The sequence below is a fragment of the Phyllobates terribilis genome, unplaced genomic scaffold, assembly GCF_046119375.1.
Source record: "Phyllobates terribilis strain yellow unplaced genomic scaffold, ASM4611937v1 Scaffold_2__4_contigs__length_985480577, whole genome shotgun sequence".
NCBI classification, from domain to species: Eukaryota; Metazoa; Chordata; class Amphibia; order Anura; family Dendrobatidae; genus Phyllobates; species Phyllobates terribilis.
The window spans coordinates 831,164,025-831,452,382 of NW_027362762.1; positions in this window are offsets into that span (position 1 = coordinate 831,164,025).

Here is a 288,358-nt window from a genome sequence, read left to right on the forward strand (position 1 = left end):
GTTCTATTAATCCATCTATACAGACCTCCATCAGGTTGCAAACTGAATATATTTTTTTCTGCATCTAGCTCTGAAAAAATATTGGGCTTCTAGCTGTGTGTAGGACTTGTTCTATTAATCCATCTATACAGACCTCCATCAGGTTGCAAACTGAATATATTTTTTTCTGCATCTACCTCTGAAAAAATATTGGGCTTCTAGCTGTGTGTGGGACTTGTTCTATTAATCCATCTATACAGACCTCCATCAGGTTGCAAACTGAATATATTTTTTTCTGCATCTACCTCTGAAAAAATATTGGGCTTCTAGCTGTGTGTGGGACTTGTTCTATTAATCCATCTATACAGACCTCCATCAGGTTGCAAATTGAATATAATTTTTTTCTGCATCTAACCCAGCCAATAGTTTTGGCCTAATACCACAGTTTGGCCACTCAGCTCTGCTCGGTTCCCATCCATTGTTTTTTGTGCAAACAACTCCAGAGTTGTGAATTAGTTAACCACCAAAATGAGTGGAAAAAGGCCTGCTGCTGGTGGAAAGGGGAATAGGCGTGTTGGGAAGGGGAAAAAAGGTTGTGTCCGTGGGGTAGGTGTTAAAGCAACAGTAACATCTGCAGAAGAAAGACCATCTTCCAGCCAAACTAAAATGTCTACTTCTTTTAGCGGACAATGTGATAAGATCCCTTTCTTACGGCCACGCCAATCGCTACAAATTCCAGATGAGGCACAAAAACAGCAGGTGCTTCAACGGATATCAAGTGCTCCTTTAAGTGGGCTCTCCTCCACATCAACTTCAACATCACAAATACTCCAGTCCTCAAAGGTGTCACCCAAATCGCACTTGCTTCCTCACAGCTCCCAAATCTCCAGCTGCCCGTCTGAGTATGAGGTAGAACAGATGGTTGAGTCTGCAGAGCTGTTTACTCATACTATAGCCTGGGAATCAGAGGTCGACTCCAGCGCTTCTGTGAATCCAGACGAGGAAATGATCTGCACTGATGCCCAGAATCTTTATGAGTCGGATCCAGGACCAGACGCAGAAGGTTCTGACCATAATGTAGACCCTCATTCCCAAACTGTAACTCCTGTTGGTGGAGACAATGAGGAAGACGATGATAAGACTCAAATACCTGATTGGAGCGACAACTTTAGTTTTTTGTCAGGGCAGGAACAGGTTGGCTCTGAGGACGACGGGTGTGATAACGCACAGGGTGATGATGATGAGGTTGGAGATCCCACTTACTGTCAACCCACAGTCAGCCAAGAGATGAGGTCAGCAGAGGAGGTGGAGGAAGATGCTAGTGACGACGAGGTCAGGTTGCGCCTTCCTGGACAGAGACGTAGTACTGGAAGCACGTCAACAACTGCATCCTCAAACACAACTCTGCCTCTCACCACAAGTCGTGGTGGCTCTTCAGGTCGCATGGGTGCTAAGCCTTGCATAGCCTGGGCATTTTTTCAGATCGATAAAGATGACCCAACTCGTGTTATCTGTAACATTTGTCAGCAAAAGCTAAGTAGAGGCCAAAAAATACATAGTTTGAGTACTTCATGCATGAACCGACACATGGACATGAAGCATAAGTTGCAGTGGGAAGCTCAGTGTGCTACAATGCGGCCTAGCCGGCCGGGCCAACCACCGTCTGCCATATCTTGTGCATCCGCGGCCTCTTCATCCTCTGTGACTGGGGGGACAGCAGTCACACCTGTTTTGGGGCGCAGACCTGCCACCTCTTTACTAGTGTTGAGCCACCCCCGTAGTGTTCGAGTTCGGTTCGGTTCGTCGAACACCCGTGTGTTCGCCGAACTGTTCGTCGAACTGTTTGTCGAACACCTTCGAACACCGTTAAAAACAATGGCAGGCAAACAAAAACACATAGAAACACATAGAAAACACCTTCAAAGGTGTCCAAAAGCTGACAAACTGCTCAGAAGACATAACTAACACATGGAAAAGTGACAAGTACATATAGTCATGCGAAAATAAAAGAGGTGGAGGAGTAAAAGGAGGGGGAGACACAGATATAGGCATGTCATGCCCTTTTAAAATCCAAAAAGTGAGAAGCCGACACGGCCAGTCCGCTCCTGCCCGTGCCACCTCCGTGTCGCCGGGTTTGTGCCAGAGCCGCGGTGAACCCTGACGGCCAGCCCCCCTCTCCCAATACTGGTGCCTGTCCGCTGGTGGGTCGAGCGAGCCCCCCTGTGGTGGAGGCAGCTCTAAGCTTTTTAATTTAAATTGTCTCTCTAATTTGAATGAATACACTTTAAATCCATTTACAAGGATCTATTGGAGGGCAAGTCTCATGCCAGCAGCCGCGTAATTCCAACTCCAGTAGCGTCCACTAAAGCTGCTGCAGTTAAAAAGCTTTTATAAGGATCGAGCTCGGCTGTCCACCGCAAGGCATCCTAATGCCAGTCCCAGCCCCTATGCCTTGGGGTGCCTCCTGATGCTCTTCACTAAGTATCCCATGGTCCCGAATCATTTCCTTTGAAAAAATTAAGTGTCTAAACTACAGGTGGTGTAGCTTGCTTAACAGCCGGGATAATCCGCTGACTAGCAGACACTGCTACTAGGCACAAAGTATTTCCTGGGCTAGATGCAGTTAAAAATTTGTAATTAGATACTCTCGTTGGATGCTGAGAAAGCATTCCATAGAGTCTCCTGGCACGCCATATATGATTCTCTTAAAAAGCTTGGGGTAAGGGTCTAGGGGACCCTTTTATAGCCAAAATCACGGCCCTGTATCGCAATACGTCACCTAGGCTGAAGATAAATGGAACTGTAGCACCCTGAGGGCTCGGTTGCTACAGACGTATTGCACCTCACCCAGAGGTGTGATATCTCACTCTCAGGTAAGGATGGAGTGTGGATCAGGACCCGACACCTGCATGCATTACACCACATTGCCGTGGGGCAGGGCGACCAATATGCCCCTGAGATGGGCACGACAGTCCCTGTCCCTGGCTGGAGTGGGGGGAGGGAACACTGAGGAAGGGGAACCCTGTAGTGCAGGAGCAGGGAGGAAGCAGTTCCTGGGTGCATTGAGAAGGGAGTATAAAAGGTGGGCACCATCTTAGTTCAGTGCAGAGAAGTCTGAGCAGAAGTGGCAGGGAGCAGGGGCTCTGCATGAGCTCTGCTCCGGAGGCGGGCCTAGTAACAGAGGCCCAGGCCTGGAAGAGGGAGAAGGAAGGAAGAGGAGCGGAGAAGGCTCCAGGAACGAGGAATGAAGGGATCCCAGGGGTGCGGACGGGCGAGTCGCCACCGCACGCCCGAATCCACCTGCGTGGAGGGGTCAGGCCAAAGGGGGAGACCGGTCCCCGAACTAGTGGAGGCAGGAAACGACCCTCAGCTAGAAACCGGAGGCTCTGACATTTTATGTGGCGCAGCCCCTCGCTACACCCGCTAGGAAGGCACCACATAGGGTCAGGGAAACTGGCGCCAAGTTTACCAAGAGGAGGCCCGAGGCAGCCGGACAGAAGTGTTGGTAAGAAAGGCCAGACAAAGGACACACAAAGGGGGTCCTGTGAAGTGCTCCAAAGTTATCTGGGAGTTGTCTGAGCCCCTCACCTGGTGAGCACAGTACGACGTGGGCAGCCGTTACCTGCAGACGTGGTCTGGATAATAAGAACTGTGAGTAAAGGCCCTGGACTGCATCACTGACTCCGTGTCGTTACTGCTGCTGCCCTGCACCATCACCCCCATCCTCCGCATACACTGCCCTGAGGCTATACTCCTCCCGTGGGGAGTTATGCTACGCTCTGCTGCACCCACAACACCAGCCTCAGCGGTCTGCCCTGTAGCAGCGGTTCACTCTGACCGCAATCCACGGGTGGCGTAGTCGGACATTTAAACATCAAAACCACATAAATAGTTCCGCCACTGGTTTGACCGCCCTGAGCCACGGAACCGGGTCGCCGCCACGAAGACTACAACCACCAGCATCCACCAAAAAGGGTCCGGCTCCGGGTGTCCCAAGGCCCAGGGGGTGCGTCAGAACATTTTCATCACCTTTCACAATCACCAATGGGACAAGGCAGGGATGTCCTCTGTCCCCTCTCTTATACATCCTAGTGACGGAGCACCTGCTCTCATCAATTCGCCATAACCCCAATATTAGGTGGATTGAGGTGGGAGGCACCGAGTACAAGTGCTCTCTATTTGCTGATGATGTCCTAGTATATATCACTCAATCACATATATCCATCCCTGCTGTTATGGCTGAAATAGATCACTTTGTTACATGGTCAAATTTTAAAATCAATGCAGCGAAGTCTGAGGCCCTCGATGTCTCCCTCCCCAAATCCATATAGGATTCCATCCAGTCCAACTTTCCCTTTGCCTGTCCCTCACAGGGTATCAAATACTTAGGAATTCCTATTCATAGAGACCTCTCCCATCTATGTTATCTTAATTTTGGGCCCTTTATTGAACAACTCCATACAGACCACGGTTGGCAAGTTAGAACTGTAAGATTCACTACGTGAACCGCTGGTGTTTTGTGGAAAAGCACATGTACACTGCGTTCCAAATTATTATGCAAAAAGTGTTTAGGAGTGATAAGGGAAGAATTTGTTTGTCAGTTAAACTCATTGATGGTGATGTGTGTCAGGGCTCTTTATATCACTGTAAGCAATTGCAGACACCTGTGCTAATTAGTTTGGCAGGTGTGTCCAATGAAAGGCAAGACTACTTAAGAAGGCTCTCTCACATTATTAAGCAGCCTACATTTTCTGCCAAAATGGGAAAGAAAAAGGATGTGTCGGCTGCTGAGAAGCAACAAATTGTGGAGTGTTTAGGTCAAGGCATGACTACAATCAACATTGTGCGATGATCAGGATGAAGTGTCTTGGCAATCAAGAAGTATGTAGCTGATTCACAGTACACACGTGTGCGTGCTGATAAGGGCAAATTGAGGACTCTTTCCTACAGGCAATTACGTCAGGTTGAAAGAGCAGCGGCCAAAAAGCCTTGTCATAGCAGCAGACAAGTTTTTGAAGCTGCTTGTGCCTCCAACGTCCCCGGAACAACAAGATGCAGGGTCCTTCAGAGGTTTGCAGCTGTGCATACGCCATCCTGTCGACCTCCTCTATCCACTTCACACAAGCAGAAACGGCTCCAGTGGGCCAAACATTACATGAAGACTGATTTCAAAACAGTTTTGTTCACGGATGAGTGCCGTGCAGCGCTCGATGGTCCAGATGGATGGAGTGGAGGATGGCTGGTTGATGGACACCCCACGCAAACACGGCTACAGCACCAACAAGGAGGAGGTGGAGTAATGTTTTGGGCTGGAATCATGGGGAGAGAGATTGTCGGCCCCTTTAGGATCCCTGAAGGCGCTAAAGATGAACTCCATAATGTATGTGGATTTTCTCAAACAGCACTTCCTGCCATGGTTCAAGAAGAAGAACCGTGTATTTCACAGCAAGATCATTTTTCTGCATGATAATGCACCATCTCATGCTGCACATAAAACATCTGCATCTCTGGCTGATATGGGCATAAAAGGGGACAAACTTATGGTGTGACCCCCATGCTCCCCTGACCTCTACCCCATTCAGAACCTTTGGAGCATCATTAAAAGGAGTGTCTATGATGGCGGGAGGCAGTTCACATCTAAGCAACAGCTCTGGGAGAGTATTCTGTCCTCATGCAAAACAATTGAAGCAGAAACCATCCAAAACCTGACAAATTCAATGGACGAGAGAGTTCAGAAGCTCCTTTCGAACAAGGGGTCCTATGTGAAAATGTAACATCACCTAGAATAAAGTTTTGAGTTGAAAACTGTTTGATTTCAGTTTCTAACAACCTGCTAATGCTTATAATTTCAAAAATGACAATTTTTTTGGTCTTTATTAAAATGAAAAGGTTGATCGAAAAGTTTGGGGGATCTAAGAGTGTGGCAACCCAGTAGTCATGATTACTTCGAATTCTGACAATATGAGGGTCATGCTGCAGGTAGTGCAGCAAGAAGGCACTTATGTGTCTTGCGCATCTCGGAGCCCCAAAATTATTTTCCGGGCTAGATGCAGCTAAAAATTATTTATAATTTTAAATCTGGTGAAGCTTTAGTATAGATGGCATAATAGGATCAGTGCTGCACACTGCTACAAAGCCCAAATTATTTTCCAGTCAAGATACAGATAAACATGATTAGTAATTTGAAAGCTTAAAACGGTTGGTAGGGTGATTTTAACCAATCATCAAGCTTTTACTCTCCCCAGGATGACACAGGGGTAGAAAAGTCGTTTCGGATCCATGATTTGTTCATCTTTATGAACGTGAGTCTGTCTACATTATCAGTGGAGAGCCGCGTGCGCTTATCTGTCAGCACACCACCAGCAGCGCTGAACACACGTTCAGACAGAACGCTGGCTGCGGGGCATGACAAGATCTCCAAGGCGTAAGTGGCTAGCTCCGGCCATTTATCCAGATTGGAAGCCCAAAAAGAGCAAGGGTCCAGTGACACAGTCGTGGCTTCAATGTTTACTTGGAGATACTCCTGTACCATCGTCTCTAGGCGTTGACTATGTGTCAGACTTCTTGTCTCCTGTGGCCTTGCAAAGGATGGGCTAAAAAAGTGGTGAAATGATTCCGCAAAATTGATGTTACCAGCAGATACTGTGGTTCTGTTACGGTTTGAGTGCTGAACACTTGACGGTCCCACGGTTGGCAAGTTGGAACTGTGAGATTCACTACGTGCACCACTGGTATTTTGTGGAAAAGCACATGTAAGATTCTGCAACAGTCTCTGCTGATACTCCTGCATGCGTGCATCCCTTTCTATGGCAGGAATAATTTCTGCAAATTTACTTTTGTACCGGGGATCTAACAGTGTGGCAACCCAGTAGTCAGGATTATTTCTAATTCTCACAATTCGAGGGTCATGTTGCAGGTAGTGCAGCAAGAAGGCACTCATGTGTGTTGCGCATCCAGGAGCACCAAGTCCCTGTTGTGTTGGTGGCGAGGTAACAATCATGCTTCCTTCCTCTGTCCTCTCCCCCCAACCTCGCACAACAGAAATGTGATCAAGGTCTCCCTCATCTGATGAGTCTTCCATCAGTTCGTCCTCCACTTCTTCCTGTGCTCCTGCACCTTCCTCACTAGTTTGGCTGCTACCATGCGCCCTGGTAAAACCATCTCCCCCACCCTCACATGCCTGCCGCCTTGGTGCTGCCGACCGTCTGGACCTTGCAGATGTTAGCCCTTCCGCATACAACTCCTCCTCCTCTACTTCCTCCACCTCCTCTTGTGCCACCACCTGACTCCGAATTCTGTTTAACATGTGCTCCAGCATGTAAATCACCGGAATAGTCATGCTGATAATGGCATCGTCAGCACTAAACATCTTCGTCGCCATTTCAAAACTGTGCAGAAGGGTGCATAGGTCCCTGATCTGAGACCACTCCTCCAGCGTGATTTGCCCCACCTCTGAATCTCGTTGGCCCAGGCTATACGTCAGAACGTATTGCACCAGGGCTTGTCGGTGCTGCCACAGTCGCTGCAACATGTGCAGAGTTGAATTCCACCGGGTAGGCACATTTTAGCCGGTGAAGTGGCAGGCCCAACGACTTCTGTAGAGATGTAAGTCGCTGAGCTGCGGGATGCGAACGGCGGAAGTGAGCACACAGCGACCGTGCCCTCTGCAGAAGGCCATCTAGTCTGGGATAGTGGGCTAAAAATTGCTGGACAACCAGGTTCAACACGTGAGCCATACAAGGCATGTGTGTGACATTGCCCCGGCGAAGGGCCGCACCCAGGTTTGCAGCATTGTCGCACACGGCCTTCCCTGGTTTCAGGTCCAGTGGAGACAACCATTCATGAAATTGGTTCTCCAGAGCTGACCACAACTCCTCAGCTGTGTGACTCACATTTCCCAGACATTTCAATGTAAAAACCGCCTGATGACGTTGAGCCCTACTGCCAGCATAGTAAGGAGGTGTGCAGGATCCCTTCTGCGCAGTTAAAAAGCTTGTGGCATGACCAGACAGGCTTTGGGTGCAGGTGGAAGACTGAGAGGAGGTTGAGGAGGCAGAAGCAGTGGAGGAACTTTGACATAAAGAGGATTGACGCACAACTCGTGGGGACGGCAAGACTTGGACAGCAGCCCCTTGTCCTGCTGTCACCATAGTTACCCAGTGCCCAGTCAGCGACATGTAACACCCCTGTCCATGCCTACTCGTCCAAGTGTCTGTGGTGAAATGCACCCTGTCACACACAGAGTTTCTCAAAGAAGCGGTGATGTTGTGTGCGACATGCTGGTGGAGCGCAGGCACACCTTTCTTTGAGAAGTAGTGCCGACTGGGCATCAGCTACTGGGGCACTGCGACGGACATAAGGTCTCGAAAATCCTCTGTGTCCACCAGGCGGAAAGGCAGCATTTCTGTAGCCAAGAGCTTGCAGATGGTGAAATTCAACCTCTTAGCTTTCTCATGGCTAGGAGGAAATGGTCTTTTACTTGTCCACATCTGAGGGACCGAGGGCTGGCTATTGTGCTTAGACGGGGTTGATAAGGGTGTCCCCGGCAAACTGCCGGTCTGTGAGGAAGATGCAGGCGGACATGTTAGGTTGCCTTGATCCAAAGGTGGTGCTATCGATGTCGGACAGCGCTCAACACCAGCTGGTGTTCCCACCTCCAAAGAAAATGATGACCTGCCAATCACGCTGGCTGTTGCGGGTAAAGAGGTGGCAGGTCTGCGCCCCAAAACAGGTGTGACTGCTGTCCCCCCAGTCACAGAGGATGAAGAGGCCGCGGATGCACAAGATATGGCAGACGGTGGTTGGCCCGGCCGGCTAGGCCGCATTGTAGCACACTGAGCTTCCCACTGCAACTTATGCTTCATGTCCATGTGCCGGTTCATGCATGAAGTACTCAAACTATGTATTTTTTGGCCTCTACTTAGCTTTTGCTGACAAATGTTACAGATAACACGAGTTGGGTCATCTTTATCGATCTGAAAAAATGCCCATGCTATGCAAGGCTTAGCACCCATGCGACCTGAAGAGCCACCACGACTTGTGGTGAGAGGCAGAGTTGTGTTTGAGGATGCAGTTGTTGACGTGCTTCCAGTACTACGTCTCTGTCCAGGAAGGCGCAACCTGACCTCGTCGTCACTAGCATCTTCCTCCACCTCCTCTGCTGACCTCATCTCTTGGCTGACTGTGGGTTGACAGTAAGTGGGATCTCCAACCTCATCATCATCACCCTGTGTGTTATCACACCCGTCGTCCTCAGAGCCAACCTGTTCCTGCCCTGACAAAAAACTAAAGTTGTCGTTCCAATCAGGTATTTGAGTCTTATCATCGTCTTCCTCATTGTCTCCACCAACAGGAGTTACAGTTTGGGAATGAGGGTCTACATTATGGTCAGAACCTTCTGCGTCTGGTCCTGGATCCGACTCATAAAGATTCTGGGCATCAGTGCAGATCATTTCCTCGTCTGGATTCACAGAAGCGCTGGAGTCGACCTCTGATTCCCAGGCTATAGTATGAGTAAACAGCTCTGCAGACTTAACCATCTGTTCTACCTCATACTCAGACGGGCAGCTGGAGATTTGGGAGCTGTGAGGAAGCAAGTGCGATTTGGGTGACACCTTTGAGGACTGGAGTATTTGTGATGTTGAAGTTGATGTGGAGGAGAGCCCACTTAAAGGAGCACTTGATATCCGTTGAAGCACCTGCTGTTTTTGTGCCTCATCTGGAATTTGTAGCGATTGGCGTGGCCGTAAGAAAGGGATCTTATCACATTGTCCGCTAAAAGAAGTAGACATTTTAGTTTGGCTGGAAGATGGTCTTTCTTCTGCAGATGTTACTTTTGCTTTAACACCTACCCCACGGACACAACCTTTTTTCCCCTTCCCAACACGCCTATTCCCCTTTCCACCAGCAGCAGGCCTTTTTCCACTCATTTTGGTGGTTAACTAATTCACAACTCTGGAGTTGTTTGCACAAAAAAACAATGGATGGTACCACCGTCTGCCATATCTTGTGCATCCGCGGCCTCTTCATCCTCTGTGACTGGGGGGACAGCAGTCACACCTGTTTTGGGGCGCAGACCTGCCACCTCTTTACTAGTGTTGAGCCACCCCCGTAGTGTTCGAGTTCGGTTCGGTTCGTCGAACACCCGTGTGTTCGCCGAACTGTTCGTCGAACTGTTTGTCGAACACCTTCGAACACCGTTAAAAACAATGGCAGGCAAACAAAAACACATAGAAACACATAGAAAACACCTTCAAAGGTGTCCAAAAGCTGACAAACTGCTCAGAAGACATAACTAACACATGGAAAAGTGACAAGTACATATAGTCATGCGAAAATAAAAGAGGTGGAGGAGTAAAAGGAGGGGGAGACACAGATATAGGCATGTCATGCCCTTTTAAAATCCAAAAAGTGAGAAGCCGACACGGCCAGTCCGCTCCTGCCCGTGCCACCTCCGTGTCGCCGGGTTTGTGCCAGAGCCGCGGTGAACCCTGACGGCCAGCCCCCCTCTCCCAATACTGGTGCCTGTCCGCTGGTGGGTCGAGCGAGCCCCCCTGTGGTGGAGGCAGCTCTAAGCTTTTTAATTTAAATTGTCTCTCTAATTTGAATGAATACACTTTAAATCCATTTACAAGGATCTATTGGAGGGCAAGTCTCATGCCAGCAGCCGCGTAATTCCAGCTCCAGTAGCGTCCACTAAAGCTGCTGCAGTTAAAAAGCTTTTATAAGGATCGAGCTCGGCTGTCCACCGCAAGGCATCCTAATGCCAGTCCCAGCCCCTATGCCTTGGGGTGCCTCCTGATGCTCTTCACTAAGTATCCCATGGTCCCGAATCATTTCCTTTGAAAAAATTAAGTGTCTAAACTACAGGTGGTGTAGCTTGCTTAACAGCCGGGATAATCCGCTGACTAGCAGACACTGCTACTAGGCACAAAGTATTTCCTGGGCTAGATGCAGTTAAAAATTTGTAATTAGATACTCTCGTTGGATGCTGAGAAAGCATTCCATAGAGTCTCCTGGCACGCCATATATGATTCTCTTAAAAAGCTTGGGGTAAGGGTCTAGGGGACCCTTTTATAGCCAAAATCACGGCCCTGTATCGCAATACGTCACCTAGGCTGAAGATAAATGGAACTGTAGCACCCTGAGGGCTCGGTTGCTACAGACGTATTGCACCTCACCCAGAGGTGTGATATCTCACTCTCAGGTAAGGATGGAGTGTGGATCAGGACCCGACACCTGCATGCATTACACCACATTGCCGTGGGGCAGGGCGACCAATATGCCCCTGAGATGGGCACGACAGTCCCTGTCCCTGGCTGGAGTGGGGGGAGGGAACACTGAGGAAGGGGAACCCTGTAGTGCAGGAGCAGGGAGGAAGCAGTTCCTGGGTGCATTGAGAAGGGAGTATAAAAGGTGGGCACCATCTTAGTTCAGTGCAGAGAAGTCTGAGCAGAAGTGGCAGGGAGCAGGGGCTCTGCATGAGCTCTGCTCCGGAGGCGGGCCTAGTAACAGAGGCCCAGGCCTGGAAGAGGGAGAAGGAAGGAAGAGGAGCGGAGAAGGCTCCAGGAACGAGGAATGAAGGGATCCCAGGGGTGCGGACGGGCGAGTCGCCACCGCACGCCCGAATCCACCTGCGTGGAGGGGTCAGGCCAAAGGGGGAGACCGGTCCCCGAACTAGTGGAGGCAGGAAACGACCCTCAGCTAGAAACCGGAGGCTCTGAAATTTTATGTGGCGCAGCCCCTCGCTACACCCGCTAGGAAGGCACCACATAGGGTCAGGGAAACTGGCGCCAAGTTTACCAAGAGGAGGCCCGAGGCAGCCGGACAGAAGTGTTGGTAAGAAAGGCCAGACAAAGGACACACAAAGGGGGTCCTGTGAAGTGCTCCAAAGTTATCTGGGAGTTGTCTGAGCCCCTCACCTGGTGAGCACAGTACGACGTGGGCAGCCGTTACCTGCAGACGTGGTCTGGATAATAAGAACTGTGAGTAAAGGCCCTGGACTGCATCACTGACTCCGTGTCGTTACTGCTGCTGCCCTGCACCATCACCCCCATCCTCCGCATACACTGCCCTGAGGCTATACTCCTCCCGTGGGGAGTTATGCTACGCTCTGCTGCACCCACAACACCAGCCTCAGCGGTCTGCCCTGTAGCAGCGATTCACTCTGACCGCAATCCACGGGTGGCGTAGTCGGACATTTAAACATCAAAACCACATAAATAGTTCCGCCACTGGTTTGACCGCCCTGAGCCACGGAACCGGGTCGCCGCCACGAAGACTACAACCACCAGCATCCACCAAAAAGGGTCCGGCTCCGGGTGTCCCAAGGCCCAGGGGGTGCGTCAGAACATTTTCATCACCTTTCACAATCACCAATGGGACAAGGCAGGGATGTCCTCTGTCCCCTCTCTTATACATCCTAGTGACGGAGCACCTGCTCTCATCAATTCGCCATAACCCCAATATTAGGTGGATTGAGGTGGGAGGCACCGAGTACAAGTGCTCTCTATTTGCTGATGATGTCCTAGTATATATCACTCAATCACATATATCCATCCCTGCTGTTATGGCTGAAATAGATCACTTTGTTACATGGTCAAATTTTAAAATCAATGCAGCGAAGTCTGAGGCCCTCGATGTCTCCCTCCCCAAATCCATATAGGATTCCATCCAGTCCAACTTTCCCTTTGCCTGTCCCTCACAGGGTATCAAATACTTAGGAATTCCTATTCATAGAGACCTCTCCCATCTATGTTATCTTAATTTTGGGCCCTTTATTGAACAACTCCATACAGACCACGGTTGGCAAGTTAGAACTGTAAGATTCACTACGTGAACCGCTGGTGTTTTGTGGAAAAGCACATGTACACTGCGTTCCAAATTATTATGCAAAAAGTGTTTAGGAGTGATAAGGGAAGAATTTGTTTGTCAGTTAAACTCATTGATGGTGATGTGTGTCAGGGCTCTTTATATCACTGTAAGCAATTGCAGACACCTGTGCTAATTAGTTTGGCAGGTGTGTCCAATGAAAGGCAAGACTACTTAAGAAGGCTCTCTCACATTATTAAGCAGCCTACATTTTCTGCCAAAATGGGAAAGAAAAAGGATGTGTCGGCTGCTGAGAAGCAACAAATTGTGGAGTGTTTAGGTCAAGGCATGACTACAATCAACATTGTGCGATGATCAGGATGAAGTGTCTTGGCAATCAAGAAGTATGTAGCTGATTCACAGTACACACGTGTGCGTGCTGATAAGGGCAAATTGAGGACTCTTTCCTACAGGCAATTACGTCAGGTTGAAAGAGCAGCGGCCAAAAAGCCTTGTCATAGCAGCAGACAAGTTTTTGAAGCTGCTTGTGCCTCCAACGTCCCCGGAACAACAAGATGCAGGGTCCTTCAGAGGTTTGCAGCTGTGCATACGCCATCCTGTCGACCTCCTCTATCCACTTCACACAAGCAGAAACGGCTCCAGTGGGCCAAACATTACATGAAGACTGATTTCAAAACAGTTTTGTTCACGGATGAGTGCCGTGCAGCGCTCGATGGTCCAGATGGATGGAGTGGAGGATGGCTGGTTGATGGACACCCCACGCAAACACGGCTACAGCGCCAACAAGGAGGAGGTGGAGTAATGTTTTGGGCTGGAATCATGGGGAGAGAGATTGTCGGCCCCTTTAGGATCCCTGAAGGCGCTAAAGATGAACTCCATAATGTATGTGGATTTTCTCAAACAGCACTTCCTGCCATGGTTCAAGAAGAAGAACCGTGTATTTCACAGCAAGATCATTTTTCTGCATGATAATGCACCATCTCATGCTGCACATAAAACATCTGCATCTCTGGCTGATATGGGCATAAAAGGGGACAAACTTATGGTGTGACCCCCATGCTCCCCTGACCTCTACCCCATTCAGAACCTTTGGAGCATCATTAAAAGGAGTGTCTATGATGGCGGGAGGCAGTTCACATCTAAGCAACAGCTCTGGGAGAGTATTCTGTCCTCATGCAAAACAATTGAAGCAGAAACCATCCAAAACCTGACAAATTCAATGGACGAGAGAGTTCAGAAGCTCCTTTCGAACAAGGGGTCCTATGTGAAAATGTAACATCACCTAGAATAAAGTTTTGAGTTGAAAACTGTTTGATTTCAGTTTCTAACAACCTGCTAATGCTTATAATTTCAAAAATGACAATTTTTTTGGTCTTTATTAAAATGAAAAGGTTGATCGAAAAGTTTGGGGGATCTAAGAGTGTGGCAACCCAGTAGTCATGATTACTTCGAATTCTGACAATATGAGGGTCATGCTGCAGGTAGTGCAGCAAGAAGGCACTTATGTGTCTTGCGCATCTCGGAGCCCCAAAATTATTTTCCGGGCTAGATGCAGCTAAAAATTATTTATAATTTTAAATCTGGTGAAGCTTTAGTATAGATGGCATAATAGGATCAGTGCTGCACACTGCTACAAAGCCCAAATTATTTTCCAGTCAAGATACAGATAAACATGATTAGTAATTTGAAAGCTTAAAACGGTTGGTAGGGTGATTTTAACCAATCATCAAGCTTTTACTCTCCCCAGGATGACACAGGGGTAGAAAAGTCGTTTCGGATCCATGATTTGTTCATCTTTATGAACGTGAGTCTGTCTACATTATCAGTGGAGAGCCGCGTGCGCTTATCTGTCAGCACACCACCAGCAGCGCTGAACACACGTTCAGACAGAACGCTGGCTGCGGGGCATGACAAGATCTCCAAGGCGTAAGTGGCTAGCTCCGGCCATTTATCCAGATTGGAAGCCCAAAAAGAGCAAGGGTCCAGTGACACAGTCGTGGCTTCAATGTTTACTTGGAGATACTCCTGTACCATCGTCTCTAGGCGTTGACTATGTGTCAGACTTCTTGTCTCCTGTGGCCTTGCAAAGGATGGGCTAAAAAAGTGGTGAAATGATTCCGCAAAATTGATGTTACCAGCAGATACTGTGGTTCTGTTACGGTTTGAGTGCTGAACACTTGACGGTCCCACGGTTGGCAAGTTGGAACTGTGAGATTCACTACGTGCACCACTGGTATTTTGTGGAAAAGCACATGTAAGATTCTGCAACAGTCTCTGCTGATACTCCTGCATGCGTGCATCCCTTTCTATGGCAGGAATAATTTCTGCAAATTTACTTTTGTACCGGGGATCTAACAGTGTGGCAACCCAGTAGTCAGGATTATTTCTAATTCTCACAATTCGAGGGTCATGTTGCAGGTAGTGCAGCAAGAAGGCACTCATGTGTGTTGCGCATCCAGGAGCACCAAGTCCCTGTTGTGTTGGTGGCGAGGTAACAATCATGCTTCCTTCCTCTGTCCTCTCCCCCCAACCTCGCACAACAGAAATGTGATCAAGGTCTCCCTCATCTGATGAGTCTTCCATCAGTTCGTCCTCCACTTCTTCCTGTGCTCCTGCACCTTCCTCACTAGTTTGGCTGCTACCATGCGCCCTGGTAAAACCATCTCCCCCACCCTCACATGCCTGCCGCCTTGGTGCTGCCGACCGTCTGGACCTTGCAGATGTTAGCCCTTCCGCATACAACTCCTCCTCCTCTACTTCCTCCACCTCCTCTTGTGCCACCACCTGACTCCGAATTCTGTTTAACATGTGCTCCAGCATGTAAATCACCGGAATAGTCATGCTGATAATGGCATCGTCAGCACTAAACATCTTCGTCGCCATTTCAAAACTGTGCAGAAGGGTGCATAGGTCCCTGATCTGAGACCACTCCTCCAGCGTGATTTGCCCCACCTCTGAATCTCGTTGGCCCAGGCTATACGTCAGAACGTATTGCACCAGGGCTTGTCGGTGCTGCCACAGTCGCTGCAACATGTGCAGAGTTGAATTCCACCGGGTAGGCACATTTTAGCCGGTGAAGTGGCAGGCCCAACGACTTCTGTAGAGATGTAAGTCACTGAGCTGCGGGATGCGAACGGCGGAAGTGAGCACACAGCGACCGTGCCCTCTGCAGAAGGCCATCTAGTCTGGGATAGTGGGCTAAAAATTGCTGGACAACCAGGTTCAACACGTGAGCCATACAAGGCATGTGTGTGACATTGCCCCGGCGAAGGACCGCACCCAGGTTTGCAGCATTGTCGCACACGGCCTTCCCTGGTTTCAGGTCCAGTGGAGACAACCATTCATGAAATTGGTTCTCCAGAGCTGACCACAACTCCTCAGCTGTGTGACTCACATTTCCCAGACATTTCAATGTAAAAACCGCCTGATGACGTTGAGCCCTACTGCCAGCATAGTAAGGAGGTGTGCAGGATCCCTTCTGCGCAGTTAGAAAGCTTGTGGCATGACCAGACAGGCTTTGGGTGCAGGTGGAAGACTGAGAGGAGGTTGAGGAGGCAGAAGCAGTGGAGGAACTTTGACATAAAGAGGATTGACGCACAACTCGTGGGGACGGCAAGACTTGGACAGCAGCCCCTTGTCCTGCTGTCACCATAGTTACCCAGTGCCCAGTCAGCGACATGTAACACCCCTGTCCATGCCTACTCGTCCAAGTGTCTGTGGTGAAATGCACCCTGTCACACACAGAGTTTCTCAAAGAAGCGGTGATGTTGTGTGCGACATGCTGGTGGAGCGCAGGCACACCTTTCTTTGAGAAGTAGTGCCGACTGGGCATCAGCTACTGGGGCACTGCGACGGACATAAGGTCTCGAAAATCCTCTGTGTCCACCAGGCGGAAAGGCAGCATTTCTGTAGCCAAGAGCTTGCAGATGGTGAAATTCAACCTCTTAGCTTTCTCATGGCTAGGAGGAAATGGTCTTTTACTTGTCCACATCTGAGGGACCGAGGGCTGGCTATTGTGCTTAGACGGGGTTGATAAGGGTGTCCCCGGCAAACTGCCGGTCTGTGAGGAAGATGCAGGTGGACATGTTAGGTTGCCTTGATCCAAAGGTGGTGCTATCGATGTCGGACAGCGCTCAACACCAGCTGGTGTTCCCACCTCCAAAGAAAATGATGACCTGCCAATCACGCTGGCTGTTGCGGGTAAAGAGGTGGCAGGTCTGCGCCCCAAAACAGGTGTGACTGCTGTCCCCCCAGTCACAGAGGATGAAGAGGCCGCGGATGCACAAGATATGGCAGACGGTGGTTGGCCCGGCCGGCTAGGCCGCATTGTAGCACACTGAGCTTCCCACTGCAACTTATGCTTCATGTCCATGTGCCGGTTCATGCATGAAGTACTCAAACTATGTATTTTTTGGCCTCTACTTAGCTTTTGCTGACAAATGTTACAGATAACACGAGTTGGGTCATCTTTATCGATCTGAAAAAATGCCCATGCTATGCAAGGCTTAGCACCCATGCGACCTGAAGAGCCACCACGACTTGTGGTGAGAGGCAGAGTTGTGTTTGAGGATGCAGTTGTTGACGTGCTTCCAGTACTACGTCTCTGTCCAGGAAGGCGCAACCTGACCTCGTCGTCACTAGCATCTTCCTCCACCTCCTCTGCTGACCTCATCTCTTGGCTGACTGTGGGTTGACAGTAAGTGGGATCTCCAACCTCATCATCATCACCCTGTGTGTTATCACACCCGTCGTCCTCAGAGCCAACCTGTTCCTGCCCTGACAAAAAACTAAAGTTGTCGTTCCAATCAGGTATTTGAGTCTTATCATCGTCTTCCTCATTGTCTCCACCAACAGGAGTTACAGTTTGGGAATGAGGGTCTACATTATGGTCAGAACCTTCTGCGTCTGGTCCTGGATCCGACTCATAAAGATTCTGGGCATCAGTGCAGATCATTTCCTCGTCTGGATTCACAGAAGCGCTGGAGTCGACCTCTGATTCCCAGGCTATAGTATGAGTAAACAGCTCTGCAGACTCAACCATCTGTTCTACCTCATACTCAGACCGGCAGCTGGAGATTTGGGAGCTGTGAGGAAGCAAGTGCGATTTGGGTGACACCTTTGAGGACTGGAGTATTTGTGATGTTGAAGTTGATGTGGAGGAGAGCCCACTTAAAGGAGCACTTGATATCCGTTGAAGCACCTGCTGTTTTTGTGCCTCATCTGGAATTTGTAGCGATTGGCGTGGCCGTAAGAAAGGGATCTTATCACATTGTCCGCTAAAAGAAGTAGACATTTTAGTTTGGCTGGAAGATGGTCTTTCTTCTGCAGATGTTACTTTTGCTTTAACACCTACCCCACGGACACAACCTTTTTTCCCCTTCCCAACACGCCTATTCCCCTTTCCACCAGCAGCAGGCCTTTTTCCACTCATTTTGGTGGTTAACTAATTCACAACTCTGGAGTTGTTTGCACAAAAAAACAATGGATGGTAACCGAGCAGAGCTGAGTGGCCAAACTGTGGTATTAGGCCAAAACTATTGGCTGGGTTAGATGCAGAAAAAAATTATATTCAATTTGCAACCTGATGGAGGTCAGTATAGATGGACTAATACAACAAGTCCCACACACAGCTAGAAGCCCAATATTTTTTCAGAGCTAGATGCAGAAAAAATTATATTCAGTTTGCAACCTGATGGAGGTCAGTATAGATGGATTAATAGAACAAGACCCACACACAGCTAGAAGCCCAATATTTTTTCAGAGCTAGATGCAGAAAAAAATTATATTCAGTTTGCAACCTGATGGAGGTCAGTATAGATGGACTAATAGAACAAGACCCACACACAGCTAGAAGCCCAATATTTTTTCAGAGGTAGATGCAGAAAAAAATATATTCAGTTTGCAACCTGATGGAGGTCAGTATAGATGGACTAATACAACAAGTCCCACACACAGCTAGAAGCCCAATATTTTTTCAGAGGTAGATGCAGAAAAAAATAAATTCAGTTTGCAACCTGATGGAGTTCAGTATAGGTGGACTAATAGAACAAGTCCCACACACTGCTAGAAGGCCAAATATTTTTTCAGAGCTAGATGCAGAAAAAAATTATATTCAGTTTGCAACCTGATGGAGGTCAGTATAGATGGATTAATAGAACAAGACCCACACACAGCTAGAAGCCCAATATTTTTTCAGAGCTAGATGCAGAAAAAAATTATATTCAGTTTGCAACCTGATGGAGGTCAGTATAGATGGATTAATAGAACAAGACCCACACACAGCTAGAAGCCCAATATTTTTTCAGAGGTAGATGCAGAAAAAAATATATTCAGTTTGCAACCTGATGGAGGTCAGTATAGATGGACTAATACAACAAGTCCCACACACAGCTAGAAGCCCAATATTTTTTCAGAGGTAGATGCAGAAAAAATATATTCAGTTTGCAACCTGATGGAGGTCAGTATAGGTGGAGTAATAGAACAAGTCCCACACACTGCTAGAAGGCCAAATATTTTTTCAGAGCTAGATGCAGAAAAAAATTATATTCAGTTTTCAACCTGATGGAGGTCAGTATAGATGGATTAATAGAACAAGACCCACACACAGCTAGAAGCCCAATATTTTTTCAGAGCTAGATGCAGAAAAAAATTATATTCAGTTTGCAACCTGATGGAGGTCAGTATAGATGGATTAATAGAACAAGACCCACACACAGCTAGAAGCCCAATATTTTTTCAGAGCTAGATGCAGAAAAAAATTAGATTCAGTTTGCAACCTGATGGAGGTCAGTATAGATGGATTAATAGAACAAGACCCACACACAGCTAGAAGCCCAATATTTTTTCAGAGCTAGATGCAGAAAAAAATTATATTCAGTTTGCAACCTGATGGAGGTCAGTATAGATGGATTAATAGAACAAGACCCACACACAGCTAGAAGCCCAATATTTTTTCAGAGCTAGATGCAGAAAAAAATTATATTCAGTTTGCAACCTGATGGAGGTCAGTATAGATGGACTAATACAACAAGTCCCACACACAGCTAGAAGCCCAATATTTTTTCAGAGGTAGATGCAGAAAAAAATATATTCAGTTTGCAACCTGATGGAGGTCAGTATAGGTGGACTAATAGAACAAGTCCCACACACTGCTAGAAGGCCAAATATTTTTTCAGAGCTAGATGCAGAAAAAAATTATATTCAGTTTGCAACCTGATGGAGGTCAGTATAGATGGATTAATAGAACAAGACCCACACACAGCTAGAAGCCCAATATTTTTTCAGAGCTAGATGCAGAAAAAAATTATATTCAGTTTGCAACCTGATGGAGGTCAGTATAGAGGGATTAATAGAACAAGACCCACACACAGCTAGAAGCCCAATATTTTTTCAGAGCTAGATGCAGAAAAAAATTATATTCAGTTTGCAACCTGATGGAGGTCAGTATAGATGGATTAATAGAACAAGACCCACACACAGCTAGAAGCCCAATATTTTTTCAGAGCTAGATGCAGAAAAAAATTATATTCAGTTTGCAACCTGATGGAGGTCAGTATAGATGGATTAATAGAACAAGACCCACACACAGCTAGAAGCCCAATATTTTTTCAGAGGTAGATGCAGAAAAAAATATATTCAGTTTGCAACCTGATGGAGGTCAGTATAGATGGACTAATACAACAAGTCCCACACACAGCTAGAAGCCCAATATTTTTTCAGAGGTAGATGCAGAAAAAAATATATTCAGTTTGCAACCTGATGGAGGTCAGTATAGGTGGACTAATAGAACAAGTCCCACACACTGCTAGAAGGCCAAATATTTTTTCAGAGCTAGATGCAGAAAAAAATTATATTCAGTTTGCAACCTGATGGAGGTCAGTATAGATGGATTAATAGAACAAGACCCACACACAGCTAGAAGCCCAATATTTTTTCAGAGCTAGATGCAGAAAAAAATTATATTCAGTTTGCAACCTGATGGAGGTCAGTATAGATGGATTAATAGAACAAGACCCACACACAGCTAGAAGCCCAATATTTTTTCAGAGCTAGATGCAGAAAAAAATTATATTCAGTTTGCAACCTGATGGAGGTCAGTATAGATGGATTAATAGAACAAGACCCACACACAGCTAGAAGCCCAATATTTTTTCAGAGCTAGATGCAGAAAAAAATTAGATTCAGTTTGCAACCTGATGGAGGTCAGTATAGATGGACTAATAGAATGATGCTATGCCCAAAAGATTTTACTTCACTAGGTGCAGTAAAAAAATTGGTATTCTATACACAGGTGGTATATCTTGCAACACAGATAGGCTACTCCACTGACTAACACACTCTGCAATAGGCCAAAAAGGATTAGCTTTGCTAGATTCAGCCAAATGCTGTGAAAAAAACTTGCACAGCACTGGCACAGACCTGCCTGGCAAAAACTGATAGGAACTGATGTAACCTAGTCCTGAAAAGGACTCCAATTACAATTAGTCTTTACTCCCACAACCTATCTATTTAAGAGCACAGACCTGCCTGATAAAAGTCGTAGGAAATGCTGTAACCTAGTCCTTAAAAGGACTGCAATCACAACTATTCCCTACTCCCAAGCTATCTGTATATTTGTGCGAAAATTGGCTTGAAATTAACAAGTTATAGCGCACACAGCAACAGCGGTGCCGTCTAACACGCAGCTGCAGCAGTGAGAAAATGGTGGCGACGGGGAAAATGGCTTGGTCTTATAGGGCAAGGACATGTGACATACACTGCCAATGACACATGCCCTTGCTTGTGTGAAAAAAAACACTTCGCTCCGTGTGTGCGCTGCTGATAGGCTGACAGATTGCACCTCCCCACTGTAAATGCGGGAAAGAGAAAAAAAAATGGAGATCTTCATTGTTCCTGCAGAGATCCATCCCCTGCCCCTCCCCCCACCCCGCTGTACACTCAAACTGCGTATTAACATTAATTTTCATCATTACTGAGAAAAAATCCAGTTATGATTTTGGTGCACGAACAGTTATCGAACATAACCTCGAACAGCCGAATTTTTCTCAAATTGTTCGTGTTCGCCGAACGGCTCGAACACCGCCCAAAACAGCTCGAATTTGAGATTGGCGAACAGTTCGAGTAGAACAACGCTCATCTCTACTCTTTACCTGCAACAGCCAGCGTGATTGGCAGGTCATCATTTTCTTTGGAGGTGGTAACACCAGCTGGTGTTGAGCGCTGTCCGACATCGATAGCACCACCTTTGGATCAAGGCAACCTAACATGTCCGCCTGCATCTTCCTCACAGACCGGCAATTTGCCGGGGACACCCTTATCAACCCCGTCTAAGCACAATAGCCAGCCCTCGGTCCCTCAGATGTGGACAAGTAAAAGACCATTTCCTCCTAGCCATGAGAAAGCTAAGAGGTTGAATTTCACCATCTGCAAGCTCTTGGCTACAGAAATGCTGCCTTTCCGCCTGGTGGACACAGAGGATTTTCGAGACCTTATGTCCGTCGCAGTGCCCCAGTACCAGATGCCCAGTCGGCACTACTTCTCAAAGAAAGGTGTGCCTGCGCTCCACCAGCATGTCGCACACAACATCACCGCTTCTTTGAGAAACTCTGTGTGTGACAGGGTGCATTTCACCACAGACACTTGGACGAGTAGGCATGGACAGGGGCATTACATGTCGCTGACTGGGCACTGGGTAACTATGGTGACAGCAGGACAAGGGGCTGCTGTCCAAGTCTTGACGTCCCCACGAGTTGTGCGTCAATCCTCTTTATGTCAAAGTTCCTCCACTGCTTCTGCCTTCTCAACCTCCTCTCGGTCCTCCACCTGCACCCAAAGCCTGTCTGGTCATGCCACAAGCTTTCTAACTGCGCAGAAGGGATCCTGCACACCTCCTTACTATGCTGGCAGTAGGGCTCAACGTCATCAGGCGGTTTTTACATTGAAATGTCTGGGAAATGTGAGTCACACAGCTGAGGAGTTGTGGTCAGCTCTGGAGAACCAATTTCATGAATGGTTGTCTCCACTGGACCTGAAACCAGGGAAGGCCGTGTGCGACAATGCTGCAAACCTGGGTGCGGCCCTTCGCCGGGGCAATGTCACACACGTGCCTTGTATGGCTCACGTGTTGAACCTGGTTGTCCAGCAATTTTTAGCCCACTATCCCAGACTAGATGGCCTTCTGCAGAGGGCACGGTCGCTGTGTGCTCACTTTCGCCGTTCGCATCCCGCAGCTCAGCGACTTACATCTCTACAGAAGTCGTTGGGCCTGCCACTTCACCGGCTAAAATGCGATGTGCCTACCCGGTGGAATTCAACTCTGCACATGTTGCAGCGACTGTGGCAGCACCGACAAGCCCTGGTGCAATACGTTCTGACGTATAGCCTGGGCCAACGAGATCCAGAGGTGGGGCAAATCACGCTGGAGGAGTGGTCTCAGATCAGGGACCTATGCACCCTTCTGCACAGTTTTGAAATGGCGACGAAGATGTTTAGTGCTGACGATGCCATTATCAGCATGACTATTCCGGTGATTTACATGCTGGAGCACATGTTAAACAGAATTCGGAGTCAGGTGGTGGCACAAGAGGAGGTGGAGGAAGTAGAGGAGGAGGAGTTGTATGCGGAAGGGCTAACATCTGCAAGGTCCAGACGGTCGGCAGCACCAAGGCGGCAGGCATGTGAGGGTGGGGGAGATGGTTTTACCAGGGCGCATGGTAGCAGCCAAACTAGTGAGGAAGGTGCAGGAGCCCAGGAAGAAGTGGAGGACGAACTGATGGAAGACTCATCAGATGAGGGAGACCTTGATCACATTTCTGTTGTGCGAGGTTGGGGGAAGAGGACAGAGGAAGGAAGCATGATTGTTACCTCGCCACCAACACAACAGGGACTTGGTGCTCCTGGATGCGCAACACACATGAGTGCCTTCTTGCTGCACTACCTGCAACATGACCCTCGAATTGTGAGAATTAGAAATAATCCTGACTACTGGGTTGCCACACTGTTAGATCCCCGGTACAAAAGTAAATTTGCAGAAATTATTCCTGCCATAGAAAGGGATGCACGCATGCAGGAGTATCAGCAGAGACTGTTGCAGAATCTTACATGTGCTTTTCCACAAAATACCAGTGGTGCACGTAGTGAATCTCACAGTTCCAACTTGCCAACCGTGGGACCGTCAAGTGTTCAGCACTCAAACCGTAACAGAACCACAGTATCTGCTGGTAACATCAATTTTGCGGAATCATTTCACCACTTTTTTAGCCCATCCTTTGCAAGGCCACAGGAGACAAGAAGTCTGACACATAGTCAACGCCTAGAGACGATGGTACAGGAGTATCTCCAAGTAAACATTGAAGCCACGACTGTGTCACTGGACCCTTGCTCTTTTTGGGCTTCCAATCTGGATAAATGGCCGGAGCTAGCCACTTACGCCTTGGAGATCTTGTCATGCCCCGCAGCCAGCGTTCTGTCTGAACGTGTGTTCAGCGCTGCTGGTGGTGTGCTGACAGATAAGCGCACGCGGCTCTCCACTGATAATGTAGACAGACTCACGTTCATAAAGATGAACAAATCATGGATCCGAAACGACTTTTCTACCCCTGTGTCATCCTGGGGAGAGTAAAAGCTTGATGATTGGTTAAAATCACCCTACCAACCGTTTTAAGCTTTCAAATTACTAATCATGTTTATCTGTATCTTGGCTGGAAAATAATTTGGGCTTTGTAGCAGTGTGCAGCACTGATTCTATTAGGCCATCTATAATAAGCTCCACCAGATTTAAAATTACTAATCATGTTTATCTGTATCTTGACTGGAAAATAATTTGGGCTTTGTAGCAGTGTGCAGCACTGATCCTATTAGGCCATCTATACTAAAGCTTCACCAGATTTAAAATTAATAATAATTTTTAGCTGCATCCAGCCCGGAAAATAATTTTGGGGCTCCGAGATGCGCAAGACACATAAGTGCCTTCTTGCTGCACTACCTGCAGCATGACCCTCATATTGTCAGAATTCGAAGTAATCATGACTACTGGGTTGCCACACTCTTAGATCCCCCAAACTTTTCGATCAACCTTTTCATTTTAATAAAGACCAAAAAAATGGTCATTTTTGAAATTATAAGCATTAGCAGGTTGTTAGAAACTGAAATCAAACAGTTTTCAACTCAAAACTTTATTCTAGGTGATGTTACATTTTCACATAGGACCCCTTGTTCGAAAGGAGCTTCTGAACTCTCTCGTCCATTGAATTTGTCAGGTTTTGGATGGTTTCTGCTTCAATTGTTTTGCATGAGGACAGAATACCCTCCCAGAGCTGTTGCTTAGATGTGAACTGCCTCCCGCCATCATAGACACTCCTTTTAATGATGCTCCAAAGGTTCTGAATGGGGTACAGGTCAGGGGAGCATGGGAGTCACACCATAAGTTTGTCCCCTTTTATGCCCATATCAGCCAGAGATGCAGATGTTTTATGTGCAGCATGAGATGGTGCATTATCATGCAGAAAAATGATCTTGCTGTGAAATACACGGTTCTTCTTCTTGAACCATGGCAGGAAGTGCTGTTTGAGAAAATCCACATACATTATGGAGTTCATCTTTAGCGCCTTCAGGGATCCTAAAGGGGCCGACAATCTCTCTCCCCATGATTCCAGCCCAAAACATTACTCCACCTCCTCCTTGTTGGCGCTGTAGCCTTGTTTGCGTGGGGTGTCCATCAACCAGCCATCCTCCACTCCATCCATCTGGACCATCGAGCGCTGCACGGCACTCATCCGTGAACAAAACAGTTTTGAAATCAGTCTTCATGTAATGTTTGGCCCACTGGAGCCGTTTCTGCTTGTGTGAAGTGGATAGAGGAGGTCGACAGGATGGCGTATGCACAGCTGCAAACCTCTGAAGGACCCTGCATCTTGTGGTTCGGGGGACGTTGGAGGCACAAGCAGCTTCAAAAACTTGTCTGCTGCTATGACAAGGCTTTTTTGCCGCTGCTCTTTCAACCTGACGTAATTGCCTGTAGGAAAGAGTCCTCAATTTGCCCTTATCAGCACGCACACGTGTGTACTGTGAATCAGCTACATACTTCTTGATTGCCAAGACACTTCATCCTGATCATCGCACAATGTTGATTGTAGTCATGCCTTGACCTAAACACTCCACAATTTGTTGCTTCTCAGCAGCCGACACATCCTTTTTCTTTCCCATTTTGGCAGAAAATGTAGGCTGCTTAATAATGTGAGACAACCTTCTTAAGTAGTCTTGCCTTTCATTGGACACACCTGCCAAACTAATTAGCACAGGTGTCTGCAATTGCTTACAGTGATATAAAGAGCCCTGACACACATCACCATCAATGAGTTTAACTGACAAACAAACAAATTCTTCCCTTATCACTCCTAAACACTTTTTGCATAATAATTTGGAACGCAGTGTACATGTGCTTTTCCACAAAACACCAGTGGTTCACGTAGTGAATCTTACAGTTCTAACTTGCCAACCGTGGTCTGTATGGAGTTGTTCAATAAAGGGCCCAAAATTAAGATAACATAGATGGGAGAGGTCTCTATGAATAGGAATTCCTAAGTATTTGATACCCTGTGAGGGCCAGGCAAAGGGAAAGTTGGACTGGATGGAATCCTATATGGATTTGGGGAGGGAGACATCAAGGGCCTCAGACTTCGCTGCATTGATTTTAAAATTTGACCATGTAACAAAGTGATCTATTTCAGCCATAACAGCATGGATGGATATATGTGATTGAGTGATATATACTAGGACATCATCAGCAAATAGAGAGCACTTGTACTCGGTGCCTCCCACCTCAATCCACCTAATATTGGGGTTATGGCGAATTGATGAGAGCAGGTGCTCCGTCACTAGGATGTATAAGAGAGGGGACAGAGGACATCCCTGCCTTGTCCCATTGGTGATTGTGAAAGGTGATGAAAATGTTCTGATGCACCCCCTGGGCCTTGGGACACGCGGAGCCGGACCCTTTTTGGTGGATGCTGGTGGTTGTAGTCTTCGTGGCGGCGACCCGGTTCCGTGGCTCAGGGTGGTCAAACCAGTGGCGGAACTATTTATGTGGTTTTGATGTTTAAATGTCCGACTACACCACCCGTGGATTGCGGTCAGAGTGAACCGCCGCTGCAGGGCAGACCGCTGAGGCTGGTGTTGTGGGTGCAGCAGAGCGTAGCATAACTCCCCACGGGAGGAGTATAGCCTCAGGCCAGTGTATGCGGAGGATGGGGGTGATGGTGCAGGGCAGCAGCAGTAACGACACGGAGTCAGTGATGCAGTCCAGGGCCTTTACTCACAGTTCTTATTATCCAGACCACGTCTGCAGGTAACGGCTGCCCACGTCGTACTGTGCTCACCAGGTGAGGGGCTCAGACAACTCCCAGATAACTTTGGAGCGCTTCACAGGACCCCCTTTGTGTGTCCTTTGTCTGGCCTTTCTTACCAACCCTTCTGTCTGGCTGCCTCGGGCCTCCTCTTGGTAAACTTGGCGCCAGTTTCCCTGACCCTATGTGGTCCCTTCCTAGCGGGTGTAGCGAGGGGCTGCGCCACATAAAATGTCACAGCCTCCGGTTTCTAGCTGAGGGTCGTTTCCTGCCTCCACTAGTTTCGGGGACCGGTCTCCCCCTTTGGCCTGACCCCTCCACGCAGGTGGATTCGGGCGTGCGGTGGCGACTCGCCCATCCGCACCCCTGGGATCCCTTCATTCCTCGTTCCTGGAGCCTTCTTCGCTCCTCTTCCTTCCTTCTCCCTCTTCCAGGCCTGGGTCTCTGTTACTAGGCCCGCCTCCGGAGCAGAGCTCATGCAGAGCCCCTGCTCCCTGCCACTTCTGCTCAGACTTCTCTGCACTGAACTAAGATGGTGCCCACCTTTTATACTCCCTTCTCAATGCACCCAGGAACTGCTTCCTCCCTGCTCCTGCACTACAGGGTTCCCCTTCCTCAGTGTTCCCTCCCCCCACTCCAGCCAGGGACAGGGACTGTCGTGCCCATCTCAGAGGCATATTGGTCGCCCTGCCCCACGGCAATGTGGTGTAATGCATGCACGTGTCGGGTCCTGATCCACACTGCATCCTTACCTGAGAGTGAGATATCACACCTCTGGGTGAGGTGCAATACCTCTGTAGCAACCGAGCCCTCAGGGTGCTACAGTACCATTTATCTTCAGCCTAGGTGACGTATTGTGATACAGGGCCGTGATTTTGGCTATAAAAGGGTCCCCTAGACCCCTACCCCAAGCTTTTTAAGAGAATCATATATGGCGTGCCAGGAGACTCTATGGAATGCTTTCTCAGCATCCAACGAGAGTATCTAATTACAAATTTTTAACTGCATCTAGCCCAGGAAATACTTTGTGCCTAGTAGCAGTGTCTGCTAGTCAGCGGATTATCCCGGCTGTTAAGCAAGCTACACCACCTGTAGTTTAGACACTTAATTTTTTCAAAGGAAATGCTTCGGGACCATGGGATACTCAGTGAAGAGCATCAGGAGGCACCCCAAGGCATAGGGGCTGGGACTGGCAGTAGGATGCCTTGCGGCGGACAGCCGAGCTCGATCCTTATAAAAGCTTTTTAACTGCAGCAGCTTTAGTGGACGCTACTGGAGCTGGAATTACGCGGCTGCTGGCATGAGACTTGCCCTCCAATAGATCCTTGTAAATGGATTTAAAGTGTATTCATTCAAATTAGAGAGACAATTTAAATTAAAAAGCTTAGAGCTGCCTCCACCACAGGGGGGCTCGCTCGACCCACCAGCGGACAGGCACCAGTATTGGGAGAGGGGGGCTGGCCATCAGGGTTCACCGCGGCTCTGGCACAAACCCGGCGACACGGAGGTGGCACGGGCAGGAGCGGACTGGCCGTGTCGGCTTCTCACTTTTTGGATTTTAGAAGGGCATGACATGCCTATATCTGTGTCTCCCCCTCCTTTTACTCCTGCACCTCTTTTATTTTCGCATGACTATATGTACTTGTCACTTTTCCATGTGTTAGTTATGTCTTCTGAGCAGTTTGTCAGCTTTTGGACACCTTTGAAGGTGTTTTCTATGTGTTTCTATGTGTATTTGTTTGCCTGCCATTGGTTTTAACGGTGTTCGAAGGTGTTCGACGAACAGTTCGACGAACAGTTCGGCGAACACACGGGTGTTCGACGAACCGAACTCGAACACTACGGGGGTGGCTCAACACTACATATAGCTAACCCATGTCATCAAAAAATGCCTCCAGAGACCTCAGACAATGATCATCAGGAGACAAGGAAAACGCCCAGATTTGAGGTTCCTTACGCAATAGAGACATAATAATTCCTACACGCTGTAGTTCACTACCAGAAGATCTAGGTCTGAGCCGAAAATACAACAAACGAGTATTTTTCAATGAAAAAAAATCCTGTCGTTTCCCCGAGAAACACTCAGGTAATCCTAACTTAGGTTCTTCATGGCGTTCTACAGAGTATTTACTCACGTACTGCTGAAGATTGGCAACCTCCAGAGTCAGCCCTTTGTGTCTTTATTGTGGTAAAGCTGACCATTTCATTAAGTATTGTGAGCTTCGTTTAAGTAAAGAAAAAATAAAAGGTCAGGCACGCCCGTATAGCTTGTTTATGCTCTGCAGGAGTATTTCTTTCAGGGAGTACTACTTTGCAGGAAAATTTGATTGAATTTCAGGTATTTGTGGATTGTGGTTCAACACTTAATGTGATTGATAAAGGGTTTTTGGAAAAATTAAATTGAGATCCAAACCTTTGTCATCACTAGAGATGAGCGTTGTTCGACTCGAACTGTTCGCCAATCTCAAATTCGAGCTGTTTTGGGCGGTGTTCGAGCGGTTCGGCGAACACGAACAATTTAAAAAAAATTCGGCTGTTCGAGGTTATGTTCGATAACTGTTCGTGCACCAAAATCATAACTGGATTTTTTCTCAGTAATGCTGAAAATTAATGTTAATACGCAGTTTGAGTGTTCAGCGGGGCGGGGGGAGGGGCAGGGGATGGATCTCTGCAGGAATAATGAAGATCTCCAATTTTTTTTCTCTTTCCCACATTTACAGTGGGGAGGTGCAATCTGTCAGCCTATCAGCAGAGCACACACGGAGCGAACTGCTTTTTTTCACACAAGCAAGGGCATGTGTCATTGGCAGTGTATGTCACATGTCCTTGCCCTATAAGACACAGCCATTTTCCCCGTCGCCACCATTTTCTCACTGCTGCAGCTGCGTGTTAGACGGCACCTCTGTTGCTGTGTGCGCTATACCTTGTTAATTTAAAGCCAATTTTCGCACAAATCTACAGATAGCTTGGGAGTAGGGAAGAGTTGTGATTACAGTCCTTTTAAGGACTAGGTTACAGCATTTCCTACGACTTTTATCAGGCAGATCTGTGCTCTTAAATAGATAGGTTGGGAGTAAAGACTAAATGTAATTGCAGTCCTTTTCAGGACTAAGTTACATCAGTTCCTATCAGTTTTTGCCAGGCAGGTCTGTGCCAGTGCTGTGCAAGTTTTTTTCACAGCATTTGGCTAAATCTAGCAAAGCTAATCCTTTTTGGCGTATTGCAGAGTGTGTTAGTCAGTGGAGTAGCCTATCTGTGTTGCAAGCTACACCACCTGTGTATAGAATACCAATTTTTTTACTGCACCTAGTGAAGTAAAACCTTTTGGGCATAGCATCATTCTATTAGTCCATCTATACTGACCTCCATAAGGTTGCAAATTGAATATAATTTTTTTCTGCATCTAGCTTTGAAAAAATATTTGGGCTTCTAACAGTGTGTGGGACTTGGTCTATTAGTCCATCTATACTGACCTCCATCAGGTTGCAAATTAAAAATAATTTTTATCTGCATCTAGCTCTGAAAAAATATTTGGGCTTCTAGCAGTGTGTGGGACTTGTTCTATTAGTCCATCTATACTGACCTCCATCAGGTTGCAAATTGAATATAATTTTTTCTGCATCTAGCTCTGAAAAAATATTTGGGCTTCTAGCAGTGTGTGGGACTTGTCCTATTAGTCCATCTATACTGACCTCCATCAGGTTGCAAATTCAATATAATTTTTTTCTGCATCTAGCTCTGAAAAAATATTTGGGCTTCTAGCAGTGTGTGGGACTTGTTCTATTAGTCCATCAATACTGACCTCCATCAGGTTGCAAATTAAAAATACTTTTTTTCTTCATCTAGCTCTGAAAAAATATTTGGGCTTCTAGCAGTGTGTGGGACTTGTTCTATTAGTTCATCTATACTGACCTCCATCAGGTTGCAAATTGAATATAATTTTTTTCTGCATCTAGCTCTGAAAAAATATTTGGGCTTCTAGCAGTGTGTGGTACTTGGTCTATTAGTCCATCAATACTGACCTCCATCAGGTTGCAAATTAAAAATATTTTTTTTCTGCATCTAGCTCTGAAAAAATATTTGGGCTTCTAGCAGTGTGTGGGACTTGGTCTATTAGTCCATCTATACTGACCTCCATCAGGTTGCAAATTGAATGTAATTTTTTTCTGCATCTAGCTCTGAAAAAATATTTGGGCTTCTAGCAGTGTGTGGGACTTGTTCTATTAGTCCATCTATACTGACCTCCATCAGGTTGCAAATTGAATATAATTTTTTTCTGCGTCTAGCTCTCAAAAAATATTTGGGCTTCTAGCAGTGTGTGACACTTGGTCTATTAGTCCATCTATACTGACCTCCATCAGGTTGCAAATTGAATATAATTTTTTTCTGCATCTAGCTCTGAAAAAATATTTGGGCATCTAGCAGTGTGTGGGACTTGGTCTATTAGTCCATCTATACTGACCTCCATCAGGTTGCAAATTAAAAATATTTTTTTTCTGCATCTAGCTCTGAAAAAATATTTGGGCTTCTAGCAGTGTGTGGGACTTGTTCTATTAGTCCATCTATACTGACCTCCATCAGGTTGCAAATTGAATATAATTTTTTTCTGCATCTAGCTCTGAAAAAATATTTGGGCTTCTAGCAGTGTGTGACACTTGGTCTATTAGTCCATCTATACTGACCTCCATCAGGTTGCAAATTGAATATAATTTTTTTCTGCATCTAGCTCTGAAAAAATATTTGGGCTTCTAGCAGTGTGTGGGACTTGTTCTATTAGTCCATCTATACTGACCTCCATCAGGTTGCAAATTGAATATAATTTTTTTCTGCATCTAGCTCTGAAAAAATATTTGGGCTTCTAGCAGTGTGTGGGACTTGGTCTATTAGTCCATCTATACTGACCTCCATCAGGTTGCAAATTAAAAATAATTTTTTTCTGCATCTAGCTCTGAAAAAATATTTGGGCTTCTAGCAGTGTGTGGGACTTGTTCTATTAGTCCATTTATACTGACCTCCATCAGGTTGCAAATTGAATATAATTTTTTTCTGCATCTAGCCATGAAAAAATATTTGGGCTTCTAGCAGTGTGTGGGACTTGGTCTATTAGTCCAGCTATACTGACCTCCATCAGGTTGCAAATTAAAAATAATTTTTTTCTGCATCTAGCTCTGAAAAAATATTTGGGCTTCTAGCAGTGTGTGGGACTTGTTCTATTAGTCCATCTATATTGACCTCCATCAGGTTGCAAATTAAAAATATTTTTTTTCTGCATCTAGCTCTGAAAAAATATTTGGGCTTCTAGCAGTGTGTGGGACTTGTTTTATTAGTCCATCTATACTCACCTCCATCAGGTTGCAAATTGAATATAATTTTTTTCTGCATCTAGCCCTGAAAAAATATTTGGGCTTCTAGCAGTGTGTGGGACTTGGTCTATTAGTCCATCTATACTCACCTCCATCAGGTTGCAAATTAAAAATATTTTTTTTCAGCATCTAGCTCTGAAAAAATATTTGGGCTTCTAGCAGTGTGTGGGACTAGTTCTATTAGTACATCTATACTGACCTCCATCAGGTTGCAAATTGAATATAATTTTTTTCTGCATCTAGCTCTGAAAAAATATTTGGGCTTCTAAAAGTGTGTGGGACTTGGTCTATTAGTCCATCTATACTGACCTCCATCAGGTTGCAAATTGAATATAATTTTTTTCTGCATCTAGCTCTGAAAAAATATTTTGACTTCTAGCAGTGTGTGGGACTTGGTCTATTAGTCCATCTATACTGACCTCCATCAGGTTGCAAATTAAAAATATTTTTTTTCTGCATCTAGCTCTGAAAAAATATTTGGCCTTCTAGCAGTGTGTGGGACTTGTTCTATTAGTCCATCAATACTGACCTCCATCAGGTTGCAAATTGAATATAATTTTTTTCTGCATCTAGCTCTGAAAAAATATTTGGGCTTCTAGCAGTGTGTGGGACTTGGTCTATTAGTCCATCTATACTGACCTCCATCATGTTGCAAATTAAAAATACTTTTTTTCTTCATCTAGCTCTGAAAAAATATTTGGGCTTCTAGCAGTGTGTGGGACTTGTTCTATTAGTTCATCTATACTGACCTCCATCATGTTGCAAATTAAAAATACTTTTTTTCTTCATCTAGCTCTGAAAAAATATTTGGGCTTCTAGCAGTGTGTGGGACTTGTTCTATTAGTTCATCTATACTGACCTCCATCAGGTTGCAAATTGAATATAATTTTATTCTGCATCTAGCTCTGAAAAAATATTTGGGCTTCTAGCAGTGTGTGGGACTTGGTCTATTAGTCCATCAATACTGACCTCCATCAGGTTGCAAATTAAAAATATTTTTTTTCTGCATCTAGCTCTGAAAAAATATTTGGGCTTCTAGCAGTGTGTGGGACTTGGTCTATTAGTCCATCTATACTGACCTCCGTCAGGTTGCAAATTAAATGTAATTTTTTTCTGCATCTAGCTCTGAAAAAATATTTGGGCTTCTAGCAGTGTGTGGGACTTGTTCTATTAGTCCATCTATACTGACCTCCATCAGGTTGCAAATTGAATATAATTTTTTTCTGCATCTAGCTCTGAAAAAAATATTTGGGCTTCTAGCAGTGTGTGACACTTGGTCTATTAGTCCATCTATACTGACCTCCATCAGGTTGCAAATTGAATATAATTTTTTTCTGCATCTAGCTCTGAAAAAATATTTGGGCTTCTAGCAGTGTGTGGGACTTGTTCTATTAGTCCATCAGCACTGACCTCCATCAGGTTGCAAATTGAATATAATTTTTTTCTGCATCTAGCTCTGAAAAAATATTTGGGCTTCTAGCAGTGTGTGGGACTTGGTCTATTAGTCCATCTATACTAACCTCCATCATGTTGCAAATTAAAAATACTTTTTTTCTTCATCTAGCTCTGAAAAAATATTTGGGCTTCTAGCAGTGTGTGGGACTTGTTCTATTAGTTCATCTATACTGACCTCCATCAGGTTGCAAATTGAATATAATTTTTTTCTGCATCTAGCTCTGAAAAAATATTTGGGCTTCTAGCAGTGTGTGGGACTTGGTCTATTAGTCCATCAATACTGACCTCCATCAGGTTGCAAATTAAAAATATTTTTTTTCTGCATCTAGCTCTGAAAAAATATTTGGGCTTCTAGCAGTGTGTGGGACTTGGTCTATTAGTCCATCTATACTGACCTCCATCAGGTTGCAAATTAAATGTAATTTTTTTCTGCATCTAGCTCTGAAAAAATATTTGGGCTTCTAGCAGTGTGTGGGACTTGTTCTATTAGTCCATCTATACTGACCTCCATCAGGTTGCAAATTGAATATAATTTTTTTCTGCGTCTAGCTCTCAAAAAATATTTGGGCTTCTAGCAGTGTGTGACACTTGGTCTATTAGTCCATCTATACTGACCTCCATCAGGTTGCAAATTGAATATAATTTTTTTCTGCATCTAGCTCTGAAAAAATATTTGGGCATCTAGCAGTGTGTGGGACTTGGTCTATTAGTCCATCTATACTGACCTCCATCAGGTTGCAAATTAAAAATAATTTTTTTCTGCATCTAGCTCTGAAAAAATATTTGGGCTTCTAGCAGTGTGTGGGACTTGTTCTATTAGTCCATCTATACTGACCTCCATCAGGTTGCAAATTGAATATAATTTATTTCTGCATCTAGCTCTGAAAAAATATTTGGGCTTCTAGCAGTGTGTGACACTTGGTCTATTAGTCCATCTATACTGACCTCCATCAGGTTGCAAATTGAATATAATTTTTTTCTGCATCTAGCTCTGAAAAAAATATTTGGGCTTCTAGCAGTGTGTGACACTTGGTCTATTAGTCCATCTATACTGACCTCCATCAGGTTGCAAATTGAATATAATTTTTTTCTGCATCTAGCTCTGAAAAAATATTTGGGCTTCTAGCAGTGTGTGGGACTTGTTCTATTAGTCCATCTATACTGACCTGCATCAGGTTGCAAATTGAATATAATTTTTTCTGCATCTAGCTCTGAAAAAATATTTGGGCTTCTAGCAGTGTGTGGGACTTGGTCTATTAGTCCATCTATACTAACCTCCATCAGGTTGCAAATTAAAAATAATTTTTTTCTGCATCTAGCTCTGAAAAAAATATTTGGGCTTCTAGCAGTGTGTGGGACTTGGTCTATTAGTCCATCTATACTCACCTCCATCAGGTTGCAAATTGAATATAATTTTTTTCTGCATCTAGCCCTGAAAAAATATTTGGGCTTCTAGCAGTGTGTGGGACTTGGTCTATTAGTCCATCTATACTCACCTCCATCAGGTTGCAAATTAAAAATAATTTTTTTCTGCATCTAGCTCTGAAAAAATATTTGGGCTTCTAGCAGTGTGTGCGACTTGTTCTATTAGTCCATCTATACTGACCTCCATCAGGTTGCAAATTGAATATAAGTTTCTTCTGCATCTAGCCCTGAAAAAATATTTGGGCTTCTAGCAGTGTGTGGGACTTGGTCTATTAGTCCATCTATACTGACCTCCATCAGGTTGCAAATTGAATCTAATTTTTTTCTGCATCTAGCTCTGAAAAAATATTTGGGCTTCTAGCAGTGTGTGGGACTTGTTCTATTAGTCCATCTATACTGACCTCCATCAGGTTGCAAATTGAATATAATTTTTTTCTGCATCTAGCTCTGAAAAAATATTTGGGCTTCTAGCAGTGTGTGGGACTTGGTCTATTAGTCCATCTATACTGACCTCCATCAGGTTTCAAATTGAATATAATTTTTTTCTGCATCTAGCTCTGAAAAAATATTTGGCCTTCTAGCAGTGTGTGGGACTTGGTCTATTAGTCCATCTATACTGACCTCCATCAGGTTGCAAATTGAATATATTTTTTTTCTGCATCTAACCCAGCCAATAGTTTTGGCCTAATACCACAGTTTGGCCACTCAGCTCTGCTCGGTTCCCATCCATTGTTTTTTTGTGCAAACAACTCCAGAGTTGTGAATTAGTTAACCACCAAAATGAGTGGAAAAAGGCCTGCTGCTGGTGGAAAGGGGAATAGGCATGTTGGGAAGGGGAAAAAAGGTTGTGTCCGTGGGGTAGGTGTTAAAGCAACAGTAACATCTGCAGAAGAAAGACCATCTTCCAGACAAACTAAAATGTCTACTTCTTTTAGCGGACAATGTGATAAGATCCCTTTCTTACGGCCACGCCAATCGCTACAAATTCCAGATGAGGCACAAAAACAGCAGGTGCTTCAACGGATATCAAGTGCTCCTTTAAGTGGGCTCTCCTCCACATCAACTTCAACATCACAAATACTCCAGTCCTCAAAGGTGTCACCCCAATCGCACTTGCTTCCTCACAGCTCCCAAATCTCCAGCTGCCCGTCTGAGTATGAGGTGGAACAGATGGTTGAGTCTGCAGAGCTGTTTACTTATACTATAGCCTGGGAATCAGAGGTCGGCTCCAGCACTTCTGTGAATCCAGACGAGGAAATGATCTGCACTGATGCCCAGAATCTTTGAGTCGGATCCAGGACCAGACGCTGAAGGTTCTGACCATAATGTAGACCCTCATTCCCAAACTGTAACTCATGTTGGTGGAGACAATGAGGAAGACGATGATGAGACTCAAATACCTGATTGGAGCGACAACTTTAGTTTTTTGTCAGGGCAGGAACAGGTTGGCTCTGAGGACGACGGGTGTGATAACGCACAGGGTGATGATGATGAGGTTGGAGATCCCACTTACTGTCAACCCACAGTCAGCCAAGAGATGAGGTCAGCAGAGGAGGTGGAGGAAGATGCTAGTGACGACGAGGTCAGGTTGCGCCTTCCTGGACAGAGACGTAGTACTGGAAGCACGTCAACAACTGCATCCTCAAACACAACTCTGCCTCTCACCACAAGTCGTGGTGGCTCTTCAGGTCGCATGAGTGCTAAGCCTTGCATAGCCTGGGCATTTTTTCAGATCGATAAAGATGACCCAACTCATGTTATCTGTAACATTTGTCAGCAAAAGCTAAGTAGAGGCCAAAAAATACATAGTTTGAGTACTTCATGCATGAACCGGCACATGGACATGAAGCATAAGTTGCAGTGGGAAGCTCACTGTGCTACAATGCGGCCTAGCCGGCCGGGCCAACCACCGTCTGCCATATCTTGTGCATCCGCGGCCTCTTCATCCTCTGTGACTGGGGGGACAGCAGTCACACCTGTTTTGGGACGCAGACCTGCCACCTCTTTACCCGCAACAGCCAGCGTGATTGGCAGGTCATCATTTTCTTTGGAGGTGGTAACACTAGCTGGTGTTGAGCACTGTCCGACATCGATAGCACCACCTTTGGATCAAGGCAACCTAACATGTCCGCCTGCATCTTCCTCACAGACCGGCAGTTTGCCGGGGACACCCTTATCAACCCCGTCTAAGCACAATAGCCAGCCCTCGGTCCCTCAGATGTGGACAAGTAAAAGACCATTTCCTCCTAGCCATGAGAAAGCTAAGAGGTTGAATTTCACCATTTGCAAGCTCTTGGCTACAGAAATGCTGCCTTTACGCCTGGTGGACACAGACGATTTTCGAGACCTTATGTCCGTCGCATTGCCCCAGTACCAGATGCCCAGTCGGCACTACTTCTCAAAGAAAGGTGTGCCTGCGCTCCACCAGCATGTCGCACACAACATCACCGCTTCTTTGAGAAACTCTGTGTGTGACAGGGTGCATTTCACCACAGACACTTGGACGAGTAGGCATGGACAGGGGCGTTACATGTCGCTGACTGGGCACTGGGTAACTATGGTGACAGCAGGACAAGGGGCTGCTGTCCAAGTCTTGCCGTCCCCACGAGTTGTGCGTCAATCCTCTTTATCTCAAAGTTCCTCCACTGCTTCTGCCTCCTCAACCTCCTCTCGGTCCTCCACCTGCACCCAAAGCCTGTCTGGTCATGCCACAAGCTTTCTAACTGCGCAGAAGGCATCCTGCACACCTCCTTACTATGCTGGCAGTAGGGCTCAACGTCATCAGGCGGTTTTTACTTTGAAATGTCTGGGAAATGTGAGTCACACAGCTGAGGAGTTGTGGTCAGCTCTGTAGAACCAATTTCATGAATGGTTGTCTCCACTGGACCTGAAACCAGGGAAGGCCGTGTGCAACAATGCTGCAAACCTGGGTGCGGCCCTTCGCCGGGGCAATGTCACACACGTGCCTTGTATGGCTCACGTGTTGAACCTGGTTGTCCAGCAATTTTTAGCCCACTATCCCGGACTAGATGGCCTTCTGCAGAGGGCACGGTCGCTGTGTGCTCACTTCCGCCGTTCGCATCCCGCAGCTCAGCGACTTACATCTCTACCGAAGTCGTTGGGCCTGCCACTTCACCGGCTAAAATGCGATGTGCCTACCCGGTGGAATTCAACTCTGCACATGTTGCAGCGACTGTGGCAGCACCGACAAGCCCTGGTGCAATACGTTCTGACGTATAGCCTGGGCCAACGAGATCCAGAGGTGGGGCAAATCACGCTGGAGGAGTGGTCTCAGATCAGGGACCTATGCACCCTTCTGCACAGTTTTGAAATGGCGACGAAGATATTTAGTGCTGACGATGCCATTATCAGCATGACTATTCCGGTGATTTACATGCTGGAGCACATGTTAAACAGAATTCGGAGTCAGGTGGTGGCACAAGAGGAGGTGGAGGAAGTAGAGGAGGAGGAGTTGTATGCGGAAGGGCTAACATCTGCAAGGTCCAGACGGTCGGCAGCACCAAGGCGGCAGGCATGTGAGGGTGGGGGAGATGGTTTTACCAGGGCGCATGGTAGCAGCCAAACTAGTGAGGAAGGTGCAGGAGCCCAGGAAGAAGTGGAGGACGAACTGATGGAAGACTCATCAGATGAGGGAGACCTTGATCACATTTCTGTTGTGCGAGGTTGGGGGGAGAGGACAGAGGAAGGAAGCATGATTGTTACCTCGCCACCAACACAACAGGGACTTGGTGCTCCTGGATGCGCAAGACACATGAGTGCCTTCTTGCTGCACTACTTGCAACATGACCCTCGAATTGTGAGAATTAGAAATAATCCTGACTACTGGGTTGCCACACTGTTAGATCCCCGGTACAAAAGTAAATTTGCAGAAATTATTCCTGCCATAGAAAGGGATGCACGCATGCAGGAGTATCAGCAGAGACTGTTGCAGAATCTTACATGTGCTTTTCCACAAAACACCAGTGGTGCACGTAGTGAATTTCACAGTTCCAAATTGCCAACCGTGGGACCGTCGAGTGTTCAGCACTCAAACCGTAACAGAAACACAGTATCTGCTGGTAACATCAATTTTGCGGAATCATTTCACCACTTTTTTAGCCCATCCTTTGCAAGGCCACAGGAGACAAGAAGTCTGACACATAGTCAACGCCTAGAGACGATGGTACAGGAGTATCTCCAAGTAAACATTGAAGCTATGACTGTGTCACTGGACCCTTGCTCTTTTTGGGCTTCCAATCTGGATAAATGGCCGGAGCTAGCCACTTACGCCTTGGAGATCTTGTCATGCCCCGCAGCCAGCGTTCTGTCTGAACGTGTGTTCAGCGCTGCTGGTGGTGTGTTGACAGATAAGCGCACGCGGCTCTCCACTGATAATGTAGACAGACTCACGTTCATAAAAATGAACAAATCATGGATCCGAAACGACTTTTCTACCCCTGTGTCATCCTGGGGAGAGTAAAAGCTTGATGATTGGTTAAAATCACCTCACCAACCGTTTTAAGCTTTCAAATTACTAATCATGTTTATCTGTATCTTGGCTGGAAAATAATTTGGGCTTTGTAGCAGTGTGCAGCACTGATTCTAATAGGCCATCTATACTAAGCTCCACCAGATTTAAAATTACTAATCATGTTTATCTGTATTTTGGCTGGAAAATAATTTGGGCTTTGTAGCAGTGTGCAGTACTGATTCTATTAGGCCATCTATACTAAGCTCCACCAGATTTAAAATTAATAATAATTTTTAGCTGCATCTAGCCCGGAAAATAATTTTGGGGCTCCGAGATGCGCAAGACACATAAGTGCCTTCTTGCTGCACTACCTGCAACATGACCCTCAGATTGTCAGAATTCGAAGTAATCCTGACTACTGGGTTGCCACACTCTTAGATCCCCCACACTCTTCGATCAACCTTTTCATTTTAATAAAGACCAAAAAAATGGTCATTTTTGAAATTATAAGCATTACTAGGTTATTAGAAACTGAAATCAAACAGTTTTCAACTCAAAACTTTATTCTAGGTGATGTTACATTTGCACATAGGACCCCTTGTTCGAAAGGAGCTTCTGAACTCTCTCGTCCATTGAATTTGTCAGGTTTTGGATGGTTTCTGCTTTAATTGTTTTGCATGAGGACAGAATACCCTCCCAGAGCTGTTGCTTAGATGTGAACTGCCTCCCGCCATCATAGACACTCCTTTTGATGATGCTCCAGAGGTTCTGAATGGGGTAGAGGTCAGGGGAGCATGGGGGTCACAGCATAAGCTTGTCCCCGTTTATGCCCATATCAGCCAGAGATGCAGATGTGTTATGTGCAGCATGAGACGGTGCATTATCATTCATAAAAATGATCTTGCTGTGGAATACACGGTTCTTCTTCTTGAACCATGGCAGGAAATGCTGTTTGAGAAACTCCACATACATTATGGAGTTCATCTTTACCCCTTCAGGGATCCTAAAGGGGCCGACAATCTCTCTCCCCATGATTCCAGCCCAAAACATTACTCAACCTCCTCCTTGTTGGCGCTGTAGCCGTGTTTGCGTGGGGTGTCCATCAACCAGCCATCCTCCACTCCATCCATCTGGACCATCGAGCGTTGCACGGCACTCATCCGTGAACAAAACAGTTTTGAAATCAGTCTTCATGTAATGTTTGGCCCACTGGAGCCGTTTCTGCTTGTGTGAAGTGGATAGAGGAGGTCGACAGGATGGCGTACGCATAGCTGCAAACCTCTGAAGGACCCTGCATCTTGTCTGCTTCAAAAACTTGTCTGCTGCTATGACAAGGCTTTTTTGCCGCTGCTCTTTTAACCTGAAGTAATTGCCTGTAGGAAAGAGTCCTGAACTTGCCCTTATCAGCACGCACACGTGTGTACTGTGAATCAGCTACATACTTCTTGATTGCCAAGACACTTCATCCTGATCATCGCACAATGTTGATTGTAGTCATGCCTTGACCTAAACACTCCACAATTTGTTGCTTCTCAGCAGCCGACACATCCTTTTTCTTTCCCATTTTGGCAGAAAATGTAGGCTGCTTAATAATGTGGGACAGCCTTCTTAAGTAGTCTTGCCTTTCATTGGACACACCTGCCAAACTAATTAGCACAGGTGGCTGCAATTGCTTACAGTGATATAAAGAGCCCTGACACACATCACCATCAATGAGTTTAACTGACAAACAAACAAATTCTTCCCTTATCACTCCTAAACACTTTTTGCATAATAATTTGGAACACAGTGTACATGTGCTTTTCCCCAAAACACCAGTGGTTCACGTAGTGAATCTTACAGTTCTAACTTGCCAACCGTGGTCTGTATGGAGTTGTTCAATAAAGGGCCCAAAATTAAGATAACATAGACGGGAGAGGTCTCTATAAATAGGAATTCCTAAGTATTTGATACCCTGTGAGGGCCAGGCAAAAGGAAAGTTGGACAGGATGGAATCCTGTATGGATTTTGGGAGGGAGACATCGAGGGCCTCAGACTTCGCTGCATTGATTTTAAAGTTTGACCATGTAACAAAGTGATCTATTTCAGCCATAACAACAGGGATGGATATATGTGATTGAGTGATATATACTAGGACATCATCAGCAAATAGAGAGCATTTGTACTCGGTGCCTCCCACCTCAATCCACCTAATATTGGGGTGCTCCGTCAGTAGGATGTATAAGAGAGGGGACAGAGGACATCCCTGCCTTGTCCCATTGGTGATTATGAAAGGTGATGAAAATGTTCTGATGCGCCCCCTGGGCCTTGGGACACCTGGAGCCGGACCCTTTTTGGTGGATGCTGGTGGTTGTAGTCTCCATGGCGGCGACCCGGTTCCGTGGCTCAGGGCGGTCAAACCAGTGGCGGAACTATTTATGTGGTTTTGATGTTTAAATGTCCGACTACGCCACCCATGGTTTGCGGTCAGAGTGAACCGCCGCTGCAGGGCAGACCGCTGAGGCTGGTGTTGTGGGTGCAGCAGAGCGTAGCATAAGGAGGAGTATAGCCTCAGGGCAGTGTATGCGGAGGATGGGGGTGATGGTGCAGGGCAGCAGCAGTAACGACACGGAGTCAGTGATGCAGTCCAGGGCCTTTACTCACAGTTCTTATTATCCAGACCACTTCTGCAGGTAACGGCTGCCCACGTCGTACTGTGCTCACCAGGTGAGGGGCTCAGACAACTCCCAGATAACTTTGGAGCGCTTCACAGGACCCCCTTTGTGTGTCCTTTGTCTGACCTTTCTTACCAACGCTTCTGTCGGGCTGCCTCGGGCCTCCTCTTGGTAAACTTGGCGCCAGTTTCCCTGACCCTATGTGGTGCCTTCCTAGCGGGTGTAGCGAGGGGCTGCGCCACATAAAATGTCACAGCCTCTGGTTTCTAGCTGAGGGTCGTTTCCCGCCTCCACTAGTTTCGGGGACCGGTCTCCCCCTTTGGCCTGACCCCTCCACGCAGGTGGATTCGGGCGTGCGGTGGCGACTCGCCCGTCCGCACCCCTGGGATCCCTTCTCCGCTCCTCTTCCTTCCTTCTCCCTCTTCCAGGCCTGGGCCTCTTTTACTAGGCCCGCCTCCGGAGCAGAGCTCATGCGGAGCCCCTGCTCCCTGTCACTTCTGCTCAGACTTCTCTGCACTGAACTAAGATGGTGCCCACCTTTTATACTTCCTTCTCAATGCACCCAGGAACTGCTTCCTCCCTGCTCCTGCACTACAGGGTTCCCCTTCCTCAGTGTTCCCTCCCCCCACTCCAGCCAGGGACAGGGACTGTCGTGCCCATCTCAGAGGCATATTGGTCGCACTGCCCCACGGCAATGTGGTGTAATGCATGCAGGTGTCGGGGTCCTGATCCACACTCCATCCTTTCCTGAGAGTGAGATATCACACCTCTGGGTGAGGTGCAATACCTCTGTAGCAACCAAGCCCTCGGGGTGCTACAGTTCCATTTATCTTCAGCCTAGGTGACGTATTGCGATACAGGGCCGTGATTTTGGCTATAAAAGGGTCCCCTAGACCCCTACCCCAAGCTTTTTAAGAGAATAATATATGGCGTGCCAGGAGACTCTATGGAATGCTTTCTCAGCATCCAACGAGAGTATCTAATTACAAATTTTTAACTGCATCTAGCCCAGGAAATACTTTGTGCCTAGTAGCAGTGTCTGCTAGTCAGCGGATTATCCCGGCTGTTAAGCAAGCTACACCACCTGTAGTTTGGACACTTAATTTTTTCAAAGGAAATGCTTCGGGACCCCGGGATACTCAGTGAAGAGCATCAGGAGGCACCCCAAGGCATAGGGGCTGGGACTGGCGGTAGGACGCCTTGCGGTGGACCGCCAAGCTCGATCCTTATAAAAGCTTTTTAACTGCAGCAGCTTTAGTGGACGATACTGGAGCTGGAATTACGCGGCTGCTGGCATGAGACTTGCCCTCCAATAGATCCTTGTAAAAGGATTTAAAGTGTATTCATTCAAATTAGAGAGACAATTTAAATTAAAAAGCTTAGACCTGCCTCCACCACAGGGGGCTCGCTCGACCCACCAGCGGACAGGCACCAGTATTGGGAGAGGGGGGCTGGCTGTCAGGGTCCACTGCGGCTCTGGCACAATCCCGGCGACACGGAGGTGGCACGGGCAGGAACGGACAGGCCGTGTCGGCTTCTCACTTTTTGGATTTTAGAAGGGCATGACATGCCTATATCTGTGTCTCCCCCTCCTTTTACTCCTCCACCTCTTTTCTTTTCGCATGACTATATGTACTTGTCACTTTTCCATGTGTTAGTTATGTCTTCTGAGCAGTTTGTCAGCTTTTGGACACCTTTGAAGGTGTTTTCTATGTGTTTCTATGTGTTTTTGTTTGCCTGCCATTGGTTTTAAAGGTGTTCGACAAACAGTTCGACGAACAGTTCGGCGAACACACGGGTGTTCGACGAACCGAACCGAACTCGAACACTACGGGAGTGGCTCAACACTAGTCATCACCTATTTCTGTGATTGTAATTGATAACACTCCCTTGAAACGTATTACTCACAAGGTTGCTGCATTTCCCCTCTCTATCAATGGAGTTCACCAAGAAATTTTGGACTTGGTTGTATTAGATAATTTACCCTCTCCGGTCGTTCTAGGTTTGGCTTGGTTAAAACTGCACAATCCTTTACTGGACTGGTCTACTAATGTGATTAAGTCTTGGAGTCCGAAGTGCTATGATAAATGTTGTAATGGTCGCATTGCAGCTGTGGAAAAAGGGGAATTACCTGTACCTATTCAAGATTTTTGGAGGGTTTTTTCGGAGGAGGAGTCGCAAGTTTTACCTCCTCATAGGGATTATGATTGTGCCATTGAGTTTGTTCCGGGAGCTACTCTTCCCAAGAGTCGCTTGTTTAATCTGACTATCCCTGACAGAAAGGCCTTGGAGGAGTACATACAGACTAGCCTGGCTGCTGGTCACATTAGACCTTCTAGGTCGCCTGTGGCAGTTGGATTTTTCTTTGTTAAAAAAAAGGACGGGGGTTTACGTCCATGTCTGGATTTTCGTGAAATTAATAAGATTGCCATACGCAATTCCTACCCATTGCCGTTAATTCCTTACTTGATTAACCAGTTGGTGGGGGCCAAGTGGTTCTCTAAAATTGATCTCCGGGGGGCATACAATTTGTTACGAGTGAAGGAGGGTGATGAATGGAAAACTGCTTTTAACACTCCGGTAGGTCATTTTGAGAATCTGGTGATGCCTTTTGGCCTTACCAATGCACCTGCATTTTTCAGAACCTGATTAATGACATCCTGAAACCTTTGATTGGTAAGAATGTGGTTGTGTATTTGGATGACATTTTGATTTATTCACCAGATCTAGAGTCCCATTGGCAGAGTGTACGTGAAATTTTGCAGTTATTGAGTGATAGTTCACTCTTTGCTAAGCTGGAGAAATGTGAGTTTGCTGTGCAGAAAATTAGTGTTTTGGGCTACATTGTCTCCAGCGCGGGCTTTGAGATGGACCGGGTGAAGGTTCAGGCTGAGCAGGAATGGCCTAGGCCTATTGGTTTGAAATCTATACAGAGATTTTTGGGTTTTGCCAATTATTACAGGAAATTCATTAAGAATTTTTCTGTAATCGTTAAGCCTCTAACCGATCTCACTAGGAAAGGTGCGAATACGGTCCAGTGGACTACTGAGGCCATTGAAGCGTTTAAGTATCTCAAAGAGAGGTTCAGTTCTGCCCCTATCCCTTATGCAGCCTGATGAGACCAAGCCTTTTTTGGTTGAGGTCGATGCTTCATCGGTGGGGGTCAGAGCAGTTTTGTCTCAGGAGAACAGGGATGGAGTACATCCTTGTGCCTTCTTTTCGAAAAAAAAATTCGGAAACCGAACTGAATTATGATGTTGGAAATCATGAGTTGCTGGCTATTAAACTCGCATTTGAACATTGGCGTAATTTTTTGGAAGGCGCTAGATTTCCTATTCAGGTGTTCACAGATCATAAGAATTTGATCTATCTGGATGCTGCCAAGCGCTTGAATGCCCGTCAAGCTAGGTGGGCACTTTTTTTTCTCGGTTTCATTTTTCTGTTACCTATATCCCTGGCACTAACAATGTTAAAGCCGATGCTTTATCTCGCAGCTTCTCTCTTACGGTCGGTGCCGAGGAGGAGGAGAGCATTTTACAGAAAGGAGTTGTGGTGGCGGCATTGGACTCCATTTTGGAGAATGGGATTCTGAAAGCTCAAGATGATGCTCCATCTAACACTCCCCATGGGAGGTTGTTCGTGCCTAGAACCTTTAGGAGAGATTTGCTTGTGGAGTGTCATGAGTCTCGTTTGGCAGGTCATCCAGGAATTTCGGAGACTAAGAGACTTATCAGTCGCAGTTTTTGGTGGCCTGGATGGCAGAAGGAAGTCATCAAGTGGGTGCGTCAATGTATGGTGTGTGCTAGGTCAAAGGCTTCACATACTCCTGCTGCGGGGTTGCTTTGACCTCTGGAGGTTCCTATTGCGCCTTGGACGCATCTCACAATGGATTTTATTACTGATCTTCCTGTGCTTAGTCTTACTGTAGGGACAGCTTTCCCCTATCTTTCCTTAGTACTTGTTGCAGATCATAACAGTTATATAGACTAGTATGGGGTGTTTCAATGCGAGACAATTGAGTCTAGGATGGGATCCGAAATGGATAATAAGTACAAAGGAATTTCCTTGATTTATGAAAATTCAGCTTCTTTAAATTTAAAGGAGCAGTAAAATGTTAAACAACACTAAACAACAGAGTCCTCCAGAGATACCTACTCAACAGGTACAACAGGTACTCAACTTCTTTTCTGGGAAAGTTAGTGTGAAATATCCGTGAGGTTATTGCCTCTATTAATGAAGAATTTCCCATATAGAAATGTCCTTAAATGACTTAAAGATTATAGAATTTGTTAAATATAAACATTAACAGAGATAAGAAGATTAATTATTATTGATAAGACATCCTATACCCCTTTGAGAGATAATAAACTTTTCTCCCGATATTGAGGAAGTTTCGACTTGTGTTATATACTGCTCAATGCTTTGGTTTTGATAGAAGTGGAGGGACTTTGAAGGATGGATCATCTTTTAAGGAGGAAATAAATTTGTGTCCTTCTTCAGGGGTGAAGAGGGGGATGGTTTTCCCCTTGAAGAAAACCAAAAGTTTTAGGGGAAAACCCCATCTGTATGAGATTTCCTCACTTCTTAGGAAAGTAGTTATATCTTTAAAGGATTTCCTAGCATCGATCGTCTCTTTAGACAAGTCTGCAAAGATTTTCAGGTGGGAGTAGGGCTCAGGGAAGGTTTTTCTTCTTTTATGAATGTTTGTATTTTCTCCTTGGTGTTGTAAAAATGGATACGCATAATCGTATCCCTTGGGATATCAGCTGGGATTGAAGTTGGGCGTGGGAGTCTATGTATTCTATCAATCTATCAATAGTTAGCTCGTGGTCGGAAAGGGATGGCAGAATTTTTTTGAACAGGGTTTTGGCATAGACAGATAGACCCTGTGAGGGTATGGTTTCAGGGATACCGCAAATTTTTAAGTTATTTCTGCGGTTACAATCTTCTAAATCTGCCAATTTAGATTTGAGTTTGCATATTTCAAGTTGCGAATCCTGATTTTCGTTTGACAGTTTTTCTGTTTTCTCTTCCACTAGGACTAATCTTTTTTTCATTATCTTCTAACCTTTTATTAAAAGAATTGAAGGTGGAATGGATTAGTTCGGCTTGTCTTTCAAGATTTATTTTCATATTGTCGTTGATAACTTTGGCTAGTTCCAACATATATGCTTCGGTGTCATTTTTACGGGGAGTGGGGAGGTCTTTGAAACTGCACATTTGGAATTCGTTTTTATCAGGCGTGTGTGGGGAGGAATCTCTTTTTGGTCTATTTTTTTCGGGACTTCGATTTGGGGATGAGTCAGCGTAGTCTGATTCTGACTCAGAATCTTCCTGCAAGACCGAGTTTTTGTGTCCCAGTCATCTGGTTTATGTCTTTTATGTGAGAATGACAGAGCCATCTCCTCCCCCACCAAATTGCTAGGTATGGTTGATAAATTTGGTTCTTTATCTGATTCTGTTATTGGTGGCGAGTAAATAGGAGTGGTTGAATAGGTTTTTTGTGAGCTTTCATTTTAGACAGCTTTACTGTAGTATGTTGTAGTCATACTATTTTTTTTGGTGTCTATTTTCTCCTCACCCCTCTTAAGGGGGGACCTGGATTTAAGAGGACTGGAAAGGTTTCGAGTATCTTCTAGAAGGTTACAATAAGAGTGATATTGTGAATTTTTGTCTTTTTGTAGTGATGAGCGAGCACTAAAATGCTCGGGTACTCGTTGCTCGGGTCGAGCAAATTGGAATACTCGGGTGCTCGACCCGAGCAACGAGCCCAATGTAAGTCTATGGGAAACTCGAAGATTTTTCAGGCGGCTCCCCCCGGCGGTCTGCTGAGGGCCTAAAAATTGCCCAAATCGATGGGAACAGTGCTCAAATGACATGGGGACAGCATGGGGAAGACCCCTGGAAGTATTTCTGAGTCCCAGGTCACTGCTGTCAACAACGTTGTCAGAGTATTACGCCACTTTTACGGACTCACAATAAAACATACAAAAACAAAATGGATTTTCCTGGGAAATATATTAAGGAACACCCTTTCCAGGGTAATGACTTACTTACCAAAACCAAAAATACTCCTCCACACCTTGGGCTATGTTCACACGTAGCGTTTTTGATGCATTTTTTCACTTTTGCATTGCTTTCAACCGTGACAAATGCATTCACTGGGAAATGTCATTTTAACATTTTACAACCTTATCCCTTATCCGGCTATGTGGTGTGTAACACATCATCAGACACATGTATACAGTGCTGAAAAGACATGGGAACAGCATGGGGAAGACCTCTGGAAGCATTTCTGACTCCCACGTCACTGCCTAAAAGTGTGCCCATCATAAGTGATCCTTGGCGCATGCGAAGATGCCTCACGCCATGCATCTGTCATTGCAGACTTGCAACAATCACCGTCCACGTCCTTGCCCAGTGCAGTGTTCAGTTGTCCCTACCCCATTCCTTGGAATGCAAGCGCAAGTATGCAGCCAGCCATCCACCCACCCACAGGCTGCAATACTATACTGCCAAATTTTTGACAGCTGCTTGCACTTGAAATGTGGCCTTTTAGGCTCGTGAAAGTGGAAGCTTTTCATAATCTCATGCCGGCGGTGGCCGGGTGTCATAACCTCATGTCCATACTCGGTCCCCAGCCGCCACTGTTTCTCCCGGTGTCGTCTCCACCTTCCACAAGCACGGGTCCCACAACATTACCCGTGTCCTCCCCAGTGCACTTACTGTGAAGGACCGCCTAACCACAAACACGTGGACAGGTGAATGGGACCAGGGACAGTACGGAGCCAGTCCACAGCTTTCGTTGCTGAGAGTTGTATTTAGCTCAGTGAAAGGACTGGCATAGAGGGAAACTGTATCTACCCTGGGTGTCATTTCTCCCAGGAAGTCCTTTAATGCAGCTTTGTTGCAGAAGCAATGGCAGCCCGTCCAACATCAACTCGCACTTGTCGGTGGTGCGTTGACACACAAACATCTTTCTTTGCGCATTTAATTTCATGAATACAGAGTTGGACAATGGCCTGATCTGCAATGTGGTTTAAGAAATAACATGCATAAGCATGTCCGATCCACATTAAAAAAAGCAGCCATAGAGTGTCCGGGAACCTTCCCCCACACTTTTCTTAGCCAGGGCTGCTTCTCGGCAGGGTTGGACGGGCCCACAAGAGAACCGAAGACTCCTCCGGTGGGCCCTGGCTTCTCCTTCAGGAGAGTTCATAGTGCTGAGGTGAGGCCATGATGATGATAGAGGCCACCATCTGTTAGTTTTCTGCTACTTGAAATGCAAGCGCAAGTATGCAGCCAGCCACCCATCCACAGGCCGCAACACTAAACTGCCAGATTTCTGGGCAGCTGCTTGCACTTGAAATATGGCCTTTTAGGCTCGTGGGTGCGGAAGCTTTTCACAATCTCATGCCGGCGGTAGACTGGTGTCCATACTCGGTCCCCAGCCACAACTGTTTCAACCGGTGTCGTCTCCGCCTTCCACAAGCACGGGTCCCACAACATTACCCATGCCCTCCCCAGTGCACTTACTGGAAAGGACCGCCTAACCACAAACATAGGTGAATGTGGCCAGGGATGGTACGGAGCCAGTCCACAGCTTTTTTTGCTGAGTTGTATTTCACCACAGCCATATTCTTTAGCTTGGTGAAAGGACTTGGGAAACCATATCTACCCAGCTGTTATTTCTCCCAGGTAGTCCTCTAAAGCTGCTTTCACTTGAAATGTGGCCTTTTAGGCTCCTGGAGGCGGAAGCTTTTCACAACCTCAAGCCGGCGGCGGCCGGGTATCCATACTCGGTCCCCAGCCGCCATTATTTTTCCCAGTATCGTCTCCTCCTTCCACAAGTACGGGTCCCACAACATTACCCGTGCCCTCCCCAGTGCACTTACTGGGAAGGACCGCCTACCCACAAACACATGGACAGGTGAATGTGGCCAGGGACGGTACAGAGCCAGTCCACAGCTTTTTTTGATGAGAGCTGTATTTAGCTCGGTGAAAGGACTGGCATGGAGGGAAACTGTATCTACTCTGGGTGTCATTTCTCCGTCACCAGGTTCTGCCCATTGTCACACACGACCATGCCTGGCTGTATGTTCAGCGGTGAGAGCCACAGATCAGGCTGCTGTGTTACAGCTTTCAACAACTCTGCAGCGCTGGGCGGTTTGTCACTTGAGCATTAAGCATGTTATCTTCAGCACAGCCTGTTGCCACTTGGCAAGGCAGTACTGCAGTGCTGTCAGCTTGTGACTGATGTGGTCATTTCGGAGATGGAGGAGGAGGTGCAGGAGCTGAACAATGTGATTACATTGAGGTTAAATTGGTGACGCTGTTTTTTATACTAAAGAAAGATCCTATTGTTTTGTTTTTTTTACGTTATTTTTTAAGACAAATGCATTCACCGGGAAATGTCATTTTAACATTTTACAACCTTATCCTGCAACGTGGTGTGTGACACATCATCAGACACATCCTGTTTTATTTATTATGGAGGAACTGTGAAAGCCTATTTTTATAGGGACATCAGACGGCGTTTACTATTCTTAAAAGGCTAGCAGTTGGCCCTCGCTATTGTTAGAGAGCCATCAGACGGCTATGCTTTGTTGTTCCCATTATTAACAAGTGGGTCTCCTATACTGTTATTGCGTATCCAGTGACTGCAAGGGCTGCCAAAAATTTTGACGCAACCCAATACCCCTTTGAAGAGACATAGAGGAGGGTCTCAGTAAAAAAAATGTTCCCATTATAAAGGAGCGGGTCTCCTATAGTGGTAATGCCCATGCTGTGACTGCAAGGGCTGCCAAAATTTGGGAAAAACCCCACTAATAATTTAAAGACACACAGAGCAGGGCCACAGTAACAAGGTACAACATGTTACCATTAGAAAGGAGAGAGTCTGCTATACAGTTATAGGGTATGCAGTGAGTCCAACGGTGACAATTTTAGGAGAAACCCCAATAAGAATTTAAAGACACATGGAGAAGGGCCACAGTAACAAGTACGACATGTTCCCATTAGAAAGCAGAGGGTCTGCTATACAGTTATAGGGTATGCAGTGAGACAAACGGCTGACCAATTTTAGTAAAAACACCACTAAGAATTTAAAGACACATAGAGCAGGGCCATAGTAACGACAAATTCCCATTAGAAAGGAGAGAGTCTGCTATACAATTATAGGGTATGCAGTGAGTCCAACGGCTGACCAATTTTAGGAAAAGCCCCACTAAGAATTTAAAGACACATAGAGCAGGGCCACAGTAACGACAAATTCCCATTAGAAAGGAGAGAGTCTCCCATAGTGTTGGCCTAAGCAGTGAATGCAAGGGCTGCCAAAAATTTGGAGGCACTTCAATGCCCCTTGGAAGAGACGTGGAGGAGGGCCCCATAAAAAAATGTTCCCATTAGAAAGGAGCGGGCCTCCTATACTTGTAATGCCCATGCACTAAGTGTATGGGCTGACAAATATTTACCCCTGGGGGGTATACATGAACATACTGTATAAATAATTTTTTTTACGAGCATCATAAACACCCTTTAAAAAAATTATGTGGGTGTTGTATCACGGACCATGGTCACCCTGGTGATATGGTGGTGGAGGATGAGGAGATGGACAAGGACAAGAGCAAAAAGCCAAAATCAGGAAGCGTATACCCATGTCTGGGTGTGAAAAGGTGCATGGGATTACACCTCCCAAGAAAAGACACTGGATTGGAGTTTGTTACGCTGCTATCATTTGGTGGTGTTGAGAAGTCTGGCCCAATCCAGCCCTTGTTCATTTTTATAAGAGTCAGTCTGTCGGCATTTTCAGTTGACAGGCAGATGCGCTTATCAGAATTCCACCAGCGGCACTAAAAACCCGCTCTGATAAAACGCTGGTGGCAGGGCAGGCCAGGACCTCCAAGGCATAGAGAACCAGTTCATTCCACGTATCCAGCTTGGATACCCAATAATTATAAGGCACAGAGGAATCACGGAGGACGATGGTACGGTCGGCAAGGTACTCCCTCAGCATCTTCCAAAACTTTGCACTCCTTGTGAGAGTACCTCGCGCCTCAGGGCCTGTGCGATGGGAGCGTCTGAGAAAACTCTCCCAGAACTTTGACAGTGTTCCCCTGCCTCTGCTGGAATGGAGTTGTGTCTCTTTCGCCTGTACTCCTTGGTTGTCCAACGAAGTGTGCCCTCTGCCGCCAGCATTTTCAGATGGAAATTTTTTAAATAGTTCCGCAACAAGGGCCTTCTGGTACAGCCCCATTTTTGTAGACATGTCCGCCACAGGAATAAGAGATATAAAGTTCTCCTTGTAGCGTGGGTCTAGAAGTGTCACCAACCAGTAATGAGTGTCACCCAAAATTTTGAGAACGTGAGGGTCATGGGAAAGGCAGCGTAACATAAACTCAGCCATGCGTGCCAGACTACTAACAGGCAAGACTTCCATGTCCTCACCAAGAGGATGACTGACCATGCTCTCCTCCTCCTCTTCTCTGTCCTCTGGCCATCCACGCTGAACAGACGGTATGACATCTGTGCAGGTAGTACCGTCTATAGTGCATGAAACTAGCTCCTGTCCTTCCTCCTCCTCCTCCTCTTTCTCATTGTCACCCAATCCACGTTGGGATGAGATGAAGCTTGGCTGTGTGTAATCACCCTGTATGGTTCCTTGCTCCATCTCATCGTGCTCCGCCTGCAATGCATCCTCTTTGATTGTGAGCAGAGAGCGTTTCAGAAGACAGAGAAGCGGGATGGTGACTCTAATTATGGCGTCATCGCTGATCACCATCTTCATGGAGTCCTCAAAGTTTTGGAGGATGGTACATATGTCTGACATCCATGTCCACTCCTGAGGTCTTATGTGTGGAGTCTGAACTGTATACCAACGGCCTTGTTGATGCTGGTACTCAACAACTGCCTTCTTCTGCTCACACATCTTTCCCAACATCTGCAGTGTAGAGTTCCAATGCGTGGGGACATCTCACACCAGTCTGTGAGCCGGAAGCTGCAAACGCTGCTGAAACACGGCAAGGGCGGCGGAAGCTGTAGCTGACTTTCTAAAATGGGCACACAAGCGGCATACTTTAACAAGCAGATCCGAAAGCACCGGGTAGGATTTGAGAAACCGCTGAACCACGAGGTTAAGCACATGGGCCAGGCATGGTACGTGTGTGTGCTCGCCTCAGAGCCGCCACCAGGTTATGGCTATTGTTACACACGACCATGCCTGGCGGTGTGAGCCACAGATCTGCATGCTCTTTCAGAGCTGTCCACAACTCTTCAGCATTGTGCGGTTTGTCTCCTAAGCATATTAGCTTCAGCACAGCCTGTTGCTGCTTGGCCGAGGCAGTGCTGCAGTGCTTCCAGCTTGTGACTGATGTGGTAATTTTGGAGATAGAGGATGAAGAGGAGGAGATGGCTGAGGAGGATGAGGTGCAGGAGCTGTAGACTGTGGGGGCAACCCTGATTGACCTAGGGCCCGCAATACTTGGCGTCGGGAGGACGTGTTCCGTCCCAAGGTCCTACTGGGTCCTGGCTTCCGCTATGTTAACCCAGTGTGCCGTCAGCGAGATGTACCGTCCCTGCCCACAAGCACTTATCCACATGTCCGTGGTTAGGTGGACTTTCCCTGTAACTGCGTTGTTGAGGGCACGGCTAATGTTTTGGGACACGTGCTTGTGTAATGCAGGTACGGCACACCAGGAGAAATAGTGGCGGCTGGGGACCGAGTACAGAGGGGCGTCCGCCGCCATCAGGTTGTGGAATGCTTCAATCTACACAAGCCTAAAAGGCAACATTTCGAGCGCAAGCAGTCGTGAAATGTGAGAATTTAGTAGTGTGGCCTGTGGGACGTTGGCTGCATATTTGCGCTTGCGTTCCAAGGACTGGGGTATGGACAACTGAACGCTGCACTGGGACAAGGACATGGACGTGGTTCCTGATGATGCTACTTGAGAGTGCGCAACGACAGGTGCAGGGCAGGAGCCATCTTTACATGCACCATGGATAGGGGATTGACTTGCATGCACAACAGCGGAAGAAGCAATGGTGCCACCTGCAGACACTGTTCCTGGACCCACAAAGTCGGGTGCTTTGCTGCCATGTGACTGATCATGCTAGTGGTGGTCAGGCTGGTCGTTTTGCCACCCCTGCTGATGCTGGACTGGCAGGTGGTGCAAATGGCCTTTTTGGGGTTATCGGCAGAGTCTTTAAAAATCAACCAGACTCGGGAAGACCTAACAGTTGTACTGGCAACTTCCTTCGTGTTGGTGTTATGGGGAACGGTTGCCTGCCTTCTGTCTGCGGCCACCACACTGCTTCTTCCTGCCTGTTGGGGTGCTCTGCCTCCCTCTCACTGTGTGCTGCTGTCCTCGCTCTGCATGTCCTCCTGCCAGGTTGGGTCAGTTACTATATCATCCACCACCTCGTCTTCCACTTCCTCACCCTGGTCCTCCTCCTGACTTTCTGGCAATTGTGTCTCATCATCGTCCACCTCTTGTGACACTTCCCCACCGTCGCCTTCGTGTGACCGTGGCTGCTCAAATATTTGGGCATCGCTACACGCGATCTCCTCTTGCCCCGCTTCAAGTGGACCGGGCGAGATGCCCGAATCTATAAATGGAAAAGTGAACAGCTCTTCAGAGTGTCCAAGTGTGGGATCAGTTGTCTCTGGGCACTCGGCATGGTGGGAGGAAGGAGGATCAGGGTGAGGAATATGCGGTCCAGACTCACGGCTACTGAGACTTGACCGTGTGGAAGACAGGGTGGTGGTGGTGGTGGCTAAGTGACTGGAAGCATTATCCGCTATTCAACCAACAACCTTTTGACACTGCTCTTGGTTCAATAGTGGTGTGCTGCGGTCCCCTAGAAATTGGGACAGGAAGGTCATGTGAGAAGATGTGGGTGTTTGTTGTGGCACAATTTCAGCTTGCCCACGGCCTTGTCCTCGGCCTCTGCATGCTCCATTACCATCACGTCCAGTTCCCCGTCCCTTGCCACGTGCCTTGCCCATTTTAAATGGAGGACAGTATCTTCCACACTCACTACAAATGACTGAGTTTGGAGCGAACTTATATGTGATCCGTGTGACGGAGAAAACAGAGTTTTAAATACCTGGCCTGTAGGTAAGTAGTTTGAACAGCAAACTGCTGTGAATTGCTTCACTGACACACTGAAAGAATTTTTTAATGGAGGCCAGAAATGGCAGTATTTTCTGACAACGTACACTACCGTTCAAAAGTTTGGGGTCATTTAGAAATTTCATTATTTTTGAAAGAAAAGCACATTTTTTTTCAATGAAGCTAACATTAAATGAATCAGAAATACACTCTATACATTGTTCATGTGGTAAATGACTATTCTAGCTGCAAACGTCTTGTTTTTATTGCAATATCTACATAGGTGTATAGAGGCCCATTTCCAACAATCATCACTCCAGTGTTTTAATGGTACATTGTGTTTGCTAACTGTGTAAGAAGGCTAATGGATGTTTAGAAAACACTAGAAAAACGTTGCACAAGTATGTTAGCCCAGCTGAAAACGGTTTGGCTGATTTGAGAAGCTATAAAATTGACCTTCCTTTGAGCTAGTTGAAAATCTGGAGCATTACATTTGTTTGTTCCATGAAACTCTCAAAATGGCCAGAAAAAGAGAACTTTCATGTGAAACTCGACAGTCTATTCTTGTTCTTAGAAATGAAGGCTATTCCATGCGAGAGATTGCCAAGAAACTGAAGATTCCCTGCAACGGTATGTACTACTCCCTTCAGAGAAGAGCACAAACAGGCTCTAACCAGAGTAAAAAGAGAAGTGGGAGGCCCCGCTGCACAACTGAGCAACAAGACAAGTACATTGGAGTTTCTAGTTTGAGAAATCGATGCCTCACAGCTCCTCAACTGGCAGCTTCATTAAATAGTACACGCAAAACGCCAGTGTCAATGTCTACAGTGAAGAGGTGACCCCGGGATGCTGGCCTTCAGGGCAAGTGGCAAAGAAAAAGCCATATCTGAGACTGGCTAATAAAAGGAAAAGATTAATATGGGCAAAATAACACAGACATTGGACAGAGGAAGATTGGAAAAAAGTTTTATGGACAGACGAATCAAAGTTTGAGGTGTTTGGATCGCACAGAAGAACATTTGTGAGACTCAGAACAACTGAAAAGATGCTGGAAGAGTGCCTAACGCCATCTGTCAAACATGGTGGAGGTAATGTGATGGTCTGGGGTTGCTTTGGTGCTGGTAAAGTGGGAGATTTGTACAAGGTAAATGGGATTTTGAATAAGGAAGGCTATCACTCCATTTTGCAATGCCATGCCATACCCTGTGGACAGGGCTTGATTGGAGCCAAATTCATCCTACAACAGGACAATGACCCAAAGCACACCTCCAAATTATGCATGAACTATTTAGGGAAGAAGCAGGCAGTGGTATTCTATCTGTAATGGAGTGGCCAGCGCAGTCACCAGATCTCAACCCCATTGAACTTTTGTGGGAGCAGCTTGACCGTATGGTGTGCAGTAAGTGCCAATCACGAATCCAACTTGTGGGAGGGGCTTCAGGAAGCATGGGGTGAAGTTTCTCAAGATTACCTCACCAAATTAACAGCTAGAATGCCAAAGGCCTGCAATGCTGTAATTGCTGCAAAGGGAGCGTTTTTTGACTAAAGCAAAGTTTGAAGGGGAAAATTATTCTTTCAAATAAAAATCATTATTTCTAACCTTGTCAATGTCTGGACTATATTTTCTAATCATTTCGCAACTCATTTGATAAATAAAAGTATGAGTTTTCATGGAAAACACAAAATTTTCTGGGTGACCCCAAACTTTTGAACAGTAGTGTATATGTGATCCGTTTGACGGAGAAAACACAGTTTTAAATAGCTGGATTTCTAGCGCTGTAATATGGAAAGGACCTGGCTGTATTCTGCAGTGCCAACAAGCAAATGGCGCAGAAAAACAGTGTTCTCTGGATTGCTTTTTAAGCAAATAATGAGGACTAAGATCCAAAGAAAAGTATCCCTGGCCCCTGAGACCTGGGCCTTTGTATAGAAATATCTAACAGCAGCAGAAGGCAGAATTGGAATGGAGCCTCTTGTGCTATATGCACTGCGGTCTGCTATATACCCTTCCTGCCTGCCTATATACACTGCCTGCCTGATATCTCTGCAGATGGATTAGTTAGTCCTCAAAAGGACTGTACGGTTTTTCTCCCTACACTACCTAATACACAAGCAAATCTCTCCCTGATGCAGCAGCACCTCTCCCTATACTGTCTAATTCCGGAGTGACTGTGACGAACATGTCTGATATAGACCTGATGACACTGTGCGGCCAGCCAATCACTATAATGCCACAACCAAAATGGCTACGGCATTACAGTGAGTGGTAGGTAATCCCTGCATGTTTGGCGCTCTAAAGAGCACCAAACATGCTGGGTGGAGACCCGAGCTCCCGCCGAGCAACCCCGGAAATACTCGGCGAGCGCCGAGCATCTTGAGTAGTGAGATGCTCGGGCGAGCACAGAGCAGTAGCGAGCATGCTCGCTCATCACTATCTTTTTGTTGTTTAGGTTTATTAGTGGCATTTGTTGTTTTGTTTCCCACAATATTATTGTTTTTTTTTTAGTTTAGAGCTCATATTGAGGTGTATTAATTCCTGAAGAGCTCTGAATAGAATTGTTTGTAGCTAAGTTACAGGATAATAGCAAAAGAGCACGGTGATATGTAGAACTATATATATTAGGTTTAAAACCCAGATGACAACCAATAACAATTGGAAAAATCTTTGAATTCCCTTATGCGTAAAGTTTAGTACACAAAATTTCTAGGTATAGTTGAGATTAACTTGGCTCTCAGATATATAGAGCGCTCTGATTGAACTATATACAAGGAAGCTTCTGTAAACCTTATGCTAGTGGAATTATAAGAGAGAACTTGAACGTGAAAGAGAGAATCAAAGTTTAGAATTTGTGTTTCACCTTTGTTAATACAGGATGTTTGAATTAAAAGTAGCTCTAATATTAAGACTTAATGATTATATACAATTAAGGCACCATAGATCTGAGAGACAACTAGTTACACTGTAGATTCACAGGAGAACTTCTTCTGAAAATATCTTATGTAAATACCACTAGCTTGCTCAAAACTGTGTGGTTAATTGTAATAGCAGAAGCCAAACCCTGTTGTCCAGTATTGTTAACTAGTATCAGCTATGTCACGTTTAAAGAGGACACAGATTGTTTGCTTCTGTCACTGCCAGTGTAGACTGTGCCTTGGTGTTTCCATAAATCAAGGCTCCCTCTTGATTACGGCCCTCCGTTTCCTCACCTCCACTGTAGAAGAGTCCTTGTGGCTTGACTATGTCCTGAAGCAATGCTAGTCTGGTCTTCCCGATGTCAAACTCTCCTTTGATGTCTGCTACAAGCGTGATGTGTGTGTGCAGCGACAGGGAGGGACACTGACATGCAAGATCTCCGGTGTTTATACCGTATGCTGCGCTCCTCACTGATGTTGCCGGCTCCTCTGTCACTTTATTATAAGGGGTATCTTGTGACTTGGTTATGTCCAGAGGCAGTGCAAGATCGGACCTCCCTACAGAATTCCGATCCTGACCACAACGCTCTCCCTTTGGTGACTGTTTTAATTACGTTGTGTGCGGAGCGGCGGGGAGGACGCTAACAGATAAAGTCTGCAAATTACTTGCGCTGCGCTCCTCACTGACCCTTCAACCCTGGACAGTGCTTCTACTGCTGGGGAGTTTCAAGAAGGCCGCCTTCCTCGACTCCTTACCTCTGTAGCGGTACCTCCGGTGTTTTCCTTCGGGTCTGTGCTTGCCGCTGCGTTCAGGGCTAAACTGCACTGGATAAATACAGGGCGGATACTGGATGTCAGGATCTCCTGTCCGGCTGCCCGGTTTGCGGCGCTCCTCTCAGACAGTACTGACCCCACAGCCCTGGACTGCGCTCCTGTTGCCGTGGAGTTTCAAGATGGCCGCCGTCCTGGATCGCCTCACCTCAGCCACGGGTCTTCCGATGCCTCTCCCTCGAGTCCGGATCTATCTCTGCGGCTTGCGCTGGTCTGCGCGTGTCGGTATCAGGTACGTGGGGATAGTTGCCTTGTAGTTAGTGCTGTCAGCACAGCGGCACAGCAGGAAGGACTCACCGGAGAGCAGGGACATTTTGTGTAAGTTCAATGTTGGTAGCTTGTCAGCACTGTCCCAGCTTTCTGCCTACCGCGTCTTCACCTCCTCCTATATGTGTAGAACCCCGCAGGGATTACCGCAGCTCACTTTTTTCTTTTTGGTGAGGGGCCTATAAGATTACCTTCAGGCAGCTTTGGGGTTCAAGGATTTGTATATATATATAAAAGTCTTAGTGTTGGCATATAGCAATGGCGCCGATGCAGAGGGTCTTCACTTCCTGAAAGCCAGGGAATTCCCCTAGCTGCCACACTTCGGTCCCGCTGGGTCTCAGGCTTAATATCTCCGCCAATATAAGTCCAATTTTGACAGGATTGGTCTTGAAATGCTCCTGAGACTTTCCTTTAGGTGCCCATATAGATTTTTATGGTAAATCTTCTTTCTGGTCGCTTTGAAAGTCGCTTTAAAGGCTTGCCTGCACAGAGCTTCAGACTCCTGCCTCCTACATCTCCAGAGTCTAGGACATGCCCCCGGCCCCCGCAAAATGCTTTTCCAACCTGACTCTTCTTACAACATATACTGTGTATACATGATGGTTTATGGTGACTTTTTATTGTCAGACTGTGATTTTTTTTTATTAAACCGGGAGCAATTAAACTAGTTCATTTGATTAATTTGATCACTTCAAACATTTTCTGTCTTTGCCTAAAAAGTAAAGCTAATAAAAATTGCAAATTACAATTGCAATTACACACAAAAAAAGGCTATTTATATCACCAAAACAAGAAATAGTGATCCTATTAAATCGGTAAGTCAAAAATAAGCCCAAAATAAGCTTAAGGGAATGTTCACATTACATTTTTTTTCCAGCATTATTTGATCATGTCCACTCCAAAGAATGCCAGAAAAAGCGCCCACTAGATGCTTAAAAGAATATTCCTTTTAACTTCTATGGAAAAATAACTTGCTGTTCAAAGGTTCAGGTTTTTGAGTGTCTTTTATCCACTTTGGGATTTAAAAACCCCAAAGAGTTTAAAAGAAGTGACATGTCCATTCTTCAAGGATCTTTGCTAGGAAGATTCTCCATACCGTACAATAGAAGTCAAAGGGAAGGCTAAAAGATTTATGAGCGTTTTGTAAGCATTTTCAATTAAAAAGACACTAACATTTTATTCATTTCTTAATAGTTCACAAAAAGTCTGAAAATTGCTCAAAACTGTGAACGTTTGAGGATAAAAAAACTCAGAGAACATAGCAAAAACAAGGAGCGATTGCTGAAGGGCCTTCTGCAAGAAATTGAAAGACCTGCCAGAAAAAACGTACTGTTAATGTAACCATAGGATTTGTGCACACAATTTTTTTGAGATGGCCAGCAAAATGATTTTCAACCACTTTAAGAGAATCACCTTCTTTCTCTTTGGAGAGTTACTGGAGGAGTTTTTCATTTCCTGAAGCGATTTTGAAGAGTTTTTCATGCATTTTTGGACAGGATTTTTCTAAACCATTTGTTTACAGCTCTCTGAAAAGCCAGTTCCAAGTTTGGAGCATTTTCTGTAATGAGCCAATTAAAACTTTCGTTTTTCCTAACTAGCATTTTTTTTAAAACGACGGAAGATAAACGCTCAAAAGACTGAACATATGAAGAGCACAGTGCTTTTACCATAGAAATGAATAGTAAAAGTCTTGCAAATGTTTTTGAGCAACATTTTTTCAGGCGCCTTTTGGATTCAATGCCCTAATTGTGTGAAAGAGGAAGGAATATCACAATAATAATTAATATCAAACTCTACATTTGCTATAAAATAGAGTACACAGTGTCATTATATAAAGAATAACTGGATATGACATGCAAGAACGAAAAGGAATTTCTTCATCTGCACTAAAGAGGAAATTTGTTCCAATTTAAAATATTGCAGGGTTACACAACTCAGACAGGACATTCCATAGCAATAACCGCGCAGCTTTACACCGGCAGCCCAGAGGCAGAAAATGTTGTGTTTTGATTAAACAGATGGTAAATTCCCCAAAAATATGTCAGCTAAGAGCGAAACTGCTTCACTTTCACTTTGTGTTCACTCTAACACTGTTAGTATTATTATTCTATCTAATATCAAGCATATAAAAAGTCACTGATAATAATTATCCAAATAATTATTCAAAAATCCCTTGATATTAGAAAACTCACTGAAAAAGGGATAAAACTTCTATTAAATAAAGAATTTAACAAGCTCACAAATTATATACTATGATGAGTGCAGTAACGTATTTCAAATCTTATAGAACCAACCAGTCCATAAGGAGATGACTAACACGTACAAAAAAAAAATACTCTCAATCTACCTATATTAATTAGTTCACATATTGAGCAAAATGCAACCACATCCCACTGGATGGTGCATAGTTTGTATAATATATGGTCTCTCGATGGTATAAGGTCTCTACTAGGGTTGAGCGAGCATGTTCTGTCCGAGTATGCTCAGGCCGAGCTCCGAGTATTTACAGCTGCTCGGTGATGTGTTTGAATCTCTCCCGTGTGCATGATTTGCAACTGTTTGACAGCTTTATTACATGTGAGGAATGTGTAAAGAAATAGACATTCCTCACATGTAATAAAACTGTCAAACAGTAGCAAAACATGCACACGGGAGTGATTCAACCATATCACCGAGCAGCTATAAATACTCGAAGCTCGGCCCGAGCATACTCGGCGAAAGGGTTAATAGAACATACTCGCTCAACACTAGTCTCTACTCGTTTCTTCGTCCTTCATGTAGATAACTCATCAGGAGACATATATTCTAATTGCCTTTTATTTGAGATTCTAAGAAAGTTCTTACATATACAGGTGCATCTCACTAAATTAGAATATTATCAAAAAGTTCATTTATTTCAGTTCTTCAATACAAAAAGTGAAACTCATGTATTATATAGAGTCTTTACAAACAGAGTGATCTATTTCAAGTGTTTATTTCTGTTAATGTTGATGATTATGGCTTACAGCCAATGAAAACACAAAAGTCATTATCTCAGTAAATTAGAATACTTTGTAACAACAGCTTCAAAAATGTTTTTACAATCCGGAAATGTTGGCCTACTGAAATGTATGTTTAGTAAATGCACTCAATACTTGGTCGGGGCTCCTTTTGCATCAATTACTGTATCAATGCGGTGTGGCATGGAGGCGATCAGCCTGTGACACTGCTGAGGTGTTATGGAAGCCCAGGTTGCTTTGATAGCAGCCTTCAGCTCGTCAGCATGGTTGGGTCTGGTGTCTCTCATCTTCCTCTTGACAATACCGTATAGATTCTCTATGGGGTTAAGGTCAGGCGAGTTTGCTGGCCAATCAATCACAGTGATATTGTTGTTTTTGAACCAGGTATTGGTAATTTTGGCAGTGTGGACACGTGCCAAGTCCTGTTGGAGAATGAAATTTCCATCTCCAAAAAGCTTGTCGGCAGAGGGAAGCATGAAGTGCTCTAAAATTTCCTGGTAGACGGCTGCGCTGACTTTGGTCTTGATAAAACACAGTGGACCTACACCAGCAGATGACATGGCTTCCCAAACCATCACTGATTGTGGACTTCACACTAGACCTCAAGCAGCTTGGATTGTGTGCCTCTTCATTTACTTTGTGTGTCAATGACTGCCTTCTGGACATCTGTCAAGTCAGGAGTCTTCCCCATGATCGTGGAGCCTACTGAAACAGACTAGGGGACCTTTTTAAATGCGTAGGAAGCCTTTACAGGTGCTTTTTGTTAATTATTCTAAATTACTAAGATAATGACTTTTGTGTTTTCATTGGCTGTAAGCCATAATCATCAGCATTAATAGAAATAAACACTTGAAATGGATGACTCTGTTTGTAATGACTCTATATAATATATGAGTTTCAGTTTTTGTATGGAAGAACTTAGTGAGATACACCTGTACATACACGATGCTTAAGCACGCTGCGACTAATATACATGAACTCCAATATTTCTGAGACGTTATAAATGTAAAGGTATTTAGCGTTTTTTGATCAAAGAGCACCAAAGTCAACCAACTGTAACGGGTCTGGGAGGCGGAACCTCTGGGCTACTATACAAGGGAGCGGTCCTTGTAAGGGAGCGGGTGGCGACCAGGCAGGCAGTCACAGCAGGTGACCGGGACAGTCTCTGGGTGTACGGGCAGGAGGTCACGGCAAGTGATCAGGGCAGTCTCTGGAAGAACGGGCTGGAGGTCACGGCAAGTGACCGGGGCAGTCTCTGGAAGAACGGGCTGGAGGTCACGGCAAGTGACCGGGGCAGTCTCTAGGTAAAGGGTAGGTACGACCTGTGATGGCTGAACCTCCAGGTAGGCTAGCAAGGCAGATTGAGGATGTGTGCTCCCAGGTGAGCAAGCGAGAGTCTCTGGAATAGCAGGTGGTCACAGCACGTGACGGCGGAGCCTCCAGGTAGGCAAGCAGGCAGGTAGCGGAGAAGCGCTCCCAGGTGAGCGGGCAAGAGTCTGGAATAGCTGGTGGTCACAGCACGTGACAGCGGAGCCTCCGGGCTGGCAAGCAGGCAGGTAGTGGAGAAGCGCTCCCAGGTGAGCGGGCAAGAGTCTGGAATAGCTGGTGGTCACAGCACGTGACAGCGGAGCCTCCGGGCAGGCAAGCAGGCAGGTAGCGGAGAAGCGCTCCCAGGTGAGCGGGCAAGCTGGTCCATAGACAGACTGACCGGAGTTGTAAGGCAGACCGTCGGACCTCAGGCAAGCAGGCAGGTAGCTGATGTGCGCTCCCAGGTGAGCGGGCAAGTTGGTCCTTAGACAGACTGACCGGAGTTGTAAGGCAGACCGTCGGACCTCAGGCAGGCAGGCAGGTAACAGGAAATCAGGCAGGATTAGGACAGCAAGCTGGCAGGAATCTGGCAGGTAACTGGCAGGTAACTGGCAAGGGACCTGGGGGCTGAAGCAGAGTAGAACGGTGCAACAACATTGCTCGGGCACCTCCATTTTGGAGGAGGTGCCTTATATATGGTAAAGTCCTCCGGCCATTGGCCGGGGACTCCTTAGGACGGCGCGCGCGGCCCCTTTAAGAGGGAGGGAGGGCGCGCGCGCGCGCCCTAAGCACAGTGGCCGGGAAGGAGCGCGCGCTGCCAGCAGAGCGGGAGAGGGACGCCGGGCACGGAGCAGAGCGGTGAGGGGAACAGCGTCCCTGCCTAGCAGAGGGCAGGGACGCCGGCACTACAGTACCCCCCCTTTAGGCCCCCCCTTTTTTAGGCCAGATAGAAATTTAGCTAGGATGAGAGGGGCATGGATGTTCTCCCGGGGCTCCCACGTTCTCTCCTCAGGACCAAACCCCTTCCAATCTACCAGAAAAAAGGTCTTTCCTCTTACCCTTTTGGTGGCAAGAATGTTCTCTACCTCAAACTCGTCCTCAGCAGAAACCGGAGCAGGAGGCGTACCTGTAGACTTGGAAAAAGAGTTAAGCACCACGGGTTTGAGGAGAGATACATGGAAGGAGTTAGGGATCCGTAAGTTGGCCGGGAGTTTCAATTTATAGGCCACCGGGTTGATCTGACTGATGACCTCCAGAGGACCGATGAACCGAGGTCCTAACTTGTAAGAAGGTATCTTGAGTCGAACATATTTAGATGAGAGCCAGACTTTATCTCCTGGACGAAATTGTGGAGGATCCAGGCGTTTTTTGTCAGCGTGTCTTTTCATACGCTCGGATGACAGAAGGAGTGCGGACCGGGTACTCTCCCATATGGAGGAAAATTTGCTAACGAGAGATTCCGCAGCCGGGTTGTCCACAGAGGTGGAGACAGGAAAAGGAATCCGAGGATGCTGACCAAAGACTACAAAAAACGGGGATTTGGAGGAGGATTCGCTCTCGTGATTATTATAAGAGAACTCGGCCCATGGTAGGAGATCCACCCAGTCAGAATGGTGGGCATTAACGAAGTGCCGGAGGTAACTGCTCAGGTTCTGATTGATCCGCTCCACTTGACCATTGGACTGTGGGTGGTAAGCGGAAGAGAAGTCCAGGGTGACGTCTAGTAGTTTACAAGTGGCTCTCCAGAAACGTGAGGTGAACTGTACCCCACGATCTGACACGATGTGGAGGGGCAGGCCATGAAGACGGAAGATGTGGCGGATAAAGTCTTTAGCCAGCTCGGGTGCAGACGGAAGGCCTGGCAGGGGAATAAAGTGAGCCATCTTGGAAAAGCGGTCAGCGACCACCCAAATGACCGTACAACCGGCAGAGACGGGGAGATCAGTTATAAAGTCCATTGCTATATGCTGCCAGGGGGCAGCAGGTACAGGAAGCGGAAGGAGGCGTCCGGCTGGCAGATGTCTCGGGACTTTGTTGCGGGCGCAGGACACACAGGCAGAAACAAAGTCTATTATGTCCTTGTGCAGGGTAGGCCACCAATAGTGCCGGGCAATAAGCTGGAGGGTCTTTTTCTGACCGGCGTGGCCAGCTAGTTTAGACGAATGGCCCCAGTGTAGGATCTTCTCCCGATCAGGTACTGAAACAAACGTCTTACCGGGAGGGAGACGATTTAGACTCACGGGAGCCACCTGCATTACTCTGGCGGGATCGATGATATGTTTAGGTTCTTCCTCGAGATCGGACACCAGAAAGGATCGGGACAAGGCGTCTGCTTTAACGTTTTTGTCAGCCGGGCGAAAATGAAGAACAAAATCAAAGCGAGCAAAAAACAAGGACCACCGGGCTTGGCGCGGGTTAAGTCTCTGGGCATGCTGGAGGTAAGCCAAGTTCTTGTGGTCAGTGTAAATTATTACCGGATGAAGAGCCCCCTCGAGTAGGTAACGCCACTCCTCCAACGCCAGCTTGATGGCCAATAACTCTCGGTCTCCTATGGAATAGTTGCGCTCAGAAGAGGAGAAGAGTTTGGAGAAGAAGCCACAAGTTACCATTCTCCCGGAAGATGATTTTTGAGTAAGTACCGCTCCGGCTCCAGAGGAGGAGGCGTCAACTTCCAGGAAGAACTGCTTGTTGCCGTCCGGGCGATGCAGCACCGGGGCGGAAGAGAAGGCCTGTTTTAGGGAAAGAAAGGCCTCCTCTGCTTCGGGCGGCCACTCTTTGGGATTAGTACCCTTACGGGTGAGCGCGGAAATTGGGGCAGTCCGGGAAGAGAAGTGCGGGATGAAGAGGCGGTAATAGTTGGCGAAGCCCAGGAACCGTTGAATAGCCTTCAACCCCTCTGGTCGGGGCCATTTCTCGATGGCAGACAGTTTCTCAGGATCCATTTGTAGGCCGGTCTGAGAGATAATGTAGCCCAGAAACGGAAGCGAGGTCTGCTCAAAGAGGCACTTCTCATATTTAGCGTAGAGATGGTTCTGCCTGAGCCTGAGCAGGACCTGACGAACATCCCTCCGGTGAGTCTGGAGATCCGGAGAGAAGACCAAGATGTCGTCCAGGTACACCACTACGCAGGAGTAGAGAAGGTCCCGGAAGATGTCATTGACCAACTCTTGAAAGACGGCAGGAGCGTTACAGAGGCCAAAGGGCATTACCAGATATTCATAGTGGCCGTCCCGGGTGTTGAATGCCGTCTTCCATTCATCCCCCTGACGGATACGAACCAGGTTGTACGCCCCACGGAGGTCCAGTTTGGTGAAGATTCTAGCCCCCCTCAGACGATCAAATAACTCCGGAATGAGCGGAAGGGGGTACTTATTCTTCACTGTGATCTGGTTAAGGCCTCTATAGTCTATACAGGGACGGAGAGAGCCGTCCTTCTTTTTGACGAAAAAGAAGCCTGCTCCCGCCGGAGAGGTAGATTTCCGGATGAATCCCCTGGCCAGATTCTCCTCAATATATTCGGACATCGACCGGGTCTCAGCAGCGGATAATGGATAAATACGCCCACGGGGAGGAGAAGTACCAGGTAACAGGTCGATAGGGCAGTCGTATGGTCTATGAGGGGGTAGTGTCTCTGCCTCCTTTTTATTAAAGACATCAGCATAAGACCAATAAGGAATCGGAAGTCCAGGTAGATTAGCTGGGGTAGGAGAAGGACGGACGGGATGAACGGGAACCAGACAGGTCTTATGGCAGCCCTGTCCCCAGCGAAGGACTTCTCCGGTCTGCCAGTCAAGAACGGGTGCATGTTTCTGGAGCCAAGGTAGGCCTAGCAAGAGGGCGTGAGAGAGTCCAGGCAGAACATGGAAGGAGATACTTTCAGAATGCAGCATTCCCACCTGCAGAGTAATGGATTCGGTGATGAGTTGGATGGGGCGTGGTAAGAGCCCCCCATCCACGGCAGCAACAGACAAGGGTACAGCCAGAGGTTTGGTGGGGATGCGGTATTTCTCTACCAGGGACTGTGAAATAAGATTCCCGGCTGCTCCAGAGTCCAGTTGGGCTAGTTCGAAATAACGGTTCTCCCCGTAGACGATTGAAACTGACAACAGCAGGAATGGAGAGGATTTATTCTTGTCTAGGTGGACCTCTCTGAGCGAACCTAGACACAGGCGTTTCCCGACCTCTCCGGGCAGGCACGGATCCGGTGCTCCTTACTGCCACAGTAGAAGCAGGTCCCCTCGGCACGGCGTAAGTCCTGACGGGTCTTGACCATCTTGGTCTGGTCGACCTGCATAGGCTCAGGAGGGTGTACCTGGTTAGAGACAGAAGGAGTGACGGGTTTCTGAAAAGAAGGAGCTAGACGTGGTAACCTCCTCTCACGGGTGACCTCTCTGGCACGCTCCTGGAACCGTAGGTCAATCCGGGTGGCAAGAGTTATTAAGTCATCGAGAGTGGTAGGAATGTCCCGACCGGCAAGTTCATCTTTAATACGGCCGGACAGACCCTCCCAGAAGACGGAAACCAGAGCGTCGTTATCCCAGGCCAGCTCCGAGGCAAGGGTACGGAACCGTATGGCATATTGGCCCACGGTGAGACTTTCCTGACGGAGGCGTAGCAACGATGATGCGGATGAGGTCTTCCGTCCGGATTCGTCGAAGACTTTCCGGAAAGCCGTGAGAAAAGCAGGCAAGTTGGACACCAGGGGGTCTCCTCTCTCCCATAGAGGATTTAGCCAGGCCAGGGCCTCCCCGGTGAGATGGGACATGATGAATGCAATTTTGGCTCGGTCGGAGTTAAACTGGTGGGACAATAGTTCAAAGTGCAGGGTGCACTGATTTATGAAGCCCCGAGCCTGGGCTGAGTCGCCTCCGAAGCGAGGAGATGCAGAAAGCCGAGGTCCGGGGTAGGATATCATGGTGTTAGTGGACAGCGGAGCTGCCGGATTGCGAGACATGGCACTGGCGGAGGTTGTTGGTGGAGCAGTCAGAGTGTCCAGGCGAGTATTGACATTCCGCAGGTGACCCAGGATGGACTCCTGTTGGGACCTCTGACGGGACAGTTCATGACACAGGTCCGAGAGCGAGGGAGCTTGGGTGCCACCGGGTTCCATGGCCCGAGCAAACTGTAACGGGTCTGGGAGGCGGAACCTCTGGGCTACTATACAAGGGAGCGGTCCTTGTAAGGGAGCGGGTGGCGACCAGGCAGGCAGTCACAGCAGGTGACCGGGACAGTCTCTGGGTGTACGGGCAGGAGGTCACGGCAAGTGATCAGGGCAGTCTCTGGAAGAACGGGCTGGAGGTCACGGCAAGTGACCGGGGCAGTCTCTAGGTAAAGGGTAGGTACGACCTGTGATGGCTGAACCTCCAGGTAGGCTAGCAAGGCAGATGGAGGATGTGTGCTCCCAGGTGAGCAAGCGAGAGTCTCTGGAATAGCAGGTGGTCACAGCACGTGACGGTGGAGCCTCCAGGTAGGCAAGCAGGCAGGTAGCGGAGAAGCGCTCCCAGGTGAGCGGGCAAGAGTCTGGAATAGCTGGTGGTCACAGCACGTGACAGCGGAGCCTCCGGGCTGGCAAGCAGGCAGGTAGCGGAGAAGCGCTCCCAGGTGAGCGGGCAAGAGTCTGGAATAGCTGGTGGTCACAGCACGTGACAGCGGAGCCTCCGGGCAGGCAAGCAGGCAGGTAGCGGAGAAGCGCTCCCAGGTGAGCGGGCAAGCTGGTCCATAGACAGACTGACCGGAGTTGTAAGGCAGACCGTCGGACCTCAGGCAAGCAGGCAGGTAGCTGATGTGCGCTCCCAGGTGAGCGGGCAAGTTGGTCCTTAGACAGACTGACCAGAGTTGTAAGGCAGACCGTCGGACCTCAGGCAGGCAGGCAGGTAACAGAAAATCAGGCAGGATTAGGACAGCAAGCTGGCAGGAATCTGGCAGGTAACTGGCAGGTAACTGGCAAGGGACCTGAGGGCTGAAGCAGAGTAGAACGGTGCAACAACATTGCTCGGGCACCTCCATTTTGGAGGAGGTGCCTTATATATGGTAAAGTCCTCCGGCCATTGGCCGGGGACTCCTTAGGACGGCGCGCGCGGCCCCTTTAAGAGGGAGGGAGGGCGCGCGCGCGCGCCCTAAGCACAGTGGCCGGGAAGGAGAGCGCTGCCAGCAGAGCGGGAGAGGGACGCCGGGCACGGAGCAGAGCGGTGAGGGGAACAGCGTCCCTGCCTAGCAGAGGGCAGGGACGCCGGCACTACACCAACCAAGTCAAGGTGACCTTTCAATATGGATTGTCCCTAAACTCTAAATGTCTTACCTCTCTATGTGCCAAAACAGTCTCATGTGAATAAGGAGTGAAAAGAAAACCAGGCATAGCTCACAAATAAAACTTTATATGGGAACGATGGGTGGATAAGGGTGCTGGGCACTGGTGCACAAATACTCTATAAGGGCCCAGCCCCCTTATTTTTAGGGAGTTTTCAAATGAGTTAGTCAGCAATGTATGGAGAATATATAGGACTAATGTAGGTTGCGGCCGCACTTCAAGTATATCCTGATACTCTAACATAAATTACTTTATTGGACAGTGTATGAAATGGTGATAGGTAGGAGACATTAAGTACCAGGTAGGACATACGAGTTCACCAGTCCCTCTGCAGTGCTGACTCACGTTAGTTTTAAATAAGTTCCTTTAGTAATCATAATAAAAGTTACATTTTAAATCTATGGGTCTTTAGTTTAGGGTTTAGTTGCCTATGGCAATTCGTAATTATGTGAGCTTATTGCTTAGCCTACGCTGACTGCATGAACAGCATTATTTAGAGTGATTTGAAAAGGGTGCTGGGCACAGGTACACAAATAAGCTATAAGGGCCCAGAACTAGTGATGAGTAGTGTTGAGCATTCCGATACTGAAATATCGGGTATCGGCCGATATTCGCGGTATCGGAATTCCGATACTTAATTCCGATACTTTTACAATATCGAATATCGTAATCGGAAGTTCCCATAATGCCTGCGCTCTGCAGTGTCTCTGAAGTATGACAAGCTGGATGGCAGCGCTCAGCTGAGATCCAGCCTGTCATCAGAATGCCATCCCAGCGTGGGAGAATTCTCCTGATCGTTTAAAAGCCGGCGGGCGGTAAAAAGCCGCCGGCTTTTAAACAATCACACAGCCCCATACTGCTTCCCCGCAGCCTCCCACCCCGATCCTCCGCTCCCCTCGCCACCTCCCACCCCGATTGTAAGTTAGGACCGGGCGGGGAGCGCAGCACCAAGGAGCGGGGAGCGAAGGACCCGGGCGGGGAAGCCGGCAGTGAAAAGACTTCACCGCCGGCTTTCCTGTTCTGTGCTGCGCTTTCCCGCCGGTTATTTCAAATGAACAGCTGAGGTATCAGGTGATGCTGATCAGCTGTTCATTTGAAGTAGCCGCGGTGCCCTCAGAGGGTTCACGTGAGTTCATGCTTGACTGCATTGCATGAACTCACATGAACTTTCCCACGGCCGCACAGGTCAGCCTCACCTCCCAGACGATCAGCCCGTCATGATTGGTGTGTGTGGGTGTCTGTGCGTGTGTCTGCGAGTGTGTGCGGGGTGTCTTTGCGTGTGTCTGCGAGTGTGTGCGGGGTGTCTGTGCGATGTCTGCGGGTGTGTGCGGTGTCTGTGCGATGTGTGCGGGTGTGCGCGGTGTCTGTGCGATGTCTGCGAGTGTGTGCGGTGTCTGCGCGATGTCTGCGAGTGTGTGCGGTGTCTGTGCGATGTCTGCGAGTGTGTGCGATGTCTGCGGGTGTGTGCGTGCAGGCAGACATAGGCCGATGTGACACTACTACTCCCATCGGCCTATGTCTGTCCCCCGTCCACTCGTGCCAGCAAGATCAGCTCGATGGGAGCAGTAGTTCCCATCAGCCTGATCCTGCTATTTAAATTGCCCTGCTGTTTCCCCAATAAATTTTAAATACATGTCATTGGTGGCCAGTGGTTACCTACAATAAATTAGTTCATACATTACCTGTCCCCGCCGATCGCCACCTAAAATAAAGTAAAAAATAAAAAACTACACCTATACTCACCTAGACACCTAATTCCCCGAAGCCATCGATCTCCTGTAATAAAATATAAAATAATAAGCCACAACCTTATCCTTACCCCTCCGTAGTAGTACACGAGTGTCCCACGATGATCTCCAGTTTAGAGCAGCCACATAGAATGTGACCGCTCTGAACCGCTGCCGCCGCTAGAATGATGGGGCCGTAAAGCAGCCCCGTCATTGCATAAGCGGGTTCGCCGGAGTTCAGGCAGCGCTGCTCCGGTTAGCTCCTTTACGGCCCTGCTGTACCGTGAGAAATTCCCACGGTACAGCAGTGCCGTAAAGGAGGTCTCCGGAGCTGCGCTGCCTGAATGCACTCCGGTGACCTCAGTCAGTGGCTCCCGCTGCCGGGAGCCGACGTGTTCCCGGCAGTGTGAGCTTACAGCAGCCATGCACAGCTGTCACCATCTCCAGATGTGACAGCTGTGCATGGGAGACAGCGCAGGAACGTGGACAGGTAACTATTTTTTTTTAGTAAACTAAGAATTAAATAAAATTGTGTGTTTTATTTCAAATAAATAATTTTTTTCTGGGTGTAGTGTGTTTTTTCTTTTTAACACTTTGTAGGTTAGTAATGGGGGTGTCTTATAGACGCCCATCATTACTAACCTGGACTTCATGGCAGCTGGCGCTGACATGAACCCCAACCCTATTACCCCCTGCCACCGCACCAGGGCAGCATGGAAGAGCGAGGCTAAGTGCCAGAGTTGGTGCATCCTATGGATGCGCCATTTCTGGTGCGGCTGACGGCTGGTGTTTCTAGCCTGGGAGGGGGCCAATATTCATGGCACCCTTCCTGGGCTATTAATATCAGCCTCCAGCTGTCTGCCTAGCCTTTGCTAGCTATTAAATAGGGGGTACCCCACGTCATTTTTTTGGGGGGGTCCCCCATTTTAATAGCTAGTAAAGGCTAGGTATTCAGCTGGGTGCTGATATTAGTAGTCTGGGAAGCTCCGTGGGTATTACCCACTTCCCAGGCTTCAAACATCTGCCCCAGCCGTCTGCTTAACCTCCGCTAGAGCCTAAAATGATGGGGGATCCCACGCCAATTTTTTTTTAAATAAATCCTTTATTTTAACACTAAATGGCATTTGAGGAGTTAATAAAGATGCAGTCCCTAAATTATTATTTATTTTTTAATTAATTTTTCCCCAAAATTTTGATGTGGGCTTTGCCATATTTTTGTATGCCAGCCAGGTACAGCATCCAGCTTCTATGAACACGCCATTTTCCGGGGTGGCTGCGGACTGCAATTTGCACCGGGGGGGGAGGCAGAAAGCTTGGGCCTCCCTGCGCTGCAGATTCCATCCCCCAGCTGCCTAGTTGTACCTGGTTGGACACACAAATAGGGAGAAGCCCCACGCATTTTTTTTTTAAATTATTTCATGAAATTCATGAAATAATAAAGAAAAAAAGGGCTTCCCTATATTGTTGTGTCCGGCCAGGTACAAATAGGCAGCTGGTGGTTGGGCGCAGCCCGTTCCTGCCTGCTGTACCTGGCTGGACACAAATATAGTGCGAAGTCCCACGTCAATTTTTTTTTAATTATTTCAGGAAATTCATGAAATAATTAAAAAAAAATTGATGTGGGGCTTCGCCCTATATTTTTGTCCAGCCAGGTACAGCAGGCAGGAACGGGCTGCGCCCAACCACCAGCTGCCTATTTGTACCTGGCCGGACACAACAATATAGGGAAGCCCTTTTTTTAAAAAATTATTTCATGAAATAATTTTAAAAAAATTGACGTGGGGCTTCGCACTATATTTGTGTCCAGCCAGGTACAGCAGGCAGGAACGGGCTGCCCCCAACCACCAACTGCCTATTTGTACCTGGTTGGACGCAACAATATAGGGAAGCCCTTTTTTTCTTAATTATTTCATGAATTTCATGAAATAATTAAAAAAAAAAAATACGTGGGGCTTCGCACTATTTTTGTGTCCAGCCAGGTACAACTAGGCAGCTGGGGTCTGCAATCTGCAGCGCAGGGAGGCCCAAGCTTTCTGGGCCCCACCCGCTGCAAATTGCAGTCCGCAGCCACCCCGGAAAATGGCGCGTTCATAGAAGCGCCATCTTCTGGCGCTGTACCCAAATCATCCAGGGCCCTGGTGCGGTGGCTCACTGGGTAATAAAGGGGTTAAGGCCAGCTTGGCATTATCAGCTGGCCCTAAGCCCGAAATTCATGGGGTCACGCCAATATTAGACATGACCACTATGAATTTCTAGTAAAGTATTTAAAAAAAACACAACACCCAGAAAAAAGTCCTTTAATTGAAATAAACACACAATTCTTTATTGTTCTAAATTAAACTATACTTACCATCACGCCCATTCCAGCTGAAGTCAACGATCTCCTGCAATAAAAGAAAAATAATAAACCAACCTCATCCTTACCTTCCCATGGTTCCCACGACAGCTTCAGCTCTGCTACATCGAGATGACAGGCTGGACCGCAGCAGAACGCTGCCATCCAGCCTGTCATCCCGCAGACACTGAGAAGCGCAGGCTTGCTTGCGCTCCTCAGTGTCTCTCTGTGACGGCATAAAGATGAGCCGAGGTCATGTCCAATGAACTCGGCTCACCTCATGCACGTCACTGACAGCGTGGGAAAATTCTCCTGCACTCAGCGCTTCAGCGTGAGAATTTTCCCACGCTGTCAGTGACGTGAATGAGGTGAGGTCATGTCCAATGAACTCAGCTCACCTCATGCACGTCACTGACAGCGTGGGAAAATTCTCACGCTGAAGCGCTGAGTGCAGGAGAATTTTCCCACGCTGTCAGTGACGTGCATGAGGTGAGCCGAGTTCATTGGACATGACCTCGGCACTATGCAAGCACGCCGCCAGGGATGTTACATTCACACTAGCTCTGTGTAGAATAGTATTAGTAAATTACAGGCCTGCTATGTAAAACTGTGTTTCTCTGTCAGACATATCACCTATAAGATTGTTCCAAAATCAGACATTTCTTCCATTTTCATTTGTTGCAGTGTGTCGGTCAAGCTATTCTCACTAGCTCTATGTGTAGAATAGTATTAGTAAATTAAAGGCCTGCTATTTAAAATTGTGGTTCACTGTCAGACGTACAGTGGTGGCCAAAAGTATTGGCACCCCTGCAATTCTGTCAGATAATACTCAGTTTCTTCCTGAAAATGATTGCAATCACAAATTCTTTGGTATTATTATCTTCATTTAATTTGTCTTCAATGAAAAAACACAAAAAGAATTGTCCTAAAGCCAAATAGGATATAATTCCACACCAAACCTAAAAAAGGGGGTGGACAAAAGTATTGGCACTGTTTGAAAAATCATGTGATGCTTCTCTAATTCGTGTAATTAACAGCACCTGTAACTTACCTGTGGCACCTAACAGGTGTTGGCAATAACTAAATCACACTTGCAGCCAGTTAACATGGATTAAAGTTGACTCAACCTCTGTCCTGTGTCCTTGTGTGTACCACATTAAGCATGGAGAAAAGAAAGAAGACCAAAGAACTGTCTGAGGACTTGGGAAACCAAATTGTGAGGAAGCATGAGCAATCTCAAGGCTACAAGTCAATCTCCAAAGACCTGAATGTTCCTGTGTCTTCCGTCCGCAGTGTCATCAAGAAGTTTAAAGCCCAAGACACTGTGGCTAACCTCCCTAGATGTGGACGGAAAAGAAAAATAGACGAGAGATTTCAACGCAAGATTGTGCGGATGGTGGATAAAGAACCTCGACTAACATCCAAACAAGTTCAAGCAACCCTGCAGTCCGAGGGTACAACAGTGTCAACCCGTACTATCCGTCGGCATCTGAATGAAAAGGGACTGTATGGTAAGATACCCAGGAAGATCCCACTTCTTACCCCGAGACATAAAAAAGCCAGGCTGGAGTTTGCCAAAACTTACCTGAGAAAGCCTAAAACGTTTTGGAAGAATGTTCTCTGGTCAGATGAGACAAAAGTAGAGCTTTTTGGGAAAAAGCATCAACATAGAGTGTACAGGAAAAAAAAAGAGGCATTCAAAAAAAAGAACACGGTCCCTATAGTCAAACATGGCGGAGGTTCCTTGATGTTTTGGGGTTGCTTTGCTGCCTCTGGCACTGGACTGCTTGACCGTGTGCATGGCATTATGAAGTCTGAAGACTACCAACAAATTTTGCAGCATAATGTAGGGCCCAGTGTGAGAAAGCTGGGTCTCCCTCAGAGGTCATGGGTCTTCCAGCAGGACAATGACCCAAAACACACTTCCAAAAGCACTATAAAATGGTTTGAGAGAAAGCACTAGAGACTTCTAAGGTGGCAAGCAATGAGTCCAGACCTGAATCCCATAGAACATCTGTGGAGAGATCTCAAAATGGCAGTTTGGAGAAGGCACCCTTCAAATATCAGGGACCTGGAGCAGTTTGCCAAAGAAGAATGGCCTACAATTCCAGCAGAGCATTGTAAGAAACTCATTGATGGTTACCGGAAGCGGTTGTTCGCAGTTATTTTGGCTAAAGGTTGTGCAATCAAGTATTAGGCTGAGGGTGCCAATACTTTTGTCTAGCCCATTTTTGGAGTTTTGTGTGAAATGATCAATGATTTGATTTTTGCTTCATTCTCTTTTGTGTTTTTTCCTTGCAAGCAAATTAAATGAAGATAATAATGCCAAAGAATTTGTGATTGCAATCATTTTCAGGAAGAAACTGAGTATTATCTTACAGAATTGCAGGGATGCCAATACTTTTGGCCACCACTGTATCACATATAACTGCGTTCCAAAATCAGCCATTTCTCGTGAACATGGAAAATATTGGCCTCCATTAAAAATGGGCAAGGTGTAAGGCAAGGGACGGGGAAGTGGACGTGATGGTGATGGTGCATGCAGAGGCTGAGGACGTGGCCGTGGGAAATTGTGCCACAATACCCACATCTTGACGGTCGACCTTCCTGACCCAATTACTAAGGGACCGCAGTACACCACTATTGAACCCAGAACAGTGTCAAAAGGTTGTTGGTTGGATAGCAGATAATGCTTCCAGTCACTTTGCCACCACCACCACCACCCTGTCTTCCACACGGTCAAGTCTTAGTAGCCGTGAGTCTGGACCGCATATTCTTCACCCTCATCCTCCTTCCTCCCACTATGCCGAGTGCCCGGAGACAACTGATCCCACACTTGGACACTCAGAAGAGCTGTTCACTTTTCCATTTGTAGATTCGGGCCTCTAGCCCAGCCAGCTTCAAGCGAGTCAAGAGGAGAACGTGGAATATTGGAGCAGCCACAGTCACACGAAGGCGACGGTGGGAAAGTGCAATTACTGTCACAAGAGGTGGATGATGATGATGAGACACAATTGCCAGAAAGTCAGGAGGAGGATCACGGTGCCAAAGTGGAAGACTAGGTGGTGGATGATATATTAACTGACACAACCTGGCAGGGGGACATGTAGAGCGAGGACAGCAGCACACAGAGGGAGGGAGGCATAGCACCACAACAGGCAGGAAGAAGCAGTATGGTGGCCGCAGACACAAGGCGGGAAAGCGTTCCTCGTAACGCAAACACGGCGGAAGTTGCCAGTACAACTGTTAGGTCTTCCCGAGTCCGGTTATTTTTTAAAGACTCTGCAGATAACTCCAAAAAGGCCATTTGCACCACCTGCCAGGCCAGCATCAGCAGGGGTGGCAAAACTAGCAGCCTGACCACCACCAGCATGATCAGGCACATGGCAGAAAAGCACCTGACTAGGTAGGCTGAACCCCAGGGTCCAGCAACAGTGTCTGCAGGTGACACCACTGCTTGTTCCGCTGTTGTGGGGGCACGCCAATCCCCTGTCCATGACGCATGCCAAGATGCCTTCCGCCATGCACATGTCGCTGCACACTCTCAACTAGCACCATCATCAAGCACGTCCACGTCCTTGTCCCAGCGCAGAGTTCAGCTGTCCCTACCCCAGTCCTTGGGACGCAAGTGTAAATACGCAGCCAATGCCCCATAGGCCACACTACTATATTCACACATTTCGCTACTTCTTGCGCTCGAAATATTGCCTTTTAGGCTCGTGGAGACAGAAGCTTTCCGCAACCTGATGGCGGCGGCCGTCCCTCAGTACTCGGTCCCCAACTTCCACTATTTCTCCCGGTGTGCCGTCCCTGCATTACACGAGCATGTGTCCCACAACATTAGACGTGCCCTCAACAACGCAGTTAATGGGAAAGTCCACCTAACCACGGACACATGGACAAGTGCTTGTGGGCAGGGACAGTACATCTCGCTGACAGCACACTGGTTAATATAGTGTACAGCCTACAAAATTGGAGCAGTTTCCCAAATCAAATATAAATCCATATTGGTATATAAAAAACACTTTATTTCATAGATAAGATAAAATCGCATAACAAAGTTAAGAAATAGATCTTGCGGGGTAAGGATACACACAACAGGCTGTGCTGAAACTAATCTGCTTAGGTGACAAATCACACAATGCTGAAGAGCTGTGGACAGCTCTGAAAAAGCAGGCAGATCTGTGGCTGACACCGCTGACCCTACAGCCAGGCATGGTCATGTGTGACAATGGCCGGAACCTTGTGGCGGCTCTGAGGCAAGGCGAGCTCACACACGTACCATGCCTGGCCCATGTTCTTAACCTCGTGGTTCAGCGGTTTCTCAAAACCTACCCGGATCTGCCAGATCTGTTTGTCAAAGTACGCTGCCTGTGTGCCCATTTTAGAAAGTCAGCGAGAGCTTCCTCCGCTCTTGCCGTGCTTCAGCAGCATTTGCAACTTTCTAGTTCCGGAATTATTAAAAAAAAATTCCCATCTGAAAATGCTGGCGGCAGTTGTCACAGTTCATTGGACAACCAAGGAGTACAGGTGAGAGAGACACAAATGCAATCGAGCAGAGGCAGAGGAACACTGTCAAAGTTCTGGGACAGTTTTCTCAGACCCTCCCATCTTACAAGTCCTGATACGCAGGGTACTCTCCCAAGGAGGGAAAAGTTGCTGAGTGTACCGACTGTACCAATGTCCTCCGTGATTCCTCTGTGCCTTATGCTTATTGGGTATCCAAGCTGGACACGTGGCATGTACTGGCTCTCTATGCCTTGGAGGTACTGGCCTGCTCTGTCGCTAGCGTTTTGTCAAAGTGGGTTTTTAGTACCGCCGGTGGAATTATAACCGATAGGCGCATCAGCCTGTCAACTGAAAATGCTGACAGGCAGACTCTTATAAAAATGAACAAGGGCTGGATTGAACACCACCGTTGAGTTCTTCCAAATATTTGGCAGCCGTTGCTTCACTGCATAGGTAAACAGTATGGGAGACACACTTCCTAATAATGGGAACATTGTTTTCAGGAGGCCTTAAGACCTCTACGTCTCTTGCAAGGGGCATTGGAGTTCATCCAAATTTTTGGCAGCCGTTGCTTCTATGCATAGGCAAACAGTATGGGAGAAACACTTCCTAATAATGGAAACATTGTTTTCAGGAGGCCCTCCGACCTCTACGTCTCTTGCAAGGGGCATTGGAGTGCCTCGAAATTTTTGACAGCCATTGCAGTCACTGCATAGGCAAATAGTATGGGAGACCCTCTCCTTTCTAATTGTAATATGTCGTTACTGAGGCCCACCTCTATGTGTCTTTAAATTGTTAGTTGGGTTTTTCCTAAATTTTGGCAGCCATTGGACTCACTGCATACCCTATAACTGAATAGCAGACCCTCTCCTTTCCAATGGGAACATGTCGTACTTGTTACTGTGGCCCAGCTGTATGTGTTTTTAAATTATTAGTGAGGTTTTTCCTAAATTTTGGCAGCCGTTGCACTCACTCCATACCCTATAACTGTATAGCAGACCCTTTCCTTTCTAATGGGAACATGTCATTACTGTGGCCCAGCTCTATGTGTCTTTAAGTTGTTAGTGGGATTTTTCCCAAATTTTGGCAGCCCTTGCAGTCACAGCATAGGCATTACCACTATAGGAGACCAGCTCCTTCATAATGGGAACATATTTTTTACTGAGACCCTCCCCTATGTCTTTTCAAAGGGGTATTGGGTTGCGTCCAAATTTTTGGCAGCTCTTGAAGTCACTGCATATGCAATAACAGTATAGGAGACCCACTCATTAATAATGGGAACAACAAATCATAGCCGGCTGATGGCTCTCTAACAATAGTGAGAGCCGACTGCTGGCCCTTTAAGAATAATAAGGGCCGCCTGATGGCCCTATAAAAATAGGCTTTGTGGCTTTTAGAGTCCCTCCATCATAAATGAAACAGAAAGTGTCTGATGATGTGTCACACACCACATGGCCAGATAAGGTAAAATGTTAAAATTACATTTCTTGGTGAATGCATTTGTCTTTGTTGAAAGCAATGCAAAAGTGCAAAAACGCATCAAAAACACTGCGTGTGAACATAGCCCAAGGTGTGGAGGAGCAATTTTGTTTTTTTGTATTTATTCTGCCCTATATATAAGTCATTACCCTGGAAAGGATGTTCCTTAACATATTTCCCAGGAAAATCTATTTTGGTTTAGTTTTTGTATGTTTTATTGTGAATCCATAAAAGAGGCGTAATACCTTTGACAACATTGTTGACAGCAGTGACCTGGGAGTCAGAAATGCTTCCAGGGGTCTTCCCCGTGCTGTTCCCATATCATTTGAGCACTGTTTCCATCAATTTGGGAAATATTTAGGCCCTCTGCAGACCACCGAGGGGAGCCGCCGGAAAAATGCTTGAGTTTCCCATAGACTTACATTGGGCTCGTTACTCGGACCGAGCACTCGAGCATTCCAATTTGCTTGACTCGAACAACGAGTACCCGAGCATTTTTGTGCTCGTTCATCACTAATCATAATTCTAGAGATTTCTTTACTGGATGTGGATTTTTTCTTTTGTTAGGATTATGTACTGCCAAATGGTGAGTATATAAAAAATGTAACTTTATTTTCAATCCATTAAAATAAAGAGACGGAGGTTTGAAAACAAAGTGACGTGTTTCTGGAGTGTCAAACGCCCTTAGTCATAATATCATAATACCAACTTAATGGTGGTAGTCTCATTTTAAAGAAAGCGAAACCAATTACAAGCAGACATGTAATTGACATTTGTATTGATTTTCAATATCCAGAAAGTTCTCTCCGCATGAGTTTCTTTTGCCAGCTGCCTCCTCTGACAGGATATTCAACCCTCTCTATCCCAAAGAATGTGAACTGCATTGGTTCACCCTGATGTATGCTCACAAAATGTTTTACTGCATCAGAGTTAATGTTGAGCGATACCTTCCGATATCAGGAAATATCGTATCGGATTGGATCGGACCGATACCCAAAAAGTATCGGATATCGCCGAAACCAATGCAAGTCAATGGGACACAAATATCGGAATGAAAATAAACCCTTTCTTTCCTTGTAGGTTAATTCTACATGAAGTAAAACAACTAAGAATAATGTAGAATGTATTACGCGAAAAGCCGGCAATTCATCAGCGGCATACACCGGTACCCGACAATTTCCAACAGAAAGAATAGAGCTTCACACATAGATTAGATAGATAGAAACATGTCAGTCACATATATATGAAGTACAGTGACAGTGTTGCTTACTGTACTTGTCATTTAGTGTAAAGGATTTATTTAAAAAAATAATTGTGTTTTCATGCACTGTCTCTTTAAAAAAGCCGGCCGGCAATTCAGCAGCGGTACCCGACAATTTACAACAGAAAGAATAGAGTATCACACATAGATTAGATAGATAGAAACATGTCAGTCACAAATATAATAAGTACAGTGATAGTGTTGCTTACTGTACTAGTCATTTAGTGTAAAGGATTTATTTAAAAATAAAATAGTGTTTTCATGCACTGTCTCTTTAAAAAAGCCGGCCGGCAATTCAGCATCTGTACCCGACAATTTAGAATAGAAGGAATAGAGAATCATACATAGATTAGATAGATAGAAACATGTCAGTCACATATATATGAAGTACAGTGACAGTGTTGATTACTGTACTTGTCATTTAGTGTTAAAATAAAGGATTTATTTTAAAAAAAATTGGCGTGGGGTTCCCCTTAATTTTAGGCTCTAGCGAAGGTTAAGCAGACGGCTGGGGCAGATGTTTGAAGCCTGGGAAGGGGGTAATACCCACGGAGCTTCCCAGGCTACTAATATGAGCCCCAAGCTGAATACCTAGCCTTTACTAGCTATTAAAATGGGGGACCCCCTCAAAAAAATGACGTGGGGTCCCCCCTAATTTAATAGCTAGCAAAGGCTAGGCAGACAGCTGGGGGCTGATATTAATAGCCCAGGAAGGGTGCCATGAATATTGGCCCCCTCCCAGGCTAGAAACACCAGCCGTCAGCCGCCCCAGAAATGGCGCATCCATAGGATGCGCCAATTCTGGCACTTAGCCTCGCTCTTCCCACTGCCCTGTAGCGGTGGCAGTGGGGTAATAGGGTTGGGGTTGATGTCAGCTTATAATGCCAGCTGACATCAAGCCCAGGTTAGTAATGGAGAGGCATCTATAAGACACCCCCATTACTAACCCCATAGTCAAAGTTAAAAAAAAAACACAAACACCCAGAATAAAGTCCTTTAATTGAAATAAACACACAATTCTTTATTGTTCTAAATTAAACTCTACTTACCATCACGCCCATTCCAGTTGAAGCCAACGATCTCCTGCAATAAAAGAAAAATAATAAAGCAACCTCATCCTTACCTTTCCATGGTTCCCAGGACAGCTTCAGCTCTGCTACATCGAGATGACAGGCTGGACCGCAGCAGAACGCTGCCATCCAGCCTGTCATCCCGCAGACACTGAGAAGCGCAGGCATGCTTGCGCTCCTCAGTGTCTCTCTGTGACGGCATCCAGATGAGCCGAGTTCATGTCCAATGAACTCAGCTCACCTCATGCACGTCACTGACAGCGTGGGAGAATTCTCCTGCACTCAGCGCTTCAGCGTGAGAATTTTCCCACGCTGTCAGTGACGTGCATGAGGTGAGCTGAGTTCATTGGACATGACCTCACCTCATTCACGTCACTGACAGCGTGGGAAAATTCTCACGCTGAAGCGCTGAGTGCAGGAGAATTTTCCCACGCTGTCAGTGACGTGCATGAGGTGAGCTGAGTTCATTGGACATGATCTCGGCTCATCTTTATGCCGTCACAGAGAGACACTGAGGAGCGCAAGCAAGCCTGCGCTTCTCAGTGTCTGCGGGATGACAGGATGGATGGCAGCGTTCTGCTGCGGTCCAGCCTGTCATCTCGATGTAGCAGAGCTGAAGCTGTCGTGGGAACCATGGAAAGGTAAGGATGAGGTTGCTTTATTATTTTTCTTTTATTGCAGGAGATCGTTGGCTTCAGCTGGAATGGGCGTGATGGTAAGTATAGTTTAATTTAGAACAATAAAGAATTGTGTGTTTATTTCAATTAAAGGACTTTATTCTGGGTGTTGTGTTTTTTTTAAATACTTTACTAGAAATTCATGGTGGTCATGTCTAATATTGGCGTGACCCCATGAATTTCGGGCTTAGGGCCAGCTGATAATGAATTTCAGGGCCAGCTGATAATGCCAAGCTGGCCTTAACCCCTTTATTACCCAGTGAGCCACCGCACCAGGGCCCTGGATGAGTCTGGCGCTTCTATGAACGCGCCATTTTCCGGGGTGGCTGCGGACTGCAATTTGCAGCGGGTGGGGCCCAGAAAGCTTGGGCCTCCCTGCGCTGCGGATTCCAGACCCCAGCTGCCTAGTTGTACCTGGCTGGACACAAAAATAGGGCGAAGCCCCACGTATTTTTTTTTTAAATTATTTCATGAAATTCATGAAATAATTAAGAAAAAAAGGGCTTCCCTATATTGTTGCGTCCAACCAGGTACAAATAGGCAGCTGGTGGTTGGGGGCAGCCCGTTCCTGCCTGCTGTACCTGGCTGGACACAAATATAGGGCGAAGCCCCACATCAATTTTTTTTTAATTATTTCATGAATTTCCTGAAATAATTAAAAAAAAATTGACGTGGGACTTCGCACTATATTTGTGTCCAGCCAGGTACAGCAGGCAGGAACGGGCTGCGCCCAACCATCAGCTGCCTATTTGTACCTGGCCGGACACAACAATATAGGGAAGCCCTTTTTTACTTTATTATTTCATGAATTTCATGAAATAATTAAAAAAAAAAATACGTGGGGCTTCTCCCTATTTGTGCGTCCAGCCAGGTACAACTAGGCAGCTGGGGGATGGAATCTGCAGCGCAGGGAGGCCCAAGCTTTCTGCCCCCCCCGGTGCAAATTGCAGTCCGCAGCCACCCCGGAAAATGGCACGTTCATGGAAGCTGGATGCTGTACCTGGCTGGCAATAAAAAAATATGGCAAAGCCCACGTCAAAATTTTTGGGAAAAATTAATTAAAAAATAAATAATAATTTAGGGACTGCATCTTTATTAACTCCTCAAATGTCATTTAGTGTTAAAATAAAGGATTTATTTAAAAAAAAATTGGCGTGGGATCCCCCATAATTTTAGGCTCTAGCGGAGGTTAAGCAGACGGCTGGGGCAGATGTTTGAAGCCTGGGAAGTGGGTAATACCCACGGAGCTTCCCAGACTACTAATATCAGCCCCCAGCTGAATACCTAGCCTTTACTAGCTATTAAAATGGGGGACCCCCCAAAAAAAATGACGTGGGGTACCCCCTATTTAATAGCTAGCAAAGGCTAGGCAGACAGCTGGGGGCTGATATTAATAGCCCAGGAAGGGTGCCATGAATATTGGCCCCCTCCCAGGCTAGAAACACCAGCCGTCAGCCGCCCCAGAAATGGCGCATCCATAGGATGCGCCAACTCTGGCACTTAGCCTCGCTCTTCCACGCTGCCCTGGTGCGGTGGCAGGGGGTAATAGGGTTGGGGTTCATGTCAGCGCCAGCTGCCATGAAGCCCAGGTTAGTAATGATGGGCGTCTATAAGACACCCCCATTACTAACCTACAAAGTGTTAAAAAGAAAAAACACACTACACCCAGAAAAAAATTATTTATTTGAAATAAAACACAATTTTATTTAATTCTTAGTTTACAAAAAAAAAATAGTTACCTGTCCACGTTCCTGCGCTGATCTCCCATGCACAGCTGTCACATCTGGAGATGGTGACAGCTGTGCATGGCTGCTGTAAGCTCACACTGCCGGGAGCCACTGACTGAGGTCACCGGAGTGCATTTAGGCAGCGCAGCTCCGGAGACCTCCTTTACGGCACTGCTGTACCGTGGGAATTTCTCATGGTACAGCAGGGCCGTAAAGGAGCTAACCGGAGCAGCACTGCCTGAACTCCGGCGAACCCGCTTATGCAATGACGGGGCTGCTTTACGGCCCCATCATTCTAGCGGCGGTAGCAGTTCAGAGCGGTCACATTCTATGTGGCTGCTCTAAACTGGAGATCATCGTGGGACACTCGTGGACTACTACGGAGGGGTAAGGATAAGGTTGTGGTTTATTATTTTATATTTTATTACAGGAGATAGATGGCTTCGGGGAATTAGGTGTCTAGGTGAGTATAGGTGTAGTTTTTTATTTTTTACTTTATTTTAGGTGGCGATCGGCGGGGACAGGTAATGTATGAACTAATTTATTGTAGGTAACCACTGGCCACCAATGACATGTATTTAAAATTTATTGGGGAAACAGTAGGGCAATTTAAATAGCAGGATCAGGCTGATGGGAACTACTGCTCCCATCGAGCTGATCCTGCTGGCACGAGTGGACGGGGGACAGACATAGGCCGATGGGAGTAGTAGTGTCACATCGGCCTATGTCTGCCTGCACGCACACACCTGCAGACATCGCACAGACACCGCACACACCCGCAGACATCGCACAGACACCGCACACACTCGCAGACATCGCACAGACACCGCACACACCCGCAGACATCGCACAGACACCGCACACACTCGCAGACATCGCACAGACACCGCAGACATCGCACAGACACCGCGCACACCCGCACACATCGCACAGACACCGCACACACCCGCAGACATCGCACAGACACCCCGCACACTCTCGCAGACACACGCACAGACACCCCGCACACACTCGCAGACACATGCACAGACACCCACACACACCAATCATGACGGGCTGATCGTCTGGGAGGTGAGGCTGACCTGTGCGGCCGTGGGAAAGTTCATGTGAGTTCATGCAATGTAGTCAAGCATGAACTCACGTGAACCCTCTGAGGGCACCGCGGCTACTTCAAATGAACAGCTGATCAGCATCACCTGATACCTCAGCTGTTCATTTGAAATAACCTGCGGGAAAGCGCAGCACAGAACGGGAAAGCCGGCGGTGAAGTCTTTTCACTGCCGGCTTCCCCGCCCGGGTCCTTCGCTCCCCGCTCCTTGGTGCTGCGCTCCCCGCCCGGTCCTAACTTACGATCGGGATGGGAGGTGGTGAGGGGAGCGGAGGATCGGGGTGGGAGGCTGCGGGGAAGCAGTATGGGGCTGTGTGATTGTTTAAAAGCCGGTGGCTTTTTACCGCCCGCCGGCTTTTAAACGATCAGGAGAATTCTCCCACGCTGGGATGGCATTCTGATGACAGGCTGGATCTCAGCTGAGCGCTGCCATCCAGCTTGTCATACTTCAGAGACACTGCAGAGCGCAGGCATTATGGGAACTTCCGATTCCGGTATTCGATATTGTAAAAGTATCGGAATTAAGTATCGGAATTCCGATACCGCGAATATCGGCCGATACCCGATATTTCAGTATCGGAATGCTCAACACTAATCAGAGTATGAACTGTTTTTTTTTTTGAGAATATTGGTTAGATGTTCAGAGATGCGCCGTTTTAGTTTTCTGGTTGTGCAGCCTATGTATCTCATATTGCATGAGTCACATTCTATACAGTAGACGACATGATGGGTATAACAATTTATGAACTTATTAATAAAATAGTCATCACCCTGTGGTATGGGAAAATTTTTTTGTTTTATCTGCAGCGAAAGCACACATATTGCAACGGCCTCCTGCACACTTAAAAACGCCTTTTGTTTTAAGCCAAGATGTTTTTTTGGGGGTCTTTGGAATAGACTGGGAGATAGCATGTTCCATAGGGATCGTCCCCTTTTTGCTACATATCTACAGCCGTCAGAAGTTATTTTTCTCAAAGTCTCATTCTGGTTGACAACCGAAAGGTTATTTTGAATAATGTTTTTATTTGATTGAATTGCAAACTATACAGTGTGGAGAAAGTAATAGGTGTAAGTGAACAGTTTCTTTTGTGGACATATGTTTTGTCCTTTAACACTCACTCTCTAGACTTGGAATTAACATTCATTGATACAGCATGAACTGATTGATTTCTATAACCCCTTTCTCGTAATCTGCTGTGAATGCTGGTAATTTCTGTTCTAAAATTGGTATAATCAGGCCATGTGCCTGGTCCGCATAAATTCTCCATATGGGATGGCTTTAGTAGTGTGTTTGGGGTGATAGCTATTGGATTGGGGTTTAGTGTTACCAGAAATGCTTATCCTGTAAAGGGAAGTGTGAACTCGTCCTGATATTGGATCACCTTTGAGCAAGATATCTAAAAATGGAACTTGAGTTGTGGGGTCATTAACTATAAATTGTAAATTGCAATCCTTGTTATTGAGATATGTGGTTAATGCAAAAATATCTGATGACTTATTGCTCCATACCACAAGAAGTTTGTCCACATAATGTCTGTACCATTTAATATGAAAAGCAAATGGGTTATTGGGGTTGTAAATAAACTGATCCTCCCTCAAAGCCATGAAAAAAAAATTGCTAAAGATGGCGAAAATTTGGAACCGATCGGAGCACCAACTATTTGCAAATAGTATTCTTTATTAAACATGGGAAAATTCTGTTTTAGCAAATAATACAGACCGGTGAGAATAAATTGTTTCAATTCAGAGGTATAGCGACTATAGTGGTCAAGATGATGTTGTATGGCACGGACAGCATGATAGTGGGGAATGGATGAATATAGGTTGACCACATCACATGTGATGAACGTGTTACCCGGTTCCCATTTAAACTTATCAAAAAAACAGAAGACGGATCTGCTGTCTTTGAGAAAACCTGGTATCATATTGATTAATGGTTGCAAAAAAATATCAATCCACTCATTGAAACCTTCATTTAGCAACCCGATCCCTGAAATTATGGGGTGAAGGTGTTGGGGGGACATGATTTTGCGGGTTTTTGGCAAACCATGAAATATAGGCATTATAGGATGATCTGTAAGTAGTATCTTTTTATTTTTAGAATCAATAATGCCTAGAGATACACCTTCATCCAAAACTCTTGACGTTGTATTTTTGAAGAAAATAGTGGAGTCAGAATTTAATCTGATATAGGTGCTAGTGTCATCCAGAATCAGCAGGGCCTGTTTAACATATAAATCAGCATCTAATACTACCACATATCCTGCTTTGTCAGATTGCCGAATGATTAAACTGGGGTTGAAGCAAAGCTCCTGAATGGCTACAAAATAGTCCCTGGAAAGGTTTTTGTGAGCGTTTGACCTAATCGTTTGAGCATGAAGATATTTCAAATTTTGTTCTATCAGAGTTTGAAAACAGTCTAAAGCAGGATTTCTGGATTCTAAAGGATAGTATGAGGGATTCTTAATTTTTGGTGTTACATCATTGCCTTGCATCCTATCCGTATTAAGACTTTCTGCTTGTAATTGCTGTGGGGAAAATAATGCATTTTGTTCCTGAAAAGATAGGTTAGAAAACTCATTATCAGCTTTGAAAAAATGTTTTTTAACCGTTAAATTACAGCCGAATTTGTTAATGTCTTGTATAGTATGAAAAAGGTCAAAGTTCTTGCTGGGGATGAAGTTGAGACCTTTGCAAGCACTTCAATCCGCACGGCAGATAAAACGGATAGTGTAAGGATCAAAACACTGTCCAAATTACAATCTATGATGGATGAAACCGTTTTTTTCTCCCGAAACGTTTACTCTGTATTCTCCTTCCCCCCTCCTCCTCTGGCGTTTTTTGAAGGCATTCTTATATCATTTTTGGGTCAGAATTGGACGTATCAGAATTAGCATCTGTTGAGTCATATTCTGATGAGGAAAAGGAGACATGTCTGGCAGAGTTGTCAGTCCTGCTTGAGTCAAAAAGTCTGGGGCCACGGTTTTTAAAGGGAATCTGTCTATACATACCTGTAGGTCCCATATTAGAGGTCTACTTGCTTTTTAATAGCTTTTTATTAAATTAGCTCTGCCAAGCTTCGCATCCAGGGGACACAAAGAGATCCTCGCCTATTAGCTTCATTTCCATATTCACCCCCTCTCCCCGGCATGTCACAGGGCACTGTGATGTGCAGTTCCCGGACGGATCCCGCGCCTGTGCAATTTACCCTGTACGGACGGCGCTTTTCTTCCTGCCGTCTGTTTAGCCTCGTGGAGCAGGAAATTTGTGCGAAGGTGCCAGTGAGTGACTCTGCCTTCCCGGCACCTTTGCACAAGTTTCCTGCTCCACAAGGCTACACAGATGGCAGGAAGAAGAGCGCTGTCCTTACTGGGTAAATTGCGCAGGCCGGGAACTGCACATCACGGGGCCCTGTGACGTGCAAGGGGGGGGTGAATATGGAAATGAAGCTAATAGACGGGGATTTCTTTGCGTCCCCCGGACGTGAAGCTTGGCAGAGCTAATGTAATAACAAGTTATTACAAAGCAAGTAGACCTCTAATATGGACCATGCAGAGAAGTATAGATTCACATTTCTATCACCTGTATGCCCATATTAGAGGTCCCAGGGGGGTGACAGATTCCCTTTAAGTATAGATTTGGTTTTATCTGTAAAATTCGTGGTCATTCTCCATGTGTAAACCTTATTATTTTTGTAATCTAAAGAGTCCCTATTAAATTTAGATTTTTCATTTTCATGATGGATTCTTCTAAGATGTTCAAATTATCTTTCATTTTCTGATTGTAAGTTGTAAATTCCGTCGTATTGACATGAGCAAGTTAGGATTTATTATTAATGCCATCAATATCTTCTTTTAATTTAGAAAGTTTTTGCTCCTCATTGGCCACAATGAGTTCCATCAGATTAAGACTATGTGCACGCCGTATGTTTTTGGTGCATTTTTCCTTGCGGAAATGGACCAAACACGCTAGGGAATCCTTGTGCCAGCTAATGCAATGACCATCCTGAAGTGCATTACGTTTAAATCTGCAGCATGTCAATTCTTTGCAGCGTTTTTTACCCATTGACTTGTATTGAGTCAGTCAAATATGCAGCAAAAATCCTCAGCAAATTGCTGCAGATTTGACTGACTCAATTGAAGTCAATGGGTGAAAAACGCTGAAAAAACGCACAAAGAATTGCCCGGGGGAGACTACTCCTCCCGTAATCCTATGGCCGCTCCCGCTGACAACAGCAGGAGCAAGCGCCAATTGAGGGTAGAATTTGTCTCCTCAGCCGGCGTCTATGCGCAGTGTAAAAAAAAAATAAAATAAATCAATATTAAAATAAAAGACACTTCATACTCATCTACCACCGTCATCACGAGTGTCCCACGGCGATCTGATCACTTGGCAGCACTCTATACACTGACAAGAACGTGATCGCTCGCGGTAATGTATAGCGATGAGCTTCAGGAAGTGAGGTTGCTAGAGTTCAGTCAGCTGATGATCAGCTGAGAGCCCCGGTGACCTCACTTATGGCACCGCTGTGTGAGAATTCTCTCACGCAAGACTGGCGCAGTAAGTGAGATCACCGGAGCTTATCAGCTGATCATCAGCTGATTGAACTTCAGTGACCTCACTCCCAGCAGCTCAGCGCTATACACTGACAGGAGTGATTACACTCCTGTCAGTGTATAGAGCGCTGTCCTGTAGAACAGTCACACCAGTGATTGCTGGTGTGACTGCTCTAGAAGTGACCCAGATTGTCATGGGACACTGGAGTATGTCATCACGGTAGACAGGTGAGGGATATGGTTGTTTTTTATTTTTATTTTTTTACAGGTGACAATAGCTTTAGGCCATTATAGGCGTTAGGTGAGTATAACAGTGTTTTTTAATGTTAAATAAATGATTAAAACCATGTGTAATTTTATTTAAAATAAAACTTTATTCTTGCCTTGTCTTTATTTCAAAAACTTTACTACAGGATTAGTAATGGGGGCGTCTTACAGACGCCTTCCATTACTAGCCTGGGCTTCATGTCAGCTGCCAATACAAGGCTGACATGAACCCCAACCCCATTACCCCACTCGCCACCGCACCAGGGCAAGTGGGAAGACTGGAGGCTAAGCGCCAAATTTGGCGCATCTTATGGCTGCACCATTTCTGGGGCGCCTGAGAGCTGATATTATTAGCCTCAGAGGGGGCCAGGATCCATGGCCCCTTCCCTGGCTATTAATATCAGCCTGCAGCTGTCTGCAAAGCCTTTGCTGGTTAGATTTTATAGGGGGACCCTACGTCAATTTTTTTCTGGGGTCCCCCTGTAATCTAGCCAGTAAAGGCTAAGCAAACAGCTGTGGGCTTTTATTAACAGACAGGGAACATTTTTGGCTAATGGCCCTTTGCCCAGCTAGTAATATCAGCCCCCAATGTTTTGCTTTCCCTTTGATGGTTATGAAAGCAAAACCACGCCATTTTTTTAATTTAAGGGTATGTGCCCACGATCCGGTCATTGCATCGCTTTTGACACACCATATTTTTGCTGTGTCCAAAATGCTGCATTCTATTGAACGCAGGTAAATCTGCATGTATTCACTGAACCATGTGGATTTATCGCATTGAGTACATTCTAATGGTCAAATTTCTGTTGCGGAGACTAGCAACTCCGCAAGAGAAATTGACATGCTGCAGTCCTGAAAGCCGCGCCACATGTCAGTGTCCGCGGGTGATCCGCAGCCTCAGATGCACACATTGTGGATAAAGATTTATAGAAATCCCATCTACTATGCTGTAACATCTGGTTGCTGCGGGTTTGACGTGGCATAAACACGCAGCGTCAAACCCACAGCATTTCCTGATCATGGGCACGTACCCAAACCTACCCGCAGCATGTCAATTTCTGCAGTGGAAACGCTACATTATTTTTTTTATTATTTTTCAGTCAATGTAATTTTTTAGAGCATTGTAGTCCTACTACGTGCAGAGCTCCTGACTAGAGAGTTTCTCCATCTTATAAATTAACTCTTTCAATTCAGAGGATTCATTTGTTGAAGAGTGGCTGTCATGGAACACCTGGGCTAATTTGGCTAGGTGTTGGTCCATATTTTTGGAGAAAATTAACACAGATAATATTGGGTACCAATGCACAAAAAAACAACAATGAAAATCCCCGGTAGGGGTAATGTGTCCCAAAAAGCATTTACTCAAAATACATTAACCCAAAAGCAAAAAGATTTTACAAAAAATGTCAGTTCAAAGATTATCTTTATAAGTTTAAAAAGTTATACATTTTATTGGGTAGTAAAACATTAGTAATAAAATCCAAAGTACAGAAACAAAAACACATACAATATGGTGGATGAGTAACTGAGGGGACCCCAAGGCAAAGTTTATACTAGGTAAAGTAATATGGTTTTGTATATATGTGGCGCCCCTGAGGGTTCGGTTGCCACAGAGGTATTGCATCTCAACCAGAGGTGTGGTATCTCACTCTCAGGTAAGGAAGGAGTATGGCTCAGGACCCTAACACTACATCCACTATACCACATTTCTGGGGGACAGGGCGACAATGCTCCTAAGGGAGAGCACAACTGTCCCTGATCCCTGGCTGGAGTGGGGAGGAACCACCCAGAGTGGGGGAACTATGTAGTGGATGGGTGGAGGATGTAGATCCTGGGAGCACTGGAGTAGGAGTATAAGAGGGAGGAACCATCTTAGATCAGTGTTCAGTCAGAGGAGAAGAGACAGTGGAGTGGTCTGTCACAGGAGCAGGGGCTCTGTACGAGCTCTGCTCCACAGGCAGGCCTAGTCAAGAGGCCGGAGCCTGAAGGAGAAAGGAGAGGCAAGAGGGAGCAGGAAGGCTCCAGGACAGGAACCGAAGGGACCCCAGGGGTACGGGCCGTGCAGCCGCCACCCGTACGCCTGCCGCTGCCAGGAGGTAGGGGGTCAGGCCAAGAAGGGGAACAGGGTCCCCCAACCAGCAGAGACTACAGGACTCAACTGGGAACCGGAGGCTGCAGCACTTTAAGTACAGCAGGCCGCCCACACCAGCCACCAGGAAAGTAGCCACATAGGGCCAGGGGACGGAACACACGTCGCCCGCCAAGGCCCGAGGACACTGGACAGAGGTGCCGCTAGGTGTGAGGTACGAGGAGAGAGGCCAGAGAAAGGTACACAGAACGGGATCCTGATAAGTGCTCTGGAGATATCTGAGGGTGGACTGAGCCCCTCACTGAGTACGCACAGCACGACGTGAGAAGTTATGATCTGCAGTATAACTTGGAAACTAACAACCGTGAGTAAAGACCCTGGAACTGCATCATCTTGTCTCCGTGTTTCTTACCGCGCCAGCACTCACTGCACTGGGACGCCCCGCACAACCACCATCATTCACCTGCGCTGCCCTGAAGCTACACTCTTCCTGTGGGGAGTTATACTACACTTGCTGAACATACCACCGGCTTCAGCGGACTGCCCCGCAGCGGCGGTTACCAATAACCGCAATCCACAGGTGGCGTAGTCGGACTATTTAAAACAGACACACATAGACTACCCTGGTTTGACTGCCCTGGGTTACGGACTGGGTCACCGCCACGGTGACTACAACCCCCAGCATCTACCGGCCCGGCTCCGGGTATCTCCACGGCCCAGGGGGTGCGTCAACTTTGGCGTAGTCGGCAGGATACGTAACCCACCTGTTACCATCAGGTATTGTGTGCCTAAAAGACTGTGTTTTCTACTGAATGTGGCGTCCACCCCTGAAGAACGGGTGCCATTATGTGCCAGCTAAACAACAACCAAAGGTCACCTCCCATCGTGGGCCAGGCCCCAGAATGGCGCCAAAAGCGGAGCCCGCCCCAACCAGCAGTGATCATGTATGTGGATGTGTCCATCGACGTGGGGGGGCTGCGCTTGGAGGTGACCGACAGCAGACTGCCCTGGAACTGCCCCCGAAAGGAGAGGGGAGGCAAGAAAACTGAGAGACAGGGTGTGGTCTGGAGCAGTCGAGACAGGCCGCACCCGGGGAAGGAGATGGACCGTGGAAGCTCCGGAGACCCTGGCAGCCATATGCCACAGGCCGAGGGGCCTTGCACCCTGGAGGAAGGAGCGCCTGAGATAACGGTCAGCGGCCTGCTGCAGGAAGAGGCATCTCCAACCCTGGCGGAGGTGATTTACAAACTAACCCTGGAAGATATGGAGTTATTATTTATTATTATTATTTATTATTATAGCGCCATTTATTCCATGGCGCTTTACATGTGATAGGGGTATACATAGCAAAAACATTTACATAGTCTTAACAAAACGAGTCAGCGACTGGTACAGGAGGAGCGAGGACCCTGCCCGTGAGGGCTCACAGTCTACAAGGGATGGGTGAGGATACAGTAGGTGAGGGTAGAGGAGGTCATGCAGTAATGTGGTGGAGCGGTGGTTACTGCAGGTTGTAGGCTTGTCGGAAGAGGTAGGTCTTCAGGTTTCTTTTGAAGGCTTCCATAGTAGGCGAGAGTCTGATGTGTTGGGGTAGAGAGTTCCAGAGTAGGGGGGATGCATGGGAGAAATCTTGTATGCGATTGTGGGAAGAGGAGATAAGAGGGGAGTAGAGAAGGAGATCTTGTGAGGATCGGAGGTTGCGTGCAGGTAAGTACTGGGAGACTAGGTCACAGATGTATGGAGGAGACAGGTTGTGGATGGCTTTGTATGCCATGGTTAAGGTTTTGAACTGGACTCTCTGGGCAATGGGGAGCCAGTGAAGGGATTGACAGAGGGGGGAGGCTGGGGAATAGCGGGGGGACAGGTGTATTAGTCGAGCAGCAGAGTTTAGGATAGATTGGAGGGGCGCAAGAGTGTTGGAAGGGAGGCCACAGAGCAGGAGGTTGCAGTAGTCGAGGCGGGAGATGATGAGGGCATGCACTAGTGATTTTGCAGAGTCTTTGCTGAGGAATGCACGGATCCGGGAGATATTTTTGAGTTGGAGTTGGCAGGAAGTGGAAAGGGCTTGGATATGTGGTTTGAAGGAAAGATCAGAGTCCAGGGTTACCCCAAGGCAGCGAGCTTGTGGGACTGGGGAGAGTGAACAGCCATTGATGTTGATGGATAGGTCAGATGGGGGATATGAATGAGAGGGTGGAAAGATGATGAACTCTGTTTTATCCATGTTGAGTTTTAGAAATCTGGCAGAGAAGAAGGATGAGATGGCGGACAGACATTGTGGGATTTTGGTTAGTAGGGGGGAGATATCGGGTCCAGAGAGGTAGATCTGTGTGTCATCAGCATAGAGGTGATACTGAAAGCCGTGAGACTCTATGAGCTGTCCCAGACCGAAGGTGTAGATGGAGAAGAACAGGGGTCCTAGAACTGAACCTTGGGGGACACTGACAGATAGGGGGCGAGATGAGGAGGTGGTGCGTGAGTGGGAGACGCTGAATGTCCTGTCTGTTAAGTATGAGGAGATCCAAGATAGGGCTAAGTCTGTGATGCCAAGAGATGAGAGAATCTGTAGTAAGAGGGAATGGTCCCTCCAGGCCGAGATGCGTGAGCTCAGCCGGCGAGTAGGAGAGGCTGAGAGAACCGCCATTGCCAGCTGGAAGAAGGAAGTACTGGAGAAGCTTAGCGCGAGGCGGCAGCCGGAAGTGTTGCCCATCCCCGGCAGCGCCCCAGCCTCCGAGGGCCGAGACGGACGGCAGGAGGCCGCGCGAGATGCAGGAGCAGGTAGGGGAAGTTCTCCTGTACCTGACGCTGTAAGCGTCGACCTGCCCCTGGGCCCCTTGGTGGAATCGCAGATCCGGGGCGTCACCAGAGCAACCCCACTCCCGCCGCCAGAGCCAGGCCCTTTAAACCAGGGCGAGATCGCCACGTGCTCGCTATACGCGTAACAGAACGCGCAAGCTCCCAGTGCCCTCCAGACCCCGGAACCAGCTCCAGTTACCAGCGACGCCGACCCGCTCCTAGGTCCTCGGCAGGAGCCGCTCCCTCCGACACCCAAATGGGTGTATGGGCACTTCCCCTGGGACAGGTCCGTGGAGGTGGAGGACCAGCAGCCTTCACTCCTGCCCGCCCCGCAGCCAGCTGCCGCCGTCGCTTCCCAGGTACCGGAGGATGAGGCCCAATTCGAATGGGGCCCGGCGGGGGAGGACCTGATGGGGGTCTCCCAGGAGACCAGAGCGGCCGCAGCCTGCCGCAGAGAGTTCTGCCGACAACAAATAACCCAGCTAGAGCGGGAGAGAGCACTGCGGCGTGTGCGGTAGGAACAGCGGGAAGCGCGGAACATGGAGGAGAAGAACCGGGTCCGCCGGAGTCAATGAACGGCTAGTTGTCCCTGCATCACCGGGACGGTCGTGAAGTTCAACTTGGGCACGGGATGGGGGTTCATCTGGGACCCACTGTCGGACACCGACCTCTTCGTCAACAGGAGGGATGTGGAGTCCCGCCTCCCGGAGGGACATCCAGACCGGGACCTCTATCCCGGGGACACGGTGTCATATACCAGGCAAAATGGAACCTAAAACTGAACCTTTAATATACAGTATTACAACTAAAATAGTCTCTTCACAGACCAACATCAAGAAGATACATATATAGACTCTTAAAAACAAAACCTGTAGTATATCACTTGTCGGTGTGAGATCAATCGAAGATATAAATATGTAAAATATGCATTATAGTCTGTCACCGATCAGCCTGACAGGGAAGTATAACAGAACTGTGATGGAGTAATAGACAGTGATGATCAAGCATGCTCGCTACTGCTCGGTGCTCACCCGAGCATCTCACTGCTTGAGATGCTCGCCACTCGCCGAGTATTTCCGGGGTTGCTTGGCGGGAGCTCGGGTCTCCTCCCTGCATGTTTGGCGCTCTTTAGAGCGCCAATCAACATGCAGGGATTGCCTGCCACTCACTGTAATGCCGTAGCCATGTTGGTTGTGGCATTACAGTGATTGGCTGGCCGCATAGCGTCATCGGGTCTATATCATACCTGGCGCCGCCATGTTCATCACAGTCACTCCGGAATTAGTCAGTGTAGGGAGAGGTGCTGATGTCAGGTAGAGATTTGCTTGTGTATTAGGTAGTGTAGGGAGAAAAACCGTACATTACACACATTTTACAACCTTATCTGGCCATGTGGTGTGTGACACATCATCAGACACATGCATACAGTGCTGAAAAGACAAGGGAACAACATGGGGAAGACCTCTGGAAGCATTTCTGACTCGCAGGTCACTGCATAAAAGTGTGCCCATCATAAGTGATCCTTGCGCATGCTAAGATGCCTCCCGCCATGCACCTGTCGTTGCAGACTTGCAGCAATCACTGTCCACATCCTTGTCCCAGTGCAGCGTTCAGTTGTCCCTACCCCATTCCTTGGAATGCAAGTATGCAGCCAGCCAGCCACCCACCCACAGGCTGCAATACTATACTGCCAATTTTTTGACAGCTGCTTGCACTTGAAATGTGGCCTTTTAGGCTCGTGGAGGTGGAAGCTTTTCACAACCTCATGCCGGCGGCAGCCGGGTGTCCATACTTAGTCCCCAGCCGCCACTATATTTCCCGGTATCGCCTCCGGCTTCCACAAGCACGGGTCCCACAACATTACCCGTGCCCTCCCCAGTGCACTTACTGGGAAAGAGCACCTAACCACAAACTCGTGGACAGGTACGGAGCCAGTCCACAACTTTTCTTGCTGACAGTTGTATTTAGCTCGTTGAAAGGACTGGCATAGAGGGAAACCCTATCTACCCTCCATGTCATTTCTCACAGGTAGTCCTGTAATGCAGCTTGTTGCAGAAGCAATGGCAGCCCGTTCAACATCAACTCTAGAGATGAGCGTTGTTCGACTCGAACTGTTCGCCAATCTCAAATTCGAGCTGTTTTGGGCGGTGTTCGAGCCGTTCGGCGAACACGAACGATTTGAGAAAAATTCGGCTGTTCGAGGTTATGTTCGATAACTGTTCGTGCACCAAAATCATAACTGGATTTTTTCTCAGTAATGATGAAAATTAATGTTAATACGCAGTTTGAGTGTACAGCGGGGTGGGGGGAGGGGCAGGGGATGGATCTCTGCAGGAATAATGAAGATCTCCATTTTTTTTTCTCTTTCCCGCATTTACAGTGGGGAGGTGCAATCTGTCAGCCTATCAGCAGCGCACACACGGAGCGAAGTGCTTTTTTTCACACAAGCAAGGGCATGTGTCATTGGCAGTGTATGTCACATGTCCTTGCCCTATAAGACCAAGCCATTTTCCCCGTCGCCACCATTTTCTCACTGCTGCAGCTGCGTGTTAGACGGCACCGCTGTTGCTGTGTGCGCTATACCTTGTTAATTTCAAGCCAATTTTCGCACAAATCTACAGATAGCTTGGGAGTAGGGAATAGTTGTGATTGCAGTCCTTTTAAGGACTAGGTTACAGCATTTCCTACGACTTTTATCAGGCAGGTCTGTGCTCTTAAATAGATAGATTGTGGGAGTAAAGACTAATTGTAATTGCAGTCCTTTTCAGGACTAGGTTACATCAGTTCCTATCAGTTTTTGCCAGGCAGGTCTGTGCCAGTGCTGTGCAAGTTTTTTTCACAGCATTTGGCTGAATCTAGCAAAGCTAATCCTTTTTGGCCTATTGCAGAGTGTGTTAGTCAGTGGAGTAGCCTATCTGTGTTGCAAGATATACCACCTGTGTATAGAATACCAATTTTTTTACTGCACCTAGTGAAGTAAAATCTTTTGGGCATAGCATAATTCTATTAGTCCATCTATACTGACCTCCATCAGGTTGCAAATTGAATATAATTTTTTTCTGCATCTAGCTCTGAAAAAATATTTGGGCTTCTAGCAGTGTGTGGGACTTGTTCTATTAGTCCATCTATACTGACCTCCATCAGGTTGCAAACTGAATATAATTTTTTTCTGCATCTAGCTCTGAAAAAATATTTGGCCTTCTAGCAGTGTGTGGGACTTGTTCTATTAGTCCATCCATACTGACCTCCATCACGCTGCAAATTCAAAATAATTTTTTGTCTGCATCTAGCTCTGAAAAAATATTTGGCCTTCTAGCAGTGTGTGGGACTTTCTCTATTAGTCCATCTATACTGACCTCCATCAGGTTGCAAACTGAATATAATTTTTTTCTGCATCTAGCTCTGAAAAAATATTTGGCCTTCTAGCAGTGTGTGGGACTTTCTCTATTAGTCCATCTATACTGACCTCCATCAGGTTGCAAATTAAAAATAATTTTTTGTCTGCATCTAGCTCTGAAAAAATATTTGGCCTTCTAGCAGTGTGTGGGACTTTCTCTATTAGTCCATCCATACTGACCTCCATCAGGTTGCAAACTGAATATATTTTTTTTCTGCATCTACCTCTGAAAAAATATTTGGGCTTCTAGCTGTGTGTAGGACTTGTTCTATTAGTCCATCTATACTGACCTCCATCAGGTTGCAAACTGAATACAATTTTTTTCTGCATCTACCTCTGAAAAAATATTTGGGCTTCTAGCTGTGTGTGGGACTTGTTCTATTAGTCCATCTATACTGACCTCCATCAGGTTGCAAATTGAATATAATTTTTTTCTGCATCTAACCCAGCCAATAGTTTTGGCCTAATACCACAGTTTGGCCACTCAGCTCTGCTCGGTTCCCATCCATTGTTTTTTTGTGCAAACAACTCCAGAGTTGTGAATTAGTTAACCACCAAAATGAGTGGAAAAAGGCCTGCTGCTGGTGGAAAGGGGAATAGGCATGTTGGGAAGGGGAAAAAAGGTTGTGTCCGTGGGGTAGGTGTTAAAGCAAAAGTAACATCTGCAGAAGAAAGACCATCTTCCAGCCAAACTAAAATGTCTACTTCTTTTAGCGGACAATGTGATAAGATCCCTTTCTTATGGCCACGCCAATCGCTACAAATTCCAGATGAGGCACAAAAACAGCAGGTGCTTCAACGGATATCAAGTGCTCCTTTAAGTGGGCTCTCCTCCACATCAACTTCAACATCACAAATACTCCAGTCCTCAAAGGTGTCACCCCAATCGCACTTGCTTCCTCACAGCTCCCAAATCTCCAGCTGCCCGTCTGAGTATGAGGTAGAACAGATGGTTGAGTCTGCAGAGCTGTTTACTCATACTATAGCCTGGGAATCAGAGGTTGACTCCAGCGCTTCTGTGAATCCAGACAAGGAAATGATCTGCACTGATGCCCAGAATCTTTATGAGTCGGATCCAGGACCAGACGCAGAAGGTTCTGACCATAATGTAGACCCTCATTCCCAAACTGTAACTCCTGTTGGTGGAGACAATGAGGAAGACGATGATGAGACTCAAATACCTGATTGGAGCGACAACTTTAGTTTTTTGTCAGGGCAGGAACAGGTTGGCTCTGAGGACGACAGGTGTGATAACGCACAGGGTGATGATGATGAGGTTGGAGATCCCACTTACTGTCAACCCACAGTCAGCCAAGAGATGAGGTCAGCAGAGGAGGTGGAGGAAGATGCTAGTGACGACGAGGTCAGGTTGCGCCTTCCTGGACAGAGACGTAGTACTGGAAGCACGTCAACAACTGCATCCTCAAACACAACTCTGCCTCTCACCACAAGTCGTGGTGGCTCTTCAGGTCGCATGGGTGCTAAGCCCTGCATAGCCTGGGCATTTTTTCAGATCGATAAAGATGACCCAACTCGTGTTATCTGTAACATTTGTCAGCAAAAGCTAAGTAGAGGCCAAAAAATACATAGTTTGAGTACTTCATGCATGAACCGGCACATGGACATGAAGCATAAGTTGCAGTGGGAAGCTCAGTGTGCTACAATGCGGCCTAGCCGGCCGGGCCAACCACCATCTGCCATATCTTGTGCATCCGCGGCCTCTTCATCCTCTGTGACTGGGGGGACAGCAGTCACACCTGTTTTGGGGCGCAGACCTGCCACCTCTTTACCCGCAACAGCCAGCGTGATTGGCAGGTCATCATTTTCTTTGGAGGTGGTAACACCAGCTGGTGTTGAGCACTGTCCGACATCGATAGCACCACCTTTGGATCAAGGCAACCTAACATGTCCGCCTGCATCTTCCTCACAGACCGGCAGTTTGCCGGGGACACCCTTATCAACCCGTCTAAGCACAATATCCAGCCCTCGGTCCCTCAGATGTGGACAAGTAAAAGACCATTTCCTCCTAGCCATGAGAAAGCTAAGAGGTTGAATTTCACCATCTGCAAGCTCTTGGCTACAGAAATGCTGCCTTTCCGCCTGGTGGACACAGAGGATTTTCGAGACCTTATGTCCGTCGCAGTGCCCCAGTACCAGATGCCCAGTCGGCACTACTTCTCAAAGAAGGTGTGCCTGCGCTCCACCAGCATGTCGCACACAACATCACCGCTTCTTTGAGAAACTGTGTGTGTGACAGGGTGCATTTCACCACAGACACTTGGACGAGTAGGCATGGACAGGGGCGTTACATGTCGCTGACTGGGCACTGGGTAACTATGGTGACAGCAGGACAAGGGGCTGCTGTCCAAGTCTTGCCGTCCCCACGAGTTGTGCGTCAATCCTCTTTATGTCAAAGTTCCTCCACTGCTTCTGCCTCCTCAACCTCCTCTCGGTCTTCCACCTGCACCCAAAGCCTGTCTGGTCATGCCACAAGCTTTCTAACTGCGCAGAAGGGATCCTGCACACCTCCTTACTATGCTGGCAGTAGGGCTCAACGTCATCAGGCGGTTTTTACTTTGAAATGTCTGGGAAATGTGAGTCACACAGCTGAGGAGTTGTGTTCAGCTCTGGAGAACCAATTTCATGAATGGTTGTCTCCACTGGACCTGAAACCAGGGAAGGCCGTGTGCGATAATGCTGCAAACCTGGGTGCGGCCCTTCGCCGGGGCAATGTCACACACGTGCCTTGTATGGCTCACGTGTTGAACCTGGTTGTCCAGCAATTTTTAGCCCACTATCCCAGACTAGATGGCCTTCTGCAGAGGGCACGGTCGCTGTGTGCTCACTTCCGCCGTTCGCAACCCGCAGCTCAGCGACTTACATCTCTACAGAAGTCGTTGGGCCTGCCACTTCACCGGCTAAAATGCGATGTGTCTACCCGGTGGAATTCAACTCTGCACATGTTGCAGCGACTGTGGCAGCACCGACAAGCCCTGGTGCAATACGTTCTGACGTATAGCCTGGGCCAACGAGATCCAGAGGTGGGGCAAATCACGCTGGAGGAGTGGTCTCAGATCAGGGACCTATGCACCCTTCTGTACAGTTTTGAAATGGCGACGAAGATGTTTAGTGCTGACGATGCCATTATCAGCATGACTATTCCGGTGATTTACATGCTGGAGCACATGTTAAACAGAATTCGGAGTCAGGTGGTGGCACAAGAGGAGGTGGAGGAAGTAGAGGAGGAGGAGTTGTATGCGGAAAGGCTAACATCTGCAAGGTCCAGACGGTCGGCAGCACCAAGGCGGCAGGCATGTGAGGGTGGGGGAGATGGTTTTACCAGGGCGCATGGTAGCAGCCAAACTAGTGAGGAAGGTGCAGGAGCCCAGGAAGAAGTGGAGGACGAACTGATGGAAGACTCATCAGATGAGGGAGACCTTGATCACATTTCTGTTGTGCGAGGTTGAGGGGAGAGGACAGAGGAAGGAAGCATGATTGTTACCTCGCCACCAACACAACAGGGACTTGGTGCTCCTGGATGCGCAACACACATGAGTGCCTTCTTGCTGCACTACCTGCAACATGAACCTCGAATTGTGAGAATTAGAAATAATCCTGACTACTGGGTTGCCACACTGTTAGATCCCCGGTACAAAAGTAAATTTGCAGAAATTATTCCTGCCATAGAAAGGGATGCACGCATGCAGGAGTATCAGCAGAGACTGTTGCAGAATCTTACATGTGCTTTTCCACAAAACACCAGTGGTGCACGTAGTGAATCTCACAGTTCCAACTTGCCAACCGTGGGACCGTCAAGTGTTCAGCACTCAAACCGTAACAGAACCATAGTATCTGCTGGTAACATCAATTTTGCGGAATCATTTCACCACTTTTTTAGCCCATCCTTTGCAAGGCCACAGGAGACAAGAAGTCTGACACATAGTCAACGCCTAGAGACGATGGTACAGGAGTATCTCCAAGTAAACAATGAAGCCATGACTGTGTCACTGGACCCTTGCTCTTTTTGGGCTTCCAATCTGGATAAATGGCCGGAGCTAGCCACTTACGCCTTGGAGATCTTGTCATGCCCCGCAGCCAGCATTCTGTCTGAACGTGTGTTCAGCGCTGCTGGTGGTGTGCTGACAGATAAGCGCACGCGGCTCTCCACTGATAATGTAGACAGACTCACGTTCATAAAGATGAACAAATCATGGATCCGAAACGACTTTTCTACCCCTGTGTCATCCTGGGGAGAGTAAAAGTTTGATGATTGGTAAAAAAATCACCCTACCAACCGTTTTAAGCTTTCAAATTACTAATCATGTTTATCTGTATCTTGGCTGGAAAATAATTTGGGCTTTGTAGCAGTGTGCAGCACTGATTCTATTAGGCCATCTATAATAAGCTCCACCAGATTTAAAATTACTAATCATGTTTATCTGTATCTTGACTGGAAAATAATTTGGGCTTTGTAGCAGTGTGCAGCACTGATCCTATTAGGCCATCTATACTAAGCTCCACCAGATTTAAAATTAATAATAATTTTTAGCTGCATCTAGCCCGGAAAATAATTTTGGGGCTCCGAGATGCGCAAGACACATAAGTGCCTTCTTGCTGCACTACCTGCAACATGACCCTCATATTGTTAGAATTCGAAGTAATCATGACTACTGGGTTGCCACACTCTTAGATCCCCCAAACTTTTCCATCAACCTTTTCATTTTAATAAAGACCAAAAAAATGGTCATTTTTGAAATTATAAGCATTAGCAGGTTATTAGAAACTGAAATCAAACAGTTTTCAACTCAAAACTTTATTCTAGGTGATGTTACATTTTCACATAGGACCCCTTGTTCGAAAGGAGCTTCTGAACTCTCTCGTCCATTGAATTTGTCAGGTTTTGGATGGTTTCTGCTTCAATTGTTTTGCATGAGGACAGAATACCCTCCCAGAGCTGTTGCTTAGATGTGAACTGCCTCCCGCCATCATAGACACTCCTTTTGATGATGCTCCAGAGGTTCTGAATGGGGTAGAGGTCAGGGGAGCATGGGGGTCACAGCATAAGCTTGTCCCCTTTTATGCCCATATCAGCCAGAGATGCAGATGTGTTATGTGCAGCATGAGACGGTGCATTATCATTCATAAAAATGATCTTGCTGTGGAATACACGGTTCTTCTTCTTGAACCATGGCAGGAAGTGCTGTTTGAGAAACTCCACATACATTATGGAGTTCATCTTTACCCCTTCAGGGATCCTAAAGGGGCCGACAATCTCTCTCCCCATGATTCCAGCCCAAAACATTACTCCACCTCCTCCTTGTTGGCGCTGTAGCCGTGTTTGCGTGGGGTGTCCATCAACCAGCCATCCTCCACTCCATCCATCTGGACCATCGAGCGCTGCACGGCACTCATCCGTGAACAAAACAGTTTTGAAATCAGTCTTCATGTAATGTTTGGCCCACTGGAGCCGTTTCTGCTTGTGTGAAGTGGATAGAGGAGGTCGACAGGATGGCATATGCACAGCTGCAAACCTCTGAAGGACCCTGCATCTTGTTGTTCGGGGGACGTTGGAGGCACCAGCAGCTTCAAAAACTTGTCTGCTGCTATGACAAGGCTTTTTTGCCGCTGCTCTTTTAACCTGACGTAATTGCCTGTAGGAAAGAGTCCTCAATTTGCCCTTATCAGCACGCACACGTGTGTACTGTGAATCAGCTACATACTTCTTGATTGCCAAGACACTTCATCCTGATCATCGCACAATGTTGATTGTAGTCATGCCTTGACCTAAACACTCCCCAATTTGTTGCTTCTCAGCAGTCGACACATCCTTTTTCTTTCGCATTTTGGCAGAAAATGTAGGCTGCTTAATAATGTGAGACAGCCTTCTTAAGTAGTCTTGCCTTTCATTGGACACACCTGCCAATCTAATTAGCACAGGTGTCTGCAATTGCTTACAGTGATATAAAGAGCCCTGACACACATCACCATCAATGAGTTTAACTGACAAACAAAGAAATTCTTCCCTTATCACTCCTAAACACTTTTTGCATAATAATTTGGAACACAGTGTACATGTGCTTTTCCACAAAACACCAGTGGTTCACGTAGTGAATCTTACAGTTCTAACTTGCCAACCGTGGTCTGTATGGAGTTGTTCAATAAAGGGCCCAAAATTAAGATAACATAGATGGGAGAGGTCTCTATGAATAGGAATTCCTAAGTATTTGATACCCTGTGAGGGCCAGGCAAAGGGAAAGTTGGACTGGATGGAATCCTATATGGATTTGGGGAGGGAGACATCGAGGGCCTCAGACTTCGCTGCATTGATTTTAAAATTTGACCATGTAACAAAGTGATCTATTTCAGCCATAACAGCATGGATGGATATATGTGATTGAGTGATATATACTAGGACATCATCAGCAAATAGAGAGCACTTGTACTCGGTGCCTCCCACCTCAATCCACCTAATATTGGGGTTATGGCGAATTGATGAGAGCAGGTGCTCCGTCACTAGGATGTATAAGAGAGGGGACAGAGGACATCCCTGCCTTGTCCCATTGGTGATTGTGAAAGGTGATGAAAATGTTCTGATGCACCCCCTGGGCCTTGGGACACCCGGAGCCGGACCCTTTTTGGTGGATGCTGGTGGTTGTAGTCTTCGTGGCGGCGACCCGGTTCCGTGGCTCAGGGTGGTCAAACCAGTGGCGGAACTATTTATGTGGTTTTGATGTTTAAATGTCCGACTACGCCACCCGTGGATTGCTGTCAGAATGAACCGCCGCTGCAGAGCGTAGCATAACTCCCCACGGGAGGAGTATAGCCTCAGGGCAGTGTATGCGGAGGATGGGGGTGATGGTGCAGGGCAGCAGCAGTAACGACACGGAGTCAGTGATGCAGTCCAGGGCCTTTACTCACAGTTCTTATTATCCAGACCACGTCTGCAGGTAATGGCTGCCCACGTCGTACTGTGCTCACCAGTTGAGGGGCTCAGACAACTCCCAGATAATTTTGGAGCGCTTCACAGGACCCCCTTTGTGTGTCCTTTGTCTGGCCTTTCTTACCAACCCTTCTGTCCGGCTGCCTCGGGCCTCCTCTTGGTAAACTTGGCGCCAGTTTCCCTGACCCTATGTGGTGCCTTCCTAGCGGGTGTAGCGAGGGGCTGCGCCACATAAAATGTCACAGCCTCCGGTTTCTAGCTGAGGGTCGTTTCCTGCCTCCACTAGTTTCGGGGACCGGTCTCCCACTTTGGCCTGACCCCTCCACGCAGGTGGATTCGGGCGTGCGGTGGCGACTCGCCCGTCCGCACCCCTGGGATCCCTTCATTCCTCGTTCCTGGAGCCTTCTCCGCTCCTCTTCCTTCCTTCTCCCTCTTCCAGGCCTGGGCCTCTGTTACTAGGCCCGCCTCCGGAGCAGAGCTCATGCAGAGCCCCTGCTCCCTGCCACTTCTGCTCAGACTTCTCTGCATTGAACTAAGATGGTGCTCACCTTTTATACTCCCTTCTCAATGCACCCAGGAACTGCTTCCTCCCTGCTCCTGCACTACAGGGTTTCCTTCCTCAGTGTTCCCTCCCCCCACTCCAGCCAGGGACAGGGACTGTCGTGCCCATCTCAGAGGCATATTGGTCGCCCTGCCCCATGGCAATGTGGTGTAATGCATGCAGGTGTCGATTCCTGATCCACACTCCATCCTTACCTGAGAGTGAGATATCACACCTCTGGGTGAGGTGCAATACCTCTGTAGCAACCGAGCCCTCAGGGTGCTACAGTTCCATTTATCTTCAGCCTAGGTGACGTATTGTGATACAGGGCCGTGATTTTGGCTATAAAAGGGTCCCCTAGACCCCTACCCCAAGCTTTTTAAGAGAATCATATATGGCGTGCCAGGAGACTCTATGGAATGCTTTCTCAGCATCCAACGAGAGTATCTAATTACAAATTTTTAACTGCATCTAGCCCAGGAAATACTTTGTGCCTAGTAGCAGTGTCTGCTAGTCAGCGGATTATCCCGGCTGTTAAGCAAGCTACACCACCTGTAGTTTGGACACTTAATTTTTTCAAAGGAAATGCTTCGGGACCACGGGATACTCAGTGAAGAGCATCAGAAGGCACCCCAAGGCATAGGGGCTGGGACTGGCAGTAGGATGCCTTGCGGTGGACAGCCGAGCTCGATCCTTATAAAAGCTTTTTAACTGCAGCAGCTTTAGTGGACACTACTGGAGCTGGAATTACGCGGCTGCTGGCATGAGACTTGCCCTCCAATAGATCCTTTTAAATGGATTTAAAGTGTATTCATTCAAATTAGAGAGACAATTTAAATTAAAAAGCTTAGAGCTGCCTCCACCACAGGGGGGCTCGCTCGACCCACCAGCGGACAGGCACCAGTATTGGGAGAGGGGGGCTGGCCGTCAGGGTTCACCGCGGCTCTGGCACAAACCCGGCGACACGGAGGTGGCACGGGCAGGAGCGGACTGAACGTGTCGGCTTCTCACTTTTTAGATTTTAGAAGGGCATGACATGCCTATATCTGTGTCTCCCCCTCCTTTTACTCCTCCACCTCTTTTCTTTTCGCATGACTTGTACTTGTCACTTTTCCATGTGTTAGTTGTGTCTTCTGAGCAGTTTGTCAGCTTTTGGACACCTTTGAAGGTGTTTTCTATGTGTTTCTATGTGTTTTTGTTTGCCTGCCATTGGTTTTAACGGTGTTCGAAGGTGTTCGACGAACAGTTCGGCGAACACACGGGTGTTCGACGAACCGAACTCGAACACTACGGGGGTGGCTCAACACTAATCAACTCGCCCTGGTCGGTGGTGCTTTGACTCACACACATCTTTCTTTGCTCATTTAATTTCTAGAATACAGAGTTGGACAATGGCCTGATCTGTAATGTGGTTTGAGAAATAACATGCATAAGCATGCCCGATCAACATTAAAAAAGCAGCCATAGAGTGTCAGGGAACCTTCCCCCACACTTTTCTTATCCAGGGCTGCTTTTCGGCAGGGTTGGACGGGCCCACCAGAGAACCGGAGACTCCTCCGGCGGGCCCTTGCTTCTCCTTCAGGAGAGTTCATAGTGCCGAGGTGAGACCATGATGATGATAGAGGCCACCATCTGCTTAGTTTTCTGTTACTTGGAATGCAAGTGCAAGTATGAAGCCAGCCACCCACCCACAGGCCACAACACTAAACTGCCAGATTTCTGGGCAGCTTTTTGCACTTGAAATATGGCCTTTTAAGCTCATGGAGGCGGAAGCTTTTCACAACCTCATGCCGGCGGCGGCCGGGTGTCCATACTCGGTCCCCAGCTGCCATTATATTTCCCGGTATCGCTTCCGCCTTCCACAAGCACGGGTCCCACAACATTACCCATGCCCTCCCCAGTGCACTTACTGGGAAGGACCACCTAACCACAAATACGTGGACAGGTGAATCTGGCCAGGGATGGTACGGAGCCACAACTTTTTTTGCTGACAGTTGTATTTAGCTCTGTGAAAGGACTGGCATAGAGGGAAACCCTATCTACCCTGCGTGTCATTTCTCACAGGAAGTCCTGTAAAGCTGCTTTCACTTGAAATGTGGCCTTTTAGGCTCGTGGAGGTGGAAGCTTTTCACAACCACATGCCTCATGCCTCGTGTCCATACTCGGTCCCCAGCCGTCACTATTTCTCCCGGTGTTGTCTCCGTCTTCTACAAGCGCGGGTCCCTGAACTTTACTGCTGGCACTTTTCTGTGGGAATTTGCTTGCCTCCTACCAGCCTGGAATATTTCCAGTAAACTATGGTACGACGCCATGGTATTAGCACTGCCCCCAGTACCAGTAGCGAAGCCATCCCCAATTTCCTTCTCAGGAATTTTATTTGGTAGACTGAGTGGCTGCCCAAATATATTTTCTCACAAAGGAGCTGAAGATAGAGTGGCAGTAGGTGCAAGTTTCTCCAGCCTGTTAGATTTTAGAGGGTAAATGGCAGCACATTGGATCAGTGGTTAGCACTGAAGACTTGCAGCGCTGGGATCCTGGGTTCAAATCCCAGCAAGGACAACATCTGCAAGGACTTTGTATGTTCTCCCTGTGTTTGCGTGTGTTTCCTCCTCAGTAAAAAAGCAGCCATAGAGTGTCCGGGAACCTTTCCACACACTTTTCTTAGCCAGGAGTGCTTCTTGGCAGGGTTGGACTGTCCCACCAGAGAATCCTCTGGTGTGCCTTGGCTTCTACCTCAGGAGTGTTCATGATAGCGCTATTTTTGCAGCTGCTATGGGGCTCTTGAGCGGGGGAGAAAGGTGAGTCCTCAGAATCAAATCCTCTGGTGGGCACAATGTTTTTCAATCTCAAACAGCTTCTCAGTGGGAGTTGTATTTCACCACAGCCATATTCTTTAGCTCAGTGAAAGGACTGGCATAGAGGGAAACCGTATCTACCCCGGCTGCCATTTCTCCGTCACCAGGTTCCACCCATTGTCACACACGACCATGCCTGGCTGTATGTTCAGCGGTGAGAGCCACAGATCAGGCTGCTGTGTTACAGCTTTCAACAACTCAAAAGCGCTGGGCGGTTTGTCAATTAAGCATTAAGCATGTTATCTTCAGCACAGCCTGTTGCCGCTTGGCCAAGGCAGTGCTGCAGAGCTGTCAGCTTGTGACTGATGTGGTCAATTTGGAGATGGAGGAGGAGGTGCATGAGCTGAACAATGTGATTACATTGTTGTTAAATTGGTGACGCTGTTTTTTATATTAAAGAAAGATCCTATTGTTTGTTTTTTTTTACGTTTTTTTTTTTAAGACAAATGCATTCACCGGGAAATGTCATTTTAACATTTTACAACCTTATCTGGCAATGTGGTGTGTGACACATCATCAGACACATCCTGATTTATTTATGATGGAGGGACTCTGAAAGTCATAATAAAGCCTATTTTTATAGGGACATCAGACGGCCCTTACTATTCTTAAAAGACCAGCAGTCGACCCTCGCTATCAGCCGGCTATGCTTTGTTGTTCCCATTATTCACAAGTGGGTCTCCTATACTTTTATTGCGTATCCAGTGACTGCAAGGGCTGCCAAAAATTTGGATGCAACCCAATACCCCTTTGAAGAGACATAGAGGAGGGTCTCAGTAAAAAAAAATTTCCCATTATAAAGGAGCGGGTCTCCTATAGTGGTAATGCCCATGCTGTGACTGCAAGGGCGGCCAAAATTTTGGAAAAACCCCACTAAGAATTTAAAGACACACAGAGCAGGGCCACAGTAACAAGATACGACATGTTCCCATTAGAAAGGAGAGAGTCTGCTATACAGTTATAGGGTATGCAGTGAGTCCAACGGTTGACAATTTTAGGATAAACCCCAATAAGAATTTAAAGACACATGGAGCAGGGCCACAGTAACAAGTACGACATGTTCCCATTAGAAAGGACAGAGTCTGCTATACAGTTATAGGGTATGCAGTGAGTCCAATGGCTGACAATTTTAGGAAAAAACCCACTAAGAATTTAAAGACACACAGAGCATGGCCACAGTAGCGACAAATTCCCATTTGAAAGGAAAGAGTCTCCCATAGTGTTGGCCTATGCAGTGAATGCAAGGGCTGCCAAAAAATTGGAGGCACTTCAATGCCCCTTGGAAGAGACGTGGAGGAGGGCCTCATTAAAAAATGTTCCCATTAGAAAGGAGCGGGCCTCCTATACTTGTAATGTCCATGCACTAAGTGTATGGGCTGACAAACATTTACCCCTGGGGGGTATATATGAACATACTGTATAAAAAAATTTTTTACTGGCATCATAAATACCCTTTAAAAAAATTAGGTGGGTGTTGCATCACGGACCACCGTCACCCTGGTGATATGGTGGTGGAGGATGAGGAGAAAGAGGAGGACAAGAGCAAATAGCCAAAATCAGGAAGCGTATACCCATGTGTGGGTGTGAAAAGGTGCATGGGAATACACCTCCCAAGAAAAGACACTGGATTGGAGTTTATGTTATGCTGCTATCATTCGGTGGTGTTGAGAAGTCTGGCCCAATCCAGCCCTTGTTCATTTTTATAAGATTCAGCCTGTCAGCATTTTCAGTTGACAGGCGGATGCGCTTATCAGTTATAATTCCACCAGCGGCACTAAAAACCCGCTCTGATAAAACGCTGGCGGCAGGGCAGGCCAGGACCTCCAAGGCATAGAGAGCCAGTTCATTCCACGTATCCGGCTTGGATACCCAATAATTATAAGGCACAGAGGAATCATGGAGGACGTTGGTACGGTCGGCAAGGTACTCCCTCAGCATCTTCCCAAACTTTGCACTCCTTGTGAGAGTACCCCGCGCCTCAGGGCCTGTCCAATTGGAGGGTCCGAGAAAACTCTCCCAGAACTTTGACAGTGTTCTCCTGCCTCTGCTGGATTTAAGTTGTGTCTCTCTCGCCTGTACTCCTTGGTTGTCCAACGAAGTGTGCCCTCTGCCGCCAGCGTTTTCAAATGGGAATTTTTTTAATAGTTCCGCAACAAGGGCCTTCTGGTACAGCCCCATTTTTGTAGACCTGTCCTCCTCAGGAATAAGAGATATAAAGTTCTCCTTATAGCGTGGGTCTAGAAGTGTCACCAACCAGTAATGACTGTCACCCAAAATTTTGAGAACGCGAGGGTAATGGGAAAGGCAGCGTAAAATAAACTCGGCAATGCGTGCCAGACTACTAACAGGCAAGACTTCCGTGTCCTCATCAAGAGGATGACTGACCATGCTCTCCTCCTCCTCCTCCTCCTCCTCTCTGTCCTCTGGCCATCCACGCTGAACAGACGGTATGACAGCTGTACAGGTAGTAGCGTCTATAGTGCATGAAACTAGCTCCTGTCCTTCCTCCTCCTTTTCCTCATTGTCACCCAATCCACGTTGGGATGAGATGTGGCTTGGCTGTGTGTAATCACCCTGTATGGTTCCTTGCTCCATCTCATCGTGCTCCGCCTGCAATGCATCCTCTTTGATTGTGAGCAGAGAGCGTTTCAGAAGACTGAGAAGTGGGATGGTGATGCTAATTATGGCGTCATCGCCGCTCACCATCTTGGTGGAGTCCTCAAAGTTTTGGAGGATGGTACATATGTCCACTCCTGAGGTCTTATGTGTGGAGTCTGAACTGAATACCGACGGCCTTGTTGATGCTGGTACTCAACAACTGCCCTCTTCTGCTCACATCTGCAGTGTATAGTTCCAATGCATGGGGACATCACACACCAGTTTGTGAGCCGGAAGCTGCAAACACTGCTGAAGCACTGCAAGGGTGGCGGAAGCTGTAGCTGACTTTCTAAAATGGGCACACAGGCGGCGAATTTTAAAACAAGCAGATCCGGCAGCTCCGGGTAGGATTTGAGAAACCGCTGAACCACGAGGTTAAGTACATGGGCCAGGCATGGTACGTGTGTGAGCTCGCCTCGCCTCAGAGCCGCCACCGGGTTCCAGCCATTGTCACACACGACCATGCCTGGCTGTAGGTTCAGCGGTGTGAGCCACAGATCTGCCTGTTCTTTCAGACCTGTCCACAACTCTTGTGTGGTTTTTCACCTAAGCATATTAGCTTCAGCACAGTCTGTTGCCGCTTGGCCGAGGCAGTGCTGCACTGCTTCCAGCTTGTGACTGATGTGGTCATTTCGGAGATGGAGGCTGAAGAGGAGGAGGAGGCTGAGGAGGATGAGGTGCAGGAGCTGTAGACTGTGGGGGCAATCCTGATTGACCTAGGGCCCGCAATCCTTGGCGTCGGGAGGACGTGTTCCGTTCCAAGGTCCGACTGGGTCCCGGCTTCCACTATGTTAACCCAGTGTGCCGTCAGGAAGATGTACCGTCCCTGCCTACAAGCACTTGTCCACGTGTCCGTGGTTAGGTGGACTTTACCGGTAACTGCGTTGTTGAGAGCACGGCTAATGTTTTGGGACACGTGCTTGTGTAATGCGGGAACGGCACACCGGGAGAAATAGTGGCGGCTGGGGACCGAGTACCGAGGGACGGCCGCCGCCATCAGGTTGCAGAATGCTTCCGTCTCCACGAGCCTAAAAGGCAACATTTCGAGCGCAAGTGTAGCACCCTGAGGATTCGGCTGCTACAGGGGTATTGCACCTCAACCCAGAGGTGTGATATTCCACTCCCGGGTAAGGATGGAGTGTGGAACTGAGCTCGGTAGGCTGCATGCACTACACACATCCCATTTCCGAGGAGCAGACCGACGGTACTCCCACTTAGAAATGTGCAGGTACGACCGAGTCTGTTCCTGGCTGGAGTGGGAGGGGGGTGGTACATCCCAAGTAGTGTAGGGGCAGATAGGGGGAGCAGCCTGGGTAAAGATAGGAGCTCATTGGGTGCTGGTCACCTGAGCTCACACATAGAGGGTGTATATAAGGTGGGCACCAACTAAGATCAGGGTCAGATGCAGAGAACAAGTCAGATGCAGAGAGTCAGTCTGCTGCAGAGAACAAGTCAGGAGCAGAGGAGAGAAGAAAGACAAAGACCCAGAGAGAGAGAGGAGAAAAGAGAGAGACCCAGAGCACAGAAGAGAAGGACTCTGAGATCCCAACTAAAAGCACCGGGTGAAGAGTCGGCATCAGGGTACCGGAACCCAAGCTGGTGGGGGTAAAAACATTCCCCAGCCAGAGACCGGAGACCGTGGGCAGCGTTTGCCACGGTCACCCATCACATCCACCCCGAAGGCACACCACATGAAGGGTCAGGGAACCCAGGGCCAAGGGTGTCCCAACAGAAGGCCCGAGGGAGCTGGACCTAGGTGGATCACTGGTGGGGACGGCCAGAGAACGGGACAGAAAGAGAGCTCAGGGCCACGCTCCGGACTTGTTTGGGGGTTGGCTGGATCCAGGACCTGGTGGACGCAGCACGGCTCGGGTGGTCACTCGCAGCTGGAGTGACCAGTACAACATCTGCAGTAAGTAAACACCCTTAACTGCACAACCCGACTCTGTCTTCACTGCCGTCTGCACTAGACCACCACAACCCCCATCCTCTGCACCTGTCCCCTCTGAGGCTATACCCCTCCCGTTGGGGGTTATCCCACCAAGCTGCGCATCCACCATCAGCCTCAGCGGAACCTGCTGCAGCGGCGGCCACAGTGACCGCATCACAACGGGTGGCGTAGTCGACACAAAAGAACTCTTAATAACATCTGTAGGACTGCCACATCACACTGAGCTTGACGCCCTGGGCACGGGCCGGGTCACAGCCGCTCGGAGACTACAACCCCCCATCTGATCCGGTGCCGGGTATTCCCCTCAAAAAGGAATATGTCCCAGGGGGCGCGTCAACTTTGGCGTAGTCGGCAGGATTACGTGCCCGCAACAACCGGGTACTGCGTGCCTGAAGAAAAGTGCAAGTTTACCTCAGAAAGAAGTCTCCCGCCGGTTCCGGAGGGTCCACGCCATCGGACCCCATCACAGGTCGTTTCCCGCCGATTGTCCGCCATTTCCAGCTTGTTCCCGCCATCTGCAGAGTTTCCCGCCACTGGGCGACGCTTCCCGCCAAATCCGCAGATTTCCCGCCTTGGAAGAGCAGCGGACGCCATTATGGGCGTGCCAAAGGAGGGCAAGAGGCCGCCTCCCATCGTGGGCCAGGACAGAAAATGGCGCCAAAAGTGGAAACCGCCCCCACCAACAGAGACTGTGATGCTGGAGGTGTCTGTCAGCGTGAAAGAACTACCCCTGGAGCTGACAGTCACCGAGTTGCCCCGGGACCGCCCTCGAAGTGGGAGGAGACGAAAGAAAAGAACGAAGATGGGTGCCGCCTGGAGCAGTCTGGAGCGAGCGCACCCGGAGGCAAGAAGTCTAACGAGGAGTAGCGGAGGAGCTTACCCGGATATGGAGAGAAAGCAGAACAGCACCGGCCCGCTGGCCAGGAGTCTGCTAGAGACCGAGGAAGGAGAGCAGAGCAGCACCGGCCCGCTGGCCAGGAGCCTGCTGGAAGAAGAGCAGAGCAGCACCGACCCGTTGGTCAGGAGCCTGCTAGACACCACGACCCCACTAGGCCTAGTGGAGGTCCTAGCACAGCTCCCCCGAGACCGGGAGTGTGCACAGACTGCCCTGGAGGGCCTCGCACGGAGGATGGCCCGGGTACAGCGCGAGATATTGGCGGAGTGGAGCCGGGAGATGGCCCAGCAAACCAAGACCCGGAGCACGCCAGCCGAGATGAGGAAGGAGTCCGCCTCTGAGGATGGCGCGGGAGGACCCAAGGCCGGAGACGGCGCCGAGGAGGGAGCCGAACGCATGGAGGCAGGTAAAGGGGACGCCTATACCCCAAGCCGTGACACCGCTTACCTGCCCCAGCTCCCCGTCGCAGAGCCCGAAAGTCCCCCTGCTGTGCCCGAAAACGCCATGTCACCGACGCAGACTAGGCCCCAACCGGAAGCCGCCGCCGCGACCCCTGTGACGTCACACGCCTCGACCCCGGGCGTGACCAAGCAGGAAGTACCACCAGCCTGGTCGCAGGGCCTAGAATTCCCGGGCGCCGCATCACCAACAGCGCCCCCTACCTCCGCGGAGCCTCCGGCCTGGTCGCAAGGCCAGGTAGCCCAGGGCGCCGCCATATTAACGGTGCCCTTCACCTTCCAGGTGCCCCAGGCCTGGCCGCAAGGCCTGGGCAACCCGGGCGCCACCACCACCGCGCCCGCACCCGTAAAACCAAGGGTGCCGCGTCTGGGAGAGGACTTGTTTGCCCAGCACACGTGGCCGGACGGGCAGCCTTTCATCTGGCCCCAGAAGTATTACGAACTGGAGCACCAGAGGAGGGTTGGGGCCATGTGTGCACCCCTGATTCCGGCTCCGAAGCCCGTAATAAGGATCTCGCCCCCGCTAGCGGAAGCGCAGTTTGAGTGGGACCCCACCGGAGAAGATCTAATGGGGTTCACTCAGGAAACCAGGGCAGCTGCAGCGGAGCGTGCTGAGTGCTGCCGCCAACAGCTCGAGGAGTTTGCGAGGGAGCGGAGAGAGAGGGGGTCCGGGAACAACAGGCCCAAATAAGGAGCGCCGAGCAAAAGAGCCGGACCAGGAGGGACCCCCGTGCAGCGCACAGTCCCCGTACCACCGGGACTGTAATAAAGTTCAACCAGCAGCATGGGTGGGGCTTCATTAGAGACAACAACACCCCCGGCGACGTCTTTGTCACGCGCAGAGACGTGGAGTCCCATCTGCCGGAGGGGCACAGAGGTCGTGACCTCTACATCGGAGACGAGGTCACCTTCACCCGGCACAAGTGTGCCAAAGGACCTTACGCCCTCCACGTACACCGCCTGACGGAGGAGGAGTTGCAGTGCGGGGAGGAGGAGCAAGAGGACCCGGACGGGTCTGAAGTAACAACCAGCTATAAGCAAAGAGCAGGAGGAAGACGCCGTTGAGTGCGGCAGAGCGGTGATGTAAATAGTTACCCGATCGGGGTATAAAGAAACTGTTGCTACATATATATAGTCCCCGTTGGGACCAGCTGAGTGAACTGTTTACCCGTTAACCCCTTCATCCCACAGGCTGAGGACTGTGAGCAGCCATTCCCTTCCCTCTACCTGGCCGAGGACTGAGAGCGGCCAACTTCCCCTGTATATAGTTGCGCTTCCTAAAGCGCCCCCTACCGGTTTTATAGGAAAACCAGTTTTTCTAAGAGACTGTCGCACTTTTCCCGGACACACGTTGCACAGTGTCCGGAGGAGGAACCTGAAACAAGAAACGACTACGAGAATGTTTATATGAAAAGTTTTATATATATAATGTTTTATATGTTTTATAATGTTTATGAAAAAAAAAAAATGTATGTTTTGGTGTTATTTATGTCTTACAGCCCGAGGACGTGCTGTGATTTACCAGGGGGGAATGTAGCACCCTGAGGATTCGGCTGCTACAGGGGTATTGCACCTCAACCCAGAGGTGTGATATTCCACTCCCGGGTAAGGATGGAGTGTGGAACTGAGCTCGGTAGGCTGCATGCACTACACACATCCCATTTCCGAGGAGCAGACCGACGGTACTCCCACTTAGAAATGTGCAGGTACGACCGAGTCTGTTCCTGGCTGGAGTGGGAGGGGGGTGGTACATCCCAAGTAGTGTAGGGGCAGATAGGGGGAGCAGCCTGGGTAAAGATAGGAGCTCATTGGGTGCTGGTCACCTGAGCTCACACATAGAGGGTGTATATAAGGTGGGCACCAACTAAGATCAGGGTCAGATGCAGAGAACAAGTCAGATGCAGAGAGTCAGTCTGCTGCAGAGAACAAGTCAGGAGCAGAGGAGAGAAGAAAGACAAAGACCCAGAGAGAGAGAGGAGAAAAGAGAGAGACCCAGAGCACAGAAGAGAAGGACTCTGAGATCCCAACTAAAAGCACCGGGTGAAGAGTCGGCATCAGGGTACCGGAACCCAAGCTGGTGGGGGTAAAAACATTCCCCAGCCAGAGACCGGAGACCGTGGGCAGCGTTTGCCACGGTCACCCATCACATCCACCCCGAAGGCACACCACATGAAGGGTCAGGGAACCCAGGGCCAAGGGTGTCCCAACAGAAGGCCCGAGGGAGCTGGACCTAGGTGGATCACTGGTGGGGACGGCCAGAGAACGGGACAGAAAGAGAGCTCAGGGCCACGCTCCGGACTTGTTTGGGGGTTGGCTGGATCCAGGACCTGGTGGACGCAGCACGGCTCGGGTGGTCACTCGCAGCTGGAGTGACCAGTACAACATCTGCAGTAAGTAAACACCCTTAACTGCACAACCCGACTCTGTCTTCACTGCCGTCTGCACTAGACCACCACAACCCCCATCCTCTGCACCTGTCCCCTCTGAGGCTATACCCCTCCCGTTGGGGGTTATCCCACCAAGCTGCGCATCCACCATCAGCCTCAGCGGAACCTGCTGCAGCGGCGGCCACAGTGACCGCATCACAACGGGTGGCGTAGTCGACACAAAAGAACTCTTAATAACATCTGTAGGACTGCCACATCACACTGAGCTTGACGCCCTGGGCACGGGCCGGGTCACAGCCGCTCGGAGACTACAACCCCCCATCTGATCCGGTGCCGGGTATTCCCCTCAAAAAGGAATATGTCCCAGGGGGCGCGTCACAAGCAGTTGTGAAATGTGAGAATTTTGTAGTGTGGCTTGTGGGGCGTTGGCTGCATATTTGCGCTTGCGTTCCAAGGACTGGGGTATGGACAACTGAACGCTGCGCTGGGACAAGGACATGGACGTGCTTCCTGATGCTGCTACTTGAGAGTGTGCAACGACAGGTGCAGGGCAGGAGGCATCTTCGCATGCACCATGGACAGGGGATTGGCTTGCATGCACAACAGCGGAAGAAGAAATGGTGCTGCCCGCAGACACTGTTCCTGGACCCTGGGGTTCGGCCCACAAAGTCGGGTGCTTTGCTGCCATGTGCCTGATCATGCTGGTGGTGGTCAGGCTGGTGTTTTGCCACCCCTGCTGATGCTGGCCTGGCAGGTGTTGCAAACGGCCTTTTTGGGGTTATCGGCAGAGTCTTTAAAAAACATCCAGTGTGCAAATAGAGGTGGTCAGTGGGGCGCTAGAAAGTGGATAAGGAACTGGAAGAGGATAAAAGCAAACCTCTTTACTGAAGTTCTAATGCCCACAGCAACAATGGCACAGGTGATTTTAATTAGCAGGAGACTGCAAAAAGGGTCTAGCCTATTTTTGCTCTCATTCGAGAGCTTGAGGAAGGTGAGTCACAAAGCTCCTTTCTTGTGGTGTTGGTGCAGTGTGTCGGCCATTGTTGCAATGGTTTTGTGCTTGTGGGGCGGCGTGGCCTGGAGTCATGGGGACTCGGTCTTGCAGCATGGGTGCTGTGAGGCACCAGGCCGCCCGCCCTGCTGGTGCATTGTCGCTGTGGCGGTGGTTGGCGCATGGCTCCGCTCCCGTTCAGGTAGGAAATGTTAGGACCCACTACGAGGTTTGCCGTGACATGGCAGTGGGCTTCATTCTGTCTGATCAGAATGTTAAACTAAGAACCTCATGTTCAGTTATATATATTTTTGCCGAGAGGCATTAGATCAAATGTATGATTTTTGGAGGTGCGGTCCATGCTCCTTTTTTGGCATTGCATATTCTTTCCCCTTTCTTGGACCAGCACTCCTCCCATTTGGCACAGGTGATTTTAATTAGCAGGAGACTGCAAAGAGGGTCTAGCCTATTTTTGCTCTCATTCGAGAGCTTGAGGAAGGTGAGTCACAATGCTCCTTTCTTGTGGTGTTGGTGCAGTGTGTCGACCATTGTTGCTGTGGTTTTGTGCTTGTGGAGTGGCGTGGCCTGGAGTCATGGGGACTCGGTCTTGCAGCATGGGTGCTGTGAGGCACCAGGCCGCCCGCCCTGCTGGTGCATTGTCGCTGTGGCTGTGGTTGGCGCATGGCTCCGCTCCCGTTCAGGTAGGAAATGTTAGGACCCACTACGAGGTTTGCCGTGACGTGGCAGTGGGCTTCATAGAGTCTGATCAGAATGTTAAACTAAGAACCTCATGTTCAGTTATATATATTTTTACCGAGAGGCATTAGATCAAATGTATGATTTTTGGAGGTGCGGTCCATGCTCCTTTTTTTGCTAACAGTTGTACTGGCAACTTCCTTCGTGTTGGTGTTACAGGAAAAGGTTGCCTGCCTTCTGTCTGCAGCCACCACACTGCTTCTTCCTGCCTGTTGGGGTGCTCTGCCTCCCTCCCCCTGTGTGGTGCTGTCCTCGCTCAGCATGTCCTCCTGCCAGGTTGGGTCAGTTACTATATCATCCACCACCTCGTCTTCCACTTCCACACCCTGGTCCACCTCCTGACTTTCTGGCAATTGTGTCTCATCATCGTCCACCTCTTGTGACACTTTCCCACCCTCGCCTTCGTGTGACCGTGGCTGCTCAAATGTTTGGGCATCGCTACACGCGATCTCCTCTTGCCCTGCTTCAAGTGGACCAGGCGAGAGGCCCGAATCTATAAATGGAAAAGTGAACAGCTCTTCAGAGTGTCCAAGTGTGGGATCAGTTGTCTCTGGGTACTCGGCATGGTGGGAGGAAGGAGGATCAGGGTGAGGAATATGCGGTCCAGACTCACGGCTACTGAGACTTGACCTTGTGGAAGACAGGGTGGTGGTGGTGGCTAAGTGACTGGAAGCATTAGCCGCTATCCAACCAACAACCTTTTGACACTGCTCTGGATTCAATAGTGGTGTGCTGCGGTCCCCTAGAAATTGGGACAGGAAGGTCAGGCAAGAAGATGTGGGTGTTTGTTGTGGCACAATTTCGGCTTGCCCACGGCCTTGTCCTCGGCCTCTGCATGCACCATTACCATCACGTCCACTTCCCCGTCCCTTGCCACGTGCCTTGCCCATTTTAAATGGAGGACAGTATCTTCCACGCTCACTACAAATGACTGAGTTTGGAGCGAATTTATATGTGATCCGTGTGACGGAGAAAACAGAGTTTTAAATACCTGGCCTGTAGGTAAGTAGTTTGACCAGAAAACTGCTGTGAATTGCTTCACTGACACACTGAAAGAAATTTTTAATGGAGGCCAGAAATGGCAGTATTTTCTGACAACGTATATGTGAGCCGTGTGACGGAGAAAACACAGTTTTAAATACCTGGCCTGTAGGTAAGTAGTTTGAACAGCAATCTGGTGTCAATTGCTTCACTGACACACTGAAATTTTTTTTAATAGAGGTCAGAAATGGCAGTATTTTCTGAAAACGTATATGTGATCCATGTGACGGAGAAAACACAGTTTTAAATAGCTGGATTTTTAGCGCTGTAATATGGAAAGGACCTGGCTGTATTCTGCAGTGCCAACAAGCTAATGGCGCAGAAAAAACGTGTTCTCTGGATTGCTTTTTAAGCAAATAATGAGGATTAAGATGCAAAAAAAATTATTCCTGGCCCCTGAGACCTGGGCCTATTTCCAGAAATATCTAACAGCAGCAGCCGACAGAACTGGAATGGAGCCTCTTGTGCTATGTGCACTGAAGTCTGCTATATACACTGCCTGCCTGCCTATATACACCCTGCCTGCCTGATATCTCTGCAGATGGATTAGTTAGTCCTCAAAAGGACTGTTTGTTAAGATGGATATGTGTAATGTACGGTTTTTCTCCCTACACTACCTAATACACAAGCAAATCTCTCCCTGACACAGCAGCACCTCTCCCTATACTGTCTGATCCGCAGTGACTGTGACGAGCATGGCGGCGCCAGGTCTGATATAGACCTGATGACGCTGTGCAGCCAGCCAATCACTGTAATGCTCACAACCAACATGGCTACGGCATTACAGTGCATGGCTGGCAATCCCTGCATGTTCATTGGCTCTCTAAAGAGCGCCAAACATGCAGAGAGGGGACCCGAGTTCCCGCCTGAGCAACCTGGAAATACTCGCCGAGCTTGTCGAGCACCATGATGCTCGGGCGAATACCGAGTAGTGACGAGCACGTTCGCTCATCACTAATCACTTTTAAAATTGATGGGTATTGATTGTATTAAAAAAACACCATGAGGCCCAGACTGCGATAGGTCCATCCATCAGCATGAAACACAATGAATCTATTGTCTAAAAACCATGCCCACCTGGAGCCTTAGGGGTATTCCCATCTCCAAGATCCTATCCCAATATGTAGTAGGTGTAATAATAATAATATTAGCAAATAAGAATTAGAAATGTAGTATAGTTTTTCTGATTCGTTATGTCCCTTTCCTCATGTACAGGCATTGCAGAATCTACATATCCATGGTTACGACCACTAGCAACTAGCTAACTGTCTCTATATTAGTGGTCGTCACATTATTATTATTATTATTATTATTATTACACCTACTACATATTGGGATAGGATCTTGGAGATGGGAATACCCCTTTAACAGCCAAAGAAATATTTCTCAATTTGATTACTCATTAATAGACTGTGAGATTGGTACCGAGTTAACTGCATTTACTTTGCTGATGACACAGATAAAATTGTACTTATTCTGTTCTATTACTCCCTCACAGTTCTGTCATACTTCCCTGTGAAGTGGTGCATTTTTGAGATATCTATCTATATCTTAGATTGATCTCACACACACAAATGGTATACTACAGGTTTTGTTTTTTAATCGTCTATATATGTATCTTCTACCATGTGTGATGTGAATGCCGACACATGCGCGATGAACACATAGTATAGACCCGCGCATGCGTGATGTAGATCACTATATCGTATCCTTTTTACCTGGTCAGAACGTCAGGCCCATGATGTGCAAAAGGTCACGTGTAGGCGTATATTTTTATATGAGTGCAACAAAAAGTGCATGCAAGCAGTGCACATATCCTAAGATAAAGGGTATATTAAATAGGCAGCAAAAATGCTGAAAGGTTGGCAAAATTAGTGGTCATATAGAAAAAGTGCAAAAAAATATATTAAAAAGTAATAAAAATTAAAATATACTCAATATAGATAAATGATGATACACCTGCCCTATTCACAACACATTGTAAAATTAAACATATAGGAAATTATATATGTGATAGATAGATCAGTTAAAACCTGACAAAAACAAGAAAGGTGGATATGTGTCTACGTACATATGTAATGTAGTCATAAATATATATATACAAACAGAAAAACTAGAATAGATAAAAGATATAAAAAAGAGATAAGTTTTGAAAGGGCATCATTGCTGTACAGAGTCGCAGTGCATGTCCCTTGAAATATGCGTCCCGGTAATTATGGATGCCGTTCACCTATAAATATGCCAAGGATCTAAAAAAGAGAGATAAAAAATATTATTAAAAACAGAAATGGAAGAAACTAAAAACCAACCAACACAGATCTCGCAACAAAAGCTCAGAGGGAGGCACTCGTATAAAGCTGATAAAGAGAGCCCTCTTCCGCATATATTCAGAAGGGAAGTTTAGAGAAAAGGAGCAAACGATGTGTATTCATTGAGGCCAAGAGGAGTTTGTGTTTCCAACTTGAATATCCATTCCACCTCTTGCTGGGCTAATCGTTGTTTTCAGCTACCTCCTCTCGGGCCTAGTATGACATGGTCAATGCCACGTATGCGTAGTAGTGTCTCGTCACATCCATGTGTCAGCCAGAAATGGCAAGGTATTGATTTTAGGTCAACAATAGCAGTGACCTCTTTCACTGTAATAATGCCACGTACATGTTGCCTAACTCGTGCCACAATTAATCGGATGTGTAATTTTGGGACAGTTTGTGCCTGATGAATTATAAAATTCAGAAAAGTTCACCACATTAGGGTACACTACGCGGCCACATGGGGAACTCCCCCATTTTGGACCGCGAGAACCAAAAGTATGTTGAGGCTTCTGGTTTTGATGGTGGCTGTGGAACAAAAGGTCCCAAAGATTTCTAGATCTCCAATATGACATTGCTGTATAGTCAGTAAGGTATTTAAGTAGTGAATTGTCACAAAGTAATATAGGCCAATGTTTAAGTAGAATCTCATGAACTTGATTGTGTCGTGACTTGAAATTGCGCACAAATGTAACCCTTTCAGTTTCATAGTGATTTTTTCCCTTGGGAACCAGTAAGTCCGAACGTTTGGTATTCCTGGCTCTTCTCTTAGCTTGTTCAATACTTCGTTGGCTGTACACCTGTTCCTGAAATCAGTTGAGATCACCTTCTTGTTTGTCATACATATGGTCTTCTGAGCAGAACCCGCAGGAACTGTCCTGTTGGTATATTACTTATCAAATTGTTATTGAGACCAGACATGAAACAATCCAATTCATTTTTAGATCCCTGCCATATTAGTAGGATGTCATCAATGAACCTGCCCCAAGCTATTCACTTTGCTTGAGCTTCGCCAGATACTTGGAGGACTCCCATCCTTCTTTTACCTTATTGGCTTTTACTATCCTGTTTGTATAGTCACCTCCATTTTTCTAGTCATTGTCGCTGTAACCACCTGATTAGATGCTGTGTATGTGATCCCTTGTTTGTTCCACCTCTTGCACAGAATATCCTGGACGCATCATGATGATGACGCTCAAATCACATGATCAGCGCGTCAGACGACCGGACACACCTACATGTGACCTTTTGTGCATCAAGGGCCTGACTTTCTGACCAGGTAGCTAGGATACGATATAGTGATCTACATCGCACACACGCGGGTCTACACTATGTGTCCACCGCGAATGCGTCGGCGTTCACATCACACATGATAATCTTATTGTAACAACTATATGTTTGGCTGTTCTCCTTATGCCTCACCTGTTATCATTTTAATTGTCTATACCTGATTGATCAATTATACTTTAAATAAGTGACTCCTCTCTCCACCAACTACCCCTGATGAAGCATTTGCAAAATGCTCATCGGGTCCTTGGTGGGTGAGTGAAAAATTGGAGATATATACTATGTGATCACTGATTTCATGCTTTTTAACTGTGGGACACTTCCTAATTTATATATTTAAACATATTTTAACTAGTCATACTAGTCATTATTATTATTATTTTTACAAACTTATTGTGTTATACTTACCTGATTGCTCAATGCAGACTGTATACAAAACCATATTACTTTACCTAGTGTAAACTTTACCTTGGGGTACCCTCAGTTACTAACCCACCATCTTGTATGTGTTTTTGTGTCTGTACCTTGGATTTTATTACTGATGTTTTACTACACAATAAAATATATAACTTTTTACATTTATAAAGATCATCTTTGTCTTGTAATTTTTTGCAAAATCTTTTTACTTTTGGATTTATGATTATAACCAATGCATAGGAGTGCAATAAATGTCAATGGCATAATAGAAAGTCAGTGGCATCCAGATCAGTATCTTACTGGTAGAAAATATGGTATATATGAATGATACCTTTTCAGAGGAGATATGCGATATATCGCTGGTATAAAGAGGTCAGTAGCGTGCCGTACCTTGTTGGTAGAAAAATATTGTATATGTAAATGGTACCTTTTCAGAGGAAATATGCGATATATGTTGCTAGTATAAAGATAAACAGGTTAATGGCAAATAAACCACAGGGGTTCAGAAAAAAACCTGCAACCACATGAGTGCAGGTGCAAAGCACAGGCAAAAATGCATAGTCAATGTATGTAGCAAAAATGACATGTCAGGGGAAGGTTGATATTGGTTTGTGAGGACAGTTCACACCAATAACAATGAACAGCACAAAAACATTGTTGGTAGAAAAATGCAGTATATGTAAATAATACCTTTGCAAATGAAATATGCAATATATGTTGCTAGTATAGAGATAAGAAGGCTAATGGCATATAAACCACAGGTGTTCAGAAAAAAAACTGCAACCACATGAGTGCAAGTACAAAGCACAGGAGAAAGTGCATAGGAAATGTATATAGCTAAAATATTGTGTCAAGGAAACATAGATATTGGTTTATGAGGTCAATTCACACCAATAATAATGAATAGCACAAAAACCTCAGATTATAGAAAAAAATAATCATTAACCACGTGTAAGGAAATGTTTATGCAAATAACATCAGATGACACCACGGATATTAGCAAAAATCCATCATGAAAATGAAAAACATCAAAATTTAATAGGGACTCTTTAGACTGCAAAAATAATTAGGTGTCCACATGGAGAATGACCACGAATTTTACAGCTTAAACCAAACCTATACTTAAAAGCCGTGGTCCCAGGCAGAACTCAGGGAGAACTGACAACTCTGCCAGACATGTCTCCTTTTCCTAATCGGAATATGACTCAACAGATAGTAATTCTGATATGTCCAATTCTGACCCCAAATGGAACAAAACTAACATAAGAATGACGCGCCCCTGGGCCTGTGTCGCGCTGCGGTGCGCACGCGGGAGCTTACCCGGAGCCGGATCCGTGGAGGGTTGTGATCTCGTGGCGGTGACCCGGTCCGTGCCCAGGGAGTCAAACTAGACGGCAGTCTATTAGTAGTAAATAGTTGATGACTACGCCACCCGTTGAGTGCAGCCAGGAAGCTGCTGCTGCAGGGCAGACCGCTGAGGCCGGTGGTAGGATTGTGCAGCGTGATAGTATAACCCCCAACGGGAGGGGTATGGCCTCAGGGCAGCCGACGTGGATGATGGGGGTAGCAGGAACCACTCAGAGACGGTACGGTGTAGTTCAGGGTCTTTACTGGTAACAACGACAGACCCTCCCGGAGTACTTGCTAGCAAACGGGGCCTGGTCAGTCTTTGAGCAGATGGGATCTCCCCTGGCCAGGCGTAGTTGTAGGCCTCCCAAACTGACTGTACTCTTCTGGCTACCTTGCTAGAAGCTGATGTAAGTAGCCCACGTCCCTGAGTGTACCGTGTGGTGCTCACCCGTATGGCCGGTGACTCGGGGCCTTCTAATGGCTTCCGCTCCACGATGGCGGTGCTGGTCCCACGCGTGTGACCGTGCCTTCGGGCTTCTGGGCCAGAGGACCTGAAATCCCCTGCCCGACGGATTCTGCTGCTGGGTAGGAGTTAGTCCCCACAGCCTCGGACTCCGGGTCCGGTAAAGAATCTTCTTAGTCAGGGCGAGCTCTGTAGCTGCCAGCCCCTGACTCCTTGTAACTCTGCTGTTTCCTATGCTGCTTCTCTTCTCCACTCTCCTTGTCTGACTCACCCTGCCTCAGCCCCGGGTTTATACAGGGGAAGTTCTTCCCCTCCCAAGACTGGGCAGGAGGTGTGGCGTGCACAGGATCCCTGACCAAAGGACCTCCCACCTGCTCTCAGACATAATATCTCTATCACTGTGGCAACCAGACCCCTGGGGTGTCACATTCCCCCCTAGTGAAATTTAGTACTCCGGGACTAAACACATTTAGAAAAACATAACAAAGTATAACAATAACAATACTATAAGAAAAACACATAAGATGGTTACAGCGTGTCCGCAACCGGATGCAGTCTTTGAAGAAAAGCAAAGGTGTCCATTTCACCAACACAGGGAGACGTAACCAGGTAGGGGTCTGTCCTACCCCGAGTCTTTAACAGTCTCTAGTCCATCCTGGGTTACGCTCCAACTATATACAAGGATTCCCGGTAAATCCACCAAGGTTTCCTAAAAATAACTAGAAACACAAAATTATACACAAGCAACAAGACACAGAAAAACATAAATAAAACAATTTATACACTTTAAATTCTCCAGCGTGCGGGTAACTGGCCTCTAGTGGCCCGAGTGGACCTACGGAGCTGACTGTCTGGCCCTGAACTACAGGGTGTAGGAGCTGTCAAGGGTAAACTGGGCAGCTGTCTACCGGCTCTTTGTCTCACTAGGGGTACGGCAGGCTCACTATAAGCAGAGGGTTGATTCTCCTGTTCTGCTTGTGTGGAGTCTTCTGCCTCCTGGACCGGCTGTTCTTCCAGCTCTACCCGTTGCTCCGTAGGTTCTTGGGATGATGGTTGGAGGAAGGTGAGTACGGGTACCACAACTGCACCATTGACTTGAGTCCAAGACTGAGGAAAGTCCCCGAGCACGGTACTAACCATATCTTCCCTTTCTTCCACGGGTCGATGGTCTTCTTGTTTCTCTTCAGGGTTCCTCAGTTGTTCGGGACACTTCTTCAGGTGGTCCCGGGATACAATGGCTGTGGTTTCCCCTCCGTCTTTACTGATGGTACAGACCTTCGGGTTCTCGTGGCTTGAGGGCAGTACGGTGTACGGGTCCTTCTCCCACTGGTCGTCCAACTTGTGGAGCCGTCTCTTCCTCTTCAAGACCTGCTCTCCGGGTACCAGGGGAACAGCGGGAGCATACTGGTTGTAAGTTTTCTCTTGTCTTTCCCTAGCCTGACAGAGACTTCGCTCCACGCTCTCCTGTACTCTCCGGTACTGCTGCTGCCTCTCTGTGTCCCAGTCTGTTTCTGGTGAAGTGTCCTCGGGGGTCAGGACTCCCATTTCCAGGTCAACAGGTAACTTACCAGGTCTTGCCCTCATTAGGTAAGCCGGGGTACAGTTGGTGGAACCTACCGGGATGTGGTTGTATAGGTCCACCAGATCGGGCAACTTTTCAGGCCACAGACTGCGTTCTTCCAGGGGCAACGTTTTTAGAAGATCCATTACCACCTGGTTCATTTTTTCACAAAGTCCATTAGTCTGCGGATGGTAGGGTGTCGTCCTTATCTTCCGGCAGCCATACAGATTGCAGAATTCCTGAAAGACCTCCGCTTCAAAGGCAGGTCCCTGGTCCGTCAGCACTTGGTCCGGGTACCCGTGTGGACGGCAGAAGTGCTGCTGGAAGGCTCTAGCTGCTGTTTGAGCCGTTAAGTCCTTGACGGGGACGACAACCAAGAACCGGGAGTAATGATCCACGATGGTTAACGCGTAGACGTAGCCACTCCTGCTTGGGGTCAGTTTTACATGATCCAAGGCTACCAGTTCCAACGGTTGCCGGGTGACGATGGACTGCAGGGGAGTCTTCTGGCTGGCTCGGTCCTTCCTTCTCAGGTTGCACGGGCCACAATCTCTGCACCACTTCTCGATGGTTCCCCTCATGCCTACCCAGTGGAACCGCTCGCGCAGCAGGAACTCCAGCTTTTTCCACCCAAAGTGTCCAGCTCCGTCGTGGTATGCCTCCATCACCATGGCTGCGTCTCTTCGTGGCACCACTACTTGCCAGAGTAATTCATGCGTCCGGGAGTTAACCATTCTGCGGCACAACTTCCCTTTGTAAAGGAACAGTCGACTCTTCTCTGCCCATAGTTGTTTGGCTTCCTCCGGAGCGTCTGGTTCAAGGCGAGCCTCCGGCCGAGTCAGCATCTCCTTCACCAGTCGGACGGCAGGGTCGCTGTCTTGCGTTTCCGCCCAGTTGTAGTGGGGTAAGGGGTTCAACGTAGCAGCCTGCTTACTCCTTACCCGGTGGGAATACTGAATAGTCCCATGACGGTGGAACGCAGGGAGTTCAACTTCTTCCAGTCCCTCCGGATCTTCTCCTCCGTCCGGCAGGTTGGGCATCCTGGACAGGGCGTCCGCGTTGGTATTGGAGCGTCCTGCCCGGTATTTAATTGTGAACTCGTAGTTGGACAGACGGGCCATCCACCTCTGCTCCAGGGCACCGAGTCTTGCCGTGTCCAGGTGTGTCAGCGGGTTGTTATCCGTGTACACGGTGAACCGGGAAGAAGCGAGGTAATGCTTAAAGCGCTCAGTGATTGCCCATACTACGGCCAGGAACTCTAACTTAAATGAGCTGTAATTCTCGGGGTTCCTTTCGGTGGGTCGCAGTTTTCGGCTGGCGTAGGCGATTACTCGTTCCTTCCCCTGCTGGATCTGGGACAGTACGGCTCCTAGCCCGATGTTACTGGCGTCGGTGTAGAGGATAAAGGGCTGGCTATAATCCGGGTACGCCAGGATTTCGTCCCCCGTGAGGGCCATCTTCAGCTGGCGGAAGGACTCTTCTTCCAGCTCTTCCCATTTGAAGGGCGGCTTCTGGTTCTTGGCCTTCCGGGACTGGCCTATCAGGAGGTCCTGCATAGGTGCTGCCTTTTTGGTGAAACCGGGAATAAACCTTCGGTAGTAGCCTACCAACCCGAGGAACTGCCGCACTTCTTTTACGCTGGAGGGGCTTGGCCATCCCTTAATTGCGGTGATCTTATCGGGGTCGGGAGCCACTCCGTCAGCGCTCACCACGTGTCCCAGGTACTGCACCTTTGGTTTCAGGAGGTGACACTTGGAGGGTTTCACCTTTAGGCCGTAACTCGCCAGAGCCTCGAACACTTCCGCCAGGTGTTTCAGGTGGTCCTCATACGTCTTGGAATATACGATGACATCGTCCAGGTACAACAGGACCGTCTCGAAGTTTCTGTGGCCCAGACAACACTCCATTAGGCGTTGGAAGGTTCCTGGTGCGTTGCAGAGTCCGAACGGCATGCAGGTGAACTCGCTAAGTCCCATCGGGGTGGTGAATGCGGTCTTCTCCCGGTCCGCCTCTGCTACAGGAACCTGCCAGTACCCGCTAGTGAGATCCAAGGTAGAGAAGAAGTTAGCAGATCTTAAAGCAGCCAATGACTCCTCTATCCTTGGTAAGGGGTACGCATCCTTGTGTGTGATACGGTTGATTTTCCGGTAATCTACACACATCCTCATGGTGTTGTCTTTCTTTTTGACTAAAACTAATGGGGCTGCCCAGGGGCTACAACTATCCCGGATTACCCCAGCCTCCTTCATATCTCTAAGCATCCCCTTGGCGTGTTGGTAATGTGCAGGGGGTACGGGTCGATACCTCTCTTTTATGGGAGGATGATCTCCCGTGGGGATGCGATGTTCTACCCCCTTGACTCGCCCGAAGTCTAACGGGTGTTTACTAAACACTCTCTCATACTCTTGAACCACCCGATAGACTCCTTGTTTCTGATGTGAGGGAGTGGAGTCAGTACCCAAATGTAGTTGCTGACACCAGTCCTCCATGTCTTTCTTAGAGCCGTTACCTTCCTCCGGGTGAGATGGAGGCAAGGGTTCCACAGATTGTATAGAACTTTGATTAGTGGTATATAATTTGGCTAGCGTGGCATACCGGGGCAGGTACACTTCCCTCTCCCCGATATTTATTATGCGAATGGGCACCCTCCCATGGCGTACATTGACCACCCCCCGTGCTGTCAAAATGGTGGGCCTACTGTCTGAGTAAACTGGTTCTACCATTGCCTGGTAATCTCTACCTCTCAGACCAATAGCTGCCCGGCACCAAATCATCATTTCACTTTTTGGGGGCATGGCAATAGGAACAGGGTCACACATTCTTACGCTACCAATCTCACCGCCGGAGAGTTCCACTTGTTGCCGTTGCATCAGTGCCCGGATCTCTTTCTGGAGCACCCGCTGCTCGCCGGAGCTGGCATTCTTGGCAACCTGCTGTAAAAGGAAAATCACCTCTGCAAGACAATTTTCAATTACATTAGTTCCTAGAGTTATTTTTGGGTGACTCTCATGTTTATCGATATCTACAATGATCAGTCCCTGTGCGGCCAGTTCGACTCTACCAATTTTGATGGTCACCTCTTTAAATCCGATCTGTGGCACGGGCTGACCATTGCTGGCGATGATACTCAAGTCGTCGTCGGGGTAGCGGGTAATATCCGAGTCATTCCAGTACTGCTTGAAGAGCACGTACGGGATGGTGGTGACCTGTGACCCGGTGTCCAGTAGGGCACTCATGGGAATGCCATCCAGTACCACAGGCAAGACTGGACGTCCTCCCACATACCTGTCGCGCCAGTTCGATGGGCCTGGTGATCTTTTTCCTGGGGGTTGGCCCTCTACCCCAGGTTGTGCCCGTTTAAAGAACAGTACCTTGCCATATGTCCGGGTTGATTGCAGCGGCGGCAGATGGGTCGTCCGTCCTCACTGTATCGGTCACTGGGTCTTCCTCTGGCCGGTGGGGTCCTCCTTGGTCGACGCCACGGGATGTCCTCCGGTCCGGATGCCAGCTGGATCTTCCCTGGGGTGGAAACCTGTAAAGACTGCACAGTTCGGGTTAGCGCAGCAACGCTCTTAGCTAGCTCTTGGACCTGATGGTGTAGGTCTGGAGCCGGGTCATTGTCCAAAGCCTGCGCATCAGCTCCCACAGGCCCTGCTGACAAGGGCGCCGCCTCCTGGTAGTAAGTGGTAGTGGGGCGTCTGTGGGTCACAACGCCACCTGGTGCCGGTTCTCGGAGCACCCGGATGGCTCTGTCCTTGAACTGTGCAAAGTCCAGATGGGGATCCTGTAAGGCCATTGCCCGCAACTGGGTTCGGTGGGCATTGCAATATAAACCCTCTATAAATTGTTCAGTCAACAGCCTGTCCTCGTTTCCCACCCCATCAGGGTCGGTCTGCTTTATGGCCCTCAGGGCCTCTTGTAGGTTTAGTGCATAGTCCCTTATACTCTCATGCGTTCGCTGCTTGCACCCGTAGAATCTAAGCTTAATCTCGGCTGAGGTGCGGGTATCAAAGGTGTCCTTCAGCCGGGTTAGTATCCCTGCGACAGTCTTCCTCCCAGGTGGCCAGGATTTTACTTCCCTTTTGGCTGCCCCGGTTAGTTGGGCCACCAGGATGCTCACTTTTTGCTCTTCTGTGAGGGGGTACACCTGGAAGAGGCTATCCAGCTTTTCTCTAAAGTCATGCAGGGTATGTGACTCCCCTGAGTACTGGGGTAGCCAAGCTGCTCCCGGGATATAGGGCATGGTGAAGGGCATAACTGCAGCAGCGGTAGCGCTGGCGGGGGTTGAGGCAGTGAAGCTCTCCTCCGTATCCGACATCTTCCTCCCCCCTAGTGGACCGTGGCCTACCTTGCGATGATCCTCTTCCGTAGGCCGCGGCTCCGCAGTGGATCGTCAGGGTTGAGGACCTTCCGTCGCGCTCCTGTGACGTCGGCGTCTGCTGGGCTCCTTCCAGGACCTTACGCAACGTCCGGACGTGAGGCGGGGCTTCAGTTCTCGCGCGCTTTCGGAGTCCACGCCCCTCTTCTTCCCGCGCGGCGTCCTCAAGATGGCGTCCAATGGCGGGAAAACTCCACGGATGGCGGGAAGAAGGTCGAAGATGGCGCCGGATGGCGGGAAAACTTCGCGGATGGCGGGAAGAAGGTAGAAGATGGCGCCGGATGGCGGGAAACCTTCACCACTGGTAAGTTTGAACAGTCTTTGCTTTTCAGGCACGCAGTACCCGGTGGTTGCGGGCACGAAATCCTGCCGACTACGCCAAAGTTGACGCGCCCCTGGGCCTGTGTCGCGCTGCGGTGCGCACGCGGGAGCTTACCCGGAGCCGGATCCGTGGAGGGTTGTGATCTCGTGGCGGTGACCCGGTCCGTGCCCAGGGAGTCAAACTAGACGGCAGTCTATTAGTAGTAAATAGTTGATGACTACGCCACCCGTTGAGTGCAGCCAGGAAGCTGCTGCTGCAGGGCAGACCGCTGAGGCCGGTGGTAGGATTGTGCAGCGTGATAGTATAACCCCCAACGGGAGGGGTATGGCCTCAGGGCAGCCGACGTGGATGATGGGGGTAGCAGGAACCACTCAGAGACGGTACGGTGTAGTTCAGGGTCTTTACTGGTAACAACGACAGACCCTCCCGGAGTACTTGCTAGCAAACGGGGCCTGGTCAGTCTTTGAGCAGATGGGATCTCCCCTGGCCAGGCGTAGTTGTAGGCCTCCCAAACTGACTGTACTCTTCTGGCTACCTTGCTAGAAGCTGATGTAAGTAGCCCACGTCCCTGAGTGTACCGTGTGGTGCTCACCCGTATGGCCGGTGACTCGGGGCCTTCTAATGGCTTCCGCTCCACGATGGCGGTGCTGGTCCCACGCGTGTGACCGTGCCTTCGGGCTTCTGGGCCAGAGGACCTGAAATCCCCTGCCCGACGGATTCTGCTGCTGGGTAAGAGTTAGTCCCCACAGCCTCGGACTCCGGGTCCGGTAAAGAATCTTCTTAGTCAGGGCGAGCTCTGTAGCTGCCAGCCCCTGACTCCTTGTAACTCTGCTGTTTCCTATGCTGCTTCTCTTCTCCACTCTCCTTGTCTGACTCACCCTGCCTCAGCCCCGGGTTTATACAGGGGAAGTTCTTCCCCTCCCAAGACTGGGCAGGAGGTGTGGCATGCACAGGATCCCTGACCAAAGGACCTCCCACCTGCTCTCAGACATAATATCTCTATCACTGTGGCAACCAGACCCCTGGGGTGTCACAAGAACGCCTTCAAAAAACGCCACAGGAGAATACAGAGTAAACGTTGCAAGAAGATATTCATTCTGGGAGAAAAAAACGGTTTCATCCATCATAGATCGTAATTTGGACAGTGTTTTGATCCTTACACCATTTGTTTTATCAGCTGTGAAAATTGAAGTCCTGGCCAATGGTTTCAACTTCGTCCCAAGCCAGAACTTTGACCTTTTTCTTACTATAAAAGATGTTAACAAATTTGTCCATAATTTAACGGTTAAGAAAAGTTTTTTCAAAGCTGATAACGACAATTGTTATTATGTAATATTATGGAAACAGCATATAATTATAATGAATTTTCTAACCTATCTTTTCAGGAACAAAATGCATTATTTTCCCTACAGCATTTACAAGCAGACAGTCTTAATACAGATAGTATACAAGGCAACCATTAACCAATATGATACCAGGTTATCTCAAAGACAGCACATCTGTCCTGCGTTTTTTTGTTAACTTTAAATTGGAACCCGGTTACACGTTCATCACATGTGATGTAGTCAACCTATATTCATCCATTCCCCACCATCATGCCGTCTGTGCCATACAACATCATCTTGACCACTACAGTCGCTATACCTCTAAATTGAAGAAATTTATTCTCACCGGTCTGTATTATTTGCGAAAACATAATTTTTTCATGTTTACTACAGAATACTATTTGCAAATAGTTGGTGCCCCGATGGGTTCCAAAATGTCGCCGTCTTTGGCAATTCTTTTCATGGCTTGGTGGGAGGAGCAATTTATTTACAACAACATTTACAATAACCCATTTGCTGTTCATATTAAATGGTACGGATGTTATGTGGGTGACCTCCTTGTGGTATGGAGCTATAATGAAGATGTTTCAGCATTAACCACATATCTTAATAACAATGAATGCAATTTAAAATTTATAGTTACTGACCCCACAACTCAAATTCCATTTTTAGATATCTTGCTCAAAGGTGATCCAATAGCAGGACAAGCCCATACTTCCCTTTACAGGAAAAGCATTTCTGGTAACACTAAACTCCAATCCAATAGCTATCACCCCAAACACACTACTAAAGCCATCTCATACGGAGAATTTATGCGGACCAGGCACATGCCTTGATGATAACAGTTTTAAAACAGAAATTACCAGCATTCACAGCAGATTACGAGAAATGGGTTACAGAAATCAGTCAGTTCACGCTGCATTAATGAATCTTAATTCCAAGTCTACAGAGTGAGTGTTTAAAGGACAAAACTTATGTCCACAAAAGAAACTGTTCACTTACACCTATTACTTTCTCCACACTGTATAATTTGCAATTCAACCAAATAAAAAACATTATTCAAAAAAACCTTTCGGTTGTCAACGAGGATGAGACTTCTGATGGCTGTAAATATGTAGCAAAAAGGGGACGATCCCTCAGAAATTTGCTATCTCACAGTCTATTCCAAAGCCCCACAGAAAAGCAACTTGGCTTAGAACAAAAGTTTTTTTAAGTGTGGTGGTGGTTGTTCACATGCCCTATATTGATGAATTAAGCTATATATTGCAAATATGATCTGTTTCATATATTCCAATTTTTTGTGCTTTATGGTTTAAATATTGATATACCATGTGTTATATTTCTCTATTCAAATGTGTGCCTTATCTTTGAGTCTTCTCATTGGTTACACAAATGTCATTTACATGTCTGCTTGGGATTGGTTCTGTTAAAACGAGACTACCATCATGATATGCTATGACTGAGGGCATTTGATACACCAGAAACGCGTCAGTTGGTTTTTAAACCTCCGTCTCTTTGTTTTAATGGATTGAAATTAAAGTTACATTTTTTTACACACTCACAGTACGAAAGTGCTGATCCCTCGTCCTCTTCACTATCCATGCTGTGCCGCACCAGCGAGAGACATCACACCTGCCGGACTGCTCCTCTTCATGTTTCATATGCAGGCATGGTAAGCTCGTTTCCTCCCACTTCAGTTTTAGGATTATGTAGTACTCTGCTGGGTATATTACCTAACTTTTACAATATTCATTTTCTACCCACTTTCCAATGAGTACTTATTCCTTGTTTTTTATAATATAGTGTTATTGGTCTCCCCTTCGTGACTACATCACATACAATTACATCATAAAGTGTTTGAAGTGCGCTCAAGAAATGAGCCCGCTCGCCAATACTCGGCAGATGTCGGCTGTGTTGCAGCAGCAAGAGCTAGCTATGATCACTCCTGTTAACCAATTACTGACAGCTGCATTTAATTGACTAATTGCACCAACTCCCATTGCCCCTTCTACAACGCAAATATAGGGTGCCAATAGGTTGTCATGGCAGCCAAAGATCTGCTGAAGCCCCCATGGCTGCAATGTTGATCCCCCTACGAAGCTCTATCTGTGGCTTCTCTCATAGGAGAACCGCAATTTAAATATATACTGTAATATTGTCAAGGGCCCCCAAGGAGAATAAAAATATAGTAAAAATGAAAAGAAAGTTTTTTAAAAAAATCACAAACTATATAAGTTCAAATCAACCCCTTTTCTCATTTTTTTGAAAAAAAAATAATGCTAAAAAAGCATGTTTGCTGTTGGCACGTCCATAAAAATCCGATCCATTATACTTATTTTAAACAAACTTTAAACACCTAAAAGAAAAAAAAAAGGTGAAACGCAAGAATAGCTTTCTTTCAATCACTGCACTGCCCTAAAAAAATGCAATAAAAAGCAATCAAAAAGTCGCATTTACACCAAAGATTTATATAAAGAAGGGAAACTCAGCGTTCAAAAAAGAAGGCCTCACACAGCTCCATTGATGGACAAATAAAAATTTATGGGTCTCAAAAAGTGAAGGCACAAACCATTTTTTTTCTGATTTACAAATTTCAACATTTTTTTGACTAGTAAAATATATATATAAAAAAATATAAAGTTTGGCATTGCCATACTCGTACTGATCTGAACAATGATATTGGCAGGTCATTAGACCGCATAATGAATGCTGTAAAAACAAAACTAAAAAAACAAGGGTAGAAGTCCATTTTTTTCACCATTTTATCATACTTATAATTTTTTCCTGTTTACTTGTACATTACATGTTAACGTGAATGGTGTCATTCAAAATCACAATTCGTCCCATATGAATCAAGGGCCTTTCACAAATTGTTCTCACAATGCTGGAAACAAACAATTGGTATGCCTAAACTGTAAGATCTCCATTTAGTGAAACTAAGCAGCCTATGCCAACCCCTGAAAAATGACCCATAGCATTACCTCTTCTACACCAAAGTTTACACATGGCATAATGCAGGTAACATTCCCCTGGCAATTGCCAAATTCAGACTCATCCACCGTGGAAACCCCATGCCATGATGTTGACGGCATGGGGTTTCCGCTTTTGTGCTGATATAAATACCAAAGGAGATTTCAAGCTCAACAGTTATGGATTCAGCTGAGCGTTGGTAACTTTTATGCACCATGAGGCTCTGCATTCATTAATCTCGCTCGCTAATGTCACAAGATCTGCCACTTCATGGCTGAGTTGCTGTGGCTACTAAACTTGTCGACTTTTCAGTAATACCACTCACAGTTGATATGTAAGAATGAAGAAATTTCACAAACTGATTTGTTATAACGGTGATATCCTGCTACAGGACCACACATGACCCAGATGCTTCACAGCACCCATGCTCCAAAGCAAAGCCCTCATGGCTCTGGGTCACATCATCCCACAGACACAGCACCACAGCAACAATGGCCGACATACAGCACCAATAGCAAGTGCAGAGATATAACAAAAATCTCACCTTCAATGAGGTCTCAGGTAAAAAGCTATGAACAAAATAGGCAGGAAGCTTTTTTTTGCAGTCTCCTCTAAAAACACCTGGACAAAATGAAGGTAGGAGGCTGAGGTCACTGCACATTATTAGACCTAAAAGATTAGTCACATGCTAAAAGGTTTGCCATGCCATGGCAGTGGATTTATACATTCTGATCAAAATGTTATTAAGAATCCCCTGTTCAGTTCTGATAATTTTGCTTAGCCGCAGAAGGTCACTGAATAATTTGGATGTGTGGGCCATATACACTGCTCAAAAAAATAAAGGGAACACTTAAACAACAGAATATAACTCCAAGTAAATCAAACTTCTGTGAAATCAAACTGTCCACTTAGGAAGCAACACTGATTGACAATCAATTTCACATGCTGTTGTGCAAATGGAATAGACAATAGATGGAAATTATTGGCAATTACCAAGACACACTCAATAAAGGAGTGGTTCTGCAGGTGGGGACCACAGACCACATCTCAGTACCATGCTTTCTGGCTGATGTTTTGGTCACTTTTGAATATTGGTTGTGCTTTCACACTTGTGGTAGCATGAGACGGACGCTACAAACCACAGAAGTTGCTCAGGTAGTGCTGCTCATCCAGGATGGCACAGCAATGCGAGCTGTGGCAAGAAGGTTTGCTGTGTCTGTCAGCATAGTGTCCAGAGGCTGGAGGCGCTACCAGGAGACGGGCCAGTTCACTAGGAGACGTGGAGGGGGCCATAGGAGGGCAACAACCCAGCAGCAGGACCGCTACCACCGCCTTTGTGCAAGGAGGAACAGGAGGAGCACTGCCAGAGCCCTGAAAAATGACCTCCAGCAGCCCACAAATGTGCATGTGTCTGCACAAACGGTTAGAAACCGACTCCATGAGGGTGGTATGAGGGCCCGACGTCCACAGATGGGGTTGTGCTCACAGCCCAACACCGTGCAGGATGCTTGGCATTTGCCACAGAACACCAGGATTGGCAAAGTCGCCACTGGTGTCCTGTGCTCTTCACAGATGAAAGCAGGTTCACACTGAGCACATGTGACAGACGTGACAGAGTCTGGAGACGCCATGTAGAGCAATCTGCTGCCTGCAACATCCTTCAGCATGACCGGTTTGGCAGTGGGTCAGTAATGTTGTGGGGTAGCATTTCTTTAGAGGGCCACACAGCCCTCCATGTGCTCGCCAGAGGTAGCCTGACTACCATTAGGTACCAAGATGAGATTCTCAGATCCCTTGTGAGACCATATGCTGGTGCAGTTGGCCCTGGGTTCCGCCTAATGCAGGACAGTGCCAGACCTCATGTGGCTTTAGTGTGTCAGCAGTTCCTGCAAGATGAAGGCATTGAAGCTATGGACTGGCCCGCCCTTTCCCCAGACCTGAATCCGATTGAGCACATCTGGGACATCATGTCTTGCTCCATCCACCAACGTCACGTTGCACCACAGACTGCCAGGAGTTGACGGATGCTTTAGTCCAGGTCTGGGAGGAGATCCCACAGGATACCATCCGCAAGGTCATCAGGAGCATGCCCAGATGTTGTAGGGAGGTCATACAGGCACGTGGAGGCCACACACAATACTAAGCCTCATTTTGACTTGTTTTAAGGACATTACATCAAAGTTGGATCAGCCTGTAGTGTGTTTTTCCACTTTAATTTTGGGGGTGACTCCAAATCCAGGCCTCCATTGGTTAATAAATTTGATTTCCATTGATGATTTTTGTGTGATTTTGTTGTCAGCACATTCAACTTTGTACTGAACAAAGTATTCAATAAGAATATTTCATTCATTCAGATCTAGGATGTGTTATTTGAGTGTTCCCTTTATTTTTTTGAGCAGTGTATTTTGTTTCTATGGCTATGGTAGACGGCATGACTCTGGGCTGGAGATTATAAGCTTGCTGCAAAGGGACTGGAAGAAACCTGAATTCAATGATTAATAGTGTATCCAAATAATTTTATCCATATAGTACAGTGGTGTGAAAAAGTGTTTGCCCCCTTACTGATTTCTTATTCTTTTGCATGTCACAATAATATTTTTCAGATCACAAAAAAATTTAAATATTAGACAATGATAATGAAAGTAAACACAAAATGCAGTTTTTAAATGAAGGTCTTTATTATTAAGGGAAAAAGAAATCCAAACCTACAGGGCCCTGTGTGAAAAGTGATTGCCCCTAAACCTAATAACTGGTTGGGCCACCCTTAGCAGCAACAACTGCAGCCAACTGGTAATGAGACTTTTACAATGCTCTGGAGGAATTTTGACCCACTCATATTTGCAAAATTGTTTTAATTCAGTCACTTTGGAGGGTTTCCGAGCATGAACTATCTTTTTAAGGTCATGACACAACATCTTAATCGAATTAAGGTCAGGACTTTGACAAGGCCACTCCAAAGTCTTAATTTTGTTTTTCTTAAGCCATTCAGAGGTGGACTTGCTGGTGTGTTTTGGATCATTGTCCTGCTACATAACCCCAGTGCGCTTCAGTTTGAGGTCACGAACAGATGGCCGGAAATTCTCCTTCAGGATTTTTTGGTAGACAACAGAATTCATAGTTCCATTTTCCAAAGCAAATCTTCCAGGTCCCGAAGCAGGAAAACAGCCCCAGACCATCACACTACTACCACCATATTTTACTGTTGGTATGATGTTCCTTTTCTGAAATGCTGTGTTACTTCTACGTCAGATGTAATGGGACATATACCTTCCTAAAAGTTCAACATTTGTCTCGTCGGTCCACAGAGTATTCTCCAAATCTTGGGGATTATCAAGATGTTTTCTGGCAAAACTGAGAAGAGCCTTTATGTTCTTTTTGCTCAGCAGTGGTTTTTATCTTGGAACTCTGCCATGCATGTCATTTTTGCCCAGTTTCTTTCTTGTGGTGGAGTCATGATCATGAACACTGACCTTAACTGAGGCAAGTGAGGCATGCAGTTCTTTGGATGTTGTTGTGGGGTCTTTTGTGACCTCTTGGATGAGTGGTCGCTGCCAGGGCCAGCTCCAGGTTTTCATGGGCCCCTTTAACACATACCATGACTCATGATGCACAGATACGGCGGAGAAATATAAGTACATATAAATATATATAAATATAAATACAATGTCAAAGATTTCACTTCTTACATTACCTGAGTGATATATATTGTAAATTCTACAATAGCTCAGAAACCGGCAAATTCTCGCTGCATACAATGCATGCCCTGGAGGGATTCAAAAGTTTTCATTTTAGACCGGACAGTATACTCCTCCATACAATATTATGGGCAATACATAGTCTACATACAGTATAATGAGACCCATATATTGCTCCATACAGTATAATGGGCCCCATACAATGCTCCATACAGAATAATGGGCCTCATATAATGCTCCATACAGATTAATGGGCCTTATATAATGCTCCATACAGAATAATGGACCCCATATAATGCTCCATACATAATAATGGACCCCATATAATGCTCCATACAAAATAATGGACCCCATATAATGCTCCATACAGAATAATGGACCCCATATATTGCTCCATACAAAATAATGGGCCGCATATAATGCTTCAAACATAATGGGCCCTATATAATGCCCCGTACAGAATAATGAGCCCCATTTAATACTCCATACAGAATAGTGAGCCCCATATAATGCTCCATACAGAATAATGGACCCCATATTGTAACATACCTGGCGGCGTGCTTGCATAGTGCACCACCTCCCACTATGCAAGATCGCATCTTAACCTTCAGTCCAGTTTGTAAGCCGTGCTCCTGTTCTACTGTGTGCATGCTCTGGTCTGACTGCTTAGGGCAGCGGCCTCGTTACTTCCTGTTTCTTATAGCTGCTGTGGGCACACTCCTAATGCGTCCCCAGCCTATTGCTGTGAGTCACTGGATATTTAAACCCACTCCACCCTGTAGGAGAGGCCTGAGCAACTCTTACCTTCAGAGGGCTCCTTGCCTCTGATGTGCCAGGTCCCGTTCTGTTTCTTGCCTGTCCGCCAACCTGGGGGCTGTAATCCCAGGCCTGTCTGAACTATCTCTTAGCCTGTTTGTCCACCTCTCTGGGGGCCATATACCCAGACTCGCTCCTGTATCTTGGTGCAGTGTCAGTTCCTGTCTGAACACTCTCCTAGCCTGTTTGTCTCTATGTCCGTACCGTCCCTTTTCCTGCAGTATCTGAACCTGCACCTAACTCCAACTCGTTGTCTCTGTACTTCTGTTTGTCAGTTTTGTGCCCACTCTCTACTTCATTTGTAGTACCTTGTGTGTATCTGGTTCTGCTTGTCCCTTTTCCCTTCCTCCGTATTTTCCTCCTGTGTTCTAGCCATCTTCTTGCATTTTCCTGTCTGTTCCATGTGAACAGAGCCCTGTCCTCTCTGCCTTGTCTACCGCACCTGCGGTTTCACTCTGCTCAGCCTTGTCCACCGCACCTGCGGTTTCGCTCTGCTCAGCCTTGTCCACCGCACCTGCGGTTTCGCTCTGCTCAGCCTTGTCCACCGCACCTGCGGTTTCGCTCTGCTCAGCCTTGTCCACCGCACCTGCGGTTTCGCTCTGCTCAGCCTTGTCCACCGCACCTGCGGTTTCGCTCTGCTCAGCCTTGTCCACCGCTCCTGCGGTTTCGCTCTGCTCAGCCTTGTCCACCGCACCTTCGGTTTCGCTCTGCTCAGCCTTGTCCACCGCACCTGCGGTTTCGCTCTGCTCAGCCTCGTCCACCGCACCTGCGGTTTCGCTCTGCTCAGCCTTGTCTACCGCACCTGCGGTTTCGCTCTGCTCAGCCTTGTCCACCGCACCTGCGGTTTTGCTCTGCTCAGCCTTGTCCACCGCACCTGCGGTTTCGCTCTGCTCAGCCTTGTCCACCGCACCTGCGGTTTCGCTCTGCTCAGCCTTGTCCACCGCACCTGCGGTTTCGCTCTGCTCAGCCTTGTCCACCGCACCTGCGGTTTCGCTCTGCTCAGCCTTTCCCACCGCAACTGCGGTTTCCCTTTGCTCTGCTTGACTACCGCATCTGCGACTCTGAACCCATCTCCCAGTCTGTACTGGACCCTATCCAGCCTGCGCTCCAACCTGCTAGTACCTCCCTGTCTGCGCTCCAGCCGTGCTTGCCAGTGCCCATCTGTTTGCATACCAGCCGTACTTGCCAATACCCACCTGCCTGTTTGCCAGTCTAACCTGCCTGTTCCTGCATTCCCCGGTGTGGGTCAACAACTGTGACCTGGGTCTGACCTGGAGTCGCACCTGGTCCCTCTGCTCGGTTCCTCCTTGGTCCACGGAGTCGACTAAGCCGCCGTGCGACCTTGATCGGATCGGGCTGATACTTAGTTACGCCCCTCCAGGCACTCCTCGGTTCATGGTACAGTGGGATCACTAATCACGCAAACGCCAGCCAGTCCGGGCGTGTGCATAACACATATATTGCGCCACACAGAATAATGGGCCTTATATAACGCTTTATACAGAATTATGAGCACCATATAATGCTCCATACAGAATAATGGGCCCCATATAGTGCTCCATACAGAATAATGGGCCTTATATAACGCTTCATACAGAATTATGGGCCCCATATAATGCTCCATCCAGAATAATGGGCCCCATACAGTGCTCCATACAGAATAATGGACCCTATATATTGCTCCATACAGAATAATGGACCCTATATAGTGCTCCATACTTAATAATGGACCCAATATAATGCTCCATACAGAATAATGGAACCCATATAATGCTCCATACAAAATAATAGACCCCATATATTGCTCCACACAGTATGGGCCCCATATAATGTATCTTACATAATGGGCCTCATATATTGCTCCATACATAATGGGCCCCATGTAATGCTCCATACATAATGGGCCCCATACAGTATGGGCCCCATGTAATACTCCATACATAATGGGCCCCATATAATGCTCCATACATAATGAGCCCCATGTAATGCTTCAGACATAATGGGCCCCATATATTGTTCCATACATAATGGGCCCCATGTAATGCTCCATACATAATGGGCCCCATATAATGCTTCATACAGTATGGGCCCCATATAATTCTCCATACATAAAAAAATCAAATACTCACCTCTCCTTGCTGGCTGCTGCTCTAGACTCATCAGCATCGCACTCTTCCGGCTCTCTGCACTGTGACTGCTCAGAGAAGAGGGCAAGCTGTAGCGATGTCATCACGCCCTTCGCCCTGAGATGTCACAGAGTCAGAAGACGTGGAAGACACAGGAACTGCGGAGGAAGAGGTAAGTATTGCAAGTGCAGGGGGAGTAAGTGGGAGGGGCCCACTCACGGGTGCTGGCACCGAGCCCCACCGACTCACGGGCCCCATAGCGCGACGGTGTCCCCAACGGCTAGTGAGCCCTCCCGTTTGCACAGGGCCCCGGTACTTGCCTGGGTGTGCTGGGTGCTGACGTTGTCCCTGATTGCTGCGCTCTTGGGGTTATTTTGGTTGGCTTGCCACTCTTTGGAAGGTTCATCACTATTCCATGTTTTCGCCATTTGTGGATAATAGCTCTCACTGTGGTTCGCTGGAGTCCCAAAGCTTTAGAAATGGCTTTACAACCTTTTCCAGACTGATAGATCTCAATTACTTTATTTCTCATTTGTTTCTGAATTTCTTTGGTTCGCAGCATGATGTCTAGCTTTTGAGGATCTTTTGGTCTACTTCTCTTTGTCAGACAGGTCCTATTTAAGTGATTTCTTGATTGAGAACAGGTGTGGCAGTAATCAGGCATTGTATGGCTAGGAAAATTGAACTCAGCTTCCTAAAGATGTGATAAACCACAGTTAATTTATGTTTTAAGGGGGGGGCAATCACTTTTTCACACAGGGCCCTGTGGGTTTGGATTTCTTTTTCCATTAATAATAAAGACCTTCATTTAAAAACTGCATTTTGTGTTTACTTGTGTTATCTTTGTCTAAAATTTAAATTTGTTTTGTGATCTGAAATATTTAAGTGTGACAAACATGCAAAAGAATAAGAAATCACGAAGTGATTGTAGTGATGTAAGGTCCATATTGCCAATGGTGAAAGGGTTAATACTTGGGCCCTGCATCAGCAATAGGTCCCTGTAGTAACAATAACAACTGTTATGAGGTCATAAACGTGTGTCATAAAGACAATTCCATAAAAGAAAGGCGCACTGCCATGATCAGTGCCATTACTGATGCACCAGAGGACATTGAACGTGACCACCCCACGTAATGTGCCGACCTTGTTGTAATTTGGAGGTTCTAACAGGAAAAGGGCTTGTCTGCTATAGACGCCCCCATGGCATGGGAAGATAACGGAAAAGGTCCCCAGCACTGGATCCCCCTCTGTTACCAAGAGCTGAGAGACCCCCTACATAGAGTAGCTCTTATTTAGGAGTTCATGGATGAGGAAGGGGGTATTTATCCTATTAGATGTAATCAATAACAATCAACCCATGTAACTAAGTTGTCAAATTCTTGAGAGTTAGACCTGGATCCGTAAGGGAGAAATGGTTCATCCACCTGGGCAATCAGATCAACCAAATCAGTTCTAGCAAGCAATGTGGTGACAGATATCACAGCCAGAACTCTCCCACATCCAGTTTATCACATTTATAGTCTATATTTCTTATGTCATTCTCTGTAAACCTGCTAAAATGTAAAAATTGTAAAACTCTGCAGTTACATCTGTTATATATCGCCACTAGCTCTTTAAGCCCAAGGGAGGAGCAATCCTCCAGCCATAATTCCCTAGTGGTTTCTTCCACAGGGGTTTTTCCTCTCCTGAGTGCTGGAGGGTGATTCTTCATGAGAAGAGGGTTGTGGCATTTTCGGTGTCATATGAATTTAAATAAAGTTGAGAACATTTGACACCTAATTGAAATGTTTTGTGTATTTATTTTGTGTGCTTCTGTCTGATTCAATATCTTTGGGAGTCAGGATCCATGACATATCACTCAGTAAGTTTTGCCGCCGTTGTTACCCCTGCTCTGGTGTATAGGGTGAAGAAAAGGAGACAAGCATTACAGCACAACTCCTGCAAGTGTGCACTCATCATTGGAATAAGAACTTTTATTACAGCGGTATTACAAGCAGCTTCCTCACCTCATTCACACAATGAGTATTTTGGTCAATATTACATCAGTATTTGTAAGCCAAAAACCAGAGAGGAACAAACACAAGGGAAAAATAATAAGTGATTCACTTTCACCTCTTCTGTGTTTTGGATCCATTCCTGGAGTTTGTTAACAAATACTGATGCAAAATATCGCCATGTAAAAGTGCCGTAAATCCTTACTGACATCATCATTACAGCCACATAAGCGGATGATTTAGCATTGTGGGTTGTAGATAAAAGGCAGAGGATGCGAGCGTTAAAGGAGTTTTCCAGTTTCAAAAACCGATTCCCCTAGTTGCAGTTTATTTAAAAAAAAAACCTCTACTTTACTCACCCTTCCCAGGTCCATTGCCATGAATCTGCAGCTGCTTTCTTACATAGTTACATAGTTTATAAGGCCGAAAAAAGACAAGCGTCCATCCAGTTCAGCCTATTTCTTGTGCACTGCAGCTATTCCGCAGCGTTGATCCAGGGGAAGGCAACAAAAAACCATGAGGTATAGGCCAATTTACATCACTGAGGAAAAATTCACTTCCCGACACCAATCTGGCAGTAAGATTAAATCCCTGGATTAATTAACTAAGCATAAGATGTAATTTTATTGTTCTCAAGAAAGGCGTCCAGGCCTCTCTTGAACTCTTTAAGTGAGTTGGACATCACCACTTCCTCTCCCAGAGAGTTCCAGAGTCTCACGGCTCTGACCGTAAAGAATCCCCTTCTATGCTGGTGCAGGAACCTACTTTCCTCCAGACGCATAGTGTGCCCCCTCGTCTTTGTCACCATCCTTGGTATAAACAGGTCATGGGAGAGATCTCTGTACTGCCCCCTGATGTATTTATACATGTTTATGAGGTCTCCCCTAAGCCTTCTCTTTTCCAATGTAAATAGGCCTAATTTTGACAACCTCTCTGGGTATTCTAGTCCCTCCATTACCTTTATTACCTTAGTCGCCCTCCTTTGTACCCTCTCTAGCTCCAATATGTCTTTCCTGAGCACCGGAGCCCAGAACTGTGCACAATATTCTAAGTGCGGCCTTACCAGCGCTTTATACAGAGGAAGAACAATGTTCTCATCATATGCCCCTATTCCTCTTCTGATGCATGCCATGACTCTATTTGCCTTCGCAGCTGCTGCCTGACACTGGGCACTCCAATTTAATTTGCTGTTAACCAAGACGCCCAGGTCCTTCTCCATGTCAGATTTCCCCAACGGTTTCCCATTTAATATGTATGGGTGACTGCTGTTTTTCTTTCCCATGTGCATGACCTTACATTTATCGGCATTGAACCCCATTTGCCATTTTTTCTGTTAATATCTAAAGTTAATTACTGGTATTATATATTACCAGTAAAACAAAAAGAAACCCAACTTCATAGGAGAAGCTTGAATGTCTTGCTTCATTTGGCTCAAGTCCCATGTCTGCCTTGTATCCTTTCCATGAAATAGGATCTAGAAGACAAAATTTTGTTTATTCTAGTCCTTCTAATAGAAATGGAAATCCCCGAAATGGTACCTTAGGCTGAGTTGTGCAATATGGAAGATATTAGAAGTTTATACATGTATGTTTATTTCTTTATGAAATCAGGACTATTTGTAGGCAAACTGGGAAATTACAGAAGCATATTTTTTTCCAGTGGCAAGAAATTGTGATAAATTATAATTGATTTGCCTGTGATTTGACAGTGTGTTTGTCTGTTGTAGAACTGATACAACATAATGTAGTATGCGGTCCTTCTCCAGCCATAATAAATGGGGCTACACATTGCATTGTATAGTCACTATAGCTAACTAATGAACTTTCTCTGCTGCCACTCATTTCACCTGTGTTCATCATGTCGAAAATGCAGAGGCATGGGTAGCACTATTGAAAGTCTGAATCATGCCTGCCCTTGCTGTTTTTTTTTGCAGCAGAATGGACTCAGCACCATTGTCATCCAGTGCCAACCTATCAAATAGCAGCAGTGTGATATATTTGCAACAGTATTTTTACCCAAATGAAGTTCAGACAGCCACACAGTTACACTGGCTATACACATTACAGCAATGTTGATGGAACTTGCCAATTTTGGCAGGACCAGCTGACCATATATTGTGCATTGAGGCATCATGACTGTTCCCTGACAAATGATGGTATACCCAATCCATGTGTTCCCAGGTAAGATCATCAAAATAACTCCCAACTATCATTTTTTGTTATAATGTCCCATGAAGCAGACAACAATGTGCTTATAAATATATGTCCAAAAGTTCAACAATTACCAAAAAATAGTTTTTCTTTCCAGTATTCCCAATAATACATAAATTAAAGAGAATCTGGCAGCAGGTTTTTGCTATGTAATCTGAGGACAGCACGATGTAGGGGTTAAAACACTGAATGTAGCGATGTGTCACTTATCAGGCTGTGTGCTGTTGGTTACTTTCAATGAAGGTTTTATCACCTGGTGATTATCATTGGTGTAACTAGCTGCCACATCCAACCACGCCCCCTCCTGTGAAAAGCAGCTTTATGTCAACAGACTATGTAAATACAGAGACTGGTGTGGGCATGAGACGTATTCTCAGCTCTGCTGCATTCTACATCTAAAGCCCCCGTCTCACATAGCGAGATCGCTTGCGAGATCGCTGCTGTGTCACGGTTTTGGTGACGCAACAGCGACCTCACCAGCGATGTCGCTATGTGTGACACTTTGCAACGATCAGGCCCCTGCTGTGAGGTCGCTGATCGCTGCAAAGTGTCCTGGACCATTTTTTGGTCGTTGCTCTCCCGCTGGTCAGCACACATCGCTGTGTGTGACCAGCGGGAGCAGCGATCAGGCTGGTAACTATGGTAAACATCGGGTTACTAGGGGCACACGCGCACCTAGTAACCCGTTGTTTATCATGGTTACAAGCCTGCTAAAGTGAGCGGTAACCTCCCGCTCACTGTAGCAGAGTGGTAACCATGATAAACAACGGGTTACTAGGAGCGCGTGTGCCCCTAGTAACCCGATGTTTACCATAGTTACCAGCCTGCTCCTGCTTCAGCAGGCTCGTAACCAGGAGCAGGACATCGTGGAAAGATTCTTTCCACGATGTCACTGCTCCTCTGATCGTTGGTGAGCCTGTCTGTTTGACAGCTCACCAGCGACCACATAGCGACGCAGCAACGATCCCTGACAGGTCGTATCGTTGTCGGGATCGTTGCAGCGTCGCTAAGTGTGACGGGGCCTTAAGTACTCTGATTATGTCACAACTCCTGCACCAAGTAAACTAAGTGATACATCGCTTAAATCGGGGTCTCTTTTGCTACATTGTATTGCTCCCAGATGAGATAGCAAAAACCTGCTGACAGATTCCCTTTAATCAGGTTTTAATTATTAACAAAACAGTGCGCTTATTGTAATTAATATACATTGAAACCACTGTTGCACTATGTGTATTTTGTGTAGCATATCGTGTTAGAGCAATGTCAGCCCCTGTTCACATTGTGATTATGCAATTCAAACAGGGAGTTCTCTCCAAAATCCCTGAAAAATGGTATTCATACAGTACTCATGATGGAGCCATAGCCTGTAATGGACTACATTTTTGTACCATCTGAAAGGATGGACACTGCCATGAAATAAACAGAGTCCATTTGGATTCCGTCTGTATCCCGTTTTTAGGAGATTCAAATGGAATCTGTGGAAGCACTGCATACTCGCAATGTGAATAGGGCACTAGAATCACTGGTATTTGTAACAACTGAAGCAATATTGCATGTTTCAACTTCAGACTAAGGCTACATTCCCACATCCTTGTGAAGTATCAGTGTGCTATTCTCAAAAACAGGCCAAGGCAACCTATACTTAGAGAGAGGTAACTCCCAAATAATACACAAATCTGAGAAAAGGGAAGCACAAATACCCAAATAAATAATAGCAATTAATCTTTATTCAAAATTTATAATGGGTTTATATAATCAATATGATGAAGACTATGAAAACATCTATCTGGTATGAATAATAAAGAAGGTAAATCTACAACCAGGTATTACAATATCTGTAAGGATAATGATGCAGAGTATGCAAAACAAAACGAATATTACTTTTTAGATATATGTGGATCAAAGTCCTATATAGAGCTAGGCAATAGATAAATAAATAAATAGGTATCTCTGAATAATATATGAGCAGCTCAAAATACTTATAAAATGTAAAATGGCATGATAGATGCAAAAGCTGGCCAATAAATATATAAGTAATAGTGTTGAGCGAGCATGCTCGACACTGCTCGGTACTCGCCCGAGCATCTCACTACTCGGGATGTTCGGCGAGCACTGAGCATTTTCGGGTTACTCGGGCGGGAGCTCCGGTCTCCGCCCTGCATGTTTGGCGCTCTTTACAGAGCCAATGAACTTGCAGGGATTGCCAGCCAGTCACTGTAATGCCGCAGCCATGTTGGTTGTGGGCATTACAGTGATTGGCTGGCCGCACAGCGTCACCTCGAGTATTTAAAACCAGGCGCCGCCATCTTGGACACAGTCGCTCCGGATCAGACAGTGTAGGGAGAGTGCTGCTGAGCTAGGGAGAGATTTATACTGCGAAATAGGTAGTGTAGGGTCTCTATAGCCTGCAAAATCAAACAAACAGTCCTTCTGAGGACTAATATCCATCCCAGATATCAGGCAGGCAGGCTGTATAGGAGACGCAGTGGTTATACCAACAAACACTGCATTACAGTCCTGTGTACTGCTGCTACTCAAATTGCTAGACTTAGCCCCAGGTCTCAGGGGCCAGGAAAAATCCTTTTTTTTTCATCTAAATCGTCTTTTTTTTTTTTTCCTCAGTCAGACTGTACAAATACCCATCTTATAAACCTTTTGGTATCCCCCCCCCCCAAAAAAAAAAAATTGAGTGTGTCTGTGAGTGTTCAGACACAAATATATCTGTTTAAAAGAGTCTGGTTTCGGCCAGATAACTAGAACTGTGGTTTTGCGGTTCCACGGTTCAAATCTCTGTATTATCCACTTTTTTGCCTTTTTTCCATAAAAAAAAACAGTTTGAGTGTCTCGCTGACTGTTCGGACACAAATATATCTATTTAAAAAAGTCTGGTATACGCCAGGAAATTACAACTGTGGTTTTCCTCTTCCACGGTTCAAATCTGGGTGTAATCTACCTTTTTGCCTTTTTTCCATAAAAAAAAACAGTTTGAGTGTCTCGCTGACTGTTCAGACACAAATATATCTGTTTAAAAGATTCTGGGGTAGGCCAGACAACTAGAACTGTGGTTTTCCTCTTCCACGGTTCAAATCTGGGTGTAATCCACCTTTTTGCCTTTTTTACATAAAAAAAAACCAGTTTGAGTGTCTCGCTGACTGTTCAGACACAAATATATCTGTTTAAAAGATTCTGATGTACGCCAGGAAATTACAACTGTGGTTTTCCTCTTCCACGGTTCAAATCTGGGTGTTATCCACCTTTTTGCCTTTTTTCCATAAAAAAAAACAGTTTGAGTGTCTCGCTGACTGTTCAGACAGAAATATATCTGTTTAAAAGATTCTGGTGTAGGCCAGAGAAATAGAACTGTGGTTTTCCTCTTCCACGGTTCTAATCTCCTTTTTATATTTCCCTTTTGCCATTGATAGTGCGAGTGTAAGCTATTTTACTTCATTTACAATGGGCAAGGCGCGTGGCAAGGGACGTGGAACTGGACGTTCTGGTGATGGTGCGTGCAGAGGACTGGGCCGTGGCCAAGGTGAAAATGTGCCACAACCAACAGCCACATATTCTCGCTTCCAGTTCTTGACCGAATTACTAGGGAAGCACACAACAACACCAGTATTGAGAACTGATCAGTGTGAACAGGTTATTAATTGGATAGCAGATAATACTTCCAGTCACCTGGGCACCACCACCTTCGGTCTGTCTTCCACACGGTCAAGTCTTAGTAGCCGTGAGTCTCGACCGCATACTCCTCCTCACCCTGATGCTCCTTCCTCCCACCATGCCGAGTGTCGTCAGACAGCAACTGATCCCACAGTTGGACACTCTGAAGAGCTGTTCACTGGTCCATTTCCATATTTGGGCCCCTCGCCTGCTCCGCTTGAAGTGGTGGAAGAGGAGATCCCATGTAGCGATGGCCAAATATTTGAACAGCCACGGCCACAGGAAGGCAACGCTGGCAATTTGTCACAAGAGGTGGACGATGACGAGACACAATTGCCACGAAGTGAGGAGGAGGACCGTGGTGCGGAAGTGGAAGAGGAGGAGGTGGTGGATGATCTAGTAACTGACCCTACGTGGCAGGAGGACACGCAGAGTGAGGCCAGCAGCACACAGGGGGAGGGAGGCAGAGTACCCCAACAGGCAGGAAGAAGCAGTGTGGTGGCCGCAGACAGAAGGCGGGCAACTGTTCCCCGTAACACCAACACGAGGGACGTTGCCAGTACAACCGGGAGGTCTTCCAGAGTCTGGAATTTTTTTAAAGACTCTGCTGATAACCAGCCAGCATCAGCAGGGGTGACAAAACTACCAGCCTGACCACCACCAGCATGATCAGGCACATTATCAGCAAAGCACCCGACTTTGTGGGGCGAACCCCAGGGTCCACAACCAGTGTCAGGGGGTGTCACCACTGCTTCTTCCGCTGTTGTGCATGTAAGAGAACCCCCTGTTGTGCATGCAAGGCAATCCCCTGTCCATACTGCATGCAAAGATGCCCCCTCCTCTCAGTCTTCACTTGTTATGGCAGTTTCTCAAGAAACAGCATCAACGTCCACGTCCACATCCCACTGCAGCGTTCAATGGTCCATATCCCAGACCTTTGAACGAAAGCGCAAATTCGCAGCCAATGCCCCACAGGCCACAGTCCTAAATTCGCACATTTCACGACTGCTTGCGTTGGAAATGCTGCCTTTTAGGCTGGTGGAGACGGAATCCTTCCGCAACCTTATGGAGGTTGCCGTCCCTCGGTACTCGGTCCCCAGCCGACACTATTTTGCCCGGTGTGCTATCCCCTCACTACACAAGCACGTGTCCCAAAACATCTGCCGTGCCCTCAACAACGCAGTTACTGGGAGAGTCCACCTGACAACGGACACGTGGACAAGTGCTTGTGGCCAGGGACGGTACATCTCCCTGACGGCACACTGGGTAAACATAGTGGAAGCCGGGACCCAGTCGGACCTTGGGACAGAACACATCCTCCCCACAACGAGGATTGCAGGCCCTATGTCAGTCAGAGTTGCCCCCACAGTGTACAGCTCCTGCGCATAATCCTCCTCCTCCTCCTCATGTTCAGCCTCCATCTCAGATATCACCACATCAGTTACAAGCTGGAAGCACTGCAGTACTGCCTCAGCCAAGCGGCAACAGGCTGTGCTGAAACTAATAAGCTTAGGTGATAAACCTCACACTGCTTGTGAGTTGTGGACAGCTGTGAAAGAGCAGGCAGATCTGTGGCTGAGACCGCTGAACCTACATCCAGGCAAGATCGTGTGTGACAATGGCCGTAACCTGGTGGCGGCTCTGAGGCGAGATCACACACGTACCATGCCTGGCTCATGTGCTTAACCTCGTGGTTCAGCGGTCTCTTAAATCGTACCCCGAGTTGCCAGACCTGCTCGTGAAAGTACGCCGCCTGTCAGCTCATTTTCGGAAGTCGGCTATAGCTTCCGCCGCCCTTGCTGTGTTGCAGCAGCGTTTGCAGCTTCCGGCACACCGACTGGTGTGTGATGTCCCCACACGTTGGAACTCTACCCTCCACATCTTGCAAAGAATTTGTGAGCAGAAGAGAGCAGTTGTGGAGTACCAGCTGCAACAAGGCGGTCGATATTCAGGTCAGACTCCACACATAAGACCTCAGGAGTGGACCTGGATGTCTGACATATGTACCATCCTGACAAACTTTGAGGAGTCCACCAAGATGGTGAGTGGCGATGACGCCATCATTAGCGTCAGCATCCCACTTGTCTGTCTTTTGCAACGCTCTCTGAAGAGAATTAAAGAGGAGGCATTGCAGCCAGAGTATAATGAGATGGATCAAGAAGCTGTAGTGGGCGATTACACACAGCCCAGCCGCATCTCATCCCAACGTGCATTGGGGGACAATGAGGGAGAGGAGGAGGAGGAAGAACAGGAGCTAGTATCATGCGCTGTAGATGGTAGTACCTGTACAACTGTCATATCGTCGGTTCAGCGTGGGTGGCCTGAGGACAGGGGGGAGGAGGAGGAGGAGGAGAGCATGGTAAGTCGTCATCTTCGTGAGGACACGGAAGTCTTGCCCGTTACCAGTAGTGTTGAGCCACCCCCGTAGTGTTCGAGTTCGGTTCGGTTCGTCGAACACCTTCGAACACCGTTAAAACCAATGGCAGGCAAACAAAAACACATAGAAACACATAGAAAACACCTTCAAAGGTGTCCAAAAGCTGACAAACTGCTCAGAAGACACAACTAACACATGGAAAAGTGACAAGTACATATAGTCATGCGAAAAGAAAAGAGGTGGAGGAGTAAAAGGAGGGGGAGACACAGATATAGGCATGTCATGCCCTTCTAAAATCCAAAAAGTGAGAAGCCGAGACGGCCAGTCCGCTCCTGCCCGTGCCACCTCCGTGTCGCCGGGTTTGTGCCAGAGCCGCGGTGAACCCTGACGGCCAGCCCCCCTCTCCCAATACTGGTGCCTGTCCGCTGGTGGGTCGAGAGAGCCCCCCTGTGGTGGAGGCAGCTCTAAGCTTTTTAATTTAAATTGTCCCTCTAATTTGAATGAATACACTTTAAATCCATTTACAAGGATCTATTGGAGGGCAAGTCTCATGCCAGCAGCCGCGTAATTCCAGCTCCAGTAGCGTCCACTAAAGCTGCTGCAGTTAAAAAGCTTTTATAAGGATCGAGCTCGGCTGTCCACCGCAAGGCATCCTAGTGCCAGTCCCAGCCCCTATGCCTTGGGGTGCCTCCTGATGCTCTTCACTGAGTATCCCGTGGTCCCGAAGCATTTCCTTTGAAAAAATTAAGTGTCCAAACTACAGGTGGTGTAGCTTGGATAATCCGCTGACTAGCAGACACTGCTACGAGGCACAAAGTATTTCCTGGGCTAGATGCAGTTAAAAATTTGTAAGTAGATACTCTCGTTGGATGCTGAGAAAGCATTCCATAGAGTCTCCTGGCACGCCATATATGATTCTCTTAAAAAGCTTGGGGTAGGGGTCTAGGGGACCCTTTTATAGCCAAAATCACGGCCCTGTATCACAATACGTCACCTAGGCTGAAGATAAATGGAACTGTAGCACCGAGGGCTCGGTTGCTACAGACGTATTGCACCTCACCCAGAGGTGTGATATCTCACTCTCAGATAAGGATGGAGTGTGGATCAGGAACCGACACCTGCATGCATTACACCACATTGCCGTGGGGCAGGGCGACCAATATGCCCCTGAGATGGGCACGACAGTCCCTGTCCCTGGCTGGAGTGGGGGGAGGGAACACTGAGGAAGGGGAACCCTGCAGTGCAGGAGCAGGGAGGAAGCAGTTCCTGGGTGCATTGAGAAGGGAGTATAAAAGGTGGGCACCATCTTAGTTCAGTGCAGAGAAGTCTGAGCAGAAGTGGCAGGGAGCAGGGGCTCTGCATGAGCTCTGCTCCGGAGGCGGGCCTAGTAACAGAGGCCCAGGCCTGCAAGAGGGAGAAGGAAGGAAGAGGAGCGGAGAAGGCTCCAGGAACGAGGAATGAAGGGATCCCAGGGGTGCGGACGGGCGAGTCGCCACCGCACGCCCGAATCCACCTGCGTGGAGGGGTCAGGCCAAAGGGGGAGACCGGTCCCCGAACTAGTGGAGGCAGGAAACGACCCTCAGCTAGAAACCGGAGGCTCTGACATTTTATGTGGCGCAGCCCCTTGCTCCACCCGCTAGGAAGGCACCACATAGGGTCAGGGAAACTGGCGCCAAGTTTACCAAGAGGAGGCCCGAGGCAGCCGGACAGAAGTGTTGGTAAGAAAGGCCAGACAAAGGACACACAAAGGGGGTCCTGTGAAGCGCTCCAAAGTTATCTGGGAGTTGTCTGAGCCCCTCACCTGGTGAGCACAGTACGACGTGGGCAGCCGTTACCTGCAGACGTGGTCTGGATAATAAGAACTGTGAGTAAAGGCCCTGAACTGCATCACTGACTCCGTGTCGTTACTGCTGCTGCCCTGCACCATCACCCCCATCCTCCGCATACACTGCCCTGAGGCTATACTCCTCCCGTGGGGAGTTATGCTATGCTCTGCTGCACCCACAACACCAGCCTTAGCGGTCTGCCCTGTAGCGGCGGTTCACTCTGACCGCAATCCACGGGTGGCGTAGTCGGACATTTAAACATCAAAACCACATAAATAGTTCCGCCACTGGTTTGACCGCCCTGAGCCACGGAACCGGATCGCCGCCACGAAGACTACAACCACCAGCATCCACCAAAAAGGGTCCGGCTCCGGGTGTCCCAAGGCCCAGGGGGTGCGTCAGAACATTTTCATCACCTTTCACAATCACCAATGGGACAAGGCAGGGATGTCCTCTGTCCCCTCTCTTATACATCCTAGTGACGGAGCACCTGCTCTCATCAATTCGCCATAACCCCAATATTAGGTGGATTGAGGTGGGAGGCACCGAGTACAAGTGCTCTCTATTTGCTGATGATGTCCTAGTATATATCACTCAATCACATATATCCATCCCTGCTGTTATGGCTGAAATAGATCACTTTGTTACATGGTAAAATTTTAAAATCAATGCAGCGAAGTCTGAGGCCCTCGATGTCTCCCTCCCTAAATCCATATAGGATTCCATCCAGTCCAACTTTCCCTTTGCCTGGCCCTCACAGGGTATCAAATACTTAGGAATTCCTATTCATAGAGACCTCTCCCATCTATGTTATCTTAATTTTGGGCCCTTTATTGAACAATTCCATACAGACCACGGTTGGCAAGTTAGAACTGTAAGATTCACTACGTGAACCACTGGTGTTTTGTGGAAAAGCACATGTACACCGCGTTCCAAATTATTATGCAAAAAGTGTTTAGGAGTGATAAGGGAAGAATTTCTTTGTTTGTCAGTTAAACTCATTGATGGTGATGTGTGTCAGGGCTCTTTATATCACTGTAAGCAATTGCAGACACCTGTGCTAATTAGTTTGGCAGGTGTGTCCAATGAAAGGCAAGACTACTTAAGAAGGCTCTCTCACATTATTAAGCAGCCTACATTTTCTGCCAAAATGGGAAAGAAAAAGGATGTGTCGGCTGCTGAGAAGCAACAAATTGTGGAGTGTTTAGGTCAAGGCATGACTACAATCAACATTGTGCGATGATCAGGATGAAGTGTCTTGGCAATCAAGAAGTATGTAGCTGATTCACAGTACACACGTGTGCGTGCTGATAAGGGCAAATTGAGGACTCTTTCCTACAGGCAATTACGTCAGGTTGAAAGAGCAGCGGCAAAAAAGCCTTGTCATAGCAGCAGACAAGTTTTTGAAGCTGCTTGTGCCTCCAACGTCCCCCGAACAACAAGATGCAGGGTCCTTCAGAGGTTTGCAGCTGTGCATACGCCATCCTGTCGACCTCCTCTATCCACTTCACACAAGCAGAAACGGCTCCAGTGGGCCAAACATTACATGAAGACTGATTTCAAAACTGTTTTGTTCACGGATGAGTGCCGTGCAGCGCTCGATGGTCCAGATGAATGGAGTGGAGGATGGCTGGTTGATGGACACCCCACGCAAACACGGCTACAGCGCCAACAAGGAGGAGGTGGAGTAATGTTTTGGGCTGGAATCATGGGGAGAGAGATTGTCGGCCCCTTTAGGATCCCTGAAGGCGCTAAAGATGAACTCCATAATGTATGTGGATTTTCTCAAACAGCACTTCCTGCCATGGTTCAAGAAGAAGAACCGTGTATTTCACCGCAAGATCATTTTTCTGCATGATAATGCACCATCTCATGCTGCACATAAAACATCTGCATTTCTGGCTGATATGGGCATAAAAGGGGACAAACTTATGGTGTGACCCCCATGCTCCCCTGACCTCTACCCCATTCAGAACCTTTGGAGCATCATTAAAAGGAGTGTCTATGATGGCGGGAGGCAGTTCACATCTAAGCAACAGCTCTGGGAGGGTATTCTGTCCTCATGCAAAACAATTGAAGCAGAAACCATCCAAAACCTGACAAATTCAATGGACGAGAGAGTTCAGAAGCTCCTTTGGAACAAGGGGTCCTATGTGAAAATGTAACATCACCTAGAATAAAGTTTTGAGTTGAAAACTGTTTGATTTCAGTTTCTAACAACCTGCTAATGCTTATAATTTCAAAAATGACCATTTTTTTGGTCTTTATTAAAATGAAAAGGTTGATCGAAAAGTTTGGGGGATCTAAGAGTGTGGCAACCCAGTAGTCATGATTACTTCGAATTCTGACAATATGAGGGTCATGCTGCAGGTAGTGCAGCAAGAAGGCACTTATGTGTCTTGCGCATCTCGGAGCCCCAAAATTATTTTCCGGGCTAGATGCAGCTAAAAATTATTTTTAATTTTAAATCTGGTGAAGCTTATTATAGATGGCCTAATAGGATCAGTGCTGCACACTGCTACAAAGCCCAAATTATTTTCCAGTCAAGATACAGATAAACATGATTAGTAATTTGAAAGCTTAAAACGGTTGGTAGGGTGATTTTAACCAATCATCAAGCTTTTACTCTCCCCAGGATGACACAGGGGTAGAAAAGTCGTTTCGGATCCATGATTTGTTCATCTTTATGAACGTGAGTCTGTCTACATTATCAGTGGAGAGCCGCGTGCGCTTATCTGTCAGCACACCACCAGCAGCACTGAACACACGTTCAGACAGAACGCTGGCTGCGGGGCATGACAAGATCTCCAAGGCGTAAGTGGCTAGCTCCGGCCATTTATCCAGATTGGAAGCCCAAAAAGAGCAAGGGTCCAGTGACACAGTCGTGGCTTCAATGTTTACTTGGAGATACTCCTGTACCATCGTCTCTAGGCGTTGACTATGTGTCAGACTTCTTGTCTCCTGTGGCCTTGCAAAGGATGGGCTAAAAAAGTGGTGAAATGATTCCGCAAAATTGATGTTACCAGCAGATACTGTGGTTCTGTTATGGTTTGAGTGCTAAACACTTGACGGTCCCACGGTTGGCAAGTTGGAACTGTGAGATTCACTACGTGCACCACTGGTATTTTGTGGAAAAGCACATGTAAGATTCTGCAACAGTCTCTGCTGATACTCCTGCATGCGTGCATCCCTTTCTATGGCAGGAATAATTTCTGCAAATTTACTTTTGTACCGGGGATCTAACAGTGTGGCAACCCAGTAGTCAGGATTATTTCTAATTCTCACAATTCGAGGGTCATGTTGCAGGTAGTGCAGCAAGAAGGCACTCATGTGTGTTGCGCATCCAGGAGCACCAAGTCCCTGTTGTGTTGGTGGCGAGGTAACAATCATGCTTCCTTCCTCTGTCCTCTCCCCCCAACCTCGCACAACAGAAATGTGATCAAGGTCTCCCTCATCTGATGAGTCTTCCATCAGTTCGTCCTCCACTTCTTCCTGGGCTCCTGCACCTTCCTCACTAGTTTGGCTGCTACCATGCGCCCTGGTAAAATCATCTCCCCCACCCTCACATGCCTGCCGCCTTGGTGCTGCCGACCGTCTGGACCTTGCAGATGTTAGCCCTTCCGCATACAACTCCTCCTCCTCTACTTCCTCCACCTCCTCTTGTGCCACCACCTGACTCCGAATTCTGTTTAACATGTGCTCCAGCATGTAAATCACCGGAATAGTCATGCTGATAATGGCATCGTCAGCACTAAACATCTTCGTCGCCATTTCAAAACTGTGCAGAAGGGTGCATAGGTCCCTGATCTGAGACCACTCCTCCAGCGTGATTTGCCCCACCTCTGAATCTCGTTGGCCCAGGCTATATGTCAGAACGTATTGCACCAGGGCTTGTCGGTGCTGCCACAGTCGCTGCAACATGTGCAGAGTTGAATTCCACCGGGTAGGCACATCGCATTTTAGCCGGTGAAGTGGCAGGCCCAACGACTTCTGTAGAGATGTAAGTCGCTGAGCTGCGGGATGCGAACGGCGGAAGTGAGCACACAGCGACCGTGCCCTCTGCAGAAGGCCATCTAGTCTGGGATAGTGGGCTAAAAATTGCTGGACAACCAGGTTCAACACGTGAGCCATACAAGGCACGTGTGTGACATTGCCCCGGCGAAGGGCCGCACCCAGGTTTGCAGCATTGTCGCACACGGCCTTCCCTGGTTTCAGGTCCAGTGGAGACAACCATTCATGAAATTGGTTCTCCAGAGCTGACCACAACTCCTTGTGGCATGACCAGACAGGCTTTGGGTGCAGGTGGAAGACCGAGAGGAGGTTGAGGAGGCAGAAGCAGTGGAGGAACTTTGACATAAAGAGGATTGACGCACAACTCGTGGGGACGGCAAGACTTGGACAGCAGCCCCTTGTCCTGCTGTCACCATAGTTACCCAGTGCCCAGTCAGCGACATGTAACGCCCCTGTCCATGCCTACTCGTCCAAGTGTCTGTGGTGAAATGCACCCTGTCACACACAGAGTTTCTCAAAGAAGCGGTGATGTTGTGTGCGACATGCTGGTGGAGCGCAGGCACACCTTTCTGTGAGAAGTAGTGCCGACTGGGCATCTGGTACTGGGGCACTGCGACGGACATAAGGTCTCGAAAATCCTCTGTGTCCACCAGGCGGAAAGGCAGCATTTCTGTAGCCAAGAGCTTGCAGATGGTGAAATTCAACCTCTTAGCTTTCTCATGGCTAGGAGGAAATGGTCTTTTACTTGTCCACATCTGAGGGACCGAGGGCTGGCTATTGTGCTTAGACGGGGTTGATAAGGGTGTCCCCGGCAAACTGCCGGTCTGTGAGGAAGATGCAGGCGGACATGTTAGGTTGCCTTGATCCAAAGGTGGTGCTATCGATGTCGGACAGCGCTCAAGACCAGCTGGTGTTACCACCTCCAAAGAAAATGATGACCTGCCAATCACGCTGGCTGTTGCGGGTAAAGAGGTGGCAGGTCTGCGCCCCAAAACAGGTGTGACTGCTGTCCCCCCAGTCACAGAGGATGAAGAGGCCGCGGATGAACAAGATATGGCAGACGGTGGTTGGCCCGGCCGGCTAGGCCGCATTGTAGCACACTGAGCTTCCCACTGCAACTTATGCTTCATGTCCATGTGCCGGTTCATGCATGAAGTACTCAAACTATGTATTTTTTGGCCTCTACTTAGCTTTTGCTGACAAATGTTACAGATAACACGAGTTGGGTCATCTTTATCGATCTGAAAAAATGCCCAGGCTATGCAAGGCTTAGCACCCATGCGACCTGAAGAGCCACCACGACTTGTGGTGAGAGGCAGAGTTGTGTTTGAGGATGCAGTTGTTGACGTGCTTCCAGTACTACGTCTCTGTCCAGGAAGGCGCAACCTGACCTCGTCGTCACTAGCATCTTCCTCCACCTCCTCTGCTGACCTCATCTCTTGGCTGACTGTGGGTTGACAGTAAGTGGGATCTCCGACCTCATCATCATCACCCTGTGCGTTATCACACCCGTCGTCCTCAGAGCCAACCTGTTCCTGCCCTGACAAAAAACTAAAGTTGTCGCTCCAATCAGGTATTTGAGTCTTATCATCGTCTTCCTCATTGTCTCCACCAACAGGAGTTACAGTTTGGGAATGAGGGTCTACATTATGGTCAGAACCTTCTGCGTCTGGTCCTGGATCCGACTCATAAAGATTCTGGGCATCAGTGCAGATCATTTCCTCGTCTGGATTCACAGAAGCGCTGGAGTCGACCTCTGATTCCCAGGCTATAGTATGAGTAAACAGCTCTGCAGACTCAACCATCTGTTCTATCTCATACTCAGACGGGCAGCTGGAGATTTGGGAGCTGTGAGGAAGCAAGTGCGATTTGGGTGACACCTTTGAGGACTGGAGTATTTGTGATGTTGAAGTTGATGTGGAGGAGAGCCCACTTAAAGGAGCACTTGATATCCGTTGAAGCACCTGCTGTTTTTGTGCCTCATCTGGAATTTGTAGCGATTGGCGTGGCCGTAAGAAAGGGATCTTATCACATTGTCCGCTAAAAGAAGTAGACATTTTAGTTTGGCTGGAAGATGGTCTTTCTTCTGCACCTACCCCACGGACACAACCTTTTTTCCCCTTCCCAACACGCCTATTCCCCTTTCCACCAGCAGCAGGCCTTTTTCCACTCATTTTGGTGGTTAACTAATTCACAACTCTGGAGTTGTTTGCACAAAAAAACAATGGATGGTAACCGAGCAGAGCTGAGTGGCCAAACTGTGGTATTAGGCCAAAACTATTGGCTGGGTTAGATGCAGAAAAAAATTATTTTTAATTTGCAACCTGATGGAGGTCAGTATAGATGGACTAATAGACCAAGTCCCACACACTGCTAGAAGCCCAAATATTTTTTCAGAGCTAGATGCAGAAAAAAATTATTTTTAATTTGCAACCTGATGGAGGTCAGTATAGATGGACTAATAGACCAAGTCCCACACACTGCTAGAAGCCCAAATATTTTTTCAGAGCTAGATGCAGAAAAAAAATATTTTTAATTTGCAACCTGATGGAGGTCAGTATAGATGGACTAATAGAACAAGTCCCACACGCTGCTAGAAGCCCAAATATTTTTTCAGAGATAAATGAAGAAAAAAATTATTTTTAATTTGCAACCTGATGGAGGTCAGTATAGATGGACTAATAGACCAAGTCCCACACACTGCTAGAAGCCCAAATATTTTTTCAGAGCTAGATGCAGAAAAAAATTATTTTTAATTTGCAACCTGATGGAGGTCAGTATAGATGGACTAATAGACCAAGTCCCACACACTGCTAGAAGCCCAAATATTTTTTCAGAGCTAGATGCAGAAAAATTTTTTATTCAATTTGCAACCTGATGGAGGTCAGTATAGATGGACTAATAGACCAAGTCCCACACACTGCTAGAAGCCCAAATATTTTTTCAGAGCTAGATGCAGAAAAAAATTATTTTTAATTTGCAACCTGATGGAGGTCAGTATAGATGGACTAATAGACCAAGTCCCACACACTGCTAGAAGCCCAAATATTTTTTCAGAGCTAGATGCAGAAAAAAATTATTTTTAATTTGCAACCTGATGGAGGTCAGTATAGATGGACTAATAGAACAAGTCCCACACGCTGCTAGAAGCCCAAATATTTTTTCAGAGATAAATGAAGAAAAAAATTATTTTTAATTTGCAACCTGATGGAGGTCAGTATAGATGGACTAATAGACCAAGTCCCACACACTGCTAGAAGCCCAAATATTTTTTCAGAGCTAGATGCAGAAAAAAATTATTTTTAATTTGCAACCTGATGGAGGTCAGTACAGATGGACTAATAGAATGATGCTATGCCCAAAAGATTTTACTTCACTAGGTGCAGTAAAAAAATTGGTATTCTATACACAGGTGGTATATCTTGCAACACAGATAGGCTACTCCACTGACTAACACACTCTGCAATAGGCCAAAAAGGATTAGCTTTGCTAGATTCAGCCAAATGCTGTGAAAAAAACTTGCACAGCACTGGCACAGACCTGCCTGGCAAAAACTGATAGGAACTGATGTAACCTAGTCCTGAAAAGGACTCCAATTACAATTAGTCTTTACTCCCACAATCTATCTATTTAAGAGCACAGACCTGCTTGATAAAAGTCGTAGGAAATGCTGTAACCTAGTCCTTAAAAGGACTGCAATCACAACTATTCCCTACTCCCAAGCTATCTGTATATTTGTGCGAAAATTGGCTTGAAATTAACAAGGTATAGCGCACACAGCAACAGCGGTGCCGTCTAACACGCAGCTGCAGCAGTGAGAAAATGGTGGCGACGGGGAAAATGGCTTGGTCTTATAGGGCAAGGACATGTGACATACACTGCCAATGACACATGCCCTTGCTTGTGTGAAAAAAAGCACTTCGCTCCGTGTGTGCGCTGCTGATAGGCTGACAGATTGCACCTCCCCACTGCAAATGCGGGAAAGAGAAAAAAAAATGGAGATCTTCATTGTTCCTGCAGAGATCCATCCCCTGCCCCTCCCCCCGCCCCGCGGTACACTCAAACTGCGTATTAACATTAATTTTCATCATTACTGAGAAAAAATCCAGTTATGATTTTGGTGCACGAACAGTTATCGAACATAACCTCGAACAGCCGAATTTTTCTCAAATTGTTCGTGTTAGCCGACCGGCTCGAACACCGCCCAAAACAGCTCGAATTTGAGATTGGCGAACAGTTCGAGTAGAACAACGCTCATCTCTAGTTACCAGTCTGGCACGCATGGCTGACTTTATGTTACGCTGCCTTAACCGTGACCCTCGCGTTGTCAAAATGTTGGGTGGCAGTCATTACTGGTTGGTGACACTTTTAGACCCCTGCTACAAGGAGAACTTTCACTCTCTTATTCCTGAGGTGGAGAGGTCTCCAAAAATGGGACAGTACCAGAAGGCCCTTGCTGCAGAAATGTTAAAAAAATTCCCATCTGAACACGCTAGCGGCAGAGGCCACAGTTCGTTGCCCAACGAAGGCGTACAGGCGAGAGAGACGCAACTCCAATCCAGCAGAGGCAGGGGAACACTGAGACCTGCCCAGCTTACAGGCCCTGAGACGCGGAGTACTCTCACAAGGAGTGGAAAGTTTCAAAAGATGGTGAGGGAGTACCTTGCCAACCGTACCAGCGTCCTCCGTGATTCCTCTGTGCCTTTTAATTATTGGGTATCCAAGCTGGACACTTGGAATGAACTCGCTCTGTACGCCTTGGAGGTCCTGGCCTGTCCTGCCACTAGCGTGTTATCGGAGAGTGTTTTTAGTGCCGCTGGGGGAATTATAACTGATAAGCGCACTTGTGGCACCCCAGGGGTCTGGTTGCCACAGTGGTAGAAATACCATGTCTGAGAGCGAGCATGGGTTTTCCTGGTCAGGAGCAATATTGCAGGCCACACCTCCTGCCCCAGTCCAGGGAGGGGAGGAACCTGCCCTTTATAAACTGGATCTGGGGCGAGGTTAGGGAGTGGAGTCTAGTTCCAGAGAAGGGACAGAGCAACAGCAAGGAGCTCTGTAGGAGCCAGGAGCTGAAGACCAGGGACTGGAGCAGAGCTCGTCCTGGCAGAAGACGCAGAGAACCGGACACTGGAGTCCAAGGCTGTGGGGATATCTACATCCAGCAGCAGAAACCACCTGGCAGGGGATTTCAGGTCCTCTGGCCATAGAAAGCCTGGAGGCTCAGTCACACGCAAGGGACCGGCACCGCCATCGAGGAGCGGAAGGCACCAAAGGCCCCAAGTCACCAGCCATACGGGTGAGCACCACACGGTACACTCAGGTACGTGGGCTACTACACGACTACAGCAGGGTAGCCAGGAAGAGTGCAGTCAGAAGGCCTATACCTCCACCTGGCCAGGGGGACTCTTGTTCGCTCACAGACTGACCAGGCCTCTAATGTTAGCCAGTACTCCCAGCAGGGCCTTCTTTATTACCAACAGTAAAGACCCTGAACTGCACTGCACGGACTCTGAGTCATTTCTGCTGCACCCACGCACCACAAGCCTCACCATCTACCGACGCTGCCCTGAGGCTATACTCCTCCCGGGGGAGTTATACTACCCTCTGCTGCGCACACAATATCAGCCTCAGCGGTCTGCCCCGCAGCGGCGGTTCTCAGTGACCGCAATCCACGGGTGGCGTAGTCGGACATTTAAATATTACAAAACCAAAGAAACAGATCCGCCACTGGTTTGATCACCCTGAGCCACGGGACCGGGTCGCCGCCATGGAGACTACAACCCCCAGTATTACACAGAGACCTGGCTCCGGGTATTCAACTACACACACGGCCCAGGGGGCGCGTCAACTTTGGCGTAGTCGTCAGGATTTCGTGCCTGCAACCACCGGGTACTGCGTGCCCGAAAGAAAGACTGTGATATTTACCGTGGTGAAGTTTCCCGCCATCCGCAGCCGTTTTCCCGCCATCCGCCGCCATTTTCCCGCCATTGGGCGCCATTTCTGGGACACCACGCGGGAAGAAGAGGGACGCCAAAAGCACGCGAGAGCTGAAGCCCCGCCTTACGCACTGACGTTGCGCAAGGTCCTGGAAGGAGCCAAGCGGACGCCGACGTCACCAGCGCACGACGCAAGGCCCTCGACCCCGACGATCGCCTGCGGAGCCGCGGCCTACGGAGAAGAAGCAACGGAAGGTAGGCCACGGTTAACTAGGGGGGAGGAAGACACCTGGAATGGAGGGAGCTCCCACCGCCAGCGCTCCTGCTGCCGCAGTGATGCCGTTCACAATGCCGTATATCCCCGGAGCGGCATGGTTACCCCAGTACTCAGGGGAGTTGCATACCCTGAGCGACTTTAAAGAAAGACTGTATAGCCTATTCAAAGTATACCCCCTGTCCGAGGAACAAAAAGTGAGCATCTTGACAGGCCAGTTAATTGGGGCAGCCCAAAGGGAAGTGAAGTCCTGGTCAGCCAGGGAAAAGGGGACTGTAAAGGAAATACTGGCCCGTCTAAAGGACACTTTTGATACCTGCACCTCAGCAGAGATTAAGCTAAAATTTTATGGGTGCAAACAGCGGGCACAAGACAGTATACGGGACTATGCTTTGAATTTGCAGGAGGCCCTGAGAGCCATTAAGCAGGCAGACCCTGACAGCGTGCGGAATGAGGATAAGCTGTTGACTGAACAGTTCATTGAGGGTCTACAGTCCAGCGCCCACCGAACCCAGTTGCGTGTAATGGCCCTGCAGAACCCTGACTTGGACTTTGCGCAGTTCAAAGACAGGGCCATCCGGGTGCTCCGAGAACCGGCACTAGGTGGCGCTGTAACCCATAGGCGCCCTGCTATCACCTATCACCAGGAGGCTGCGCCCTTGTCTGCAGAGCCTGTGGGAGCTGATGCACAGGCTTTGGACAAAGACCCGGCTGCAGACCAGCACCATCAGGTCCAAGAACTGACCAAAAGCGTTGCCGCGCTAACCAGAATTGTGCAGTCTTTACAGGTGTCTTCCCCAGGAAAGATCCAGCTGGCTTTCAGTCCGGAGGACGTCACTTGGAGTCGACAGAGGAGGATCCCATCGTCCAGAGGAAGGCCCAGTGACAGCTACAACCAGGACGGACAACCCATCTGCCGCCGCTGCAATCAACCAGGACATATGGCAAGGTACTGTCATTTAAACGGGCCCAACCAGGGGCAGAGGGCCGACCCCCAGGCATAAGATCATCAGGCCCATCGAGCTGGCGTGATAAGTACGTAGGGGGACGACCGGTCTTGCCTGTGGTGCTGGATGGCATTCCTATGAGTGCACTACTGGACACCGGGTCACAGGTAACCACCATCCCCTATGTGCTTTTTAAGCGGTACTGGAATGACTCGGATATTACCCGCTACCCAGATGACGATTTGAGCATCATCGCCAGCAATGGTCAGCCCGTACCGCAGGTGGGATTCAAGGAGGTGACCATCAAAATTGGTAAAGTTGAACTGCCAGCGCAAGGACTGATTATTGTGGACATTGACCGTCGTGAAAGCCACCCTAAGATAACCTTGAGTACTAATGTTATTGAAAATTGTCTTGCAGAGATAATTGTCATTTTACAGCAGGTTGCGATGAACGCCAGCTGCAGCCAACAGCGTGTCCTACAAAAAGAGATCAGAGCCTTGATGAAAAGGCAACAGGTAGAACTATCTGGTGGTGAGATCGGTAGCGTTAGGATGAGTGACCCGTTCCCTATCGCCATGCCCCCAAAAAGTGAGATGATGATCTGGTGCCGGACTGCAATCGGGTTAAGAGGAAGGGACTACCAAGCCATGGTAGAACCCGTCTACTCAGACAGTAGGCCCACCATTTTGACAGCACGGGGGGTGGTCGATGTACGCCATGGGAGGGTACCCGTCCGCATCCTAAACATTGGGGAAAGAGAAGTATACTTGCCCCAGTATGCCACTCTAGCCAAATTGTTCACCGTTAACCAGAACTCTGTAAAGACCGTGGAACCCTTGCCTCCATCTCAACCAGAGGAGGGTAACGGCTCCAAGAAACAAATGGAGGACTGGTGTCAGAAACTGCATGTGGGCACCGACTCCACTCCCTCACACCAAAAACAGGGAGTCTACCGGGTGGTGCAGGAGTACGAAAGAGTTTTTAGCAAACACCCGCTAGACTTTGGGCAAGTAAAGGGGGTAGAACACCACATCACCACGGGAGACCATCCACCCATAAAGGAAAGATACCGACCTGTACCCCCTGCACACTATCAGAATGCCAAGGGAATGTTGCGATAAATGAAGGAGGCTGGGGTAATCAGGGACAGCTGTAGCCCCTGGGCAGCTCCACTAGTTCTTGTGAAAAAGAAAGATGGCACCATGAGAATGTGTGTAGATTACAGGAAGGTCAACCGTATCACACACAAAAATGAGTACCCGTTACCTAGGATAGAGGAATCTTTAGCTGCATTAAAGTCTGCTAACTTCTTCTCCACTTTGGATCTTACTAGCGGGTACTGGCAGGTTCCTGTAGCAGAGGCCGACAAGGAGAAGACCGCGTTCACCACCCCAATGGGTCTCAGCGAATTCAACTGTATGCCGTTCGGGCTCTGCAATGCGCCAGGAACCTTCCAGCGGTTGATGGAGTGCTGTCTGGGGCACAGGAATTTCGAGACGGTCCTGCTATACCTGGACGATATCATCGTGTATTCCAAAACATATGAGGACCATCTGAAACACCTGGCAGAGGTGTTTGACGCCCTGGCAGGCTACGGCCTAAATGTGAAACCCTCAAAGTGTCATCTACTGAAACCAAAGGTACAGTACCTGGGACACGTGGTGAGTGCTGACGGAGTGGCTGCAGACCCTGATAAGATCACAGTGATTAAGGACTGGCCAAGACCCTCCAGCATAAAGGAAGTGTGGCAGTTCCTCGGGTTGGTAGGCTACTACCGAAGATTCATCCCCGGTTTCACCAAAATGGCAGCTCCTATGCAGGACCTCCTGATAGGCCAGTCCAGGAAGGCCAAAAAACAGAAGCCGCCCTTCAAATGGGAAAAGCTGGAGGATGAGTCCTTCCGCCAGCTGAACATGGCCCTCACCGGGGATGAAGTGCTGGCGTACACTGATTACGGCCAGCCTTTTATTCTCCACACAGACGCGAGCAACATCGGGCTAGGGGCGTTGCTGTCCCAGATCCAACAGGGCAGAGAACGGGTAATCGCTTATGCCAGCAGGAAGCTCCGGCCCACGGAAAGGAATCCTGAAAATTACAGCTCCTTCAAGCTAGAGTTCCTTGCGGTGGTATGGGCAGTGACAGAGCGTTTTAAACATTACCTTGCCTCTTCCAAGTTCACCGTGTACACGGACAACAACCCGTTGACACACCTGGACACTGCAAAACTAGGTGCCCTGGAGCAGAGATGGATGGCCCGCCTATCCAACTATGAGTTCACCATCAAATACCGGGCGGGACGCACAAATGCCAACGCAGTCGCCCTGTCCAGGATGCCGAACTTGCCGGACGGAGGGGAAGATCCAGAAGAACTGGAAGAGATTGAACTCCCTGCGTTCCACCGTCGTGGGATTACCCAGTGTTCCCACTGAGTAAGGGACAGGCACTCTGCCACGTTCAATCCCTTACCCCATGACAGCTGGGCGGAGATGCAAGACAGTGACCCAGCCGTCCACCTGGTAAAAGAGATACTGACACAGGCTGATGCCCGCCTTGACCCAGACGCTCCGGAAGAAACTAAACAGCTGTCGAAGGAGAAGAGTAAACTGTTTCTCTACAAGGGGAAGCTGTGCCGGAGAATTGTCAACTCCCGGACACATGAGCTGACCAGGCAGGTAGTGGTCCCGAGACGAGACGCGGCTATGGTCCTGGAGGCATACCACGATGGAGCAGTGCACTTTGGATGGAAGAAGTTGGAGTTTCTGTTGCGTGAACGGTTCTTCTGGGTAGGCATGAGAGGGGCCATTGAGAGATGGTGCAGAGACTGCGGCCCGTGCAACCTGAGAAGGAAGGACCATGCCAGCCAGAAGACTCCCCTGCAGTCCATCATCACCAAGCAGCCACTAGAACTGGTAGCCCTGGACCATGTGAAGCTGGCTCCAAGTAGGTCTGGGTATGTCTACACCCTCACCATCGTAGACCACTACTCCCGGTTCCTGGTGGTGGTCCCTGTCAAGGACTTAACGGCTCAGACAGCAGCTAGAGCCTTCCAGCAGCACTTCTGCCATCCACACGGGTATCCAGAGCAAGTGTTGACTGACCAAGGTCCAGCCTTCGAAGCGGAGGTCTTCCAGGAGTTCTGCAACCTGTATGGTTGCAAGAAGATAAGGACAACGCCCTATCACCCCCAAACCAACGGATTATGCGAGATGAACCAGGTGGTGATAGACTTGCTGAAAACGTTGCCCCTGGAAGAGCGCAGTCTGTGGCCTGAAAAACAGCCTGATCTAGTGGACTTGTATAACCACATCCCAGTAAATTCCACCAACTGCACCCCGGCTTACCTAATGAGAGCAAGACCTGGTAAGCTGCCTATTGATCTGGATATGGGAGTCCTGACGCCCGAGGACACCTCCCCAGAGGCAGACTGGGATAAAGAACGGCAGCAGCAGTACCGGAAAGTGCAGGAGAGTGTTGAGAGAAGTCTGTCTCAAGCAAGAGAAAGGCAAGAGAGGACTTACAACCAGCATGCTCCCGCTGTTCCCCTGGCACCTGGAGAGCAGGTCTTGAAGAGGAAAAGGCGGCTCCATAAGTTGGATGACCAGTGGGAGAAAGACCCGTACACAGTACTGCCCTCAAGTCATGACAATCCGAAAGTATGTATTATCAGTAAGGATGGAGGAGAGACCACAGCCACTGTCTCCAGGGACCACCTGAAGAAGTGTCCCGAGCAGCTGCAAAACACTGATGAAGACCAAGATAGCCCTCAACCCACAGAGGAAAGGGAAGAAATGGTCAGTACAGTACTCGGAGAATTTCCCCGGTCCTGGACACAAATTAACAACGCTATTGCGGTACCCATCCTTACCTTCCTCCAGCCAGCCCCTCAAGGGCCTACAGAAGAGCGAGTAGTGTTGGAAGAGCAACCGGCCCCGGAGGCAGAAGATTCCATACCAGCAGCCCAGGAGAATCAACCCTCTGCTAGTAGGGAGCCTGCCCTGCCTGTGGTAAGCCAAAGAGTACACAGAAAGCTGCCCAACCTACCCGTAACATCTCCAAACACCTGTAGTACAGACACTAGCGAGCCCACTACACAAGGAGTGGAAACAGGGGACCCAGAAAGAACACCACCAGATAGTGTGTTACGTAGGTCCACCAGGAGCACTAGGGGTCAAATGCCCGCTTGCTGGAGAATTTAAAATGTGATATAAAAGCCTGTATATTGCAAATGTTAAAATGGTTGTTGCCTGCATACTAATTGTGTTTTTCTAGTTACCCGAAAGAGTTCATGGACTAATAGGTTATGGACAATGAATAACCGGAACTGTACCTTGTATATAGTTGCACCTGTAAAGTGCCCCTTTTTGTCCCAGACCACAGAACAAACACCAGTGGAGGTGGCTGAAGACGTGGTCCAACGCCGGATCATCGATGCCCTGTAGCCACCCCAGGGCCTACGTGGAGGGGTTGGGACGGGTCCCTCAAAATGCATCTCGGGTGACATGGACACCTGGTTACAGGAGCGCCGTGACCTAAAAAGACTAAACTTCTTGTATATATGTTGTGTTATTGCTTATACCCTGTTATGTTATGTTTTCATAAAATGTGTTTAGTCCCGGAGTACTAAAATTCACTAGGGGGGAATGTGGCACCCCAGGGGTCTGGTTGCCACAGTGGTAGAAATACCATGTCTGAGAGCGAGCATGGGTTTTCCTGGTCAGAAGCAATATTGCATGCCACACCTCCTGCCCCAGTCCAGGGAGGGGAGGAACCTGCCCTTTATAAACTGGATCTGGGGCGAGGTTAGGGAGTGGAGTCTAGTTCCAGAGAAGGGACAGAGCAGCAGCAAGGAGCTCTGTAGGAGCCAGGAGCTGAAGACCAGGAACTGGAGCAGAGCTCGTCCTGGCAGAAGACGCAGAGAACCGGACACCGGAGTCCGAGGCTGTGGGGATATCTGCATCCAGCAGCAGAAGCCACCTGGCAGGGGATTTCAGGTCCTCTGGCCATAGAAAGCCCGGAGGCTCAGTCACACGCAAGGGACCGGCACCCCCATCGAGGAGCGGAAGGCACCAAAGGCCCCAAGTCACCAGCCATACGGGTGAGCACCACACGGCACACTCAGGGACGTGGGCTACTACACGACTACAGCAGGGTAGCCAGGAAGAGTGCAGTCAGACGGGAAGGCCTATATGTCCACCTGGCCAGGGGGACTCTTGTTCGCTCACAGACTGACCAGGCCTCTAATGTTAGCCAGTACTCCCGGCAGGGCCTTCTTTATTACCAACAGTAAAGACCCTGAACTGCACTGCATGGACTCTGAGTCATTTCTGCTGCGCCCACGCACCACAACCCTCACCATCTACCGACGCTGCCCTGAGGCTATACTCCTCCCGTGGGGAGTTATACTACCCTCTGCTGCGCACACAATATCAGCCTCAGCGGTCTGCCCCGCAGCGGCGGTTCTCAGTGACCGCAATCCACGGGTGGCGTAGTCGGACATTTAAATATTGCAAAACCAAAGAAACAGATCAGCCACTGGTTTGACCACCCTGAGCCACGGGACCGGGTCGCCGCCACGGAGACTACAACCCCCAGTATTACACAGAGACCTGGCTCCGGGTATTCCCCTACACACATGGCCCAGGGGGCGCGTCACACTCGCCTGTCAACTGACAATGCTGACAAGCTGACCCTTATCAAAATGAACAAGGGCTGGATTGGGCCAGACTTCTCATCATCACCAAATGACAGCAGAGTAACACAAAGTCAAATCCACTGTGTTATTTCGGAGATGTATTCCCATGCACCGCTTCACACCCACACATGGGTATACGCTTCCTCATTTCGGCTGTTTTTTGCTCTTCTCCTTATCCTCAGCCTCCACCACCACTATACCACCAGGGTGACCGTGGTCCGTGTTGCCAGCATTGCAAGTTCCTCCATCCTAATTTTTGGCAGCTTTTGCTTGGAAAGCATAGGCAAAGACTATGGGAGACCCACTCCCATAGTCTTGGGAATAATGGGAATAATGTTTTAATATTCTCTTCTAAGGGGCATTGCAAGTTCCTCCATCCTAATTTTTGGCAGCTTTTGCTTGGAAGGCATAGGCAAAGACTATGGGAGACCCACTCTCCAATAATGGGAATAATGTTTTTAATATGCTGTACTGCATGGCTCTTGTAAGGGGCATTAAAATTGTCTTGTTAAGCTACTGTGACCTCCACGTCTCTTCCAAGGGTCATTGATATTGTCTTTTTATTCCAGTGGGACCTCCACGTCTCTTCCAAGGGGCATTGATATTGTCTTTTTTTTCCACTGTGACCTCCACGTCTCTTCCAAGGGGCATTAAAACCATCTTGTTAAGCAACTGTGACCTCCACGTCTCTTCCAAGGGGCATTAAAACCGTCTTGTTAAACCACTCTGAACTCCTCGTCTCTTCCAAGGGGCATTAAAATCGTCTCGTTGAGCTACTGTGACCTCCACGTCTCTTCCAAGGGTCATTGATATTGTCTTTTTATTCCACTGGGACCTCCACCACTCTTCCAAGGGGCATTGATATTGTCTTTTTATTCCACTGCAACCTCCACCACTCTTCCAAGGGGCATTGATATTGTATTTTTATTCCACTGCGACCTCCACCACTCTTCCAAGGGGCATTGATATTGTCTTTTTATTCCACTGGGACCTCCACGTCTCTTCCAAGGGGCATTAAAACCGTCTTGTTAAACCACTCTGAACTCCACGTCTCTTCCAAGGGGCATTAAAACCATCTTGTTAAGCTACTGTGACCTCCACGTCTCTTCCAAGGGGCATTAAAACCGTCTTGTTAAACCACTCTGAACTCCACGTCTCTTCCAAGGGGCATTAAAATCGTCTTGTTAAGCTGCTGTGACCTCCATGTCTCTTCCAAGGGTCATTGATATTGTCTTTTTATTCCACTGGGACCTCCACCACTCTTCCAAGGGGCATTGATATTGTCTTTTTATTCCACTGCGACCTCCACCACTCTTCCAAGGGGCATTGATATTGTCTTTTTATTCCAATGCGACCTCCACCACTCTTCCAAGGGGCATTGATATTGTCTTTTTATTCCACTGTAACCTCCACCACTCTTCCAAGGGGCATTGATATTGTCTTTTTATTCCACTGGGACCTCCACCACTCTTCCAAGGGGCATTGATATTGTCTTTTTATTCCACTGGGACTTCCACGCCTCTTCCAAGGGGCATTAAAAGCGTCTTGTTAAACCACTCTGAACTCCATGTCTCTTCCAAGGGGCATTAAAACCGTCTTGTTAAGATACTGTGACCTCCACGTCTCTTCCAAGGGGCATTAAAACCGTCTTGTTAAACCACTCTGAACTTCACAGCTTTTCCAAGGGGCATTGAAATGTTGCTTTTAATTACCTCTAACCTGCACGACTCTTCCAACGGGCATTGCATTTCCTCCTAATTTTAGTCAGCTTTTGCTTTTCAATGCATAGGCGAACACTAAGGGAGACCCACTCCCCAATAATGGGTAGAAGGTTTTTAGTACGCTGTAATCCACGTCGGTTTCAAGGGGCATTGCAGTTCCTCATAATTTTTGGAAAGCCTTCCATTCACTGCTTAGGTCAACAGTGTACAGGAGACCCAGTTGCTATAAATGGAAAAAAAAGGTTTAGTTAAGGCCCTCTGACCTCCATGTCACTTCCAAGGGGCATTGGAGTGCCTCAAAATTTTTGGTAGGCATTGAACTCACTGTATGCCCTATAACTGTGTAGCTGAACCGCTCCTTTTGGTACAGAAACATATCCTACAAGACATGTGTGGTTGACTGGCCTGATATTGATGTGAATGGTCCCTGTTCCTCCTGCTCTTTCTCCATTGCCACCACCTCATCCATCATTCATCACCTGAAGCTTTGTTTTAACGGGAGTCATAGAACTGGGATAGTAGCAGGAAAACATCCAGCAATCCTTGGAGGAGGTAGGATATGCGCCAAAACGCTGACCAGCTCAGGCCTAGCCGTTACTACATAAATGCGCTTGCATTCCAAGGAACAGAAAGCTAAGGAGATGGATGGCCTCATGATCATGAATAATTTACTCGTTGTGTAGGAGGCCGACCACTGCTGCTGTCTACCTTCTGAACTTTGTGTTGAAGCCTGATTGACCCAGGACCCGCAATCCTCTATGTCTGGAGGACGTGTTGCATCCCAGTGTCCAACTGTGTCCCGGCTTCCACAATATTAACCCAGTGTGAAGGCGTCAGTGAGATGGACCATCCCTGGCCACATTCACTTGTCCACGTGTTTGTGGTTAGGCTGTCCTTCCCACTAAATGCACTGGGGAGGGCACAGGTAATGTTTTGGTATGCGCGCTTGTGTATAAGGCGCACCGGGACAAATGGGGGCGGCTGGGGACCGAGTGTGGACACCCGGCCGCCGGGCGGCTGGGGACTGAGTATGGATACCAGGCCGCCGACGCAGCCATGACATGGTGGCCGGAGTCTGCCTCCACAAGTCTAAGAGGCCTCATTTCAAGTGCAAGCAAGCTAGCAGTATGGTATTGCAGCCTGGGGTTGGGTGGGTGGCAGGCTGTACACTTACGCTTGCATTCCAAGAAAACAAAGCAGATGCTAACTTCTATCATCATCATCATGCTCCTCACCTTGGCACTCTCAACTCCCTTGATGGAGAAGCCAGGGCCCACCGGAGGAGTCTGGTTGTCTGGTGGGCTCGTCCAATGCTGCCCTAAAGCAGGCCAGGCTAAGAAAAGTGTGGGGAAGGTTACCGGGAAAAATAGTGGCGGCTGGGGACTGAGTATGGAGACCTCGCTGCCGAAGCAGCCATGATGTAGTGGCCAGCTTCAGCCTCCTCCAAACTAAAAGGCCCCATTTCAAGTGCAAGCTAGCAGTATGGTATTGCAGCCTGGGAGTGGGTGGGTGGCAGGCTGCACACTTACGCTTGCATTCCAAGAAAACAAAGCAGATGCTAACTTCTATCATCATAATCATGCTCCTCACCTTGGCACTCTCAACTCCCCTGATGGAGAAGCCAGGGCCCACCGGAGGAGTCTCTGGTTGTCTGGTGGGCTCGTCCAATGCTGCCCTAAAGCAGGCCAGGCTAAGAAAAGTGTGGGTAAGGTTCCCGGGACAAATAGTGGCGGCTGGGGACTGAGTATGGAGACATCGCCGCCGACGCAGCCATGAGGTAGTGGCCAGCTTCGGCGTCCTCCAAACTAAAAGGCCTCATTTTAAGTGCAAGCTAGCAGTATGGTATTGCAGCCTGCGGGTGGGTGGGTGGTTGGATGCATATTTGCGCTTGCATTGCAAGGAATGGGGAGGTACAATTGAACACTGCCCTGGGACAAGGACTTGCACGGGGATAGTTGCAAGTCAGCATCTTCTGATGCGGTAAGGATCACTTCTGATGGGCACACTTTTAGGCAGTGACCTGGGTGTCAGAGATGCTTCCAGGGGTCTTCTCCATGCTGTTCCCATGTCTTTTCAGCACTGTATGCATGTGTCACACAGCACATGGCCAGATAAGGTTGTAAAATGTTAAAATTACTTTTCCCGGTGAATGCATTTGTCACGGTTGAAAGCAATACAAAAGTGCAAAAACGCATAAAAAATGCTACTTGTGAACATAGCCCAAGGTGTGGAGGAGTATTTTTGTTTTTGGTTATTTATTTTTACCTTATACACAAGTCTTTACCCTGGAAAGGATGTTCCTTAACATATTTCACAGGAAAACAGTTTCAGTTTCGTTTTTGAACGTTTTATTGTGAGTCCGTAAAAGTGGCTTAATACCTCTGACCACGTTGTTGACAGCAGTGACCTGGGGGTCAGAAATGCTTCCTGGGGCGATCCCCATGCTGTCCCCATGTCAGTTGAGCACTCACTATCGTTTTGGGCACTTTTTAGGCTTTCTACAGACTGCCGGGGGTGCCGCCGGAAAAATGCTCGGGTCTCCCATAGACTAACATTGGGCTCGTTGCTCGGGTCGAGCACCTGAGTATCACTGTGAGCTCGGCCCGAGCTTCGAGCACCCGAGCATTTTAGTGCTCGCTCAACACTAATAAGTAAGCATCTCATACATCAATACCCAATATTTGTGATGGGTCTAAAGATCAGTCAATTAATTTAATGTACAAGGTAAAATATATTGTGCAAAAATAATCAAGGTATAAGACCCTCTGTGTCTAAGAGATTCAGAAAGTTGTCTCAATTTGATTGCCAGACCAGTGGGTGTCTCAGAGCTGTGCAACAAGTCGCAATGATATGCAAAATGAGCATATACCTAAACTAGTTCAGATGTTATACATACAGATCCCGTGGGTATGGGTTGCAGAACCCCAAGCGCGTTTTGCGACAGCTTCTTTGGGGGATGTATTAATTAAATTAATTTCACTTTTTTTTTTAACGCTCATCTATAATATAACCAGGGATGTGTCCTTCTGTTCAAAGCCTCTATAGATTGAGCATGCTCAGTGTGGCGCCATGACAACAATAAGTCTAGGACAAAAGATAGACAAATTTGTGAGTACACCCCCATATTATCTGTACATTATATATGCAGCAGTTAGCATAAGTGAGTACACCCCCTGTATTCTCAGTACATTATATATGCAGCGCTCAGCGTGAGTACACCCCCCTGTATCCTCAGTATGTTATACACACAGCGCTCAGCGTGAGTACACCCCCCCCTGTATTCTCAGTATGTTATACATACTGCGCTCAGCGTAAGTGAATACACACCCATGTATTCTCAGTACGTTATTATTATGATCTGCAAACAAGAACTAAGGAAAGAAGGGGAAAGCTTTCCCTACAGTAAGACTAAGCTGAATCCCTACAATGTAGCGGGCAAACTGTTCCTAGCGAACAGACCCGCCTTAGTCCTAGCCTAGTCTGAACGAAGACCTATAGAATAAAGGGAAGGGGTCCCTAAAGAACTAAGGACTGGAACAAAAATGGGAAACCTCCTGAACAGAGAAAGTTGTTGCAGAAAACAAAAGATAAACTGACAAAAAGGTACTAGCGGTCCCAAAGGACCAAGCGAACTAAGAGATATAGGCTGTAACGGGTCTGGGAGGCGGAACCTCTGGGCTACTATACAAGGGAGCGGTCCTTGTAAGGGAGCGGGTGGCGACCAGGCAGGCAGTCACAGCAGGTGACCGGGACAGTCTCTGGGTGTACGGGCAGGAGGTCACGGCAAGTGATCAGGGCAGTCTCTGGAAGAACGGGCTGGAGGTCACGGCAAGTGACCGGGGCAGTCTCTGGAAGAACGGGCTGGAGGTCACGGCAAGTGACCGGGACAGTCTCTAGGTAAAGGGTAGGTACGACCTGTGATGGCTGAACCTCCAGGTAGGCTAGCAAGGCAGATGGAGGATGTGTGCTCCCAGGTGAGCAAGCGAGAGTCTCTGGAATAGCAGGTGGTCACAGCACGTGACGGCGGAGCCTCCAGGTAGGCAAGCAGGCAGGTAGCGGAGAAGCGCCCCCAGGTGAGCGGGCAAGAGTCTGGAATAGCTGGTGGTCACAGCACGTGACAGCGGAGCCTCCGGGCTGGCAAGCAGGCAGGTAGCGGAGAAGCGCTCCCAGGTGAGCGGGCAAGAGTCTGGAATAGTTGGTGGTCACAGCACGTGACAGCGGAGCCTCCGGGCTGGCAAGCAGGCAGGTAGCGGAGAAGCGCTCCCAGGTGAGCGGGCAAGAGTCTGGAATAGCTGGTGGTCACAGCACGTGACAGCGGAGCTTCCGGGCAGGCAAGCAGGCAGGTAGCGGAGAAGCGCTCCCAGGTGAGCGGGCAAGCTGGTCCATAGACAGACTGACCGGAGTTGTAAGGCAGACCGTCGGACCTCAGGCAAGCAGGCAGGTAGCTGATGTGCGCTCCCAGGTGAGCGGGCAAGTTGGTCCTTAGACAGACTGACCGGAGTTGTAAGGCAGACCGTCGGACCTCAGGCAGGCAGGCAGGTAACAGGAAATCAGGCAGGATTAGGACAGCAAGCTGGCAGGAATCTGGCAGGTAACTGGCAGGTAACTGGCAAGGGACCTGAGGGCTGAAGCAGAGTAGAACGGTGCAACAACATTGCTCGGGCACCTCCATTTTGGAGGAGGTGCCTTATATATGGTAAAGTCCTCCGGCCATTGGCCGGGGACTCCTTAGGACGGCGCGCGCGGCCCCTTTAAGAGGGAGGGAGGGCGCGCGCGCGCCCTAAGCACAGTGGCCGGGAAGGAGCGCGCGCTGCCAGCAGAGCGGGAGAGGGACGCCGGGCACGGAGCAGAGCGGTGAGGGGAACAGCGTCCCTGCCTAGCAGAGGGCAGGGACGCCGGCACTACAGTACCCCCCCCTTTAGGCCCCCCCTTTTTTAGGCCAGATAGAAATTTAGCTAGGATGAGAGGGGCATGGATGTTCTCCCGGGGCTCCCACGTTCTCTCCTCAGGACCAAACCCCTTCCAATCTACCAGAAAAAGGTCTTTCCTCTTACCCTTTTGGTGGCAAGAATGTTCTCTACCTCAAACTCGTCCTCAGCAGAAACCGGAGCAGGAGGCGTACCTGTAGACTTGGAAAAAGAGTTAAGCACCACGGGTTTGAGGAGAGATACATGGAAGGAGTTAGGGATCCGTAAGTTGGCCGGGAGTTTCAATTTATAGGCCACCGGGTTGATCTGACTGATGACCTCCAGAGGACCGATGAACCGAGGTCCTAACTTGTAAGAAGGTATCTTGAGTCGAACATATTTAGATGAGAGCCAGACTTTATCTCCTGGACGAAATTGTGGAGGATCCAGGCGTTTTTTGTCAGCGTGTCTTTTCATACGCTCGGATGACAGAAGGAGTGCGGACCGGGTACTCTCCCATATGGAGGAAAATTTGCTAACGAGAGATTCCGCAGCCGGGTTGTCCACAGAGGTGGAGACAGGAAAAGGAATCCGAGGATGCTGACCAAAGACTACAAAAAACGGGGATTTGGAGGAGGATTCGCTCTCGTGATTATTATAAGAGAACTCGGCCCATGGTAGGAGATCCACCCAGTCAGAATGGTGGGCATTAACGAAGTGCCGGAGGTAACTGGTCAGGTTCTGATTGATCCGCTCCACTTGACCATTGGACTGTGGGTGGTAAGCGGAAGAGAAGTCCAGGGTGACGTCTAGTAGTTTACAAGTGGCTCTCCAGAAACGTGAGGTGAACTGTACCCCACGATCCGACACGATGTGGAGGGGCAGGCCATGAAGACGGAAGATGTGGCGGATAAAGTCTTTAGCCAGCTCGGGTGCAGACGGAAGGCCTGGCAGGGGAATAAAGTGAGCCATCTTGGAAAAGCGGTCAGCGACCACCCAAATGACCGTACAACCGGCAGAGACGGGGAGATCAGTTATAAAGTCCATTGCTATATGCTGCCAGGGGGCAGCAGGTACAGGAAGCGGAAGGAGGCGTCCGGCTGGCAGATGTCTCGGGACTTTGTTGCGGGCGCAGGACACACAGGCAGAAACAAAGTCTATTATGTCCTTGTGCAGGGTAGGCCACCAATAGTGCCGGGCAATAAGCTGGAGGGTCTTTTTCTGACCGGCGTGGCCAGCTAGTTTAGACGAATGGCCCCAGTGTAGGATCTTCTCCCGATCAGGTACTGAAACAAACGTCTTACCGGGAGGGAGACGATTTAGACTCACGGGAGCCACCTGCATTACTCTGGCGGGATCGATGATATGTTTAGGTTCTTCCTCGAGATCGGACACCAGAAAGGATCGGGACAAGGCGTCTGCTTTGACGTTTTTGTCAGCCGGGCGAAAATGAAGAACAAAATCAAAGCGAGCAAAAAACAAGGACCACCGGGCTTGGCGCGGGTTAAGTCTCTGGGCATGCTGGAGGTAAGCCAAGTTCTTGTGGTCAGTGTAAATTATTACCGGATGAAGAGCCCCCTCGAGTAGGTAACGCCACTCCTCCAACGCCAGCTTGATGGCCAATAACTCTCAGTCTCCTATGGAATAGTTGCGCTCAGAAGAGGAGAAGAGTTTGGAGAAGAAGCCACAAGTTACCATTCTCCCGGAAGATGATTTTTGAGTAAGTACCGCTCCGGCTCCAGAGGAGGAGGCGTCAACTTCCAGGAAGAACTGCTTGTTGCCGTCCGGGCGATGCAGCACCGGGGCGGAAGAGAAGGCCTGTTTTAGGGAAAGAAAGGCCTCCTCTGCTTCGGGCGGCCACTCTTTGGGATTAGTACCCTTACGGGTGAGCGCGGAAATTGGGGCAGTCCGGGAAGAGAAGTGCGGGATGAAGAGGCGGTAATAGTTGGCGAAGCCCAGGAACCGTTGAATAGCCTTCAACCCCTCTGGTCGGGGCCATTTCTCGATGGCAGACAGTTTCTCAGGATCCATTTGTAGGCCGGTCTGAGAGATAATGTAGCCCAGAAACGGAAGCGAGGTCTGCTCAAAGAGGCACTTCTCATATTTAGCGTAGAGATGGTTCTGCCTGAGCCTGAGCAGGACCTGACGAACATCCCTCCGGTGAGTCTGGAGATCCGGAGAGAAGACCAAGATGTCGTCCAGGTACACCACTACGCAGGAGTAGAGAAGGTCCCGGAAGATGTCATTGACCAACTCTTGAAAGACGGCAGGAGCGTTACAGAGGCCAAAGGGCATTACCAGATATTCATAGTGGCCGTCCCGGGTGTTGAATGCCGTCTTCCATTCATCCCCCTGACGGATACGAACCAGGTTGTACGCCCCACGGAGGTCCAGTTTGGTGAAGATTCTAGCCCCCCTCAGACGATCAAATAACTCCGGAATGAGCGGAAGGGGGTACTTATTCTTCACCGTGATCTGGTTAAGGCCTCTATAGTCTATACAGGGACGGAGAGAGCCGTCCTTCTTTTTGACGAAAAAGAAGCCTGCTCCCGCCGGGGAGGTAGATTTCCGGATGAATCCCCTGGCCAGATTCTCCTCAATATATTCGGACATCGACCGGGTCTCAGCAGCGGATAATGGATAAATACACCCATGGGGAGGAGAAGTACCAGGTAACAGGTCGATAGGGCAGTCGTATGGTCTATGAGGGGGTAGTGTCTCTGCCTCCCTTTTATTAAAGACATCAGCATAAGACCAATAAGGAATCGGAAGTCCAGGTAGATTAGCTGGGGTAGGAGAAGGACGGACGGGATGAACGGGAACCAGACAGGTCTTATGGCAGCCCTGTCCCCAGCGAAGGACTTCTCCGGTCTGCCAGTCAAGAAGAGGTGCATGTTTCTGGAGCCAAGGTAGGCCTAGCAAGAGGGCGTGAGAGAGTCCAGGCAGAACATGGAAGGAGATACTTTCAGAATGCAGCATTCCCACCTGCAGAGTAATGGATTCGGTGATGAGTTGGATGGGGCGTGGTAAGAGCCCCCCATCCACGGCAGCAACAGACAAGGGTACAGCCAGAGGTTTGGTGGGGATGCGGTATTTCTCTACCAGGGACTGTGAAATAAGATTCCCGGCTGCTCCAGAGTCCAGTTGGGCTAGTTCGAAATAACGGTTCTCCCCGTAGACGATTGAAACTGACAACAGCAGGGATGGAGAGGATTTATTCTTGTCTAGGTGGACCTCTCTGAGCGAACCTAGACACAGGCGTTTCCCGACCTCTCCGGGCAGGCACGGATCCGGTGCTCCTTACTGCCACAGTAGAAGCAGGTCCCCTCGGCACGGCGTAAGTCCTGACGGGTCTTGACCATCTTGGTCTGGTCGACCTGCATAGGCTCAAGAGGGTGTACCTGGTTAGAGACAGAAGGAGTGACGGGTTTCTGAAAAGTAGGAGCTAGACGTGGTAACCTCCTCTCATGGGTGACCTCTCTGGCACGCTCCTGGAACCGTAGGTCAATCCGGGTGGCAAGAGTTATTAAGTCATCGAGAGTGGTAGGAATGTCCCGACCGGCAAGTTCATCTTTAATACGGCCGGACAGACCCTCCCAGAAGACGGAAACCAGAGCGTCGTTATCCCAGGCCAGCTCCGAGGCAAGGGTACGGAACCGTATGGCATATTGGCCCACGGTGAGACTTTCCTGACGGAGGCGTAGCAACGATGATGCGGATGAGGTCTTCCGTCCGGGTTCGTCGAAGACTTTCCGGAAAGCCGTGAGAAAAGCAGGCAAGTTGGACACCAGGGGGTCTCCTCTCTCCCATAGAGGATTTAGCCAGGCCAGGGCCTCCCCGTTGAGATGGGACATGATGAATGCAATTTTGGCTCGGTCGGAGTTAAACTGGTGGGACAATAGTTCAAAGTGCAGGGTGCACTGGTTTATGAAGCCCCGAGCCTGGGCTGAGTCGCCTCCGAAGCGAGGAGGTGCAGAAAGCCGAGGTCCGGGGTAGGATATCATGGTGTTAGTGGACAGCGGAGCTGCCGGATTGCGAGACATGGCACTGGCGGAGGTTGTTGGTGGAGCAGTCAGAGTGTCCAGGCGAGTATTGACATTCCGCAGGTGACCCAGGATGGACTCCTGTTGGGACCTCTGATGGGACAGTTCATGACACAGGTCCGAGAGCGAGGGAGCTTGGGTGCCACCGGGTTCCATGGCCCGAGCAAACTGTAACGGGTCTGGGAGGCGGAACCTCTGGGCTACTATACAAGGGAGCGGTCCTTGTAAGGGAGCGGGTGGCGACCAGGCAGGCAGTCACAGCAGGTGACCGGGACAGTCTCTGGGTGTACGGGCAGGAGGTCACGGCAAGTGATCAGGGCAGTCTCTGGAAGAATGGGCTGGAGGTCACGGCAAGTGACCGGGGCAGTCTCTGGAAGAACGGGCTGGAGGTCACGGCAAGTGACCGGGGCAGTCTCTAGGTAAAGGGTAGGTACGACCTGTGATGGCTGAACCTCCAGGTAGGCTAGCAAGGCAGATGGAGGATGTGTGCTCCCAGGTGAGCAAGCGAGAGTCTCTGGAATAGCAGGTGGTCACAGCACGTGACGGCGGAGCCTCCAGGTAGGCAAGCAGGCAGGTAGCGGAGAAGCGCTCCCAGGTGAGCGGGCAAGAGTCTGGAATAGCTGGTGGTCACAGCACGTGACAGCGGAGCCTCCGGGCTGGCAAGCAGGCAGGTAGCGGAGAAGCGCTCCCAGGTGAGCGGGCAAGAGTCTGGAATAGCTGGTGGTCACAGCACGTGACAGCGGAGCCTCCGGGCTGGCAAGCAGGCAGGTAGCGGAGAAGCGCTCCCAGGTGAGCGGGCAAGAGTCTGGAATAGCTGGTGGTCACAGCACGTGACAGCGGAGCTTCCGGGCAGGCAAGCAGGCAGGTAGCGGAGAAGCGCTCCCAGGTGAGCGGGCAAGCTGGTCCATAGACAGACTGACCGGAGTTGTAAGGCAGACCGTCGGACCTTAGGCAAGCAGGCAGGTAGCTGATGTGCGCTCCCAGGTGAGCGGGCAAGTTGGTCCTTAGACAGACTGACCGGAGTTGTAAGGCAGACCGTCGGACCTCAGGCAGGCAGGCAGGTAACAGGAAATCAGGCAGGATTAGGACAGCAAGCTGGCAGGAATCTGGCAGGTAACTGGCAAGGGACCTGAGGGCTGAAGCAGAGTAGAACGGTGCAACAACATTGCTCGGGCACCTCCATTTTGGAGGAGGTGCCTTATATATGGTAAAGTCCTCCGGCCATTGGCCGGGGACTCCTTAGGACGGCGCGCGCGGCCCCTTTAAGAGGGAGGGAGGGCGCGCGCGCGCCCTAAGCACAGTGGCCGGGAAGGAGCGCGCGCTGCCAGCAGAGCGGGAGAGGGACGCCGGGCACGGAGCAGAGCGGTGAGGGGAACAGCGTCCCTGCCTAGCAGAGGGCAGGGACGCCGGCACTACATAGGCACCGAAGCACCTGGCTAGCAAAACAGTCAAACAACACTGAAGTCCAGCACAGCCAAAAAGGCGAAGCTGGAATATAAAGGCAGATGGTCATGTGACCGCAAAACACAAGATGGAAAAAACAAACAGGAGGGTTCTAACAGTACCCCCTCTTTTATGAGGATCCTCCAGATCCTCCAGGCCCAGGCCTATCCGGAAACCTCTTGTGGAAAGCTCTAACAAGCCTAGGAGCAGAGACATCATCCACCCTTACCCAGGAGTTATCTTCGGGACCAAATCCCTTCCAGGAGACGAGATACAGTACTGTCCCTCTATGCCATCTAGAATTCAAGATACGTGAAATTTCATATTCGCCGTCTTCCACCACAGGAGGAACTGAGACAGTGGCATCCCTATCAGATACATCTGCCTTTTTCAACAAGGAAACATGAAACACAGGATTAATCTTCCAGGAAGTAGGAACATCCAACCTAACCGCAGACGGGTTAACAACCTGAAGCACTTTAAATGGACCCACAAACTTAGGACCCAGTTTTTTAGAGGGAATCCTCAACCGCAGGTTCCTTGAGGACAACCAAACTATGTCACCCACAGTAAACAAAACCTCCTTTCGTTTCCTGTCAAAATACTTCTTGGACTTCTTGTTAGCCTCTTGAAGGTTGCAACGTACATTAGTCCAAACTCTCTCCAAATCACCGGAAAAATTCTCCTCCTCCGGCACCGCCGACCCCAATTTGGAGAACAAACCAAAAGACGGATGTCTCCCAGTACAACAAAAAATAGGAGAACACCCAGCAGAGGAGGATGTATGATTGTTAAGAGCAAATTCTGCGAGAGGCAGAAACTCAAACCACACCTCTTGATTGTCCGCCACAAAACATCGCAAAAACTGTTCTACATCCTGGTTCTTTCTTTCAGTCTGTCCATTAGACTCAAGATGATACCCAGACGAAAATAACAAATGGACTCCCAACCTGTCACAAAAAGCACGCCAAAAGCGAGCCACAAACTGAGGTCCTCTATCAGAAACAATATCCGTGGGAACACCATGAAGCTTGACAATCTCTTTAACAAACGCTTTAGCAAGTGTCTTGGCGCAGGGCAACTTAATGAATGGAACCAAATGACACATCTTACTAAAACGGTCCATGACCACCCAGGTGATAGTAAAACCCTCGGACACGGGCAGATCAGTAATAAAATCCATTGTGAGATGCGTCCAAGGCGCACTAGGAACCTCCAGAGGGCAAAGCAACCCCGCAGCAGGAGTATGTGAAGCCTTTGACCTAGCACACACCGTACATTGACGCACCCACTTGATGACTTCTTTCTGCCAACCAGGCCACCAAAAACTGCGACAGATAAGTCTCTTAGTCTCAGAAATTCCTGGATGACCTGCCAACCGAGACTCATGACACTCCACAAACAAGTCTCTCCTAAAGGTTCTAGGCACGAACAACCTCCCATGAGGAGTGTTAGATGGAGCATTATCTTGAGCTTTTAGAATTCCATTCTCTAAAACGGAGTCCAATGCCGCCACCACAACTTCTTTCTGTAAAATCTTCTCCTCCTCCTCGGCACCGACCGCAGGAGAGAAGCTGCGAGATAAAGCATCGGCTTTAACATTCTTAGTACCAGGGATATAGGTAACAGAAAAATGAAACCAAGATAAAAAAAGTGCCCACCTAGCTTGACGGGCATTCAAGCGCTTGGCAGCATCCAGATAGATTAAATTTTTATGATCTGTGAAAACCAGAATAGGAAATCTAGCGCCTTCGAAAAAAATGAAGCCAATGTTCAAACGCAAGTTTAACCACTTCGCACCGGAGCCTGTTTTTGCCTTCGTGACCGGGCCAATTTTTTCAATTCTGACCACTGTCACTTTATGAAGTAATTACTCTGGAACGCTTCAACGGATTCCTCTGATTCTGAGATTGTTTTTTCGTGACATATTGTACTTCATGATAGTGGTAAAATTTCTTCGATATCACTTGCGTTTATTTGTGAAAAAATCGGAAATTTGGCGAAAATGTTGAAAATTTTGCAATTTTCAAACTTTGAATTTTCATGCCCTTAAATCAGAGAGATATGTCACACAAAATAGTTAATAAATAACATTTCCCACATGTCTAATTTAAGCTGTGTGCCCACGTAGCGTTTTTCAAGCGTTTATGCTGCGGAATTTCCGCAGCATAAACGCTTGTGAAACGCTAGGTAATCCGCACCCCATGGTCCCCAAGGGGATTCCGCATGTTCTATGCACATGCTGCGGATTTTTCCGCAGCGTTTATGCTGCGTACAAAAATCCGCAGCATGTCATTTAATTTTGCGGAAGCGCAGCGGAACTCCCGCCATTGACTTGCATTGAAACGCATAGAAACCGCGACTGTACATTTGTACAAGCGGCTTCTATGCGTCTCTATGTGCGGATGGTACCCAGACTCTCCTCCAGACCTGGGTACCATTGTACCTGTAAAAAAAGAATAAAATAACAAATAAAGTTATATTCACCTGTCCGGCGGCTTCTCTCTGAATGCCGGCATCGCTTGAGGACCTGCGGTGACGTCACAGTCATGTGACTGCAGGCCCTTCACCGCTCTGTCTCGCGATATGCCGGCAGCCGGGAACCAGACAGGAACGAGCGCTGCAGCCACGCCGGGACATCGGGGGTGAGTATAGCTTTATTTGTTTTAATTTTTACGGTTCACACTGTATAAATCCATGTTTGCATGGATTTATACAGTGTGACCTAGTTGTCAAGCACTTTCCAAGTGATGCTATCGCCTGGAAAGCGCTTGTCAATCTGCATGCGGAAACGCATGTGAATCCGAATGTGGATCCGCATGTATTCTGCAGGAAAAACGCATGCACAATCTGCATGCGTTTTTTCTGCCAGGGAGATGCAGAAATGCTGCAGAAATTTTCTGCTTCATTTCTGCATCGTGGGCACATAGCCTTAGATCAGCACAATTTTGGAACCAAAATTTTTTTTTGTTAGGGAGCTATAAGGGTTAAAAGTTGACCAGCGATTTCTCATTTTTCCAACAAAATTTACAAAAACATTTTTTTAGGGACCATATCATATTTGAAGTCACTTTGAGGGGTCTTTATGAAAGAAAATACCCAAAAGTGACACCATTCTAAAAACTGCACCCCTCAAGGTGCTCAAAACCACATTCAAGAACTTTATTAACCCTTCAGGTGCTTCACAGGAATTTTTGGAATGTGGAAGAAAAAAATTAACATTTAACTTTTTTCACAAAAATGTTACTTTAGACCCAATTTTTTTTTTTCACAGGGGTAACAGGAAAAAATTGACCCCAAAATTTTTTGTGCAATTTCTTTTGAGCGCGCTGATACCCCATATGTGAGGGAAAACCACTGTTTGGGCGCACAGCAGGGCTCGGAAGGGAGGGAGCGCCATTAGACTTTTTGAATGTAAAATTTGTCTGAATAATTAGCAGACGCCATGTTGCGTTTGGAGAGCCCCTGGTGTTCCTAAACAGTGGAAACCCCCCACAAGTGACACCATTTTGGAAACTAGACCCCTTAGGGAACATATTTAGATGTGTGGTGAGTACCTTGAACCCCAAGGTGCTTCACAGAAGTTTATAATATTGAGTTGTAAAAATAAAATTTTCACATTTTTCCCACAAAAACGTTTTTTATCCCTTAATTTGGCATTATCATAAGCATAATAGGATAAATTGCACCCTGAAATTTGTTGTGCAGTTTCTACTGAACACGCCGATACCCCATATGTGGAGGCAAACCACTGTTTGGGCGCACGGCAGGGTTTGAAAGGGAAGGAGCACCATTTGACTTTTTGAATGTAAAATCTGTTTGAATAATTAGCGGACGCCATGTTGCATTTGGGGAGCCCCTGATGTGCCTAAACAGTGGAAACCCCCCACAAGTGACACCATTTTGGAAACTAGACCCCTAAGGGAACTTATCTAGATGTGTGGTGAGCACCTTGAACCCCAAGGTGCTTCACAGAAGTTTATAATAATCAGCTGTAAAAATAAAATTTTCACATTTTTCCCACAAAAACGTTTTTCATCCCTTAATTTTGCACTATCATAAGGGTAATAGGATAAATTGCACCATGAAATTTGTTGTGCAATTTCTCCTGAACACGCTGATACCCCATATGTGGAGGCAAACCACTGTTTGGGCGCACGGCAGGGTTTGAAAGGGAAGGAGCGCCATTTGACTTTTTGAATGTAAAATTTGTTTTAATAATTAGCGGACGCCATGTTGCATTTGGGGAGCCCCTGATGTGCCTAAACAGTGGAAACCCCCCACAAGTGACACCATTTTGGAAACTAGACCCCTAAGGGAACTTATCTAGATGTGTGGTGAGCACCTTGCACCCCCAGCTGCTTCACAGAAGTTTATAATATTGAGCCATAAAAATAAAATTTTCACAGTTTTCCCACAAAAAATGTTTTTCATTCCCTAATTTTGCATTATCATAAGGGTAACAGGATAAATTGCACCATGAAATTTGTTGTACAATTTCTCCTGAGTACGCTGATACCCCATATGTTGGGGAAAACCACTGCTTTGGTGTACGGCAGGGTTCGGAAGAGAAAGGAGCGCTATGTTGGCTTGGATTGGCAGCAGACACCATGTCAAATTTGAAGAGTCGCTGACATGCCGAAACAGCAGAAACCCCACAAGTGACCCCATTTTGTAAACTACACCTCTCAAGGAATTCATCTTGGGAAGTAGTGAGTATTTTTTCATTTTTAAATTTATACCATTGGGCAGTGAAAAAAGCATAATTATATTTTTACCACAAAAAAATGTTTTACCCTCAGATTTTACATTTTCACACAGGGCAATGGGTAAAAATGGTGCCGAAATGTGTCACACAATTTCTTCTAAAAGTGGCAATACCCCATATGTGGCTGTATCGTACCACTCAGCCATACGGCGAGATCTGGGGGGGACGGAGCGCTATTTGACAATTGGAGAACAAATTATTGTAGAATAGGCATTTGGATTTGGGAGCACAAAATTTTCTGAATTTCTTTTGGGGGGCAAGGGCCATTTTGCTTTTCCAGAGCCTTTCTGCTACCAGTAACTTGGAAGTCCCTTATATTTTTAACAGATGACGGACCTGAGTGGGGACTAGCTTTTTTTGAGGACTGAGTTGAAGCTTTTATTGGGAACATTTTACGTAACATTTATCCGGCGCTCTAGGCTGAGCACTTACATCGGGGTTTCCATCTAAATTTCCAAGTGATGTAATTCAGATGAAACCCCTGCGGGATCCATTCACTGTAATGAGGCAGCAGAGTTACTCTGGACTCCGTCTGGCCTCTGTTTAGTGGTGTCCTTTTTTTCAGAAGTGCACAAAACTGTGGCCAACCGCACTTTTATGCACGCCTAAAACAAATGACACCGTGGGATCACAGGCCAGACGGTATCCACAGTGGCCTATATCTGCCTCATTACAGGGAATCTTCCGTCATGGGTTCCGGCTGAATCACATATTTCAGAGATTTACACGGAAACTCTGGCGTAAGTGCTCAGCGCAGAGCGCAGGATAAATGTGTGCCGAGCCATACTGCGATCTTTGGGAGACATAATAAACAAATCAGTAGCAGGTGAAGAATTGGTTTTATTTATTTTTTTACGCCGTTCCTAGTGTGATATAACTGATTAGATTACTTTATTCTTCGGGTCGGTGCGATTACAGAGATACCAGATTTATATCGGGTTTTTATGACTGACAGCTGTCACACACTAAGAGACGCTTTTTTTTTGCAAAATCTAGTTTTTGCATCGCCATATTTTGAGAGCTATAATTTTTCCATATTTCGGCCGACAGAGTCATGTGACGGCTTGTTTTTTGCGGGACGAGTTGACATTTTTATTGGTACCATTTTTGGGTACGGGACATTTTTTGATCGCTTTCTATTCCGTTTTTTGGGAGGTAAAATTAACAAAAACCAACAATTCAGGAATTGTTTTTTGAGGTTTTTTTTTTATGCCGTTCTGCGTGTGGTAAAAGTGATCAGGCAGCGTTATTCTTCGGGTCAGTATGTTTACAGCGATACTACTCTTACTGTATATTTTTTTTATGTTTTGGCGCTTTTACACAATAAAACAATTTTATAGAAAAAATATTTTTCTTGCATTGCTTTATTCTGAGCGCTATAACTTTTTTATTTTTTGGCTGATGGAGCTGTATGGCGGCTTTTTTTTTGCGGAACAAGATGACATTTTCAGCGGTACCATTTTTATTTCCATTTTGCTTTTTGATCGCATTTTTTTCCACTTTTTGTTTGGCGATATGAGGAAAAAGCATAGTTTTTTGCTCCGTTTTTTATTTATTTTAATTACGGTGTGCACAGAAGGAGTTAATTAGTGTGACAGTTTTATAGTTCGGGTTGTTTCGGACGCGGCAATACCAAATATGTGTACTTTTTTTATTTTTGCATAAATATACGGATTTATCGGTTTAATATTTTATTTATTTATTTTAATTTATTTTGTATTTTTTTTAACAGTTTCAAAACATTTTTTTTTTACTTTTTTTTACATTTTTACTTAGTCCCTGTATGGGACATTAATTTTTATTTTTCTGATCTCTGATCTCATGTAATGTAATAGACATATATTACATTACATGAGATCTTCACTGACTTTCACAGTCAGAGTCTCCTGCCAGGCTTCAGCTGCAGGCTGCAGGCTGAGCCAGGCGGGATACCATATATGGCAGAGCTGGAGGCGGTCATGTGACCTCCAGCTGCCATAGCAACCCAAGGTCCTGGAAGCTATCAGGGGTCGTCGGAGAGGTAAGTGGATGACCCCCTCTCCTCCTGCTGTCTTCTATATGCCGCGATCACTATAGATCGCGGCATATAGAAGACAGCAAAGGGTTAACATCACTGGGACCTGATCCAATCAGGTCCCGATGATGTTCCCTGTCAGAGCTATCGCTCTGCACCGCTCCTGTAGCGCTTGCAGGACCCTGGGGGTTCTGAGCGCTGCGGGACCATCCACCGTTTTTAAAGGTCCGCGCTGCACAGAGCCCAGGCAGCGCGGACCTTTATCTACAGTGGGCGGTCGGAAAGCGGTTAATAGCCAGCAACTCCTGATTTCCAACATCATAATTCAATTCGGGTTCCGAAAATTTTTTCGAAAAGAAGGCACAAGGATGTACTCCATCCCTGTTCTCCTGAGACAAAACTGCTCCGACCCCCACCGATGAAGCATCATTCTCGACCAAAAAAGGCTTGGTCTCATCAGGCTGCATAAGCATAGGGGCTGAACTGAACCTCTCTTTGAGATACTTAAACACTTCAATGGCCTCAGTAGTCCATTGGTCCGTATTCGCACCTTTCCTGGTGAGATCGGTTAGAGGCTTAACAATTGCAGAAAAACTCTTAATGAATTTCCTGTAATAATTGGCAAAACGCAAAAATCTCTGTATAGATTTCAAACCAATAGGCCTAGGCCATTCCTGCACAGCCTGAACCTTCACCGGGTCCATCTCAAAGCCCTCGCTGGAGACAATGTAGCCCAAAAAACTAATTTTCTGCACAGCGAACTCACATTTCTCCAGCTTAGCAAAGAGTGAATTATCACTCAATAACTGCAAAACTTCACGTACACTCTGCCAATGGAACTCCAGATCTGGCGAATAAATCAAAATGTCATCCAAATACACAACCACATTCTTACCATTCAAAGGTCTCAAGATGTCATTAATAAGGTTCTGAAAAATGCAGGTGCATTGGTAAAACCAAAAGGCATCACCAGATTCTCAAAATGACCTACCGGAGTGTTTAAAGCAGTTTTCCACTCATCACCCTCCTTCACTCATAACAAATTGTATGCCCCCCGGAGATCAATCTTAGAGAACCATTTGGCCTCCACTAACTGGTTAAACAAGTCAGGAATTAACAGCAATGGGTAGGAATTGCGTATGGTAATCTGATTAATTTCACAAAAATCCAGACATTGATGCAAACCCCCTGTTAGGCACCGGGTGCTTGCTGGATCAGAAATGGGATCTGAGTCTTCAGTGGATTCTGTGGTCTCCCATTCTGGTCCAGCCAGGGCTGATGCTGCACAGCATTGCTGTTGGTCCCAACGCCTAGCCAATGCACAAGATGTACAAGTTGTATCTCATGTATTTGTGCCTAGCAACATGAAGCACAGGTTGCGGAGAGAGACTAGGCTACTGCAGCCTAAGTCCGAGAGGCGCCGCACTGAGCATGCCCGTGACCTGGCGGACCGTGATTGGTGGTTTGGCAACCACCTGACCCGGTGACCTGGCACCACCTGATTGGTCCACGGGTGGCGTCACCAATGGTGCGACGGTGGGCAGGGGCTTAAAAGGCCCGCCCACAAACATGGCGGCGCGCTCTGATCTTTGAGCAGTGATGGTGTTGTGTGGACGCTTGGTCTTTTGAGCTCCACGTGTGCTTTAGTGGAAATAGGCAGGTGTAGTGGAAATAGGCAGGCTAGTGGAAATAGGCAGGTAGCTTGGCCGTACAGACTGGCTCTGACTAGGGGGTCGCCATACACCCCGAGTGGTCTGCAGACGCCGAATTCCCGGTGCCGCCTGTGAGCCACGTGGAGTGATCCTCCTCAATCAAGTAGCACGCCGGCTGAGAGCACTTACACACTGGCGTGAGTCACGCACGCATCCTAGCGCCCACTGCGTAGCCCCTGTGTAGTTAACAGGGCTACAGCTACTTCCCCAGTCGCGCATCTCCCGTGCAGTTAACGGAGATGGAGCGAACCGCTATACCCGTTCCTGTGTGCAGTAACACGGAAGGGTTTATCATTTAAGTTGGTTGTCTTCCTTCTCACCCGGAAGGTGTTCGGCAGCAGTCCTCCAGGCTGCATTGCGGACCCCAGGGTCGGTTGCTTTCCATTATAATAAAGTTTGTTTGCAACCGTCCCCATAACACCCCCGTCTTTTTTTTTTAGCAAAGAAAAATCCAACTGTCACAGGCGACTTAGAAGGTCTAATGTGACCAGCAGTCAGGCTAGTCTGTATGTACTCCTCCAAGGTTTTTCTTTCAGGGATAGTTAGATTAAACAAGCGACTCTTGGGAAGAGTAGCTCCCGGAATAAACTCAATAGCGCAATCATAATCCCTATGAGGAGGTAAAACTTGCGACTCCTCCTCCGAAAAAACCTTCCAAAAATCTTGAATAGGTGCAGGTAATTCCCCTTTTCCCACAGCCGCAATGTGACCATTACAACATTTATCATAGCATTTCGGACTCCAAGACTTAATCATATTAGTAGACCAGTACAGGAAAGGATTGTGCAGTTTTAACCAAGGCAATCCTAGAATGACCGGAGAGGGTAAATTATCTAATACAACCAAGTCCAAAATTTCTTGGTGAAGACCATTGATAGTGAGGGGAAATGCAGTAACCTTGTGAGTAATACATTTCAAGGGAGTGTTATCAATTGCAATCACAGAAATAGGTGATGACAAAGGTTTGGATTTCAATTTAAGTTTTTCCAAAAACCCTTTATCAATCACATTAAGTGTTGAACCACAATCCACAAATACCAAAAATTCAATCAAATTTTCCTGCAAAGTAGTTCTCCCTGAAAGAAATACTCCTGCAGAGCATAAACAAGCTATACGAGCGTACCTGACCCTTTTTTTTCTTTACTTAAATGGAGCTCACAATACTTAATCAAATGGTCAGCTTTACCACAAAAAATACACAATCCCTCGGCGAACCTCCGGTCTCTTTCCTGAGAGCGGAGTGACATCGTCCCAACCTCCATCGGTTCTCCGCCGTCTGACCAGATTTTCTGGGGACTAGGACCTGGCATTACAGGAGTCTTTACCTCATTCTGCCTAGATCTCAGCCTCCTATCCACATGAACAGCTAATTGCATGGCATGCTGCAGAGTCTCAGGTGCAGGGAATGCAATTAGCAAATCCTTAACCCTTTCACTCAGACCAGCAAGAAATAGACATTTCAGAGCAGGATCATTCCATCTGACTTCAGAAGCCCACCTTCTAAAGTGTGTGCAATAAATCTCATCATCATCGGACCCCTGATTCAAACACCTGAGTTCTGACTCAGCAGATGAGATTCGATCAGGATCGTCATATAATAGACCCATAGCAGAAAAAAACTCTTCTACCGACCTCAAACATGGATCATTAGGTTGAAGAGAAAAGGCCCACCCTTGTGGTTCATTGCGCAAAAGTGACATAATAAAACCAGTGCGCTGTGATTCATTCCCAGAGGACCTTGGTCTCAAACGAAAATATAACAAACAAGCATTTTTAAAGGAAAAAAAATCTTGCTGTTTACCATAAAAAACATCCGGCAGTCTTACCTTGGGTTCCACAAAATGCGCTCTGGAACAGCTAGTCACGTGTTGCTGGAGCTCAGCCACCTCCAGAGTCAACCCCTGCAAGTGTTGAGCCAAATTCTGGACGGAAGCCATACTGATCCCCGTATTAATATTTCCTTAATTTTTTTTGGGCTGGACTTACTGTTATGATCTGCAAACAAGAACTAAGGAAAGAAGGGGAAAGCTTTCCCTACAGTAAGACTAAGCTGAATCCCTACAATGTAGCGGTCTGCCTGTTTCTAGCGAACAGGCCCACCTTAGTCCTAGGCTAGTCTGAACGAAGACCTATAGAATAAAGGGAAGGGGTCCCTAAAAGAACTAAGGACTGGAACAAAAATGGGACACCACCTGAACAGAGAAAGTTGTTGCAGAAAACAAAAGATAAACTGACAAAAAGGTACTAGAGGTCCCAAAGGACCAAGCGAACTAAGAGATATAGGCACCGAAGCACCTGGCTAGCAAAACAGTCAAACAACACTGAAGTCCAGCACAGCCAAAAAGGCGGAGCTGGACTATAAAGGCAGATGGTCACATGACCGCAAAACACAAGATGGAAAAAACAAACAGGAGGGTTCTAACAGTTATACACACAGCGCTCAGCGTAAGTGAGTACACCCCCTGTATTCTCAGTACTTTATAGATACAGCGCTCAGCGTAAGTGAGTACACCCCCCTGTATTCTCAGTATGTTATATATACAGCTTTCAGCGCAAGTGAGTACACCCCCCTGTATTCCCAGTACATCTTATATATCCTGGACGCGTCGTTCTGCCCGAAGCCGGGATGGGTGGCGCCTGCGCAGTGAGGCGCCAGAGTCAGCACGTTTACATACCACACTACAGCGCCATTTTATTGAAGACACTGTATATGCGAATTCACAGATAATGTCTTTAAAAAAAATGGTGAAGGATAGCGCGGTATCTGCATAAGCTGACTCTGGCACCATTAATAAAATTAAAAATGTTCCAATAAAAATGCTCGCCACCAGGTTCAATAGATAGTACTATATATTGTAATACTTAAGTATTGCAGTATACAGTAAAAATGAAGTATGTATTCAGAGATAACAATTATTATGATTTTGCAGAGACATATACCTAACACATGATCTCTGAAATGGGTAAAACATGGATATGCGTTCTCAGTTAGTCGCTCGAGTGCTACCGAATGCACATGAAATGTGCAAATAAGATTATCTTATTAGGATGCACATGCGAAATACAACCTTCATATATATGTATATGACATAAATACAGTGACTTGACAAAGTATTCATACACCGTGAACCTTTCCAAATTTTGTTCACATTACAACCATAAACTTAAATGTATTTTATTGGGATTTTATGTGATATACCAACATAAAGTGGCAAATAATTGTGAAGTGTAAAGGAAATGATACATGGTTTTCTAAATATTTTAAAAATATAAATTTGAAAACTGTGATGGGCATTTGTGTTCAGCCCCTTGTAGTCTGATACCCCTAAATAAAATCCTGAGTGACCAATTGCATCCAGAAGTCTCATAATAAGACAATTGTGTCCACCTGTGTGTAATTAATTCCTAGTATAACTACAGCTGTCCTGTGAAGGCCTCAGAGGTTTGTTTGAGAACATTAGGGATCAAACAGCATCATGAAAACCAAAGAAAACACCAGACAGGTCAGGGATAAAGTTGTGGAGAAGAGTATAACAGGGTTAGGTTATAAAAAATATCACAAGCTTTGAACATGTTATGAAGCACTGTTCAATTAATCATGCAAAAATGGAAGGAGTATGGCACTACTGTAAACCTACCAAGACATGGCCGTTCACCTAAATTGACATCCCAAGCAAGGAGAGCACTAATTAGAGAAGCAGCCAACAGGCCTATGGTCACTCTGGGGGCAGCTGCAGAGATCCCCAACTCAGGTAGAAGACTCTGTCCAAAGGACAACTATTGATCCTATACTCCACAAATCTGGCCTTTATGGAAGAGTGACAAGAAGAAAGCCATTTTTAAAAACAAGCCATAAGAAGTCCCGTTTGCAGTTTGCAAAGAGCCATGGAGGGGACACAGCTAGCATGTGTAAGAAGGTGTACTGGTCAGATGAGACCAAAGTAGAATTGTTGGAGCTAAATGCAAAACACTATGTGCACCACTAAACTAATACTGCACTGAAAACACCATCCCCAACATCAAACATGGTGGTGGCAGCATCATGCTGTGGGGATACTTTTTTTCAGCAGGAAAGCTAATCAGAGTTGATGGGAAGCAGGATGGAGCTAAATACAGGGCAATCCTAGAGGAGAACCTATTAGAGGCTGCAAAAGACTTGACGCCCCTTTTTGAAAAAGCCAAGGCGAAACGTCGTAGTCGGGGTGGTGGTCGGGTCAGTTGCAGGCACTAACCATTAGTAAGTAGAAACTTCATCTGATTCTTATTGACTTACCTTGTTTTGAAATTTTTCCCTATTTATAATACTATGACTTGCTGCAACAGTGTATTAGTATTGACCATGCATCAGTAAACATAGGCACTTGCACTTTCATTTGTTTATTAGCACCCCCTCAATACATATTAAAACTATGCACTTTAAGTGTACATAAATTCATTTAATTAAGGAAGAGTGATATAATTTACCTGTTTTGCTACGTGTTTGCTACATTTGATACCTTATGCTTAATTTTAATATACTCTGTTTTTATCAAATTCTACAAAAAAATGTTATATTTTTAATTATTTATTTATGCCTCATTTAATAGAGTCATTATGGTTGCTCTATTAGTGTGTTTTGAGCGAAGTGTAGTCACATACTGGCCTACATAGTGGAGCATCATTTTACATATACACTGCAATACTGTGTTATTACAGTACTAGCTATTGAACCCGATCTATGCCCGGGTGGCGAGCATTTTTATTGGTATATGCTCCCCCATCCTGTTACGTGCCGCCCCCATCCTGTTACGTGCCCCCCCATCCTGTTACATGCCGCTTCCATCTTGTTACGTGCCGCCCCCATCCTGTTACGTGCAGCCCCCATCCTGCACCCATCCTGTTATGTGCATCCCCCATCCTGCTATGTGCAGCCCCCATCCTGCTATGTGCAGCCCCCATCCTGTTATGTGCAGCCCCCATCCTGTCATGTGTAGCCCCTATCCTGCTATGTGCAGCCCCTATCCTGTCATGTGCAGCCCCTATCCTGCTATGTGCAGCCCCCTTCCTGCTATATGCAGCCCCCATCCTGTTATGTGCAGCCCCCATTCTGTGCCCCCATCCTGTCTTGTGCTGCCCCCATCCTGTTATGTGCTGCCCCCATCCTGTGATGTGCAGCCCCCATCCTGTTATGTGCTGCTTCCATCCGGAGGCCGGGGGAGGAGTGTGGCTCCATAGTACGCGTGTGCCCATACTGCGCTATCCGGCGCCAATGTGTCTTCATTAAAAAGGCGCCGGATAGCGCGTTATGCGCATGCACCGATTCAGACGCCGCACTCCTCCCCCAGACTCCGGCCAAAACAGAGGTGCCGCGGCAACATTCCTTTGGGTCAGGTATGTACTTATGGTGCCAGAGCTCGCAGTATGCATTCAGTGTCTACGCATACCGCAATCTCTGGCGCCATATACTTCTCTTAATGGCTGGATGCGTTGTTCTGTCTGGAGCCAGACTGCGGTGACGCGTCGCACATGTGCAGTCTATAAAGGCTTCGAACAAAAGGACACATCCCTGGTTATATGATAGATGTCCCCCAATTCTGTTAATATCCCCCATCTCGGTATGCATGGCACCCCTCCACCCGGTATGAATGGCACCCGTCCATCCCGGTATGCATGGCACCCTTCCATCTCGGTATGCATGGCACCCCTGATCCCCATCCTGGTATTCAAGGCACCCCCATCCTTATATGTAAGGCCCCCATCATCCTTATCCTGGTATACATGGCACCCCTCATCCTTATCCTGGTATGCATGACACCACTCATCCCCAATCCTGGTATGCATGGCACCCCTTTTCCTGGTATGCATGGCACCCCTCATCCCTATTCTGGTATGCATGGCACCCCTCATCCCTATCCTCATATGCATGGCACCCCTCATCTTTATCCTGGTATGTATGGCCCCACTCATCTCCAATCCTGGTATGTATGGCACTCCTCATCCCTATCCTGGTATGCATGGCACCCCTCATCCCTATCCTGGTATGCATGGCCCCTCATCCCTATCCTGGTATGTATAGCACTCCTCATCCCTGAAAAAAAACATCAAAACACCAGAATTGACATTTTTCAGTCACCGCACCCCCCACAAAAAATGAAATAAAAAAATCTAAATGATGTATGTACCCCAAATGGTACCAGTACCCTGCTAGGAGCAGGGTAAGATTACTATTTCTGGATATGGTCCCCGGCCAGATCTTTAATTTATATTTTCTCTGAAATGCCATAGCAATCGTGCCGCCAGGCTCTGATTTATGCTGCTTGTGACTTGGGCAGAATGAATCATTTGACAGTTTCCCTTTAAGTCACTTTTATTTTTTTCTTGTAGCATTCATTGCTATTTTTTGCACTAAATTCTTCAAAATGGTGCACAAGGTTCATGAATTTTGCACAGAGTCAGAAATGGTCTTATCTTTCTCTTGCACACTGACATCATCACTCAGCTTGGCAATGTTGTTTGGAAGCACAAAAACAGGAGTAGTTTTACATTTATATCGTCGTTAGTAGTGTTGAGCGAGTATGTTCTGTTCCGAGTATGCTCGGGCCGAGCTCCGAGTAGTTATAGCTGCTCGGTGATATGTTTGAATCGCTCCCGTGTGCATGATTTGCGACTGTTTGACAACTTTATTACATGTGAGGAATGTTTAAGAAATAGACATTCCTCACAAGTATTAAAACTGTCAAACAGTCGCAAATCATGCACACGGGAGCGATTCAAACATATCACGAGCAGCTGTAAATACTCGGAGCTCGGCCCGAGCATACTCGGCGAAAGGGTTAACAGAACATACTCGCTCAACGCTAGTCTCTACCTTTATAAACATTTTAAATAATGTACAAATTTTAACATACAGTATGTTAAACAATAAAACACGTCTTAGTTTTTCACATAGCTGTATATATCATTCTAGAATGTTTTTGTGGATTTCTTGAATGTTGTTAGGCTGGAAGAATAAGGTTGCAAATAAGACTCGTCTTCTGTTTTTTCTGTAATTCAGATCTCCTTCACACGTCCATATAAAACACGTACATGAGACATGAGAAATCGGGACTGGTGTCATCAGTGTATCCATTTTTACCATCAGTGTGTCATCAGTCTTTTTCCAGTATGGATAAGAAAAGAAATTACAAGGCTTTGCAATGTTAAACACGGATGGCACACAGATGGCACATGGATGTCACGGACCCATAGATTTGTATTGGCCCCTGTCATCCGTGCTGCTGGAAAAAAACGGACATGTGAATAGCAGCATAGGTTATAAAGGGTACGTGTGGTATCGGTGAAAAGAACAGACGTGTTAAGGAGGCCTTATAGGGAGATAAGTGTTCTTGTTTTTGTGGACTCTAAATTAGCACTCCATGATATTTTTTACTTTCTCCTTTCACTAATCCACAACTCAGAAGCGTAGCCCAGGGTTCAGCTCGAGGAGGGAGAGCGAAACTTCTGAGTGGGCCCCTAACCAGGTAACCCTGATTACAAATATGGTGGCGTACCCTAGAAGTGGATGTAGGAGAGCCTCAGCAGATGACCACGCTGTTACTAAAAAAAATCTCTATATAAAGCCCAACACTGATATTACTGCCATATGGTGACCATACAGTAGTAGATACCACTGCTACAGAACATACAAGAGATTATAGTGCAGTTATAGATAGTGACTTACAGATGATGTTCTTTCTGATGGAGTCGTTCACTTTTCCCTTCTTTTTCATCTGGCCCAGACCGACATGACAATTTCTTCCAGCCAGGACTTGTCTGCAGAGATTACAACAAAGACACATTTGACTTCTCACATTTCCAGCACCGTCCCCATGTATTCCCAATCTGCACAAACTCGTCATCCTGCTGTCACCACAATACTGACCGGCTGCTGTATGTGTCTCCTCTTACTGCCCCACATAGTAATGCCACCACTGTGACCCGTACAAAGCAAAATGCCTCCTTTGTGCCCTTTACAAAATGTGCTTGACTAGCCCAGGGGATGGGGGATGACTCGGTTACCCGGGCCTTTAGCCTGGCCTTTAGGGATGTCGCGGTGGTCGGCTCCCAGGCCCGTACTCTGGGGTCACTCTTTGAAAAGGCGTTAATCGATGTTAAGTTTATAAAAGAAAGAGTTTGTGACGCCACCTGTGGTTTCTGGTGAGGATCACCAGCGCTGCGCAGTCCACTGAGGCTGATGATAGGGCAGCTTGATGGTATTGCTCTCCACAGGTAGAGCTGGGCCTCAGGGCAGTATAGGAACGGGGATGCAGGACAAAGAGACTACGCCGGGCCAGAGCAAGAACAGGGACGGACACAAAAGTCACTTCAGTACCTTTTACTGATGGAAATTCAGGCACTTCCCGGAGCACTGTAGGGTGAAGGGTGTATGTCCGGATCCTCCCCAATGAGCAGGTTTTGGGCCTCCTGGTTCTTGCTGCTGCGTAATAAGTTTCTGACCTGCCTGGAGCTAGGCCTAACTTTGTCTCCGTCCTGCGCTGGCTGACCTTGTGGTAGGGCCTTCTCTTGGAGTGCACGCTCCCGACCTACGGGGCCTATGTGTCTCCTGGCTCTGGTACGTATCAGCACTTTAGCGATCCTGGGACCTGTAGTTCTCCAGGGATTCCAGTTTATCTTACTGGGTCGTGGAGATCCCGGTAAGCTTTGGGCCCGGTGCCCGGTAACTGCTTCTTCGGGGTGAGCTAATTAAGCTCCTCTGCCCCCTATGAGCTAACTCTCTACTCTTTCGCCTTCGACCTACTCGGACCCTCAATAGGCTACTCACACTAACGGCAGCGTGCCGCTTTTCACCGATCTTATGGCGCCGGCACACCTAAAGCTCACCTCACTGAGCTACACCTGAGTCTGGACTCCACTCTGTATTCAGGCTTGCACCAACTGAACTCTCAGAGGAATTGCTGAGTCACTGAGCTCCACTGCAGGCTGACCTGTTTCTGTGTCTCGCTCTGCAGGAACTCATCAACAGACTTAGACTAACTGCTGCCTGGCTCCACCTTCCCTTTTATATCTCCCTAAGGAGCTCCCTCTGGTGGTCTGAGGTGGAAGGTGGAGATGTGTGAATGGTTATGGGGGCCTCTTGTGGAGGAATCCTTCAATACACCCTTCTGGGATTTGTGATACCAAGCACAGCTGGGCTTCACATTCCCCCCTAGTTAAACTCAGCACTCCCGGGCTGAAGTACATTTTATAAAAAAACAATAACAATAGGAAATATAAGCAATACAAGAACAATCTTCCCTTTATGGGAGGCACGAATCTTAAACGTTGCATAACCACAACAATTACAAAGCGTCCTCAGAATCCAAGTCTCCTTTGGTGAGGTTCCCATACAGGATGTCCATCTCACAAGGTAGAGTACTTTGTGGTTTTGAGGGACCTGTCCTAAACCCTCTACATAGGCCCTGGGGTGGCTGCAGGGCATGAAGATCCAGAGTTGGACCTCCACAAAAGTAACTCCAGACAGGTTTTCCTTCTGAGGTCACCTAAAAGGGGCACTCCAGGGAGCGCAATTATATACAATTAGAGTTTTTGGGCTGCACACAGTCCTCAGCCATGCAGTTCTTTGGTAAATAAAGAAGTAAATAGGCAAAGTGTCCATATCACTTAAACTGTTCAAAAATAAGCAAGACTCAAAATAATGTACATATGCATGCTTGAAATCATACAACTATGCAATACATCACAATTTAATTTACAATACCCCAGGGGTAACTATCTACACTCTCTGAAATTTTGACCATCTACTGTGTGTACCTAGCAGGGGGTTTACCTCTCGTGCTGCGTACTGATCTACGTAGTGCTGTGGTTGGTGGAGTGTCAGTATCTCTATCCTCAGTTACTCTACCAGCTCTACGGGTGACCATGTTGTAAAACTGCCTTAACCTCTCTCTTGGACTGGCAAGTCTACCATTGGCTGGGCCCTCTTGCTCTGCTCCTGCCGGGAATCCTTCATCCGGGGACACTTCTTGAGCTGGCTCTTCTGCAGCACTTACAGGTACAACTTGCTGTGGAGGGTTTTCTGGCTGTTCATAGAATTGGAGTACTGGAATGATTACTGCACCTCTTATCTGAGGCCAATCAGCTGGGAAGTCTCCTAGGTCAGTGTGGATCACTGTTTCTTTAGGTTCTTCCTGGGTTGTGAAAGACACTTCTTCCTGAGTCTTTAGTAGATGTGGACACAATTTTAAGTGGTCCCTGGACACTGTAGCAGATGTTCTTCCTCCATCACGACTAATTATACAGGTCTTTTTGTTGTCAAACCTTGACGGTAACACAGTGTAGAGGTCTTTTTCCCACTGGTCCTCGAGTTTGTGGTTGCGTCTTTTCCTTTTAATACTGTTTCACCAGGTGTGAAAGGTTCTGCGGGTGCGTTCTTGTTGTATTGAATTTCCTGCTTTTCTCTCACCCGAGTAAGACTGTCCTTGACACAAGCTTGTACCCTTCTGTACTGCTCTTGTCTGGTGGTGTCCCAGTCCTCAGTGGTCATATCAGCTTCAGGTTCAACAACACCAAGCTCCAAATCCATGGGCAGCTTTCCTGGCCTTGCCCGCATGAGATATGCCGGAGTGCAATTGGTGGAACTGACTGGTATATGATTGTACAGATCCACTAGGTCTGGTAGTAGGTCTGGCCACTGGTTTCTCTCCTCAAGTGGTATGGTCTTTAGCAGGTCGATGATGATGTTGTTCATCTTTTCGCAGAGACCGTTGGTTTGTGGGTGGTAAGGTGTAGTTCTTATCTTTTTACACCCGTAGAGATGGCAGAACTCCTTGAACAAATCAGCCTCAAAGGCCGGGCCTTGGTCAGTCAATACTTGCTCAGGATATCCATGGGGTCTGCAGAAGTACGCTTGGAACGTCTTTGCTGCTGTCTCTGCTGTCAGGTCTTTGACAGGGGCGACCACCAGGAAACGTGAGTAATGATCCACCATGGTCAGAGCATAGGAATACCCTGATCTGCTGGGGGAGAGCTTGACATGGTCCAGGGCCACGATCTCCAGCGGCCGAGTCGTCTTGATGGGTTGCAGGGGTGCCTTCTGGCTGCTGAAGTCTTTCCTTCTTAGGCCGCAGGGTCCACAGTCCCGGCATCACCTTTCAATGGAGCTGCGCATTCCTACCCAGTAGAATCGACACTTCAGCAGGGTCTCTAGCTTTTTCCAGCCGAAGTGCCCCGCCTGATCGTGGTAAGCTTCTAATACCATCTGGATGTCTGTCTTAGGGACTACTATCTGCCATACCATCTCATGGGTTCTTGGATTAACATACCTCCGGCACAGCTTCTCACGGTAAATAAACAGCCGGCTTCTCTCGTTCCACAGCTGCTTTGCTTGCAGAGACGCATCTTTCTCCAGGGAGGCACCTTCTTGGGTTATCAGCTGTTTGATGCGGCTGACAACCGGGTCGCTGTCCTGGGTCTCTTTCCAGCTATGGTGAGGAAGGGGGTTTAACGTCTTTTCACGCGGCTTCCTAAGGGCTCGTTGCTCATGGATCATCCCACTCCGGTGAAAGGCAGGTAGCTCTATCTCTTCCAGGTCATCCACTTCTTCTTCTGTGTCTGACTGGTGAGGCATCCTAGACAGGGCATCGGCGTTGGCGTTCTTGCGGCCCGCCCGGTATTTAATTGTAAATTGATAGTTTGACAGCTGAGCCATCCATCGTTGTTCCAGAGCCCCCAACTTAGCTGTTTCAAGATGGGTCAAGGGGTTGTTATCAGTAAAGGCAGTGAATTTGTTGGAAGCCAGATAGTGCTTGAATCTTTTAGTGATGGCCCAGACTAAGGCCAGGAACTCCAACTTGAAGCTGCTATAGTTCTCTGGGTTCCTCTCAGTCGGACGGAGCTTCCTGCTTGCGTATGCGATGACTTTCTCTTGCCCATTCTGCTTCTGACTTAAGACAGCACCCAGGCCTTCGTTGCTGGCATCCGTATACAGCAGGAACCATTGGCTGTAGTCAGGGTAGGCTAGGATCTCATCACCAGTCAGGATCTCCTTCATCTCCTGAAACGACTCTGCTTGCTCCTTACCCCAGTGGAATGGAGGGTTTTTGCCTTTGGGGGACTTCCCTACCAGGAGGTCTTGCAGAGGAGCAGCTTTCTTTGTGTAGTCCTTTACGAACCTCCGGTAGTATCCTACTAGTCCCAAGAACTGACGCACCTCCTTGAGGTTCTTCGGCTCCGGCCACTTCTGGATGGCTGTGACTTTCTCCGGGTCTGGTGCTACCCCTTCCGGACTGACAATGTGTCCCAGGTACTGTACCTTCTTCTTGAGCAGGTGGCACTTTGAGGGCTTCAACTTCATCCCGTACCGGGACAGTGACTCAAATACCTCTGCCAGGTGTTTCAAGTGGTCCTCATACGTTCTGGAGTACACAATTACATCATCCAGGTAAAGTAACACAGTCTCGAAGTTGCGGTGTCCCAGGCAGCACTCCATCAATCTCTGGAACGTTCCGGGGGCATTGCAGAGTCCAAACGGCATGCTGTTGAACTCGCAGAGTCCCATCGGGGTGGTGAAAGCCGTCTTCTCCCGATCCTCCTCAGCCACAGCTACTTGCCAGTATCCACTAGTGAGGTCAAGGGTGGAAAAGTAATTTGCAGACTTCAAGGCAGCTAGGGACTCCTCTATGCGTGGTAAAGGGTATGCATCTTTATGTGTAATGCGATTTACTTGATGGTAATCTGCACACATTCTTATGCTCCCGTCCTTTTTCCTAACCAGCACTAGGGGAGCCGCCCAGGGACTACAACTATCCCTTATCACTCCCGCCTTCCTCATGTCATGCAACATTTCTTTTGCCTTCTGGTAGTGAGCTGGGGGTATAGGCCTATAACGTTCTTTGATTGGGGAATGGTTGCCTGTGGGGATATGATGTTGAACCCCCTTAATCCTCCCGAAGTCTAGTGGATGTTTACTGAACACCTGTGAGTATTCTTGTACCACCCGGTGTACACCCTGTTTTTGATGGGCAGGAGTGGTGTCTGTCCCAACATGGAGCTGTTGACACCAATCCTCCACCTGGGTTGCAGGGTCATTATCCTCTACTTCATCTGGTGAGGTTAAGGACTCCGCCTCATGGATGCAGTTGTTATTGACAGCATGTAATTTGGCAACAGTGGCATAACGTGGCAGTTTGACCTCATCTTCCCCTAAATTGAGGAGACGGACAGGCACCCTCCCATTACGTACATCTACCACTCCCCTGGCGGTTAAGAGCGTGGGTCTATGCTCGGAGCAAAGGGGTTCTACTACCGCCTGGTAGCTCTGTCCTCTAAGACCTATGACAGCTCTACACCAGATGAGCATTTCACTCATTGGGGGGATGACAATGGGTATGGGGTCTGTTACCCTCACGTTACCGATTTCACCATCTGTCAACCTTACTTGCTGTTGATACATCAGGACACGGATCTCCTTCTGCAGTGCCCTCCTCTGTCCTGGTTTGGCAGTGTCGGCGATCTGTTAGAGCAAGAACACAACCTCTCCCAAACAGTTACCAACAATGTTAGTGCCAAATACCATATATGGGTTGCTGTCATCAGGGTTAGTCTCCACTACAATTAGTCCCTGGTCCTTCAGCTCCACTCTCCCCACTTTTACAGTCACATTCTTAACCCCGAGTAGGTTAAGGGGGAGTCCATTTGAGGCATATACAGACAAATTTGGAGCTGGCGGACGTAGATCGTCCATGGACCAGTACCTCTTGTAGAGGACTTCAGGCATGATGGTTACCTGAGATCCTGTGTCCAGCAGGGCATGCGTCTGGATCCCGTCCAGTACAATGGACAGGAAAGGTCTTCCTCCGACGAACCTGCTGTACCAGTCTGATGGGCCTGGTGAGTCTACTCCTGGGTGTCGCCCTCGGACCCAGGGTTTTCTCTTTTAAAGGACACTTCTGGGCGAGGTGTCCGGTCTTGCGGCATCGGTAGCAGGTTGGTTCCCACGGCGGACGGCGCTGGTCACTGGTCCTTGGCGAGGGTGGTGTTGGCCTCCTCCTCCTCCGCATCCAGGGGACATCCTCAGGGCTGTCGGCTAACAGGATCTTCCCACCTTCCTCGGGCTCCGTCCGCAGCTGCAGGGCACTCAGCACGGTGGTCAGGGTTTTGCTCAACTGACGCACCTCAGAGTGCAGACTGTCCAGTTCTTTAGGGGACGTTGCTGGGACTTTAACTTCAGCAGCCACTGGGGATAAGGTGGGTGTAGCAGGCACTGGAGTAGCCCCACCCTGGTAACATTGGATGGCATTTGTTTCCAGGGACTGCAGTCCTTTTATAGCCATGTCCTTAAGATTGTCAAAGGTGGCATCCGGATGATCCAGGGACCACCAACGCACAGTCCTGCTCTCCTCTGGAGACTTCAGTCCCCGGACAAACTGTTCCTTCAGCATTTTGTTCTCATTCTCAATGCTGGTTGGACTAACCTGGTTCAGAGCCCTCAGGGCCCCTTGGAGACACCAGGCGTAGTCCCGAACATTGTCCACGGGTTGTTGGGAGCAGCTGTAGAACCTCATCCGGAGGTCCGCCTCAGTAAGGTCCTCAAATACAGTCTGTAGTTTTTGGAATATTGCGGACACTGACTCCTGGGCTGACCATGTTTCCACTTCCCGCTCCGCAGCACCGGTCAGTTGTCCTAATACAACGGCAGCTCTTTGTTTGCCGGTCATAGAGTACATGTCCAAGATACCACATATCTTCCGCTTGAATCCAGACAGGGTATCTGGTTTGCCGTTGTACTGGGGGAGCCACTTTGTTCCAGGAATGTACGGTAAAGTCATAGGAATAACAGGTGTTACAGGAGCTGCTGGTGGAGCGGCGGCTTCTGCCTGCCCATTATCGGGCGCGGGCTGAACTTTAGGGACGTTGACCGGTAGGTCGGCGTTCTGCTGTTCGACGACATCTTAGTGCCCCCCTAGATAATCGTGGCCTACCTTTTGGTTTTTCTTCCGGTAGGCCGCAGCTCCGCAGGTGACGGTTATCTTCAGGACCTTGCGTCGCTTGCGTCCTACGTCAGAGCGTTCAGCGACGCTCCGTACAGGACCTGGCGCTTCCTGATTTGACGTCAAGGCGTGGGGCGTGTCCAGGACTTCGCGCTCTTTTGCAGGTATGCCCCTTATTTTCCCGCAGTTACGCCCTTCATCTCGCTCAACGGCCCAACAATGGTGGCTATCTTCACCACAACTTTACGCACACAGTTCAAAATAAAGGCGCACAGTACCCGGTGGCAACGGGCAAAACACTTCGTCGTTGCTGCGGGCACGCAATCCTGTTCGTGACGCCAGAAGAGATGACTAGCCCAGGGGATGGGGGATGACTCGGTTACCCGGGCCTTTAGCCTGGCCTTTAGGGATGTCGCGGTGGTCGGCTCCCGGGCCCGTACTCTGGGGTCACTCTTTGAAAAGGCGTTAATCGATGTTAAGTTTATAAAAGAAAGAGTTCGTGACGCCACCTGTGGTTTCTGGTGAGGATCACCAGCGCTGCGCAGTCCACTGAGGCTGATGATAGGGCAGCTTGATGGTATTGCTCTCCACAGGTAAAGCTGGGCCTCAGGGCAGTATAGGAACGGGGATGCAGGACAAAGAGACTACGCCGGGCCAGAGCAAGAACAGGGACGGACACAAAAGTCACTTCAGTACCTTTTACTGATGGAAATTCAGGCACTCCCCGGAGCACTGTAGGGTGAAGGGTGTATGTCCGGATCCTCCCCAATGAGCAGGTTTTGGGCCTCCTGGTTCTTGCTGCTACGTAATAAGTTTCTGACCTGCCTGGAGCTAGGCCTAACTTTGTCTCTGTCCTGCACTGGCTGACCTTGTGGTAGGGCCTTCTCTTGGAGTGCACGCTCCCGACCTACGGGGCCTATGTGTCTCCTGGCTCTGGTACGTATCAGCACTTTAGCGATCCTGGGACCTGTAGTTCTCCAGGGATTCCGGTTTATCTTACTGGGTCGTGGAGATTCCGGTAAGCTTCGGGCCCGGTGCCCGGTAACTGCTTCTTCGGGGTGAGCTAATTAAGCTCCTCTGCCCCCTATGAGCTAACTCTCTACTCTTTCGCCTTCAGCCTACTGGGACCCTCAATAGGCTACTCACACTAACGGCAGCGTGCCACTTTTTACCGATCTTATGGCGCCGGCACACCTAAAGCTCACCTCACTGAGCAACACCCGAGTCTGGACTCCACTCTGTATTCAGGCTTGCACCAACTGAACTCTCAGAGAAATTGCTGAGTCACTGAGCTCCACTGCAGACTGACCTGTTTCTGTGTCTCGCTCTGCAGGAACTCATCAACAGACTTAGACTAACTGCTGCCTGGCTCCACCTTCCCTTTTATATCTCCCTAAGGAGCTCCCTCTGGTGGTCTGAGGTGGAAGGTGGAGATGTGTGAATGGTTATGGGGGCCTCTTGTGGAGGAATCCTTCAATACACCCTTCTGGGATTTGTGATACCAAGCACAGCTGGGCTTCACATGCTCACCTGATTCGGTTGTGTGCACACAACCACTCATAAGGGTGCTGTAGACCCACGAGGAAATTAATGCATAAAAAGAAGGAGCTGATAGGTTGTCCTTCGCTGCCGTGAAAGAATGTAGGATGCCTATCCAGTAGTAAGTGGTTTATTCGTCAACGTGTTTCAAAACATAGAGCTTCTTCATCAGTATTTCATATCTCAATGTCCTATTAGTAACAAAACCCTAGACAATGGGTAACACTTCATAGCTAATTGAATTTAACACATAGCAACCAGGTGCATGGTTCCACCTTGATCATAAACTGAAGTGAGAACTACTGGCTAGTTTACAGGGGGTCCCCAGAATTTTTTTTTACGTAGGGTCCCCCTATACATTCTAACCAGCAAAGACTAAACAGACAGATGCAGGCTGATAATAATAGCATAGGAAGGGGCCATTAGGCCCAAATGTTCCCTGGCCATTAATAACAGCTCACAGCTGTTTGATTAGCATTTACTGGCTAGTTTACAGTGGGACCTCAGAAAAAAAATGACGCAGGGTCTCCCTATAAATTCTATCCAGCAAAGGCTAAACTGACAGCTGTGGGCTGATATTAATAGCCAAGGAAGGGGCCATGGATACTGGCCCCCTCCAAGGCTAATAACATCAGCCCTCAGTGGCCCCAGAAATGTCACATCAATAAGATGCGCCAAATCTGGTGCTTAGCCTTGGCTCTTCGCACTTGTCCCGGTGGGAGGCAAGTGGGGTAATAGGGTTGGGGTTCTTGTGAGACTTGTATTGGTAGTTGACATGAAGCCTAGGGGTTTGTAATGGAGAGACGTCTATAAGACGCCCCCAATAGTAACCCCATAGTTAGACTGTAAAAAGAAACACAGTCAGAATAAAGTCATTTAATTGAAAGAAAGACACATTCACCTTTATTTGAAATAAAAGAAAAAAGAACTTATACTGACTTTTACGCCTAATCCATTGAAGCCCATGCCCCCTGTAAAATACAAAAAATAAAAAAACATATTCCTCCCCTGTCCAACGTGATAATAATGTCCCTTGTAAAAAACAAAAAATACTAAGCCCATGTCACCTGTAAAAAAACAAAAATAAAAAACAACCATATCCCTCACCTGTCCGTTGGGAAAAAGATAATCCATAATGTCCCAAGACAATCCTTATGACTTGGAGAGCAGTCACTGACAGGAGGCTCACACTGACACAGGAGGTAATCACTAGCAATCCCTATCGTTGGTAAAACATGTGCCGTGCCACGGTGGGACTCGCCTGCCGTTCACACAGTGTGTCATCAGGGAAATGTAGTGTCCCTGGCCATATACACTTGTCCATGTGTCGGTCGTTAAGTGGACAATCCCAGTAACCGCATTGGTAAGAGCATGGGTGATGTTCCTGGACACGTGCTGGTACAAGGCGGGTACGCCACAATGGGAGAAATAGTGGCGGCTGGGGACCGAGGGACCACATTTCTACATTTGTACCAGGCCAAAATTTATTTTTATTTGAAAGACACTAGATTTCACACAAAGCAAATTCTAGAGTATATATTAGAATAGTCAATTTTGGAACAACCAAATTTCTACACCAGTAGAAGGACATTTTTTGGTTTTATTGGAAAGAGATTAAATTTACACAAACCAAGTTGTACAGTATATGTGACAATACTCAATTTTTGAACAACCAAATTTCTACACCTGTATAAGGCCATTTTTGTTAGAGATGAGCGAACCCCCGGATGTTCGGGTTCGCCAGAACAAAATCAATGGGAACACAAACTTTGGTGCTTTAAAATGGCTGTAAAATGGTCATAGTCAGGGCTATGGGGTCTGCAGAAGGAAGCTAAATGGGGGTTAGAGCAGGACAAGTGCTTTGCAAACAAATATGGATAGGAAAATGACTTAAAGGGGTCCTTTCACCATAGCAGTCATGGTTCACCCAAAGAGCATGGGTCACAGTACCCCTACATTAGCAGCTTACAAATTTCACCCGCATGGCATGTCATTGACACATTTCCCCCACAGCTCCAAAATTTCACTTCCAGTAGTGTACAAGCAGCCACAGATAAAAAGCTTGTAGTTTGATTCTGGATACAGCTGGTGGTCCGCCAAGAGGCTTGATACTGCCAGTTCCAGCCCCTTTGCCTTGGAACGCCTCCCCATACTCTTGCCTTAGAATTTCAGGGGCCTGTAGTGTTTCCCTTGAAGAAATTAGTATTCAAAGCAGGCAATACTTCAGCTAGGGATAATAAAATTCTAGAAAGAGTTAGTATTTCAGCTCACCTGTTTTACTGCACGGTCCAAAAGCCAGCATAAGTAAGTCCAAAAAAATCGACCAGCAGAAGGGCTTGCAATAAAATCCATGGATTTATTGTTGAATTCTTTGTACAAGAGTAAAAGCCACCAAGCAGTGTGCACATAAAATCACATAGGAAAGAAACACAGGTTACGCGTTTCTGGCCCTCAGGCCCTTAGTCTTTACCTATCAGGGCCTGACTAAGACTAAGGGCCTGAGGGCCAGAAACGCGTAACCTGTGTTTCTTTCCTATGTGATTTTATGTGCACACTGCTTGGTGGCTTTTACTCTTGTACAAAGAATTCAACAATAAATCTATGGATTTTGTTGCAAGCCCTTCTGCTGGTTGATTTTTTCGCACTTACTTATAATGGAATTGTACTCTGTTTCTATTTTCTTGTTTGTGGAACACAAACTGAAGGAACTAGATGCACTCTCAGCCATCCAATCTCAAACCACCCACAGACAGGGTTGCAGAGTATACACGTGTAACGGAGAATCAGGTTTCTATTCCGGAAACGCAACCTGATAAAATGTGTACCACATCCAAGAAAGGCAGCATTCAAGCAAAATAACCACTTCTCAACTAAGTCAGCAACTGATATTGCAAGAAAGAATAGCCATTCATGACAATTTAAAGGCTGTTGGAATGAGTAGTTAAATCCTTTAATGAGCTTTAGGCCTGGCCACAAAGGTAGAGTAAAATTATTTTTTAGGGACACAATTTGACAGCGCTGCAGATTACACAGAGGCTTTTGGGCAAAGTACCCCCACAGTAGGTAATAAAAAATTTCACCCACAGAGCATGTTTCCACATTTATCCCACAGAAGCTGATAACAAATTGCACAACCAGACAATGCCCCACAGTACCCCCACAGGCTGGGTTGCGGAGTACACACAGTGGCTTAAAGGCACATTACTCCCACAGATATGGGTTCAAGGATACACAGTTTGCAAGAAATGAAACATCTTTTACTGAAAAGATTGTTCTAAAAGCATACTGTGTGACAAAATATCTTTGTTATAAAAAAAAAACCTTGATGGTAAGGCTGTGTGCCCACTATGTGTTTTTTAAGCGTTTCCGCAGCAGCAATTCCGCTGCAGAAACGCTTAAAAAACGCTTGGTATATTGTCTGCAATATTCCCGAATTATAATCCGCATGTGCTGTGCACGTGCTGCGGAAATTTCCACTGCGGATTATCATTGCGGAAAAATCCGCAGCACTACCAATTATATTGCGGAAGCGCGGAGTTTTCGTCGCCATTGACTTGCATTGGACCGCATGGAATCCGCATCACTGCATCTGCAGATGCGGATTCCATGCGTTTCAATGTGCGGATGGTACCCGGGTTTGGAGAAGAGGAGACACTCCTCCGGACTCGGGAACCATAGTACCTGTAAATAAAAGAATAAAATAAAAAATATACATTATACTTACCTTCTGATGGCCCCCGGTGTCCTTGTAACTGGAGTGTGTTTAGTGTTCCTAATAAAATTTCTCTATAATTTTTTAATCCTTGCGGTTTGATTTTTATTGCTTATCAAGAATACTTGGTGCCTAGCATAAGTACTCCTTGTTCTCTTCAAAGTTTCCTACCCCAGAACACGTTATACTCTATGGATGACTAATTGAATCCAGATAAACTTTTGAATGCTTTTTGGGAGTGTTATGTACCAACCGAAATGTACCCCAGAACACGTAATACTGTATGGGTAACTAATTGAATCAAGATACATTTTTGAGTGTTTTTGGAGGGTTAGATATCATATAAATTTACCCCAGTCCACGAAATAGTGTATGGGTGAGATATTTAAACCAGCCAAATTTTTTTAACCCTCCTTTTGAGTTTTATATACCACCATAATGTACCAATAAACACGTTCAACTGTATGGATGACTAATTGAATCCAGAAATAAATTTGGAACATAAATATTTTGAAAGTGTAGTTTATGTACTTCTACACTCATAAAGGCTTTCCATAAAGTGCAAAGCCATGAAAAAATGAGAAGGATGGTCATTCAAGAACCCCTGAAAGGCAACAACTGGCAGGCCTCATTCTAATATTTTAAAAGTGTACTTGCTGTACTCCTACACTGATAAAGGCCTTGCCCAAAGTACAAAGCCAGGAAAAAATTATAAAGAGGGTCATCCATAGACCCCTGAAAGGCAACAACTTGCAGGCCTCATTCAAATATTTTAAAAGTGTACTTGCTGTATTCCTACACCCAGGGTCGGACTGGCCTGGCAGGGTAGGGTGAAATGCTCGGGCCTTGGTGGTTCCGGGAAATCGTCCAGATCCAGACCACAGGCTCCAGCCACCTCTGCTGCAGCACCAGCTCCCTCTGGCTCCAATATTCCTCTGGTAACTAACTCAGGAGTATCGCATGGTTCTGCCATCATTCTCACCCACTAAGCATGTTATACTGTATGGATGACTAATTAAATACAGTAAAAAAAGTAACACTTTTTTGGAGTGTTAGATATCTCAGAAATTAACCCCATACCATGGAATACTGTATAGCTGAGAAATTTAACCCTGAAAAACTTTTTAACAATTTTTTTCTGTTTTATAGATCATAGAAATTTACCCCAGAACACGGAATAGTGTATGGGTGAGAAATGTAATCCAGCCAACCTTTTTAAAGCGTTTTTGGAGTGTTCGATATCACAGAAATGTACACCAGAGCACAGAATACTATATGGGTAAGAAATTTAACTCTGCAAAAGTTTTTAATGCTTTTTTTCAGTTTTATAGATCACAAAAATGTACCCCACACCACGGAATAGTGTATTGGTGAGAAATTTACTCCTGGCAAATTTTTAAACGCTTTTTTGGAGTGCTATATATAAAAAAATGACCTCAGAACATATAATAGTGTATGGGTAAGAAATTTAACCCAGGAAAATTTTTCAATGATTTTTTGGAGTGTTATATAGCACAATAAAGTAACACAAAGCATGTAATACTCGATGGATCAAAATATATTCCATTTGTACACCCCCCCAAATTTTGCAAGGGACAGCATAGCCATATTCCCTGTCTACAGACTGTATTCTTCCACTGCCCCTGATTCCTGTGACTCTCTCTCCCTTCCCACACTAAATGCAGAACGTACATGATACAAACAGCAATGCAAACGATTAGCCCTTAGAAGGGCTGCTAGTTTGATGGTTCAGCTTCAGCACCATTATCAACACTACAGGACTCTGATTTGTTATACTGAGCACACACAGCCCTGTCACAGAGCTGTGCAATGGCGCCAGTGTGCCGAGCCAGGCGGTGCCTGTTCTTTTGTAGCCCCTGATGATGTCACACAGCCAGCCAATCACAGTTATGCCACAACCAAGATGGCTACAGCATTACAGTGATGCGCAGGTAACCCCCACATGCTTATTGCCTGTGTAAGAGGCGCCAAACATGCGGGGTCGGGATTCGAGTTTTAGATTGAGCAGTGCTCAATACTCGCTGAGTAACGAGTACATCCGATCACCCAGATACTCGAGTGATAACCGTTTGCTCATCCCTATTTTTATCCTGTCCTGCTGTGGGATGCAAAAAGGAGCTTTCCCTTTTAAAATACCTATGAAAAATAAGACATGTATTACATTACAAACCAGTTGATTGTGAGTGATGTCTAATCATAGCCTCAGTCTGAGAACAGGCGGAAGTTTTTAATCACTCTGGCAACTGCCTTAAAATTGCAGTATCTGTGTCTTCTAGTTAAATGCAGCTATATGGCAGCACAACACGGAACTCAATTCAAATCAAACACATATTTAATTAATGGTAGTGACGCGCCCCCTGGACCAGTGTTGTTTGGGGGATACCCGGAGCCGGATCAGATGGGGGTTGTAGTCTCCGAGTGGCGGTGACCCGGTCCGTGCCCAGGGTGTCAAGCTCAGTGTGTGGCAGTCCTACAGATGTTACTGGATGTTCTTTAGTGTCGACTACGCCACCCGTTGATTTGCGGTCACTACGGCCGCCGCTGCAGCAGGGTCCGCTGAGGCTGGTGGTGTGTGTGCAGCTTCAGGTAGTATAACCCCCAACGGGAGGGGTATAGCCTCAGGGGGTCAGTTGTAGAGGGTGGTGGTTGTGGTGGTGCAGTGAGGGTGGTAATAAGACTCCGAGTCGGGCTGTGCAGTTCAGGGTTTTACTTACTGCTGTTGTTCTGGTCACTCCGGCCTTGAGTGACCGCCCGAGCCGTGCTGCATCCACCAGGTCCTGGACTCGGCCAACCCCCAGGTGATTCTGGAGCGTGGTCCTGAGCTCCCTTTCTGACTTGTCCTTCTCTCTGGCCTTCCCCACCAGGGATCCACCTATGTCCGGCTCCCTCGGGCCTCTTGTTGGTAAAACCCTTGTCTCTGGGTTCCCTGACCCTATTCACGGTTTGCCTTCCGGGTGGATTTAGTGGGTGGTCATGGCAGATCCTGCCCACGACCTCCGGTCTCTGGCTAAGGATTAGTGCCCTCCACCAGCTTGGGATCCGGTACCCTTGTGCCAACTCTTCACCCTCTGGTCTAATTTTGGGTTCTTGGAGTTCCCTCTTCTCCCCCTCTGGGTCCTTCTTTCTCCTCTCTCTCTCTTGGCCTTGGAGCTGGCTGAGCTGCTCTGCTTGTCTGACCAAACCTCTACAAAAGACCCTGTTCTAAGATGGTTCCCACCTTATATACTCCCTCTATGTGTGAGCTCAGGTGACCAGCACCCAATGAGCTCCTAGCATTACCCAGACTGCTCCCCCTATCTGCCCCTACACTACTGGGATGTTCCACCCCCCTCCCACTCCAGCCAGGGACAGACACTGTCGTACCTGCACATTTCTCTAGTGGGAGTACCATTGGTCTGTCCCCCGGAAATGGGATGTGTGTAGTGCATGCAGCCTACTGAGCTCAGTTCCACACTCCATCCTTACCCGGGAGTGGAATATCACACCTCTGGCTGAGGTGCAATACCCCTGTAGCAGCCGAATCCTCAGGGTGCTACAGTAGTGAAATACAACACTGGCATTAGACTACCGTAGGTGTTAGAAGGACAGTAATTTTACCTGTAAGTAAATTGCAGTGCTTAGGATCTAAACAAAGTCAGGTCTCCAGCCCGTGAAGGTAAAATCACCATCCTTCTAACGCCTAGTCTAATGCCAGTGTTGTATTTCATTACCATTAATTAATTATGCGCTCGATCTGAATTGAGTTCCGTGTTGTGCTGCCATATAGCGGCATTTAACTAGAAGACTCAGATACTGCAATTTGAAGGCAGTTGCTATAGTGATTAAAATCTTCCCCTGTTCTCAGATTGAGGCTATGATTAGACATCACTGAAAAGGAACTGGTTTTGCAATGCAATAGATATATTATTTTTCACAGGTATTTTAAAAGGGAAAGTTCCTTTTTGCATCAGACAGAAGGACAGGATAAAGACACTGTTTTTTGTGGACTAAATTAATGTTTTGGTTGACAGTCACACGCTTAATGCAGTTCTTAATATATGCCTAACAGTAGTTTTATTTTTTTGTATGGAATCACTTCTTGCAACGTGGTCGGCCATTATTTAGTCATCCAGTAATCTGAAATGTGAATATCCCAATCAGCAGCACTACTAGCACTTTAGTCCTGACTAAGTCACTTTAGCAGCAAAAAGAACCTTTGCTAGATCTATAAGTTTTATGACATGTACCTGGTATTGCACTTTTATTAAGGATTGTTGTAATGTTCGCTAGCAACCTATCATTAGTCATGTCTCCGATCTATCTTGCACCTTTTCTGATTTTAATTGTTTTTAGGATATCAATAAAAATGTACACTTTACAGGTTTTGTAGTAGTTACTTCAATTCATGACCAAGGTGGTGACGCGCCCCCAGGGCCGTGGGGTACTCGGCAGCCGGGCCTTCAGATGCTTGGGGGAAATCACAGTGGCTGGCCCGGTCTGTGGCCCAGGGCGGTCAACAAAATGGGGAATGATTATATTTATAGGGGTTTTAGAATAATTCGTGACGCCACCTGTGGATTCTGGTAAGAGGTTACCAGCGCTGCGACAGTCCACTGAGGCTGATGTTATGGGCAGCTATGATGGAACGGCTCCCCACAGGTGGAGCAGGCCTCAGGGCAGTGTAGAGGTGTAGAAAGATGGTGGAAGCAGGAGAGAGACGGTAGGACGGTCCCAGAGGAAGTACAGGCACACACACAAGGGCAAACTTCAATACCTTTACTGGTGGTGATGCAGGTACGGTCCAGGGCACTCAGGGCGAAGGATACATTTCTGGACTCTGCCCAGTGAGCGGGTGTAAGGCCTCCTGATGTGTGTCTTTTACTCTCTAAGCCTGGAGCTAGGCCTGGCTTGCTTACTGCTTCCTTCTTGTACTTACTGACCTGGCGGTAGGGTTTTCTCCTGGTCCCCACTATTCCTGGTCGCTGGAGCCTTAGTGGTACCTAACCCTGTTGCTGTGGTCAGCGGTTGGTTAACCTGGGACTTGTAGTTCTCCAGGGATTCCGGTTGTTCTTACGGGTCATAAAGATCCCTGTAGGCGCGGACCCGGTGTCCGGTATAGAAATCGGGGTGAGCTTACTATGCTCCTCTGCCCCCTTAGTTCCACTTGCCTTCGGCCGCCCGGGGCCCTCACTAGGCTTCAGGGCTGCTGGAGGCCTAGCTTGCCTCACACAGCAGCCTGCGTGCAGCTACATCCTGTCTCTCTGCAGACTGAACACTGACTGAGCTGCCTGGCTCCACCTTCCCTTTATATATCCCTATCAGGGCTCCCTCTGCTGGTATGATGTGGAAGGTGGAGGTGTTTGCATGTAGTGAGGGCCTCTTGTGGAGAAATCCATCTATGCACCCTTCTAAGTTCTGTGGCACCAATGCACAGCAGGGGCGCCACAGTAGAACCATGCACCTGGTTGTTCTGTATTAAATTCAAGCTTCTTCATCAAGACAACCACGTGGTTGTCCTGATGAAAAAGCTGTATACTTTGAAATGCGTTGACAAATAAATCACTTACTACTGGATTGACATTCTCCATTATTTCACTGCAGTGCAGAACAACCCATCTGCTCATTCTTTTTATGCATACAACTCACTTATACACAGTATGATGTCCCAACAGCTCCGCTCTGTACAGTATGATATCCCTATAGCTCCACTTGAGACCGCATAATGCCCTGAAAACTATATGATGCCTCCACAGTAGTCCCCACACTGTATGATGGCTCTACAGTAGCCTCCACACTGTATAATGTCCCCTTAGTAGTCCCCACACTGTTTGATGGCTCCAATTCTGTACGATGTTCCCACTGTAACCCCCACACTGTATGATGGCCCCCTGACTGTATGACAGACTATACAGTTGTCTCTAACCTGTATAATGGCCTTTACAGTAGTGCACACAGTTTATTGGCCCCCTTAATAACCACCACTCTATAAGTTGACCCCCTTAATAGATCTCACTCTGATGGCCCCACTACAAGCCCTAACTCTGTTGAAGGGCCCTCTTATTAGCTCCTACTCTGTATGAGGGCCCCATTAGTAACCCCAACACTGTATCATGGCCCACTAGTAGTGTCCAAGCTGAATAATGGCCCCCCTTAGTAGCCCCCATACTGTATCTTGCCACCCTTAGTAGCCACAACTCCGTCGGAGGACTCCTTAGTAACCCCAACACTGTATCATGGCACCTTTAGCAGTCCCCTGTATGATGGTCCTCCTTAATAACTCACACACTGTATCATTGCCCCCTTAGTAACCTACACTATGTGCGTGGAACAGCTTAATAACCCCTACTAAGTGTGAGGGCTCACTTAGTAGCCCTATGTTATAAAATGGCCCCTTTAGTAGCCCCCACGCAATTATGGCCCCCTTAGTAGTATCCCCCACTCTATTATTGCCCCCACACTATTATGACCCCCTTAGTAGTAGCTCCCACACTATTATGGCCCATTAGTAATAGCCCCCACTCTATAATGGCCCCCTTAGTAATAGTCCCCCACTCTATTATGGCCTTCTTAGTAGTAGCCCCCCCACACTATTATGGCCCCCTTAGTAGTAGCCCACACTCTATTATGGCCCCCTTAGTAGTATCCCTCACTATTATGGCCCCCTTAGTAGTAGACCCCACTCTATTATGGTCCCCTTAGTAGAATCTTCCACCCTATTATGGCCCCCTTAATAGTAGCCCTCACTCCATTATGCCCCCCTTGGCAGTACCCCCCATACACAAAGACACAAAGACACAAACACACAAACATAAAGTAAAAAAAAACTGATCACATGGTGACCCCATGAGCATTACATGGCTTTTATGTTCTCTGAAGGAGGGTCACCATCTCATTAGAACTTTCTGCATGATGACATTGTATGGGCTGTACCACTGAATTTCTTCACAAAGAAGAGGAGTTACAGAAGCTCATAGATAATGATGGTAACTGCACAGTGTATGTCACACAGTTGTCGAACATCAGAGTTCAGAATCCCTGACTGTAAACTTATAAGCTATTACCTTATTTAAGAGAAAATAGAAATATAATCATAATGTAATCATACTCCATATAGATTTTACAAGCTCTGGCTTGGCATACAATATTGCATTAATGCAACATAGGATTTCTAGCAGACTACAGAGGAATAACATGCAGGATGAGAGCTAGGAATTAAGATGAAGGGCAAAGGATAAGAAAACAGGAGGATGAACTGCATGGAAGTAAGTGCACTGTATATAACAGAAGTCATTCACAAAAAAGAATGTTCAGCTCCCATGTATAAGTAAAAGTATCAGGTGTGTACAGACAATTAATGACAGTTGAAGATGAATAAGTACATAGTCGAAAAAATGTAAAGGGAAGTCCAGGACTTGATCTACAAAACAGATAAGGTTAAAAATAATAAGGTTTACTTGTCCATCAAAAAATGAAAAATACACATGTTAAAAATAGGACATCCTAGAAAGAGTAGTACTGGCCTATGCGTTTCAAACCAGTATAAGAGTGCTGTATAGGAACCGCATACTTATACTGGTTAGAAACACGTAGGTCAGAAATACTCTTTCCAGGACATCTTATTTAGACGTGTGTATTTTTTATTTTTTGATGGGCAAGAAAACCTTATTGTTTTTATCCTTATCTTACCTTTTTTGGCATGGTGATGATCTTAAGTGTTTTGTTTCCTTTTAATATACAACACTCACTAACAAGTAATATTTTTGTCGCTGACTGTCTGAAATTTTATTTCATACTCTGCTGCTACATCTTGGCATAAATAGAAACACACTAAATACTGTGGACTTATGTAATACCGATGACTCAATCTGAATGTAGAAGCCCTGTAAAAACATTATTCATTTCAAGTGGAATTTCCAAGTTAGCCAAACTATGAAAGAGAAAGAAATGCAAAAAAAGACTCCTCCTCAATAATAGTTGTGATCAAAGAATAACAATATTAAGATGGGTGCCTGAGATAAGATAAAGGGTCTGCTTTTTCCAAAACCAGCTCACCACTCTTGTTCAAGGTCTGTGTTTGTTATTGTATGTTAGTCCTGTTTATTAAACCCCTTAATGTTTGCCTATATGCCTTTTAACACCGGTTATTAAGGGGCCTTATTCCTCAGCACCACTTTTTATGACACTGAGGAATGTGTATAGCGCCCTTCAATGGGCAAAAATGCATACAAAAGTGTGGTAGATCGGCTCACTTGGTTGCACATAGATGTAGACACAGAAACATTGTCTCTTTAAATCTTCTGTTGTGGTTTATTAAGAGTAAGGCATAATCCCCAGCAATGTTAGCAAAACAAACATGGCCTTCCCGGCCTAACAGTAAAAAACAAACATAACGTATGGCACAGTCATTGTTGCTACAAAAAACCGCCCGTTTCAGAAACAAACAACACAATGTTTAGCTTTCTTTCACATGAAAAAACAGCTCCAGAGCTTTCACCTTCAGGCCCACTCCATACCAAATGCTCTCAGTGCTACACATCTCCCTTCCAGTACTTTGCTAGTGACTTTGTCACAATAGCCGACAACCTGAGAAATCGGTCCTAATTGGTTTTAGAACAGATCGGAGCTGAGTAACTCCTTAGATGCCACTGTCAATCACGAAAGTGGCATCTAGATGGTTAAAAGAAGGAGAGGGTTATGGTGGTCTGTTAGACCCTGCCATCAGCAGCATGAAGCCCTGCTCTTTCCATGTTTAGGGCTTTAGTAGGTAGTTCCCCCTTGTATGACTAAATACAGAGCTAGCTGGCAATCACTAAGCAGGGCAGATAATTAATGTGATAACATAGTTAAAGAGAGCCATAACACTGGTAATGGTGATTTTGATGCCAATGATGTCTGAATGGTTTTATATTAAGTTTATGGTGCTGATTAAGTATATGACTTTGGTTTTGCCAGAATGGCTCTAGTTTCTGAGATAGTTAATCAATTAACTAATTACAGTAGAATTCTGGCTTCAAAAAGTTGCTTTTATAGCATTGTAAGCCTACAAATTGAAATACAAAATAATTATATGGAATACTTCTTCCCGCGCATGATGGGGACCATTCATAATCAGGCAGCAACACACAGGGGAGAAAAGAACACCCCAGACCTCCACTACAGTTTACAGCAGTGTCATTCTGGTAACTCGCACAGGTTGTAAGCGCCTTCCTACTCCCACTCACTGAGCTGCTTCATGCTACACTTCCAGCACGGCTACATCCTCCTGTTGCTGGAGAGTCTCCATTCACCTATAGGGAGGCGCGGAGAGACTCTGCAGGAATTTAAAAATACTGTGTCCTGCAGAGTTTTTCTTCCCTAGCCTATCCCCTGCCAGCAATAGATATATTAGGCAGATCCTCCCTCCACACCTTGCCTGAGCTTATGTCCTAGTTTCTGTTCGTTTCTAGTTCCCTGTCAAGGTGCATTATTGTCCTGACTCTCCTGTTGCTGACCCAGCTTGTTTACTTGTTTTGCCTGATCTCTCTGCTCCTGACCCCACCTTCGTATTTTGAACTTGTGCTGTCCGCCCCGACCTTGGTCTTTCTGACCCTGTCTTTGCCCTCGGTGCCTCGTATTCTGCCTTTTACCCATTGGTCAGCAGCTGCTACAGGTCTGGGACTGCCCTGGAGTGGCACCAAGCCTATCCTTACTATCAGAGGCCTTAGTAAAGGTAGTCATTTAGTTACGCCCCTCCAGGGTAAGCCCAGCCAGTGGCACAGTAAGTCCACACCCAACACCGACACAAGCAGGTTTCTGAGTATGAGACATATAATGACATTATAATCTCCTCAGTGATCTCACTGCAGAGGTTTGTGTGATTACAAAGTGCCAGGAGTTAAACATAGATTAATAACAACTTTCAGCGGTCAATTAGTAATGAGCGAACGTGCTCGCCACTGTTCTGTACTCGCTCGAACATCACAGTGCTCGAAAGGTCGGCGAGTATTTCGGGTTGCTCGGGCAGGAACTCGGGTCCCCGCCTTGCATGTTTGGAGCTCTTTACAGAGCCAATGAACGTGTAGGGATTGCTTGCCACACACTGTAATGCCATAGCTATGTTGGTACCCCTCGAGACACACTACCACAATACCCCCCAAAAAACCTCATGCGAAACGTGCGTCAGGTCCCCAGCGAGACGCTGGTCCATACTACATCATGGGTGTGTTATAATTCTTATGCATGTCAGTGCCTACCTCTCTGCCCAAGCTAGTGTTGGTACCCTTTGGGGACATCATAGGGGGTCACATACGTCTCATTAGCACCCCTATTTGCTATATACTGTCACGCTTTGTATTTACCCATATATGTGGACTTACTAGGTTGTCTCTCTGTTTTTGTGTAGTCTTCACCTGTGACCTACTATTTTATTAATTGTGCTTTATCTTGGGATGTCCGTTGGACCTCCTTTTTATGGATTTTGTTATACAATAAAGTGATTTTTTATCTGGAATTATTACTGTGCCAACTTGATTTCTTTGGGATTTTTTCATTCCATTTGTTTTTGTAGGTTATACTTTACTGGGAGTGCCCACATCTGAACTATGGATCATATAGATTCCATGTTTTTCGGGTTATATGTTTCTATTAGTAAACTACAGGCCTGCTATTTAAAACCGTGGTTCTCTGTCAGACATATTATATATAACAGCGTTCCAAAGTCAGCCATTTCTGCCTTCCATTTTGTTGCAGTGTGTCAGTCAAGCTATTCACGCTAGGTCTCTGTGAAGAATAGTATTAGTAAATTACAGGCCTGCTATTTAAAACCGTGGTTCTCTGTCAGACGTATGACATATAACAGCGTTCCAAAAACAGCCATTTATGCCTTCCATTTCATTGCAGTGTGTTGGTCAAGCTATTCATGCTAGGTATCTGTAAAGAATAGTATTAGTAAATTACAGGCCTGTTATTTAAAAAGGTGGTTCTCTGTCAGACGTATGACATATAACTGCGTTCCAAAATCAGCCATTTCTCGAGAACGGGGAAAATATTGTCCTACATTTAAAATGGTCAAAGTGCGGAACAAGGGACGGGGAAGTGGACATGATGGTGATGGTGCATGCAGAGGCCGAGGACGTGACCGTGGGCAAGCTGAAATTGTGCCACAACAAACACCCACATCTTGTTGCTCGACCTTCCTGTCCCAATTACTAGGGGACAGCAGCACACCACTGTTGAACCCAGAGCAGTGTCAAAAGGTTGTTGGTGGGATAGCAGATAATGCTTTCAGTCACTTTGCCACCACCACCATCATCCTGTCTTCCACACGGTCAAGTCTCAGTAGCCGTGAGTCTGAACCGCATATTCCTCACCATGATCCTCCTTCCTCCCACCATGCTGAGTGCCCAGAGACAACTGATCCCATATTTGGACACTCAGAAGAGCTGTTCACTTTTCCATTTGTAGCGAGTCAAGAGGAGAACACGTATAGCAATGCCCAAATATTTGAGCAGCCACAGTCACACGAAGGCAACTGTGGGAAAGTGCAATTATTGTCGCAAGAGGTGGATGATGATGATGAGACACAATTGCCAGAAAGTCAGGAGGAGGACCAGGGTGCCGAAGTGGAAGACGAGTTGGTGGGTGATATAGTAACTGACTCAACCTGGCAGGGGGATAGGCAGCAGCACACAGGGGGAGGGAGGCGTAGCACCACAACAGGCAGGAAGAAGCAGTGTGGTGGCCGCAGACACAAGGCGGAAAAGCGTTCCCCGTAATGCCAACATGATGGAAGTTGCCAGTACAACTGTTAGGTCTTCCCGAGACTGGTTGTTTTTTAAAGACTCTGCAGATAACCCCAAAAAGGCCATTTGCACCACCTGCCAGGTCAGCATCAGCACGGGTAGCAAAACCAGCAGCCTGACCACCACAAGCATGATCAGGCACATGGCAGGAAAGCACCCGACTAAGTGGGCCGAACCCTAGTGTCCAGAAACAATGTCTGTGGGTGAAACCACTGCTTCTTTGGCTGTTGTGCGTGCACGTCAATTCCCTGTCCATGGCACATGTGAAGATGCCTCCCGCCCTGCACATGTCGTTGCACATTCTCAACTAGCACCATCAGCAAGCACGTCCATGTCCTTGTCCCAGTGCAGCGTTCAGTTGTCCCTACCCCAGTCCTTGGAACGCAAGAGCAAATACGCAGCCAATGCCCCACAGACCACACTACTAAATTCACACATTTCACAAATGCTTGCACTCGAAATGTTGCCTTTTAGGCTCATCGAGAAGGAAGCTTTCTGCAACCTGATGGTGGTGCCGTCCCTCGATACTCAGTCCCCAGCCACCACTATTTCTCTCAGTGTGCCGTCCCCGCATTTCACGAGCTTATGTCCCAAAACATTAGCTGTGCCCTCAACAACACAGTCACTGGGAAAGTCCACCTAACCATGGACACATGGACAAGTGCTTCTGGGTAGGAACGGTATATCTCGCTGACGGCACACTGGGTTAATACAGTGGAAGCCGGGACCCAGTCGGACCTTGGGACGGAACATGTCCTCCCGAAGCTGAGGATTGCGGGCCCTGGGTCAATCAGGGTTGCCCCCACATTCTACAGCTCCTGCACCTCCTCCTCCTCTTCAGCCTCCATCTCCGAAATGACCACATCAGTCACAAGCTGGAAGCACTGCCGCACTGCCTCGGCCAAGCGGCAACTGGCTGTGTTGAAGCTAGTATGCTTAGGTGACAAACCGCACAACGCTGAAGAGTTGTGGACAGCTCTGAAAGAGCAGGCAGATCTGTGGCTGACACTGCTGAACCTACAGCCGGAACCTGGTGTCGGCTCTGAAGCGAGGTGAGCTCACACACGTGCCATGCCTGACCCTTGTGCTTAACCTCGTGGTTCAGCGGTTTCTCAAAACCTACCCGGATCTGCCGGATCTCCTTGTCAAAGTACACAGCGTGTGTGCCCATTTTAGAAAGTCAGCTACAGCTTTCGCCGCCCTTGCCGTGCTTCAGCAGCGTTTGCAGCTTCGAGCTCACCGACTGATCTGCAATGTCCCCACGCTTTGGAACTCTACATTGCAGATGTTGGGAAGGATTTGTGAGCAGTTGTTGAGTACCAGCAGCAACAAGGCCGTCGGTATTCAGGTCAGACTCCAGACATAAGACCTCAGAAGTGGACATGGATGTCAGACATCTGTACCATCCTACAAAACTTTGAGGACTCCACCAAGATGGTGAGTGGTGATGACGCCATAATTAGCGTCACCATCCCGCTTCCCTGTCTTCTGAAACGCTCTCTGCTCACAAGTAAAGAGGATGCATTGCAGGCGCAGCATGATGAGATGGAGCAAGGAACCATACAGGGTGATTCCACACAGCCCAGCCTCATCTCATCCCAACGTGGATTGGGTGACAATGAGGAAGAGTAGGAGGAGGAGGAAGAACAGGAGCTAGTTTCCTGCACTATAGACGGTACTACCTGCACAACTGTCATACAGCCTGTTCAGTGTGGATGGGCTGAGGACAGGGAGGAGGAGAAGGATGAGGAGGAGAGCATGGTTAGTCATCCTCTTGGTGAGGACACGGAAGTCTTGCCTGTTATCAGTCTGGCACACATGGCTGAGTTCATGTTACGCTGCATTTCCCGTGACCCTCGCATTTTCCAAATTTTGGGTGACAGTCATTACTGGTTGGAGACACTTCTAGACCCACGGTACAAGGAGAACTTTCTATCTCTTATTACCGTGCAGGACAGGCCTAATAAAATGGGGCAGTACGAGAAAACCCTTATTGCTGAATTATTTCAAAAATTCCCATCTGAAAACACTGTTCGCTGGACAACCAAGGAGTACAGGAGAGAGAGACACAAATGCAATCCAGCAGAGGCAGGGGAACACTATCAAAGTTCTGGGACTGTTTTCTCAGACCCTCTCATCGCACAGGCCCTGAGGTGCGGAGTACTCTCACAAGGAGGGAAAAGTTTCGGAAGATGGTGAGGCAGTACCTTGCCGACCGTACCAACATCCTCTGTCATACCTCTGTGCCTTATAATTATTGGGTATCCAAGCTGGACACGTGGCATTTACTGGCTCTCTACGCCTTGTAGGTCCTGGCCTGCCCTGCTAGCGTTTTATCAGAGCGAGTTTTTAGTGCCGCTGGTGGAATTATAACCGATAGGCGCATCCACCTGTCAATTGAAAATGCTGATAGGCTGACTCTTATAAAAATGAACAAGGGCTGGATTGGGCCAGACTTCTCAACACCACCGAATGATAACAGTGTCTTTTTTTGGGGAGGTCTAACTCTATTCCCATGCACCTCTTCACACCCAGACATGGGTATATGGATCCTGATTTTGTCTATTTGCTCTTGTCCTCCTCCTTCTCCTCATCCTCCTCCTTCTCCTCATCCTCATCCTCCACCACCATATCAACACCATATCTACCATCTCACTGTTATGATCTGCAACAAGTACTAAGGAAAGAAAGTGGAAAGCTATCCCTACAGTAAGACTAAGCTGAATCCTTACGATGTAGTGGGCTGCCTGTTCCTAGCAAACAGACCCGCCTTAGTCCTCGGCTAGTCTGAACGAAGACCTAAAGCATAAAGGGGAGGGGTCCCTAAAAGAACTAAGGACTGGAACAAAAATGGGACACCTTCTAAACAGAGAAGTTGTTGCAGAACACAAAAAGATAAACTGACAAAAAGGTACTAGAGGTCCCAGAAGGACCAAGCGAACTGACAGAGAAAGGCAAAGAAACACCTGGCTAGCAAAACAGTCAAACAACACTGAAGTCCAACACAGCCAAAAGGGCGGAGCTGGAATATAAAGGCAGATGGTGACGTGACCGCAAAACACAAGATGGAAAAAACAAACAGGAGGGTTCTAACACTCACCATATCTACGTCTCTTGCAAGGGACATTTGAGCTCCTCCAAATTTTTGGCAACCGTTGCATTCACTGCATAGGCAAACAGTATGGGAGACCCACTTCCTAATAATGGGAACATTGTTTTCAAGAGGCCCTTCGACCTCTACGTCTCCTGAGAAAATACACTGACTGAATACTGACCAAATACTGATAGTGGGGCAGTGGCCTAATAGTGTTATAGGGCCTGACAGGTTTACATTAATGTACACGCTACAGACACATTACTAATTGCCAACACGGTGAAAACAACAACGCTGGATTGGTCCGATAAGATGCATCAAATTAATATAGACTATCTGGGGTTCTATACCTTGCTCTATAAGACTTTATACAAAAATATGTTCAGTATTAAAATGCTCAGGAAATTCAGTTTTCACTGATTTCACTTATGACTTGCAATGTTAAATTGAGGACAAACAATCTGAATTCAGAGTATAATGCCCTATAATTTTGCTATAGCAGAACATAGCAACAGTAATTATATTATGTGCCATTTAGCATGATTCATTTATTCCATATTTTGGACTTTCCGTTGAAGGCTCCCACTTTTGAGAAAAAATACTGACTGAACACTGAATAAATACTGATAGTGGGGCCGTGGCCTTAACCTGCAGATGCAGAATTAATCTCCAGGTTAATGGCGTAATAAATGTGCTGCAGTATATGACGCGCCCCTGGGCCTGTGTCGCGCTGCGTTGCGCACGTGGGAGCTTACCCGGAGCCGGATCTGTTGAGGGTTGTAGTCTCGTGGCGGTGATCCGGTCCGTGCCCAGGGAGTCAGACTAAGTGGCGCTGTTTTAGCGGTAGATGTTGGACGACTACGCCACCCGTTGAGTGCAGCCAGGGAGCTGCTGCTGCAGGGCAGACCGCTGAGGCCGGTGGTAGGATTGTGCAGCGTGATAGTATAACCCCCAACGGGAGGGGTATGGCCTCAGGGCAGCCGACGTGGATGATGGGGGTAGCAGGAATCACTCGGAGACGGTACTGTGTAGTTCAGGGTCTTTACTGGTGACAAAGATAGACCCTCCCGGAGTACTGGCTAGCGATTGGGGCCTGGTCAGTCCTTGAGCAGATGGGACCTCCCCTGGCCAGGCGGAGTTGTAGGCCTCCCAAACTGACTGTACTCTTCTGGCTACCTTGCTAGAGGCGGGTATAAGTAGCCCACGTCCCTGAGTGTACCGTGTGGTGCTCACCCGTATGGCCGGTGACTCGGGGCCTTCGGGTTTCTGGGCCAGAGGACCTGCAATCCCCTGCCGGTCGGTTTCTGCTGCTGGATAGGAGTTAGTCCCCACAGCCTCGGACTCCGGGTCCGGTGATAACTTCTCAGTCAGGGCGAGCTCTGCAGCTGCCAGCCCCTGACTCCTTGTAACACTGCTCCCACAGAGCTCCTGTTGTTTCTTCCTATATTTGCTTCTTTTCTCTGCTTCTTCTCTACTCACTCACCCTGCCTCAGCCCTAGGTTTATATAGGGGAAGTTCTTCCCCTCCCAGGACTGGGCAGGAGGTGTGGCATGCATAGGATCCCTGACCAAGAGACCTCCCACCTGCTCTCAGACATAACATTGCTGTTACTGTGGAAAACCAGACCCCTGGGGTGCCACATTCCCCCCTAGTGAAATTTAGTACTCCGGGACTAAACATATTTTAGAAAAACATAACAAGATATAACATTAACAATAAAGAAACACATAAAGGTGGTCACGGCATGTCCGTAACCGGGTGCAGTCTTTGAAGAAAGCAAGGTGTCCATTTCACCAAAACAGGGAGACGTAACCAGGTAGGGGTCTGTCCTGCCCCGAGTCCTTAACAGTCTTTAGTCCGTCCTGGGTTACGCTCCAACTATGTACAAAGGATTCCCGGTAAATCCACCAAGGACTCCTAAAAATAACTAGAAACACATAATTATACACAAGCAACAATAAACAGGTAACCACAAATAAAACAATTTATACACTTCAAATCCTCCAACGTGCGGGTAACTGGCCCCTAGTGGCCCTAGTGGACCTACGGAGCTGACTGTCTGGCCCTGAACTACAGGGTGTAGGAGCTGTTAAGGGTAAACTGGGCAGCGGTCTACGGGCCCTTTGGCTCACTAGGGATATGGCAGGCTCACTGCAAGCAGAGGGTTGATCCTCCTGGTCTGCTGGTGTGGGGTCTTCTGCCTCCTGGACCGGCTGTTCTTCCAGCTCTACCTGTTGCTCCGTAGGCGCTTGGGATGCTGGTTGGAGGAAGGTGAGTACGGGTACCACAACTGCACCATTGACTTGAGTCCAAGACCGAGGGAAGTCTCCGAGCACAGTATTAACCATGTCTTCCCTTTCCTCTACGGGTCGAGGGTCTTCTTGTTCCTCTTCAGGGTTCCGTAGCTGTTCGGGACACTTCTTCAGGTGATCCCGGGATACAATGGTTGTGGTTTCCCCTCCGTCTTTACTGATGGTACAGACCTTTGGGTTGTCGTGGCTTGAGGGCAGTACGGTGTACGGGTCCTTCTCCCACTGGTCGTCCAACTTGTGGAGCCGTCTTTTTCTCTTCAAGACCTGCTCTCCGGGTACCAGGGGAACAGCGGGAGCATACTGGTTGTAAGTTTTCTCTTGTCTTTCCCTAGCCTGACAGGGACTTCGCTCCACGCTCTCCTGTACTCTCCGGTACTGCTGCTGCCTCTCTGTGTCCCAGTCTGCTTCTGGTGAAGTGTCCTCAGGTGTCAGGACTCCCATTTCCAGGTCAACAGGTAACTTACCAGGTCTCGCCCTCATTAGGTAAGCCGGGGTACAGTTGGTGGAACCTACCGGGATGTGGTTGTATAGGTCCACCAGATCGGGCAGCTTCTCAGGCCACAGACTGCGTTCTTCCAGGGGCAACGTTTTCAGAAGATCCATTACCACCTGGTTCATTTTCTCACAAAGTCCATTAGTTTGCGGATGATAGGGTGTCGTCCTTATCTTCCAGCAGCCATACAGAGTGCAGAATTCTTGGAAGACCTCCGCTTCAAAGGCAGGTCCCTGGTCTGTCAACACTTGGTCCGGGTACCCGTGTGGACGGCAGAAATGCTGCTGGAAGGCTCTCGCTGCTGTTCGAGCTGTTAAGTCCTTGACGGGGATGACAACCAAGAACCGGGAGTAGTGATCCACGATGGTTAGTGCGTAGACGTAGCCACTTCTGCTTGGGGTCAGTTTTACATGATCCAAGGCTACCAGTTCCAACGGCTGCCGGGTGACGATGGACTGCAGGGGAGTCTTCTGGCTGGCACGGTCCTTCCTTCTTAGGTTGCACGGGCCACAGTCTCTGCACCACCTCTCGATGGTTCCCCTCATGCCTACCCAGTGGAACCGCTCGCGCAGCAGGAACTCCAGCTTCTTCCATCCGAAGTGTCCAGCCCCGTCGTGGTATGCCTCCATCACCATGGCTGCGTCTCTTCGTGGCACCACTACTTGCCAGATTAGTTCATGCATCCGGGAGTTAACCATTCTGCGGCACAACTTCCCCTTATAAAGGAACAGTCGACTCTTCTCAGCCCACAGTTGCTTGGCTTCCTCCGGAGCGTCTGGGTCAAGGCGAGCCTCTGGCCGAGTCAGCATCTCCTTCACCAGTCGGACGGCAGGGTCACTGTCCTGCGTTTCCTCCCAGTTGTAGTGAGGCAAGGGGTTAAACGTAGCGGCTTGCTTACTCCTTACCCGGTGGGAATACTGGATAGTCCCATGCCGGTGGAACGCAGGGAGTTCGACTTCTTCCAGTCCCTCTGGATCTTCTCCTACGTCCGGTAGGTTTGGCATCCTGGACAAGGCGTCCGCGTTGGTATTGGAGCGTCCTGCCCGGTATTTGATTGTGAACTCGTAGTTGGACAGACGGGCCATCCATCTCTGCTCTAGGGCACCGAGTCTTGCTGTGTCCAGGTGTGTCAACGGGTTGTTATCCGTGTACACGACGAACCGGGAAGAAGCGAGGTAGTGCTTAAAGCGTTCGGTGACTGCCCACACCACTGCCAGGAACTCTAGCTTAAATGAGCTGTAATTCTCAGGGTTTCTCTCGGTGGGTCACAGTTTTCGGCTGGCGTAAGCGATTACTCGTTCTTTCCCCTGCTGGATCTGGGACAGCACGGCTCCTAGCCCGATGTTACTTGCGTCGGTGTAGAGGATAAAGGGCTGGCTGTAATCCGGGTACGCCAGGATTTCATCCCCCGTGAGGGCCATCTTCAGCTGGCGGAAGGACTCCTCTTCCAACTTCTCCCATCTGAAGGGCGGCTTCTGGTTCTTGGCCTTCCGGGACTGGCCTATCAGGAGGTCCTGCATAGGAGCTGCCTTTTTGGTGAAACCGGGGATGAACCTGCGGTAGTAGCCTACCAACCCGAGGAACTGCCGCACTTCCTTTACACTGGAGGGACTTGGCCATTCCTTAATTGCGGTGATCTTATCAGGGTCGGGAGCCACTCCGTCAGCGCTCACCACGTGTCCCAGGTACTGCACCTTTGGTTTCAGGAGGCGACACTTGGAGGGTTTCACCTTTAGGCCGTAGCTTGCCAGAGCTTCGAACACTTCCGCCAGGTGTTTCAGGTGGTCCTCATAAGTCTTAGAATATACGATGACATCGTCCAGGTACAACAGGACCGTCTCGAAGTTTCTATGGCCCAGACAGCACTCCATTAATCGTTGGAAGGTTCCTGGTGCGTTGCAGAGTCCGAACGGCATGCAGGTAAACTCGCTAAGTCCCATCGGGGTGGTGAATGCGGTCTTCTCCCGGTCCGCCTCTGCTACAGGAACCTGCCAGTACCCACTAGTGAGATCCAAGGTAGAGAAGAAGTTAGCAGATCTTAAAGCAGCCAAAGACTCCTCTATCCTTGGTAAGGGGTACGCATCCTTGTGTGTGATACGGTTGATTTTCCGGTAATCTACACACATCCTCATGGTGTTGTCTTTCTTTTTGACTAAGACTAGTGGAGCTGCCCAGGGGCTACAGCTATCCCTGATCACCCCAGCCTCCTTCATGTCTCTAAGCATCCCCTTGGCGTGTTGGTAGTGTGCAGGGGGTACGGGTCGATACCTCTCTTTTATGGGAGGATGGTCTCCCGTGGGGATGTGGTGTTCTACCCCCTTGACTCGCCCGAAGTCTAACGGGTGTTTACTAAACACTCTCTCGTACTCTTGAACCACCCGATAGACTCCCTGTTTCTGATGTGAGGGAGTGGAGTCAGTACTAGTGTTGAGCATTCCGATACTGAAATATCGGGTATCGGCCGATATTCACTGTATCGGAATTCCGATACTTAATTCCGATACTTTTATAATATCGAATACCGGAATCGGAAGTTCCCATAATGCCTGCGCTCTGCAGTGTCTCTGAAGGATGACAAGCTGGATGGCAGCGCTCAGCTGCGATCCAGCTTGTCATCAGAATGCCATCCCAGCGTGGGAGAATTCTCCTGATTGTTTAAAAGCCGGCGCGCGGTAAAAAGCCGCCGGCTTTTAAACAATCACGCAGCCCCATACTGCTTCCCCGCAGCCTCCCACCCCGATCCTCCGCTCCCCTCGCCACCTCCCATCCCGATCGTAAATTAGGACCGGGCGGGGAGCGCAGCACCAAGGAGCGAAGGACCCGGGCGGGGAAGCCGGCAGTGAAAAGACTTCACCGCCGGCTTTCCCGTTCTGTGCTGCGCTTTCCCGCCGGTTATTTCAAATGAACAGCTGAGGTATCAGGTGATGCCGATCAGCTGTTCATTTGAAGTAGCCGCGGTGCCCTCAGAGGGTTCATGTGAGTTCATGCTTGACTGCATGAACTCACATCAACTTTCCCACGGCCGCACAGGTCAGCCTCACCTCCCGGACCCGTCATGATTAGTGTGTGCGGGGTGTGTGTGTGTGCGGGGTGTGTGTGCGGGGTGTGTGTGTGTGCGGGTGTGTGTGCGGGGTGTGTGTGTGCGGGGTGTGTGTGTGCGGGTGTGTGTGCGGGTGTGTGTGCGGGCAGACATAGGCCGATGTGACACTACTACTCCCATCGGCCTATGTCTGTCCCCCGTCCACTCCTGCCAGCAGGATCAGCTCGATGGGAGCAGTAGTTCCCATCAGCCTGATCCTGCTATTTAAATTGCCCTACTGTGTCCCCAATAAATGTTAAATACATGTCATTGGTGGCCAGTGGTTACCTAAAAGAAATTAGTTCATACATTACCTGTCCCCGCCGATCGCCACCTAAAATAAAGTAAAAAATAAAAAACTACACCTATACTCACCAAGACACCTAATTCCCCGAAGCCATCGATCTCCTGTAATAAAATATAAAATAATAAACCACAACCTTATCCTTACCCCTCCGTAGTAGTCCACGAGTGTCCCACGAAGATCTCCAGTTCAGAGCAGCCACATAGAATGTGACCGCTCTGAACCGCTGCCGCCGCTAGAATGACGGGGCCGTAAGGGTTCACCGGAGTTCAGGCAGCGCTGCTCCGGTTAGCTCCTTTACGGCACTGCTGTATCGTGAGAAATTCCCACGGTACAGCACTGCCGTAAAGGAGGTCTCCGGAGCTGCGCTGCCTGAATGCACTCCGGTGACCTCAGTCAGTGGCTCCCGCTGCCGGGAGCGGACGTGTTCCCGGCAGCGTGAGCTTACAGCAGCCATGCACAGCTGTCACCATCTCCAGATGTGACAGCTGTGCATGGGAGATCAGCGCAGGAACGTGGACAGGTAACTATTTTTTTTTTAGTAAACTAAGAATTAAATAAAATGGTGTTTTATTTCAAATAAATTATTTTTTTCTGGGTGTAGTGTGTTTTTTCTTTTTAACACTTTGTAGGTTAGTAATGGGGGTGTCATATAGACGGCCATCATTACTAACCTGGGCTTCATGGCAGCTGGCGCTGACATGAACCCCACCACTATTACCCCCTGCCACCGCACCAGGGCAGCGTGGAAGAGCGAGGCTAAGTGCCAGAATTGGCGCATCCTATGGATGCGCCATTTCTGGGGCGGCTGACGGCTGGTGTTTCTAGCCTGGGAGGGGGCCAATATTCATGGCACCCTTCCTGAGCTATTAATATCAGCCCCCAGCTGTCTGCCTAGCCTTTGCTAGCTATTAAAATAGAGGGGACCCCACGTCATTTTTTTTTGGGGGGTCCCCCATTTTAATAGCTAGTAAAGGCTAGGTATTCAGCTGGGGGCTGATATTAGTAGCCTGGGAAGCTCCGTGGGTTTTACCCCCTTCCCAGGCTTCAAACATCTGCCCCAGCCGTCTGCTTAACCTCCGCTAGAGACTAAAATTATGGGGGATCCCACGCCATTTTTTTTTTAAATAAATCCTTTATTTTAACACTAAATGACATTTGAGGACTTAATAAAGATGCAGTCCCTAAATTATTATTTATTTTTTAATAAATTTTTCCCAAAACTTTTGACGTGGGCTTCGCCATATTTTTGTATGCCAGCCAGGTACAGCATCCAGCTTCTATGAACGCGCCATTTTCCGGGGCGGCCGCGGACTGCAATTTTCAGCGGGGGGGGGGAGGGCAAAAAGCTTGGGCCTCCCTGCGCTGCAGATTCCATCCCCCAGCTGCCTAGTTGTACCTGGCTGGACACAAAAATAGGGAGAAGCTCCACGTTTTTTTTTTTTTAATTATTTCATGAAATTCATGGAATAATTAAGAAAAAAAGGGCTTCCCTATATTGTTGTGTCCGGCTAGGTACAAATAGGCAGCTGGTGGTTGGGGGCAGCCCGTTCCTGCCTGCTGTACCTGGCTGGACACAAATATAGTGTGAAGCCCCACGTCAATTTTTTTTTAATTATTTCAGGAAATTCATGAAATAATTAAAAAAAAATTATGTGGGGCTTCGCCCTATAATTGTGTCCAGCCAGGTACAGCAGGCAGGAACGGGCTGCCCCCAACCACCAGCTGCCTATTTGTACCTAGCCGGACACAACAATATAGGGAAGCCCTTTTTTTCTTAATTATTCCATGAATTTCATGAAATAATTAAAAAAAAAAATGTGTGGCGCTTCGCCCTATTTTTGTGTCCAGCCAGGTACAACTAGGCAGCTGGGGGCTGGAATCTGCAGCGCAGGGAGACCCAAGCTTTCTGGGTCCCACCCGCTGCAAATTGCAGTCCGCAGCCGCCCCGGAAAATGGCGCGTTCATAGAAGCGCCATCTTCTGGCGCTGTACCCAACTCATCCAGGGCCCTGGTGCGGTGGCTCACTGGGTAATAAAGGGGTTAAGGCCAGCTTGGCATTATCAGCTGGCCCTAAGCCCGAAATTCATGGGGTCACGCCAATATTAGACATGACCGCCATGAATTTCTAGTAAAGTATTTAAAAAAAACACAAACACCCAGAAAAAAGTCCTTTAATTGAAATAAAGACACAATTCTTTATTGTTCTAAATTAAACCATATTACCGCCACACCCATTCCAGCTGAAGCCAACATCTCCTGCAATAAAAGTAAAATAATAAAGCAACCTCATCCTTACCTTTCCATGGTTCCCAGGACAGCTTCAGCTCTGCTACATCGAGATGACAGGCTGGACCGCAGCAGAACGCTGCCATCCAGCCTGTCATCCCGCGGACACTGAGAAGCGCAGGCATGCTTGCGCTCCTCAGTGTCTTTCTGTGACGTCATCCAGATGAGCCGAGGTCATGTCCAATGAACTCAGCTCACCTCATGCACGTCACTGACAGCGTGGGAAAATTCTCCTGCACTCAGCGCTTCAGCGTGAGAATTCTCCCACGCTGTCAGTGACGTGCATGAGGTGCGCCGAGTTCATGGGACATGACCTCACCTCATGCACGTCACTGACAGCGTGGGAAAATTCTCACGCTGAAGCGCTGAGTGCAGGAGAATTCTCCCACGCTGTCAGTGACGTACATGAGGTGAGCCGAGTTCATTGTCGGCTCATCTGGATGCCGTCACAGCCAGACACTGAGGAGTGGAAGTATGCCTGCGCTTCTCAGTGTCTGCGGGATGACAGGCTGGATGGCAGCGTTCTGCTGCGGTCCAGCCTGTCATCTCGATGTAGCAGAGCTGGAGCCGTCGTGGGAGCCATGGAAAGGTAAGGATGAGGTTGCTTTATTATTTTTCTTTTATTGCAGGAGATCGTTGGCTTCAGCTGGAATGGGCGTGATGGTAAGTATGGTTTAATTTAGAACAATAAAGAATTGTGTGTTTATTTCAATTAAAGGACTTTTTTCTGGGTGTTTGTGTTTTTTTTAAATACTTTACTAGAAATTCATGGTGGTCATGTCTAATATTGGCGTGACCCCATGAATTTCGGGCTTAGGGCCAGCTGATAATGCCAAGCTGGCCTTAACCCCTTTATTACCCAGTGAGCCACCGCATCAGGGCCCTGGATGAGTTGGGTACAGCGCCAGAAGATGGCGCTTCTATGAACGCGCCATTTTCCGGGGCGGCTGCGGACTGCAATTTGCAGCGGGTGGGGCCCAGAAAGCTTGGGCCTCCCTGCGCTGCAGATTCCAGCCCCCAGCTGCCTAGTTGTACCTGGCTGGACACAAAAATAGGGCGAAGCCCCACGTTTTTTTTTTTTTAAATTCATGAAATTCATGGAATAATTCAGAAAAAAAGGGCTTCCCTATATTGTTGTGTCCGGCTAGGTACAAATAGGCTGCTGGTGGTTGGGGGCAGCCCGTTCCTGCCTGCTGTACCTGACTGGACACAAATATAGGGCGAAGCCCCACATCAATTTTTTTAAATTATTTCATGAATTTCCTGAAATGATTTAAAAAAAATTGACGTGGGGCTTCGCACTATATTTGTGTCCAGCCAGGTACAGCAGGCAGGAACGGGCTGCCCCCAACCACCAGCTGCCTATTTGTACCTGGTTGGACACAACAATATAGGGAAGCCCTTTTTTTCTTAATTATTTCATGAATTTCATGAAATAATTAAAAAAAAAAAATACGTGAAGCTTCTCCCTATTTTTGTGTCCAGCCAGGTACAACTAGGCAGCTGGGGGATGGAATCTGCAGCGCAGGGAGGCCCAAGCTTTCTGCCCCCCCCCCTCCCCCCGCTGAAAATTGCAGTGCGCAGCCACCCCGGAAAATGGCGCGTTCATAGAAGCTGGATGCTGTACCTGGCTGGCATACAAAAATATGGCGAAGCCCACGTCAAAAGTTTTGGGAAAAATTAATTAAAAAATAAATAATAATTTAGGGACTGCATCTTTATTAACTCCTCAAATGTCATTTAGTGTTAAAATAAAGGATTTATTTTAAAAAAAATTGACGTGGGGCTTCGCCCTATATTTGTGTCCAGCCAGGTACAGCAGGCAGGAACAGGCTGCCCCCAACCACCAGCTGCCTATTTGTACCTGGCCGGACACAACAATATAGGGAAGCCCTTTTTTAAAAAAATTATTTCATGAAATAATTAAAAAAAAATTGACGTGGGGCTTCGCACTATATTTGTGTCCAGCCAGGTACAGCAGGCAGGAATGGGCTGCCCCCAACCACCAGCTGCCTATTTGTACCTGGTTGGACACAACAATATAGGGAAGCCCTTTTTTTCTTAATTATTCCATGAATTTCATGAAATAATTTAAAAAAAAAATGCGTGGGGCTTCGCCCTATTTTTGTGCCCAGCCAGATACAACTAGGCAGCTGGGGGCTGGAATCCGCAGCGCAGGGAGACCCAAGCTTTCTGGGCCACCCCCGCTGCAAATTGCAGTCCGCAGCCGCCCCAGAAAATGGCGCGTTCATAGAAGCGCCATCTTCTGGCGCTGTACCCAACTCATCCAGGGCCCTGGTGCGGTGGCTCACTGGGTAATAAAGGGGTTAAGGCCAGCTTGGCATTATCAGCTGGCCCTAAGCCCAAAATTCATGGGGTCACGCCAATATTAGACATGACCACCATGAATTTCTAGTAAAGTATTTAAAAAAACACAACACCCAGAAAAAAGTCCTTTAATTGAAATAAACACACAATTCTTTATTGTTCTAAATTAAACCATACTTACCACCACGCCCATTCCAGCTGAAGCCAACGATCTCCTGCAATAAAAGTAAAATAATAAAGCAACCTCATCCTTACCTTTCCATGGCTCCCACGACAGCTTCAGCTCTGCTACATCGAGATGACAGGCTGGACCGCAGCAGAACGCTGCCATCCATCCTGTCATCCCGCAGACACTGAGAAGCGCAGGCATACTTCCACTCCTCAGTGTCTGGCTGTGACGGCATCCAGATGAGCCGAGGTCATGTCCAATGAACTCCGCTCACTTCATGTACGTCACTGACAGCGTGGGAAAATTCTCCTGCACTCAGCACTTCAGCGTGAGAATTTTCCCACGCTGTCAGTGACGTGCATGAGGTGAGCTGAGTTCATTGGACATGACCTCACCTCATGTATGTCACTGACAGCGTGGGAGAATTCTCACGCTGAAGCGCTGAGTGCAGGAGAATTTTCCCACGCTGTCAGTGACGTGCATGAGGTGAGCTGAGTTCATTGGACATGAACTCGGCTCATCTGGATGACGTCACAGAGAGACACTGAGGAGCGCAAGCATGCCTGCGCTTCTCAGTGTCTGCGGGATGACAGGCTGGATGGCAGCTTTCTGCTGCGGTCCAGCCTGTCATCTCGATGTAGCAGAGCTGGAGCTGTCCTGGGAACCATCGAAAGGTAAGGATGAGGTTGCTTTATTATTTTTCTTTTATTGCAGGAGATCGTTGGCTTCAGCTGGAATGGGCGTGATGGTAAGTATGGTTTAATTTAGAACAATAAAGAATTGTGTCTTTATTTCAATTAAAGGACTTTACTCTGGGTGTTTGTGTTTTCTTTTAACTTTGACTATGGGGTTAGTAATGGGGGTGTCTTATAGACGCCTCTCCATTACTAACCTGGGCTTGATGTCAGCTGGCATTATAAGCTGACATCAACCCCAACCCTATTACCCCCTGCCACCGCACCAGGGCAGCGTGGAAGAGCGAGGCTAAGTGCCAGAATTGGCGCATCCTATGGATGCGCCATTTCTGGGGCGGCTGACGGCTGGTGTTTCTAGCCTGGGAGGGGGCCAATATTCATGGCACCCTTCCTGGGCTATTAATATCAGCCCCCAGCTGTCTGCCTAGCCTGTGCTAGCTATTAAATTAGGGGGGACCCCACGTCATTTTTTTGGGGGGGTCCCCCATTTTAATAGCTAGTAAAGGCTAGGTATTCAGCTGGGGGCTGATATTAGTAGCCTGGGAAGCTCCGTGGGTATTACCCCCTTCCCAGGCTTCAAACATTTGCCCCAGCTGTCTGCTTAACCTCCGCTAGAGCCTAAAATTAAGGGGAACCCCACGCCAATTTTTTTTTAAATAAATCCTTTATTTTAACACTAAATGACAAGTACAGTAATCAACACTGTCACTGTACTTCATATATATGTGACTGACATGTTTCTATCTATCTAATCTATGTGTGATTCTCTATTCCTTCTATTCTAAATTGTCGGGTACAGATGCTGAATTGCCGGCCGGCTTTCTTAAAGAGACGGTGCATGAAAACACTATTATTTTTTTAAATAAATCCTTTACACTAAATGACAAGTTCTGTAAGCAACACTGTCACTGTACTTCTTATATATGTGACTGACATGTTTCTATCTATCTAATCTATGTGTGAAGCTCTATTCTGTCTGTTATAAATTGTCGGGTACAGATGCTGAATTGCCGGCCGGCTTTTTTAAAGAGACGGTGCATGAAAACACTAATATTTTTTTTAATAAATCCTTTACACTAAATGACAAGTACAGTAAGCAACACTGTCACTGTACTTCATATATATGTGACTGACATGTTTCTATCTATCTAATCTATGTGTGAAGCTCTATTCTTTCTGTTGTAAATTGTCGGGTACCGGTGAATGCCGCTGATGAATTGCCGGCTTTTCATGTCATTCTACATTATTCTTAGTTGTTTTACTTCATGTAGAATTAACCTACAAGGAAAGAAAGGGTTTATTTTCATTCCGATATTTGTGTCCCATTGACTTGCATTGGTTTCCGGTATCGGAATCGGCGATATCCGATACTTTTTGGGTATCGGCCCGATCCAATCCGATACGATATTTCCTGATATCGGAAGGTATCGCTCAACACTAGTCAGTACCCAAATGTAGTTGCTGACACCAGTCCTCCATTGTTTTCTTAGAGCCGTTACCTTCCTCCGGGTGAGATGGAGGCAAGGGTTCCACAGATTGTATAGCATTTTGGTTAATGGTATATAATTTGGCTAGCGTGGCATACCGGGGCAGGTACACTTCCCTCTTCCCGATATTGATTATGCGAACGTGCACCCTCCCATGGCGTACATTAACCACCCCCCGTGCTGTCAAGATGGTGGGCCTACTGTCTGAGTAAACTGGTTCTACCATTGCCTGGTAATCTCTACCTCTCAGACCAATAGCTGCCCGGCACCAAATCATCATTTCACTTTTTGGGGGCATGGCAATAGGGAAAGGGTCACACATTCTCACGCTACCAATCTCACCACCGGAGAGTTCCACCTGTTGCCGTCGCATCATTGCCCGGATCTCTTTTTAGGTGCACTCGCTGCTCGCCGGAGCTGGCGTTCTTGGCAACCTGCTGTAAAAGGAAAATCACCTCTGCAAGACAATTTTCAATTACATTAGTTCCTAGAGTTATCTTTGGGTGACTCTCGTGTTTGTCAATGTCTACAATGATCAGTCCCTGTGCTGCCAGTTCAACTCTACCAATTTTAATGGTCACCTCTTTAAATCCGATCTGTGGCACGGGCTGACCGTTGCTGGCGATGATACTCAAGTCGTCGTCAGGGTAGCGGGTAATATCCGAGTCATTCCAGTACTGCTTGAAGAGCACGTACGGGATGGTGGTGACCTGTGACCCGGTGTCCAGTAGGGCACTCATAGGAATGCCATCCAGTACCACAGGCAAGACTGGACGTCCTCCCACATATTTGTCGCGCCAGTTTGATGGGCCTGATGATCTTTTTCCTAGGGGTTGGCCCTCTACCCTAGGTTGTGCCAGTTTAAAGGACAGTACCTTGCCATATGTCCGGGTTGATTACGGCGGCGGCAGATGGGTCGTCCGTCCTCGTTGTATCGGTCGCTGGGTCTTCCTCTGGCCGGTGGGGTCCTCCTTGGTCGACGCCACGGGATGTCCTCCGGTCCGGATGCCAGCTGGATCTTCCCTGGGGTGGAAACCTGTAAAGACTGCACAGTTCGGGTTAGCGCAGCAACGCTTTTAGCTAGCTCTTGGACCTGATGGTGCAGGTCTGGAGCCGAGTCATTGTTCAAAGCCTGCGCATCAGCTCCCACAGGCCCTGCCGACAAGGGCGCCGCCTCCTGGTGGTAGGTGGTAGTGGGGCGTCTGTGGGTCACAACGCCACCTGGTGCCGGTTCTCGGAGCACCCGGATGGCTCTGTCCTTGAACTGTGCAAATCCCAGATGAGGGTCCTGTAAGGCCATTGCCCGCAACTGGGTTCGGTGGGCATTGCAATATAAACCCTCTATAAATTGTTCAGTTAACAGCCTGTCCTCGTCTCCCACGCCGTCAGGGTCGGTCTGCTTAATGGCTCTCAGGGCCTCTTGTAGGTTCAGGGCATAGTCCCTTATACTCTCATGTGCCCGCTGTTTGCACCCGTAGAATCTAAGCTTGATCTCGGCTGAGGTGCAGGTATCAAAGGTGTCCCTCAGCCGGGTTAGTATCCCTGCGACAGTCCTCCCCCCAGGTGGCCAGGACTTTACCTCCCTTTGGGCTGCCCCGGTTAATTGGGCCACCAGGATGCTTACTTTTTGCTCTTCTGTGAGGGGGTACACCTGGAAGAGGCTATCCAGTTTTTCTCTAAAGTCCTGCAGGGTATGTGACTCCCCTGAGTACTGGGGTAGCCAGGCTGTCCCCGGGATATAGGGCATGGTGAAAGGCATGACTGCAACAGCGGTGGCGCTGGCGGGGGTTGGAGCGGTGAAGCTCTCCTCCGTATCCGACATCCTTCTCCCCCCTAGTGGACCGTGGCCTACCTTGCGATGATCCTCTTCCGTAGGCCGCGGCTCCGCAGTGGATCGTCAGGGTTGAGGACCTTCCGTCGCGCTCCTGTGACGTCGGCGTCTGCTGGGCTCCTTCCAGGACCTTACGCAACGTCCGGACGTGAGGCGGGGCTTCAGTTCTCGCGCGTTTTCGGAGTCCACGCCCCTCTTCTTCCCGCGCGGCGTCCTCAAGATGGCGTCCAATGGCGGGAAAACTCCACGGATGGCGGGAAGAAGGCCGAAGATGGCGCCGGATGGCGGGAAAACTCCACCGATGGCGGGAAGAAAGCGGAAGATGGCGCCGGATGGCGGGAATCTTCACCACGGGTAAGTTTTCACAGTCTTTTTCAGGCACGCAGTACCCGGTGGTTGCGGGCACGAGATCCTGCCGACTACGCCAAAAGTTGACGCGCCCCTGGGCCTGTGTCGCGCTGCGTTGCGCACGCGGGAGCTTACCCGGAGCCGGATCTGTTGAGGGTTGTAGTCTCGTGGCGGTGATCCGGTCCGTGCCCAGGGAGTCAGACTAAGTGGCGCTGTTTTAGCGGTAGATGTTGGACGACTACGCCACCCGTTGAGTGCAGCCAGGGAGCTGCTGCTGCAGGGCAGACCGCTGAGGCCGGTGGTAGGATTGTGCAGCGTGATAGTATAACCCCCAACGGGAGGGGTATGGCCTCAGGGCAGCCGACGTGGATGATGGGGGTAGCAGGAACCACTCGGAGACGGTACTGTGTAGTTCAGGGTCTTTACTGGTGACAAAGATAGACCCTCCCGGAGTACTGGCTAGCGATTGGGGCCTGGTCAGTCCTTGAGCAGATGGGACCTCCCCTGGCCAGGCGGAGTTGTAGGCCTCCCAAACTGACTGTACTCTTCTGGCTACCTTGCTAGAGGCGGGTATAAGTAGCCCACGTCCCTGAGTGTACCGTGTGGTGCTCACCCGTATGGCCGGTGACTCGGGGCCTTCGGGTTTCTGGGCCAGAGGACCTGCAATCCCCTGCCGGTCGGTTTCTGCTGCTGGATAGGAGTTAGTCCCCACAGCCTCGGACTCCGGGTCCAGTGATAACTTCTCAGTCAGGGCGAGCTCTGCAGCTGCCAGCCCCTGACTCCTTGTAACACTGCTCCCACAGAGCTCCTGTTGTTTCTTCCTATATTTGCTTCTTTTCTCTGCTTCTTCTCTACTCACTCACCCTGCCTCAGCCCTAGGTTTATATAGGGGAAGTTCTTCCCCTCCCAGGACTGGGCAGGAGGTGTGGCATGCATAGGATCCCTGACCAAGAGACCTCCCACCTGCTCTCAGACATAACATTGCTGTTACTGTGGAAAACCAGACCCCTGGGGTGCCACATATAGAAAGTGCGGCACCCGGGAGAAAATGAAATCTATTTCTCCTAGGAGCCGCCGCCTTTCAGTCATGTAGGTGTGCCTAGAGCATTTACAGTCTCTAGATCATAATAGAACATTCATGAGTGGAAGCTTCAGGAATACAGACAAGTATATATAGGCCTACACCAGAGGTCAATATTAGTTAATTATTTTTTCTGGGTTATATTGACATTTTATTAACTTAATTTTTGTTGTTTAATAAAATGTAATAAAATTGTTAGTAAATGTCCCTAAGATTTCAACAGCCTAGGGGCTTCCACAGGGTTTAATCTGGGACTGATATTATTAATAGGTTGTGCTGCTTTGTCCATCAGATGAAGGGAATTGTAATTTAATATGAGAATGAACACAAGTTATCTGAAGCATAAAAATTCACAGGTTCAGTGTGTGGTGTAGACAATACATTTGTGGCATACAATGTTTGCTACATCACTACACATACTGTATGCCGAACACTATAGCCTCAATGGATCATTTAAAATAAAAAGTGAGCGTCATATTGTAATGCCAATAGGTTTGGGAGAACAGCACATTTTGAACACAAAATTAACTACTCCACCAGAAAGAACGTCAGCTGTAAGTTACTATATATAACTGTACTGTAATTACTTGTATGGTCTGCAGGTCTGGTATCTATGGTGGTAATTTCAGTGTTGGTCATTGTGTAGAAATTTATTTTCAGTGACAGCGCGGTCATCTGCTGAGGTTCCTCTATACCCACGATCAAGGTTCACCACCGAAGTTGTACACACGTCACCACTCAGATGTTTCGCCCCCCTGAGCTGAACCCCTAGCTATGCCTCTGCTCCCAGCTATAGGCTGTGGACACTTCTGGAGTGTGGGCGCTGACCCTTTATGAAGCGGGGTGCGAGATCTTAAGCACGTTTCTAGGAGACCTGTGTGATGTGCACGAACCCTGGAACCTGGGAATCGTAGTAGGAGATGCCTTTGAGTGGCCGTGGCGGTGAGAATGTTGGCTCACGTGTACTATTACTATATTATTACTATCTAGTATATGCTCATTGTAATGCCGGCATCCCTGCATAGTTCCTCTCCCTCCCCCCAGCAGGGACGCTGGTATTACAATGAGCATATACTAGATAGTAAGTATATAGTAATAGTACATGTAAATAGCATAGAGTACTTAGTTAATACTATTTTGATCAAATATAGTAGTTTGATTAATATTGTGAATAACCACATTTTTGTCTAAGCTCCTGGATTAGGTGACAAGATTTTATACGATATAAGGGTTTTGGCAATAGTGTTTTAATTGTACAAAAGTTTTGTTTTAAATAATTGATATCACTTTACTTCCTTCCTCGGGCTGGATGGACTTTCACGCACTTTCTCTTCGTGTATGCCCATGATGGACAGGTCCATCTTGCCATTTTGCGTCACTCAACATCATTTTGTCATCGGTGTTCAGCGCCATTTTTGTTTTGGCTGGATCCTTCTCCGCATCTTTCAAGCTTGCTTGATGCATGGATCTATCCTGTCGACTACGCCAAATGTAAAGCAGGTGACTGAATACAACAGCGGAGGCACCAGAGGGAAACAACAATTTCTTTATTGGGTTAACAATATGCAGTGGGAGTAAGATGACTGAGGATGGCAAATCACAAAAGAACAATATTTACAAAGTCTTTGACAAGAAACTAGATAACAAAGATACATGAATTAGTATACAATAACAAACTCCTAAATCAGCTACGAGTCTATAGTCCAAACTATTTCTAATGAATAAAGGGGCAAGCACAGCATTTGGCGGGTCTCCAGAAGTAGCTGCGGCTTCCTGGGCCATGACTAGGGCCACTGCTCTGTCTCGCTAGCCACACATCTCCCTTATAAAGTTTATCAGCATTCTCTGGGCAGCTCCGTCTCGTCTACAGCCCTCTCCCTGCCCACACCCGGTACCGTAAGTCTGTGCTGGAAGTGACGGCCTGTCTCACACGCCTCCTCTGATCACTGTCCAGGCTGAAGTCTCTGGTATTCTCAGAACCTCTTCAGTGACGGGCGTCTCCTTGGACCGTATCGGTGGGAGCTGGTCTTTGACTGTTGACCGGCGTTGTCTGGGTAAGGGGCCTTGACCAGCATCATTCGGGTCTTCGGTGCTTGACCGTCGATGGGTGCAGTCTGGACCTTGACTGGCGTAGCTTTGGTGCTTGACCATCAAAGTCTTGGTCTGGCTGGTGCCCGCGGTTGCTGCCTAATGAATTGGCTGCTGGAGCTGCAGCAAGAGGGCCTGCCACTTTTCTTGATGCCAAATCCTCTCTCATTCTGGCGCGCCACCCTTTTATATTGAAGGCTGGTTTTGTCACTGTCACCTGACAAGGGGCATTGTCTTATTCAGTCCCCTCTGCAACTCTTCTCCCTGGGAACAGTTCCGCGGGGTTTTGTTCAGGCCTGAAGGCCACACAGCTTTGCAACACTTTGCTTCCTATGCTCCATTCTTCTACAGATGCTATGACATAACAATGTTATTACCACACTATACATTATGTACATATATATTGCATGCTGTATCTTGTTTATTCAAAAATATTAGGGTATGTCCACCCGTCACATTTTAACCTCAAAAAATGCAGCATTTTAATGTCCCATCAAAGTGAATGCGATTTCTGAAAACTCATGCACGAGTTCCTTATATTTCCTTACAGTTTCATATCTGCAGCATGTCAATTCTTTCAGTATTTTTTAAAACATTTTTCACCCATTCTAATAGAAGGGAAAAAAACACAAAAAAAAACCACCCCAAAACACTTGTTCCTGCCAAGTGACACATTTTTGATCCATAAATGTCTACAGCAAATACTGAATGTGTGCACTGTAATGCAGCGACTTGCTGGCATTACGGTAATGGTCCAGGATGTGTTTTACCTGACCATGTACCTTCCCCCTCAGGTGACTGGTCACATGACTGTGACATAGCACAGGTCCTGCGTGCACAGAATGTCTGTCTGATCACATGACTGTGACATCAGCAAGGTCCTGTCAGTATGTGTGTGTGTGCACGGGATGCATATATAATCCCTGCTTGATGGGAGACAGGTGTGTTCTGTGAGAGAGGCGTAAGGCCTGTTCCCGTGTGTGTGGGACACCGACCGTGTGAGGCCTAGTGAGGGCGAGTGAAGCCTGGTGCCTGAAAGGTCGAGACTGGATCCTGTGTGGATGCTAGTGGCCTTTGAGGGAACGACGGCTGGAGACCCCTACCTGGGAAGCCGCAAAGCCACAGTGGTGGCGGATTAAATGGACTGCAGCAACTAAACCCGGCAAAGGTAATACACTTTGTTACATGGACTGTGTTATGGACATTGATAATTTATTACCTTGCCGTAGGCTGTAACCTGGAGCAAGTGGGCCTGTGTGCCACTTGGCTCATGAATATTGTAGATATGCGTGTCGGCGTGCCACGGAGTTGGACCTGGTGAACTGTGGCTTATGAAGTAATAAACTGCAACATTGTGAGAAAAAACGTAAAGACATTGCACGTGTGCATTGATTGACGCAGCGAAGCGAGTAACCCCCAGTATGATGACTAGCGCTGCCTTACAGCACATACCGTAGGCTGGATTCACATCACATTTGCCACTATGTTCAGTGGCTCTGTGGAGCTTACGTCCGCACCCCCTTCTGTGAGATTTGTGGCATATTGAAAGTGTATAACATAAATGTCAAATTCTACTTACAGGACTTTTAACTCCACCAATCAGCACTCTAACGGTATGTTCAGAATTTTATGATGAGGATTTAGAAATAGATTCTGCTCCTAAATCCACATCAGAAACCACGTCAAATACTCTTTGAATAAGTTTCCGACTGACTATAATGGGAAAAGCTCCTATAGTGCACACAGTGCTGTGCGTTTCACGTTATTTTAAGCATTTCCCAGCCAAACCAATTGAAAGCTTTTTTTAGATTATTTAAAGAAATTAATTTAATGTCGATTTTGCAGTAAAAAAACGTTTCTAAATCCTCGGAAAAGAGGAAGAGGTCATGTATGCACATGGCTCTCTACAATAGGTCATGGGATTTCTACTTACAGCCTAATGTTTCACATCTCCCCTAAACCACAATGAAGCGAGCAGAGACATGGAAGGCCTCCTTTCTAATTTATACTTTTTTCTGAACTGCAAAACTGGTCAAGAGACCCCATTCTTCTGATGTATGAAGCATCCAGAAATGTCTACACTGAGCACCATTAGTACTTGCCAGTTCTTGCTCCTCAGCAGCCACTATTCTTCTGTGTGTGTAGCTGCTCACCTATTGTTAACCTGTAAGACAAGTAGTTTTCTGTCCATATGGTTGGTGGGCCACAGAGAATGGCTTCGAGGACCGCATGTGGCCCCTGGACAGCAGGTTTTGTACTCCTGCTTTAGACTGACCTGTGGCTATAGATCCATTTAGACGGGCAGATCATGACCTGTTAACGAGCAACAGTCAAATATATACAAGTTGATCAGTGCTTGTTTACCGACCTGTTTACAAAAGTTGACAAATACTAATGGTTACCATCCCCATATAGCATCATGGTATTGACAAAACATTAATAAAATGATGATTTCTCTGCTCTCTTAAACAATATTCATATTGGACCATGGGGCGATAATCAGAAACGAGCGTTCACCAATAATTGGCTCATCTAAATGCACCTTAAGATTTATCTTTAATGTAGAAAATTTCAAGATTCAAAATCACAGTACAAAATTTTGGATTAATGGAAAGGATAAATTCATTTTCAAATATTTTTGTAACATAAAGCAATAGAATAGGAATGTACGTTGAAAGTAAATTTTGTAGTAATTAAATTTGCAAGCTAAAATATCAAGTATGGACATGGATAAATATTATATGTTTATTAATCTGTGACTCAGTTTAGAAAGGTTTAAAAGGGGAAATGTCAAAATGTAAGGCCTTCCTAACTATTGAAACATAGCATAACATGACCAAAGCAGCTAATTCAGTTCCTTCTGTTTTTTTCCTCGGGTTCGTCCATTTCTCTATCGATTATGGTCAAGTACATTGCAGCGCACCACGTTACCACCTCGTTTCAGAATGGGAAACTACATTTCCCAGAAACTATATTTCCCAGAATCTGAACATGCTGAAATACTTGCTCAAGAGCATGAGGATCAGAAATCTGTCAGAGGAACAAGGCAAACGCAATGTCATCATTCACTTACTGTTGAAATAACAGATTCCAGGTCACCGGTCAGTTGTTCCATACGGAAAATACATATGACACACATGAAATGAGTTTGCACACTGAGGTTGCCATATAAATCGTATTTATCAGAAATATACATTTTGATAATATATGATCTATATATTATGATATTGTCCAATGATATGATTGGACAACATAATTCAGGGTAAAAGGTAAACGCCCCCAGATAAGAATCTCTGCTAACGTACCATTGGTTGAAGGGGAAATTAGTATGTTAGGCACCCTAAGTTTAAATTCTAATATCTCCACAATGAAGAGGAGTAACAAAAACAATAGAAACTACATTTTATTCCGCTCTACAGCACTTTTATCAGAAGGTAGTGAGTTTAACGTGAAAAGTGGTATAAGGTCTTCCCTTATCAGCAATAGCTCTTAAGAGGAATGTGTCAGGTCATTTTTGCATACCGTACTAATAGTATCCTGAAATAGGGTTTGGGCAGCCTTTTAAGGGTCTGTATCTTTTATTGGTGTGCGTTACCCCGTTGTGTTACTGTAAGCCCCAGAAAATGTATAGTTGCGTGCTGGCAAGTCAAGCATATGTAAATACGAAATGAATATTCACCCCTTCCCTCGCCCATAATCCCCTACAGTCTGCGCCGACATCAACGATTCGGTCAGAATGCCGTATTACTCGCCCGAGAATCACATCGCAATCCTTGGACTGACCGTCTGCTCAGTTCAGGAGAGCAGACGGCCAGCCCGAGGATCGCATCACTGATATACCCCATTCATAAAAGGAAATGACAATTTATGTGTAGCACTGATATTGTACCCGGCTGCAATATTTTTGACTGTTTGTTAAAACAATTCTAGGCATGCTCCTGTGACCTGATTTCATCAAGTTATTTACATATACATAACCTCCATTTGTTGGAGTTTTTACCTTGATCACATCTTTCTTGTTATATTGACTAGACTGTTACATAAGCAGAACCCTCAAGTTTGGCAATTTTTCAAATACTTTCCCTGGTTAGTCTAGCAACGATGACCGTGCCTCGATTAAAGTCACTGAAATACTGAAGCTTTAATTTTGAGGAGAATCATGAAAACATCACTGGTCAGTAAGAGGGTAATAAAAGAATGGCAAATAAAATAAACAAGCACAATGAGAGATGCTACTGCGCAAGCGCGGCCGGCCATCCCATATCGCTGCAAATTTCTTTTTCCTCCAGCAAAATGGCGCCTGCACATTCGCAGTAAAGTTTATCGATTGCCGATAGATGCTACTGCGCAAGCTATTTTGATTGATGAAAAAGAAATTTGGCTGCAGGAATATGGCCCCGCCGCCCGCACATGCGCATTCAATGCCTTTGTCTTTTTTGTTTTTTTTTCATTGTGCAAGGCAATGATCTCTTAACATATTTGAATTATCTTAAGTTTGTAAACATTGCTAGTAGAAATAATTTGCAGTGGAGGTTGAATAATTTTGATTGCAACTATCAGTGAAAAACAGACAGCACACGAATGGCATCTGAGTGCTGTCCAGTTTTTTCACGAACCCATAGACTTTCATTGCCAAGTTTGATCCAAAAGTAGGATCAATATTGGATATGTTTCCTCGATTTTGCAAACACAACTCGGTCCGCAAAAAATCACTGACACGTGAAAAGCCCCATAGACCGTCATAGATATGAGAGCTATCCATGAAAAACATGGATAGAACTTGTATGTGAAAAACTGATGTGTGAATAAGCCCTTAGAGCAGGGGTCGGGAACCTATAACTCGTGAGCCAGAGCTGGCTCTTTTGAAGGCTTCATCTGGCTCCCAGACGAGTGACCGCTCTACCTGCCACTGACAGCTTAAAATGGCGCCGTCGCTTCTGATCCGCACCACAGGAAGCCATCACAGGATATAAGGTGCCCGCTCTCCTGACAGCTAGAGCGGTGCTTGAGCGAGCGGAGCTCAGTTGCTGCTACGCTGGGGTGAGTCATCATTAAGCGCAGACCGGAAGCGAGCTCACCAGCAGGTATAGGGAGTTCCCGCACTGTCAGTCATCGTTCTCCTCACCCCAGCATAGCAGCAACTGAGCTACGCTCGCTCAAGCGCCGCTCTAGCTGTCAGGAGAGCGGACACCTTATAGGGGTGACGGCTTCCTGAAGTGTGGATCAGAAGCGGCGCCGCCATTTTAAACTCCACTGGCAAGAATCAGCACCCGCATCAGTCAGTCAGAGAGTGCCTGAATACAGGTAACACTCTTACTTCATACCACCAGTCAATTAGGGGGACACCAGTTACCTATATACATAGTACTGCGGGGTACTGTATATACATAGTACTGCCCTTCCCCTTAAGAGCAAAGACGCCATCTCTGTTCCCTACATAGAAATAGCCAGGGACACATCCAGCATATGGAAGAAAACTTCCCTCCTTTTAATCAAGTAGTCAGCTAGCTAATTGCAGAAACCCTTTTATTAAAGAAGATGGCTAAAAGAAAAAAAGATGAGGAGTATCGTACTTTTCAGCAGGAATGGACAGAAGAATTTGCCTTCGTGGAGAGAGCAGGTTCTGCAGTGTGTCTAATATGCAATGATAAAATTGCATCGACGAAACGGTCAAATATAAAGCGCCACTTCGACACACGCCATACTACATTTGCATCAAAATATCCTGCGGGGGACAGAAGAAGGCATGTCAAGAGTTACTGTGCAGAGTGCAAGCTAGTCAGCAGCAACTCCGTGTTTGGACCCAACAAGGTGACTGGAATTCGGCTAGCTTTGCTGGTGCTTTAGCAATTGTGAGAAATGGAAAGCCATTCACAGATGGAGAGTATGCCAAAACATTCATGCTTGATGTTGCCAATGAGCTGTTTGACGACTTTTCGGATAAAGACAAGATAATCAAACGAATAAAAGACGTGCCTCTGTCGGCAAGAACTGTTCACGATCGTACCATCATGATGGCAAATAAAATTGAGGCAAAACAAGTGAAAGACATAAATGCAGCACCATTCTTTTCTCTCGCTTTGGATGAGTCAACAGACATAAGCCATTTATCCCAGTTCAGCGTGATTGCAAGGTATGCTGCCGGTGACACACTACGTGACGAAAGTATTGCTGTTTTGCCTATGAAAGGGACAACAAGAGGGGAGGATTTATTCAAGTCTTTCACTGAGCTCGCTAAAGAAAAATATCTACCAATGGATAAACTTATTTCGGTGTGTACTGATGGTGCTCCGTGCATGGTGGGGAAAAACAGAGGATTCGTAGCGCTTCTTCGTGAACATGAAAAGAGACCTATCTTAAGTTTTCACTGCATCCTACATCAGGAGGCGCTTTGTGCTCAGATGTGTGGCGAGCAGGTTGGTGAAGTGATGTCGCTTGTCATTCAGATGGTCAACTTTATTGTTGCCCGAGCTTTAAATGATCGCCAGTTTAAAACACTGCTTGATGAAGCTGGGAATAATTATCCTGGTCTGCTTCTGTACAGCAATGTGCGTTGGTTGTCAAGAGGGAAGGTGCTCAGCCGTTTCGCGGCTTGTCTGAGCGAAATCCAGACTTTTCTTGGAATGAAAAACGTCGAGCATCCTGAATTAGCTAACACTGAGTGGCTCCTGAAGTTCTACTATCTCGTGGACATGACTGAACATCTGAACCAGCTCAATGTGAAAATGCAAGGCGTTGGAAATACAGTCTTATCCCTTCAGCAACCAGTGTTTACATTTGAAAACAAGCTAGAACTCTTCATCGCCGACATTGAAACGGGTCGTTTACTACACTTTGAAAAACTGGGAGAGTTTAAAGATTCATGCACAGCAAGTGACCCTGCTCAACATCTTGATCTTCAGCAGCTAGCAGGCTTCACATCTAATCTCCTGCAGTCATTCAAAGCATGCTTTGGAGAATTCCGTGAGCGCACTCGTCTTTTTAAGTTCATCACCCATCTACACGAGTGTGCAGTGGACAGCGCCGAGCTGAGTTACATCCCCGGTGTCTCCATCAGAGATTTTGAGCTACAAGCTGCTGACCTGAAAGCCTCGGACATGTGGGTGAATAAGTTCAAGTCACTGAATGAAGATTTGGAAAGACTTGCATGACAGCAAGCAGAGTTGGTGAGCAAAAACAAGTCGCGAGAAATTAAAAAACTTCAACCCGTGGACCAGCTGATTGTCAAAACTTGAAATGCACTTCCCATCACATATCACACACTGCAGCATGTGAGTATTGCTGTACTGACAATGTTTGGCTCTACGTATGCATGTGAGCAGTCTTTCTCACATCTAAAGAACATTAAGACCAATCTACGATCATGTTTAACGGATGGAAGTCTCAACACCTGCATAAAGCTCAACCTCACCACGCATTAACCAGACTACAAAGCCATCAGCAAAACCATGCAGCACCAGAAGTCACATTAATGGTAAAAAGTACTTTATTCATCATTGGTTAGCAACAGCATAACAACGTTATTAAAAAGAATTCAGAGACTTATTGTACTTTAAAAGTGTTGGTCTTGCATAAAATGCACACATTTACTTGTATTTAGTTTTAAAAATATTGTATGGCTCTCACGGAATTACATTTTAAAATATGTAGCGTTCATGACTCTCTCAGCCAAAAAGGTTTCTGACCTCTGCCTTAGAGTGTAAGCTCTAATGGTCCGCGGGGTTCTCTCTATTGTCCCTTGCCTCTACAGTGTATGTTCTTATGGTCAGTAGGTTCCCCTTTCGCCCTCTCCTCTACTTGTATTTTGTGAGCGATTACAAGCTTTCCAGTTTTGACATTTGCACTAATTTATTCTCTAAATTTTGGGGAAAAAATTAGATCCACTTATCTCTATTACAATAACGAGGTGTGCACAATAGATATTTTTACTTTTTTACGCACGCATTTTGTCAGGTGAACAGTTACGTATACATTTTTGGATTATGAAGATCTTCCTTTAGGATGTAAAAAAAATGCCTGAAGCACACACTCTATGACACTGCCTTGTAGACAGGATTTTGTTTTAGTTGCAAAAATAGCAATCAATTCACAGTCACACTGATTATAGAGGTACAAATCCTTTCTATATACCACGTGAATCTTTGGATTATTAATCACAGACTGAGACTAACTCTTTCATTTTCAATCTCTTCAGCACGGAAGTAGTACACCACAATCAGATTAAGCCTTTTTCTATCCTTAGGTGGAATGAGCTGTGTACTCTGAAATTTATGCCTACATTGTACAACCGTAAAATGGCCAGCCCCAATTTTTTATGCAGCCTGTTATAGCTCCCCTCCCAATTGGCTGCGCTAGACCCTATGATGAAATAGCTGCAGGGCATTAAGTAGACTGTGCGGCTGCACGTGTTGCCACTAGTCCACTCGCTGAGATTTCAGCAGTGTGTGAAATGGTGTCGGATAGTTTTCTTTTATTGGCTGATCCTTTCGAATTGAGTTGCTGAGTGCTCAAAATCATGGGTATCTGTGGATCTCAGGAAATTTGACTTGAATGTGATCCTCTACAGATCAATCCACACATCTCTGTTCACAATGTCTGCTTAAAGCCAACCATCTCATTACACAGTGGCTGCACTGCTGCCCTGTTGAACAACACACATGTAGAAGGTCCCTCGTGTGTTTACTCTGCAGTCTGCTCCATTTCCTCCTTCTTCTCATAGATAAAGCTTTCTAATTGTATGCACCATTACACTGTTCCCCCAGGTCAGCATGAATCTGGGCTGATGCTGGACTCCTCCCCCTGCTTTGTCACACAGTGGACAGCAACACTGGATGCTGGGCTCCTCCTCCTGCTTTGTCACACAGTGGACAGCAACACTGGATGCTGGGCTCCTCCTCCTGCTTTGTCACACGGACAGCAACACTAGAAGCTGGACTCCTCGTCCTGCTTTGTAACAAGGACAGCAACACTGGATGCTGGACTCCTCCTTCTGCTTTGTCACATGGACAGCAACACTGTATGCTGGGCTCCTCCTCCTGCTTTGTCACACAGTTGACAGCAACACTGGATTCTGGGCTCCTCCTACTGCTTTTCACACAGACAGCAACACTAGAAGCTGGACTCCTCGTCCTGCTTTGTAACACGGGCAGCAACACTGGATGCTGGGCTCCTCCTCCTGCTTTGTCACACAGTGGACAGCAACACTGGATACTGGGCTCCTCCTCCTGCTTTGTAACACGGACAGCAACACTGGATGCTGGACTCCTCCTCCTGCTTTGTCACACGGACAGCAACACTGGATGCTGGCTCCTCCCCCTGCTTTGTCACACAGTGGACAGCAACACTGGATGCTTGGCTCCTCCTCCTGCTTTGTCACATGGACAGCAACATTAGAAGCTGGACTCCTCGTCCTGCTTTGTAACATGGACAGCAACACTGAATGCTGGACTCCTCCTCCTGCTTTGTCACACAGTGGACAGCAACACTGGATGCTGGACTCCTCCTGCTTTGTCACACAGTGGACAGCAACACTGGATGCTGGGTTCCTCCTCCTGCTTTGTCACACAGTGGACAGCAACACTGGATGCTGGGCTCCTCCTCCTGCTTTGTCACACAGTGGACAGCAACACTAGAAGCTGGACTCCTCGTCCAGCTTTGTAACACGGACAGCAACACTGGATGCTGGACTCCTCCTCCAGCTTTGTCACACAGACAGCAACACTGGATGCTGGACTCCTCCTCCTGCTTTGTCACACGAACAGCAACACTGGATGCTGGACTCCTCCTCCTGCTTTGTCACATGGACAGCAACCCTGGATACTGGACTCCTCCACCTGCTTTGTCACACGGTGGACAGCAACCCTGGCGGTGTATGGTGCGCTGCCGCTTCCTGCAACCAATCATCCCACTCCCAGCATCAACAAGGTAAACAGACAAGAGATATAAATGGTCAAACAGTGTTGACGTTAACAACAGCAGAAATATGCATTATGAAAAACCTTACATAGATTAGAAAACTCCATGTTGAAATATGTGACTACTGGATATAATGCAAAATTCCATACAATTTTATTGTGGTCAGCAGGAACGCCTTTTTTTTTCTCCACGTAACAATATCAGATACTTAGAAAATATGTCTATATTTTTTACACTGAAGTCACATTTTAGTACAATATTAAGCAACATTTGGTATTGCATCAATATGTTGCTTTATTTGTAAATCACCATTTGAATTTGCAGAAAATTCAACTACCATCTGCAACTGACACATGCAATGGATAATTTCCAGGCAGAATTCCCACAGCGCACAGTGCACTGGGGGGATTCATAAGTCTGCAGTCACACAGAGTGACTGCAGACTTATCATTTTAGACTGGACAATCCCTTTAAGGAATTGTCTGGTCTAAACACAATTATGTCTGTTGGAAAATAAAACACTCTCCTAAACTCATCTGCTGCCACCACAAAGGATCCAGAGTGGACCAAGCCATGGTCTTTACCAGAACTGGAAATGATTGCATTACTATTCACCAGTCACAGAGCCTCTGGAGAGTATAATTGGCTGATTCGGTCAGGTGACTTTTGAACAGTGGACGTTTCACTGATGCACTATTTAAGTCACTTGACGACTGCAGCTAATCTCAAGATGCAGTGGTCCTGTGACAGGTGAACAGTAGCATTTACCCATGTGCCGCTCTGGTCCTCTTCTCACTCACATGCAATACTGACTTGTTGGATCACAATGAGGTTTAAAGTGCACCTATAGTAAAAGGAAAGCCAGCTCACGCAGTACTTATAATCCAGCTTGCACGGAACAAGGTGGATCCACACCAGAATATGCTAAAAAAAAAAAAGGGGATTGCTGTTCCAGTGTCTGGTAAAATAATTCTTTCTACTATAAGAAACAGTAAAGCGCAAATTAAATGAATTGTCATTCAAAAATGTAACAAATCCTAGAATGGCAGATTCATCTCCTTGCCAGATGGATACCATATCATCAATAAATCTACCATACAAGGACAAATTAGGTATATAAGGATTACTGTCTGAATACAAAAAACAATGTTCCCAATATGACATAGTCAAATTTGCCAAAGAAGGTGAGAAACGAGCACCCATTCGGTTCAAAAGTTTTGGTGTTCTTAGATTTGATTCTTACGGGCATTCCAGGTGAAAATGTATCCACTGCTATTCATCGCAAACCATCTGCAGGTAATTCCATTATGCATTTTTCTAGTAGTCAACCACAGCATGTAGCTAAAGCCATACCTGTAGGTGAGTTCACAAGAATTGTCAGAAATTGCTCTGATCCCATAGTTGTTGAAAATGAAGTAATATCAACCTCAAAAAGATTAAAACAACGGGGTTATCCCCAATGGGTATTGGACAGGGGTAAAAAATGAATTTCTGAAAAAAAAAACGGACTGATCTATTACGTCCTAAAAAAAAAGTAAAAAATGATTTTTTGAAAAGTAAACCTATCATCTCGCTGCAATATAGTGCACAATTTTCAGAAATAAAAAAATTGTTTACCAAACATCTACCAATACTTTTTGAAGATGAAACATTAGCATGCATTTTGAAAAAAGGCTGTAATGTTGTGGCAAAAAATGCACCTTCTCCAACATTCTTTTTTGATCCACACATAAAAAAAAGCACATGGTTGCTGCGAACAGGGCAGTTTAAATGTGGTTCAGTGAAATGTCGCATGTGTTCATACACACTGTGCAGTTCTGTTTTTCATGATTCTGATCATTCAAATGAATATAAAATCAAACAGTATATTAATTGTGATTCAGAGAACGTGGCATACAAAATTAATTGTACTATATGTGATAAATTTAATATAGGTTGCACTACACGTAAATTAAAAACTAGGTTTAATGAACATTATAATAACATACTTAATTCAAATAACACCAGTAGAAATGTTTCTGCTATTGCAAAGCATTTTATTATTGAGCACAATCGTGACATGTCTTCTTTGCAAGTTTTAGGTATTAAAAAACTTTTTCCACATGCAAGAGGTGGAGATATAAAACGCAAATTATTGACAAAAGAAGCATATTGGATATTTTTTCATTGGCACATTTTTATTATTTTAGAAAATCCTTTTCATTGTGTAGCTAAGCAGTGACAAAGAACGCAAGTGAGCTTTCGAAACGCGTCTTGCTCCCCTACCCTGTCTATGCAAACATTGTAATTTTTGCAAGTTTTTAATGCACAAAAAATAAAGAAAGAATTATTTTACCAGACGCTGGAACAAAAATCCCTTTTTTTTTTTTAAAGTGCACCTGTCAGCAGGATTGTGCACAGTAAACCACATACACTGTCAGGTGGGCGCCGTTACACTGAGTAAAATGATACCTTTGTTGATGACATCTGTCCAGTGGTTCTTTTATAATCTTTATTTTCATTTCTGACATAATGAGATGCTCTGATTATGTATTCCGATGTCCGCCTTCTGACAGGTCACTGTGCCTTCAGTCACCTGCCTACTATTTTAAATGCTGCCTGTGTAATTTTGTTCCAAACCTGAAATTTACATGCAGCTCAATGACCCCCGCCGCCCGCGCTTGCGCAGTAACATGTCTCGGCAACCGAGAGATGCTACTGTTCCTGGAGATACAGTTGAAAGCATAGGGCTCGATTCATTAAGACTGGCATTTCGTACACCAGTTTTAAGTATGGGTATGCAGAAACCACTTGCCTTGGTACCTCCGTTCCACTGTAGAAATTTGCTGATAAAAACGCTCCCCCTGCTGGTCACTTACAGCACCAAGATTTTCTGGGAAGAAGTCCAGTTGGGAGTCCAAGAAATGAAGTTTTAAGAACATATTGCATCCCATAGCTTTGTATGATTTCACAAGATCAAAAACATGTGGCATCCCATAGTTTGGTATGATTTCACAAGATCACTCACTATATCATTGTAGTTTTCAGCTTTATGATTTCCGAGAAAAGGAGACATTTTTGAAGGACAGCCAGGCTGCTTTTTACAATGGATTTAACAGTTTCTGAAATTGGTTATCGTCCAGCAACATTCTTATTTGTGGCCCTATAAAAATGCCTTCTTTCAGTTTCGCATCAATAACTTTGTGAAATTTAGATTTCAAATGCATAAATGCAGCAGAATTTTTATCAAGTAGAATTTTTTCATCAATCCTAGCTGAATATGCAGTGGAGGTAAATATACTTTTTCAAGGATTCACTAATGGTCCATTTGACACATTGTTTTGGCCAGGAACAAGAGATTCACAATTAGGCCTATCCCTGCTATCCCATTCACATAAGAACAGCAGAATTTAGTGCACCCAAGTTGCAATCCAAGCAATAAAGCATTCACATATTTTCGCTTGTCTCTTTCATATCAGCAAGCATTGACGGGAGGTTATTAAAATTGTGCAAAAGAACGGACTTCAAACTAACTTTTGATGAGCCTATGAACAATTGCCACTCATCTGCCCGGTGTTGATGCCCAAGGACCTCCATAACAAAACAAACATTGTTACAAAAAAACTACGCTTTTTTCTTTCTAGAGATCGTTTTTTTAACGTACCAGAAGACATCATTCCTATGATCACATACTGATTAGAACACTAAAAAATAATGTAGTTAAATCATCCTATGGCAAACCATAAATAAACAAGAAAACCAGTAAAATTAAAAATAAAAAATACGTGTAAAAAATGTGCCTGATGAAAAAAATCTTACATATTGAAAATCAGGAGGTAAAATCCCACTAGAATCGCTATTAAATGTTCTTCTAAAAAAATCATGTTGACCAGTGTTCCTGTGCTGAGATAATCTTATAAATGTGCCCCTGCTATGTCCTATGTAATGATGGTACCTGACGGTGCAGGAACATGGTCTGATCATACCACAGCTCCTGGGCAGGGGAGGAAGCAAAAGAGGATACAAACAGGTGATGCTTTCTGTGAGATAAAGCATTTCCCTGCCTGTTTTAAAAAAATGTTTTACCTCAAAGAAAGAATCATTTGTGATCCCGTGCTGTCCTGTCTTTTTACTTTTTTGCTTCCTCCCCTGCCCAGGAGATGTGGTATGATCAGACCGTGTCCCTGCATGGTCAGACACAGACATTACACAATACACAGCATAGATAAAATTCTAAGATTATCTCAGCACAGGAACATTTTATTTAAACAAATTCAATTGTGGAAATTATTATTATTCCACAATCTGATATTTAAAATGAACTTTGTTCAAGCAACAACGCCTTTAATTGTAAAGTGCTGTGGAATATGTTGGCGCTATATAAATAAATGTATCATCTCAAATTTGCCTTACTAATGCCCTCCTCCCTCCCCCAATCCAGCAAACTAATCCTGACCTCAATATGAAACTAGAATGGTTAAAAGCCTGATGCCTGTGCCAAATGAGTACGTGCAATGGTGCAGGTCAGCTGCTGTCAGGTGCATTTCATGTAAATGTTTCTATAAAAAGGATAAGGCAAACAGCGGCATTACATGGACTTCTTACTATAACTCTCTCAGTTCAGACAAAGACTTCTTTGACCGAGGAGTTGCTGTCTAGCCTGGCTAACTTTAATGCTACAGTCAGCGGTGCTTCACTGAAGTGCAGAAATTAATCAGGAAACTATCATAAACAGTTGACACAAGAACAGATGATGGGTGGAGAATATGTCCTCTGTAGGGGGTCTAATGCATTACTAATGATGTGCTTTGGCAGTATAAACCCACTAAAACATAAGAATGTATAAGGCGTATACTTTCTTGTTTGAATTTATGTAATAGCAGCCATGACAGAATTAGTTTTCCTTGTGCCTTCTGCAAAACATCAGATAATGAAATCTTGGTGATAACATGTTCCAAGGCTGTTCCTGGTTTAGTCATTAATAGGAATTACAACTTGATAGCTACAGTAGCATGTAAAAGTTTGGGCACCCCTGGTAAAAATTGCTGTTATTGTGAACAGTTAAGCAAGTTGTAGATGACATGCACCCTTGGAGATATGTGTGCTCAGATAACTTTGATGTCACAGGTGTGTCAGATGTGACAGACAGTCGCTCAGCATCTGGCTACAGAAGGTCACTGCGTTTGGCACTGCAGACGTCCTCTTAATCCTTCTCTCACTTTTAGACCCAGCGGCAACCTCCCTCCTGCTCTGATTGACACACCCTGGTCTGAGTGTTTATAAACTCTCAGGGTATGTGCAGACTATCCGGAGCTGGCTGCGGCCCCGAGGCTGCGGAGAAGCCGCCTCCGGCTTCCGCTCATTATGCAAATGAGTGCCGGCCTCTTTTTTTTTTCTCACATACAGACTTTCCCCATAGAGATTAGGTCTATGGGGAAAGCCCGCATGCTGACCCACCGGAGAAATTGACATGCTGCGGTCTGGAAAGACGCGCCGCATGTCAGTTTCCGCGGGTGTGCCGCAGACGCATAGTGGACATGTGATTTGTATAAATCCCATCCACTATGCTGTAACATCTGGCCGCTGCAGATTGCACAATCCGCAGTGAACACTGATCGTGTGCACATGCCCTCAGTCTGCTACAGGGAGTCACCGGTGATATTCTCATCTTTGCTTGTGATGGCTTGGAGCTACAGCAGTCGGCAAGCTTCCTCTCTGGTGCTCTTGGAGGATGCTTGAGGTTATCTCTCTGGTGTCTGCTCAAGCTAAGTTCCCCCCTTTGTTTGTCTCCCTTCTTGTCTTTAGTTTTTAGTGGGGACTGAGCAATGCTCAGCCCCCCTCCCTATCTAGGGCCTAGCTGTAGGGATACACAAGGCTTAGGTTTCCTGCTCGGCGATTGTGACAGAAGTAGTGCTGTTGCTTCAAAAGCATCCAGCTACTATTAGAAATAACACAAGCACAGGATACAGGAAGTGTTGTGCTTCAGAAGCATCCAGCAACTAGAGGGGTTAACACAGTCACAGGAGACAGGGAGTGCTTTAACAGAGCCCCAGGGGGATTGTGGGGAACTTGTTATTGTAGTCTGGCTGAAGCCAAAGAGAGAGGTGGTGTGTTATCTGTATCTGACAGAAGGCAACTGAACAGGATTCAGATCAGGAGAGAAACTAAACACAGGTCAGATAAACTCCCTGAACTAACAGTGCAGAGTATTATCAGGCAGGAAGATAAGGACTGGAAGGAATTGTGTCACAGGGATCATCTCCGTCATCAAATTTCCCCCCCTCCATCTCCATGCAGGATAAAAAATACTGTGTACTATTGTGTCCTTGTGTAGGAAAAGCCTGTGGTTGTGTATGCATAGAAGTGTGCTGCTAAGAGATCTAATCTGTGCTGAACTGTGCTACTGAAGAGACTGCCGTTACTGTACCTGCTTTAATAGACTGTACTGTGGTGAAACCTGTTTCTTCAAAGAGTTAAATGGTACTGGTCGTACTTGAATAAACTCCACTGTTAAACTGTTGAAAAAGACTCTTGTCAGATGTGTCTGGTCAGCAACTGAATCTATCGTGTGCCTGAGAACAGCTGCAGCTTATTGTCGCCCTGAGTAACACTCCCCCCCAGGATGCCAAAGAATTCATGAAACCCGTCTCGCCCCTATCTGAACTTGGGCGGCGTGCGTGTAACATTGGTGGCCCGTACGGGGAGTCCTGAGCTGGAATTAGCGTGTAGAGGGTGAAGAGGAAAAGTGTCTGGAAAAACACAGCAGCACAGCATCTCAATTCAACTCTGCTACACCAGTTAAAGGGAACTAGCCCTAAAGAAAACTCCCTAGCAGCAATGGATGTGGAAATACAAATGGACAGAATTAGTGAGCTGCTTCTTCAGTTAACCTGTGAAGAATTGAGAACAGTAGCAGAACATATAAAGATGTCAGAAGAACAAATTTCTAAAGTACAGTCATGGCCAAAAGTTTTGAGAATGACACCAAAATTATATTTTCACATGATCTGCTGGCCTCTGGTTTTTATTAGTGTTTGTCTGATGTTTATATCACATACAGAAATATAATTGCAATCATATTATGAGTACCAATAGGTTATATTGACAGTTAGAATGAGTTAATGCAGCAAGTCAATATTTGCAGTGTTGCCCCTTCTTCTTCAAGACCTCTGTAATTCTCCCTGGCATGCTCTCAATCAACTTTTGGACCAAATCCTGACTGATAGCAGTCCATTCTTGCATAATCAATGCTTGCATTTTGCCAGAATTTGTTGGTTTTTGTTTGTCCACCCGTCTCTTGATGATTGACCACAAGTTCTCAATGGGATTAAGATCTGGGGAGTTTCCAGGCCATGGACCCAAAATCTCTATGTTTTGTTCCATGAGCCATTTAGTTATCACCTTTGCTTTATGGCAAGGTGCTCCATCATGCTGGAAAAGGCATTGTTGGGCGCCAAACTGCTCTTGGACGGTTGGGAGAAGTTGCTCTTGGAGGACATTCTGGTACCATTCTTTATTCATGGCTGTGTTTTTAGGCAAGACTGTGAGTGAGCCGATTCCCTTGGCTGAGAAGCAGTCCCACACATGAATGGTTTCAGGATGCTTTACAGTTGGCATGAGACAAGACTGGTGGTAGCGCTCACCTCTTCTTCTCCGAATAAGCTGTTTTCCAGATGTCCCAAACAATCGAAAAGAGGATTCATCAGAGAAAATGACTTTGCCCCAGTCCTCAGCAGTCCACTCCCTGTACCTTTTGCAGAATATCAGTCGGTCCCTGATGTTTTTTCTGGAGAGAAGTGGCTTCTTTGCTGCCCTCCTTGAAACCAGCCCTTGCTCAAAGAGTCTCCGCCTCACAGTGAATGCAGAAGCACTCACACCAGCCTGCTGCCATTCCTGAGCAAGCTCGGCACTGCTGGTAGTCCGATCCCGCAGCTGAAACAGTTTTAAGATACGGTCCTGGCGCTTGCTGGTCTTTCTTGGGCGCCCTGGAGCCCTTTTGACAACAATGGAAGCTCTCTCCTTGAAGTTCTTGATGATGCGATAGATTGTTGACTGAGGTGCAATCTTTGTAGCTGCGATACTCTTCCCTGTTAGGCCATTTTTTTGCAGTGCAATGATGGCTGCATGTGTTTCTTTAGAGATAACCATGGTTAACTGAAGAGAAACAATGATACCAAGAACCAGCCTCCTTTTAAAGTGTCCAGTGATGTCATTCTTACTTAATCATGAGTGATTGATCACCAGCCCTGTCCTCATCAACACCCACAACTGTGTTAATGGATCAATCACTAAAACGATGTTAGCTGCTCCTTTTAAGGCAGGACTGCAATGATGTTGAAATGTGTTTTGGGGGTTAAAGTTAATTTTCTGGGCAAATATTGACTTTGCAAGTACAGTAATTGCTGTTAAGCTGATCACTCTTTGACATTCAGGAGTATATGCAAATTGCCATTACAAAAAATGAAGCAGTAAACTTTGGAAAAATTACTATTTGTCTCATTCTCAATACTTTTGGCCATGACTGTACACAACCGCAGGCAACTGTTAGCTGCCAGTAATGCAAAAGTGGATGAGCTGGGGGAGAAAGAAGCTGAAGACGTCATGGGGACTTTGCCCAAGGAGCTAACACAGTTTGTAACCAGGTTGAAGTTGGAGGATGGAGGGACGGCACCAATTACCAAAAGCGGGAATCTCCATCCGCAGACAGTACTACAGGAATTGAAAGAACAATTCAAAGCCCTAACAACAGCCCTGCAGGAATCGACCAAAACCTTGGCTATACAGGGCTCAGCATTTAGAGAACTGCTAGATCTGCAGCAGATAAAATGGTGATTTCATTAAAAATACAAGATGTAGACCAGTAAGTTACCCATAATTGGAATCAGAGTCTCTGCCTCTACATTATGCTGCTCTCAGATGGCATAGAAAAAAACTGGTGAAAGATTATATTTAATGATCGATACAATCAACTTTTATGAGTCATGTCTATTGATGCTGCTTATTGATTTCTTCTAGAAATGTATCTAATTTATTGGCATAGCACAGCAAGTATTGTTCTTATATGAATATAAACCGTGATATATATACATCTATTTCCCATGAGACTAGGTTATGACACAATAGAGCAGTAACTAGTTGTCAAATATACTGGGAAAAATTCTCCAGTAAGATTTTTATAGAACTCAATGTTTTCCCGGCACACCGATTACATTCCAGGCTCACTTTTGGATGGCAGCGCCTCTCACTTAACACCAATTCATAAGCTTGACCTGATCAGCAAAAAAGATTATACTAATAGAATAAGTGGAGATGAAAGGCTGGCAGACTGGGCACTGCTTGGAAAAAGTGGTGATTTTTGAACTGTCTTTTGCAATCTACTTCAAGGACCTTCAGTTATGCGTGTAAAAATAATTAAAAAAAATAAATACACTAATTTTAATTTTAATTAACCTAGTGCATATAAAACAAATACACATTTTCTAATTTGTTTTATTAGTTGAATCCTCAATATCCAAATCACTTAATGGAATCTAGTACACCTAGGCTGATGCATTCTGAGGTCTGATGCACTGGGAGTGATGCAATATGGGTAATGACACACATGGGACACGTGGACTGATAGATCTCAAAATCTGATGGACATAGGGGACTGTATTATATCGTCTAACACACATGGAAAACAGTATGAGTTTTGATTCACATGGAGAAGAAAAAATAGTATACCTAAAATTTTTGAAAGGAAAAGTTCTTCCAACATGCGAAAGAAATATTCAGAAGTATTAACTGATGAATAATTTATGTTTCCAAGTGATGCTTGCTGTTAAAAACACAGATTCTGTATATTACAATATTTAGGGGTCTGTGGGGACCATCATACTTTATATAGGGAGTTGTGGGGTCATCATACTATATATAGGGAGACTGTGGGGACAATATAATACAGCAAAATGCAAAAGTTTGGGTACCCCTAGTCAAAATTACTGTTATTGTGAATAGTTAAGCAAGATTAAGATAAAATAATCTCTAAAATACCTAAATTTAATTAATAAATTATATATATACATACATATATATATATATATATATATATATATATATATATATATATATACAGTGGGTACGGAAAGTATTCAGACCCCTTTAAATTTTTCACTCTTTGTTTCATTGCAGCCATTTGGTCAATTCTAAAAAGTTATTTTTTTTTCTCATTAATGTACACTCTGCCCCCCATCTTGAATGAAAAAACCAACAGAAATGTAGACATTTTTGCTAATTTATTCAAAAAGAAAAACTGAAATATCACACAGTCATAAGTATTTAGACCCTTGGCTCAGACAAAACAAAGAGTGAAAAATTTAAAGGGGTCTGAATACTTTCCGTACCTGCTGTGTGTATATATATATATATATATATATATATATATATATATATATATATATATATATATATATATATATATAGTACAGACCAAAAGTTTGGACACACCTTCTCATTTAAACATTTTTCTGTATTTTCATGACTTTGAAAATTGTACATTCACACTGAAGGCATCAAAACTATGAATTAACACATGTGGAATTATATACTTAACAAAAAAGTGTGAAACAACTGAAAATATGTCTTATATTCTAGGTTCTTCAAAGTAGCCACCTTTTGCTTTGATGACTGCTTTGCCCACTCTTGGCATTCTCTTGATGAGCTTCAAGAGGTAGTCACCGGAAATGGTTTTCACTTCACAGGTGTGACCTGTCAGGTTTAATAAGTGGGATTTCTTGCCTTATAAATGGGGTTGGGACCATCAGTTGTGTTGTGCAGAAGTCAGGTAGATACACAGCTGATAGTCCTACTGAATAGACTGTTAGAATTTGCATTATGGCAGGAAAAAAGCAGCTAAGTAAAGAAAAACGAGTGCCCATCATTACTTTAAGAAATGAAGGTCAGTCAGTCCGAAAAATTGGGCAAACTTTGAAAGTGTCCCCAAGTGCAGTTGCAAAAACCTTCAAGCGCTACAAAGAAACTGGCTCATATGAGGACCGCCCCAGGAAAGGAAGACCAAGAGTCACCTCTGCTTCTGACGATAAGTTTATCCGAGTCACCAGCCTCAGAAATCGCAGGTTAACAGCAGCTCAGATTAGAGACCAGGTCAATGCCACACAGAGTTCTAGCAGCAGACACATCTCTACAACAACTGTTAAGAGGAGACTTTGTGCAGCAGGCCTTCATGGTAAAATAGCTGCTAGGAAACCACTGCTAAGGACAGGCAACAAGCAGAAGAGACTTGCTTGGGCTAAAGAACACAAGGAATGGACATTAGACCAGTGGAAATCTATGCTTTGGTCTGATGAGTCCAAATTTGAGATCTTTGGTTCCAACCACCGTTCCTTTGTGCGACGCAGAAAAGGTGAATGGATGGACTCTACACGCCGGGTTCCCACCGTGAAGCATGGAGGAGGAGGTGTGATGGTGTGGGGGTGCTTTGCTGGTGACACTGTTGGGGATTTATTCAAAATTGAAGGCATACTGAACCAGCATGGCTACCACAACATCTTGCAGCGGCATGCTATTCCATCTGGTTAGCGTTTAGTTGGACCATCATTTATTTTTCAACAGGACAATGACTCCAAACACACCTTCAGGCTGTATAAGGGCTATTTGACCAAGAAGGAGAGTGATGGGATGCTACGCCAGATGACCTGGCCTCCACAGTCACCAGACCTGAACCCAATCGAGATCGTTTGGGGTGAGTTGGACCGCCCCAGGAAAGGAAGACCAAGAGTCACCTCTGCTTCTGAGGATAAGTTTATCCGAGTCACCAGCCTCAGAAATCGCAGGTTAACAGCAGCTCAGATTAGAGACCAGGTCAATGCCACACAGAGTTCTAGCAGCAGACACATCTCTTCAACAACTGTTAAGAGGAGACTTTGTGGAGCAGGCCTTCATGGTAAAATAGCTGCTAGGAAACCACTGCTAAGGACAGGCAACAAGCAGAAGAGATTTGCTTGGGCTAAAGAACACAAGGAATGGACATTAGACCAGTGGAAATCTGTGCTTTGGTTTGATGAGTCCAAATTTGAGATCTTTGGTTCCAACCACCGTGTCTTTGTGCGACGCAGAAAAGGTGAACGGATGGACTCTACATGCCTGCTTCCCACCGTGAAGCATGGAGGAGGAGGTGTGATGGTGTGGGGGTGCTTTGCTGGTGACACTGTTGGGGATTTATTCAACATTGAAGGCATAATGAACCAGCATGGCTACCACAGCATCTTGCAGTGGCATGCTATTCCATTCGGTTTGCGTTTAGTTGGACCATCATTTATTTTTCAACAGGACAATGACCCCAAACACACCTCCAGGCTGTGTAAGGGCTATTTGACCAAGAAGGAGAGTGATGGGATGCTACACCAGATGACCTGGCCTCCACAGTCACCAGACCTGAACCCAATCAAGATGGTTTGGGGTGAGCTGGACCGCAGAGTGAAGGCAAAAGGGCCAACAAGTGCTAAGCATCTCTGGGAACTCCTCCAAGATTGTTGGAAGACCATTTCCGGTGACTACCTCTTGAAGCTCATCAAGAGAATGCCAAGAGTGTGCAAAGCAGTCATCAAAGCAAAAGGTGGCTACTTTGAAGAACCTAGAATATAAGACATATTTTCAGTTGTTTCACACTTTTTTGTTAAGTATATAATTCCATATGTGTTAATTCATAGTTTTGATGCCTTCAGTGTGAATGTACAATTTTCATAGTCATGAAAATACAGAAAAATCTTTAAATGAGAAGATGTGACCAAACTTTTGGTCGGTACTGTATATATACAGTTATATGAAAAAGTTTGGGCACCCCTATTAATCTTAAGCTTAATGTTTTATAAAAATTGGTGTTTTTGCAACAGCTATTTCAGTTTGATATATGTAATAACTGTTGGACACAGTAATGTTTCTGCCTTGAAATGAGGTTTATTGTACTAACAGAAAATGTGCAATCTGCATTCAAACAAAATTTGACAGGTGCATAAGTATGGGCACCTCACCAGAAAAGTGACATTAATATTTAGTAGATCCTCCTTTTGCAAAAATAACAGCCTCTAGTTGCTTCCTATAGCTTTTAATGAGTTCCTGGATCCTGGATGAAGGTATTTTTGACCATTCCTCTTTACAAAACAATTCCAGTTCAGTTAAGTTTGATGGTCGCCGAGCATGGACAGCCCTCTTCAAATGATCCCACAGATGTTCAATGATATTCAGGTCTGGGGACTGGGATGGCCATTCCAGAACATTGTAATTGTTCCTCTGCATGAATGCCTGAGTAGATTTGGAGCGGTGTTTTGGATCATTGTCTTGCTGAAAGATCCATCCCCTGTGTAACTTCAACTTTGTCACTGATTCTTGAACATTATTGTCAAGAATCTGCTGATACTGAGTGGAATCCATGCGTCCCTCAACTTTAACAAGATTCCCGGTGCTGGCATTGGCCACACAGCCCCAAAGCATGATGGAACCTCCACCAAATTTTACTGTGGGTAGCAAGTGTTTTTCTTGGAATGCTATGTTTTTTTGCCACCATGCATAACGCCTTTTTGTATGACCAAACAACTCAATCTTGGTTTCATCAGTCCACAGGACCTTCTTCCAAATAGAAATTGGCTTCTCCAAATGTGCTTTTGCATACCTCAGCCGACTCTGTTTGTGGCGTGCTTTCAGAAACGGCTTCTTTCGCATCACTCTCCCATACAGCTTCTCCTTGTGCAAAGTGCGTTGTATAGTTGACCGATGCACAGTGACACCATCTGCAGCAAGTTGATGCTGCAGCTCTCTGGAGGTGGTCTGAGGATTGTCCTTGACTGATCTCACCATTCTTCTTCTCTGCCTTTCTGATGTTTTTCTTGGCCTGCCACTTCTGGCCTTAACAAAAACTGTCCCTGTGTTCTTCCATTTCCTTACTATGCTCCTCACAGTGGAAACTGACAGGTTAAATCTCTGAGACAGCTTTTTGTATCCTTCCCCTGAACAACTATGTTGAATAATCTTTGTTTTCAGATCATTTGACAGTTGTTTTGAGGAGCCCATGATGCCACTCTTCAGAGGAGATTGAAACAGGAGAACAACTTGCAAGTGGCCACTTTAAGTAGCTTTTCTCATGATTGCATACACCTGGCTATGAAGTTCAAAGCTCAATGAGGTTACAAAACCAAAAAAAGTACTTTAGTAAGTCAGCAAAAAGTAGGTAGGAGTATTTAAAACAAGAAAATGATAAGGGTGCCCATACTTATGCACCTGTCAAATTTTGTTTGAATGCAGATTGCACATTTTCTGTTAGTACAATAAACCTCATTTCAAGGCAGAAACATTACTGTGTCCAACAGTTATTACATATATCAAACTGAAATAGCTGTTGCAAAAACACCAATTTTTATAAAACATTAAGCTTAAGATTAATAGGGGTGCCCAAACTTTTTCATATAACTGTGTATATATATATATATATATATATATATATATATATATATATATATATATATATATATATATATATATATATATATATACACACAGCAGGTACGGAAAGTATATATATATATATATATATATATATATATATATATATATATATATATATATACAGTATATACCGTTAGGTCCATATATATTTGGACAGAGATAACATTTTTCTAATTTTGGTTCTAGACATTACCACAATGAATTTTAAACAAAACAATTCAGATGCAGTTGAAGTTCAGACTTTTAGACTTTCAGCTTTCATTTGAGGGTATCCACATTAAAATTGGATGAAGGGTTTAGGAGTTTCAGCTCCTTAACATGTGCCACCATGTTTTTAAAGGGACCAAAAGTAACTGGACAATTGACTCCAAGGCTATTTCATGGACAGGTGTGGGCAATCCCTTCATTATGTCATTCTCAATTAAGCAGATAAAAGGCCTGGAGTTGATTTGAGGTGTGGTGCTTGCATTTGGAAGGTTTTGCTGTGAAGTAAACATGCAGTCAAAGGAGCTCTCCATGCAGGTGAAACAAGCCATCCTTAAGCTGCAAAAACAGAAAAAACCCATCCGAGAAATTGCTACAATATTAGGAGTGGCAAAATCTACAGTTTGGTACATCCTGAGAAAGAAAGAAAGCAAGCACTGGTGAACTCATCAATGCAAAAAGACCTGGGCGCTCACGGAAGACAATAGTGGTGGATGATCACAGAATAATCTCCATGGTGAAGAGAAACCCCTTCACATCAGCCAACCAAGTGAACAACACTCTCCAGGAGGTAGGCGTATCAATATCCCAATCTACCATAAAGAGAAGACTGCATGAAAGTAAATACAGAGGGTTCACTGCACGGTGCAAGCCACTCATAAGCATCAAGAATAAAAAGGCTATACTGGACTTTGCTATAAAAACATCTAAAAACGCCAGCACAGTTCTGGAAGAACATTCTTTGGACAGATGAACCAAGATCAACCTCTACCAGAATGATGGAAAGAGAAAAGTATGGCGAAGGCATGGTACAGCTCATGATCCAAAGCATACCACATCATCTGTAAAACACGGCGGAGGCAGTGTGATGGCTTGGGCATGCATGGCTGCCAGTGGCACTGGGTCACTAGTGTTTATTGATGATGTGACACAGGACAGAAGCAGCCGAATGAATTCTGATGTATTCAGAGCCATACTGTGTGCTCAGATCCAGCCAAATGCAGCCAAACTGATTGGTCGTCGTTTCATACAACAGATGGACAATGACCCAAAACATAAAGCCAAAGCAACCCAGTAGTTTATTAAAGCAAAGAAGTGGAATATTCTTGAATAGCTAAGTCAGTCACCTGATCTCAACCCAATTGAGCATGCATTTCACTTGTTAAAGACTAAACTTCAGACAGAAAGGCCCACAAACAAACAGCAACTGAAAACCACCGCAGTGAAGGCCAGGCAGAGCATCAAAAAGGAGGAAACACAGCGTCTGGTGATGTCCATGAGTTCAAGACTTCAGGCAGTCATTGCCAACAAAGGGTTTTCAACCAAGTACTAGAAATGAACATTTTATTTACAATTATTTAATCTGTCCAATTACTTTTGGTCCCTTTAAAAACCGGGTGGCACATATTAAACCCTTCATCCAATTTTAATGTGGATACCCTCAAATGAAAGCTGAAAGTCTGAACTTCAACTGCATCTGAATTGTTTTGTTTAAAATTCATTGTGGTAATGTCTAGAACCAAAATCAGAAAAATGTTGTCTCTGTCCAAATATATATGGACCTAACTGTATATATACAGGGTGGGCCATTTATATGGATACACCTAAATTAAATGGGAATGGTTGATGATATTAACTTCCTGTTTGTGGCACATTAGTATATGGGAGGGAGAAAACTTTTCCAGATGGGTGGTGACCATGGTGGCCATTTTGAAGTTGGTCATTTTGGGTCCAACTTTATTTTTTTCAATGGGAAGAGGGTCATGTGACACATCAAACTCATTGAGAATTTCATAAGAAAAACAATGGTGTGCTTGGTTTTAACGTAACTTTATTCTTTCATGAGTTTTTTACAGGTTTATGACCACTTATAAAATGTGTTCAAAGTGCTGCCCATTGTGTTGGATTGTCAATGCAATCCTCTTCTCCCACTCTTGACACACTGATAGCAAAACCGAGGAAGAAATGCTAGCACAGGCTTCCAGTATCCGTTGTTTCAGATGCTGCACATCTCGTATCTTCACAGCATAGACAATTGCCTTCAGATGACACCAAAGATAAAAGTCTAAGGGGGTCAAATAGGGAGACCTTGGTGGCCATTCAACTGGCCCACGACGACCAATCCACTTTTCAGGAAACTGTTCATGTAGGAATGCTCGGACCTGACACCCATAATGTGGTGGTGCACCATCTTGTTGGAAAACTCAGGGAACGTGCCATCTTCAGTGCATAAAGAGGGCAACACATCACCATGTAGCAACTTCAGATATCCAGTGGCATTGAGGTTTCCATTGATGAAGAATGGCCCCACTATCTTTGTACCCCATATACCACACCATACCATCAAGATACGAGATGTGCAGCATTTGAAACAACGGATACTGGAAGCCTGTGCTAGCATTTCTTCTGCGGTGTTGCTATCAGTGTGTCAAGAGTGGGAGAAGAGGGTTGCATTGATAATCCAACACAATGGACAGCACTTTGAACACATTTTATAAGTGGTCATAAACTTGTAAAAAACTCATGAAAGAATAAAGTTACGTTAAAACCAAGCACACCATTGTTTTTCTTATGATATTCTCAATAAGTTTGATGTGTCACATGACCCTATTTCCATTGAAAAAAATAAAGTTGGACCCAAAATGGCCAACTTCATATTGGCCGTCATGGTCACCACCCATCTGGAAAAGTTTTCCCCCTCCCATATACTAATGTGCCACATACAGGGAGTTGATATTACCAACCATTCCCATTTAATTTAGGTGTATCCATATAAATGGCCCACCCTGTATATCTATCTATCTATCTATCTATCTATATATATATATATTTATGGTTTTTTTTTAATCTTTTATATTTTAAAAGTTACAAAAAGGAAAATGGAGCGATTCAAAAATGTGGGCACCCTGCATGGTTAGTACTTTGTAGCACCCCTTTTGCAAGTATAACAGTTTGTAAATGTAGACAGCCAAGAGTCTTTCAATTCTTGATTGAGTACTCGGGGTATTATTACTTTTCGTGGGGACATTGCTACTTTAAGTCAATATTGCTTGAAGGGGCACTATCTTTCTGGAAAACAGTCTATTACTTTCTAGATTGCACAGTGGAGGCATTAATACTTTCTATGGGATACTATTACTTTCGGGGGCACTATCTGGCACACAGTTTGCGTAGCATTTTTGGGGGTGGAGAAAATCATAACAATGCCACAATTTTTGAAGCATTGGAGACACTGTTCTATGCCGCAGGTGCAGGCAGGATTGGGATATACAATGACAAGCAAATGGGTAACATTGCTTTGAACTTTTTAACTTAGTGGCTCCATATCTCACCATCTACTTCTGCTTTGAACGTGAGACTAACATCATTTTATAAACAATCATCTTGGCTATCTCATACATAAATTTGACTTGCAACTATTTAGCAGATGATTAGTTATGCAGATTCTTGTCATGTCACTGCATTGTTACTGTTTTGCTCCTCAAAATCTAAATTTAAATTTTTATTATTTTTAGTATTTTGTAAATCCACCTTTGGCTTTCCACACTGCCTAAATCCTTCTGGGCATGCTCTTGATCAGATTCAAGCATGTCTTGACTGAAATCTGATCCCAGGTCTCTTCTACACGTTCCCAGAGTTGGTGCATACTGGTCAACTCACTTGGGTATGTATATAGTTTCTTCTTCAACTCTAGTGTTCGATTGGGTTGAGGTCTGGGCACTGTGGGGTCTAATCCAGCACCTCTATTTCATTGTTTCTTTGCCAATCTCGAAGTATGCTTTGGGTTGTTGTCCTGCTGGAACACTATGTCGTCCTTTTTATATCTATAGTACTTGAGTGTACATAGTAACTTGTCTTGTAGGATACATACATCTAGGTCTCATCATTGAGACCACCATCAATCCTGGTCAAGAAATCAATGCCTTTGGCTGTGAAACAACCCCATATCATCAGGCTTCCTCCACCAAACTTGACAGTTCCTTTTTCCTTTGTTTCTTCCAGGGCCCATTTGCACCCATCAGAGCCTAGTCTATTGAGTTTCATCTCATTGCTCCAAATCGCCCATTTCCAATCTTGTACTGTCCACTTTTCACCCTTTTTAGCAAATTCGAGTCAAACTCTTCGTATGACAATATTGAAGTCGAGGCTTTATCACCATTTTTTTTTTGAGCCACCATTCCAGACTTGTGTAACATGAATCACACGGTGCTTGCATGGACGTCTGTGATCTCACTATTACGAAGCATATGAGCCACCTCCACTGCTGTTTTTATCTTGTCAGAACTGGTAGACTTTGTGATGAGCCGACTTATTGACTCTGATATTTTACCTGGACGTCCACCTCTTGGCTTTTGAATTGATGAACGGACTTCATTTGTATTCTTCAAACTGTCATGGCACCCACAAGATACAGTTTGGCAATTTTCTTGGCTGAGAGATTGCTATCGAAGAGCTGGATGAAGCTGTTTCTTTTTTCTTGGGAAATCTTCATGGCTGCTCCTCAATTTGAACCAGTGACCTTTCTCTTGGGAATTAACCTAATTACACACTGAGCTATTAGGGAATGTGAGAACAGGTTGTATTTTGTAGTATACAGGAAGGAAAAGATTTTTCCACCACTAGGAGCAAAACCTTACAATGCAGTAACATGACAAGAATCTGCATAAAAAAATCATATGCTAAATAGTTGCAAATCAAATTTATGTTTGAGATAGCCAAGATGATTGTCTATAAAATGATGGTAGCCTCACGTTCTAAACCGCAGTGGATAGTGAGATATGGAGCCTGAAAGTCATAAGTTCAAAACATTGTTGCCCTTTTGTTCGTCAGTGTATATCTTTTTTAACCTCTGCAGACAAGTCGTGGCTAAGTAGAAGAAATGTTTGTGCTGGTCTGGAGAAGATGTAAAAGACAAAAAAAGTGAACGACCCCAATCAGAAAGTATATTGTGCATACCTGAACCATAATCACTTATTAGTTCTGATGACATTGGCATGTCTGGGTGGTGGGGGTAGAAAGGCGAGACATGTGCCCCAGGCTTAGCTTGCAGGGGGGGCGCTGTTGGGACGCATGATGCCGAGGTCTGAAGTGATGGTGGTTCTGGTGATGTAATTCTGTCCTGATGGGGGTTGTGACGCTGCATTTCTGTACTGAGTGAAGTTCTGGTGATGTATTTCTGTACTTAAGGAGGTTCTGGTGATGTATTTCTGTATTGGTGGATCTGATCCTGTACACATGTAACAATCCACAACCCATCAGATAACGTGATACACGTTAATAAAGTATTGTCCTATCTGACAAGTTAGAGGTTACTACATTTGTATTTATGTTAGGAGCATTAAAGGGATTGTCCAGGTTTGTAAGGAAAGTCTGCAGTCACGCTATGTGACTACAGACTTCTGAATCCTTACAACGCACCCACTGCATACTGTCAGGATTCTCAGACGCTGGCAGCGAGAGGGGGAAGTCACATGACTGCAAATATGCGATTTCCATACATGCGGGCACGTGTCAACTAGACGGGTGCTGTCTCACTCAGTTCACCTCTGTTGATTGAGGCTGTGCACGTTTACTCGGAATGTGGCCGAAAGTGTGCAAATTTCATTATTGCGGTCACATGACCACCAAATCTTGCTTCCAGCAGTTTAATCACAAACCTGGAAATAATTTTAATTATAAAATAAATCACTGTAGCATACTCAATTATAACAGGATATAATATACTCACTGTCAGGATTTGGTTCTGCTTGCCAGTTTCAGCATCACATAATCAGTAATATGTGATTTTCATACTTAGGCCATGGCCCCACTATGAGTGTTTGGTCAGTATTCGGTCAGTATTTTTTCTCAGGGGTGGGAGTCAAAACCAGGTGTGAAACAATCAGAGAAAAGGTATAATAGAAACAAGTCACCAATTCTATTATTTATCACCCACTCCTGGTTTTGGCTCCAACCCCTGAGAAAAAAATAGGCGATGGGGCCATAGCTTTATGGTCACGCTCTAACTAGCTTCTCTTCCTGCTTCTCTCAATGAAATCGGGGTAGTATTTCCCTGAACATTAATAGAATTAAGAAAAGCAGCTAGTCAGTACACAACTGCAAGTATGCAAGTCACATATGAGCACTCTCATGATGACTATTCAAACCGCTTAAGCAGGGTATAGGAGGGGGCACTAAACTGAAATTTTGCCAAGAGTCCTGGAAAACCTAGATTTACCTCTGTCTGCAGGACTAGTATCTATTACTATATAGTCATTGTATGGTGGTAATAGCAGTCTTTTTGACAATGTGTGGGTTTTTTACTTTTTTTTATTTAGTAACAGATTCATCTGTCTCTGACATTATGTAGTAGATGGTGTATTGTGGTATTATAGGCCTTAGTATAGTGTGTTTTATTATATAGAGGTAATGGACATATTATAATATTACGTATTCACTATGTAGTGATAATGATAGTGGACATTGTGCAGCCTGCAGTGTTTTAAAACTTGTCTCCCACTGAGTATATCTGGGATATCATTGATCTTCAATTGTAAAGGAAGCTGCCAGCAGCAGATCTTGATGATTTACATGCACAAGTGTATTCAGTATGGCAGAAGATTCCTCCAACATCTAGTAATAACCTTATTGATAGCATGCCATGGTGTGTAAGTGGGGGGCTTTTTGTATGTGGAGCTCATACTCAATCAAGATGTTTTGAACATTTTATTTCCATTTTTAGTATTTGCATATTATTGTTGTATGTATCGTTCCTTTGATTTCCATAAGTACATGACTTTTGCTTCTTGGTTTTGTAATTTCAAAGTTGAGATGTGTGTATAACTATAAATATAAGAAGAGGCATTACATGGCATAAACAGACTCATACAGACTTGGACTGGCCCATAGGAGAACAGGAGAATCCTCAGGTGGGCCCCTGTGCAAGAGTAGGTCACCACCCTCTTATATGATCAGCACTTGGGGCAATATACTTGACTCACTATGTACAGACAAAGGCAGCTTCTTATTTATTTAACAATTTACCCAGTGCATAGTTATATACATTTGTGATTGAGGATAATGTCACATTTGCATGTAGTTGAAAACTGGAGCCCTGGAGTTGGTTACTGGTGGGCCCTTGGCACCCGCGTCCGACACTACCCGTGTCTCTTGTATTCAGCAGCTCTATGTCCCGGTCTTCAGTCTTCTATCAGGTAGTTTGTTGTGTAGGACATAAACTATTTTAGCACTCTGTCTCCATCACAGAGATCGGCCCCCCCCTAACAGTTGTAATGTAACTTGAGGCAGGATCTGACCAGGGGCGGACATATCATTGGTGAAACCTGTGCGGCCGCACAGGGGCCCAAGAGGTAAGGGGGTCCATTTCTACATCCAAATCAGATGCAATTTTGCATTTTTAGGAGTTCTTGAGCTGCAAAGGGCCCATATATTGTTCTTGCACAGGGGCCCTTTTCTGTCTATGTCTGCCAGTGGAGCTGACATTATGATACCACAATGGGTGGAGAAATATGTGGTCTGCCGTCTGTAAATGGCGCCCCATAATTCCTGGTTCTACTTGAGGAATATTGAGGGTAGTAATGATCACTCCCATCATTGTAAGTGTATAAAAAAAACCTCACATGACACTTATTTTCTTTTTATCTTTTATTGGAATAGCAATAAGCAACATTGTAATAAAAATATTACCGGCCCTTAAAGAAATTAAACTATGATCGCAATGACTCTCAGGTCAGGCCCCATAGAGACCACAGAACTGGCTGTGATCATTGAGGACTGACTGAGAGACACTGGACCCAAAGATCCAGAGGAAGGCGAAGAGACCCCCCGGAGAGTTCTGCCTCAGAGGGGGAAAAAATTCCTTCCTGACCCCAGTTGTGGCGATCGGATATTTCCCCGGATCACGTCTGTCCTGCTGCATATTGCTATAAATCTGCATTTATTATAAGCTCAGGAGAGCCGACCCTGGGAAGGAAAAGACAAATACACCCTGGTAATGAGGAGCTTACAATCTAATATACAATATACAAGCTGCTCCTGAGGGCATGCAGAATAATGTACACCCTGTCCTAGAAGCTTACAATCTAATATATAATATACAGGCTGCTCCTGAGGGCATGCAGAATAATGTACGCCCTGTCCTAGGAGCTTACAATCTAATATACAATATACATGCTGCTCCTGAGGGCATGCAGAATAATATACACCCTGTCCTAGGAGCTTACAATCTAATATATAATATACAGACTGCTCCTGAGGGAATGCAGAATAATGTACACCCTGTCCTAGGAGCTTACAATCTAATATATAATATACAGACTGCTCCTGAGGGCATGCAGAATAATGTACACCCTGTCCTAGGAGCTTACAGTCTAATATATAATATACAGACTGCTCCTGAGGGCATGCAGAATAATGTACACCCTGTCCTAGGAGCTTACAATCTAATATATAATATACATGCTGATCCTGAGGGCATGCAGAATAATGTACACCCTGTCCTAGGAGCTTACAATGTAATATATAATATACAGGCTGCTCCTGAGGGCATGCAGAATAATGTATGCCCTGTCCTAGGAGCATATACATATACATGCTGTTCCTGAGGGCATACAGAATAATGCACACCCTGTCCTAGGAGCTTACAATCTAATATATAATATACAGACTGTTCCTGAGGGCATGCAGAATAATGTACACCCTGTCCAAGGAGCTTACAATCTAATATATAATATACAGACTGCTCTTGAGGGCATGCAGAATAATGTACACCCTGTCCTAGGAGCTTACAATCTAATATACAATATACAGGCTGCTCCTGAGGGCATGAAGAATAATGTATGCCCTGTCCTAGGAGCTTACAATCTAATATACAACATACAGGCTGCTCCTGAGGGCATGCAGAATAATGTACACCCTGTCCTAGGGGCTTACAATCTAATATATAATATACAGACTGCTCCTGAGGGCATGCAGAATAATGTACACCCTGTCCTAGGAGCTTACAATCTAATATATAATATACAGGCTGCTCCTGAGGGCATGCAGAATAATGTACACCCTGTCCTAGGAGCTTACAATCTAATATATAATATACAGAATGCTCCTGAGGGCATGCAGAATAATGTACGCCCTGTCCTAGGAGCTTACAATCTAATATATAATATACATGCTGCTCCTGAGGGCATGCAGAATAATGTACACCCTGTCCTAGGAGCTTACAATCTAATATATAATATACAGACTGCTCCTGAGGGCATGCAAAATAATGTACACCCTGTCCAAGGAGCTTACAATCTAATATATAATATACAGACTGCTCCTGAGGGCATGCAGAATAATGTACACCCTGTCCTAGGAGCTTACAATCTAATATATAATAAACATGCTGCTCCTGAGGGCATGCAGAATAATGTACACCCTGTCCTAGGAGCTTACAATCTAATATATAATATATAGACTGCTCCTGAGGGCATACAGAATAATGCACACCCTGTCCTAGGAGCTTACAATCTAATATATAATATACAGGCTGCTCTTGATGGCATGCAGAATAATGTACACCCTGTCCTAGGAGCTTACAATCTAATATACAATATACAGGCTTCTCCTGAGGGCATTCAGAATAATGTACGCCCTGTCCTAGGAGCTTACAAACTAATATATAATATACAGACTGCTCCTAAGGGCATGCAGAATAATGTACACCCTGTCCTAGGAGCTTACAATCTAATATATAATATACAGACTGCTCCTGAGGGCATGCAGAATAATGTACACCCTTGTCCAAGGAGCTTACAATCTAATATATAATATACAGACTGCTCTTGAGGGCATGCAGAATAATGTACACCCTGTCCTAGGAGCTTACAATCTAATATATAATATACAGACTACTCCTGAGGGAATGCAGAATAATGTACACCCTGTCCTAGGAGCTTACAATCTAATATATAATATACAGGCTGATCCTGACGGCATGAAGAATAATGTACGCCCTGTCCTAGGAGCTTACAATCTAATATACAATATACAGGCTGCTCCTAAGGGCATGCAGAATAATGTACACCCTGTCCTAGGGGCTTACAATCTAATATATAATATACAGACTGCTCCTGAGGGCATGCAGAATAATGTACACCCTGTCCTAGGAGCTTACAATCTAATATATAATATACATGCTGATACTGAGGGCATGCAGAATAATGTACACCCTGTCCTAGGAGCTTACAATGTAATATATAATATACAGGCTGCTCCTGAGGGCATGCAGAATAATGTATGCCCTGTCCTAGGAGCTTACAATCTAATATACATATACATGCTGTTCCTGAGGGCATACAGAATAATGCACACCCTGTCCTAGGAGCTTACAATCTAATATATAATATACAGGCTGCTCTTGAGGGCATGCAGAATAATGTACACCCTGTCCTAGGAGCTTACAATCTAATATATAATATACAGACTGCTCCTAAGGGCATGCAGAATAATGTACACCCTGTCCTAGGAGCTTACAATCTAATATATAATATACAGACTGTTCCTGAGGGCATGCAGAATAATGTACACCCTGTCCAAGGAGCTTACAATCTAATATATAATATACAGACTGCTCTTGAGGGCATGCAGAATAATGTACACCCTGTCCTAGGAGCTTACAATCTAATATACAATATACAGGCTGCTCCTGAGGGCATGAAGAATAATGTATGCCCTGTCCTAGGAGCTTACAATCTAATATACAACATACAGACTGCTCTTGAGGGCATGCAGAATAATGTACACCCTGTCCTAGGAGCTTACAATCTAATATACAATATACAGGCTGCTCCTGAGGGCATGCAGAATGATGTACGCCCTGTCCTAGGAGCTTACAATCTAATATATAATATACAGACTGCTCCTGAGGGAATGCAGAATAATGTACACCCTGTCCTAGGAGCTTACAATCTAATATATAATATACAGGCTGCTCCTGAGGGCATGCAGAATAATGTCCACCCTGTCCTAGGAGCTTACAATCTAACATATAATATACAGGTTGCTCCTGAGGGCATGCAGAATAATGTACACCCTGTCCTAGGAGCGTACAATCTAATATATAATATACAGACTGCTCCTGAGGGCATGCAGAATAATGTACACTCTGTCCTAGGAGCTTACAAGTTAATATATAATATACAGGTTGCTCCTGAGGGCATGCAGAATAATGTGACGCGCCCCCTGGGACATATTCCTTTGTGAGGGGAATACCCGGCACCGGATCAGATGGGGGGTTGTAGTCTCCGAGCGGCTGTGACCCGGTCCCGTGCCCAGGGCGTCAAGCTAAGTGTTATGTGGCAGTCTTTACTGATGTGATTAAAGTTCGTTGTGTCGACTACGCCACCCGTTGTGATGCGGTCACTGTGGCCGCCGCTGCAGCAGGGTCCGCTGAGGCTGATGGTGGATGCGCAGCTTGGTGGGATAACCCCCAACGGGAGGGGTATAGCCTCAGAGGGGACAGGCGCAGAGGATGGGGGTTGTGGTGGTGCGGTGCAGCCGGTAATGATGACAGACTCGGGTAGTGCAGTTAAGGGTCTTTACTTACTGCAGATGTTCCTGGTCACTCTAGCTCCAAGTGACCTCCCGAGCCGTGCTGCGTCCACCAGGTCCTGGATCCGGCCAACCCCCAAACAAGTCCGGAGCGTGGCCCTGAGCTCTCCCTCTGTCCTTCCTTCAGCCGTCCCCACCAGTGATTCACCTAAATCCAGCTCCCTCGGGCCTTCTGTTGGGCAACCTTTGGCCTCAGGTTCCCTGACCCTCCATGTGGTGTGCCTTCAGGGTGAATGTAGTGGGTGACCGTGACAGACTCTGCCCACGGTCTCCGGTCTCTGGCTGGGGAATGTCTTTACCCCCACCAGCTTGGGTTCCGGTACCCTTCTGCTGACTCCTCACCCGGTGTTCTTATTTGGGTTCTTGGGTCCCTTCTTTGTCCCCCTCTGGGTCTTTCTGTACTCCACTCTCTCACTCTTCAGGCTCAGGTCTGTTCTGCTCCCTTGCTGCAGGCTGACTTCCTCTGCAGCAGACTTACTCTCTGCGTCTGACCCTGATCTTTGATGGTGCCCACCTTATATAGCCCTCTATGTGTGAGCTCAGGTGACCAGCACCCAATGAGCTCCTACCACTACCCAGACTGCTCCCCCTATCTGCCCCTACACTACATGGGATGTTCCTCCCCCCTCCCACTCCAGCCAGGAACAGGCTCGGTCGCACCTGCACATTTCTAAGTGGGAGTGCCGTCGGCCTGCTCCTCTGGAATGGGATGTATGTAGTGCATGCAGTCTATCTGAGCTCAGTTCCACACTCCTTCCTTACCCGGGAGTGGAATATCACACCTCTGGGTTGAGGTGCAATACTCCTGTAGCAGCCGAATCCTCAGGGTGCTACATTCCCCCCTGGTAAATCACAGCACGTCCTCGGGCTGCAAAGACAAAAAACACCAAAACATACAACATTTTATAAACATGTAAAACATATTAAATATTATACGAAATACTATATAAATATATATATAAACTTTTTCAGGTAAACAACATTCTCGTCGTCTCTTTCTCTCTTCTGTTCCTCTGGTCACCGTGCAACTCGTGACCAGGTAGAGTGCGACAGTCTTTTAGAAAAATGGTTTTTCCTATAAAACCGGTAGGGGGCGCTTTAGCAAGCGCAACTATGTACAGGGAATTTTGGCCGTTCTCAGTCCCCGGCCAGGTAAAGGGAAAGGGATGGCTGCTCACAGTCCTCAGCCTGGTATGGAAAGGGTTACAGGTAACAGTTCGCTGGTCCCAACGGGGACTATTTTAGCAGCAACAACAGTTCCAGTTTCAGTTTCAGTTCCGATTCACTGTGCCCCGACAGGCAACTATATACAGTCTCCTGCTCTGCCGCACTCAACGGCGTCTGCCTCCTGCTCTTATCTTACGGCTGGTGGTTTCTTCAGACCCGTCCGGGTCCTCTTGCTCCTCCTCCTCGCACCGCAACTCCTCCTCCGTCAAGCGATGCACGTGGAGGGCGTAAGGTCCCTTGGCACACTTGTGCCGGGTGAACGTTACCTCATCACCGACGTAGAGGTCACGGCCTTTGTGACCCTCTGGCAGGTGGGACTCGACGTCCCGTCATGTAACGAAGACGTCACCCATGGTGTTCCGGTCCCTTATGAAGCCCCACCCATGCTGCGCATTAAACTTTATTACCGTCCCGATGGTACGGGGACGATCTGCTGCACGGGGGTCCCTTCTGGTCCGACTCTTTTGCTCCGCGCTGCGGGTCTGGGCCCATTGCTCTTTGGCCTGCCTCTCCTCCCGCTCTCTCTTGAACTCTGCCAGCTGTTGACGGCAACACTCTGTGCGCGCTGCTGCAGCTGCCCGAGTCTCTCCGGTGAACCCCATCAGATCTTCTCCCTTGGGGTCCCACGCAAATTGAGCCTCTTCTAGGGGAGGCGAGACCCGAGTCACGGGCTTTGGAGCCGGGATCAGGGGCTCACACAAGGGCCCTAGTCTTTGCTGCCGCTCTAGCTCAGGGTACCCTTCGGGCCAGATGAAGGGCCGCCCGTCCGGCCATGTGAGCTGGCCGAAGAGGTCCTCCCCCAGGTGTGGCACCCTTGGTATTGCGGGCGCGGGCGCGGTGGTGATGGCGCCCGGGTTGCCCAGGCCTTGCGGCCAGGCCTGGGGCACCTGGAAGGTGAAGGGCACCGTTAGGACGGCGGCGCCCTGGGTTACCTGGCCTTGCGACCAGGCCGGAGGCTCCGCGGAGGTAGATGGCTCTGCTTTGGATGCGGCGCCCGGAAATGCTAGGCCCTGTGACCAGGCCGGAGGCTCCTCTTCCGGCGCCACGCTCCGGGTCACGATGCGTGACGTCATCGGGGTCGCGACGGCGGCTTCCGGTCGGGGCCTAGTCGGTGGCGATGTCATGGCGGTCTCGGGTACGGCCGGGGGACCTTCGGGCTCTGCGACGGGGAGCTGGGGCAGGTAAGCGGTCTTCCGGTATGGGGTATAGGCATCCCCCTTACCTGCTGCCATGCGTCTCGCTCCCTCTTCTGCGCCGTCTCCGGCCTTGGGTCCTCCCGCGTCATCCGCAGAGGCAGTCGATGTCTTCTTCCAAGGGAGCGGGTTAAGTGGACGGGTTCCAGCTTGCTGGGCCATCTCCCGGCCCCACTCCGCCAGGATCTCCCTCTGCACTCGGGCCATCCTTCCCGCGAGGCCCTCCAGGGCACTCCGCGCGCACTCCCGATCTCGGGGAAGCTGCGCCAGGATCTCCGCTAAGCCTAGCGGGGTTGTTGACTCCAGCAGGCTCCTGACCATCGGGTCGGTGCTGCTCTGCTCTGCTTCCGGCAGGCTCCTGGCCAGCGGGCCGGTGCTGCTCTGCTCTCCTCCTTCTTCCTCCAGCAGGCTCCTGGCCAGCGGGCCGGTGCTGCTCTGCTGCCGCTCCATTCCCGGGTCCACTCTTTCTCTCCTCGACTCCGGGTGAGCTTCTCCGCTACTCCTCATTAGACCTCTTGCCTCCGGGTGCGCTCGTTCTACACTGCTCCAAGCGACACCCATCTTTGCTCTTTTCTTTCGTCTCCTCCCACTTCGAGGGCGGTCCCGGGGCAACTCGGTGACTGTCAGCTCCAGGGGTAGTTCTTTCACGCTGACAGACACCTCCAGCATCACAGTCTCTGTTGGTGGGGGCGGTTTCCACTTTTGGCGCCATTTTCTGTCCCGGCCCACGATGGGAGGTGGCCTCTTGCCCTCCTTTGGCACGCCCATAATGGCGTCCGCTGCTCTTCCAAGGCGGGAAATCTGCGGTTTTGGCGGGAATCGTCGCCCAGTGGCGGGAAACTCTGCAGATGGCGGGAACAAGCTGGAAATGGCGGACAATCGGCGGGAAACGACTGGTGATGGAGTCCGATGGCGTGGACCCTCCGGAACCGGCAGGAGTCTTCTTTCTGAGGTAAACTTGCACTTTTCTTCAGGCACGCAGTACCCGGGTGTTGCGGGCACGTAATCCTGCCGACTACGCCAAAGTTGACGCGCCCCCTGGGACATATTCCTTTGTGAGGGGAATACCCGGCACCGGATCAGATGGGGGGTTGTAGTCTCCGAGCGGCTGTGACCCGGTCCCGTGCCCAGGGCGTCAAGCTAAGTGTTATGTGGCAGTCTTTACTGATGTGATTAAAGTTCGTTGTGTCGACTACGCCACCCGTTGTGATGCGGTCACTGTGGCCGCCGCTGCAGCAGGGTCCGCTGAGGCTGATGGTGGATGCGCAGCTTGGTGGGATAACCCCCAACGGGAGGGGTATAGCCTCAGAGGGGACAGGCGCAGAGGATGGGGGTTGTGGTGGTGCGGTGCAGCCGGTAATGATGACAGACTCGGGTAGTGCAGTTAAGGGTCTTTACTTACTGCAGATGTTCCTGGTCACTCTAGCTCCAAGTGACCTCCCGAGCCGTGCTGCGTCCACCAGGTCCTGGATCCGGCCAACCCCCAAACAAGTCCGGAGCGTGGCCCTGAGCTCTCCCTCTGTCCTTCCTTCAGCCGTCCCCACCAGTGATTCACCTAAATCCAGCTCCCTCGGGCCTTCTGTTGGGCAACCTTTGGCCTCAGGTTCCCTGACCCTCCATGTGGTGTGCCTTCAGGGTGAATGTAGTGGGTGACCGTGACAGACTCTGCCCACGGTCTCCGGTCTCTGGCTGGGGAATGTCTTTACCCCCACCAGCTTGGGTTCCGGTACCCTTCTGCTGACTCCTCACCCGGTGTTCTTATTTGGGTTCTTGGGTCCCTTCTTTGTCCCCCTCTGGGTCTTTCTGTACTCCACTCTCTCACTCTTCAGGCTCAGGTCTGTTCTGCTCCCTTGCTGCAGGCTGACTTCCTCTGCAGCAGACTTACTCTCTGCGTCTGACCCTGATCTTTGATGGTGCCCACCTTATATAGCCCTCTATGTGTGAGCTCAGGTGACCAGCACCCAATGAGCTCCTACCACTACCCAGACTGCTCCCCCTATCTGCCCCTACACTACATGGGATGTTCCTCCCCCCTCCCACTCCAGCCAGGAACAGGCTCGGTCGCACCTGCACATTTCTAAGTGGGAGTGCCGTCGGCCTGCTCCTCTGGAATGGGATGTATGTAGTGCATGCAGTCTATCTGAGCTCAGTTCCACACTCCTTCCTTACCCGGGAGTGGAATATCACACCTCTGGGTTGAGGTGCAATACTCCTGTAGCAGCCGAATCCTCAGGGTGCTACAAATGCACACCCTGTCCTAGGAGCTTATAATCTAATATATAATATACAGGCTGCTCCTGAGGGCATGCAGAATAATGTCCACCCTGTCCTAGGAGCTTACAATCTAACATATAATATACAGGTTGCTCCTGAGGGCATGCAGAATAATGTACACCCTGTCCTAGGAGCGTACAATCTAATATATAATATACAGACTGCTCCTGAGGGCATGCAGAATAATGTACACTCTGTCCTAGGAGCTTACAAGTTAATATATAATATACAGGTTGCTCCTGAGGGCATGCAGAATAATGCACAGCCTGTCCTAGGAGTTTACAATCTAATATATAATATCTGAAGGTAGCTTACCGAGGGATGGCTGCGGTGGAGCGGGGTCACAGGAGGCAGTGTCGCTACTTCAGGGGGCCGGTGTTTGTGGGCCCTGGGCTCTCATAAGATGTCTGCGCCGGTGAGCAGAGTCACTTTTCCCATTGATTGCCCTGCAGTGGGTTTTGGGAAAATGGACGCTGGAGGAGGCACATGCTTCACCTGAGATCTCAATCTGCACATGCATCACCTCCAGCAGCCAATTTCCCAAAGCTCATTGCAGGTCAATCAATAGGAAAGGACTCTGCTCACCGGTGCCGAC